This window comes from Pararge aegeria, chromosome 3, assembly GCF_905163445.1.
Source record: "Pararge aegeria chromosome 3, ilParAegt1.1, whole genome shotgun sequence".
Taxonomy (NCBI): Eukaryota; Metazoa; Arthropoda; class Insecta; order Lepidoptera; family Nymphalidae; genus Pararge; species Pararge aegeria.
Window position 1 is genome coordinate 20,702,468 of NC_053182.1, and position 288,358 is coordinate 20,990,825.

At 37.8% G+C, this 288,358-nt stretch overlaps 15 protein-coding genes across 19 annotated transcripts in view; 9 read left to right on the top strand and 6 right to left on the bottom strand.

Annotated features, from left to right (window-relative positions):
• Positions 1–3,648: 3,648 nt before the first annotated feature.
• LOC120637261 lies at positions 3,649–120,616 on the bottom strand. Its single transcript, XM_039909003.1, has 7 exons — positions 120,513–120,616; positions 35,097–35,320; positions 15,619–15,763; positions 8,110–8,232; positions 6,054–6,191; positions 4,623–4,737; positions 3,649–3,711 (listed from the first exon to the last, which is right to left on the bottom strand). The coding sequence occupies exons 1-7, from the start codon at positions 120,589–120,591 to the stop codon at positions 3,705–3,707; spliced, it is 831 nt and encodes a 276-aa protein (XP_039764937.1). The 5' UTR covers positions 120,592–120,616; the 3' UTR covers positions 3,649–3,704.
• On the top strand, positions 71,111–89,477 carry LOC120637258 (maltase 1-like). 2 transcript variants are annotated; one of them, XM_039909000.1, is made up of 11 exons: positions 71,111–71,227; positions 72,193–72,345; positions 75,613–75,792; positions 78,170–78,333; positions 78,922–79,123; positions 79,985–80,168; positions 83,959–84,160; positions 85,423–85,543; positions 86,198–86,433; positions 87,708–87,946; positions 89,389–89,477. In XM_039909000.1, exons 1-11 carry the CDS (start codon positions 71,164–71,166, stop codon positions 89,462–89,464), a joined length of 1,821 nt encoding a protein of 606 aa, XP_039764934.1. In that variant the 5' UTR covers positions 71,111–71,163; the 3' UTR covers positions 89,465–89,477. The 2 variants fall into 2 exon arrangements, with proteins under 2 accessions (XP_039764934.1, XP_039764935.1); XM_039909001.1 differs by lacking the exon at positions 89,389–89,477 and having other exon boundaries at positions 87,788–87,871.
• On the top strand, positions 94,618–104,831 carry LOC120637260 (maltase 2-like). The gene is made up of 8 exons (XM_039909002.1): positions 94,618–94,831; positions 96,839–97,018; positions 98,918–99,081; positions 99,421–99,806; positions 100,561–100,762; positions 101,363–101,719; positions 102,330–102,568; positions 104,750–104,831. The coding sequence occupies exons 1-8, from the start codon at positions 94,618–94,620 to the stop codon at positions 104,829–104,831; spliced, it is 1,824 nt and encodes a 607-aa protein (XP_039764936.1).
• Positions 120,617–138,243: 17,627 nt separating the features above from the next.
• Positions 138,244–140,502, top strand: LOC120637013. The gene has a single exon (XM_039908595.1). It carries the CDS (start codon positions 138,244–138,246, stop codon positions 140,500–140,502), a length of 2,259 nt encoding a protein of 752 aa, XP_039764529.1.
• A 3,094-nt stretch (positions 140,503–143,596) lies between these two features.
• LOC120637169 lies at positions 143,597–164,996 on the top strand. Its single transcript, XM_039908841.1, has 3 exons — positions 143,597–144,844; positions 157,242–157,437; positions 164,471–164,996. The coding sequence occupies exons 1-2, from the start codon at positions 144,056–144,058 to the stop codon at positions 157,425–157,427; spliced, it is 975 nt and encodes a 324-aa protein (XP_039764775.1). The 5' UTR covers positions 143,597–144,055; the 3' UTR covers positions 157,428–157,437; positions 164,471–164,996.
• A 23,475-nt stretch (positions 164,997–188,471) lies between these two features.
• Positions 188,472–195,551, top strand: LOC120637383 (thioredoxin domain-containing protein 3 homolog). Its single transcript, XM_039909207.1, has 10 exons — positions 188,472–188,613; positions 189,296–189,399; positions 189,885–189,956; positions 191,032–191,181; positions 192,201–192,399; positions 192,837–193,007; positions 193,506–193,666; positions 193,838–194,058; positions 194,280–194,505; positions 195,330–195,551. Exons 1-10 carry the CDS (start codon positions 188,472–188,474, stop codon positions 195,549–195,551), a joined length of 1,668 nt encoding a protein of 555 aa, XP_039765141.1.
• A 1,366-nt stretch (positions 195,552–196,917) lies between these two features.
• LOC120637154 (kelch-like protein diablo) lies at positions 196,918–212,323 on the bottom strand. The gene is made up of 15 exons (XM_039908823.1): positions 212,183–212,323; positions 211,968–212,035; positions 211,664–211,734; positions 208,056–208,214; positions 205,636–205,804; positions 204,982–205,161; positions 204,113–204,271; positions 203,779–203,971; positions 203,033–203,256; positions 202,244–202,396; positions 200,911–201,012; positions 199,914–200,062; positions 199,668–199,806; positions 198,843–198,955; positions 196,918–197,014 (listed from the first exon to the last, which is right to left on the bottom strand). Exons 4-15 carry the CDS (start codon positions 208,211–208,213, stop codon positions 196,990–196,992), a joined length of 1,764 nt encoding a protein of 587 aa, XP_039764757.1. The 5' UTR covers position 208,214; positions 211,664–211,734; positions 211,968–212,035; positions 212,183–212,323; the 3' UTR covers positions 196,918–196,989.
• A 387-nt stretch (positions 212,324–212,710) lies between these two features.
• Positions 212,711–227,129, top strand: LOC120637014 (conserved oligomeric Golgi complex subunit 4). The gene is made up of 15 exons (XM_039908596.1): positions 212,711–212,884; positions 213,549–213,746; positions 214,408–214,510; positions 214,834–214,966; positions 215,627–215,747; positions 216,274–216,477; positions 218,985–219,149; positions 221,428–221,552; positions 222,280–222,393; positions 223,035–223,227; positions 223,746–224,001; positions 225,001–225,207; positions 225,704–225,722; positions 225,865–226,248; positions 227,026–227,129. The coding sequence occupies exons 1-15, from the start codon at positions 212,798–212,800 to the stop codon at positions 227,066–227,068; spliced, it is 2,352 nt and encodes a 783-aa protein (XP_039764530.1). The 5' UTR covers positions 212,711–212,797; the 3' UTR covers positions 227,069–227,129.
• Positions 227,130–228,512: 1,383 nt separating this feature from the next.
• On the bottom strand, positions 228,513–231,223 carry LOC120637436 (protein ALP1-like). The gene is made up of 2 exons (XM_039909280.1): positions 230,808–231,223; positions 228,513–230,065 (listed from the first exon to the last, which is right to left on the bottom strand). The coding sequence occupies exons 1-2, from the start codon at positions 231,092–231,094 to the stop codon at positions 229,183–229,185; spliced, it is 1,170 nt and encodes a 389-aa protein (XP_039765214.1). The 5' UTR covers positions 231,095–231,223; the 3' UTR covers positions 228,513–229,182.
• Positions 231,224–231,254: 31 nt separating this feature from the next.
• On the bottom strand, positions 231,255–233,966 carry LOC120637435 (protein ALP1-like). Its single transcript, XM_039909279.1, has 2 exons — positions 233,549–233,966; positions 231,255–232,806 (listed from the first exon to the last, which is right to left on the bottom strand). Exons 1-2 carry the CDS (start codon positions 233,833–233,835, stop codon positions 231,924–231,926), a joined length of 1,170 nt encoding a protein of 389 aa, XP_039765213.1. The 5' UTR covers positions 233,836–233,966; the 3' UTR covers positions 231,255–231,923.
• A 2,006-nt stretch (positions 233,967–235,972) lies between these two features.
• On the bottom strand, positions 235,973–243,143 carry LOC120637437 (CKLF-like MARVEL transmembrane domain-containing protein 4). The gene is made up of 4 exons (XM_039909281.1): positions 242,994–243,143; positions 239,209–239,374; positions 238,360–238,629; positions 235,973–237,482 (listed from the first exon to the last, which is right to left on the bottom strand). Exons 2-4 carry the CDS (start codon positions 239,338–239,340, stop codon positions 237,339–237,341), a joined length of 546 nt encoding a protein of 181 aa, XP_039765215.1. The 5' UTR covers positions 239,341–239,374; positions 242,994–243,143; the 3' UTR covers positions 235,973–237,338.
• A 707-nt stretch (positions 243,144–243,850) lies between these two features.
• On the top strand, positions 243,851–249,498 carry LOC120637401 (CKLF-like MARVEL transmembrane domain-containing protein 4). Of its 4 annotated transcripts, none has more exons than XM_039909226.1 (5): positions 243,851–243,974; positions 244,163–244,285; positions 245,420–245,548; positions 246,626–246,892; positions 248,177–249,498. In XM_039909226.1, exons 3-5 carry the CDS (start codon positions 245,426–245,428, stop codon positions 248,315–248,317), a joined length of 531 nt encoding a protein of 176 aa, XP_039765160.1. In that variant the 5' UTR covers positions 243,851–243,974; positions 244,163–244,285; positions 245,420–245,425; the 3' UTR covers positions 248,318–249,498. The 4 variants fall into 4 exon arrangements, with proteins under 4 accessions (XP_039765160.1, XP_039765162.1, XP_039765161.1 ...); XM_039909227.1 differs by lacking the exon at positions 243,851–243,974 and adding an exon at positions 244,000–244,016; XM_039909228.1 differs by lacking the exon at positions 244,163–244,285.
• Positions 249,499–257,888: 8,390 nt separating this feature from the next.
• On the bottom strand, positions 257,889–263,850 carry LOC120637472. The gene is made up of 4 exons (XM_039909335.1): positions 263,662–263,850; positions 262,975–263,128; positions 259,581–259,841; positions 257,889–258,833 (listed from the first exon to the last, which is right to left on the bottom strand). Exons 2-4 carry the CDS (start codon positions 263,095–263,097, stop codon positions 258,747–258,749), a joined length of 471 nt encoding a protein of 156 aa, XP_039765269.1. The 5' UTR covers positions 263,098–263,128; positions 263,662–263,850; the 3' UTR covers positions 257,889–258,746.
• Positions 263,851–265,057: 1,207 nt separating this feature from the next.
• On the top strand, positions 265,058–270,954 carry LOC120637109 (mitochondrial uncoupling protein Bmcp). Its single transcript, XM_039908759.1, has 6 exons — positions 265,058–265,447; positions 265,790–265,937; positions 266,750–266,954; positions 267,585–267,842; positions 269,713–269,802; positions 270,780–270,954. The coding sequence occupies exons 1-6, from the start codon at positions 265,384–265,386 to the stop codon at positions 270,897–270,899; spliced, it is 885 nt and encodes a 294-aa protein (XP_039764693.1). The 5' UTR covers positions 265,058–265,383; the 3' UTR covers positions 270,900–270,954.
• Positions 270,955–276,711: 5,757 nt separating this feature from the next.
• The window catches only part of LOC120637015 (GRIP and coiled-coil domain-containing protein 2-like), a 31,149-nt gene continuing 19,502 nt past the window's right edge, over positions 276,712–288,358 (top strand). Inside the window, exons 1-7 of the mRNA XM_039908598.1 lie at positions 276,712–276,751; positions 277,922–278,101; positions 278,652–278,783; positions 281,833–281,921; positions 284,784–284,876; positions 286,088–286,148; positions 286,714–286,812. Of these exons, the coding sequence (XP_039764532.1) occupies positions 277,955–278,101; positions 278,652–278,783; positions 281,833–281,921; positions 284,784–284,876; positions 286,088–286,148; positions 286,714–286,812 (621 nt within the window). The 5' untranslated portion in view covers positions 276,712–276,751; positions 277,922–277,954. The remainder of the gene's footprint in view (positions 276,752–277,921; positions 278,102–278,651; positions 278,784–281,832; positions 281,922–284,783; positions 284,877–286,087; positions 286,149–286,713; positions 286,813–288,358) is intronic.

The following is a 288,358-nucleotide window of genomic DNA, read 5'->3' on the forward strand; positions in this document are numbered from 1 at the left end:
TGGGATTTGTCTTCAGGCTCAAATTAGCACTATTATAATTAATGTTTAATATCATAGAATAGAAATGATGGTTCTGTTCTAGCAGTGCCTAAGACAAAAATACACGATTGATGAAAAATAAGGCATTAAAGGATAGTTAAAATATCTCAGTTCATCTTCTTATTGCTTATACTATTATGACGTAAATTTTGACCTAGACATTGTAAGAACACGAATTTATTCGGACACACAGAAGTTAAAAAATTATTAATTCTGTTAAAAAAAGTTACGTACTATTTTTGATGAATGCTGCTTAAGATGCAACCATGGCTAACCTATGCAGTTTGTTAATAACATAAAACATACGCAGCTTTATCAGGTTTATAAGTCTTAAACCTTAAACCATACGCCTAAGGTTACCGGCAAAGCGGAAGCCTTTCACAAGGGTCTATTTAGAACTTATATATTCCGACTAGAAATCGAACACAGGGCAGTTGACATATAAGCTTCAGCTATCATTATTCGCTGTGCCAGAGAGGTCGGCAAAATTACAATTTGTTGACGCCACAACATTATTTTTTTAATGACTTTATCCACATTTTTTTAAATAAGATAACGGGTATTAATATTGCAAACAACTTTGTTTGATTAAAATTAATTACAAACATTTCAAAAACTTCTGTGTGGGATATATGATAACTATGGAGTTTCGATATCTATGAACTGTACATGTGTCTTGAATGTGTTTGAACGATTATGGTTATTAGATACATCAGTCGTAAGGTCGGAGACGTGTTATAATACGAGTATGTTGGAGCGGTAATGGCAGTGAAGTGTTAGTCAAAGAGCCGGTGGCGGTGATACGTCCATGAATACAATCATCACATCGTCGCAAAATACGAGAAGTGTAACCAACTTATTTACTCATGTAAAAACGCTGCCTGTATACATTTATATTCCAACAAATTTTGTCAATTTGTAATTTTGTTTTACATAGCTAGCAATTGTGAATTGAATTAACAGGTACAAAAATAACGCTATCCTTTGCCACAAGAATAGGTAATTATTGTAAAAAGGATTATCCCATTTTTAGGTCTGCAAGTTTAATTTAGCTTTTTTGTAGTACTACACAATTAGCACCGATGATATACTATTATGTTTTTCACGAATGAAATATAAATGAATGCAGGCAATTGCAGGCTGATTTTAGTTTTTAATTTAAACTGCACTAAACAGGCTCACGTTAGTCGCTATGTCGTTCGAATCGTGACCACGCATAGCACGCACTTCCGATCTATTATTGACATAAAGTTTCATCAAAAGTGAGTTTACTGGGTGGTTACGTGGGTTACGTTTCGAACGACACAGCGAATAACCCGGCCCTATTACTCTATCATCAATTTTGAGAAATCCCATTCTTTTTCATTGGCTGACACTGGCATGAGCTATTTAGCCAATGAAAATGAATGCAAAGCATCACAATTTTCCAATACAGTGACAGATTTAACTATCTTTTTGCCCGTTTTCGAGTAAACAAACGTCGCATAAGAGCTGTTGCGAATCTTACTTGAATATCAAGACTAACGTAACTCTTATGCCTCGTTTGTGAGCCTTCTACGTTTCTGAACTGCTCCGCTGGTGTCATCTGCCGGCGCAGCTGAGTTTCCACTACATTGACGCATTTGCTACCTCTCCAATCGTGAGTGTGTATCGACTTATATTTAAAGATAAGTTGATGTGGGTAGACTTATTTTGAATCTGAGCGTGCTTCTGTAGCATGCTATGTTCAACTATTGAATTTAACTTCTTCAGTTCACACCTAACCTCACAAAAGTGTACAAATGTGTATTAACAGTGCTAGTTTTGTTTACATTCATTCTGAGCATTATGTAGTAGAGCAGAACGTGTAGAATGCGCAAATGTAGTTGATCACCAGTGAGCGTATCACTGAAACTTTAGAAGGCAGCTCAGGTCCGCAAACATGTGGTTACCCGCCATAGTATTTTCCGTGAGACGATGAGATGACATAGCACGTGTACCTTCTCCATTTGTTCTCATCTGTCTTACAATGTTAACAATATACCCATTACTTATAGTGTAAAGTATGTTTACAAAAAAATATTGTTTAGTGTTTTTATTACTTCTATTAGAATTAGAGCTTTTTGAGCTCGTCCGGAGAAGTACTTCTGCCAAGCAGCATGGCTGTACTCCGGCCTGAAGGGCATGGTTGCCGGTGTATTACAGGAACATTATAGGACTTGACGCCTACGTCTCAGGTTGATGGATACCGGCACTTTTTTAAACCTTGCATGCCCTGCGAAATAATACCCAGTTTATCGGCAAATTATCCACTGGGACATCTTCTAGGTCCGTAAGCAACTAAAAAAAATAAAACAAACTTGACACTAAGAAGTAACGGGATGCTTGTTAACATTGCAAGTGAGGTGAGCGAGGAGGTGAGCCGCCGGCTCGTGGTGGGAGCGGTAGGGGGCCGGTACGGCGCCCCCGCCCTGCGGGCCCGACCGGGCCGCCTCAGACGAACCACTCGTCCTTGTGCGGGGCGCCGCTCAGTGCTGCGCCCGCGCCCGCAGGCGGCCCGGGCGCGCCGCCCTGTACCTGCGGGCAGCGGACGGCGTTACTAGGTAAAAAACTTGTTATTATAATAAGTAAATATATAAATAAACTAGCGGACCCCAGCGCCATCAGTCGGGCTGATTCGTGAATCTAAACCGTCCAGGGTGCCACCCAAACGTATACCAAAAAAATAATTCAAATCGGTCCAACCGTTTAGGAGGAGTTCAGTGACATACACACATCGCCAGTTAGCCCCAAAGTAAGCATAGCTTGTGTTATGGGTACTAAGATGACTGATGAATATTTCAATGAATAATATACATAAATACTTATAATGTACCCAGCACTGAAAAACATTTATGTTTATCACACAAATATTTTTCCAGTTATGGGAATCGAACCCACGGCCTTGGACAACGCACTTTCGTATTTAAATAAATCGCAAAATGCTGGTCCTTTTAATAAAATATCTGGCACTATAGTATAACATCAAGTTATAATAGTTATAAAAAGTTCAATCATTATCACCCACTTTACAAAATAACTGTAAAAATACGCAACAACGATTATTTCAGACGCCTACTTTGGTAATTTACAAATAATACATCAATACTGAAAGTATAAATGAGAAAGTTTGTCTGTTTGTTCATTTGTTTGTTACCTATGTTCGGCTCAACCGTTAAGCCGATCTTGATGAAATTCGGGACACCTATAATAAATATATAGGAAAAGCGGCTGGTAAAAATTAAACGCGTGTGTAAAAAACTAGCTTTACTGATATCCCTAAAAAACAAAAAAAAATTAATGAAACACAATAATTATAATTATTATAGAACCTATTTTTTTAAAAACGAACATGGAAACGCCTAAACTTAAATGGAAGGCAAGAAGACTGGAATTTGGTTGAAACGATCGAGAAAACTCTAATAAAGAGAGGAAAAGGAGTGTAAAATAAATAGTGTGTAATCCCTAGATCTTTTTAATGTATCATAAGTATATTGACATAGCGGAAAAAAATGAACTATTAAAAATAAAAACATTTATTAAAATTTAAAAAAAAATATAGTATAAAATGAATTGAACTTAATAATTGTGCTTAAAATAATAAAAACACTATTCTTGGGTGGTGCGAGCCAGCAGTTGTAGTCTGATCAGGAACTAAAATAAAACAAAAAGAAAATAATAAAACAAAAAAAAATAAGTGTCAAAATTTAATGGTTTGTCGATTGTCAATTTTCCATCGATCCTTTTGTCTGAGTTATTCCATCTTAACCATTCCAGACTGGACTCTCACAGGCAGAGGTCTATGCGAAGAATAATAATCTGAGCCACTTTTCACCCGAGGTATTGATAAACTTTTTCAGTTAGGTAAAGGTCTTCGCATGGAGTAGATATTCAGATGTATTTCATACTGCAGGAATGTGAATACGGAAATTCTGCCCAAAGTTTTTGGTAACTTCTACTTAATTCTATAAAAACGCACCGTAAAGATTTGGAATGCCATCAGGCTTCTGTTTTCCCCACAACTTAAATTCATGATCATCATCTTCATAACAACCCATTACCGGCCCACTGTAGGGCACGGGTCTCCATGAGAAGTGCGGTTTGTTCGACTCAACACGCTTTTGAGAATATCATAGAGAACTCTCAGGCATGAAGGTTTCATCACGATGTTTCCCTTCATCGTTGAAGCGAGTGATAGTTCAATTGCGTAAAATGCACAGAACTTAGAAAGTTAGTAGTGCGGGCTGGGATTCGAACTCGGCCCCCTGAATGAGAGGCCGAAGTCCTAACCCCTAGGCCATCACCGCTTCACATATAATATAAGAAACTTAAAATCAAGAATGAGTAGGCCATCATTTCTTATCAGGAGTAATAACAATTTCACCTAAGGACACAGAGCGGCACTGTAGGATGTGTTTTTTGTGCCCTGTGATGTGTCGGTCTGTCTATAGGCGATGGTTCACATTATGGACCATATGTATATCCGTTAATAAGTACTTTATAAAGAAAGGTAATGATTATGGCATAAATGGCTTAGGATATGAAAGAATGTGTGGAACACTTACCCGCGCGGGCCCGCAGGGTGCGCCCAGTTTCCCGGCAGCCTTGTGGCGGGCGAGGCAGCGGGGCCAGCTCCCTTGCCGCCGCCGCCTGCGCCGTTGCTGCTCGCCATTTGTTGCACTGCAACACAAAACACGGCATATATTTGCAGAGCCAATTCTGTAGTACGTACATCGTCATCATCAACCCAAAACCCCGTCTACAGGGCAACTCTGGACAAGGTTAAGGCCGCAGAGAAAAAAAATATTAGGGACTCTCAGGAATATAATAGAATATCTTTATTTGCAAAATACACGTTTAATTAAAAGCTGTTACATATTAATATAAAAAAAGTTAACATTGTGTTGCCATGCCTGGCTTGCAAAATCTAAGCATCATGCAAAGAATATTTTAGGAAACAATAGTTGAATATTAAAGTTAAATCAGTCAAAAGTAGTAGGTCAAATGTAATAAATGTCATTTTGTTTTCAAGTTAATTCTGGCTGCCTCACGATCTCTTCCTTGATCGTTAAAGCATGTGACATTTAATTGCTTAAATTAAAAACGAAATAACTTCAGAAGTTCGATACAAATGCCGGGTTTCGAACTCGGTACTCCCCGGAAGGGACGCCGAAGCGGAACGTCGTAGCACATACAACTGAACTAAAAGAAATTAACAAGTCTCAAATTATTGCTGTCTTTCTATGTCAAACATTCTAAATAGGGCAGTGCTTTTAGACTTGTCAATTTGGTTTAGCCTAGAGATTTGTATACAAGAATTGACACCGTTATCTTACTTAAATCTGTTACTACAACAAAGTTAAACAGTCGGACTATGTATTCTTACTCTCTTCTGTGAGAGAGAGAATATTTAGCTATGAAGTTAGAGCCATTCATTGCTTTTTGCGAGCCAAAGCTTTTTTATCATACATGTAATACTGAAAATTATAACAGGATTACACGACTCTACAAAAAAATTTTCGTTCTTTGTCCTAAAGTTTATACTATTATTTTCCAGTTAGTTATGCACAAAAACGAAGAAAATACCTTTTTTCGGTATAAAGTTTGCTTTTGTGATAGTTATAATAATAATACTCATTTTTCAATTTTTTCATAAATTTTAATTGATTTTAATATTTTTAAAAAGACCGCGCGGTGAGAGTGGGCTATTAACGTTTACACTGTGCCGCTAGATGGCACCCGAGTGATAAACAACCATCAGGTGTTATTTACAAGCCCAGAATAACTTAAAATGTCAAAACAAAACAAGAAAGTTTTATATGTGGTCAATTATAACAGTCTTCTAAGCACAAAAGCAAAGTTTTTCATGCCATATATTTATTTTTCCGTCTTATTACGACCTTTAATGCTTTGCAATCAAAGTCAAATCTCATGTTGACCCGTGTTATAAAATAGCTTGCGTTTTATATAAACTAGTAGCAATGGAAGTGTCTTACAATGTAAATGCGTTCGCCTGGTGGGCGCTCGGCCGCGGCAATAGCAGCACAACAACAGCAGCACCACTAACGCCAGCAGAGCCGCTGCGCCCACCACTATCGCTATCCACGTACTGCTGCCACCGCCGCCTCCGCTCTCTGGAAATCAGAACGTCTCGTCAGAACTTGCTCAACATCCCTCGCTCATTAGTGTTACGGACTTCGGGATGGACTTCAATACTACTCATTTGTAACTTATTACAATTGTTCTGTATTCAAACAGAGTTTCGTTCTCGCAACTCTTGATATAACAAAGACCCCTTGACAATTCGATCCTCCTACTTTTATACCGCCAAGGTGCTGTTTACAATGTTGACCATAAAAACACGCCAATCATATTTTAACATATTAGTTTACGGGATGCTTTTAAACAAACTAAGGAGGGAATAATCTATTTGGCAAAACATTCAATATTTAGATTAGAATTATAATGGTGTATAATATTTACTATTTTATTGTTTAATATATAAACCAAATTTATATTGACGTCACAACTTTTAACGAAGAATGATTAAACTAAAATGTGATATTATATGAAATAAATCAGTATGATTTATTTAATAATTCTGGAAGCAATACTCCTTGGAAATCACTGCTATTTATAATTAATAACTTAAAAATCATTCGCATGTCACGTGACGCAAATATGGCGTAGCGGGCTGGTTCCACTGTTCAGTAAGTGACTTCTATATTAATGAATATTTGTTTAATGTTAATTGATGACAAAAAAGTAAATAAGGTATATCCAAACTCAACAAATAATTATCTAATATTAGAATTTACATCAAATAAGCATTGGTAGAAGCAGGCGTTACTTTACGGAAATCTATAATATATTATGAAAATTAAGCTATACTCCGCGAACAGCAGCAGAATCAACAATTGTTAACAATTACCAATTGTTAAGCTAGTTAAAATTAACAATTGTTAACCATCATTCATTGTAAAGTCAACGTCTCCTGCGGATGCTCCGGTTTCGGAGCGAAGTGTGCGTGGAGGGTACATTGCCAAGGATCTGTTTGGTGTGGAGTATACGGATAGAAGAAATTATAAATTACACCATACAGATTCTGCTGCTGTTTGCGGAGTATAGCAGATTAAGCTTAAATTTTCATAATCAAATAAGCATCTTCTTTATGTGGTTTATTATTGGTGGAAGTCGGCACTCGTAACAATAGGTAAATTGTTTGTAAAGATTTTAACGGTTTCGTTATTTTGTACTGGACAGATTCTAGACTCCTCAGTTCGCTGTTAGGCACGTTCGGGATAAGACAGATTCATCGTCATCATAATAACCAATTGCACGGGCACCTCCTCTCAGAATGAGGAGAGTATAGGCCATAGTTACGGTAGCCGAGTGCGGATTGGTAGACTTCACAACCTTCACCGTTCAGAACATTATGTAGTAGCATGTAGTAGAAGTCACAGGCATGCAGGTCTCCTGACGATGTATTCCTTCACTGTTAAGCCAAGTGGTCAATTATAACAGTCTTCTAAGCACAAAAGCAAAGTTTTTCATGCCATATATTTTTTTTCCGTCTTATTACGACCTAAACTACCGAAATTTAATGCTTTGCAATCAAAGTCAAATTTCATGTTGACCCGTGTTATAAAATAGCTTGCGTTTTATATAAACTAGTAGCAATGGAAGTGTCTTACAATGTAAATGCGTTCGCCTGGTTCCTTCACTGTTAAGCCAAGTGATTTTTTGGCAAAGATTTGAATAATTGTATTAGAATGTTTGACGTAAATTCTGTGACGTAACGGCATGAGAGAGCGTCATGCCGTGTGCCGTGTCGGCATAAGAAGCGCGCAAATATAATGCCGAATGAGTAAAAAAAATGTTTGAGTGTACCTACTTCTGCCGTAGGGACGAGAATCGAAATTAAGTATTTAAATTCTTCACACACGAATTCTGGCTTCCCATCTTGAGTGTAAAACCACGTGGCAAAACTACTCGGCATCCTCAGCCTCCAAGGTTAGCGGATTTTCATGTACCAGGGGAACATGAACTCACCGGGGCAGAGCGCGGCGGTGTCTTCGTCAGATCCGTCGGCACAGTGGTCGACGCCATCGCAGGTCAGGTCTGCGCTCACGCAGAACTCACGCTGCTTACACCGGAACTCCTTGCATCCATGTTCTGAAAACAAACAGTAACATATCAAAACTATTAGCTTAACTAATGAACCTCCTGAATACCTTACTTATAAGTTTTGCATGAAGTGTGGAAGAATTTGAGCTTTTAAATAAAATGTATAAGTTGCATTTTACTTTGCCATTACGAAATGAAATGAAATGAAATGAAATTTGAAATGAAATGAAATCAAAAATCAAAAACCACTCCACCTTAGCAATATTTTCGAACAGGCCTAGGTACTTCATTCAATTAGCAGTTGATAGTAATTGTTTTACCTCTAATGTTCTAAACGTTTACGGTAAAAATAGGAAAAGTTATTGAGGAATATAAGGAAAATTTGTGAGCTAGAAACATTCCGCGGATGTGAAGTGAGACGTGCTCGGGGCGTCTTCTCTGTTTGTGGACACAATGCACTGCATGCAATAATGGCTGAATCTGTAAGTTCTTAATTCTGTGATCAATGATAATAGCTATAGAAATAACTTTGCGTAGAAAATCGTTGATAAACGTTAATTTTACATTTGAGTTTTGTCTTTGCGAATATTTAAAAAATAACTCTATGATTAGAAAAGTTGGAACTTTATTTTTACACTTTTTGAATATAACTTTTATCCGAGCCTCTCTTAAAACATCCGGAATGATCGACGGCCGTTGTTGGATCATCAAAACCGTTTGATGGATCGTTAGTGAGCGGCCATTGTTTCGCGAATGGCCAACATGGCGGCGGGAGATTCTCGTTACGTCATCACACGTCGGCAGATTTTGTCTAAATATAAATTTTTACTCCCACCCCTCAATTAATGACTCTAGCAAGCGTTTTAAACGAGTGCCCCCGGAGAGAAAACATGGTTACGCAGTTATGTATGAGTGTATTTTTACCAATGAATTTGAAAAGCAAAGAAAAAGATTGGGGTTTTTTGACAATATGGTAATGTTACTTATTTTACTAAAATTAAATTAAAATAGTTTAAGCCATAGTTCAATTATGACTAAAGACGAAATGAAATTATAATAATGCACCAAACAAATTAGGATATAATATTTATACAATATTTTATTATATTATTATTGTTTAATATTTTTATAATTCATTATTTTATAATATTTTTATATTTATTTTATATATATATATATTTTATTTTATGTTTTTATTTGTGTATATTTGGTTTATGTATTCGTATGTAGTTATTTGAATGTAGGTTTATAATAATTTTACACCACCAATTTGTTCTCGCTCTTGTTGTCCTAATCCTAAGGTTGCCTGGCAGAGATCGCTTTTAAGCGATAAGGCCGCCTTTTGTATTCTACTCCAGTTTTTGTGTTTCTCTCTATTCGTCCTTTATTTTCCTAACTGTTTAGTGGTGTACAAATAAAGAGTTTAATAAATAAATAAAAATAATACAAATAATAAAAATATTGATCGTACCACCAGGAGTAGGGTGGGTCTGCAATGTCGTATTCGCCAAAATAAGTTTTAACTTCTATCGGCACTCCCGGAGTGCAACCCGATATTTTTTTTAATACTCCAATGTTTGTATAGTTTTTTTTATTTAAGACAGATGAAAATGTGCTGGACTGCCTCATTGGCATGTTTTAACTACAGAAACCTCGGTTCGTTATTTCGTTAAAAACTAGTTCTGCTTAAGAAATTAAGGTATTGGATTTTATGTCAAAAAATTCTTAAACGAATTGTCAGCAGAATAGAAAGCACTTGTAGCAGTTGTGTATTGAAACGCATTAAAGCAGGAGAAGCTCTTAATCTCTCCTATACAACGGAAAAACCCGTACGACATTATTAAAAAGTAACATTTTCAGTAGATATTAATTATTCCAAGTCCAACGACCCCCACGCCCACAGTGAGCTGTTTTTAATTAAAAAATGAACAAACACAAAATTCATTTTTATTTAAATCCTTGCAAATTCGTCCGACACAAATCCACAGATTAAAAAAAGATAGATATCACATAAAACAAGAATGTGAAGTCAATCGTTCTGCTAGTTTACTTGACATTCCGGCACTTTTATTTCATAAGGCAGACCTTTTAAATATAGCAGCAGTGTGTGTTATGTTGTGTTATTAGTTTCGTATTCGATTTCTGGAAGTGGAGTTCAGGGAATTTATACTACCTAAATTGCCTCTAACGGTGAGTATATAAGGTAATACAAGACCGTGGACATTTGGAACTCCCGACAAATTTCTTAATGTCCAGCAGTGGACATCCATTTGTTGACATGATATTTGTTTGTTTGAATACTTGTTTGCACAAACACATACAAAGTAAACACATTCACAGATGATGTGATGTGATGATGATGAAATTGCTTTATTTATTACGACTATATTAGACCTTTACCCTAGCTTTACTTTTGAGTTAAGTTATGTAATTATCACCATACAATATGTATGTATGAACGCTTCATAATGCCTGTGATAGGCCTATATAAGCTTAAAATAAATCAACCACATTATTTATAAACGTAGCGTAACTTAAGAATATTACGTTTTAAATTGCGTAACTACTCTACCGCTACACCAAGTTTATTTATAAGGGGGTTAGAAAATGCCTTGAAGTAGTTGGCTTCTGAAACAAGAAAGGTAGCACGTCGTATCTGGGCATACAATTTGCTTCACTTTAATCAACGCGTAAGTTCACGTACTCCGTCTACCTCATCTCTACAGTCCGTGCGATTAACAACACCGGTTCCGAAGGATATTAAATTGAATTTAAGTGCCAGCCCTTTGTATCGGCTCAGTGGTTTTATGATCTAACGTTACATTATAAAGGAATCATATTGAAGGGATAATTGAACGTTTATTTATGTTTTATCGGCGGATTCGTATCGGGGATGGGCTCTTTTATTACTTTTTGGTTATTATTTTTTATTATCCCTATAGGATCGCTCGCGTCTCTGTTTGTCCTTCTTAGCTTATTATCATTGAAATTTTATACATTAACCATAGAGTTAAGGTCATTACAGACGGAACGGGAAATTTACTGGCTAATAAAGTAGAAAATTGTATGAATTTTATAACAGTACGGGCGGACCGATAGGGTGTACAAATACCGTATAGCAGGGCTTCCATACCTGGGCGACGTACTTCGAAACAAACAAGAAAATATGTTTACGGACAGTTTTTGTGCAGCGGTGACACGGCTTGTGTGGAAATAACCAAGCGTATCCATCCTATTGTTGGAGTCGTTTTTTTTTTTTTTAATAAATAAATAAATATACTACGACAATACACAACATCGCCATCTAGTCCCAAAGTAAGCGTAGCTTATGTTATGGATACTAAGACAACTGATGAAAAGTTTTTATGAATAATATACCAAAATACTTATAATATATAGATAAACACCCAGACACTGAAAAACATTCATGTTCATCACACAAATATTTATTATGCTTTGCATTAAGTCCTAGCTCTCCTCATATATATGACGACTCTTTATGTATTCAGTATCGTTAAGTCTGAAGTGCTGCTGTCCGCTGAGGAGTTCTGTCCTCTATCCCCAATCGTATTCATCAAATCTATACGAAATTTGGACAAAGCTAAACTTATAGTATAACCTATCGATTACAAAAAGGATAATTTAAATACGTAAACATTTGACGGAGTTATGGTGTACAATCGTCAGACATTTTCATCCCCTCTCTCAAAGGAACTGAACTGAATTTCTGGATAAAACGTATCCAATGTCCTACCTCGTATTACGAACTTAAATCGTGCAAAGTTTCATTAGAATCATCCAGTAGTTTCAGCGCTATGCGGAGCCATGATACAGACAGACATACAGGCAAAAATTACAGCTTTGGCTTCAATATCGATTATAGAGTTTCCTCCTTTTATAATTTTAGTTATATTTTAGTTAGTTTATAATTTTAGTTAGTTACAATTTTATTAGTCTAGATGAGTGATTTAATTTTGTATATTACTGATTTGCTTTATTTTATGTGTAAAATAATAATGTACATATTTTCTTATATATATATATATATATATATATATTTTCTTTTGTTACTACGTTAAAATATTATATCCTCTCTGATTTTTTGTTATTTTTACTTTTTAAGATACAAGCACAATAAATAGTAATAATAAACCTGTCCAATTTACCAAAGATAAGACTGGCAGAAAATGAACAATATGTTTTTTTTATGTTATTGTGTCTCTACTTTCTTTAATATTTTGATATCCGACGACAGTGGGTAAAAGCTTGTAATTATATCACAATATAGTTGTTCTTAATAATTACCTATCCAATAGTATTTTCATGACAAAGGGTGCTCGGGGTCCTAATATATACAAACACTCGTTTTCATTTATAAGATGAGATAAGGGTGAACTGTGTTATAGGCTGAGAGCTGTTTAACTATTTCTTGAGTACGAGGTTTATTGGGACATATTTCTTCACAAAATATTATTATTTTTTAACAAATGGATATTTTTAAAATTGACGTTTAAAAGGCAAAATATATAAAAAAGTTTATATTGCAATGTCTAGCGTATGGGAGAAGGCACGATCTGAATTAAAAACGTTAAAGCCATCAAAACTGCTATCGCAAAATAACTTAAGTTTGTATTCAGTCATTATGTCAGAGGATGTAATATTATATCATAAATGATTATGGAAAGTAGACATAGATAGATGGGACAGATTCAAGTAATATGTATAATAATATATTAGATAGGCCCGGACCGTAATGTCTACTACATTAATCCGCTATCGAGCTGTAAAAGTAAGTATATAGGGAGTTTAGCTTTTCCTTTACTTATTATAGAGATCTAATAGACGTTCTTATTTGGCTCCTAATAGTCGTAGCACAAGAAAACTAACTTGTTGTTCTAGAGAATAGCGAATGAAAAAATCAACTTTTTTTTGTTTTATCAATTATTATTATCAATTACTTTCAGTACTATTCTACTATCGATAGATTATGTCTTGTATAATTGTGACAGAGGATTTGCATACATTGTTCGCCAGCTCTTAGACTAGCAGGCATTGTTTTCGAGCATTTTGTCGAAATAAATAAACATTGGGATAATTAAGGGGAAAAGAGGGTCGACCGGTTCTCTGCGGAGGAATCTTGAGTCCCTCCCGACCTCCTCCCTGCGCCCTATGTTCGCGATCAAACGTTTATTAGTTCTTTTGGAAAAGACTTCAAAGCGTTAAGTGCCAATTTACAACTCGACTATGTTAAAAGGAGTACACCATTGCAAGGTAACACAATATTTTTATAATTGCAAGGTCCTTTTTTTGGGTCAATCCATTTTCCATTGGTTTATACTTACAAAGGATTTACCTTCTTTGACCCACATCCGACCACCTAATTTTTTACCGACTTCAATAAGGGTCAGTTTGGCTACGTGATTTTTATTTTATCTCGGAAATTACTTCTTATCTTATTCGATATCAATCAAAATATTTAAATAAAAATCTTTGAACGGATTTTAATAAGGATCTCATTCTCCATCTATCTCATGCTGAGTGGTGATGGCAGATCAAAATACAGATGTCATCACCCCTCCTCTACCTGTAGGGTTCGTACGAGACGATTAAGGGAATATAACAGTGTTAGTTTAGCCTAGTTTATATGGACCGCTAGAGGGACGACGCGAGAAGCGGGGTAGAAAACCGGTGTGGGCCAGCGTCGACGGGGTTCTCAGATAGTTCCGAGCGATCGACCCAACACGGCCAACGCCATACTTAATACTTATTTCGTAAAGGCGAAAATAAACGACTTTCGTTGACTGTTTGGTTGCGTATAATTCAAATTATGTGCATGGTAACAAACACAGAGAGAGGGCAGCGACGTCCTCTTTGCAACTATCACTAACCCATTTTTCCAGCGTGGTAATTTTGGGCAAAATCTCCACTTGATAAGTTGTTACAGTGTTATAACAGCCCACTGCCTATAATCTATTCACGAAAACCTTATGGGATAATGTATAATTAGTTTGAATTATAAAACCTTTTATTGTTCCATTTGGACCCTACTCCGTCATCCATAGATTCGCCTGTATCTTATACTAGTAGCCACGGTAGTGTTGGAACTCACTGAAGTCGTTAATCGCGTTGCTGATGAGCTTGCATACATTCACATCGGTGGCTTAGTAGTCAGTCATTCAGTCACGACTTCACACAAAATGAAGTTGTTCAAAATTTTATATATGCTAGAAAAGTTTTTATACTATGCTATGCATCAATCGATGGAAAGTCTAAACATGGACAGATTAATCTATTGATTATACTGGCCATAGTGTAAATCACCAGGGACTTTAATTTGATGGTGAAGAGTTTGCACGCATTTGTGTAAATGCAGTTGTTCCATAAGTTAAACTAGATAAAGTGTTTATTCTATACTTACCTTTAATTGGATTAGAAGTCTCCATACAATGAAGTTATTAAAAATAATATACCAAACAAGATCTTTGTGCTGTACCTTATATCATAGGAGGAGCCTACACTTAGAGAGGTCTTAAGCTTATACTAGCCACATCAGCTGTGAAACTCAATGGGGTCCTTAAAGTCAGCAATGATTAGCTTGTACCCGTTGGCGTCGGTGTTGACGGTGATGACGAAGTTGTTTCATAAGTGTTTGACGGCCGAGTGGCGCAGTGGGCAGCGACCCTGCTTTCTGAATCCAAGGCCGTGGGTTCGATTCCCACAACTGGAAATTGTTTGTGTGATGAACATGAATGTTTTTCAGTGTCTGGGTGTTTATCTGTATATTATAAGTATTTATGTGTATTATATTCATAAAAAAATATTCATCAGCTATCTCAGTACCCATAACACAAGCTACGCTTACTTTGGGACTAGATGGCGATGTTTGTATTGCCTCAGACTCAGAAAGCAGGGTGATTTCTAATAATAATATATAAATAAACGTGATATCTATACTTGTAATAATATTGAACCTGGAAGATTTCTGTACATTTAATATATTTAGAAAATTTTTACCGGGGGATGCTTTGTAATCGTACGATCATACTGATTCCTAACAGATTTTTATTTCATTCTTGTCCGTCTGTCTGTCCAGACATCACGTGACAAACTACTGAGCAGATTAAAATAAGATTTGGTATAGCGGTATCTGATATTCCGGGTCAACATATAGGATACTTTTTATTCCGATAAACAATATGTTTCTAACTCAGTATACCACGTAAAATAGTAGGTATATTAGCTAGCCACGATAATTATGATATTAGCAACAGATCTGTTCTAGCTTCTCGATAGCGCCATACGCGGACGAAGCCGCGAGGGTCCGCTAGTACCAAATAAGATATTTGTGCTATGCCTTGTAGCATAGGATGAGTAAGCCATACACACACAGTATAAATTATAGCTTATGCTAGTTATAGCAGTTGTGGCACTCACTGGGGTCCTTAACGGCGGTGATGACGAGCTTAAACCCGTTGGCGTCGGTGCCCCAGTTGTCGGTCACGTACTTGAGGGTGACAAAGTTGCTGCGCGTGAACAGCGCGCCGACTTGCTGCTTTGTATTGCGACAGGATAGGTCCGCCTGGAACAAACAACATTTAGATGAGAACTATGAAACGAAAATCCGGCATTACTAACTAAGTTAGATTTTATTGTACCCTTACGATTAACTAGGCATAAAAAGATTCTGCACGTACCCTTAACTAAAACTAAGAACAGATTTAATTATTTAGTAATCCGTGTCTCTCGCCTTGTTTATTCTGTTTACAATGACCCCGAAATTGATTTATGTTGTGGTATTATGAATAGTGTGCGGCGCAACTTAGTATAACTTAGTAATAAACTGATGCATGCTAGGTAAACTTAATTTTTAGTTTGCTGCATTTTTGCTGGGTTCTACCAGGTACCCTCGTTTATATAAAACTTATCTGTGGAAACCCTTTTATTAGTTTTAAGTCAACCAATTTGTTGACTATTTTGTATTTACAGCTCTTTGTCATTTTATTTCATTTCTCTGTAGAACATTGTCGATGGTTTTTTCTCAACTTCTTTTGCCTCCATTTGTTGTTTTACTAATATTAAAGAAGCTTAAGTAATTATCTGGAACTTCTTGGAAAAGATTGCGTTGATTTATGGTCCTAGTGCAAGAATATAAACAAAAACTAACGAAAATCAAGATCTACAGGAGCCGTAAGAGTGGTAGGACAACAAGAAGAGAAGTTGGAGGAGATCGCATTGAATAAACCAATTATCTGATTGGTTCTTTGTCCAGACGTCTTTTGAATTTTTATATAGTACGAAATATACGTTAGATGCAACGTTTACAAGTGTTGGGGTTTGGTTGCACAAATCAAACTTATATATTTTTTTTTATCAAGAGCACTATCAACTAGCATATTACATGTTTTTAAATATAGCACAAACACACAAAAACACACAGCAAAAGTGCACAGACGGATATGCACTTTAATTACAAGTGCACATAGAATTGACAAAGCGTCATATAAACAAAAAATTCAACTCAACGATAAGTGTTCGGTGAGTTTTTTTCCTAAATCTTTCTACAATTTATTGTACCGATTCACACGAATTAAAATGGAAGACGAAGAAGTAGTTAAAAATGTATGTGTAAAAAGACATTGACATTTCAAAATAGATTCCGGGTGGATGGTTTATAAATATATGAAATAACGAACGCGCTTTCAGTAGCATTTCCTTCGAAAATGGTGTAGGCGCGTAAACAACAGGTCACAACAGGTCATTGATGTGCAAAAATATTGCGATGACATAACTAAGTACTATACAAGAAAAGTAGCTATTTCAGGGCAAAACAAAATCCCGTCTAAAATCATTATTTTTATTAAAGTCCCACCGATTGACGTAGTAATATACTTTGAAAAGAAAGGATTTATAAAGGTTTCATTAGATACAAGTACCTACTAATTACGATTATTATACATCAGGTGAGATTGCAGTCAAGGTTTAAATTGTATAGGAATAAAATTAAATAAATAATAGTTTAAAAAAAACTAAAAAACACGCTTTTTATAGAAAACCGAACTAAAAAATAGAAAATTATTTTAATAAATTTAAATTAAGAATAGTGTTAAAAATGTCAATAAATATAAATTAATAATAGTGTGAATAAAAAAAAAAATATTGTAAAAAAAGCGTGGGGTGCGAGGTGTCAATAGTTATAAATATTTTATTGACAGATATTAGTAGAGTGATTATTATTTTGATAATATCTTAAAAAGCCCCTTATTTTTTATATTGAAAATTGGAATAATCTTCTCAGATTAGTGTATTGTCATCGGTCCTCGATATGTCTACAAAGTTTGAATCAAATCTGATCGTTCAAAGTGGGTCAAAATCGCGCTCAAAGAAGTCGGTTACAAACATACAAACATACATACAAGTGAAGCTAATAAAAAGCTAATAAAAACACTTGTAAGAAGCCATAGTTAAATATGAGTCTAAGAATAAAATCCTTAATGTCGTGCTGCAAACTAAAACTAACATATCGTCTCTATTAAATCTTTTGTAGCCTCAAAAATAATACTCTCCAAATCCCCAACGCACTGCCCGTCTGCCCAATATATTATCTAGATCGAGAAGCCCAGGTCAGGCGCCGGCAATATTTCCTTCATCGACGGGGCTTAGCGAGCGACGGCGTATTATATCGCTGTCATACTCCGGGCACCCGGGGAGAGCGATCGGGCGACGTGACGGGCTCTAGGATTTAGACGGAACCTCCGTGTCAAGCCTCCCCTTTTATAGGGTTGCCACCTCACTCTTGTACCGAAAGTAACTTATTTTAACAGGCAATAAAAAAGGTGGAAGTTCTCAATTGTAACTGTTCTTAAACTGTTCTTTTATCGACAATCGTGCATAAAATTTGGGTGAGTTTTAACCGACTCCTTAGATCCGGCCAAGGCAAGTCGGTAAAAAATCATATATTCTCAAGGGTAACTGTTTCGAACACTTGGTTACATTAGTAAGTCAGTAGTACTTCTTTGAAAAGAAATGTCATTACGACTCCAAAATGTATTTCGAGTAAAAACAGAGAAACATAAATTTATCATTGATGTTAATTTGAATGGATTTTTTTTTAAGACATCTTTTATATTGCTGTGGTATTCATATATTTATACATTGTGTAAACAAATGTTGATAGTATGTGGGAACTTTGTGAAAACCTGCAAAAAGCTTAATTTGCTGTACTCCGCGAAACGTAGGAGAATCAGTATGATCAATATTCGAATTTTTATAACCTAAAAACAACAAGAAAAATAGTATTAATTGTTATTTGTCCAAAATAAATCAATTATTATTTATTAATAATATAATAAATAAATCAATTAATATGTTAGCTCTCTGGTTAAGAGTATTAAGCAAAAAGCTCCTTTATAATTCTGCATATTATGTCTACTACGGATTACGGTTTTGTTTTTAAATTATTTCTCATAAAGTACAAGAGGCAACCCTACTCGCTCCTCACGCCCTACGTCAAAGGCGTTACTTGCATCGGACTCTAGCACTCTTTTACTTTTTTCTCCACTCTTTTATACCGGAGGAGTTTAATAAAGATTGGTCTCGGGGTTTGTTATTAAAATTCTTCAAGAAATTCTCGATTTAGAGTTAGGTACCAAGGCATTTTATATAGACATTTAAAAAACCAAAAAATGCTCCCTGAGTTCAAGGCCGTGGGTTCGATGAAAATGTGTGTGTGATGAACATGGATGTTTTTCAGTGTCTGGGTGTTTATCTGTATATTATAAGTATTTATGTATATGATATTCATAAAAATATTCATTATAGTACCCATAACACAAGCTACGCTGGATTTGGGGCTAGATGGCGATGTGTGTATATGTCATAGTATATTTATTTATATATAGAAATTCCCACAATTGAATGGATGCTGAAATAGTTTTAAAGATGGTATATTTATGTGGCGAGTGTAGTTTGCAGTGAGTTGTTTGTTTTTTTTTTGGAGAAAGTAGCTTGATTTTAATAGAAGGAGAGCTTTCTTTGACAACGCTCAAACGAGAAAGTACTGCCACAATTCTTATTTCTGCCGCTTAGCAGCATTGGTGCAATGCTATAAATCCGGTCTGAATTACGTGGTTGCCGGTGTAATCATAATCATCATCTTGTTGCCTGTAAGAGATCACTACCAGTTATAAAGCCGCCCTTACAGCCTATATTAGTTCACAAGTATTTTTCCTGTATTCTTGTTTTTAATTATTTGATGTAACCGGTTAACCGGTGTAACCGGTGAAAGTGGGCCGGTTGTGGGCTGACAATGTCAATGTGATTTTGCCAAAATGAAAGTTTTACCTTATCTACATTTCTTTAGTACCTACTGAAAATTACATTAAAGAAAGATAATATTATGAGGCAACTAAAATTGTCGTTATAAAATGAGAATAAAACACCAGCATTTTTTAAAACCAAGGAAAAGAGCCCGAGATTTATTTATCCCGCTAAAAGGAGATGTAGGCGTTAGAAGAGGCACTTAAGAGGACTGGGTTAGGGTTGCCACAAATTTAAATTCTTGGCAAAATTCTTATTTCATCTAAACTTTTTTTTTTTTCATTTTCTGAGTAGGTATGTTTATACGAAAAGCTTATATTCTTTAAATGGTTAGTGATGTTATCTAAATGCTGTAATCTGCTCGCAATAAAGAGAACAAAGAATGAACGCATCATAGCTTGTGATGATTGAAGAATTTTTTTTCACCAAACACCAAATTAAAAATCAATTTATTCAGCAGATCTAGATTATAAGCAGTTTTGAAACGTCTAGTCAGTCTAGTCTAGTCACTCTACCGCTAGTTTAGATGGCAGGTTCTACCGAGAAGAGCCGAAAGGAAACTCAGCAGATTGCTCTTTTTCAATATAATTTTACAATTAAACAGTCTTTAGGAGTCAACAAAAATTCAGAGGCTTACTCTGTACTCTTAGGGCAACCCTAAACAAAGGGGCTTAAATATCTGAGGCGCTGTTGTCTCCGAGGGAACTGCGCTCCACAAATTTAAACACATTTAAGGGTGGATTAGCTCGGACTGCAGCTATTTGAAATTCAGGCGGCGTTCGCTGCAGACGCTCCTACAACTTGTAACTTGTAAGAGACTCCTAGACGCACGCCCGCACTTACTCCACTGAGCATTGACCCTATGAATAAGTGCTCTTAAGTTCGAACTTGTCAACTAACTTCGCATCGACAGCTTTTGTTACTGAAAAAAAACGGTCTAGGTTTTAGTTTACATTTTTCCATCCATACATTTGCCATTTTACATATATTGTCTCGTTTAGCTATCATAATAATATGTATATAAGTAATTGAAAAAAAATGTATTATGTACGCGCGTTAGAAGTTATATATTTATTCGGCGTAACTTAAAAATCTTTTCGAAAATGTTATCAAAATTCAAAATTCATTTATTTTAAGTAGGCCTACTTTATAAGCACTTTTGAAACGTCAAGTATGTATGTTTGCAGTAACTCTACCACCGGTTCGGAAAGCAGATTCTACCGAGAAGAGCCGGTATCTTTCACCTTATTCTGCGTTTGTGGAAAAAACTATTCTAACTATACAAAAAAGTATTTAATACATTGAAAGATTTATCTAGTTATCTCACTATCGAAAAACCAAATTCCATCATTTAAATTTTAGATTTTTGTTAGTACAATTGAATCAATTAAATCACCGGAATAAGCCCGCAGACTTTACAGTGTTACAGAAACACAGAAGTTTACAGTGTCAAACCTTTTATTGAAAAACAAAATTTAACGCGCGCGCTTCTAAAAAAAACTCTCATTATATTTCCCTAACGCGAACTTTAAAAATGATTTTTAGTTTGTTCAAATGTTAATTCTCCTGCTGAAGCTCTTCATCGATTGCTTTGAATTTGAGAGAGAGATACTATTTAAACAGCGCCATCTGTTGAACATAAAAGCAACTTGCGCTTTACTTAATATTCTTTTGCCTATTAATCAGTACTACCAATAGTTCCTGAGATTAGCGCGTCCCACAAAACCAACTCTCAAGCTTTATAACATTAGTATCGATTAGTCTCCAGGTGATCTCATGCAAGTAACTTTCACGCAAATGTGACGTCATATATGCACATAGGAATTTGCACAATGAGAACGCGGCTTTTCGCATTACCCCGGAGTTAAAGTAGTCGGGAGTTGCGCACATTGTCCCGAGTTGCGAAGTTATTGTCGCAGATATTCGAGCGCATAGTTGAGGCAGGATAGGGGTGCAGGTGGAACTTCGCCCTTTGTCTCGCTCTCGGTAATGAATCCGCAACATTGTTTCCACTGAGTTGTAAGGCTGTGTACACAACGATTGCCACGCCGCGCGTTTCTATCATACCCATCTCTTAAAATCCAGTATAAGTTAGCTTTTGACGGCCAGGGTATGTACAAACATACTGCCAGCCCGGCACGCATCTCTAACTTTTCTAAGTTAAGTGCGTTTTCAGTAATTAAAATTATCCCTTGCTTCAACGGTGAAGGATAAGGTGTGTGGAATCTACCAATCCGTTCTGGGCCAGGGTGGTGGACTACGGCCTTAACCCCTAATCATCGTGTGAGGAGACCCGTGTTCTGTAGTGGGCCAGTAACGAAAGTTATGATACTGTCTATGATTGTAGCGGTTTGAGCTTAGGGGTATTGCATTTGTATTTATCCAATACCTCTATTTGGCTTCTACGGGACCTCGTACCGGAACGCCAAATCACTTGGCAGAACATCTTTATGGGTAAATAGCCACAGATTAAGCCTACCACCAACGTAGATGCAAAATACCAAACTGTCCTGCCTGGGTTCGAACCCGGGACCTAAAAGAACCTCACCGAAGTCAGTAAAAGATCATATTACAATAGATATTTTTACATAACTATATACTATAGGGTAGAAGATTCGATGGGATAATCCGAATTCAGAATCCAACACATATGAGTAAATGCCTCACAACTGGTACGTAAAGATGAAGTCTGAATAATTATTACACTGATCCACCCTCACTTTGCCTTCTAGGCTTAAGGGTACGCAAGCGTGGAGTCTGCCCTATCATCACAAGTTGATTGTTTCTGATCTGTGACAAGGATCTGCGTTTCGTGATTTTTGCCTTAGCTCACGGTGTATTCATGCTAAATAGAGATTGGTTGTTCACACTTCAATTTCATGACCACCTTAATTCCTTCCTAAAACCTTGTAAACACCGTAAGCACCACTGGTGCATCGAAAAATATTTACCCTAGCTGACTGTCAGTACGTCTGCGACGAATGCCTGCGTTTCTTGATTTTTGCCTCAACATACAGAAGCTAGTGTTAAATTGAGCTGGATCACATTTCAGTATAATCAAAGCTTGGAACTGTCTCGAGTTGCAAAGTTATTAACACAGACATTCAACTTTGTTAGCTAAGGACAGGATAGGAGTTCATGTTTAACGTAAACCTTTGTCCCGCTCTCTAAGGAATCCGCAACATTGTTTCCGGTGAATTGTAAGATTGCATTCATACAACAATGCAAACCGCTCGGTACACTAACGCATAAATCTTACGTACAAACATACTACCGTAACGGATCACAATCCTGGAATCGAGTCTATTACATCGGGCCAAAACTTGTTAGGTATTAAGTTTTTCTGTAAAAGAATGATAAGTTCCAGCGCTAAGTTAGGAAACTGGCGGTGTCACTCCCCGTGCGTCTTGGAGGACGTTAAGCCATCCATTGTGGTAATGGTCACTCACTTATTTGATAAATCATAGTCGTGGAAGCCCACTAAAACCTTAGAGCAGCGCAGTGGGACTTTTTGTTTTTTTTTATTCCAATACAAGTTACCCCTTGACTGCAATCTCATCTGTTGGTAAGTGATGATGCAGTCTAAGGGTCTAGGCTCTATAATCGTCTAACGTATGAGAGAGGTGGCAAATATGCAGGTGATTTTTTTATTTATACACTTTGTTTGTACACCACAAAAAGAAAGAAAAAAATTTACACAACAAGAGGAAACTTAAAAAGTAGGATACAAAAGGCATCCTATCGCTTAGTAGCGATCTCTTTCGGACAACCTTAGGATTAGGAAAACCGAGAGAAACCGATTGGTGGGGTGTATTGTTATAACGTATGTAATTAGTCACCAATCATAATACTTACGAATTATGATTAGTGACTACAACCTATAAGCGGCCAGCCGCAGGAGAAACGGCGCGGTTAGCCCGTGCAGTGTGAATCAGCCTAACAAGCAACATACGCCGCGGTCTGCTTTATTCTATTTAACTTTCTAGTTATATTTACACCCTCATTGTTTCTTTTACCGCTTGGTTGGCTTAAATTAAGGTCTTTGTTGTTAGTCCATAATGTGGTCGAGAGAAACCCACTTCATGTTTTATGTCCCGAGGGTTTTAATAATGTTCCATTATTGCACTACAGAACACATTTCTTTGTCCAGCCTTGGCATACCTAATAATCAGATTATCATCATCATCACACCGGCCCACTACAGGGTCTCCTCCCACAATGAAAAGGGGTTAAGGCCGTAGTCCACCACGTTGGCCCAGTGCGGATTGGTGGACTCCACACACCTTTGAAAACATTATGGAGAACTCACGGGCATGCAGGTTTCTTTACGATGTTTCATTACCATCATCATCACATCAACCGATAGACGTCCACTGCTGGACATAGGTCTTTTGTAGGGAGTTCCAAGTTCCACGATTCTGAGCCGCTTGGATCCAACGGCTACCTGCGACGCGCTTAATGTCGTCTGTCCACCTCGTTGGGGGTCGACCAACGCTGCGCTTACCAGTACGGGGCTGCCATTCCAGCACCTTGGGACAATTACTATGGGCAGGAATAATTATCTCAATTATTCCTGCCCGTGGTAATTAAACGATAAAAATTTATCATGGTGCATAAAGGGTATAGGGTAATCTCCAGTACGAATTAAAAATACTTAAGGGTCACACGTTAATTATAATGGGGGGATATAATTTTTGTCTCCTGCCCTCTTAATCGCCCGCTGAGTGACTCTGAGCTTTCTTATGAGGCCCATAGTGGGCAACCACGTTTCAGAGCCGTAAGTCCCATCACTGGAGCACGCACTGTCCGCGGTGTAATAAAAAAAACGTTATAACTGAAAGTTAGTACAATGCATTAAAATTTTTCTGTTGGTACCCAAATTAGGATATTAAAACGAGAGAAATTCACGAAGGGAAAGCAAATGTTAACTTTTATGAACACATTACTCCGAGTGCGGAGTACAAAGAGTTAATTAGCATGAGAAGAACAAATAATGAGCTAACGTTAAACCGGCTTCAAGAATGCGCTGTGAAGGATTACGCTTTGTAATAAGCTTTATTTACGATTATTAATGAAGTCATAATCATAGCAGTGATAGCCTAGTGGTAAAGGCTTCGGTTTCACTTTAGGGAGCACAGAGTTTTATCTCCAGAACGCACTAACTTTGAGTTATGTGCATTTTAAATTTAATTTATGCAACCTAAATATCAATTTATTTACACTTGGAGAGAATATCAATTTTATAATTCTATTAAAAGCATATAAAAATTCCGAAACCGACTGGATTCGAACCTGCAACTTTCTGGCAATCGCGGCTTGAGCGCTTTGACCATTAAGCTACTAAGCTACCACCGATGCTGAATACGCCCTATGCTTTTTTTACAACAGTCTTATAGCGACTGTAGGATGAAAAATTATACTTTCGATCCACATTTCAAAGGTCCATATTACAAAAAAAACCCTTTCGATACAAGACAGGACAAATTTTATTATTATGCATTAAAAAAAATATAAAATTAAATATAACTTGGTTAAACGGTGAAGGAAAATACAGCAAAACCACATGGTCTGCATGCCTGAGAGTTCTCCATAATGTTCTCAAGGACGTTTGGAGTTCACCAATCCGCACTTAGAGTACGGCCTTAATACCTTACAGAAACCGTGTACACGACTAATATTGAAACATCAAAAACCATACCACTAAGTAGTGTCTCTTGAACAGGCTAGTCACTACTCGATATTATTTTGCGATGACAGTAATTATTTTAACTCTAATGTTGTAAGATTGTAAGCTAGCAACATTCCGCGGGTGTGAAGTGTGATGTGCGCGAGGCGTTTTCACTGTTTTTGGACTCAATGCACTGCATGCAATAATGGCTGAATGAGGATTCTGTGTGATCTTAATACTGTGGGCCTAAACTCTTCTCATTCTAAAGCAGACCAACCCTATAGTGTGCCGGTAATGGGTGGATGATGATGGTTGTGCATCTGTTTGTTTATAAAGACTAATATGTTGTCTTACATATACTATCCCTACTAATATTATAAATGTCAATGTAAGTTTTTTTGTTACGCTTTCACGCAAAAACTACTAACCCATCCTCATGAAACTTTGTACACATATTCTTGGAAGTGTTAGAAGTAATATCGGATACTTTTTATACCGACATTAAGCTCGGTTCCTTCGGGAGAGGGGATGAAAGTGTTCGACGATTTTACACCATAACTCCGAATAATTATAACCGATTTGAATAATTGTTTTTGTACTATAGAGGTATATGTGTTTAATTTTGCCGAAACTGTGGTTGGAGATAGAGGACAGAACTCCTTAGCGGACAGCAGCAAACCCCTTATTTAAGGCTTAGCGATTCTGAATACTTAAATTATTTTTAGAACTAAGTACAACTTAATTTAATGTCACATCGAAAAACAAACGCAGACGAAGTCGCGGGCAACATTAAAAATATATTATTATAAATATATTTTGAAGCTACAGTAAGTATACCTATACCTTTAAATGTCTCACGGAGGGATTCGCGTGATTTAAGTTTATATATTAATCGTACAGCTCTTTTCTGCAATATAAATATAGTTTCGATATCAGCAGTTTTGCCATACCAAGATCCTGTAGGACATAACATTATGAAAGTACGCATAATAAACATATTAATAACAGTTAAAGTTAGTTTAACCTAGTAGTATCATGATTTGGCAAATGAAAAATTAATGGTTATATCTGCACAACCATACAATTCAAAAATACAAGGGCATTTATAAACTTAGGAAGCCATCAAAACTCGAAATCAAACGGAAAACAAAGAAGCTTAAAGGACAATTCCTAAAATTGTTAAGTATTTCCATAAACATTTCAGGCCGTTTCTCGGAAGTCGACGTGACCAATAAAACGTCGCAGCCTTCTCCAATTTGGAGTAACAATTACAAATTTCCATTTCCAACGGTAGCCGCAAGTAGCGATGCTTGTTCAAACTTACCAAAAGTTTCTTAAAACCAAGTCCAAGAAGTGTTTTAGCTGCCAAATTAGCCAAGGAATTGAAATGCGGATTTAGCTCAGTTCCAACAAATTGGTCATTATAATACTTCCTTGGAATTCTCAACTATTTTTTCTCTCTGATGTTGTAAAGTCGTGATAGCTTAGCCTAGCCCTGTCGAGGACCAAGTTTGATACCCCAAACGCACGTCTCACTTTTAACTTGTAATTTTCAACCGACTTAAAAATTGAGGAGGTTTTCTGTTCGACTGAATGTTTTTTTTTCTATATTTCCTACAATTATTTAAAGCGAATCCACCAATCCGCACTAGGCCAGCGTGGTAGACTACGGTCTAGTTGTATATTTATTAAAGAAAAATGTTGCAGAAAAGAAGAAGAAAAGAAGAAGAAACACTTTATTGCACGTATAACATACAGGAAAAGAAACAGTAAGGAATATACAGTACACAATGTAGACATGCAAAGGCGGCCTTATTGCTGTAAGCAATCTCTTACAGGCAACCTTTGTAGATAGGACTTACAGCAAGAGAACGGGGTAGTGCCAAGAGTGTTGATAGATATACATAAATACCAAAATGTAAAGATACAAATACATATATAATTTAAATAAATATACAAAACCTCAAAAAAATTTTGATTTCCCGCTTTTAATCACCATGTTGGCCCAGTGCGGATTGGTGGAATCCACACGCGGCTTTGAGAACATAATGTAGAACTCTCAGGCATGCAGGTTTCCTCACGATGTTATTCTTCACCATTGAAGCCAGTGATATTTCAATTGCTTAAAGCGCATATAACTTAGAAAAGTCAGGGGGGATTTGAAGTCGGCCCCCCGAGGGTGAAGTCGCAGTCCTACCCACTGGGCTATCACCGCTTCTGAGCTACCACCGCTGCCAGTATCCAATAGAATAATACGCGTTTATTAAACTTAAAGAATAATACGCTTTTATTTCAAAAGACATGAAGCGAAATAAGAGGGAGTAAAGAATAAAAGAATATTTTTCATTGACACATTCAGCTCAGTCCAACAAATCCCTCAAATTAAGGAATGATGATGAAAAATGTTCCATTAAAGCGAAGCCAGCAATTTATTTTTGCGGAGAGAAGCCGCTCCCTTTTTAGCAAAGTATAAAGTATTCATACTTTAAACTTTAAACGCTGACAGCATTGAATAGAAAATTAAAGTGTAGAATTTACCGCACACGGGTGGGTTTGCACACGGGAGAACACAATTGTCGTGTTTACTCCACGGTTGCCTAGAGGTTAGCTTACGGATCACAAGGACCCTGGTGTGATTCCCAGATTGGTCCAGAAGTCCTTCGATAATGAGTTTTTCTGTCGATATATTTTCACATTACCAGTCCGAAGTTAATAACTTGGCAATGTTTAGGACAAGGATAGCATGCTATATTAAATCTGTGATCAGAAGGTTTTGGATTACGTTGATTATATTGCGTGTAGTGATTTTTACCTATGATTAAGGTAAGACCCGCTATAACTTGAATACCTTCGAGGTACCTGAATAATGAATATTATACATTTTCTATGTACCTTAACATTGACAAGTTAAAATAGACGATATAATGCAAGGAAGTAAGGGATACTAAATAAAAAAAAAAGAAACTATAAGTTATCTTGTGGCAAAATTAAATCGGTAGGTACTTGTATACTAATTTTATAAAAAGGAAGGATTTGTTTGTTTGTTATGTTGGTTGGTTGTTTGGTAAATTAAAAAAAAACATTTTAATTTATTCCAATCGGACATCAAAAGTAGAAGTTACCGCGAGTTTGAAAAAGTTAGCTTTTAAAACTACACCTAATTTTTTTACACACAACTTAAAAATATGCTTTAAAACTTAAACAACAGCTAGTAATATTATGAAGCTGAAGAGTCTCTTTGGTTCATCGCGCTAATCTCAGGAACTAGTGGTGCGAATAGGAAAAATCTTTTTTTTTTTAGATGCGCCACAACCAAAAAAAGCAGATCATTAATGAAAAATGTTGCATAAATAAGTAAAAATATTACTTTTGTGAGCTGCCGATATGTGCGATGCTTTGAGGTTAATATGTAAGGCCAAAACTATGCAATAGCGAAATTCCCTTTTTGATCGAAAAAAAGTTTGCGACATCTACGAGTATGTTTAAAGTTTGATTCATTCGTCGACCAAGTCGCGGGGGACCGTCAGTACTTAATATAAGTCGTTTTCGTACGTTCTACTTCGAAGGGGTCTCGCCATGCTCAGCGTTTTTCCCCATGCGAGTAAGCCCTCACTACCTTTGATCACAGGTTGACCGCGTTTCTAAAGCGAATAATATTGTGTTTATTTAGGACTTGCGGTTTCGCCCGCGTTAGCTATGGGACGAAAGGAAATGCCAAAATATAAGCCGCACAGGTACCTCATAGACGTAAACTCCCCTCCCTTAACAGCTTGGCACCATACTTTAATTCTACAGATACTTTTATCTACTTAATGATGTATCAAAATATTATGCTTTATAGTATAGGTACACGGTAATATAATAATAATTTTCGTCTTCTTTTTTATAAGGATTTATATTGTATTCCTCTTCTTTTAATAAAAATCCTAAAATCACCTTTTAATTTTTGTACTAAATACGGCATACAATGCGTTGTTATAAGTTGGTAAGAGTTACGTTTATAGATGCGCGAAATCTGTTTCTACTACTAATATTAGACTAATATTAGTTTCTTGTTTGCTGTATGCTGAAATATTATTTTACTGGATTAAAATATAGACTATGTCACTAGCTACAAGAATATTTTTTTATAAGTAAATGCCTTGTTTTTTAAATATGTTGTCCAAGAAAAAAAAACTCCTGAAATAAATGTTATACCAACTGTAAATTTTGGTGTAAATCTTTAATGTGCTACAACCAGCCACCAGTCGCGAAAAATATACAACTATTGCTGACTTTGAAAGAAAATAAGGGTGTACCGTGATAAACTGAATACATCTGCGTAACCCTTCCCAATTTATCGGGCGTGACATTATGTTGTGTGTTAGCGTTATCATTACGCATAGCGTTAATATTGGGGATGTCTTTAAAAAATTTCAAAACTTGTATTAAGCGAAAGCTTATAGAAAAGTCCTACGAGAGTATAAAGGATTACGTAAACGATAAAAAAGTTTAGGTGCGAAGAATTGCTCTACCAGGTTGCTTCTTAAATATTTTAAAATGACAATGTGAGATGGTGATAACAAAAAGAACAACCGGCTAATTTTATCGTGGGCTTCTTCTTAGACCAGGGCGCGTTTGGAACCCTCGTAGCTTTAGTTTTAAGTTAACGAATGTAGTTATCGCCATCACTACTCACTGCTATGTAGACATTTTGTATATAATCAACGCATCAAAAGTGCCATCTGTTTGCCTATTTGAATAATGAAATATTTGATAATGCATATTTATGCGATAGTAGTATGCAATCTGAATTTCTGTAATTTTTTTGAAGAGTTCATTGAATAGACCCATCATCAGTACCCAGCCCTACACTGGATATACCTCTATCTTGTTTCAAAATTCAAAATTCATTTATTTCAAGTAGGCCTACTTTATAAGCACTTTTGAAACGTCAAACGTATGTCTGTTTGTAGTGACTCTACCACCGGTTCGGAAAGCAGATTCTGCCGAAAAGAGCCGGCAAGAAACTCAGTAGTTGCTCTTTTCCAACATCAACATTTACAGTCATTTGTTGTATTTGTTTGAGTAGTTGTAAGATAGTTTAAAACTATTTATTGCATGCGGTGTTTACCTATAAGTAGCTGAACATTTCGTTTCCATACTGTATAAGCTACTTTAAATTGTTTTTTTTTTTTTAATTTAAAGCTGTTGGCCAACCAAAAAAAAAAAACACAGGCTACGCTTACTTTGGGGCTAGATGGCGATGTGTGTATTGTCGTAGTATATTTGTTTATTTAATAAAATAAAATATAAATCACCATCGAAAAATTTGCAAACCTCATTGATTCCTTTTTCAAGGTTATTATATATATTTTATATATATATATATATATCATATTTTGGTTTACTTTATACCTATTATATAATTTTAAGATGACATTGTTATTTAATTTCACAGTTTTGATACCTTAATTTTCTGACATTTTGTATAAAATGGAAAAATAATTTTATAATTAAGGTGTAGTTATAATTTGCATGCCATAGAATGGCAGATTGTAGCGCGGATTTAAATTTGAAGCAAGTTTAAAGACAAATCTTTATGCTTTTTAATGCTAGCATAGACAAGGTGGGACAAACAAAAGCGAGACGCAAGAGAAAACCACTTAGGACTCCATCGTCGTTTTCGACAAAAGGTGGGATATCCCTTTGTTCGTGTCTCGCTGACCCCAACTTCGGGCATTTGAATTTAAAATTTGCGGAGGTCGTCTTCGCAGGTTCGTGTTAATTATTAAGCAGGCGCGGGGACATCTGACGACCGGCGCGGTATCTTATTACCATACTCCTCGTGAATAGTATATTTTCTTCTACCGCTTGTTGCATATACTTAGCGACACTTTACGGTTTGTTAGTATTGTATAGCTACGGTAAATATACATATTTTGTAATTACATGTTGACTGGCGACCCAGTTTAAGTGCGCAACGGCTTCTATTCACTTTTGTTTTTTGATGTGGCATTTTTAAATAAAATAAAACGAAACGAATAGCATCATTGATGGAAAAAACGTGGGTAAGCAGTAACGGCATACTGAAGGCATTCATAAATAGATACGACTCTCCAATATACAAGCTATATACTAAACTCCATGTAGGGCTGCCTGGAGGCAGAAATTCTAATTTGTAACTATTTTATATATTAAACTAGCTATTGCCCGCGACTTCGTCTGCGTTTGATATTGTTTTTAAAGTATTCAGTATCGCTAAGCCTTCAATGAGTATAGTAGTATATATATAACATGTGACTGTCAATTAATTATAGACAAATAATTTGCAATAAAATAAAATTGCGACTATAATTAAAGATCTAAGCTATCCTATCTCTTAAGTTGGACCAGACTGCTGACGGTATGCCAATTTAATTTAAAATCGGTTAAGTAGTTTAGGAGTCCATCTCGGACAAACATCGTGACAGGAGATTTATATATATTAAGATATTCATATCTCGTGTAATTTTTGGATTTATTTTTTGTTATAAAATAGTGTAGATGGGTCATAGTTACAAAATAAATAATAATTATTATTGTTAAATAATAATTGTTAAATATATGAAAATAGCTGACATTTGTACGGAAGCTATAGTGATGTGTTCGACCGTACTAATAGGAAGATCTTCCTCCGTGATTGTTGATCGTGCTCGGGAACCAAAGTCATCATCATTCATCTTTGGATGTTCTATATACCGTCATTATTTGTGAACACATTGGTAGCGCAATGCACGATATTTGTGGCGCCATCTAGTTAAATAATGTGGAAACCGCCACAAATTTACCAGCATATGTGTAGATGATGTTTATGCGTTACGGGAAAACGGAGTATAACACAAATCCTATAGTAAGTGTAAGCGACTCAAAGCGGCGGGGCGCCATACCCATAACTATTACGTCACTAAACATTTACGTCGATAAATTGGAAATACTTTTCATCATAACAATGAGGTCACCAGTAAAATAAAAAAAAACCCCTGAAGGTTTACAATATCTGGACAATTATTAACCTGAAAACAGCAATTTTTTGAAGATGCCTTTGTTCATTTCAACACATGAACTCAAATATTGGATAGAAGCGTATAACTTAAAGCAAAATAAATCCATGACTGATAAAATCAGACGTCACCCTAGGTTGAGTTCTAAGCCATGCACGAGGCACGAGGTTAATGTGGACGTTCTGCCATTTCGTCGAGCACTGAGGCACCTGGCGAGATTCTTAGCTTTAGATATAAGCTACAGTCCATCCGAAACAACTAATTTGCTAACTTAGCAATTTTGTGGTCAACATATCTTAAGATGGTTTAGTGTCGAAGAAAACTACGTAGATGACGTATTTTGCAACACCTGCAGTGTAGTAGGTATGTGCTTAAAGATGAAATCCCTACTAATATTATAAATGTGAATGTAAGTTTGTTTGTTACGCTTTCACGCAAAAACTACTTTACCGATCCTCATGAAACTTTGTACACATATTTTTGGAAGTGTTAGAAGTAATATATTTAGGATACTTTTTATCCCGACATTAAGATCGGTTCCTTTTGGAGAGGGGATGATAGTGTTTGACGATTTCTACCATAACATTTAAATAATTATTTTTGTACTATAGACGTTATAATATGTGTTTAATTTTGTCCAAACTGTGGTTGAAGATAGAGGACAGAACTCCTCAGCGGACAGCAGTAAACCCCTCATTCAAGGCTTAGCGATACTGAGTACTTTAAATTTTTTTAGAACTGCATCTAAATTTAATGCCACATCAAAAAACAAAATCAAACGCAGACGAAGTCGCGGGCTAGTAAATTATAAATTACTGCATGCAGATTTATCTGATTATCGTATTGACATCAATAGCCTACAACAGTCCACTGCTGGACTAACAGCCCCCCCCAACGCACGGGAGGTTTAGTCCATAATCACCACGCTGGGCAGACGGGTTAGTGATAGCAGTAGATGGTAGTAGTACCATAGAAAACGCTACAGCCCATTCTCTGTTATATTCCCTTAGCTTCGTACGACAGCCGCGAGAAAAGGACGGGGGGGACAACTTTGTTCTAATCAGCCGTCAGTACACGGCAAACCTAATTCTAGATGTTTAATGCATATAAGCTTATTAAATCTATATATATAAAAATGTTATGTTGGTTTGTGTACGCATCAAAAACTCAAAAAGTTCTGCACAAATCGAGCTGAAATTTTAGCATGATATATAATACGCATCAACGATTGTTTTTATCTATTTTTCTCGACCATTCAATCACAATGTGCCACAGCGAAGCGTGGCAGGGTAAAGCTAGTTGTATTTACGAGTATATACCTAAGCTTAGCGTGAAAAGCTTTGACTTACCGTATTGATCTGTCATTTAGAAAGTCTCATTAGCATAGACGAAGCAAAGCGTCTCCGGCATATTTAATAAATTAGCGATGAGATCGGAAGTAAGAGGGTCCGCGGGGGGGTGAGGTATACGAAAAGGAATAATCGGTACCGCCGTAATTGCTGCTCGCGACGTCTTGGAATTTCTCCAAATTGGAAATGATATCGATAAAACTCTCGTTATGTGATATATTAAAGGTAAAATGATATGAAAGGTATTTTAATAGCCACCGATAATCCTATCGATTGAATGGGGGATTTCAATTTAGATTTGCATTGTATGCTTTTTGACTGATTGTTTTTTTTAAGAACGCTTCGACGGTGGATAAAAAAATATTCGAAAAACGTCGTAAGAGATATTATTGGTGTCACGTGTACAGTAATATTTTCTTTTCTGCATGAGTAAAAATTGAAAGAACAGAGAGGTTATCGACACCAAGTTTTGTACTAATATATTTTTAAAAATTATGGCACTGATGCATTGACGAAAATAATGACTTGTTACCTATATTGCAGGCGTTACTTTGCAAAATTCCATGATATATTAAGCTTAATTTGCTAAATTCGGCGAAAAGCAGGAGAATCGGTATGGTGTAATTTATAATTTCTTCAATCGTTATACTTGCACTCTACGCACGTTTATTTCCAAAACCAAGGCATCCTCAGGAGACTTTACAATGAATAGTTGTTAACGTACGTTGCCGAAAATCTATTTGGTGTGGAGTGTAAAGATTGAAGAAATTATAAATTACACCATACAAATCTCCTGCATTTTGCGGAGTAAGGCAAATTGAGCTAAATTTTCATAACTACATTGCATTTTCAAGACGGAAGCTCTGTTTGGGATGACACTATTCGATATTCAGCTTCATGCGAATCTACAGAACGTAAAGCCTTTGTATTCGAGCGGTTATAGCAATTCCGTTATTTATATTTACTTATTTTAACATACGCTCCTGTAAATATAAACGTATCTCCTTGCATTTTCCAAACGAAAACCTAACTAATATTATGAATAGGAAAATGTGTTTGTTTGTTCTTCCTTCACGCCCTAAATAAGCAACCAATCAATTTCATTTTTGGCAAAGAGTAAATCGAAAGGACGGAGCCTTCCTTTTATCCCAAAAAAACAAACGGTTCGTGGGCAATAGCTAGTATAGTAATGAGTACTAAAGTTATGTATATTTCACTGAACCTTGATAAATGTCTAAACCTTTTAAGAATAATGGACGTCATTATTTTTGACGACCGATTGGCGCAGTTTGCAGCGACCCTGCTTTCTGAGCCCCAGGCCGTGGGTTTGATTCGCACTACTGGAAAATGTTTATTTGATGAGCATTAATGTTTTTCTATATATTATTCATAAAAATATTCCTCAGTCTACTTCGTACCCATAACACAAGCTACGCTTAGTTTGGGTTACATTGCGATGTATGTATTGTCGTAGTATATTTGTTTATCATTATTTATTTATTTATTATAGGTTATGTTTACAGGTGCTACAAAGAGATGCTATAAGGGATAATCTACCTTCGGTGGTGCGGTGGCGTGTGCGCCATCGTACACGTAGAGGTGGTCGTTGCAATCGAGCTGCAGTAGGTCGAAGTGCAGCATAAAACGCTGCAGAATGCTGTGCGTCTGGAACGTGACCGTGCAGTCCAGGTTACGCTCATTGCGGGACCATAAGACTCCGCCATCCAATTTCCGGTATTGTCGCTGTAGGAAATGGTCCTTGCATAGCGAGTCCATATAATCTGTTGACAATGAAATTGTTTTATTTAAAAAATAGCTCTGTCAAAACTTCTTACTAAAACTTAGTTAAGTACATATTAGAGTTTTTAAAGACTTAATTAACGGGCCACCGACGGTAGAAAACCATCGCGTAAAAACAATTTGTAGAGCACGCAAGTAACGCTTTTTATAAAATTCAAAGTCAAATTCAAATTCAAATTCTTTTATAAATTTAAAAATGCATAAAAAAAATTTCGGAACAGATAGATTTGGAACCTACGACTCTCTCGCAATCGTTCTCCTTCTGCCGGTGCCGAAATTAGTAAGTATATGCACATAAAAGAGAAAGTGTGTGGGTATGTTCCGTATAGGCTCCGAAACGGCTGGACCGATTTCAATGAAACTTTCAGGGAATTGACTTGGCGAGTAATCCTGTAAAGTTTGGTGACGATCGGAGCACTCCAATTTTTAAACTGTCAAACTGTCAAATACAGCTTTTATTTTCTATGATGATATTCTATTGTTGAGTGTACATGGGTGTAGATAATGATCTTCACCCGCTCGAGAAGAGAATAGAAGAGAATGAATACGGAGAGAAATAAATGATTTAATATATTATGAGACTTAAATTAAAAATTTATTGATGTAAGGTTATTGTTTAAATAAAATAAAGAAAAATCTAGCCCGGCGAAGCGGGCTGGGTACGCTAGTAAATTTATAAAATTGATATTTCCTACAAGTGTAGGTAAAAACACTATTAAAACATATAAAATTACGCAAGTAACACGAACTACAAAGTTCTGCGCTGTGTCCATTAACCTGAGGTCTTAAGCCTCACGTAACTGTAATTACACCGGCAACCGCGCCCTTCAGACCGGATCGCAATGCTTCTTAGATACAGAATTAGGCATTGCATCAGTGCTTCCCCAGACGTCAAAAAGCTCTGCTACCAATTAAAACACTGTTAAGAATTGTCTAGTGGTGAAATATAACAAATGTTCCTGAAATTTCAGTTATTATATTTCCGTTATTTCTATTTTTCAATCCAAGACGCAAAAAGTGGGCTGTTGACAGATTTATCTGCTTTTTTAATATTGGTTTTTAAAGCGAAGAACGTGTTAAAACACATTTATTACAGTGAGGTTATTATACAATTGATGAATTTCTTAATGACACAGTTGCTTGGAAGAATCCGGCTCCGCTTTCATCTCTCACAAGATAGAAAAATGAATGTTAAAATGTAAAATGTAAATTGTTGACGTTGGAAAAGAGCAACTGCTGAGATTCTTGCTGGCTTCTTTTCGGTAGAATCTGCCTTCCGAACCGGTGGTAGAGTACACTACACACAGACAGACCTGAGGTTTCAACAGTGCTTATATTAGGCCTACTTGAAATTAATGAATTTTGAATTTTGAATTTTGATGCCTATAGTGAACATTTTACTTTTGCAAAAAAAGGTTTGACAGTATACACTTTCAATTGTCAAAGTCTGCGGATCATTCCAGCGATTTAATTGATACACTGCGTTATAATAAAACTTTCAATGTATTTTTTACTTTCTATTGTTAGTGTCTTTTTTTCTACAAACGTAGAATAAGGCAAAAGATAATTTTTTTGAAAAGATTTTTATCTTATCACGCCAAAGAAGTATAACTTCTTACATGTGTAGGTACATAAGTACACACACTTTTAATTTATAGTACCTACTGGTTAATCTCAATGGTTCTTAGATCTCTGCGATTATTTTTTTATTTTACTGTTCTTACTAGCACCATCGACAACTGTACGGTATAACTTTCTGTACAAGTGTAGATTGTAATTTTATTTTTTATGTTCAGGAGGTCATTGTAAAGTAATCAATAAGGCTGTGTTCTCAAACACAAAAGTCCGGTAACACACAGTCTCTGAAACACTGTTAAACTGTTTTACAGCAACTTAAATAATGAGATTGAACTATCTACTTAAACTATTAGGGAGACAGCATCGAAACCAGAAGCCGTAACTAGAATTGCTCAATAACTTAAACATCGCATACTTTTCTCGAAATTCGTCTTGTTTGTCATAGTAGTTATGGAATAAAAGTACCAAACTAGATATAACTTCAGGTTTAATTCAGCATCAGATTTTTGTGAAAGGAAGGCATCCTTTTAGCGCAAAGAATCAGCCTGATTGTAAGACGCCATTTTCTTTAAAAACTTCTTAGGTTACATTTATGGATGTCTGTACAATTAATAATAAATAAATAATAAATAATATTACGACAATACACACATCGCCATCTAGCCCCAAAGTAAGCGTAGCTTGTGTTATGGGTACTAAGGTGACTGATGAATATTTGTATGAATAACATACATAAATACTTATAATATACATATAAACACCCAGACACTGAAAAACATTCATGTTCATCACACAAACATTTTCCAGTTGTGTGAATCGAACCCACGGCCTTGGACTCAGATAGCAGGGTCGCTAACCACTGCGCCAATCGGCCGTCTGAATAAGTACAATTATTGCATTGACTTAACAATTGTTCATTGTAAAGTCAGCATCTCTTACGGCAACCTCTTGTTTGTTGTCGGGTGACGGAGCGAAACGTGCGTAGAGAGTACGAGAGTATAGAAAAATAAGCTTAACGATCATTTTTATAAGAACATATTACAATTAATGAGTACAGTATTTTAGAGTTACATCTCCCATATCTTAATCTTTTCTTACATGTTCCCCGCATTGCAACGATATAATTTGATAAGGTTATCGCGTATCTGTTTGTCTATCTACAACATTGGTTATCTGATTTTTCTCATCAGAACCCGGTTAGCTTTGGTGCCGAATATATCTGTGATTGGAATTACTTTCTGCCTGTGCGCAAATAGCTATGTAAGTGCAGTTTTTCAAGCTATGACATTCCCATCTACATTTCTTGGTATCACAATTTTAGATAAGATATTACAAGAAAAAAGCGCTATTAAAAAAAATAGAACATAAATCAAAATTTAAGTCTGTTTGAATTTCTTGCGAAATACTAACTATGTTATATAATTTTGTTATTTATGACTCAGTAAATTAGAAAATCAATATCGTTAATTAGCTCAAGTTATCGTTATACGCTACGTCTTACAATAATTATTACAGGGATTTATTTATATAGGAAATCGATAAAACTCTTATCTATGCATTATTGTGACATTGTATTATTTGCAAATAATGGAGATTATTTAGCATTATTTTAAATACGTATAGAAGATAAGATTTGTTTACATTATCATAGTTTGATATTCTAGGAAACATAGAAAAAAAAATCGAATTGAGTACCTCCTCCTTTTTTGTAAGTCGGTTTACAAACGGTTTCTATGGCATTCGTAAAAAACCGTTATAAACGCAGACGAAGAAAGCTGGCAAGCATACCCACTGTAGAGGTTAGAAGTGTTTACTGAACATTCTTCCATAATTTCAGGGGCACCGGCAGTGTTTTATCTACTGTGACCGTACTAGTGCTTCTTAGCAGCATATCCTCGGCTCCCACCCGCCGGGACCTGGCTTCTATGGTGACAGGAGACACCACGGGACTCGAAGTGCCCACTGAGTTCTTAGCAGCTACGGGCGGCGGTGGAGGTGCTTTGCAAGTGGTCGTCAATATACGGACAGACCCTCAAGGCAATATTGAAGTTATTACTAATTAATATGAGGAAGAATAACATGGATCGGTCATCTTGTGCATTCGATAATGACTAGTGATTCAACTTCATTATAAAAGCTTCGAAAGAAAGAAAAATTAACAACTCTGATACGGTGGTATCGTCACAACGACAACAACCAATCAAATTTTACTTATATGAACTAAAAGGTACCTAAATGTTAAGTAGTATTTCGTTTGCCCAATAAAATTAAATAAATAAATAAATATACTACGTATATATATATAATACAAAATATTAACATCAGTTATCTTGGTACCCATAACACAAGCTACGCTTACTTCGGGGCCAGATGGCGATGTGGGTATTGTTACCCAGACACTAAAAACATTCATGTTAATCACACAAAACATTTTCCAGTTGTTCAAATCAAACCCACAGCCTTGAACTCAGAAATCCATGATAATGAAAACCAATTTTCGCATTTATTAGTAGGATTATTAATTTCCGTGGTTCGGTTGACCGGACAACTACCGGACCGGACTACGGATAAAAAGTGAAAGTATTTTCTTTTTTTATTTATTAAGTAATAGGTAAGTTAGGAACCAAGCAGATCGTCAACCTAATGGTAAGTTGAAAACTATTGCATATAAACCGAGCAACACTTTGCAGGGCATGCAAGATATGTCCTAGAACGTTCCCCCCGTGTCTATCAACCTGAGGCGTAGGTTTTAAGCCTCGTGCGCCTGAAATTACACCGGCATCCCTTTTGACCATTACCCTTTTGACCAGCACAGCATTGAAGGTTTAAGTATTAAGCATGGCGGGGCGGTAGTACTTCCCCCGACGAGCTGTATCGCAAAAAGCTCAACTACGACTATAATTCTACTACTATACAATTTAAGCATTTCTTTTTAATTAAAATAATATTTCTTTATTCGTGTAGGCCTTATCACAGGTAATTATGAAGCGTTCATACATATATGTTTAAATAATTGAAAGGGGATGATGATAACTTCGTTCGCCAACTTAAACCTAAAGCTACGAAGGTTCCTAACGCGCCCTGGTCTAAGAAGAGCCCACAACAAACTTGGCCGGGTAATTTTTTTTTGCTGTCACCATCTCACAGTAAATTAATATTAAGTTATGAAATGAGAGCTTTTCAAACCAAAGCTTTTTTTATTATTTAAGGATGGATGTTGTAAATAAATGTATTGTAAATATTATAAGAATAGAATAGTTATGATAATAAGTAGAGCACGCCATGTTTTGTTATGGGAGTAATAAAAATAAGAGTTAGATGGATGAAAAATATATAGAATGGTGCATGAATGTCGTTGCAAAATATGGTTGGTGATGTTATTTTATATTCATAAATCTTCCATTCAAGATATTCTTGTAAGGAATGATACTGTGTTATTTTATTTAAATAGAGTCAAGAAAACTGTAAAAATAAATATGAAGAAAAAGATTGTGTACCTATTTATTTTTCTCAAGTTTTCTTCAACATCAGCAATAAAATCCTCTTTGATGAAGCTGCGCAAATATTTGTCTTACCGATATATAAGAGGTTATAAGAACTCATTTCGATTTTATCATTTTGCTCTTGTCAAAATTATCTTTATACTTTCAAAACATAGTATATAAACTTGATGTTTCCAGTGGTTTCTCTCGGTAAGTCTAACTATTATGAACCTGCACTTTCTGTTACTGACTATCACTACACCGTCTTTCATTAAGAGAACTTTAATATCAAGTACTCTTGGAATCCTGTTTGACTATCAGTTTGTAAAGAATGCTCGCTAAGATTTTGTAACAAGAAAAGTAAATCTGCAAGAGATTTGTAGAATTGTTCAGCTGCACTCCTAGTGAATTCAATATTAAATACTACCTTAGTGCTTTTATTACAATGTCTTACATTGTATAATTTACGTTATTAATTTCGGTTGTGATTACTGTTCGTTGATATGGGCATATGTAATATGTATATATGCACCACGATTTTCTGTATTTGTTTATTTCGCCATTGGTTGCCTGGAAAAAATCGCTATGAAGCGATAAGGCCGCCAAATTGTATACGTTGTTTTTTTATACTTTTCTTTTTATATGTACTGTTTGTGGTGTGGTGTACAATAAAATTATATTAATTCATTCATTCAATGTTTTTGAATATCACAAAATGAAATTAAAACAAACGTTTTTTCGTGTGTGTAATAACTATAATAAATCACTGACATAAGTTTTTACAAGTGCTAGTTGACAGTAGCGTTCAACGAGTGTACAAACTACAAGTTATAGATACGCTAGTTGAGAGCAGCATCCAACGAGTATACAAACCTAAGTTGACAAAAATTAATGAGCATAAAGACACTCCCCGAACAAGTTTTTTAACCAAACCAGACCAGTTAAGAAATGGTCGAAAATGTCAACATAAATCCTGAATCCAATCTTTGATAAATAAACTAGAAAAGTTCAGACGAGGCAAATAAACAACCAACGCATTTTCCAAGCGACTTGGTTGGAACGATAAGTGCAGGTCCTTTCCCAAGATTAATACATGAACTAATATGCGTGGCGCAATCTATCGCATCACGTTCCGGCGATATCGGCTTATCGTGTCGCAGGGAATGATATGAAGTGGAGGGAGGGGGAGACATTCCTCAGAGTGCCGACTGAGAAGTATTTATTGCGGGCGCACGCTCTCGACAATTCCACGATATTAACTCTCTTTTTATTGAAAAGGGACCTGGAGGGAGGTGAAAACACTATACGTCTTAGATAAGTGGAATACCTACCTTTACTATCAAGGTAGGTATAAATGTCTAGAGTCATGGTATAGCAAGACTGATTAAGAACTATGTCTATTGAAAACGGTGTTTTTGAAGTGAAACTTCTTTATTGACGTATGTGGAGAAATTTTATAGCAAAGTAACGTTTTTCTGTTACGCGCCATCTTGTAACGTGTTTCTGTCACGCGCCATCTTCATTTCTAAGTCATTGTTCCGTTACGCGCCAATTATTCGTTGAAACGCCTTTTAATCTAGTAAACCATCAATTATATGGAATAGTAAAATTTTCAAAAAATTATGTCATAAAGGAGTTTTACTTCTTACACACACATTTTTTGTTTATCATCATATATTGTTACTTAAGATTGTGACTTTAACGGACTTGGTAGCAGTGTGTAACGCTACAAATAGCAATTTTCCCATTTTTCTGCAATTTTTTATGTATGAAACGTCGAGTTTATCATGAATATATTTGTTTTAATTTTATTAAATTGGCCTTAAAAACTCAGTTAAGTCCACATATTATACAGTATTTTTTTTCATTTCTTCCAATAATTTATTGAATAAATAAGAAAAACTTCTTCAAATTTTCGTTAGATGTAACATTTTTTTTTATCGTTAAAATTTTACTGAATTCTTTGAAACGGAAAACCGTTTATTTTCCACGGCCATATTTGGTCAAGAACAACATGGTTTTCTTTCGCTGTGAACAAATACGTAGATTACAGTTACACCTTTATCTTGAATCACTCTATCTATTCCTGAAAACTACATTAAAGTCCGATGCGTAGTTTAAAATATCTAAGCGTACAAACAGCGGGAAGGACTTTAATTTATACTAATGTAAAGAGCTAGTGAATTATGATAGCGAATAATATATTTGGAAACGTTATTGTATAGCTTCAAAAAGAGCTCCTTTACACCGACGAACAAATTAGTTCCGAACTTTTATACGTACGTGGGATTAGGTAGATTGCTTTGACATGCTCGTGGAATTAGATAGCTGCGACATGGGATTAGACGGATTTGGAAAAGAATATTCGATATCAACGTTGTTGTTTCGTATCTGTGCCTTTTTACAAGTTGATATAAGTTTGATAAGTTAACAATCATAACCAATCTAACAATTAGAATATTCTTTCTCATTTATCACTTCGTTTAAATTTTTCATAACAAATTTAAATGTATTCGTTTTCACTAGAAGAGGGTTGAATTCGGTAAGTGTGTATTTCATTAAATATTTATTTGTTATTTGGCCATGCAGTTTCCAAATTTTGTTATTCTATAGTAGGTACCATAATAGTAGTTTATGATAAGAGTATGCAAAGTGAGACTTTACAGTCGAAGCGGTATTAAGCGGTATTTATTTAATAACTTAAATAATCGTATTTGTTTCCAAGAAGTCAAATATCATTCGGTAGTAGAATTCTTGAAATATGCATATTTAATTTAATATTATATGAATCCCTCCGTGAGAAGTTTAAAGAAAAAGGCATACTTAATGTGGCTTCAAAATATTTTTATAATTATATAGTATTTGTAAGACAACATATTAGTCTTTATAAAAAAAAGTTGACATAAACAGTCGACTTACAAGAAATGGTCCTAAATTAGTGTCATCTGCATATCCTCTGCGAAAGGTACAGAAGTAATTTGTGTATACGCTTTTATAATACGATTCCTAAGGCGATTTTGGACCTACCAATGCATAAGTTTAAAGAATATGTTAAAACACATTTATTACAGCGAGGTTACTTTAGAATTCATGAATTTCTTAATGACAAGGTTGCTTGGAAGTATCCGGCTCCGCTTTCATCTAACACAAGATAGAAAAATTAATATTAAAATGTAAATTGTTGATGTTGGAAAAGAGCAACTGGTGAGTTTCTTGCCGGCTTCTTCTCGGTAGAATCTGCCTTCCGAACCGGTGGTAGAGTCACTACAAACAGACTGACTTAACGTTCCAAAAGTATTTTTTTCTTTTTGGTCATGATTTTCTTAGTTTATTCGGAGTGCTAGAAAAACCATCATGAAGAAATTAACATGATTAGGCAGTAAAAAGTGCGTCATCTTCATTATCATCATCACTAGCTGGACGTAGACCTCATCAACTATCAGGGAGAGGAATTTAACTTAGACCCTCCAAGCTGCTTCAATATAGTCTGGTGGACTTAAAATTATATTAAGACTCAATTTTCTATCCGAGTAATGCGGGCTGCAACGCCTTTTTCCTAATTCAGACTGTTACTTCAGACTGTATGAAACCCAACAGAAATCAAACTCCACACCTCGTGATTGGTATTCGTAAATACCAATAACTAGACCAGGCTGTTTGATGACAAACAACACAGTAATGAGTTTCTATGGTGTACTATAAAAATACTTCAAAACTTAAATATTTACCGAACAGGCTTCTAACATTCATTATAGAAACTCGAGTCAATTCGCCAGAGGCCATATACATTTTCACCAGCACTAATGAAACGTATACTCTCGATAATAAACAAAATAATAAGGCGTTGAAGAAAATTGAACTGCATCTGGGAATTGCCCCGGGGCTCCAAGCGAGGAAGCAATATAGACGCAGTGGGTACGGCGTCTATCGAGTGAGTTTCATATTAACTTGGCAAAGACGTCGCCGATACGGTAGATTAGACATCATGATTTTATTACGATAGAAGAATCCATAGAATACCTAAATTATTTTTTTTGTTAAACTTTGCACTACCTTTATAATATAGAGTATATTTTATTGTAAGTTTGTTATATGTACATATTAAATTTGTATATATAGGTTTATGCATGTTTATTTGCAACACAGTACAGTTAAATGCACCACCTACCTTCTTGAGCTGTTTTTAACGCCTTTGGTTGCCTGGAAGAGATCGCTATGTAGCGATAAGGCCGCCAAATTGTATACCTTTTGTTAAATTTTTACTTTTAATTTGTTATGTTAATGTGGTGTACAATTAAAGTGTATTCATTCATTCATTGAGTTGACACCTGGCTTAGTTTCTTGTGGGTATGTTAGACCAGGGCGCGTTTGGAACCCTCGCAGCTTTAGTTAAGAGTACGAAATTAGTTATTGCCATCATCACACTGCAATGTACATATTTTATATAATAAACGCATCAAAAGTGCATCTATGTGCCTATTTCAATAAAAAAATATGTGACTGACTACTTCCGTTAATATATAATATTTATCCTTTCCAGGACAAAGTAACAAAATCTCTTTCGCATATCATTATTTTTGTCATTATTATTAGGTATAAAAATAAAAAACGAATCGCCGGAATATACAACATGTCTCATGACGTTAATATCAGAACAGCGACAGGATAATAGAAAATTTTAATGGAGAAAGGTGAATTAAGAAACATCCTTGAGACAGACACCGCGATTGCGTTGTCCATCACTTTAACGTTGAAAAGATGCAAGATGCAATGATAAGGTATCTTACCTTATTAATTTAATCAACTGTTTTAAATAAACCTTTATTTTCATTTGTTTTTCATCACTAGTGCAGTAAACGAAGGCTAGGCTAGTCACTGACATTTTATTACTAATTTAATACCTTTTTGTCCGGTGGCAGGCTTTGGCTGTGGCTAGTTACCACCCTACCGACAAAGACGTGCCGCTTAGCGATTAAGTGTTCCGGTGCGATGCGGCGTAGACACCGATTAGTTGGTTATGACTACCATACTTCCTAACAGGTTAGCCCGCTACCATCTTAGACTGCATCATACTTATCAAGTGAGATTGCAGTCAAGGGCTAAATTGTAGTAAAATAAAAACACTAATGTTATTTATCTTAAACTTACAGAGAACTGGTTAACATAAAGCAAAAATGCCCCTGTAACGTTCCGTCCCCTAAACCGTACATAGCTATGCTTTGACATTATAATCCCGTATATATGCCGGCATTACATCAAAGGACGACGTTTCTGTAAACCCTTGCGGAAGTCGAATTATTGTAATTACTGTGAAGCGAGTCCGCTTAGCAACCACATTCTAGACACATTGTCCGGTCTAATATAGGGTTGCTGTCATCATTACATCGCCAATAACGTTGTTTTCCATTGCTGGGATAGGACAGAGTCAAATCCAAAATGTTTTTTTATTTGAAAAAATACAATAAAGAGATTTACTCGAGCCAGGCCGTGCCTAGTTACTGTCCTACCAACAAAGATGTGCGGCAAAGTGATGTAGCTTCCCAGTACGATGCAGGTAGAAACCAACTCATCAAACTCTCATCAAACTTTGTATGTACATTTGGTTAAAGATAAAAAGGTATCTTCTTTCAGACTGGTCAAAATCATGCATAATCTGTGGTCGGTATAAGTTGGAGTAGGAGTTCAAAATGACAGTTACCCAGATCAAAAAGGAAGTTTATATAAAATTGCGGGAAAAATAGAGGTACAAAAGAGTATATACAGGAGTGTCAAGAGAAAATTGAAGAAGTTATCTCTACGTAGTTAATCTTTTTAAAAAATTTTGTGTAACATTTTTTTAAATTTTTCCTTAATTTTTTTAAAACTGAAGGACTTAGATGGTAACTTGCCGCGACCGAAATGTATCACCAAATCAGATCTCAGCAATTTTAGAAATTATTCAAGTCGAGATTTGAACCTAAGGTCACATTTGACATGAAGACCGCCACAAAGCGACGGCACGATCTTTGAGTACCGCTGAAAACATCAAATAGAGAGCTGAACATAAAATTCTGTGGAGACGCCTTATAGAAGATATACCTACTTCTTTAATTGTGATTGAACGGAAATGTATCAACAGAAACAGGTTCTCTCCCAATCTTAAACAAACCTGCAACTTTTCAGAAACAACTAATTTCGCTAACGTTCGCTATTCGTCACTGAAACGGGAAATGAGAAGAGAAGGACGCCTTAACAACAGATATTGCCTTCTTGCTTGGCCATTGACAGTTCGGCCATTTATTTTTGTGATTCGTGTGCAGCTAGAAAATTGGCGGGTAGATTGTAAAATTAAAATTGAAATATAGCTCGTATAGGAGAAGATTTTTTTCTATTTTATCCAATTATCCTGCTGTATGCATACCCTGGTAAGTAACACACAAAAGCACGCCACTTGTTACTGGTTTAAAAAAAAGAGAATACACTAAATGATCTTTTGGTCAAATAATGTATGAGTATAATGATTATCTTTTACTTCTCGACTTTATTTAAGACCGTAACACGGCAAAGTCCTGCTCGGGACACCATTCGAATGGACGCAGAAGATAAATAAGCTTACGAAAATGAATAGAGCAAAATGGGCATTGTTGGCCGCGATCTCGCCGTTGGCATTATATTAGGAGTCTTTCATGATGAAAACTAATAATCTTATTACTACAGCTAAATACCGGAACCATGCATAGGATGAATTGTTAAGGAAAAGCCCTATCCTAAAGGTGGATATTGAATACCCTCAATCAATAATAAATATAAAAAAAGCTTTGCTAGAAATTAAAAAATAAACAATAGTCCTACGGCCGCGCTACTACATTGGCTTAAAGCAGTATTATTACAATGATCTAAAAAAATAATTACAACCCTGACTGCTTGTATGCGACGTATAACCACCCCCTAAACAACAACACTATAAGTTAGCCCTTGACTGCACCGGGTGGTAAATTATGATGATAACTACGATCGATCTGTTAGTTGCATGACAGTTATATTAAACCTAAACCCATAAGTCTCTTAACCCCTAGTCTCAGTCTTAGAAAACTATTGGCTCCCCACTTCCCACTAGCCATGTATATCCTTTTATTGGTTGTGATAACAAGGATGTTTTATGTAAACAAACATATACAGATCATAGAGATAATGTTATGTACATTACGTAGATAAGAATATAAAATATTTGATTGATCCATTTCATCTTTAACGATCGACACTTAAAGAAAGGTTGCCTGAATCGTAATCTTTATGGACGGTAAAAAGGGCATCTGGCGGATAAATGAATTGAATAACTGGCGTTAGCGTGTAAATGAATTGATAAACGACCCCCCTCCACTCCGCTCTGCCCATCGCATGGCCGGCTGTAAAATCGAACAAATTGAGATGAATTGGTAATGGTAATACTTTTTTAAATTCTAATCTCTGAAAAAAATGTATTCTTCCTCTTGGAGCAGTAATAGCCAAGGAAACGTGCATGCCGGAGAGTTCTCCATAATTTTCTAGAACGCACATAACTCCGAAGAGTTAAAAGTGAAGCGGGAAGTCGAAGCCTTACGCACGTTATCACCGCTTCTGCATTAAAAATCAGCAAAAACTTTATCGATTAACATAGCGCGCACACACACACAAACACACACACACGCACACATGTACGAAAAAACAGACATCAAGGTTATTCAAAAACCTCTATTTATAATATCTCTTAAAACCAAAAGTACATCGTAAACACTTACAACATAAAAACTTAAAGTCCATTATCCAAACGTTTACAGACACAAGTTCAATAGCGTATCGCAATACAAAACTGCAAAACAGCGTATACATTTAACTCCCCTCTTTTCATTTCCATTAAAGAACTGGTTCACTCAAATTAAAACGTTATAATACATATCAAGTGTCTCTCGCAGAATTCTTTATCTCCCTTTTCGTGGCCCGCTGAAAGCTCTCCGCCCACTTAAGGGTAAATTATACAAAATTATGTTCCGGCCTTCAAGTTTGTCGGATCCTCATATTAATAGTACAGCGCTTAAAGCTTTAGTAATTGAATTAAATGTAAGTATTACAGCTTTTTGTGACAGAGCTCGTCCGGGGAAGTACTGCCGCTATGACTATTTCTGCTGCAAAGCAGTATCGTAGAAATGTTCTGCACGGCTAGCATGGGCAGGAGACAATTATATATATATATCTTCTAATAATTTAAAATGACATTGTGAGATGGTGATAACAAAAAAAAAAAAAACACCCGGCTAAGTTTGTTGTGGGCTTCTTCTTAGACCAGGACGCGTTTGGAAACCTCGTAGCTTTAGTTTTAAGTTTACGAATGTGGTTATCGCCATCGTCTCACTACCGTGTGGTTCTTATGTACGCATCAAAAGTGCCACCTGTGGGCCTACTTGAATAAAGATATTTTTGACTTTTGACTTTTGACTTTTTTACCCCGGGGAAAGGTTACAAATTTAACTTCTCCCACAGCTTTATCAACTCTCAGAGCACTGGCGCACAAGTGGAAATAATATCCAAATAATATATGTGTATTAATAAACGGGGGTAAACTTCTCCTATTCCATGTTCCAGTGATTTAGCAGTTGGGCACGTTACTTATATTCCTTGTCAGGGGATATAATCGGGGGATATAATTTTTATCACCCGCCCGTGCTAGCCCTGAGACTAGCCTCTGATTGATGGACACAGTGAAACACGTTGCAGGACGTGCACGTTTTTTTTTTATTCTACTACAAGTTAACACTAGACTGCATTCTCACCTGGTGGTAAGTGAAGAACCTGTTAGGGTGTATGGTAGTCATATCCTCAATCGGTTTCTTCGCGACATCGCACTGGAACATTAAATCGCTAAGCGTCACGTCTTAGTCGGTTGTGTTGTAACTAGCCACGGCCAAAAACCTCCCACCATACCAGACCTGAGAATATTCTGAAATTATGAATTCCCAAAACGAGCCCGGGACCTCCTAATTAAATTCACAGCGCTCACCGTTGCACCAGAGAGGTTGCATGCCCTGCGAAGTATTGCACTCTTTATTTGCGACGGTTTTCCACCGATCATCCAATATCATTTCACTATTTTTTTATGAAAAGAGAAAACTTGGCATTGATTTTTGTATTACTGTTTTTATCGATTTCCAAGATTGCCTACTTTTCCCACCAATCTGAATTTACCAAGCATGGTGGGTAGGATCTTTTTTTGCTGTTCTTGAGCAGCAGCGTCAACAGACTCGAATTTTGTTTTCAAACCAACCAGGAACCACTGATATATATTACATATTTTCATCAAAATTTGCCTAGCCGTTTAGAAGGAGTTAGGTAACAATTACACGTATAGAAGAATGGTATTTTTGATCGAAATAGTATTTGACGATTAAGACATGTCTATCGTTCTAGAATGCTCCTTAATGTACTAGAAACGTTACGTCACGTGTCCCTCGCAGCATCACTTTTCTCCCAGTTCGTGGCCGCTTAAAGCACTCCACCCACTTAGGGGTAAATTATACAAATGACGTTGCAGCCAAGATTGCATCGTGCGACTAACATTCAGCTTTACAGCGTTCTTAGCCTCTTTATTTATTAACAACACAAGTGCCTTGTACAGTTCAAAGTCATCAAAATTCAAAATTCAAAAATGTTTTATGCATGTAGACCTATCACAGACACTTATGAAGCGATCATTAATATATTATGTTACCGGTAATAATGATAACTATATTCGTTATTTATAACTATATTCGGGTTTTTTTTGTTATCACCATCTTGCAGTGAAATTAATATTTAGGTATGAAGCTAAAGCAATTCATACCCAAGCTTTTTTATCATTAATGTAATCCTCAATATAACATCATCATCACCATCTTTATCAACCCATTAACGGCCCACAACAGAGCGCAGGTCTCCTCTGAGACTTAGATGGGTTAAAAACGTAGCCCACCGTGCTGGCCAAGTGCCATATGGCTGTAATTAAACCGGCAACCACGCCCTTCAGAACGGAACACAGAATTGTGCAAAGTGAACCTGTTTAGTATCCATTCGAAACACGTCAACCTAAATCCAAGCGAGTGAAGCCGAGGGATACTACCTATACCTTAGGCATGCCCTACTTTCAAAGCTCTGACAATACGCTCCGGATGTCGGCTCGGCGTCACATACCCACGTATAAAGAATTTGTAAAATGAGCCTTTGAGGGCATCCATTGAAAATATGTATGTTATTCTGAATTCCGTCGTACCAACTGCGTCTCTCAAGGAAAAGGTATTTTTGCATTGAATGAGGATATTCTACTAAATTTTATATCTGGATAGATAGATAGGTCGTTATTTGCATAATACTCACGTTCACATAGATGTCATTAAAATAGTAGTATTATTGCCGAGTATTTAATCAATATTTATTTATATTATTTTCTCTGATTAGTAATTTAGTCTTCTAAGTTCAATGTCAACATCAATCAATTAGTTTTACTTTTCCTTTTTTTGTAGCACCAGAGATTTTTGCATTTTAATTATAAAATTTTTGATTACTTTAGGTATCTTCAGTTATAATTATAATATATATTCAAAAAAAATTCAAAATTCATTTATTTCTCGTGAAACGTCAAGTATGACTGTTTGTAGTGACTCTACCACTATTATCTGTCATAGTAAGTGTTCATTTTATCTACATCGTATCGACTGCTAATTTCAATATTATGTGGATAGTGATTTGGATAACATATTCAGCCCATTTTTTTTTTGTTCCGATATAAGAGCTATTATTGTAATATGTAATTGTTTTCTGTCCCAAATAAATAAAAATAAAAATAAAATATCAATTGCGAAGTCGCAGAGTATTGCGATCAGCTGGCGTGCAAATATTATGAACCATTCATTGCAATTAACACATAGAATAAATTAAAAACATGCAATTTTAATACAATAGCGTTAATAATAATTTGAGTAAAAAATTATTAAAAAAAGGCAAAAAAAAAACAGATATATTAAATTGAAAATTCGGGTTCAATGTCAACATAAATTACTCATTCACTTCTAATACTTACTTCTACACTAATACTTCCAGCATAAGCGTCGTGAAGGTGATATACGATGTCTCAAACTTGTTGAAATTGATACGTTTAATACGTGAGCGTGAACGATGCAATATTCAAAATAATATTATCCCCAACATAATACTAAACTTACTCCTAACTTATTAGTCTCAGGAAATTACATAATCTAACTCACTCCAGCGGGCTATGATGCGAAACGAGAGTGTCGCATGAATTATACTTAAAGAGTTGGCTCCAGTAATATTTCAACATTTAATAAAATAGCTAATGGCAATTTTGAACCTGCCAATGTATCAGATGACATTTACTAAGTTAGGTTGATAACGTAATTTATGAGTTTCTTAGCGATAAAGTACTTGGTAACTAATCGGTTTCGTTTTCCAGAAAGAATAATGTGCGAATTTTTTAAATCTTTTCAAACCATTTAGGGTTCGCAAAAGGAAAAAAAACCAAAATGCCCTCAAAAAAAAAAGGTTTCATATGTAATTCATCGGATGTCATGTTACAAAGGTCATAATAGTTAAATTTAAATTCTTAGTCCATTTATTTTAGGCATCCTTTTTTGAAACGTCAATCCGGTTTGTTCTTAGAAACTCACTTCCAGAAAGCTGATTTTACTGAGAATAAAACATTTACGTTTAAGGACATTATATAATAATACAATCATTAAACATTATTCTATCATTAACAATGTTATTAAATAATATAAAAAAACACTATTAAAAAAATGGTGGTCAAGGCAGCTTCTTAAGATGTTGGTCGAAGCTTTTCGCGAGTAGACCATTGAGTGATGAAACTATCGGACCGATAACTGTGGACTCAAAACTCGACATGGCGTTAATCTCGTGAGCAAGGTCCAAGTATTTTGATACCTTTTCAGCTTTTATCAGATTATTACTGTGAACGAAATCATCAAACACAAGTTGCCACTAGCTCTTAGACTAAGACATAATCCCTATGACGTTCAAAGATCGCACATATTTCTCGCTCCTGCAGTATTATACGCGGCATCTCGTGCACGGAATTCCTAAGTAGGTTTCGTTCCGGCGCTGCAATGCAGTTACAGTTTCACAGACATTTTATTCAGTGGCTGTAGCCTATTGAAAGAATACTCCATTAACAAGCCATATTAATTTATTTCGTTTGAACTACAAATCATTTCCTCTGATATGCGATAATATTATATTTTGACAGCCGACTGGCGCATTGGGCAGCGACCCTGCTTTCTGATTCGATTCCTGTGGATTCGATTCCTACATTTGAAAACTTTTGTTTGATTAACATGAGTATTTTTCAGTGTCTGGGTGTTTATCTGTATACTATGAGTATTTATGTATATTATTCATAGAAATATTTACAACTCATCTTAGTAACAATAAAGCAAGCTAACTGGCGCTTATTTAGCCCAACGGCTAAGTCTAGCAATTCAAAGGGGCAATAGCGCCAGCATTTTGGGTACCATGCCCATAAGTGAACAGTTAGACGGCTTATATTTATTGTAAATATTAATTTTAGTTTGTAATTATTATTTCCATAGTTTCATTATTAAAATTTAAGATTTTGTTTAATTGAACAATAAATAATGTAGCTAACTTATTAATATTAAGTAATCATTGCATTATTTGCTTTACCAATACGATTTCGGAAATGTCACCACACGTTTAAAATCGAGAATACAACATATTGTAATAATAATATTAAGTTAATTAATTAAAGAATAAATGATGTTCACGCTTCCCATCATAATGGCGTCGTTTCCCTAATTTCCCCTGAGTATTCGCCCATTTACTTTTTTTTTAAATAATGAAAAGTAACGGACTAAGCAGATGCCCCACTTGATAGTAGATGGAAAACCATTGTGTATAAACAGAGCAATATTTCGCAGGGTATGCAAGTGACATGTCCTGCAACGTGCCACCCTGTGTCTATAATTCTCATGTGCCTGTAATAACACCGGCAACCACGCCCTTCACACGGGAAAACAGCATTGAAACAATGCTGCTTGGCGGAAAAAATAAGTTTGGCGGTAGAATTTCCCTGTGACATAGTATCGCAAAATTATGACATAAATTTTTACAAACACCTATTGTTAGTATGTACGTCACAAATTTTAATTAATAGTGTGTTAAGCTAATAAAGTAACCGAGAATCGGGGCTTCTACACTTGAAAGTCTTGTCTGTGATGTCAAATATCGCACATATTTCTCCTCCATATGCGGCATCTTATGCTGTGCTGTGAATTCTTAAGGCGGCTCCATTCTAGCGTGGTGAGCGATGCAATGCAGTTACTTGCACATTCTTCTCTTATGACAGGTTTATACTCCTGGAGTCGGTGGATCAATGACATGCCCTGCTAAGTGCCGCCCTGTGTACATAGACCTCGGGCGTAAAACCTCATTTCAGACTTCAGAAATAAACATAGCAGTAATAGTAAAATAAACATAGTAGCTATATATAGAAAGTAGGCGAAATTCCGATATATTTTTAAGAACATTATGGTTCGAAAAAAAAAAATGATGGTGTTGATTATATTAATAAAGTTCCCACATAATCTTGTTACGAAATTATGGAATAGGGACACTAAGAACGAAAATATAATATAATATATCTATTTATAATTTATATATTTTAAATTTATGTAAGTCAATATTTCATATGACGAGCTAATATATTTGGTGGAAATTTTAGAATTTAATTGCATCTCATTATATGAGTCCTCATACCTAGAAAAAGTTTATTTAAGTATTATAGGCATAATATTGAAAGCTTATAGATAACTTTAAACAAAATTCGTAGAACCGAAATTCGCATCCATATCCAATACACGCTCTTTAAATTAAGCACCATTAAATTTCAATGCGCGTTACAGTAATCGGGGGTAAAAGACTTGGAAAATTTTCCGGCAGAGGAAAAACACGCCCTACATCAGGTAACAATTGTAAAGCGAAATATGTAGGTATTTTCCAGAATTTTCCAGAAAATATGTCCTCCTTATCTTCACTCTTTAATGGCACTCCGCATAATTTGCTCAGCCGTAATGCAATTTCGACGGTAGCCTAAATAAAAGCCTAAGGCTGGGTACACCTGAACGACCCGGTTTCACTCCGGCTGGTTTACTACAAATTCTAATTTAATCTTCATGCAAATTGGCAAATATTAACCAGTCATTCTAAATTGTATCGTTCACAATGATTTTTCAATTATCGCGACGTACTGACAGCTTATTGCAGAGCACAGAACTCCTTTTCAGAGTGAGAGAATTATGGACCTGGATTATTTTATAAATGCTAAAACAAGTAATATTTAATTGAGCACTCGATAATTTCATAAATCAAATTGAAAACTTATTTTCAAACTTCATTTCATGAGCACAAGGCAACAACGAACAATACTTGAGTCGATTCAGAACAGACTAGGCTCATGTAGCTGATGCAATGGGAAACTAAATTCAGAAAGTCTTGTTTATTCAATATTGCATATTTTATTCATGGCACAATTCAAAGGCAAAGTCAAAAATATCCTTATTCAAATGGGCCCATAGGTGGCACTTTTGATATGTACATTACATGAGAAGTACACGGTAGTGAGATAATAGCGATAACCATCTTCGTAAACTTAAAACTGAAGCTACGAGGGTTCAAAACGCGTCCTGGTCTAAAAATAAGCCCACAACAAACTTAGCCGGGTGTTTTTTTTTTGTTATCACCACCTCACATTGTAATTAAAATGTATTAGAAGAGCAACCTGGTTAGAGCAATAATTCATACTTAAGCTTTTTTATCGATTACGTAGTCCTTTATACTATAATTCCTTTATACTTAAAAATTACACTGGTCTGATATTTTTAGATAATTGACGGACGCTGGTCGACTACCTGTGAGTACAAAGGCCATCACTGTAACCAGAGCAACACTTTGCAGGGCATGCAAGGAACATTTTCTACAGAGTGTTATCCTTATGAGCCGATAATTACACCGGCAACCTCGCCTTTCGGAAGTATGGAGGTGAAAAAAGAATTATTACATGATTTATTATTCCTACAATATTCCATTTTCTGGAATCCATTCTAAGGTCAATATTTTTTCAGAGAGGCTGTTATACACATCTAACTGCCCCGAGTTTTATAACTTCGAACCGGTCCGTTGTTAAACCGGTCGCCGGACGTCATGCATTTCAAGCCTTATTATAATTCAAATATGGAACAATAAGGAGCATAATCGCCTGCGCGTGGAACCTTCGCCGTCACTGAAATATGTGGAGAGAGATACGCGGTCAGCGCGACACGCCCTCGGCACGCCGCGGCAATTACGTCCTTAACGACTTATTGCCTTCAGCGATGAAGCTTCATTTGCCTTATGGGGGTTCTAAACTAATATATGAGCGTTTAACTTTTCCCATACTCGTGTTACTGTTTGTATTATAAATATCGTTATCATCCTAAACAATTTTACATTGCTGAGCACGGGCGTCAACTCCCACAGGACCAACGGAATTAGACCATCTGCTGCACTGTGGGATGGTAGGCTTTAGTAATAACCTCTGACGCTAAAAATATTATCAGTGAAACGTTAGAGTAACTTAGTGATAACAATTGGAACCGATCACAAAGTTTGCTCCCTGAAGCACGGAACACGGAATATAAAGAGTGAATAAAGCTTTAAGGTTGCCCGTGTTCAACTTCTGATTAGTAAATTATTTGAGGTTCGGATTAAGTATCCGCTATTCTACACAATAAACTCCGACCCATTGCGTTGCATTGCCCACCCAGCAGTTAATTCATTTTGTTTGCATCGCGGCGTGATGTAAAATAGTAATAATTATCTTTATTTATTTATCTGTTTATACTCTTTATAGTTTATAGTATGCAATACTACAAATTAAAAAAAAAAACAGATGAAGAATAAAAAAAAAACACAGACAGAAGCAGTGTACAAAAGGCCGCCTTATCGCTTAGTAGCGATCTCAAGACTTGGACTATTAAATGCAAAAAGAATAGCCAAATCCGACTACCAACCGTTCCAGAGACTAGCGCGTTCAAACAAACAAACTTTTCAGATATACAAGGACAAGGTTTGCAGACTATATGTAGGACATACGTTCCACAAAACATTTCCGAGTTACATCCGCAAAGCACCTACCAACTTCCATCCCAGTTCCATCGTATGAAATTGTTGGGAACAATCCTGAACGATTTTAAAAATAAAAATTCCTTTAGGGACACGCGGCTTACATCCGATATTTTAAAATTCACAACGCTCTACGCCGCGGAGGAATTCAACACCTCCTGTTCGAATTGTTTCACTCTTAAATAGGATTTCATCTGAAAATGAAAGTAAACTCAAAATTACTTTATTCAAAAACGTTTAGAGTGCATTTTGATGCATCAAAAATACTCAACTTATAAATGCCCCAACCCTATCATAGGCTTCCTCTTTTTGTCGCGGAAATGCGCAAAAGCGTGGTCCAGAAACCAAGCGATTAGTAAGAACGCGGTGGTTTTTTCGGCCCGAGTCCGATTTAGACATCGTGCCTCCCGTGGCGTGGTTATATCCATGAGGATTTCCCCACGAAAAAAAGGCCTCTTCTTTCTCTCTCTGTCTCTATTTGAAGAAAGTTATCTTAAATTTACTAAACATAAAGTTGTAACGAATTACTTATCGTATTTTCGCTGTGAAGAACTTCATAGTGACATCAAAGTTGTGGTGGACTACGGCCTTAACCCTTCTCATTCTGAAAGGAGGACAGTGCCCTAAAGTGACCTGGTAATAGACATATAATGATAATGATATTCTTTGTGAAACTGGTTACATTATTATTTACCTGTCAATGTAGCTACGCTTACATATGTGCGTACAACATAATTGACACCAATTAGTTTTAAAATAGAGCACAACTGATTTTATACACTTTAGATATCTTTTGTCAACAATCGCATTTTTTTAATCTAGTAAACGATATACGTTGTTACGGTTCTGACAACACAATGGTAATAAATTAACACATATCCATCTGCCACAACTTCCTTTTGGAGGAAACACAATACTTGTAATATTAAGATTTTTAGGGTCACCAAGAAGAAACTTCTGAATTTTATGTACCTTTTCTATTATAAATCATAATTCATGACCTAAAGGTATGTATCTAAAGCATAATTTTATTAAGGCCTGAATTTTCGAAAACACTTTAAACACATCACTTGCGTCCAATGCAAAATGCATGACTCGTAGTTTACAGAACAATACATTTGAACATTTTAAAAGATGATTTAAAAATATATTAACAATTCTTTTTTAAAAATTCGAATAATTGTTTTATAAATATAACCTAAAATAAACTATTTAAAACTAAATAAAATCTAAAACGTCTTCGAAACCACCGCAGCGAGGTACAGTTCCTAAGATGCTGGCAGCATTGCGCCTTTGGATGGCCAAACTACACATATCATAACATTTTAAAATGGTTGGTTTCATGAAAAATTCTTTTTTTTTTTTTTTTTAAAGTATATAGACAAGTGCTTGACTGCAATCACACCTGATGGTAAATGATGATGCAGCCTAAGATGAAGCGCGCTTGCCTAGAAGATGCCTATTCACTCTTGATTTGAAGGTACCCAGATTATAGGTATCAGGGAAGACGGAAGATGGGAGGGCATTCCAGGCCTTTGCGGTGCGGATCAGAAAGGAAGAAGCAAAACGCTTCGTACGTGTTGATGGTATTTCAACCACGTAACGATGCAGATTCTTTCGGTGCCTCGCAGTTCGATGGTAGAAAGGAGATGGTTTGACCAAATCGAATAGCTCCTGAGCACACTCTCCGAAATGTATCTTGTAGAAAACAGCCAGACAAGCAACCTTGCGCCGGTGTTCAAGGCTTTGAAGTCCACTGACTACAAGGTCGTTGCCAATGAGTCTCCTAGCACGACGATCCACCGAATCCAAAGCATCGAGCTGGTACTTGGCAGAGCCATCCCATAAATGGCTGCAGTACTCCATGCACGACCGAACCTGAGCTTGGTACAGGGTTAGAAACTGTTCTGGCGTGAAGTAGCGCTTAACTTTGTTGAGGATGCCAAGTTTTTTGCCAGCAGTTTTAGCTTTGGACTCGATGCATTGTCCAAAGCTTAGATTGGACGAAATGCTAGGAGCTCAATACTATTCGTGATTGGCACAGATACATTTCGGAAAGTCGGAGTTAGGGGGAACGGACTCCGTTTGGCGGAAAACAAACACGCTTGGGTTTTGGAAGCATTAAACTGTACCAGATTAGTGTCACCCCAATCGGACACCTCGCTTAAGGCCAGATTAACGCGTTCCACCAAGGCCTCTCTGAGCACAAGAGTTTCGTCTCCACTAGCTCGTGGACTGGACATGTATCTAACCGTCACAGTGCTGTCATCTGCATACCCAAAGATGCCGGGTTTTAACAGATCATTTATATGCAGCAGGAAGAGCGTAGCGGAAAGAACCGATCCCTGAGGGACACCAGCGTTGATGGCCATTAGGTCAGACGAGGACCCATCGACGACAACCCGAAAAAATCGTCCACTCAAGAAATCAGCGATCCAGTTGCAAAAACTAGTGGGTAACCCGTAGGCTGGAAGCTTGTGCAGAAGATCTGTTCCAAAATAAAATGTTTCGCTGGCTACATCTCAAGTGAACACGTTATATAAGCCGCACCTCATTCTATCTGCAGCAGGAATGGAGTTACAGCAGCGTGTGACATTTTTGGCAGGCAAACAACGCCAACGTGTCTGCGGTGTGTTTTAAAAATAGAGACACAACCGTCTCTATATGGGTGGCTTTTATTTTCACTCGTAGTATAAAATTGGCTATTAATATCACATTTGAACGTAACAAATTGGTTGCACATGTATAAAATAAACTTTTTACAGCAATTTGGTTGAGCTCTATGGATAGAAAAGGCGATATTAGGTCATGTAAAATTTGTCTTCTTCACTAAGTAGTTCAATACTACTTAACTGACTAAATATTTTCAGAAAACATGACTTCGTAATCGGTAGTAGTTTAAATAAAAACAAGACACACCAGAAGAACTTAAAAAACCATCACTTGACTCTAAAATACTGTTTACTTTAATGGTTTTTAACTTGGTCTAAACTTAAATACATATAAATAAAAAATAAATAAACTACAACAATACATACATAGCCATTTAGCCCAAAAGTAAGCGTAGCTTTAGTTATGGTTACTAAGATAGCTTATGAATATTTTTATGAAAAATATGCATGAATACTCATAACATACAAATAAACACCCAGACACTCCGAACCCACAGTCCGAACCCCAGAACCGGCAAAACTTAGTTATTAAAAAAAAAAATGTTTAGAATGCCTATAAAATACACTTTTAACCAACTATTTAGAAAATTCCAACAAAAATTTCATCCAGTTTGTTCGCATTTAATAATATTAAAGGTATTAAAAGATCTACTCGAAGTGCAACCCACTTTTTATTTCACAGTCAATCAAATAATTACTTAGTAATTTTCCCCCACTGATGGATGCAGGTTTCCTTTAACAAGATAGAAACGAAGACTTAGAAATAGTAAAGCTACTTGTGGCGGAGTTCTTTCGGGGAAGTACTATCGCCTACTTCTGCCGCTAAGCAGCTTTGTTGTAATGCTGTGTTCCGATCTGAAGAGCTGGTTGCTGGTGTAATTACAGGCGTATGAGGCTTAACACCTACGCCTCCAATTGATGGACACATTGCGGAATGTTACAGCACGTCCTACAGCCTTGCACGCCCTGTGAAGCGTTGCTCTGTTTATAGGCGATATTTTTCCACTTATGGTTGGTTCATCATTGATTACTATATAAAAAGACCCAACAATGTGAAATGAAAGAAAATAAGTTAATCTTATTAAACAGTTAATCTTATTAAGTTAATAGCACCAATTAAACCCCATTTACACCTCATAATAGCGAATCGTGCTTTATTAAAGAAACATGTTTATAGCCTCCACATGAACTAAGTTTTAAGTCTCTTTTTTAAGAATAGCACCCCTCCCAATAGGGGTGTACGTGGCGAGGGGCGCGGGGGGTCGCAGAGGGGGGCGAGGGGTAAGCGAGGGTATCGACCGCTCCATTATACGGCCGGGCCGTTCACCCGCCCGCTACGTCGTAGTAGCGTCGTAGCCGAAATCAACGTAGCCGCGATGCTCGTAGCTGTAGGCTGTAGGGCCTAGCCAATCTTAGAAGAACTTTTTTCTTTGCTACGTAAAAAATAGGTATAACAAATTAATTATTCTTATTTTTACGCGTAACATAACGGTGAAAATGTAAAATACAACAAAAAATATATAGTCTTACTCAGCCGTCCTTACGAAATGCAATGCAATGTAGACATATTAAGTTTCACTGGTAAACCCTTGCTTTAAGAAGCAGGTTACGTTGTATACGCCACTACGCATTGGAACAGTGTGGTTAGTCTACGCTCTCAATCATTTTCTTTCCTATAAGTGAGGTGAGTGAGTGCTCAGCTTTGGGATGATGATGAGAAAATAGCAATCCTACCTTACTTAATATTAGAAACGTAAAAGTGGGTGTGTGGATGTATGAGTGTTTGTTACTCTACGGATGTCAAAATCTACGGATACGGATTTGATTGAAATTTGGAATAGCCATAGATTATACCCTGGACTAACCAAAGGTTTTACATTTTAACCCGGAAAAATACACGTACGAAAAACCGTAAGTCCATTTGTGAAAAACTAAATTTCACGTCGATACAGCTACAACCGCACTGAAGCGTATCGAACTTTGCCATTTAGATTTAAACTAGCGGTGGCCCGCGATATTCCTCGCAAAGAACAAGTATTTACACCGACCTGCAATTATTAAAAGATACGTTTACAAACCTATTCACTGATATCGTAGCCTCTAGTATGTTTATATCCCTGTAACTATTTTTTTCTTTGGTGTACAAAAAAAGTCTATACATTCATTCATTCACTCAGGGTAACACCGCGAGGCGCAACTAGTTTTATGACATACATGTTACACCAAGAAATAAAGTGCTCCTGTGGTATTTTTGAAAATAAAAGCGGACAAAGACGCGGGTCACATGTAATCTATTTATATTTTAAAGTAATACAAACATCAAAATAATAAGACTCTTAAGGTAAAGATAAGTCTTTCTCTTCGACGAATCAAATTAAAAGATAACAACGAAATAATCCTCGTATATTATGCACAAATAAAGGTAAGGTTTTCAAAGGGCCCTCCGACCCCTCGCCTTTCAGGGCATTCATACATAATTCCGAGGCGACTATTAACAGCTGTCCGGCTTTGGGAATATTATATCATTTGTATGGTGGAATCATTATCTGTCCGATCTAACGCAAGGACTCTGGTATTATACGTGATTACATTTTGTAATTTCTATTGTACAAGTGAACTGCCTCATTGGTGCAATTGTTAGCATGGATCATAAGTTTCCAGGTATGATTCCCAGGCCTTATGAATTCGAAATTCTGAATAGCCCGGGATTAGAACTTATCTCCTAAGGTTGTCTGTGGTGAGAGTTGTTTAAGCTAGCTGGCATCATCAATCTCAGACTAAAAATCTCGGTCTTCAGACGGCCGATTGGCGCAGTGGGCAGCGATCCTGCTTTCTGAGTCTAAGGCTGTGGATTCGATTCCCACAACTGGAAAATGTTTTTGTGATGAACATGAATGTTTTTCATTGCCTGGGTATTTATCTGTAAATTATTAGAGACCAGATATTCTATGCAGACAAAGTTGCTGGTATCCGCTTGTTATAGACTAAACGTGCAAATAAACAAATATAGTCAACTGAAAATTTAACGCTTCCGTAGTTTTGTAATAATGGCCCATTACAATAAAAATGGTGGTAAAAAGCGTCCAATTTGAATTCAGTGCTCAGTGAATTCTGTATCTCATCTCGCAGCCCCATTGTTGAAGGGAGAATACTTCACGCGCTGAAACGAAATCAATTGTGGCCATTCACTCCTTTACTAACCGATTGCGTAGAAAGAGGTTGTGAATTCCACTCGTATGAACGTATGTACCTATGAATGAATAAATTAATGAATATACTTTTATTACACACCACAAAAAGTAAATTAATAAAAAAAGAAAAGTATAACAAAACAACGGATAGAATTTGGCGGCCTTATCGCTTCATAGTAATTTCCTCAAGGCAACCAATGGCGACGATAAAAAATTCAGAAAATAGTTAGTTGGTGCATATATACATATACCCATAAAATAAATATTTCATTACTGTGTATGTGGAAATATCGAAGAATGCTATATGCTATAATTGTTTGGCTAAGATATTTAACGCTCGGTCCCTCAACGCTGTGAGAGCGTGGTAAAGGGGCAGCTTCTTATGAGATGCCTCATGGGCATCGCAGAAGGGAAGGGCCGGTGTATTCTTAGGAGAAGCTTCCCAATATGTGCGGAGGGTGGCCATCGAGGGCGTTTTGTTGGTTTAGAATTCCACATAACCCGAGCTATCCCCCAGGAAGCCGTGTATATAAGGAGATATTCCCACGAACACAAACAAAAAAAGGAATATTTTACGCTGAATTCCGTGCCATGCAGAAGAACGGAGTTGTCAAGAATCAACAAGTATAAAATCTCGTATCTAAATCATACATTGCGACAAGACACTCAAGGTACCAAGGCACAACTTTGGAAGGCATAAAAGCGATTGTAAAGTATTTTGTATGAAAACATCAATGATGCAACTTACTCCTGTATTCGGACTCAAACAGTAAATACCTCTTGGTGTCTGTTGCAGATAAATATCGTGGTAACAGGCGATATCTGACGGTTGACAACCAGTCATTTCTATAGAACAAAAATCATTATTTCAACGCAATTTTTTCATGGTTTTGAGTACAAAACTATTTAAAGAATGTTCGATTTGAAATTATATTATGTTTTTTAAAATATAAATAAGACTTTTCTTACGTATATTTTTTGGTATTATATAAAACATATTTACGACTTACAAGTAATAAATATTGTTTAAATTTTAGGAAACCGAAGTTTAAATGGAATACAATCTTTAATTATTAAGAAATAAGTATATCTTAGTACGCATAACACTAGCAACGCTTACTTTGGAGATAGATGGCGTTGTGTGTATTGTCGTAGTATATTTATTTATTTATTAATTTGGCTACCAAGTGCCAATGCCAATATAAGGAGGTTCATAACCCTCCATTGGTATAATGAAACCTACTCCTTAATGTATCGCCTTCGCACCGCTTGGGATATTACGGGGTAATAACCAAGGATGATGTTAGTTGTGATCGCGTAAACGCATCACGTCGTGGCCGGGATCAGGGGGTATATTGCCTAATTTCTTTCTTAATAGCTTATTGCGTTGAGGGTCGACGTAGGGTTGTCAAAAAAGAAATAATTTTGTTCCTTTTCAAATCTCGCCCAATCTCAATTTCGGTAAACCAATTATATGAGAGCCCCCCTTGTAAAATAGCGCTGAGACATGAGTTCGAATCCCTGCCTCTACATTTCTAAGTTATGTGCGTTTTTTTAAGCAATTAAACGGTGAAGGAAAACTTCGTGAGATTTCCCCATAATGTTCTGTGGTGTCCACCAATCCGCACTGGGCCAGTGTGGTGGAGCCTAAGCCTTTTTCATTGTAGGAGGAGACCCTGTAGAGGGCTAGTAACGGGTTGATGATGATCATGATGATGAATGATTCAGAAAGCGAAATGGGAGAATTGAAATGTTATAATAGGGTTACCAGATATGGTGTGATATCAAATGAACTGCCAAACAACCCGAACTAGGTATGAATACGAGTAGAGTAGGTACAGCTATCACTTCTGGTTCGAGAATACTTCATCAATTACTCACCACAGTGGCATTGCTATCGCAAGGTCCTAGCTGTGTAATTCTACATGCACAACATAAGAAAGATGCACAGGCGTTCTTAAAGCCATTGAATTCGAATTCGACGGCTTCATAAAGTTAAAATATAAATAAATAGATAAACTTAATATATGCCTAATAAATAAATATATGCAATATGCTGCTTTCTGAGTCTAAGGCCGTGGGTTCGATTCCCACAAGACAATGATTGTGAGATGAACATAACGTTTTTCAGTGTCTGGGTGTTTATCTGTATATTATAAGTATTTATGTATATCCCTATCCCTATCCCTACTAATATTATAAACAAGAATGTAAGTTTGTTTGTTAAGCTTTCACGCAAAAACTACTTAACCGCTCCTCATAAAACTTTGTACACATATTCTTGGAAGTGTTAGAAGTAATATAGGATACTTTTTATCCCGACATTAGGCTCGGTTCCTTTGGGAGAGGGGATGAAAGTGTTTGACGATTTTACACCATCAAAAAACAAAATCAAACGCAGTCGCGTTTGATTTTGTTTTTTGCGTTATTCATAAAAATATTCATCAGTCATAACACAAGCTACTCTTACTTTACGGCTAGATGGCTATGCTTGTATTGTCATATTAGATATGTATATAAGATATCAATAAATACATTCTGAAGTTTTAATAAATGTTTGTGTATACTTGAGTGCGTTTAGAGACGGTGCTTGTCGCACACTTTTTTTGGGATATTTGTAAGTGTTGTCAACCCTAACCTATAGGGCTGACTCGATACGGGTCGCGGTCAGCGTGCTATCGACAGAGTGATTAATTAACCGCCGTGATTAATGTGCGCCGCGAAAAAAAAAAGCCAATCAATTTTAGGTCCCTCCTACACCCTAGCTGAGAGGCTCAGGGTAATCGTCACACTTTTAAACATTGCCAAGGGAATGGGCATTTTATGGTGCACAGAGGATTCGAAACGGCAAAGTCGAAGTAACGAATGAATGAATGGATGAATGAATGAATGACCGAATGACTATACTTTTTTTGCACCCCACAAAAAGTACATATAAATGGAACATTTTATTCCACTATAAGTGGGACCCCTACGCATATACGTACGTACGTGCTCTACGTACAAGGGCAGGTTGCAGCCGACCAAGTACGGAGACAAGCCCAGGGAAAGAAAAAGTAGTGGAACCCGTTGCTGTATGTGTAAAAAATTAACTACAGAACTATGATATCATAAATTGAGCCATCTAGTATTGAAATATTTTATTTTGTAACTTAAATTACGCTGGAACTTGCATTTATATTAGATTTCGAGTTCTGTTTGCAATCATTAATTTAAAATCAACAATGAAAATGGTACTATTTCGATAATTTATCAATGGCACGCAACGCAAACACATATTTTTTATTTCACTACAAGTTGGCCTTTGACTGCAATAACACCTGGTGGTAAATTTTAATGCAGTCTAAGATGGTAGCGGGCTGACCTGTTAGAGAGGCAGGCATTAAACTCAAACCCTTATTCGGCTTCTACGTGACACCGTACCGGAAAATCACTTAGCATGACTTTGTTTGTAGGGTGGTAACCACCTAGACGTCCGGGAGGTATGCAACGGGTTCCCCAGGCGTTTAACAAAGCCAACAAGAGGGACATGCCGTGGTGGTTTTTAGTTTGGTTATACCCCTTTAGTGGGGGGAGTCCCACATAACCTCCGTCCTGCCCAAGGGTCGGAGGTAGCAATAAAGCTTATCCACCACGCCAAAAAAAGGGGTGGTAACCACCACGGCTGAAGCCTCTGAGAGAAAATTCAGAAGTTAAAAATCCCAGAATACTACTGCCGAGAGTCGAACTCGGATCGCTAAATAAGTGAGCAAGTCTTTGTCGGTAGGGTGGTAACCAGCTACGGCCGAAGCTTCTCAGGGAAAATCAGATATTAAACAATCCCAAAATACCATTCCCGGGGGTGTGCGACCCCGGGACCTCCAACTTAAAACTATAGAGCTCACCGCTGGGCCAGGAGGTCGTCATCGATAGGAACTGTGTACACAAGACGCTGGACACAACTCTTGTTTAATATTATAGCAGACTTTCTTTACTGGATAAATTATAAAATGGACAAGAAGATTTAGATTCTTAGACTAAAAAACTTACAGAGAAAAGAACCTATTGGTCTAAATCTGAAGTATATATGACACATGTAGGGCTGTCATTCGCGTCACGAGAAAGTTCTGTCTTCCCGTTTCTCGTCTTATTTCTATAGATAGACGAGATACTAGCGCTGTTATTGAGAAAAAGAGCCTCAACAGATTGACGGTAGGACGTTTAGACAGACACACAATGAAGTGATCGGAAATGAAGGGCCCTTTAAAATAGGTCAAATACATAAAAAGGGCCCGTTCTATTTCTTTTCATTACGCATATTATAGCGCAGTGGGTAGGAGCTCGACTCCATTTTCGTTAGGCCGAGTTTGAATCCCAGAACGCACCTCTAACTTTTCTAAGTTATTTGCATCGATCACTAATAAAAAGCTTTGCTATGTAGCGATAAGGCCACCAAATTGTACTCTCTTTATATGTATTTATATCTTTGTAACTACTTTTTTTTCTTTGGTGTACAATAAAAGTGTATTCATTCATTCATTCATTCAAAAAGGTTATTTGCGTTTTAAGTCATCAAAATATCACTATCACACGTTGAAGGAAAACATCATGAGGAAACCTGCATGCCCGAGAGTTCTACATAATGTTCTTAAAAGTATGTGGAGTCCACCAATCCGCCAGCGATGCCAGCGTGGTGGACTACGGCCATTGGCTACCCTTCTCATTGTGGGAGGAGACCCGTGCTCTGTAGTGGGCTGGTAATGGATCGGTATGATGATGATGACACATATTATTAGAATTCGGTAATCATATCTTATTTCCGCTTGAAACATATCTGGAGTTCCAATAATTAGATTTTAGATAATAATGACGTACCTCTGCCTAAATTTAAGATTAAAATTATTGAATGGCTTATGCTTCATCAATTTTATTCAGTAGACGAATATCTAAAATCAAAGGCTTAAATTATTGTATTTCTAGGTTTATATTTTGGTTTACTTTACATGATTTAATTTTAAGTTGACATTGTAATTTAATTTCATAATTTTTGATACACTGACATTTTGTATAAATTGGAAAAATAATTTTATAATTAAGGTGTTATTATAATTTGCATGCCATAGAATGGCAGATTGTAGCACGTAACTTGTTATGTTTTAGTATAAGATCAAATTTGTTAACCTGCAATCACGCAAATAAAGATTTGAATTTGAATTTGAATCTCAATTATAAGTAGTAAGATAATGATAATAAAACTAAAATCTGCATAAAACTGATTCTGTTCTGGCATTTTTTTACGACCTCCCTGGCGCAATAGTGTGCGCTGCGGTTTTCAATGGGAGGTCCCGGGTTTGATTTCCGGCAGGGGCAGTTTGGGAATTCACAATTTCTGTATTTTACTCTGGTCTGGTATGATGGGAGGCTTCGGCCGTTATCGCATAGCGGTACGTCTTTGTTGGTTACCACCAACAAAGACGTACCGCTATGCGATTTAGCGTAGATGTCGTGTGGAAACCGATTAGGTATATGGTTGTAATATAACTGTCATACGCCCTGACAGGTTAGCCCGCTACCATCTTAGAATGCATCAGCACTTACCATCCGGTGAGATTGCAGTCAAGGGTAAATTTGTTGTGGAATAGAGAAATAAAAAAAATGTGTCTTTGATAAATTATCGAGATTGTACCATTTCTTTCGGTTGTTAAAGATTATGATTGCAAATTGAAGTCGAAAACTAATTTAAATGCAATTTTCATGTCAATTAAAGTTACAAAATAAGATATTTCAATACTAGATGACTCAATTTGTTCTTTACACTTACAGTTACTGGTTTATTCAATTCACGTAATAACAGTTAAACCAGTTGGATGAATGTACAGACATATGCAAATGACGCATCCTGTAGGTGTACTTCCTCTATGCTCATCAAATCTGACGTAATCTAAAACATTACCGTAAATATCTTACACACTGACGGACAACTTCAATGACAGAAAACTATATTTGGGCAACGTTTTCCTTATATATTAGAACCTTTAGACGGCTTTAGCTGTTAATCTATCTAAAAGTTAAATTATGCTATATTTTCAATTTCTCGGAATAAAAACAATTTGAAAGAATGAATGAATGAATTACATTATTGTACACCACATAAACATATAGAAATATTGAAAATAAAAATTTAACGAAAATTATAATACATCTTAGCGCTACATAGCGATATTTTCCAGGCAACCAATGGCGTAAAACACAGCTCAAGAAGAGAGGTAGGTGCTGCATATAACCATTTATATTGGCATATATACCTATTTATACATAAATACTATATATACACTATAAAAGAATATAATAGAATAAGAAATAAAAAAATCTTATGTCCTTCTCAAGGTGGTATGAAACTAAACTGTATCAAGAGTGGTGCAATGTTAGAGCTGAGCGTAGGTTTCAAACATTATTTCAAGCTGTACCAGGCTCAAGTGCGAACAAGCGTGGAGTGCTGTAGTCACCTGTGGGATGGCTCTGCCAACTACCAGCTTGCAGCTTTAGATTCGGTGGATCTTCGCGCCAGGAGAATTATAGGTGACAAAACGATTACACAGGCGAAACTACATAGTCTCCAGCACCGATGCAATGTTGCCTGTTTACCGGTTTTTACCGGATATAGTTCGGTGACTATGCTGTGGAACTTCACAATCTTATTCCTCCTTCCCCGTTTTACCACAGAACTTCGAGACACCGTGAGCGGTGGCATCCTTATTTGGTTGATATTCCAACACGCACGAAACGTTTTTTTATTCACGTTTCTGATACGTACCGCTAAGATGTGAAACGCCCTCCCGGCAACTGAGTTTCCTGTCACGTATAATTTGGGTACCTTCAAGGCTAGAGTGAATAGGCTTCTTCTAGGAAAGCTTGCTCCTCATCATTGCTTTCTTACGGGCACGATTGTCGTCAAGCGCTGGCCTATCGTCAATAAAAAAAAAGCCTGAAAGGGTTAACGTAAGGGAAAACGAAGAAGGATATTGCGTATATAACATGGCTTTCTATTTTTGTTAATTGCAGGTAACTAAATAGGCTTTTGGTAATAAACATAATCTTTAAAAAAATAAAATATATTATATTCAGCTTTTTCTCCTTAACCATAAAGATACGGAGAATGCCTATTTTAAGGAGTTAAACCCTTGAAAATATCTTTTTTACGAAAAACAGAAATTATAAACCGATGAAATCGCGGGCATCAACAAGTGTAACATGACGGACTCGTGTAAAAAAAATATCTCATTTGTAATCTAGATATAGTAGATACAATCGTGATAAATGATAATAGTGTGGGAGCTAATTTACCATGTAAACCATTACTGGTACAAATCTGGTTAAGTTAAAAAAATTATTTATGCAATCACGTTCAGAGAATTACGTTATTTTAAATTGCATTTGTTAAGCAACGTTGGTCCAAGGCCGATAACTAGAAAGTAAGACTTTGGCGATTCAAATGTGGCCTTTATCTTTACTCCGTGAGCGTTAAGTCGCTAGCAAATATTTTTTGTGTGAACATAATGTGACATATCAGCTAATCCCAACTTTTTAATTGTTTTCTTTGTTTTTAGGATTTCAGGTTCGCCAATTTAAAGTCTAAGCGCGATCACCCTATGCCTATGCTGGCACAGATTGTTTTCTCCTTTTCTGAGATTGAAGTTTCCTCTTTTATTCTATATATTAATAAGCTAAATTATATATTAATTAAGCTTAATTATATAGATGAGAGAGGACATTACAATATATTTTAAATAACAGAATTAATCTTGAATAATAATAGATCAGCATTTGTTACAAACCTGATCTGGTATTACAAATCACTCTCTGTGCTAATTCCCAAGCTGATATTTAAGTTTATTATGGAAAATATACTTAATCCATAACTATTATAAAATTTACGAATCCTACCCTTTCGATTACCGACTCAATGGGATTTGGCTACTGAATTTAATGTGATCTTGTAACCATAGTCCTGATTTCATTTTGGGCTTTCAAAATTATTGTTTTCGGGTTTTATCACTTGCGATAGGTAACTTACTTTTGTACCAAATAATATAGATTATCGGGCATCGGCATTCCTTGAAGGTTTTGTAGGTTTAAGTACAAAAAGACTTTATGATTTATCTTTTTAAAGCATTGACTTCATTATTCAGTATAAATTTTAACTTAGAACCTAAAACGCGGTGATAGCTTATTCAGAGATTTGGCCTTCCTTTTTTTACCGAGTTCGATCCCTGGCACGCACATTTAACTTTCAGAGTAATGTGCGTTTTTTTTAAATATGCAATTAAATAACTGGACTTTAACTCGGAAGGAAAACAACGTGAGGCATTCCTAATAATTCTACATTATGATTCCTAATGTTCTCAAAGGTGTGGGAAGTCTAACAATTCGCACTTGATCGCGGTGGACAGCCTAACCTTTCTCGTTCCGAAAGGAGACCCGCAACCTGTAGTCGGTTGATGACCTCAAACCATCTCTGAGAAAAAAGGACGTCGGTTTGACGGATATATAATGACGAGATACTATAAGGCTCGTCACTTGCTCTCAGACTATAATCCAAGATAAAGCGTCGGCCATTGTGGATTGCGCACGCGTTCGTGTCGACCTTCCGCGGTAAAAGCTGCGGGGGCAATGATTGTGGGGCAGTAACCGCGGGGCACTCGCAGTGGGGCAATCTCCAGCTATGCACTCTATGAAAGCGTTGGGCATTACGCTCATTGTGGTCATTGGAGTTGGTGTAATTGCAGGTAACATTTCCACGAATCACATATTACACGCTTTATATTAACTTCACCTGTATGTCTGTAACCGACTCCTTTGGACTTCATTTTGTCCCCCTTCAAACGGTCTGATTTCGTTCAAACTTTGTAGATATATTGAGGATCGGTGACAATGCACTAATTTGATAAGATAATTCCATTTTTTAATATGAAAAATAGGATTGTTGTTAGTTTGTATAAGGCAGGAATGATGTTAATTTTAATTTCCCAACCATTTTCTGTAGGAGATTTTTCTAATACTTACAAATTTGACTGTATTTATATTGGATTATATGGTATGATGGTATTTATTTGGTTATTATTTTGGATGGGTAACCGATAAATTTTGAAACTAAAAATCACGCTTTTATAAATAAACTAAACTAAAAGGTAGAAATTAGTTTGGATATTTATACCAAGCGTGTTTTTTTAGTTATTTTTAACTAGTAATTTATTTTTTACTTCGTTTTCGTTGTAACGTGGTTCAGAAGATCAGTACTTAGTAGAATTTATTGGTTTATATAATTTATTAACTTTAAATAATCTGTGAATAAATAAATAAAATCGAAAGTATAAACGAAATAATATCCCTGTATAAATGTAAAGATAACTCTCATAATATTTGCTTACGGTGATATTTTTCTATTAAAATTCCACGTCAAATATATTATGAGACATTATTGCTGGAAAATTATATATGCCTAAATTTGTAGCATCGTATCCTGTCCATCGTATCCTACTAATATAATATAGTTCAACAAAATACGCGTGAAACCATAAACGCTATCACGTATAATTTGACAAACCTTTTTTTTTTGATATAGCACCTTACACCGAACCTAAAATTAGTTGTTTACCGTCGATCTGTTAACAACCAATATGCTGGTTCGCTTATTGATCAGCGTTCCGTAAAGGCCATTTACATTATAATTTGCAAATCTAATGTTTTACAGGTGCCATAACATGGGCGGTCATAGCAACGAGGGAGCCCGCACCTCCCCCCCCGGAACTAATCGACCTCGATTGGTGGCAGCACTGCGTCCTTTACCAAATCTACCCTCGGTCCTTCAAGGACAGCGATGGAAATGGCATTGGTGATTTGAAAGGTAACCCTTTTGCCCATCAGCCTATTGATGTTTCTTTTTTTTATTCACCTGGTGGTGTAGTGTGTAGTGGTAGTGATGATGCAGTGTAAGATGGCAGTGGCCTAACCTGTTAGGGAGTAATATATCCTAACCTAATCGGTTTCTACGCGACATCGCACCGTACACTAAATCGCTTAGCGGCACGTCTTTGTCGGACCAGACCAGAGAAAAATTCAGAACGTATAAATTCCTGAAATCCCCTGCCAGGAATCGAACCCTTAAATTCACAGCGCTCATCGTTGCGCCAGGGAGATCATCATATTGCCATGCCCATCTCTCGTAGAGACACCCTTTACACACACACAACTGTTGGCTAAAATAAGGTGGATAAGTTGGCTTGATGTCTATTCCAACTTGGATTTTTTCTTGTGTTGGTAGTACCGGCTATATAAAAGCAAGGTACGACCATCAATGAGATATGTTGCAAAAACTGCAAAAGATATTCTTTTTGAGGGATTTCGATGCGTGCGATGCGTGAAAGGTAAACGTTACGTCAAAATGTCGGGATTAAGTCGGAATTGCCGGAATTGTTTCTGAACCATAAGTTAGCGACCATATGGGCCCCAAAAGAGGGCTCAGAGTCATTCAGCGGGCGATAGATAGAGCTATGCTCGGACCTGCGTGATCAAATCAGAAATGTGGAGATTCGTAGAAGAACCAGACAGAGTTACCGACATAGCTCAACGAGTCGCGAAGCTGAAGTGGCAATGGGCGGGGCACATAATTCAGAGAAAGGATGGACGTTGGGATCCTAAGAATGGCAGCCCCGCACTGGTAAGCGCAGCTTTGGTCGAACCCTAACGAGGTGGACAGTAACAAAGCGGCACAAAACTGTGGAACTTGAAACTCCCTACAAAAGACCTATGTCCAGCAGTGGACGTCTAGCCGTTGATATGACGATGATGATGATGTCGGAATTGTTTCTTTAAAGTTCTAAAAACAGTCCGCGATAATATACGACTATTTTTTAAGGTTGACACAAACGCAGACGAAGTCGCGAGGGTCCGGTAACTATAAATTGGAAGGTACACAATCTCTCGTAAGCCACGGTAATAAAATATGCTGGGAAGATATTTCAGGGAGACATAAGTCAAATTCAAAATCACTCGGCAAACTTGGAAATGGATGTTAAGAGTTTGACAGAATTAAAAAGGGAGATTTCAAACTAATCATGGTAAAATCTGCTCAGCTCAGAGTAGAAAGTGGCAAAGTGGCAGCGCCAATTTTAGACGGAAAAGTTAGAACTTATACCAATCGTTTAATGAAAAAGGTACCTTTGGTAGAGCTATTGTAATTTACTAAAATTATCACTTAATATTTGATAATTGTTTGCCCAGATTTAAGAACATACATAACATGCATTGTGTTCAAAAACAGTGAAAACGCCCTGCACACGTCACTTCACACACGCTAAATTCGTATTCCCATTTTATAGATCAACGCTTAGAACATTAGAGGTACAATTATTGCTAAATGTTATGAGTGAGGTGTGGTATATGATGCTTCAACATTAGTTGTGTACACGGTTTCTGTGTGTTCTTAATTCTATGCTTGTTTGTATAGAAGCAGGAAACCATTACAACATTCCGGTCGACGTAACGTAACCACTTTTGTGTTGTACAGCAAACTGTCTACAAAATAGTTATAATGGCGACCGGAATATAATAACGGAATCGATTTAACATTCGCCATTATCACTCGCCTTTGTCACGATTTGGTAGGTATTTACCTAAAGCCGCAAATGTTAGCTGTCCGCCCGTAGCACCGAACTTGGGATTATAATTATCATCGCAATTGATGTTATTGGCTGAATTGATTATACTCTTTGCCACTACGAATATTAACTAATCTTCTATATATATAAAAGAGAATGTGTGTGGGTATGTTCCGTATAGGCTCCGAAACGGCTGGACCGATTTCAATGAAACTTTCAGGGAATCTCCGGATTGACCTGGCGAGTAATCCTGTACAGTTTGGTGACGATCAGAGCACTCCTATTTTTGAACTGTCAAACGGTCAAATACAGCTTTTATTTACTATGATGATATTCTATTGTTGGGTGTACGTGGGTTTAGATAATGATTTTCTCCCGCTCGAGAAGAGAATAGAAGAAAATGAATACGGAGAAAAATAAATGATTTAATATATTATGAGACTTAAATTAAAAATTTTATGATGTAAGTTTTTTAAATAAAATAAAGCAAAATCTAGCCCGGCGAAGCGGGCTGGGTATGCTAGTAGTAAAGAATAGTGAACGATGAATAAGGGAGACTGGGGTAATAGGGTCTCCAAATAGAGACCACGTTTCAACAAACTGAATGTTGCGTATCCTATTAATTGAGTAAAGATAACCCGAAAAGTAGTATAGCATCTTCTGGATGCAAGATAAGATCAATGAGATATTATGATTAAGTAATTTCTGTATTGACTTTTTTTGAATCACAATTTTGCAGCATCAGAGAAACTGGCAACCGAACTAGATTATCAGATTATAAGGAAATTGTTTAGCCACCTCTTCGAATAACTTCGTATCAAAGCTTAAATCTAAGCTGGCTTTATAACTATTAGTCTTAAATTATCTGATATAATAAGCATTTACTGCTAAGACAGTTCTTGAGATCTCAAGACCAACTTTGCAATCTCACCTAAGGCATGAAAAAATTCTGCCTAGAAGATTCTCTCTTTATATAAATGCACTTATTTATTTATTGTAAGCGATAATAGCGCATTGGGTAGGAGCTCAACTTCACTTTCGGAGGGATTGAGTTCGAATCCCAGCACACCCACCTCTAAATTTTCTCAGTTATGCGCGTTTTAATTAGTTCAAATATCACTTGCTTCAACGGCAGGGAAAATATCGCGAGTAAACCTGCATGTCTGAGAGTTCTACATAATGTTCTCAAAGTTATGTGGAGTCCACCAATCCGCACTGGGTCAGCTTGGTGGACTTAGGCCTTAACCCCTTCTTATTTCGGGAGAGAACCGTGCTCCGTAGTGGACCGGTAATGGGTAGACATTGGAGAAGATTGCTCCACATACCTTTCTTATCATCTACAAGAAATGTAAAGTGTAAGGTGATACCGTTTCCCAGATAAATATTTAGAGAAACTCTAAGCAGTTCATGACAAATATTTCTCTTCAGCTTCAGTTTATACCAGAAGCATATCATACAATGCTCTGGGACTTATGGACGTCCATAAAATTAACTTTTGCCTTTTATCGTTCCAGGTATCACCTCACAATTGGAGCATTTCGTGGAAGCTGGAGTCGACGCCATGTGGATGAGCCCTATATTCGAATCCCCCATGGTGGACTTCGGCTATGATATCAGCAACTTCTATGAAATCCACCACGAATACGGCACTATGGAAGACTTCGACAATTTACTCAGGAGGGCCCATGAGTTAGGTAAATTTAAATAAATCCATTACAGTAAAATTTTGAAATATTATTTGTCTTCCAAATAAAAACTAAATTATTAATTGCACCAGTTACGAGTATGTGAAATAAAACAAGAATTAGGTCAGCATTTCGTATATACTCGCAGCAAGCTAATTTTTAAATTCGACGCAAAACGACGGGGTGTTATAAGTTTGACGTTTCTATGAGTTTGTGTGTGTCTGTCTATGGCATCATATTTCCGGAACAGATGAACCGATTTTGAGTTTGTATTTTTGTTTGAAAGGTAAATCAGTCCGGAGTGTTCTTATTTTTGATATTTGAAATTGAAAATCGCCTCAACAAAATTACGGATTACAATTTTTTCTACAACTCCTTCAATATGGGTATAAAATTAAAATGGAATATTATTGTTTATGACTAATTACAAATACAAGATGGCCGCCACCAAAAAATGGTAAATTATATATTTTTTTTCATCTGCAATATAGGTATCAAGTGGGGGTTTCTTAAATTTTCAATGTATTGATTAAAAAAATGCCTTTTATCATCAGGTACGCGGGTAACCAATGTATGATTTTATAACATCGGAATGCATATTGTTACATGGGTTATTTTAGATCTCGTCTTGTAAATTGTAGTGTGTTTGTTTGTTTGTCCTATCTTTACGCCCTAACCAGATTACAAATATACTTGATTTTTGGTAAGGACGTAAGGAAAACAAACTGTTCTCACAGGATATGAAAAAAACCGTAATAAACAACTAGTCTTATATAGTTTGATAAAGTTAATTATATAAACAGGGCCCATCAAAATCCATTTTGCGTTTACATTAACTAATCAAATTACATTTCCTTGAGGAAGATTTGCACGATTGCTTGTCATTTTATACCACTTTGATCTTGGTACTAATTTTGTCTTTGAGGTGAAGGGAGTAAATCAGCGGTAAATCAATTTGTACTAATGGTTCCCCGCGGCTTTGTCCGAATTCTACTTGTTTAATTTTGAAGTTAGTTTTGCCTATACAATTTGACATCTGCTATTGGACACAATATACTGCAAACCTCCGCGTCTCATTGCCCATACAATAATGAATGAACGTATTGTTCATATCTATCTAATTTTATAATTAAAAAGTTTACGTTCGTTTTATATTTCTCCATACGAAAAACTTTTTTATGTTCAAAATGGGTTATCTAACATTGAGTTTAATACAGTGATGGTTTATATATGGTGTCTTACAAAAATACCAACAACAAAATCTTGAAGAAAAAAAAAACTTGGTATCTTATTACAACTAGGTACGAGTACGTCACTTGATGATTGGTCGTAACAACGATCTTAATTAATTTCTTAAGATCTTTATTTAAAAATCATCTTTTGACCTTCAGTGAAAAAATATTAAAGGAACATTTTTTTCGCTACAGATTAAATATCAAAGTAATAACACCTCCTTGGGATTAATTACATATACATCGATAACTATCTCCGTATGCTTGTGTTTTCATTATCAGGTTTTATTTATTGATAAGCAAGTATTTGCCTTATATTATCTGCGCACATGCTATAAATCAAAAATATTATTCCCGAAACAGATTATATCGACATGGTATCTAGTTCTGTTGACGTTATTTTTGCATGATAACTTATTAAATCAACGATTAGAATCAATAAATGATACAACTGTCCTAATTTATTAAAACTTATGATTATCAGAACATTTCCTCCTGAGCTTTATCTTATCTTGTTTTGATAGAATGCTTATATTAGTTGTATTTAGCTGGTACACAAATGATTTCGTATCTTTACCCCACGGTTTTATGATAACTGGATAGTGGGGTTGTGGGGAAGTCATGTAAAACCTTTCCTCTGGCTATGTAGCGAAATATTAAAAGTCAAAGACACCTGGTATTCAATGCCTGCCTTGGGAGGGTTTTCATTTACACGTTGTACAATTACTTAGTATATAAATAGTGGGATGCATAGGTTGACAATCGAAGTAGGTGTAAAGCAGGCGTATAGAATTAAAAAGAAAAAAAGCTCCACAAAATATAAATAACTGTAAGGTGGGCAGTGCTTGAGTGCATATATTACGCACTAGTTTTTGCCTTCGGCTTCGTTCACGTGGAAATTTTGAAGTGTATATCTTATTTGCAAAAAAAACAAATAAATCTTTACCACGAGATCCATACATTGTTCCAGAATAAGCAGTAGCCTATATTTTGTCATCCAGATCCGTTCAGCCTTTTTGGCATCATTATGTTAAAAAAAATCCAACCAAACTTTCGCATCCTACCTATAGATAGTCTAAAATATTGAAAAGTCCTCATCAAGTAAATAGTAGTAGTATCAAAAATCAAGAAAACAAACATTGTTTTATGTTTAGGTATCAAAGTTCTGCTGGACTTCGTTCCGAACCACGCCAGCAATGCGTCCGAATACTTCATAAAGTCTGAAGCCATGGAGACCGGATACGAAGACTTCTTCGTGTGGGCGGACGCTTTGCCGGACCCCAACAACGCGTCCAATAGACTTCCGCCATCAAACTGGGTAAATCATTATCCTCAACCTATGTCTGGTTACTACCCTACCGACAAAGACTTGATGTAAAACGATAACAGTACGATGTCACGTAGAAACCATTTTGAATATTTAACTAGTCTTGACTGTCCGTCAAACAGGTTTTTTTTCCAAAATTGGTTTAGCTGTAAAGACGAGTACAGGTAGCAAATTATATATTTGTAAATCCCCCGGGAACGTTACGCTGGTGCTATTTCGTTTTAAACATTGCCATATGTCCATCCATGCCATACGTGCAAATAGCTGAGCCGCATATAGCTAACAAACTAATATGCAAACACAGACGCATTTATAATATTAGTATTGAAAAAGTAGGAACAGTTGTCAACACCTATCTTCTTAAAGCGGAGGTCGTACGAGGCAACTAACTGTATAGATAATATAACGGAAAACGGGCAGCAGCGTCCTCTATGCAAATACTATCTACTGCGATCACAATCCCGTCTGCCCAGCGTGATAGGTAAACAATACGTTGAGACAGGTTTTTTGTCGAGCATTGGATCGTTATAAGCTATTTATGACGTTGGTTTAATTACTAATTACACCTAATTTGTTCAGGTCAGCCAATTCGCTAATTCAGCGTGGGAATGGAGTGATGTGCGTCAACAGTATTATCTGCACCAGTTCGCCATCGAACAACCTGACTTCAACTTTAGGAACCCAGCAGTTAAGGACGAGATGATAAAAATCATGAAATTCTGGCTTGACAAGGGCGTAGATGGATTCAGGGTGGACGCCCTTCCCTATATGATGGAAGCAGGTAATTCCAACCATGGTCTAGTCTCCACAAAGGTTTTGAGTTCACAAAAGGGGTAAACACATGTTGGAAACTTTTGACGTCCGCCTTGGCACAGTGCTGAGCGATGTGATCTTATATGCGGAAGTTGGGACTTTATGAGTTCTGAATTTTCTCTGGTCTGGTGGAAGAATTCGGCTGTGTCTAGTGTATAACCCTACTAAAAACATCGTGTCGCAAAGCGATTAATCGTTCTGGTATGAAAACCAATAAGGTTAGCCAGATGTCAAGAGCTAATAACATTATCTACCTTCGTGTGAGAGTTCAGTTAAAATAAGTTCAGCGGTTTCGGGGATAAACCAAAACAAATGTTAGGCAGAGATTCAATTTATTCTTTCGTTAAAAGTATCTTCATGAGCGATATAAGTGGTGATAGCCTAGTGGTGCTGGAATCCCATCACGCACCCTTTTCTAAGTTATGTGCGTTTTATTTTAAAATATCACTTACTTCAACGGTGAAGGAAAACATCATGAGGAAACCTGCATGTCTGAGAGTTCCACATATTTTTTTCCAAAGCATGTTCAGACCGCCAATCCGCACTGATCTAGCAAGGTGGACTAGGGCCTTGTGGGAGGACCTTGTTGTGTGTCGGTATTGGGATGACATGATGATGATGACTTTCAAACAAGACACACGTATGTCATTAGAATCCGACATTTCTATTTTATTTGTTTGTATTTTTTTCGGGACTTTTGTCCTTGGGAAAAGTATAGGTGAGTAAATAAATATATAAATAAATATATATTCTTGTTTGTATAGATGAGTAAATAAACTTGACAGCTAGAAAATGATATTTGTATACATATATATGATACTTTTTCCAGACCCTGCAGACCACGGTGGTCGCTATCCAGACGACCCGTTAAGTGGTCTGGCGGAGTTCAAGCCCCATCAACTGGGGTACACCATTCCGCTCTATACGAAGGATCTCATCGAGCTGTATGATGTTGTGTACGAATGGAGAGAGTTTATCGATCAATACCAGAAAGATAAAGGCGGGGAGACCCGGTAAGCAGATAAATATCCCAATTGCGAGTTCTATAGTTTTCTATCTGAGTATAAGGTCGTGGAATCGATTCGATTTGGATAAAATTTGTCATGCATGTAGCCTTTGTGGTAGGAAAGAACGTAGGCTAAATTTTATTCTGATTCCTAAAGTAGTTCCTAAGGGAAAATTGTTTACGAGCCAAGCCGCGGGCAGACATCTTTGAAATTAGTATTCATGTCACCTATGCTATGAAAAAGGACACATACTTTCTATAGCGATATCGTATAGTTCCCGTGGTGAGAAACTTTAATCCACGAGAAAGAAGTCGCGGGTATCAGCTAGTTAGTCATAAAAATATTCATCAGTCATCTACCCATAACACAAGCTACGCTTACGTAAACGATTAAAACTAAAAATTTTCAAGGACTAGGATATTTTGAATAACAGCTTAAATCCAAGAAGATTTCTCTTGAATGTGAGATTAATCTAATTAAGAAAATTCTGTCTTGGTACTTGTAATAAAGGGTCACGCTAAAACTCTCTTTGTTAACATAGGGCTAAAGAAGAACTTAGGTGATAATTTTCCGTTTTCATTAACTTAAAACTAAAGCTACGAAGTTTTCCGAAACACTATATTCTAAGATGAAGCCCAGCCAGGTGTTCTACATTGAGTCTAGTTTATTTCATAAATCTAAGCTGTAATCGTTGTATTTGCAAGAGAGCAATAATAATATTATTTAGGGTACCAATCTAAACTAAAACCGCTTCAGATTTGTTTTCCGTTTATGCGTCCCTGGTATTATATTTGAACCATTTTGTTATGGAGATAAAACATTCGACGATAAAACTTTTAATAAGGATCTTATAACTCGGGCACGCTTTAGGATCTTATTACTTAAGAAACACTTTTCGAAGTGAGACTAGGTTTCTTGTGTCAAACTTCAGGAGTATAAAAACTAGTTAGAGACCCTGTAAAATACATCGTTGTAGAAACTTCGTAAGTTAAACGATAATGTTATAGTAATTAAACATTTGAGTTTGACTCCTTTAACAATGAAATGTACAGTGTGCCATAAATGATTCACCAAATTATTTATTTATTATTAATGTACCGAAAATTGTGATTACAAACATAAGTATATGAAGTTAACAAATGAAAGCAGCCAGCTACTCCAGGATGTGAGTAAGATTATTTTATAAATCTAATAAATTGATTAATGGTTAATTTTTATAATTTATGATAACTTCAAAAAATATACAATACATCTATCATACTAATACATAACAATCAAATAATAAATATTAATATATAATATAAATTATTTTATCTATCTAAAGCTTTCGATTGTGTTGATCATAAAACCTTGCTTCTTAAGCTAAGCCACTATGGTATCCAAAACGTTGCACTAAATTTGGTTGCCTCTTATCTCAGCAATAGAACCCAAAGAGTTTGCATAAATGATGCAAAGTCTCAGGGTTCAAATACCTCAATGGGTGTCCCACAAGGCTCGATTTTGGGTCCTTTTCTATTTTTAGTGTATATAAATGATCTACCGTACCATGTCAGTGGAACATGCGACATTGTATTGTTTGCAGATGATACATCTCTAATTTTTAAGACTGATAGGAGTAAAGATAACTCTGACGAAGTAAACCGTGTTATGTCGCATGTGTCGCACTGGTTTACAGTTAACAACTTACTTTTAAATGCAAAAAAAACAAAGTGTGTCGAATTTATCTTACCAAATGTAAAGAAAATTGATAAAAATATAATGATAAATGGTGAATCACTAAAAATAGAGACTTCCACAGTTTTTCTGGGCGTGACCTTGGATAATAAGCAACAGTGGGGTGCCCATATAGATTCACTAGCGGGTAAACTAAGCTCGGCTGCCTACGCAGTTAGAAAAATTAGACAGATTACTGACGTTGAAATAGCTAGGCTAGTTTATTTTGCGTACTTTCATAGTGTTATGTCCTATGGAATCTTGTTATGGGGTAAAGCAGCTGATATCGAAACTATATTTATATTGCAGAAAAGAACTGTACGGTCAATATATAAACTTAAATCACGCGAATCCCTCCGTGAGAAGTTTAAAGAAATAAAGTAGCTAAATACTTACTGTAGCTTCACAATATATTTATAACAATATAGTATTTGTAAGACAACATATTAGTCTTTATAAATAAAAAGTGGACATAAACAGTCGACTTACAAGAAATGGTCATAAATTAGTGTCATCTGCATATCGTCTGCGTAAGGTACAGGGATCATTTGTGGGATTGAGTATACGCTTTTATAATATGATTCCTAAGGTGATTTTGGACCTGCCAATGCAGAAGTTTAAAGAATTTGTTAAAACACATTTATTAGAGCGAGGTTACTATAAAATTGATGATTTTTTTAATGACAAGGTTGCTTGGAAGCATCCGGCTCCGCTTTCAGCTCTCACAAGATAGAAAAATGAATGTTAAAATACAAAATGTAAATTGTTGATGTTGGAAAAGAGCAACTGCTGAGTTTCTTGCCGGCTTCTTCTCGGTAGAATCTGCCTTCCGAACCGGTGGTAGAATCACTACAAACAGACAGACTTGACGTTTCAAAAGTGCTTATATTAGGCCTACTTGAAATAAATGAATTTTGAATTTGAATTTTGAATTTATTAATATAATTATATACCTAAATACATTTCTTAAGCAATGCATTAAAACATGTCATTCACAAAATTTCAAAAACGATGAAATTCTTAATACAAGATATTCATTTATTTCAAGTAGCCCTAATTTAAGCACTTTTGAAACTTTAAGTATGTCTGTTTGTAGTGTCACAGATGACATAGGTAAAGATGTAGGTCTCCTTCACTACACTACAGGGCACGGGTCTCCTCCCACATTGAGAAGGGGTTAAAACCGTCCACCACGCTGGCCCAGTGCAGATTGGTGAACCTTGCAAGTATAGAAAAACCTAACTAAACCTTCTGAAATAAGTTCCGTTGGCAGTATAAAGTAGCCTAGATTAGTATTAGACTCTTAGCAAAGTATATACCTACCTATACTCAAAGATGTAAAAGCTGGTCAAAAAATAGCTGGAAGGAATAGGCAGAAACGGACAGACAAAAACATATAACTTGTGTTTGGTTTACGACATTGTTCTAATATTCATAGGTTGATGAGGGCTTATTATGTAATCCATATTTGATAACCTGTTAGTCCGCCATACATAAGGAGTTGTTTGTATTTAATTTGCTTTGCCTTTTACGACGGTTAGTCAGAAAATACTATAGCTATATTTGTTACGGTATAGAACTGATTAAAAAAAAATGGTATGATAAAAAGACAGTGGGAATTCTGTGAATGATTGGTCCTGAAGCTTGGTAATATATAAATTATTGTTATGAAGCTGTGATAGCCCAGATGGTAGGAGAGGAGAGGCCGAGATCGAGGGACAGCGTGATAGACTACGGGTTTAACTTCTCATTGTATGCGGAGACCCGTGCTATGTAGTGGGCCTGTAAATCGGTTGATATGATAATGAAATAATGTACTCTATATATAATATGTGTAATGTAATAAGAAACTCATTTCGTTCTACATATCTTTATACTTATGATTGGTTCACATTTAAAGTCTGATACAACTAAATAGCAATAATAACATAATTATAAATTAGTAAAGATATCCGTGCCCAAATATGTGAGCTAAACAAAAGCCGCGAACAGGCAAATTGCGTCGGCTACTTAACAAGTTTATGCCAATGATGAAAAAAAAATTAACCATGATTTCTATTTTAATCTTAACATATGTTTTCAGTGTGATATTCTCGGAAGGATACGCCAACGTCTCCATGACGATGCTGTATTACGGCAACGAAGACGGAGACATCGGCGCTCACTTCCCGTTCAACTTCGACTTCATCCGGGAACTGTCGGACGAATCCACTGCGCGGGACTTCGCGTACACCGTCTTGAGATGGCTGACCTATATGCCCGCAGGCGCTGTTCCTAACTGGCAGGTATGTTTAAGTAAAGTATTTCTTTTTTTATTTTATTAACCCCGACGCACAAACGCCGGGGTGTTTTAAGACGACGTTTGTGTGTGTGTTCGTATGCATGAGTGTCTGTTGCATCGGTTTCCTAAACAAATTAAGCGATTTGTTTGAGATTTCTAAGTTTGAAAGATGAATCAGTCGGGAGTGTATTTAGCTTTGTTTTCATGAAAAACGATCTAGAATGACAAAATGGCGGATTACATACTTTTACATATTTCAATTTCTTTTTATTGTAAAGATAAAAAATAACAAAAGCATTGCATGCATTCAAAAAGAATCCCCCTTTTTTATTTTATTTGCTATTTTTCTATTTTATAAACCTACTTTATACGAAAGAAGAAAGAAAAGACATTTTAGAAAACATAGACTTTATATCGCAAAATGTTATGGAGTTGTTCTTAAGAAGCCACGACAATGTTGCAGCAATGTTTCCTAAATATAGTATAAATAATATAGCATACACTTTCTACCTATAAACAGGAAAGTAAACTTGATAACTCTGAAAACTTCTTATGTGCTGTCCGACTAATAACTCATCAAATATGAATTACATAATAAGGTCTCATTAAGCTATAAATATTATAACAACGTCGTACGCAAACACACGTTCTACAATTTCTGTCTCATGGTCTCAGTCTGTTTCAACAGGCTATTCTTTGGCAACGAACTGGCATTAACGGGACTTTAATGAAGGTATTTGCCTAATATTCTAGGCTACCTTCCATTGCCAGAAGGCCTAACAGAGCTTAGTCGTATAGATTCTGTTTGGTCTTCCTATTTTTGCGAAAAGTGTTGCAGGCTATTTCTGGGAGCTTCAACACAGATAAACCCAATCTGACACTAGCTAACAATTTTTGATATGACCTGAACATCACAATTCAATCAAACTAAATATTAAACATACTGAGTGCTACCTAGTTTGGCAATTGGATAATATTAGATAGAAGCATGCGTTACTTTGCAGAATTCATTGATGTATTATGGAAATCAAGCTTAATTTGCTATACTCCACAAAAAGTAGGAGAATCTGTATGGTGTAATTTATAATTTCTTCAATCTTTATACTCCACACACAACAGATTTTCGACAATGTACCCTCTACGCACGTTTCGCTCCGAAACCGCAGGAAATTTTGACTTTACTATAAATATTTGTTAAGAATTAATATCTGCTTTATAAGCTTAATTTTCATAATTGGACAATAGCGTAATCGTCATTGTTACCAGACTGGCAACCACGACAATAACCGGGCGCCATCGAGATTCCGCATCAACATGGTGGACGGGCTCAACTCGCTCAACTTGCTGCTGCCGGGTGTGGCCGTGACGTACCAGGGCGAAGAAATAGGTAAGAACTTTTAAAAACTGGATGCTGAACTGGATTCGGCTTTTAGACAACTCGTTTCCGACACGTCAAGTTATCTCTCAGTAAGCCGCTAAAACTGTGCCCGTAGTATGGAAACAACAAGTTCAGGGGGCAATCCTAACGAGAGGCCAGAACAGAACCTATTTAGGAATTTGATATTCCCGAATAAGATCCGTACGAGAAATAGACCTGAGACCTCCCTTCCCTCAGATAAAGAAGACGAGAGAAGAGCACTCTCCTTTAGAGTAGCTGGTTTGTGTTTATAAATTCTACCTTGTCCGAATTTTGAGACGTGCAGGTTGTCACATATTGTTTTACAGTCAATGAATTTTTATTATAGGTCCGGGGTTAAGATAGTATAGGCGCTATTATACCCCGTGCCTCGAAATTTAAGCACGCTAACGTTCGTTTTTTATTTGGTCGTGGTGGAAGATCTTTATGGCTACCTCCATACATTGGGCAGGACGACGTTTACTATAGGGGGGTATACTCGAACTAAAAACCACCATGGAATGTCCCTCTTTGGCATTACTAGACCTGCATTATGGCAGCGTGGTGATTGTATATTTCAAATCACTGTTTCTTATGGGAAACAATAGTCTGTGAATGATACATACTTGTCCTTTTTTTATACGGGTATGAGAGACGGCTACGTGAGCTGGGAAGACACAGTGGACGTCGAGGCCCTGCGACGCGGAGACAACGAGACTTACTTGCTGTACTCCCGGGACCCTTGCAGGACTCCCTACCACTGGAACAACTCCACCAACGCCGGGTTCTCCACCGGAAACAGAACATGGCTGCCTGTCGCTAAGGACTACCCAGAAATTAATCTTGCTAAGCAGAAGGACGATGCCCGCAGCCACTTTAAGGTAAACATGACAAATAAACGCAGCATAACTTCGGAATCGTAATGCAGTGTATTGTCAGATTTTAATATACAGCATCTTTCTAATGTGTGAAAAGACACTAGATAACTATTCCGATCCATTTTAGAGCCAAAGAATCCGAAAACATTTTTTTTGTTCAAAAGACACTTCCAAACCTATTTTCCGTTCTTTAACGCTTTTGTTAGCCGTGTGGCGACGGCAGATCAGAATACAGTTGTCACTACCGCTACTCTACTCATGGGTATTGTACGAGGCGACTAAGGATATAACCGGGCGGGAAAGGCCTTTAGTCCAGCAGTGGACTGTTACAAGCTATTGATGAATGCCTTCGATAATCATCTTAGTAATTAATGTTTCATGAAATATTTGTGAGCTTGAGTGAGTGACCAAGAGGTTACAAGAGGCCCTAAAATCTGACCTTCCTGGACGTGGTTTTACACAATACTAGGCTTCTGTAACTAGTGACTAGTCAGTAAAACATCGGTATTACTTAGAACAGGTACTAAGAATGTTTGTATCTTTAATAGCTCGGCAGATCAAATCTCTGCATAGAAATTGTCTCAACTATGTGGGAAAGGGTCTGTTTTCACCAGTGGACATTTTTTTTTTCTCATAAAAAAATTTGAGCCGTTACGAGACGCCTGTCAGTGCAACATCGAAATTATTTTGTACAAGTAATAGGCACAAAAGTACAGATTAGGACAGGAACTATGACATGATAAAAAAATACAATATAACGAATTTTCTCCAGAAAATGATAACTGTTTATTTAATATACATTTATTTTCTTCATATAAAAAATGTTTTAATTCAAAAATTTCTTTAAAAAGTGATAACTCAAGTATTTTCATCAACGTATAGTGCATGCGTCGCCACGGCCTGTGTCGCTACGCCAAAAATCAGGTTTACCCTCCGCCTATAGATATTTCACATCAAAATAATTGATGAAATTGGGCCAAGATAGTATGTAGGTGTGACACAAGAAAGAAGTCGTGCAACGTGCCAAACTGAGGCGAGAGTGTTAAGCCTCATCTGCCTTTAATTACACCGGCAACCACGCCCTTCTGACCCCAACACATCATTGCAATAATGCCGCTTTGTGGCGAAAGTAAACACGGAGGTACTACTTCCCCGGACGAACTCCGTCACAAAACAAACTCTATTACTTATAAATAATCAGCTCTCGCAAGATAGAATAATGGTTGTAAACTTGACTTTGATTTTCATAATATAAGTATGGATTATAAACTCCACAGGTCTATCAAACACTAATAAAACTGCGAAAAGAAAAGGCTCTCTCACACGGGGAGTTCCTAATAAGGGCGCTTTCAAACAGAACGTTCTACCTCGTGCGGTACCTGAGGACATATGACACCATCGTGCTGCTGTTCAACGTCGCAGACGCGTCCGACACCATTGAACTGAGCAGAGTTCTAAAGCTCGAGCTTCCAGCGACAGTCGTGGTTTCCAGTATCCACTCTACGAGGGTAGCGGGGTAAGTTCTGTCCTTTTTTTATAGTGACTTAAACTTCTTTAGGTGCGTTGAGCACTTTTTAGGTCAACGAAAACCTTACAATAAACTCGTGTTATTTTAATCGAACTTTTTTTTTAATAATAATGTGATAGCCTTCGGTGGTAAGGACTTCGGCTTCACTTTCGGGGGGCCGAGTTCGAATCCCAACACGCACCTCTATCTTTTCAAAGTTACGTGGGTTTTAAGTATCTAATCAAAATATCACTTGCTTCAACGGTGAGGAAAATCGTGTGGGGAATGCCTCAGAGTTCTCCATAATGTTCTCCATAAGTCCACCAATCCGCACTGGGCCAGCGTGGTGGACTACGGCTTTAAGCTTTCTCATTGTTAGAGGAGACTCGTGCCCTGTAGTGGGTCGGTAAGGGGTTGATGTGATGATGATGAATAGTAATGTAACAGAGCTACACTGCACGGCGTTCAAGGATCACGTCCTACAAAGTCCACCAACCTTAGGCGTAGGTATTAAGCCTTAGTTGCCGGTAATTACACCGGCACCCACGCCCTTCTCACCGGAACACAGATTTGCAAAAATGCTGCTGAGCGGCAGAAATAAGCTTCCACATATATACATATATACATATAGTATATACGGTGAATATATGTGTACTTTTTGGTTGAACAAAAAGCGTGAAACTCGCGTCATCGCACGCTTTGCATGAGATATGTAGGTATACTATTTATATATGAACATAGATTTAGTTTTTACTTCTATCGGCAGTCCTCGAACGGCACACGATTTAGGCGAAATATAATGTGAGTATAGTTTAACTAAAAAAAATAAACTCCCAGCCTAGATTTATATTATTTACTAAAGTATATATAGCGCGTCGACGGCTATGACATAATATTGTATATTTAACATTTTACTTAAAGAAAACTTCATTTTAAATAAAATTAGCTAAATAATTAATTATATAAATATTGTGGGTTTTTTAGGGGTATTACACAGTTACATTAAGCCCATACCCTTAATCGATTTCAGTGACAACGTACCTCGCTTAGCGGTCTTTATTGGTAGTGTGGAAGATAGCCACGGCCGAAATATCCCAACAGCGACCCAGTTTACCTGGATTCGAACCTCCTATCCAAAAAACTTACTTACTATATTTAACTTAAATTTAACTATACATATAATGTAACGTATGCCCAAACAGTTTTGGCGCAGATTTTAAAAATTACCGATTTTATTGAGAAGCTCAATATTCAACATTTATTAACGGTATAAAAGCGTTGCTCTATGAGGTATTTTTTTTATATTTTATTAAATTAAAAAAATTATAAAAAAGATATCAAAAACACGGAAAGCTGTGCGCCTCATTTCAAATCGTTAAAAATATTGACCGTGCCTTGTATATATATGGATGGAGTCTGTTTTATTTATATTAACTATTTCTACTTTTCAGAGACACAATAGATGGAGAGAACTTGACTCTAGAAGCAGGTGAAGCGATTGTTCTGAGAGCTAAACCTGTATCATGACGTCATTAACAATCTTACTTTATACTTTATATTTAGATTATTTAAAAAAGCAAGTATGTAAATATACTATAAGCGGCCGTGTCAAATGTAAATAGATTTTTATTCTTTTCGTACGTACTAAAATTATTATAAGGTTTCTGAATAAAAGTTGTGTTTTTTTAACAACTCTATTGGATCATCAATCATCATCAGTAAAGCCAAAGTCAAAATATTTTTATTCAAGTAGGCCCATAGCTGGCACTTTTGATGCGTAAATTGCATGAGAATTACACAGTACTGAGATGATGGCGATAACCATATTCGTAAACTTAAAACTATAGCTACGAGGGTTCCAAACGCGTCCTGATCTAAGAAGAAGCCTACAAAAAACTTAGCCGGGTGTTTTTTTATTGATTTTTTGCTATCACCATCTCACATTGTCCTTTAAAATTATTATACTAGCAACCTGGTTAGAGCAGTAATTCACACCCAAGCTTTTTATCGATTACGTAGTCTTTACACAATACTACAATAGGAATTTTCTATAACCTTACGTTTCCTACAAACTTTGAACTTTTTAAGAGACATCTCCAAGATGTCAATGGGTAGTTTATCGTAGAATTGTATGCCAACTAAACTGGATGAATTAAAATATTCAGAACGTCATGTATTAGTGCGTAATTTTGGTTGAGTTGTTTTTATAAATTCTCTTGCTGACAGGCGCTATATTACGACCCTTGAAATACCTAGGAGATAAGTTTCTAACCCTCATTACAGAAACGTACCCATAAGGGCCCTAAGCTTGCAGGGTTCATGCGGATTTAGAGGTCAAGCCGTTACCTTGGCACTCCAGAAAAAAAACCTTTCAAGAAAATATTTACATTCCCCAAGGAGATTTTATAAGGTAAGGTAAGCCAATTTAGCGAACCAGTACTGGAGTACCGACAAAAACGTAAAAAATAATAGCCTGTCTATATAATTTAGCTGTGTCAATAAATGTGAATATTTGTAATATTTTTTCTCGTTGTGAGAGTTTATTACTCAATCCCGTATACACAGCGACAGGCGTATACAGGCGACCTGGGAGCTGACGGGTTAGTAGTCGCTGCAGTTCTCGTTGTATTTAGTCGCGTCGTACGACACCTGAAGGTGGAGGGGAGCTGACAACGGTATTCTGATTTGCCGCTACCACACGGCACAGAGTAAATAATAATACAAAGTAATAATACCCATTCATAGCGAAGAAGCAGTTTAGAATTTGTGTAAGACTAACCTAACCTGTTGTTACTTTTACACTTTTAATTTTAAAAAAAATCATAGCACGCAAAATGAAGGCAAAATTGGAGCCTTTGCCAAAATTACAAGAAACTATTTTAACTTTAATTTTGAATTTCCTGCTTTGAACAAACAATGCAATAAACGTTTTAAGAATATCACGGTTGCTTTGAAGATCCAGCTACCTGGCGTTATAACGTGAAATGTTCCTATTACATAGTTGGGAATAGCTGGTTCAAAGTAAAACTTCGGGGAAAGCAGAGCTGTAAACATATTTCGTGAAGTTAGCGGATAGGTTCACATCAAACGCTGTATGGCATAGCTTAGCAATCATACAGTTCAGAAATAAACGTGCCTACTACTCATAAGTAGTGTGTCACTACGTAAAGTGGTCAGGTTATATCCCTCTGAGTATGAGATTAATGTAGGCGCTTGGAAGATTAGGAAATTCAATGATAAATGCTGCTAGCTTAGTACAAGGTACTCTGTGGGATTCTTATTTTTTGCCTGTTAGGTGAATGTACCTATTTGCTTATGTGTATAGAAGTATTTCAGTATGTAAACTATAAATACGGATTTTTATTTTGTGCGATTATAATTATTTTTCAAAGATTTCAAACAAGGCGCTAGTTTTGTACGTAACGTATGGATGTATAAACTTTAAAAAACGTTCACTAACAAGTGACCTTAAATTTTGAAAACTTTGATGACCTCCCTAGCGCAACGGTGAGCGCTGTGAATTTAATAGGAGGTCCGGGATTCGATTCCAGGCAGGACCAAGTCAGTAATTAATAATTTCAGAATTTTCTCTGGTCTGGTCGGCGGCTTTTTCCGTGGCTAATTACCACCCTACCGACAAAGACGTACCGCTAGGCGATTTAGTGTGCCGGTGCGACGTAGCGTAGAAACCATTAAGGGGTATAACTGCCATACTACCTAACAGGTTAGCCCGCTAACATCTTAGACTGCATCATCACTTACCAACAACTGAAATTGCAGCCAAGAGCTAACCTGTAGTTAAATAAATAAAAAGAAATATAAAGCAAAAAAAACACTCTCGCTAAATTTGATGTGGTTGATTCGGTTAAATCTAGGTTTAGTCGTAGTATAAAATACAGCCATGGTAGCAAGCACCGTTTCATATTAGCTTACGCGTGGCGACAGAAAAGGCAAAGACGTTACTGAACTGTATGATCGCTATACTGTGTCTGAAATGTGAACATATTTCCGTGAGAAGTTCCCTCAAACGGTACGTGTATAGTTGCGGTGGACCGCGGGCTTCGCTCTTGCAGGATTCCGTTTGATAATATTTCAGAAGATTCCTGCCCCAACATATTATTACACGAGAAAAGATGTGCTATGATTATGGCTGCATACGAATATACTTATACGAGGATGGCATAAATAAAGCCGTCTCTTAGAAAGTTCTATAGCTTATGACAGTCCACAGATGGAATAAGGAGCAACTGAGGTACTGAGGTACTGAGTTGCCCATAATCACCACGCTGGGCAAACGGGTTGGTGTTAGCAGTAAATAGTGGCAGCACAAAGGATGCTACTGCCCGATCGCGGTCATATTCTCTGTAGTCGCCTCATGAGACACCCGCGGCAAGAGGAAGGTTTCTTATCTGTTTCTCATCATCATCATCATGGCGGCCGTCTGGCGCAGTGGGAAGCGACCCTGCTTTCTGAGTCCTAGGCCGTGGGTTCGCTTCTTGCAATCGGAAAATGTTTGCGTAATGAATATGACTGTTTTTCAATGTCTGGGTGTTTATCTGTATATTATAAGTATTTATGTGTATTATATTCATCAAAATATTCAACAGCTATATATCTTAGTACCCATAACACAAGCTACGCTTACTTCGGGACTAGATGGCGATGTGTGTATTGTCGTAGTATATTTATTTATTATCATATAAACCAAAAGACGTCCACTTCTGGACATAGTTTTGCGTCATTTGGATCCAGCGGCTAACTGCGACGCGCTGAATGTCATTTGTCCACCTCGTTGGGGGTCGATCAACGCTGTGCTTACCAGTGCGGGGCTGCTATTCCAGCACGTTTCGGTCCGAAACCGGAGCATCCCCAGGAGATGTTGACTTTACAATGAATAATTGTTAAGAGATATCTATATATTTATGTGGTATATATAATCACCTCTATAATAGAGATTGCGTAGAGGGTTGTGTGTGGGTTTGACTCCCACAACTGAAATATGTTTGTGATCACACAAACATATTTCAGTTGTGGGAGTCAAACCCACTGAAAAACATTTATGTTCATCAGAACATAAATGTTTTTCAGTGGATGTTTATCATAAGTATTTATGGATATTACTCACAAAAATATTCAACTTTATCTTAGTACCCATTACATAAGCTACGCTTACTTTGGGACTAGATGGCGATGTTTGTATTGTCGTAGTATATTTATTTATTATCATATAAACCAAAAGTCCACTTCTGGACATAGTTTTGTGCCATTTGGACCCAGCGGCTAACTGCGACGCGCTTAATGTCATCTGCCCACCTCGTTGGGGGTCGACCAACGCTGTGCTTACCAGTGCGGGGCTGCCATTCCAGCACGTTTCGCTCCAAAACCGGAGCATCCGCAGGAGATGTTGACTTTGCAATGAATAATTGTTAAGAGATATCTATATATATATATATATATGTGGTGTATATCTCTATAATAGAGATTGCGTAGAGGGTTGTGTGTGGGTTTGATTCCCACAACTGAAATATGTTTGTGTGATGAACATAAATGTTTTTCAGTGGATGTTTATCATAAGTATTTATGGATATTACTCACAAAAATATTCAACTTTATCTTAGTATCCATTACATAAGCTACGCTTACTTTGGGACTAGATGGCGATGTGTGTATTGTCGTAGTATATTTATTTCTCTAGAAAAAAAAATAAAAAATTCTATTCGTTATTCGAACTACGAGTATCTGCCCCGCCCATTGCCTCTTTAGCTTCACGGCTCGTTAAGCATGTCTGTCGGTAATTCTAGATGTTCTACGGAACTCCTCATTCCTGATTTGATCACGTAGAGATACTTCGAGGTTCTCAAAGTATTGAATTTGTCGATTTAGTATATAAAAATAAATAAATATATTTCGACAATACAGTACCTTGTGTTATGGGTACTAAGATGACTGATGAATATTTTATTATGAATATTATTCATAAAAACTTATAATATACAGATAAACACTACACCCAGGCACTGATGAATATCATGTTCATCACACAAACATTTACCAGTTTTGGGAATCAAACTCACGGCCTTGGACTCAGAAAGCAGGACCGCTACAAACTACGCCATCGCCCGCCGAGATACCAAATATCACTTGCTTTAGATTTTTTCTAGCCCTGGGAAGACGAAATGGACAATTGGCAGGTCTCCTCAGGGCACGCTTTTCTTAATAAATAAACATTTGTCCACTGCTCTAGACTAAACTCATACAGCTAGAAGGTTTGCCCAAAATTACCATGCTGGGCATACCTGTAAGCGACCGCAGTGACGTGCACTTCATATATGCACAAAAGCACTGCCTATCCTAAAATTGATATTTAACTCGTATAGGAGGATAATTTTTGCCATGTATGCAGTGTACGCCGCCGAGTGACCGCAATAAATGGGTGCATTAAGAAATTTTATCATGATAAAAAGTACACACAGGGACAAAGTTTGTATTATGTAATACACCAAATATCTCCTGTAACCGTATCTATATAATAAAGCTAAGTAATATATATGCTTATCATCAATATGCAATTTTATAGCGTGTATAAAAACAATTGAACCGAAGATAATAAATGACAAATAATTTTATCATATAACAGCAATAAACTTAAAAAAATTCAAACATCTTCGGCGTCAGTCATGATGTACACGATCTGGAGAGTGGTAGGAATCACTATTGGTGTGACAGCTGTGGTAGGAGTGGTGGTAGGGAGTTTGACATGGGGTATATTGGCCAACCGAGGTCCACCACCGCCGGAACTAAAGCCACTGGACTGGTGGGAACACACCGTCATATACCAAATTTACCCTCGGTCCTTCAAGGATAGTGACGGGGATGGCATCGGTGATTTAAAAGGTAAGCTATATATAAAATACCCACGCAGTATGACCAGCAGATTTGGTGCTCAACCATCTTTCGTCATCATCACCATCATATCGACCCATTAACGGCCCAAGAGCAGGGGTCTCCTCCTACAATGACAAGGGTTTAAGGCCGTAGTCCACCACGTTGGCCCAGTGCGGGTAGGTGGACACACCTTTGAGAACATTATGGAGGACTCTGAGGTTTCATCACGATGTTTTCCTTCACCGTTGAAGCAAGTGATATTTTAATTACTTAGAACGCACATAACTTAGAAAAGTTTCGAGGGGTATGTGCTGGGATTCGAACTTGGCCCACTGAAAGTGATGTCGAGCTCCTACCTACTGGGCTTTCAGCGCTATCGATTTTTCGCCATAATAGGATTTAAAAAACGGAATGTGCTTTGAACTCTACCTACTCCTAATTATTGAAATAACTTAATTACATAGAGTTATTAGCTGTTTCGTGGTTTCACCTGCGATAACTAAATGTCATAACGCCACGTTATATTATTACTAGCTGTTGCCCGCGTCTTCATCTGCGCTTGATTTTGTTTTTTGATGTGGCGTTCAATTTAGCTGTAGTTCTAAATAAATTTAAAGTATTCAGTATCGCTAAGCCTTAAATGAGAGGTTTGCTGCTATCCGCTGAGGAGTTCTGTCCTCTATCTCCAACCACAGTTTCGGCAAAATTAAACACATATACCTCTATAGTACAAAAACAATTATTCAAATCGGTTATAATTATTCGAACACTTTCATCCCTTCTCCCGAAGGAACCGAGCTTAATGTCGGTATAAAAAGTATCCGATATTACTTCTTACACTTCCAAGAATATGTGTACAAAGTTTCATGAGGATCGGTTAAGTAGTTTTTGCGTGAAAGCGTAACAAACAAACTTACATTCACATTTATAATATTAGTAGGGATATATGTCAGTGATGACTCAGTCTAACGCGATAGCAGACTAACCTGTTAAGCTGTTAACTTGATATCACTACCAACATACTGCATAATAATTATATTAAACGGTTTCTACGTAGCATCGTACCGGAGTGTTAAATTGTGGGTCGTAATTAGACATGACAACCGCACCAGACCAGACCAGAAAAGAAATAAAATATAAATTATAATTTCCCAAATTTTCCTCGCCGGGGATTGAACCCGTCCGATCGGGTTACTCGAACGAGAACCCATGCGCTTACCACTGAGCCATGGTGATCGTCAGAAGAAAGTGTCCACATATAAACAGGCATATTTCCGACAAACCTAATGGTACCAAATCGCTATTTATAGACATATATAAAGTTTTATATAAGTCACTAATAAAGATAAGCATACTCAATATGTTACAGTAATTTTATAAAGTGGGTATATAATTAAACTTTTATCAAACTGTAACTGTGACATGTGCCACATACTTTATTAAATGGATTAGCATTTTAAAGAATGTGCTAATATTTGTTATTTAATTAATAATAATTATTATTATTATTATTTTGACTTAATTGGCCGGGTTCGATCCCCCGATTCTATAAATATGCAAATTTATAATTTCCCAATTATGTCTAGTCTGGTCTGGTGGGAGGTTTCTGCCGTGGCTAGTTACCACCCTACCGACAAACAAGTCCCGCTAAGCGATTTAACGTTCCGGTGCAATGACGCTTAGAAACCGATTAGAGGTATGGGTTTAATATTACTGCCGTACCCCTAACAGGTTAGCTCGTTACCATCTTAGACTGCATTATCACTTACCACCATGTGAGATTGCAGTCAAGGGTGTAGTGAAATAAAAAGAAATAGTTTTCATGAAGTGATTAAAACTAGATTTGATTCACAGCCAATGTTCAAGACATTTTGCCGGTGGGTATTTTGATATAAATACGGGTGCATTTTCGATACACTTCACGTCTTGTATTAGACTCGAACGATGCAAAAATACATCAAGATGTCATAGTCAGTATCAAATTATACTATCGATATTTACTCACCACATTTGTAGGAATATCAACGCAATTGGATCACCTGGTGGATATCGGTATAGGCGCGATATGGATGTCACCCATCTTCGTCTCACCCATGGTGGACTTCGGTTACGACATCAGCGATTTCTACAACATCCAGGCTGAATATGGGACCATGGCCGATTTTGAAGAGTTAGTGAAAAAGGCGCATGATCTTGGTAATGTATTATTTTGATTAAATTTCGATATCTACTGTAAGCCTACTAATAATTATTATAGCTAGCGTATAAATAATCACATTAAAAGTTACTTATATATGTGATATTGAGTTATATGCAGTCATTGATTTTGATAATTGTTGCACTTATATTTGTTATTTTCTTATTCGAAATTCCTATAAATATACGTGTGAATTATATTAATAATAATTAAAATGTAGAAACACAAACTAGTTTTAAAATAAACAATTGAGGGTACATCTGGGCGGTAGTTTATTATTGAGGATGAGAGGTTGTCATACGATGAGGCGGTCGGACGTAGCATTAAACGATATTTTGTGAGCACGACTGGTAGAATTCCAAAAATATAAGATGTGTTAAATGAGTGTTGTGGAAAATTACTTCAAGTTCCTGTTTTCCTGGTGCTAGGCCTTCACTACGTAGTTACCTGCCTCATAGTTGATTAACCCGTGGTTACTACAAAATAATATGTCTGTGCCAGTAAGCAAGATATCTCTATGCACAATTTTGTCAACATCGGTTTTAAGGCTAAGCCGTACGTAAGTAATGATGTTTACTATTTTAAATTCCCCCCGGCCCTTACTTTTCCGGAATGAAAGTATGTAGTATACTTTCATTCCAGGAAAACATCCGTCTCTTGGATGCAAGCTATATCCGTGCATTCTGTGGCAAATTTCGCTCAGACCGATGCTGATGCTCAGGTGATGGTTGATATAACAATAGGTAACAAACAAACAAACAAACAGAGATATTTTATTTAAAGTTAGCTTATTACAAGCTTAGTATACATGGATCACCTCTGCTAATTTAATCTATGGTTGTTAGTTATAATATGATGTTAAAAAAGTGGCAGAAACAATTTGGAATAGAAAAACATGGGGATCAAATAAGCGGTGTCTATTATAAAACGTAATATTGTACCAAAACAGTTTTTACTTTGGAAATAATATAAATGTAATTTAAAAGATTGTTAATAAAGGCTTTTATTATTGTTTCGTTATAATGTCGAGAACCGTTAGTAAATACCTAGTGGTAACTTTGCATAATTCTATGTCATACCTATTGTACAAGGATGCCCACAAATTACAGGGTAGGGTTGTTTTTTCGGGATTCCAAACTTCGGTCAAACTTATAACCCCTTTTTGTGCGAGGGTTCATAAAATGGAACCCTTGTATATATCACTGTGCTGTCCCTCTGGCTGTGTATCAAGGGACTTCGACGTATCATATAAACTGACAAAGTACACATATATTTATTAATAAAACATAATTATAAAAAAGGAAGATAAGTTACCATTAACTGCTGCAAAAATGTCATATTTTCTTTCTATTTCTTAAATTTATTTTATTAAATTCTTCAAAAATAACTCCTCTAAAATTAGACTGAGATTGTATATTTACGAGTACGTACACACCACAAAAAGTGGTCTCATTGCTAAAGCGCAATCTTGTTTTAAACTAAACAACGCAATAACTACTGGGTATATATATACATACACACACACACACATAAAACTTATAGTTTGATGTGTGTGTGTATGTGTATGGCTGTAGCCTCGTATTTAAAGGTGAATTAGTCTGAAGTGTACTTAGCTATGTTGATGATAAATTCATTCCAAGATGGCCGCCGCAACAAAAAAGCAGATCACATATTGTTTCAGAACTCCATCGAACCGTAGCAAATGAAAAGGCTCGACTATTAGAATAATGTACACTATCTATAAAATAGAATAACCTTCGACTACATATAATATATATGTAGTCGAAGGTTATTCAATTTTATACTTTGAAATATAATTAGTCTAGGGAGATAATTGTAAGACTTTCTAACTTAAGCACACTTGAAATTCTTCGTAATTTGAACTTGAATGATTTCAGGAATTAAAATTCTGCTGGACTACGTTCCTAATCACGCAAGTGATCAGTCTGAGTACTTTAAGCGATCACTGGCGAGGGAGCCTGGCTACGAGAACTTTTTCGTTTGGGCTGACCCCATCATAGACCCGAACAACGCTTCTAATCGGCTTGTCCCTTCCAACTGGGTAAACCTTTACTTCGACCTATAGAAACCTTTACTTACTTAACTTATAATAATTGAAGACGTTAAAGAAAAATGAGTTTGGGTTATACTTCGGTTATTTTGAGAAAATCTGCGTTAACGATAACTTTTACTTGTACCTTGGAAATAACTTAAAAATAATCAACTTTCGCTACTTAATCATATGTTGAGGTAAAACAAATAGATTTGATTATTTTTTCGATAGAAACATTATTTTCGTTTTGTAAGTAAAAACAACAATTTTATCTTAAACTTTCTGTACTCCGAGTAGGTTAGCGGAAAAGTCCACTACAAACGTAGCTGAATATTTTAATGTTTTCAGATAAGCGAGTTCGGTGGCTCAGTTTGGGAATGGAGCGAAATCCGCCAGCAATACTATTTACATCAATTTGCAAAAGAGCAAGTAGATTTCAACTTCAGAGACCCAGCCGTCAGAAATGAAATGTTGAACATAATGAAGTATTGGTTCGAGAAGGGTGCAGACGGATATAGATTAGACGCAGTGGTGCATCTCTTCGAAGCGGATCCTAACGACCACGGGGGAGTATATCCTGACGAGCCTTTAAGTGGGAACATGTTCTTGAATCCAGATCAAGCTGGTTACACTACACAAGAGTATACGAAGCATCTAATTGAACTCTATGACGTATTGTACGATTGGAGGGAATTCGCTGATGGATGGAAAGATGAAAATAATAGCGAAACAAAGTAAAAGCTTTTTTAGGTGCTAATAACACTTTACACAATTATTGTTAAGTGATTTCCAAAGTAAAGGTCAAAGACAAATATTTCTTTATTCAAATAGGCACATAGATGGCACTATATGACATAGAAGTGAATTGATGGCGACAACTAAATTCGTACTAACGTAAAAACTACAAAGACGTACCGCTAAGCGTAAAATTGTTTAAGGGTTTAACTGCCATACCCAACAGGTTACCGTTACCATTTTAAACTACATCATCACTAGCTAGTGAGATTGCAGTCAAGGGTTCACTTGTAGTAGGATAAAAAAATACATGATGAATTATTGTTACAGTTAAATTAAATTTACTAGCTATGGTAGATTCTTTAAAACATAATGAAATTAAAGCCTTTTAGGAGCGTAAAGTTTTTTTTATTTTTTATTTTAATTGATCTAAAACTGAGACTGCTTCGTTGGTCTATCGGTTAGCAGGTTAAATAACGGATCACGAGATCCTGGGTTCAAATGCCGGGTCGGTCGAAGAATTGATAAATATTGAGTTTTTTCTGTTAAGAATTTTCAGTACCAACCTGAAGTTTGGCGTTGACAATAGTCACTAAAAAGCTCACCAACCCGCATTTAGGCAGCGTGATGGTTTTATGCTCTTAAACCATCTTCCAAATGAGAGGCGAGGCCTATGCCCACCAATGGGTCGCTAATAGGCTGCAGATAATCTAAAGCGGGCAGAATTGACATACTTCAAACATTTTGTCGCAGAATTCTTCTCGCGGAAGCCTACGCTAACATTACCATGACTATGCTGTACTACGGCGTCGAGGGAGGCCGGGACGGTGCTCATTTCCCATTCAATTTCGAACTGATCAATAGTCTGTCTGCTAAATCCAGCGCGAGGGATTTTGTCTACGTTATCAAACGTTGGCTCACCTATATGCCTTCTGGGAGGGTGGCGAATTGGGTGGTGAGTAAATATTATTATACCTAGTAAATCTGTGTGGCTTATTAGCAGCGCTCAAGCCCCAATGATATCGTATTGATGCTTGCGAGCATCACCAATATTTTGTTTAAGTATATATTTTTGTTAGAATTACTAACAATAGTTTAAAGTCTTCTTGTGAGATCACTAACTTCATCATTACCCACAGATAAGACAAAGAATAATTAGGTATCTATTATAAGATATTATTCCATAATTTACGACTTTACATCACTAGGTCCAAGTTGTTCCAATTAATACCGTTTTTAAAAATTCATACTAATATTAGAAATGCGGAAGTGTGTCTGTTTGTGCGGCTCAACCGGCTTACAGCCTGGAAAAGCTGCTGGTAAAAGTCATCTAGTCAACCCCAAATGCCAACCTCACCTGCTCGTAGTGCTCCCTGCTGGACAACAGACGAGGCTCTGACAACCGATTAATGGTGGAATATCCATACACCTATGATCCGGCAAACTATGTAGAGGCTACAGTGACCTTGGGGCTATAAATAACTCCTAAAATATCTGGTGCAGAAGGCAGGGGGAAACTAAGGGAATAACTTTTAATTTAACATTGTTTTTTTAGTTCGGTAATCACGACAAGAACAGGATGCCTTCGCGATTCAGAACCAATATGGTTGACGGCTTAAACTCTTTAAGCATGTTACTACCTGGAGTGGCCATAACTTACCAAGGTGAGGAGATCGGTATGAGGGATGGATACGTCAGTTGGGAGGACACTGTTGACGTTGCTGCCTGCAACCAAGGCAACCCAGACAACTATCTGGAATACTCCAGAGATCCGGCCAGGACACCGTTCCATTGGGATAATACAACCAACGCTGGATTCTCGACCAACTCCACAACTTGGTTGCCAATTGCACTAGATTATACGGAAATCAATTTAAAAGCCCAAAAAGAAGCTAAGCGAAGCCATTATAAGGTAGGTTATTAATGCACATTTACCGTCTCATATAAACATTATAAATTTTACGTTACTGTTACTTCTTAACCGTGGAAACTTAGAACAAAAATTTCTAAATATTTCAAGTAGGCGCAGTTTATAAGCACTTTTGGAACATCAAGTCAGTCTGTTTGTAGTGACTCTACCACCGGTTCGGAAGGCAGATTCCACCGAGAAGAGCCGGCCAGAAACTCAGCAGATTGCTCATTTTCAACATCATTTTACAGTTCGCAATGAAAAAAATAATATTTTCTATCTTGTAAGAGATGAGAGCGGAGCCAAGCAGCCTTGTCGTTAAGAAATTCATCAATCGTATAGTTACCACGATTTATTTTTTTAACACATTGCTTAAACTTATGCATTGGCAGATAGCCAAAATTACCTTGGGAATCAGATTATAAAAGCATATACTCAATCCCACAAATGACTTCTGCACCTTTCGCAAACGATATGCAGATGTCACTAACTTATGTTCACTGAACTAATTTTGATGTTCTTAATTAAAAAGTTTCTACTCTAAATTACACGTAAACATGTATGGACTACGTAAAAAAAAATAGTTATATAAATAATAAAATATTATTTCCAGGTATACAAATCCCTGATCAGTCTACGCAAGCAGCCAGCTTTGTCACATGGCAGCTACCACATTCAAGCACTCTCTGAGAACACTTTCATCCTTATAAGGCACCTTATAACACATGACACCTATGCGTTATTGTTCAACGTTGGCTCAGAGGACGACACTGTCGACTTGGATAATGTTACTCTCTTGAGGGAACCATTGACAGTTTACGCTTCCAGTGTGCATTCTAGTAGAGTTGACGGGTAAGTTGATTTTAATTTAAAATATTGAAGACCTCTGCAGGCGCAGCGGTGAGAGCTGTGAACTTCTCTCTGGTCTGGCCTGGTGGGCGGATTCGGCCGTGGCTAGTTGCCAACCTACCGCCAAGGACGTAATGATATCGCGTAGAAGCCGATTAAGGATATGGGTTTATTATACTCCACACAAAATCGAGCAAATTGACTTGGCGATTGTCAACAAAGTCATCATTTTCTGAGGATGCTCCGGTGTCAGAGAGAAACGTGAGTAGAACGTACACAGAGGAAGATTTATTTGGGGGTATGAAGATTGAAGCAATTATAAATTGCACCGTACAGATTTTTTTTTGCAGAGTCTTAAACAAATTATACTTAGTATTCATCTAAATCTATACTATATAATAACAACACTTAAATATTTAAATTAACGGGGTATATTATGCGCATAAAACTGTATATGGAAATAAATTACTAATCAGAAGCTGTTGCAAGAACCCGCGAGTTTAAACAATGAAATACCGATTTTATTTTTTCATTTCCCATCCGAAAATCAGACATTGTTTTAAAATTTGCACCACGTGTCTATCAGAATTGTTTCCCGCATGCAAATGCGTAGCAGCAATTAAATCGTTATACAACGCAGTTCAGCCGATTGCGAAAACACTACCATGCATATTCCATCGGCACAGTGCAATAATATAAAGTTCCACGGTTTATATGTGACTAGCTTTTCCGCGGCTTCGCTCACGTTAAGTTCAATTTTTGATTTACTGAATTTCAACTACAAAGGTTTAAAGTCTGACTGCTAATAGAAAAATATGAACGTAAATATCATATTTCAGATACTTTCATATAAATTTTCATCCTCTATTTGTGAAACTCGTATTTCTTTATTTTGAATCGACAACCTAAAATCAAAGTTTCATGGATGTAACTTGAAAAATAGATTGATGAATAAAGGATTTTTTACAAACTCTCGTCCTCCGTTTAAGCATGTTAGGGTTGGAATTTTCAAAAATTGTTTCGCCTACGCTGTAACAACTATCTGTGAGCAAAATTTCAGCCCGATCCGTCAAGTGGTTATAGCCGTGCGATGATAGATCAGTCAGTCAGTCAGTCTTTATATCTATATCCCTTTGCCTTTTATATATATAGATGTGTGGCTTTATTAGTACATTATGGTAGTAGTGTGTTATATAAGCTGTATTGAGAGAGAGCGAAAAAAAAATTGAAAAGTTAATTCTGTAGTAACTGCTTCTGTCTTAGTTATGGTGGCAACACGCCACACGTGTTTGTGCCACAATTCAGATTTCCGGCGGGAACAAATCTAAGTTTACACTTGAAATCGATATTTTTGTTTATGATCAAGTGCACAGCAAAAAAAAGCTAATGGGAAATGGCGCGCACTTGTTTGATTTAACACGCTAATCTCAGGAAATACTGGTTCGAATCGGAATAATGATGTTTTGTTGTATAGTTCATTTATCAAGGAAGGCCATAGACGAACATAACGGCCGATAGGAGCAGAACTTTAACAAAAATTTTGCAAGAACGGAAAAAAATATTCCTTTTTGTGCCCACAATGGGACGTAGTTTCAATCTACTTTTCAAAGGTCTATATTACAATGAGACACTTTGAAACAAGAGATAATACATTGCTTTTTGATAATTTTATAATTCTTAAATAGTATTTTACCTACACAAGGAGGAAATATCATTTTTTTAAATTTTAAATTCATATAAAAATTGTAGGCTATGACAGGATTTTAAATGATTCCTTCTAGATGGCTCTACAGTCGCTATTAGTCTTATATAAATGCATATACTAATTTTGGCGAGACAGAAAGAGAGCCGTAGCTTTGTTGTCAAAGCGCAAGGGCCGTGATTGCCAGAGGGTCGCAGGTTCCGAAAATTTTTATATCCATTTTAAATTTATAAAATTGATATATCCTCCAAGTTTAGGTAAAAACACTATTAAAAATTATAAAATTGATATTGAATTGCTCAAAACGCACATAACTTAGCAATGCTAGAGGTGAGTGGTGGGATTCGAACTCGGCCCCCCGAAAGCGAAGCCGATTAAAATCTATATGATGGTGTAATAATACGGGCGTTAGACCAGAACTACGCAAAATATATAAGAGCCCAACCCTGAAGTAATTTCTAAACTCGATTGTTTATTTCCAGTGACACAGTTCCCTGGGGAGAGCGGGGGCGCGTGACCCTACAGGCGGGGGAGGCGATCGTCCTGCGAGCTCCACCGACGTAGTTAATAGTTATTTGGGTGTATTTAACTGCATATTATAATTATAATAAAATCAAATTCCGAAACATGACGTATGGCGTACGTAGCGTGACGCCGCGTTTAGTTGCATGGTGTTATACGATATCCAACGCCATCAGCCATGCAACTTAAACTCTTGACGTCGTATTTTATCAAAAAAACATACAGGACATTCAAGAATAATGAATGCCAACCGGACTAATCTATGTACTTTTTGTGCGATGTAATATAAATGATTTTTACAAATGTTATAAGTGTCTTAAAGATTACTACAATGCATAATTGTCTAGATGTTATGCTACTATGTGTTTTAGGCGGATGCTCAAGTATGTGGGAGAAAAATAAATAGAGTGAATTTTTCAGGGACATTACTTAGGTGTAAAAATTAATTAATCAAAATATGAAAGTAAATGGGAAGCACGAATATTTTCAATTTCATAATAACCGATTGATTCAAATGGTTCAAGTAGAGAGGCGAACTCAGGTCTCATCATCATCAATTCCACTGCTGGATATAGGTTTATTGTAGGGAGTTCCACAATCCACGGTCCTCGTTTGCCTACAATCCACGGTCCACGCTTGCCTACAGCCGCTCCCAGCGACTCGCCTGATGCCTGTCCAACTCGTTGGGGGTCGTTCTACGCTGCGTTTACCGGTGCGGGTTGCCATTCCAAAACCTACCCTACATTTTACATATAACTTAAATAGCAAGCGGATTTTTCTACTTTACACCATATTCTTGCTTTACGCCACTGTTTAATACCCCAACGTCAATCGGGACATTCGTATTTTATCAACAATCAAATAAAAGAAAAATAAAGGAAAAGGATAGAACTACTAAATTAAATCTGCCATCTAAATTAGACTGATTTATTGATTACGGACGCAGACTAACTTTAATATAGCATTCCACTGCTGGACTCAAGGCCTCCCAAACGGAAGGGTGTGCCCATAATCACAAGACTGGGCAGATGTTTTTTTTTTGTTTGCGATAGATGGTAAGATGGTAGCGGACTAACTGGTTAAGGAGTATGGACGTTATACCCCTAATAGGTTTGTACGCGACATCGCACCGTAATATTAAATCGCTTAGCGGCACGTCTTTGTCGGTAGGGTGGTAACTAGCTACGGTCAAAGCCTCCCACCAGACCAGACCAGAGATAATTCCTCTTAAACCTCTTAAATTCACAGCGCTCACCGTTGCGCTAGGGAGGTCGTCAAATATATAATATCAAATACAAATTAATCGTCGTACGACAGCCGTGGGAAGAGTCAAAATGGTGTCAACTTTATTCTAATTTCCCATCAGCACACAATCCAACACAGGTACATGTTAAATTAAATTATCCAGTCATTAAATGATAGATCACAACATACGTTTATCCGAACAGATAATGGCCACTTATTGTCCGGCAATTTCCACAACGGAATCACGGCGAGCAATGACGACGACGCTTCCGCCGACAATAGAGATGGCCGGCGTGACAGCCGACGATAGATAGACTACTTGAATAGTGAATCATAAATTAATTGCACAACAAACTTTCGACGGAGTCTGTCGCGGGCTTTTTCAGACCAGGATATGTTTGAGACCTCGCCATAGCAACGTTTATAAAAGGATTAATATTTTTATAACAGTAGAAAATTCAATATTCATTTATTTCAAGAAGGCTTAGTTTATATGCACTATTGCAACAAAAGTCAGTTTTTTTAAAGTGACCCTACCGGTCCAGAAAGCAGCTTCTACCGAGAAAAGCCGACAAGAAACTCAGCAGATTGCTCTTTTTCAACATCATTTTACAGTTTATCTTACAATTAATCTACAGAATGTTTCTATCTTGTGAGGGATAAAAGTGGAGCTGCCTGCTTCCAAGCGACCTTTTCGTTACGAATCGTATATTAAGAACGATTTATTAAATGAGTTTTAACACATTGTTTAAACTTATGCATTGGTACGTACACAATTACCTTAGGAAACGTATTTTAAAAGCCTATACTCAATCCCACAAAAGACTGCTACCTTTCGCAGACGACATGCAGGTGTCACTAACTTATGTCCATTTCGAGAAGTTGTTTAAATCCAATTTTCGTTAATAAAGAGCAATATTTTGTGTTACAAATAATATATTGTTGTAAATATATTGCAGAGCTACATTAAGTATATACACATTGTATTGTGTAACTTTGAAAGTGTGTGAGGGAAGACGAGACGCGGAGGATATCGGATAAGTCAGTCTCAGAGCTCTATAATTTGGGCTATATCAAATAAGACGCGGTAATTTTGAATTATATTCGCTTGCTTGCTAGGGTGGGGCATGCGTGTTGCCTTACCCACCGTGGACAAAGCATCCGTACCCGGAAGCTATTTCGAAACGAAGTTAATGACATGTTTGTTTAGTCATAGGTTTATTAATTTTATGCCTATTCTTTGAGGGTGTAGCTGTCTAAGAAACACCAGTCAGTCTTTTGTAGTAGTCTATAATTACCAACGGTTTAGAATGCAGAATTCAGCTAAGAAGAATCCGAGCCCGTTGCTCTAATCATCCCCATCTAGCCCCAATGTTTATGTTATGCGGGTACTAAGATAACTGATGAATCTTTTATGAACAATATACGTAATTACTTATAATATACCGATTTTTTTGGTTTGTCACAATACTTGAGTACGCGAATGGGACTGAGAAATAGAAAAAAAACGCAAAGAAATAGCTGAAAATTCTAACAAATCTAAATTGTTATTTTTTTTGTTCGAATAGCCACTTAGATGTATGTTCTAGGAGAAGAAAGTTTACCTATCTAATCGTAAAATACAATTTCTATGCTCAACTATTAATAAATGCATGGATCATGTTCTCCTCCTTGTTGCGGTCGTGTTGGTGGTACTGAACAGCTTGTTGGCGGAGCAGCTCCCTTGGTGGAGCAATGCGGTCTACTACAGGATACTAGTGGACTCCTTCAAGGACTCCGATGGAGATGGCCTGGGAGATCTACAAGGTACAACCAATCAGAGATTTTCTTTTAAACAAATGCGTGTGTAGGTTTCGCTTGAAAGGAGGTATTTTAATCAACCGTCACAAAAGAGATTTGATGACGCTTGGTTTTAGTGAGAGGTCCCAGGTTCGATCCACGGATGAGCCTATTTGGGAATTTATAATTTCTGAATTTTCTCTGATCTGTTCTGGTGAGAGGGTTGCGGGCTGGGTAGCACCCTACCGACGAATATGTGCCGGCATCGATTTAGCGTTCCCGTACGATGTCAGGTAGAACCCGATTTAAAGTTATCTTTCTTTCTTTTTTAAGTTATTAAAATATCACTTGCTTCAACGATGAAGGAAAACATAGTGACATCGTGACAAACAACAAAATTATTTTTAAATACAACTTACGTCTATTTCGCATATAACGGATATTATTATTATGGAAGAGCTGGGTCTTCTGATAAAGGTGTAGTAGTACTATATCTAAAATAGGGTACAATCTTGTTAAAACTGTAATTAAAAAATACAAGTTTACTTACTTTTTATTAACTTACATGCCTGAGACTTTTCTATAATGTTCTTAAAGTAGTGTAGAGTCCACCAATCCGCACGGGGCCAGCGTGGTGACCCCGTGCGGATCGGTGGTCCCCGGAGGAGACCCTTGCCCTGTGGTGGGCCTTAAATGAGTTGATATGATGATGATGATGACTACTTTACAGGGTAGCCCGTTACCATATTAGCCTGCATGATCACATCACTTTTGATATACCTTGCATACGTAAGGAACATGCTGTTATTATTATTATTTATGTAATTGTGATTGTGAACATAAGATACATGAAGTGTACAAAGGAAAGCTTATCTCTATAAGAGATCTCTTCCAGCTACCCCAGGAAGTGAGTAAGATGATTTAATTGTGGTATAGGTCAAATAAAGGTACAATATACTTCATAACTACTAAGTATATTTAATATATCTAAATAATAACAAAATTCTACATACTTACTAATACAATAACATTTGAATATACTATATATACAAAAAACATAAAAATAATATAATAAATATTTATATAATATAAATATTTATTATATTATTTTTGTTATTACACTGGCAACCGCATCCTTAAGACAGCAGCATTGCAAGAATGCTGCTCGGAGGCAGTACAAGCATAGCAGTAGATACTACTACTAAAAACTTCTCTCATACTAAAAGCATTACTAAACAGTGGCGTTTATTAGTGACCTAAAATATTGAAACATGGCACATAGGTGAGGTGGAAAATCCGAAAATCGATGTTTTAATTTCCCGTCAATTACAGCAAACAAAATTTCACCCAATTACTGAGCACAGTGTTATGCAGAGCGCCAAAAACCACTTGTAAAAGTGACGCGAATAAAAACAACCCCTTCAATCGGGGGTAAATGTGGGGTAAATTTGAAAAACACGCGGCGCCCCATTTCTGGCTCACAGGTTGATGTTGATTTATTGTCCGGGCGTGTTTGGAGTGCGCGCATTCAATCGCACTACAAATTACAAATATTGATTCCGTTCGCGGAAACAAGCTCACCGACCTAATAAATACTTGTTATTGGTCCTTAGTCTTAGTCCAAGTGAGTTCTATTCTAATCTAGGAAATCTATTTTATCTCGGAAACATTCACACTCGCACAAAGCGACTTGCATCTTCTTTTCTTATATGCATGGCTGGGATTTGAAAATCCTTCCGGGTCCTGTGTTCCCTAAGTCTAACACCTGTTTAATCGGTCACTCTTGTTTTAAAAATACCCAGAACGTAAGTCTTAGGAAACACAGTGCCAAATTGTATGCAAGCGCGCATCTTAAGCCAAATATGCATTGCATTTTCCGTCAGGTGAGATTGTGGTCAAGCACTAGTCTATTACCAATAAAAAAAAACAATTAATAGCCTGCGAACGCATTGAAGCAGCGTGGAGGGTAAAAACAGTTCAGTAATGGGATATGGGGCTAAAAACAATGATAACGGTGAAATTTTGAAGATCTCCTGGTTCAGTGATGATCCTCAGCATTGGTAATTGGGAGTTAATTTTTTTTTAATTTTCTCTGGTCTGGTCTGGTCTGTACCTCGGCCTCGGTAGTTACCATCCTGCACTGCTTAAAGTTATAGCGTTCCAGTATGTTGACGCGTAGGGACGTATAAGGATTTAAATATTACTCTTAATAGTTCAAACCGCTACCATCTAAGACTGCAACATCACTTACCTCTCGGTGAGTTTGCAGTCAAGGGCTAACTTGTAGGGAAATATAGAAAATATATATTCAAAGATAAAATATAAACTCAATATATCCAAATAGACCTTTAGAAAACACCTGCCGATTACGAAGCTACATACAAAATATTAGGTTAAGCATAAAGAGAAAATTACCTGAACTAATAATTTATAACGAAATGTAGATTAAATTGGAAAAAAGGACCATACAGCATATAAATGAAATGCGTAGATAATTATCAAATACAAGTGCAAAAAAATATTAGTAGGTTTATTTTACGGGCTATTTCTGATTATTTGAAGTGATTTTATAATATAATCACTAGTACCAGTAGTTCGCTTAACAATGGATGGATTTAGGTAACGTATATGACGAAAGCTAATTTTATTTAAAGTAAGTGAAAACTAAAGCGATATTAACTTTAAATTACGACCAACTAACCACAGACAATGCTACCTAATATCTTGCAAAATGGTGGTGCCGTGTCATTGGAAACCTTACAATGGCCACAAATTTGTTTTCTTTTTTAATTATGACGAACGAAGTTTCCCTACATGGTTATTAAATTAATATTTACTCGTCTGATTAATAATTCAAGGAATCATGATTCACCTTCAAAATAACCGTGAGTAATACAAAATATGTATATTTAACAGATTGCTTCATTGAAACAGAAGGTAGGGTGGTTTCTAAAAATACGATGACTGTATCACAAGAGTGCAATTCACTCTGCCTTCCGAAACAGTCGCAGCGAGTAGACTCACTACAAACAGACAAGCTTGATGTTTCAAAAGTAAACCTACTTGTAATAAAAGTTTTTTTGTAATATTAGCAAATACAAATAGTAAGATATAGTATAAAACACAAACTATGAAGACCAAAAAATAATTAAAAATCTACTTTAGAATAGTATGCAAATGAAGTTCATAATAAACAACACTTGTTGTGTCATATTCATATCGTGCTCGCTCGCCAATACTTCGCACCCTGTCTGCGATCAATGCTTTCCTAGATGCTAGACCTGATTTCGATGTATTTGCTGATGAATGAATTAAGATCACGCGATTTTCGTAAGTGTAGATCAACAATTCTTTGAATTTGTTTTTGTTTTTCTTTTTAATATTGGTTAATTGCAATTTTTTTTCCATGCTTTTGTATTGTTCTTTTTTATATTTTTTAATTAGTTTAATAAATAAATAATCTAATTAATAGTATAAAATAAATCATTTAAATCATAAATTCTATATCTTTAATTTGCAAACTTCAGAGAAAGGGGCTGGAGAGATTGGTGGTTTCACATTGTTCAAAATAAATCGAAAAGCTTGGGGTTTAAAATGACATTGAAACCAAATTTAAAAAATCTTCACTTGCGCCAACAACGCTACTTTTTATTTTTCTTTGCAATAATACATTTTTTCGTAAAGGTTCGTTTGTATCTCCGACGTAGAATAGAGGGGGTGCTTAATGAAAAATGTTCTAAGGTGGCCGCCGCCACAACGGATGGCGGATAACCTATTCTTCACAAACTCTCACAATATGTGAATCAAAAAAAGGGCTTGACTAGCAGAATGTAGACTATGACAGTTTTTGAATCCAAGATGGCCACCAAAAAATGGCAAATCAATTTACTTTTTCAGGGTTTATGTAATTTATAGTTTAATTAAATCTAAAAACGAAATGGCGATTATGATTGTGACGCAGGTACAATAAAACAGCTAAGCTACGTACGCGCGCTAGGCGCTGACGCCGTCATCCTGTCACCAATAGTTACTAAGAGCACAGACTGCAGAACCCCCGGCCCGGTAGACTTCACAGACATCGATGTGAGATACGGAAATGCTGATAAGTTTAATGCTCTGGTGGAGAAGGCTAAAAAACTTGGTAAGAATCAATAAACATCTTCCTAACCTTCTTGTCAAACGCAAACAATGATTTCACTGATCTGAACTAAATTAATCATTCTTAATATAAGGAATGTGAAAATGGTTCTTGTGTTGTCGCAACACGCAGCAATGACGAAATTAAGTGAATTTTACATAAAATAGTTAAAGAACAAAAGAGTGACATAAGGTATATCGTATCCCAGGTATCAATTAAACAAAAGAATAAATTATAAAAGTGTTGAAATATTTTTTCTCGAAATAGCTTTAGTAGCTTACCTAAACATAATATAAAATGATTATATAGACTAAAGGATATTTTTAACTCAAGGGTTTTCTGCCAACAGAGCTCAAGCTTCTCGTAACCCTGCCACTTCAGACTATCAGCTTGAGTTCTGAGGTATTCAATTTGAGCGCGGAACGGAGACCTGGTTACGAAGATAAACTTGTTTGGAGAAATGGAAAAGAAGATGAACTACCCCCAGTAAGTCCTCAACTGTCAGGCAAATTTATTATTATAGGTTTATACTATAGTATAGTGGGTGTGTCCTATATAATTGGCTTTGAAAAACCAGTATTAACTAACTAGCTTCTGGCCACGACTTGGTCTGTGTGGACTTCAGAATTGCCTGTAAAGCTACGCTCGTTAAAAAAATTTAATCTTACCATGGGAGATCAGTATAGGAAGTACATATACATATCCTTTTCCATAGCATAGGTTACATGCATATCAAATTTCAAAGCTGTCTGCCGAGGCTTAGCTCGTAATCAATTTTCCATTTTCCCTCGGGAACTACTTAAAGAATCGAAATAAAAGGTAGCCTACGTTCTCTTCCGTATCAAAGGCTACATGCATGTTGACATTACATCCAAATCTGGTGTCAAAATTGCGTGATTGAGTAACAAACATCCACGCTTTCACATTTATAATATTAAGTAGGATTTTTGTCTTACTGGTTATAACTGCACTAACGTATCAGAGGTATCTTAATTAAAACCAAAATATGGCACCTTCATAAAATCACGTACCACGTACGTTTCACTTCTTCAGGAGTAGCAGATTTTATCTCTTTCCAAGTGGATACTAATAAGTATCTACTTATTTTGGTGCTTAAAATAAATTTCTTTTCATTCATGACCTACTATTTCAAGGATGAGGAAGGAGTTGACAAATGGATATGGCACGATGGTCGAGCTGCGTACTATGGAACCGCCAACAACGAGGCAATTTTAAACCTTTGCTCTGAAGCTGTAATAGCGATGTTCTCAGATGTTCAATGCACATGGTTGAAGCGTGGAGTTGTGGGGGTGGTTGTAAACCCTGATTATAACATAGATTACGACTGTAGTGTGCAGTTAGTGAAAAAGATGGTCATAGCTGCTATGGGGTGTGCTCGTAACACCAATATGGAACCACCGTAAGTCTTAAATCTCTCTCTCCATCGTTACTAGTATTGTAAATGCAAAAGTGTTTCTTGGCTTATACTTCAATCGTGCAAGAACAGTGCTTTAGTTTTTGTACAAGTATAATCTGTGGACTGGAAAGTGACATAGGTTACTTTTTATCCCGAATATGAAGGGACGGACGGTTCTATCGTGATAGATCGGAAGCGTAATTGCTAAATGCATTTAATTAATAATACAATAATAAAATACAATGTAACTTTATATCCCCTTAGGTTTTGGAACAATAATAAACGTAAACCTACTTAAAATTCGCAAAAAAACGTACCTACCATTTTAAAAGTAATAAAACAGTTTAATGGTATTTTGATTTTTATTTCACGCAATAGCCAACAAAAGAGATAAACGAAACATTTTGCAAAGAGAGTGAGATTTGCAAAGTGCCATAAAGTGAAATTATTAATCAAGTGCAAAGTAGTTAATAATAGAGAACACAAATTGAGAGTTGAAGATCTCGGCTCAAAATCTCACCCTGATGAGGATAATGATGTTGATGAAAGATATAACACCAACATATCAGACAATACAATTACTAACGCCAGCGCCTATAGAATATAGCTGGCAAAACCGCATCAGTCAATGCAACTATGTTTCCTTTCAGGGTAATACTAGTTGAGACCTCGCTCGGAGCGGAAATCGGTGCTAAATACTACGGAGGAGGTAGTTCAGGAGCCAATAGCGTGATAAGTTATGCTCTTGCCGCACCAACAAGGCGATCGTCACCGAATTTAGCGCTAGACTTGCACGCTGCGATGTTGTACCCACCGCAAGATACTGCTCCTACTTGGACAGTAAGTCTCTGTTATGTATTGAAGTGTCCTTTATTATAGATTCTGTTAACATAAGATTATCCGACTGAGTTTGCTGTGGTTTCTACATAGAGCGATGTGCGATTGGAACCCTCGTAGCTTTAATTGTAAGTTTGGTTAATGACATATTCAAAGTCAAAGTCAAAAATATCTTTATTCAAGTAGGCCCACAGGTGGTACTTTTGATAGTGAAATGACGGCGATAACCATTTTGTTAACTTAAAACTAAAGCTACCAGGGTTCCAAACGCGTCCTGGTCTAAGAAGAAGCCCACAACAAACTTAGCCGTATTTTAAAATACACATTTCGGGAGCGGCTGGATTTGAATCAGCATCCTCGACCTCGGCTAGGGTGCTGTGAACGCTATTGACTGTTGCTTATAATTAGAATTTGATTCAGAACTGTCATATCAAATAGGCAAGTAATTACGTGCATCTTTTAGGGCCCGAACACCGGAGTCGATAAGGCAGTGCATTTTTTATCTTTACCCAGTTTAACTATCACTATATACAGATTTCAATGTGTAATATCGATCCGGAAAAACCCCTTTGATGCCTTGGAGTCGTTCTCTAATCATTGTAAACTGCATCTTGTTACCACTAGTTACGTATGAATTTACGATGGCTTGAGATAAATGCCCGGCCATCCCTAGTGTGCTCGGGCCATAATCGTCTATAAGTATTTCTTCAGGTTGTTATAAAGCTGCATTACTTTTTGGGTTGGTCGATTTGATTATTTATTTTAGCAATTTGTGAAAATTTGAATATACATGGTGTGTAATTTTGAAATCGACCAAAGATATTTCACTGACTTTCACCTACTTAAAGCCAAAAATGTTTAATATAATATCAGAGAGAACACTCCTTATGAATGAATGAATGAATACACTTTTATTGTACACCACAGAGAAAATTTACAGAGATACAAATACAACAGCACAATAAGACTCCTTATGTGATATAATTTGGCTAAATTATATCATATCCTACACGATTGCATGAATTGTGAAGTATTAAAATACGCCTGTATCGCAACAGTGAATATCGACAAGCAAAAGGTACAAGCACTTGGTGCCAAGTTTGGCGCTGAACCTGCAAACTTTACGCTGCTCGGCGTATCCACCACAAGATACGACCCCCACTTGGCTCGAGAATCCGCCCTAAATACCGAACATGCTGCTGTCCAAATAAATCTGCCGTAAGCCGTGCAATGTCTTGCTTTCAGATATTAGTTTTGATATACGGCTCTATTTCACCCGTGGTTTTGTTTGGATCGTCGTATGTGCTTCCGAAACGATCCAAATTGCTCGTCTCACTCTCGACATACATATATTATTGAAAAAGCATGTTAACATTTTGTCAAACATATCGGCTCAATCGAAATCATGTAGTTTGCTTGTCTAATGCATCGAACATGTCTAGACAAGTTGCCGTGATATTTCCATGCTTGTTAAAAATGCAAAAGCTGAATTTTTAACTACTGGTTATATCAACTGCTATGGATGATGTTCTGCCGTTTTTCGTTTGTTATAATCCGTCTAAATTTACTTTTTTAGTGCAAAATTCACACATTTAGCACTAGCCTCATTAAGCTTAATATATTTAATCTAAATTAAATAAAACTACTTTACAGATACAACTAACTAACAACTAAATCCAAGAATTTAAATATTATAAAATTCTCATATTTCTTACAGACAAGTATAACAAACGAAAGTCGAATAGCAACACGTTACGGGAACGAGATGGTGGATGGAATACTTCTTCTAGCACTAACACTGCCCGGAGCAGTTTTACTCCACCAGGGAGATGAATTAGGGGCAGCAGATACCATCTTAGAATGGGCAGAAACAACCGAGTGCTGGCCAACATATGCTGTCGCATCAGCAGCCCCATTCCCTTGGGATGATACTCCAACAGCTGGTTTCACGTCTGGTCAACCCTGGTTACCCTTGGCCACGAACTACAGATACGCCAATGCTAAGACGGAGTATGCTAATGAAATGAGCCATGTTGGTGTCATGAGAACAGCGGCTGCTATGAGAAAATCTCCAGCCATGGGACCTCATGTAGAGGTAAATCCTGCGAAATACATTACAAATAATAAAGAAGTTGCTAAAGTGTTTCATTTTGAAACGCGATGATAGGTTTAAACCGCCAATTTTAAATATGTATGGCAGTTTCTAGAATGGATGAAAGCCTAGTGGTAAGGACTCTGGCCTCTATTTTAGTGGGACAGAGTTTAGTTTCTGGCAAATTTTTTGAGGCGTGCCGCTAAATTTTTTGAGGTATTTGCCTTTTTAGCAAATAAATATCGTTTGCTCTAACGGTGAAGGAAAACCGCATCGTAGGGAAACTTATACTTTAAAAAACATTATTTCTTTACACCATATGAAGTCTACCAAAAGTCTATCAAACCGCACTTGGCCAGCGTGGTGGCCTACGACTTTTAGGTCGTCCTCTTCTCACTTCTCTATCTAAGAGGAGACCCGAGCCTATTACGGATCGATAATGAGTTGATAATGGTAATGATGGCAGTTTCCTCATATAGGTATGAGATGACCTCAACTTTATAAATAGTAGATCTTACTTTATAACTATTGCCATTCATAAATATTTAGAAATTTATTCATATATATGAGCTTTATTTTTACCTTTAATTTAACTTAGTGGCATTAACAGAAAAAGACATTCGTAGTCATAAAGCTCTTAAAATAAACACAAAAAAAAGACTTATTATTTAGAAAATTCAGTGCAGTTCACGTAACAGTTACCTATGTCAGTTTCATAAACTGCCCCAAAATTGAAATACGACCTCTTATCGCTTGCAGGTAAATCTTTTATCTATATGATGCATGTATGACAGTATCGACGGTTATTTAAATACTACATCTAATATTCAACAATACATCTGCTATTTCAGAACTATAAGTGATCATTTATCAAAATGTGATCGTAATTTCATTTGATCGTGACTAATTTCTAATTTTTGCACCCTAATTGAGCCAATACATTTTTTTAGATAAATCGTTTTGGTGACGCTCTTGCTATTTTGAGATGGGGTGGTGCGGGATCTCTTCTTGTTGTTATCAACTTAGGTTTAGGACAAACCGAAGTACAACTTTCAAAGATCCCAGGTCTACCGCAAGAGATGACAATAGCTGCTAGTTCTGGAGGATCTAGTCTTTCTCCCGGATCTCATGTAAACTTAGAGAAACTTATCAAGATGGCATCTGGTGAAACGGTTCTTTTAGCAGGACCTCCGAGACATTGTGGAGGCCCAGGACCAGTGGATAAAATTACCAATAAACTATCCGAAGGCTGGCAAAAGCTAAATAAGTATTTTGGCAATTTGTAAAACTATTTTGTTTCAAATACATTTTGAATGGAATAAGTGTTTTATTGTAGTGGATAAATGATACCATTATCTGTTTCCTGGCTGCAGGATATTTATATCTTTTAATTTATAATTGCAAGGATAACTTCAATTGCTGAAACGCACATCCAATATTTATCTCAATACCTATGAGTTAACAAACATTTAACAGTCTAGCCTTATAATTGAAGCGGAAGAGAATTAACGGATTTTCAATGTTTTTTTTTTTTTATAAGTTTGGATTATGGTTATTTAAAGCGATGATAGGCTTCCGTTTTTTGTTTTGGAGGTACTTTAATCCCCGGCACGCAACTCTAACATTTCGGAGTGTGTTAAGTTATTAAATCACCAAATTGTACTCTCTTGCTCTGTATTTATATCGCTGTAACTACTTTTTTTCTTTGGTGTACAATAAAAGTGTATTCATTCATTCATCACTTGCTTCAACGCTGAAGGAAAACAACGCCTGAGAGTTCTCCGTAATGTTCTCGAGGGCGGGCGAAGTCAACCAATCGGTACTTCCTGGACTACGGTCTTAACCCTTCTCATCAGAGGAGATCCGTGCTCTCTAGTGGGCTGGTAATGGTTTAATGATGATGATGATTTAAAACTGAACGATTGTCCAGAAATTCAACCAAGAATTAGGTAGTTAGTTGATTTTTAATTCTGACTTGACAGACAGTGACAAAGAGAATAATATAATAATAATCGGTAGATAATGCACATGTAGGCATGCATTTACTCATTGTTCCGAGATTTATAGGTTTTTTTATCTAAATTCGCTAATGAATAGAATCGCATAAAAGTTAGTGGTTATACGATTATCACACTGTCCTATAATAAATGAAATTGAATATTCTATTTGATCACGTGTGGAAACAATTTGGTTAGAGAGTTAAAACGAGTTAACGATTTATTTTCTTATAAGTTCGCTTGCCCCTCACCCAAATTTTAGCGCAGCCAAATAAATACGTCCACAAAGAATAAACAACGGTTTAAGTTAATATTGTAGGCTTCATAGGAATTATTTATAGCGTTTATAGTGACACAAATATCACAATAGAAACACTCTACAGTGCGCTCCAGACGGCAGACAACGAGCGTAAACGTAGCGTAGTATAAATCGTAGTATAAAATGGATGCCACCACGCCGCGATCGACGTCGCTCGCGGACATTACCCTACATTCGCATTGTGCATTTCATTCCCTTTTGTATTTTCTGTATGACCTATTTTCTCATGAGTCTTGTGAACCCCCCATATCATTTACATAGGTGCCTACTTAAGCGAAATTATGTTCTCTATAAGGCAGGGAAGTTCGTTTTAATTTGTGACGTGTATGTTATTAAGTTCTGCTGTACTTACTTTAACATCTTCATTCTGCAATATTACGAGTACTTCATCAAAAGCTTTTTAAATTTTCTGTCTGAGTCAGAAGAAGGTTTAATGGATTTTTGTATTTCTGCGTTTTAATTAAATACAGATATTTTTTTTATTGTCAAATGTAGTATTAGCTTGTAAAGACGTTTTTCCCTAAGCTAGGAATTGGTCTGTACCTTTTAATGGCTTTTAACCCAGGTGTGAATTTTCTCAATATAGCGATTAAAATATCTATTTGGAAAACTTATCATTTAGCAATTTATACTGTTCGTGTCTTATGTCTGATCTTTACTATTAGATTAATCAAAATCGAAACAAGTGACTAAACTTATTAAGTATTTAATTCAAGATTATCGAATTTCAAGATGTTGTACCGCGAAATTGGATAGTCTTGTATTATATTAGCGAATTAACCTCCCTCTTTACAAATTAAAGTTCATATTATAGTTAAAGCAGATATTAATATTAAGTGTGACCTGAAACTAAAAGATTAACCACAAGTATACAAGATCCAAAATGGAGTCCCCAGAAACGTGAAAGCCGCAAACCCTTCAGCGGTTTCTTGACTAATCACTATCCGGCACAGGGCGTAAACCTTTTAGAACACGGATATAAATTATATAGAATTTTTCTGATAATTAATATCCCACTCATGGAATAAGATTCTCCTCTAATTACATTGAAAAAAAGTTGTTTAATTGACGTAACAATATTTCATTTAACGTTGTTATTTTTACTTTTTAATTTAATTAATTTCTAACGAACTAGACAAGTTTGTCTGAGCAATTCCCCCGCTACCCCAGACACGCTGGATTGCGGTTTTACGAGCGACAGAATATACGCCTTCTGGCGGATAGTTACGGTCTTCAATTGAGTGGATTGTCGATTTCGCGGTTTTTACGATACTGATTTAATGTATCGCAGTTCTCAGATTCTATGTTTAAAAAAAAAACAATAAATATGAGGCGTGTTAAAACCGGGAAAATCATTCAACCGGCTTTACAGCAAATTAAATTTATAAAGCCAATAAATAAGTTCTGAGTGTTTTCCTAAAAATGTATACCCTTTCTAATTAAAGTACTATCCACTTAGGGCTATACGCCCTCTAGCGGATGACAAGGCATAGTTAGATTTAATATTGCGCGAATTTTAAGGATACAGCACTTCTTCGAGGTTTTAAGGATTACTTCTTGTACTTTACATAGGTTATACGCTAAACCGGCTTGTAAGTGCCCTCTTTTGGGTGGTTTTCGCAAAACACACGCTGTAATATCGGCGATTTAAAAGTCGCAAATCCGAGATGGATGGCACCAAATTGTTGAAGTTATTCGCGACTATTTGTACGTTTTGATAAGAAAACAGTACACTCATTCAATTATGCCCTCTATTGGTGGTTTTAACATTCATAAAAGTGTGAAGTTCGCGGTTTTAACATTCCCAACTCCATGATGGATACGATAGGGGTTGTATTGTCGGTATTCCCGATTTAGGGTAAGTTTCTCGTGGTTCAAAGTAGGTGATAGGGTACGTACAGAACTTGCTCTTCTCCGCACGTCCGATGGAGGCGGCGAGGCATGCGGTGAGCGCGGTGAGCAGGGCACGCGCCTTCATGGCCGCGGCACGGGCTCGCGGGGGCCCGGCGCGGCGCGGACTGGCGCCCTGCGCTATCGACCCCACGCCGGTGGGCTGCCTTTGGGCATGCGCTCTACACGTCCTTGCGGGTTGCTAGTTGCAAAAACTGTGTAGATTAAATAAACGAAACTGTACTGCAACCATTCAGTTTCAATTGCTATAATCTGTGGCAGCGCGACGAATCTGTGGTGTATATTTTTTACTATATCCACGTACGTTTTGCTGGAATACCGATAAACGGTACCAAGCCTAACTAGCATTTTTACCAGAGGAATAAGACAAAATATTTATCTTCTTTCACAGTTTTATCCACTCGAACATAGGCGCAGTGGTGGGTGAAAATAATATACGTGTAATATTAAACGTTTGATGGAGTCTATTCAACTCGTTGGGGGCTTTGCCGCTGCATTTACCGGTGCTGGGTATTCTCTCCGAGCTATGTGACCGACACATTGCCACTCTTGTTCTTCTACGTATCTGATTTGATCACATAGATATAATCCTAGCATAGCTCTTCAATCATCCACTTAAAACACATCAAGCTACAAGCAAGCGACTCCCTGTAAACAAGCGGCTCAGGACCAGTGGCGTTCACTGAGTTTCTTGCCAAGGCATACGGCAGGAAAATTGCATGAAAAGGCAAAATTTCTCCTCCTATACGCGGTCGGCAGTGCTTTTGAGCACTTGTGTGAAGTGCACGCCACTGCAGAGGACCGTGGATTTTGGAACTCCCTACAAAAGACATGCCCAGCCACTGCTGTTCTTGTCTTATCTGTTCAACGTCCATTGGTTGAAGTGATGATGATGATGATGATAAATATCAAGATATTATCAACCCTTTACCGGCCCACTATAGGCCACGGGTCTCCTCTCAGAATGAGAAGGGTTTAGTCACCCACGCCGGTCAGAGGCGGATTGGTAGACTTCGAACGCCGTGGAGAACCTTATGGAGAACTCTTAGGCATGCAAGTTTCATTATAAGTATTGATATACGTAAGTGGATACTGATTTGTGCAGAATTTGTGGTTCTCCAAAAGATACTCCACTCTCTCATTACAGTTTAAAAAGAGATTCACATTTGCGTCCGAAAATGGCGGAGGTAAGCCATTCCAGGATTTAGTAACCACGAACTTGATAAATCAGATCATGTTCTAATAAGAAGTTACAACTAAAAACTTTTCTGGCACATTCATCAATACTGTGACCAGTTCTGTCATTCAAATCTCGTAAATAACCTAAATGGACAGTTCACAAAAGTACCATCCAAGTGCCATCCTTTTCCATTTGTTTTATGTTCTTTATGGAAAAGTATAGCAAACAATATAGTAAAAGTATAGTAAGTACAAGTGCTGCCATCTCACAAAATAATGATATCATTGATAAATCAATAATAATTGTCCTTATAATTTACTCTACTTGCTTTATCAGACGGCCGATTAGCGCAATGGGCAGCGACTATACTTTCTGAGACCAAAGCCGTGGGTTCGATTCCCACTACTGGAAAATGTTTCTGTGATGAACATGAAAGTTTTTCAGTGTCTGGGTGTTTATTTGTATTTTATAAGTATTTAATATTTATGTATATTATTCATAAAATTATTAATCAGTCATCTTAGTACCCAAAACACATACTACGCTTACTTTGGGGCTAGATGGCGATGTGTGTATAGTCTTAGTATAGTATATATATCGGTCTGATAACGTACCGCGTAAAAACTTAAGGTAGGAGGGAGTCAACCGGCTCTCCTAAAGCGGGAACGTTTGAGTCAATGTCTTCGTCTGTTTTGAATACGGAACGGGTTTAACAAAGCAGTTTATAACGATTTTTCACAAATCCCGTGGGAACCGTTTGTTTTCCGGGGGTTAAGTAGCCAATGTTACTCTCCGTCCCACCATTTAAATTTTATGCCAAAAATTGATTGATTGCTTAGTTAGGGCGTGAAGGAAGGACAAACAAACACACACTTTCGCATTAATATTAGTAAGAAGGATATCAATTACGAATGTAAACCTTTTGAAATCAACCTATTAAACAGAGGAAAGCAAAGTCTACTTGCTTGCTCACGCGCTTCCTGTGGCGCTTAGATCAGTGTAGTGGTGAACCGACTATACATAAAAAACAAACAAACAAACCTTCGATTTTATAGTATGTCTTAAAAATATATTAAGGGAAGAAAGAAACTTTATTTCGTTGTCAAGGTAATTTTGAACCCACATACGTTAAAACAGTGTTTAAAAAAATACTAGATAGAATCACGGAATACTTAGCTAGAATAATAATGACTGTTAAATTGTTTAATGTCGATGTTGGAAAAGACAAACTGCTGAGTTCCTTGCCATTTTTCTTTCTATAGAATCTGTCTTCCGATCCGGTGGTAGAGTCACTACAAACAGACAGATTAAACGTTTCAAAACGTGCTTATATACTTTATACGTGATATTGTAATGTACTGTAAGTAGGTATCAAGAAATTCATACCTTCATAAAGTATTTTGAACATCTTAACAATTATACGGAAAAACATAAAAGAACTGCCTAAAAATATATGAAAAAATTAGAAAAAAATGGAAAAAAGAGATGACCCTACGTTCTAGATAAGAGAGTTCAGCTCTCTAAAGTCGGTATCAGTCTCGAACCAACGTCACCAGGCCCTGACAACTGACACCGGCTCCTCAAGTTGACGACAATAAGGTACCCTTGCTAACTACGACAAGTGCATCGCCCCCCCACCCCCCTCGCCACTCGAAACCACTCCTCGCTCCAAGAGACACTCGAGTGCTCACGAGTGCCCTCAACACATAAAGGTATCTTTTTGACAGTTCTGGAGTACGACAGGGTGGCGGGATTACTTTGAAGTGGCTCGAGGTGAGATAATGTGCCGTAAGGATTGAATTGTCGAATTCAACGGTTTATTTATTTCTGTAATTCGCTCTGGTAATCTGGGGCGGTATAAATCTATTTTTTTTTTCATACCACTACAAATAGCCCTTACTGCAATCTTATCTGTTTCAATTGTAAGTTACGCTGTTGTATAGAATCTTTTTTTTTCGACCAATCAGATGGCTCACCTTGTGGTAAGTGGAAATCTATCGCCTATAAACAGGGCAACACTTCACACGGCTAGAAGCACGTCCTGCAAAATGCCGTCCAGTGCCCATCGGGGCGTAGGTGTTAAGCCTCAAGTGTTGTAATGACACCGGCAAACTCGCCCTTCAGAATGGAACAAAGCATTGCATTGCACGGTGATAGTACTTCCCCGGACGAGATCTGTCAGAAGGAGTACTACTACTAAATATTCAGAAGAGCCCACAACAAACTTAGCCGGGTAATTTTTTTTTTGTTATCACCATCTCACAGTAAATTTATATTAAGCTATGAAGTTAGAAGTAAGAGCAATTCACACCCAACTTTTTTTATCGTTTAAGTAATCCTTAACATTATAATAGGATTTTTCTGTAAGCTTACGTTTAATTAATAGTTACTTATTAGTTATTCGTTAATTTTATATAAACTTTGAACTCATTGAGAGGCATCTCAAAGATTTCATTCGGTAATTTGTTATAAAATAATATACAATTGCCCTTGAATGAATTAGCAACTTTATGTAGCCTAGTAAACTGCACAACGAGTTTATTTTTGCTTCTAATATTTATATTGTTACATTCCATTTCATATACTCGTAGCAGGCTAACCTCAAAACCTCACGGTTTCTACGTGGCATCGTACGTCACGTCCCAGTAACTATGGCCGACTAACCAGACCAGTCCAGAGAAAATCCTGTAATAATTAATTCACAAATACCCAGCCAGGAATTTAACCCGGTACCTCCGACTTAAAAACCACAAAACTCACCACTGCGCCGTGAAAGTAATCCAACCCAACGCAATATATGTTTGAAATTCTAGCATTCGTCCTAAAGATAACGAGGGTGGAGTCTGAGATTTAGTGGGAGACTTATAAAATGAATAAATGAATAATAAATATACTACGACAATACACACATCGCCATCTAGCCCCAAAGTAAGCGTAGCTTGTGTTATGGGTACTAAAATGACTGCTGCTATTTATAAGAATAATATACATAAAATCTTATGATATACAGATAGACCCAGATACTGAAAAACATTCACGTTCATCACACAAACATTTTCTTGTTTTTGGAATCGAACCCACGGCCTTGGCCTCCGAAAGCAGGGTCGCTGCCCACTACGTTGGTAAAGATTTATTTTGAGCTCTGTTTCCATCAGGTGAAGCGATCAGTTGCAATTTAAGCGACAAACCATACTGTGTTGAGCGTAAATGACTGTAAAAGTAATTACTAACTTGATTTGATTATCATCTCATAATTATCTCAACTGACAGCCGGTTGGCGCTGTGGGCAGCGACCCTTCTCTCTGAGTCCAAGGCCGTGGGTTCGATTCCCACAACATGAGAGAGTTTTTCATTGTCTAGTTGTTTATCTGTTTGTATCAGTATTTACACGTATGTGTATTATATTCATAGCAATATTCATCAGCTGTCTTAGTACCCATAACACTAGGTACACTTACTTTGTTTTAGATGGCAATGCGTGTCGACAATACACATGGTATATGTATATATTTTTTTTCCTTAACTTATTTACTTTCAGTGCTAGATATACGTCTTTTGTTCAAGGTATTGCGCTGCCCGAAGCCACTCTAAGGTTCGTTAAATGCCTTCTGTCCACTACGTGAGGGGTCCACCAACGCTGCGTTTTCCGGTGTGCGGACACTATCTGAGCCGCTGGAGGCAAGAAGCTCAGGACCGTGGATTGTGGAACTCCCTACAAAAGACCTATGTCCAGCGGTGGACGTCAATTGGTTGAAATAATGATTTTGATCATATACTTCATGCAAAGAGTTGACCTGGCTGCAAATACATTTGATATCATTAATTTAAAAGTTTGGATGATATCTTTAATAATATATTTGGAAAACGTACGGCTCTTTGCCAACTTTGCAAATATTACAACTTACTGTCTACAGTCATTAGTACTATCTGCGAATACTTGATGCCTGATAAATAAGCACCATTTATCTGATATAAATGAAACGACATACTTTTTGTAGACATATATTAGCAAGTTGTATAATTGCTATTTAGCTGTGGAGTTCCGGGCGCTTTATCAACATAATTACACTGTGGCGTGAAAAAAAAAATTTACGCATAAAAGTCATCAAAGTTGCCTTATAAAGGTCTATTTGAATAATTAAAATAATGGCTTTATCTGTGACTTAATTGAAAAACAGCAACAAAATAGCCTATTAGATTTTTCCTTTTGAATCAGAATTTAGAAATGGTCTACCAACAAATATTTAATAAATGCAAACAAACTTTAAACTTTTTCAAGGTAAATTAAATATATAAAATTTTGTAACTTACTTTATGCACCATCTATTTTCCACTCTTTTATCGGCTTCGTACGCTCAGGTTGCCTTTAAAAGATCACTTTTAGTGATAAGGCCGCCTTTGCACCCTAGCACTTAGTACTATTACTGTTTTCCTTGTATTTTCCTTTTTTTGTTGTGTTGCAATAAAGTTTTTCTATTCTATTCTATTCTATAATCATATTTTATTTGCGGTGATAGTCCAGTGGGTAGGAGCTCGACTTCACTTTCGGTGGGACGAGTTCGAATCCCAGCCTCTAACTTTTCTGAGTTTCTAAGTTATCTGCGTTTTAGGTAATTAAAATATCACTCGCTTCAACGGTGAAGGAAACCATCGTAAGCAAACTTGAGAGTTCTACATAAATTTCTCAAAAGTGTGTGGAGTCCACCAATCTGCACTGTGCCAGCGTGGTGGACTACGGCCTTAACCCCTTCTCATTGTTGGAAGAGACCAGTGCCCTGTAGGGCCGGTAATGTGTTGATATGATTATGATGACGATGGTGATATTTTACTGAAATACGATTAAATTTTGGCTACATTCAATTCTTAGTATACTTTCTACGACATACTTACTGGCATAAAATTCAATTTGTAGGCAAATCAGTGCGATATGGAATCCACGAAACCTTAAAAGAATTACTGGATAAGGCAAATATAATTATTAATTAATTAATTCTTTTTACAAGGTAATTTCCCAGGATTTTATGAAGGCTGAAGATGATTTAAAACTTGAATTACTCGCAAGAACAAAACGTAACCAACATATAGGATCAATTAAAAACAAAATAACAAGAAAACTGCAGGAGTTGCGTTATTTCAAGTAATCGCTTACTAATCGATTAATTACGTAGATCAATCAAGATAGACCAAAAAAAAAAATTAAGATAAAAAACATTAGGGTCCAGGATCAGCAGAGGTCTCGAATACCACTCAGCCCGGCAAAGGGTAGAGAGGCTGCTATTAGGTACCCCAGACCACCGCTGATGATAGTGTATCGCCGAAATTATGGACGTATTCCACATATCTGCATTGTTTGGGCGTTATCTGCTGGTATCAGATAATGTTATACGCGTTGATAACCGAGTTCGTAATGTGAATGATTGCGTATCTGTGACGTCAGCGCTCTAACAATTAAAAAGGGTCAGACAGTCCAAAGCCGGTAACCATACTATCAAACTCAGCAACATTATCAAATTAATATGAAACTGAAAGCTGAACTACAAGGTTTCTTAGTTTAGCTTCAGAAGCTTGTAGTAAAATAATTATTTAAGATTTCATGGATGCCCCATCCTATAAAATAAGAAAACCTTTTTACTATATTGTTTAGACTTAAATTTTTTTGGAAATAAATATTATTATTGAGCGTCTCCAAAATCTTGCTATTCGGTTCATATTTGGCCTACGCAAGTATGACCACGTATCTGAATTTCTACAAAAGCTCAAGTGGCTTCCTATTCGCCGTCGCCGAGATATGCATGTCCTTTCACTTCTGTACTGTGTGTTATTTAATACTAAAACCCCTTCGTACTTAAAGTAAAAATTTGATTTTGTAGGATCGCCTGCTGATTTAAGATCATGTCGTATGCTGACACTTCACATGCCTTTTCACAAGACGAAGTTCTATAAACTCTCGTTTACAGTGCAAGCTATTGAATTGTGGAATGCGCTCCCACTAAAAATACGTGAGGCAAAATCGCTTGAAACATTTAAAAACGCGGTGAAAGCATAATATTATCTTGCACAATAATGACGACATTTATTATACCTTGATTATGTTTATTTTTATTATCTATATGTTCATAAGTATTTATGTATGATTGAGTATATATTAGTTTATTATTTTATATTTATTTATTATATTTTTCTTATTTGTACAATTTTGTTTATGTATTTGTATTTAGCTATTTGAATGTACGTTTATAATCATTTTATACCACCTGTCCGCTCTCTCTCATCTTGTCCTAATCCAAAGGCTGCCTTGCAGAGATCGCTACTAAGCGATAAGACCGCCTTTTGTATTCTACTTCTGTCTTTGTATTTCTATTGTTTTTTTATTTTCCTAACTTCATTGTGGTGTACAAATAAAGAGTAGAATAAATAAATAAATTATTATTATTCTTATAATATTTCGACTGTCTCTGAAATGCAAGATTCCAAATTAATGGAAAGTAGCTGGCTTTGAAGCGGTGATTTATTTATTTATTTATAAAGGACAACCAACAGTGGATACATTGCAACAGTGAAAACTTGCTTTTCTTTTTTTTGAATGAGTCACATAGTAAATGTTCAACTATTTACAGGTTATCACAGCATGCATTAAAATGTAAAAAGTCATTCTTATAAATTATTTACAATTAATTATTAGTCAGTTAATATAAACCTTTTAAAGTATAAATATCTAAAGCTAAATTACAATAAAAAAATTAACTTAATCAATTATTAGGAGACAAAACAAAACAAAAATGAATTAAATCGTGAAGTGATGGCGTATTGGGTAGGAGCTCGACTTCACTTTCTGGGGCCGAGTTCGAATCCCTGCACGCACCTCTTACTATTCGTAGTTATGTGCGTTTTAAGTAATTAAAATATCTCTTGCTTCAACGGTTAAGGAAACCTGCATGCCTGAGAGTTCCACATAATGGTGTTCCCCAAAGGTGTGTGGAGTCCACCAATCCACACTGGGCCAGCGTGGTGGACTACGGTGGCCTCATCGTGGGAGGAGACCTATTTCTATAATTCCATTGGTTGAATTCATGTAACTACATAATTTATACGGTAGGCTAAGTAGCGTAGGTTTTGCAAGTTAGGCTAGATTTTTTTCGATGATAACAGAGTCTGATGGGAAGTCAATGATGAAGTTTAGATTGGGGATCTAGCCAATATATTTTAATAATGAAGTTTAATTTGCTATACTCCGCGAAAAGCAGGGGAATCTGTAGCAAATGTAAGCTTATAAATCATAAATGTTTATTAAGAAACAGTTACTTCCATGGAAAACGACATATAGGTCAGTTGATTTTTCGAATTTCTTATCAAATCTTCAGTTATTTATTAATCTGCTTGATCTTTACTATGGCTATGATAATTCAAGCTCACAATGTTCCAATTCTAATACGTTTTTCTAAGATTTAAAGTAAACTTTAATAAATAGTAATAGACTAATAGGTAATTGCAAGACTTGCAAGACTCTTGCTGCAAGACCAAGACCAAGACCAAGACTGGGAGCGCAAGACCAAGACCAAGACCAAGACCAGGTGTATTGGCGCAAGACCAAGACCAAGACTGGCTAAGTCTCGTCTTGTTCTTGCATTTGGGCAACACTAGTTCTTATCGTATGTGTCACAAATACCTACTATGTTTTTTTTTCTTATATCTACAGTGCAATGCATAAATATGTTTGAATACTTAATATATTATGTATAATTAATATTATTAACTTATTTTTTATTTTTCAAACCCTAAAATCCAGAAAAATCGTTTATTGATCCCGATAACAGGAAGAATCGATCTGGCAACCCTGAGTGGGCCATCGGCTTGGTCCGTCAATTATTACTATACAAAAAAAAATAACACAACGGCAACAGCAAGCAATCACCAACATTCAACATCCAAGGGAGTCGAAGGCTGTGGCATAGATGGAGTATGACGGCATAAGAGAGCGCTATATACATTTTCGTGACGGAATAAGGATCAATTTTATTGCCAAGGCGTGCCAGAAGATTTTTCACATCAAACATTTGGAATCGAACCTAAAATCTTGTTTTCTTTATTGAAACTTATTAACCACTAAACCAAGTGGTAACGCTTTATTAAAAATTTAAAGCCGCACCAATCTACAACGTATAATAGAATAACGAAATACTGTTAAAGTGTGCATAAGTATATTTGGATTCACCCTGTAAAAAAATTAAATCAAAAGAAGCATATTTATTTTTCCATACAAACGAATTCAAAACATTCGAAGTATTTACTGATGACAACCCTATTTTAGTCAAAAGACCGATACGCTAGGTACTATGCGCGTATACGCTACGCAACGCGTACCTTCTTCTTCTTCTTCTTCTGTTCCCGGGGCCTTTTCCGCACTTGGTTAGTCTGGGACCGTCCGTTGTACGTATGGCCACTGATGCGGCTCCCCGCTGGATCACTCCAGCCAGCCGAGCTCGCCCCAAAAGCTTAGCAGGCCGCCCAGGTCGCCGAGTGCTTCATGGAGTGTTGCTGAGGAGCCAAGGTGTGCTGCGCGTTGTTCTGCTACTCCGTTGCATTGGAGCATTACGTGTATCGGTGTTTCTTCCGTCTCCATGCATGCTCTGCAGAGAGGGCTGTCAGTTATACCTAAAATGGAAAGGTGTTTGTGTGCGACGCGTACCTAATAAGGCGACTGGAGACACATGATTTAAATTTTGCATGTGATGTTAGGGTTGTTTCTGATTTATTTCAGTGAAAACAATGGCAGTGGTTTACTCAGCAAACTATTTGTTTTCGGTTTCACAGATAAGTCTCAGAGACAATAAAAAATAAAGTTGGTGCTCGCGCCTATAAATTCATTAATAATCTGTGATAATGTAGAGAAATACTGACATTTGTTTGACGTTGTCACTTATACGTCATTATAAATTCTCTTTGCCAGATGGTTTTTGTTACAAAATTTCGCATATCATTTCGTTGCTACAACACCTTACGTCTCTGCACCTCTTTTAAAACTCTTCAATACAAGGTTTTAATTGCTGCCCTGCCGTGTAAATTTAACACGCCGCACCACGTAAGCAATAAAATAAAAAACTAATTCCGCACATATAAAATTAAGTACAGTTCTGTGCGTAAAATATAATATACCTGTATTTACAGGCTGGCTCCTTAGATGAAGTAGCTCAGCTTCAAATGATTTGCATTTAGATGAGCTCTGCTATTGACGTACGTGGGGATCTGTTCTCCGGGCGCGGGATTACGTACAAGCGGAAACAATATTAAATACATACTAGGTGTAATTTCATTTTATACAGATCTGTGGCCCTAGAATATTATTTTTAGAGGAATGTAGCTACATAATACCTATGTCTAGCAGTGAATGTTCATCGGTTTATGATAGGTAACGGCGACACAAGTTGTAAAATTTTGTTTATTCTTATTGTAATCATCATCGTCTTAGCCGCAGAACGTCCACTTCCACCTAAGGTTAGAACCAGAAAGATAAGACCTGGCTTATTTTTCTAATCCCTGAATGAATGAATATACTTTAATGCACGTGCACACCACAAAAAGTACATAAAAAAGAAAAGTTTAACAAAACAACGTATACAATTTGGCGGCCTTATCGCTTCACAGCGATTTCTTCCAGGCAACCAATGGCGAAGATACAAAATACAGAAAATTGTTAGATGGTGCATATATACAAATATCCATAAAATAAATATTTCATTACTTAAACAAATATAAATAAAACAATATTAGTAGCTAAAGACAAATAAATAAATAAGTAACTACCATTATAAATATAATAAATAAAAAAAATTACTTTAAAAAATAGAATAAATTAATAAATATGAAACAAAATAAATAAATGAAATAATTATCCTCACACATAAATAATAAAAAATGAAAAAAGAGAAGAAGGGAGCAGTGGTTCATCCCTTAAAGCTGTAATATTTTTAAATATGGTTAATGTCTGGTGTTTTTCTATTTCGTCTGGTGGGAGGTTTCGGGGGTGGCTAGTCTCCGCCCTACTGGTATGCTTTTTATAAATTTTACAAAGCCTATCCTTGAGTTTTGTATAGCTCGGGATTTTTTTTATTTTATATCATCTGCCCGCTTAGTGCATCTCTGTGCATACCCTGCTATTAGCCCTTAACTTGTAGTCGAATAAACAAAGTCAAAGTCAAAAATATCTTTATTCAAGTAGGCCCACAGGTGGCACTTTTGATGCGTACATAAGAACCACACGGTAGTGAGATGATGGCGATAACCACATTCGCAAACTTAAAACCAAAGCTACGAGGGTTCCAAACGCGTCCTGGTCTAAGAAGAAGTTCACAACAAACTTAGCCGGGTGTTTTTTTTTGTTATCACCATCTCACAACGTCATTTTAAATTATTAGAAGAGCAACCTGGTTAGAGCAATAATTTACACCCAAGCTTTTTTATCGTTTACGTAGTCCTTTCTACTATAATAGGACTTTTCTATAATAAACAAAAGCGTAGTCCGATCGGCGAGAGCGGTAACGTAGCGTGTAAACAACAGGCGTTAATATCAGATGTCTTATTAATGTAATAGCGGTCAGTAATGAACGCAACGCCGCGGAATGTACGGCGCTGCGGTGTGCGGTTACGGCGGTAACTGGGTATAGCAATAAATACATACACTACTACTCGTTGTATGCACTCCTAGTAACCGAGAAGCACTGATAGCTTAGTGGTTAACGCCCCGGCCTTCCTTTCGGTGGGGACCGTGCTCGATCCCCAGCTTAAACTTCATCATACCACCTCCCTTGGCGACCGACCTGGCGCAACGGTGAGCACTATGAATTTTAGCAGGGGTTTCGATTCCCGGTCGAGGCAATATGGGAATTTATAATTTCCGAATATTCTCTGGTCTGGTCTGGTGGGAGGCTTTGGCTGAAGCTAGTTACCACCCTTACGACAAAGTCGTGCCGCTAAGCGATTTTGTGTTCCGGTGAACTACCAGTTTATGACTACCATACTCCCAAAAAGTTAGCCCGCTAGCATTTTAGACTAAAGCGTCACTTAAGGGCTAACTTGTAGAGGTATAAAAAATTAAAAAAAAACCAACCCATTACCGGCCCAATACAGAACACAGGTCTCCTCCCACAATGAGAAGGGTTTAAGGCCGTAATCCACCACGCTGGCCCAGTGCGGATTGGTGGACTGCGACGTTCTTACAAAATTTCCATAATTCAAAATTGCGTTATTGTTGTAAAATAATTATTTTCCGATGAATTTGAAATGTCATTGGATTTAATATTATGTTGTTGAATTGTTGTATCAGATGTAAGGTGAGTCGGAAGCCAGTAGCAAAACTAAGTGTTAGCCACAGTGTGATGATAAGTTGATATCTCGCGGTTTTTGCTCACTTCCTATGTTCAGTTTCAATTGTTTTTCCAGCTATCAAAAAGCCTACACTAGTATTGCGTCTCAAACTAAGGCCTCCAAGTATTGGGCTGTGAGGAAAATGGTTGAAATATTCTATGGACTTACGAGTATTTTGTGATCCTCACAAAGAGAAACAACAGGAATGCAGTTTTCACCACACCTCCTCTTCCCGTACGACGCGACTAAGGGAATATACCATGTACTGCGATCACCAACCAGTCTGCCACAGTCTGATCAATGTGTATTGATTAGCAGGCTTTGCTTTGCGGAATTCCATGATATATTATGAAAATTGAGATTAATTTGCTATACTCCGCGAAACGCACGGAAATCTCTGTGGAGTAATTTATAATCTCTTCAATCTGTAGTTTTCCGGCGATTTTCTGCGTACAAATTTCTTAGTATTATTTAATAATTTTCCCATACTAACTATCATCCGCTATTTTACATCGCCCGCTTTGGCTATAACCGCGGTTCTAGCATGAAATTTAATAGCGTATAGCCATCCTGAAGAATTCGCCTATCAAAACACATAAAATCCGAGTTCTAGATATTAGTTCTAGTAATAAAATATTATCTCCATTTGACCTCTTACGTTAAAGTCTTTCGATACTCATTCAAATCGCATACTTAGGGTACAGCAGAAGAGTGTTAATAAAGTAGCAATATAACCGACGAATGAAAAAAAGTAAAACGGGCCAGAATCCAATATATCGCGAACGAACCGTAGACTAAATAAAAAGTATAGACGGTAAACGTGTATCATTTCAATAGGTAGCAGAAGTCTCAGGAAAGCAAAATTCAATGACCGTATCTGAAAAAGATAATCACTGGAAAAAATAACGGTTAATAAAAGCATCATGGGGAAAATCCGTTCCCCTATCAATATCCGTTAAATAATGAAACTTTTGATAACTTTAACTAGACACTAGGCAGATTTTGATTTGGCAAAACCAGTAATTACATAGAATTAACTTAAAACGTATAATAACAATCTTATTATAGACGAAACACTGCCGATTAATTTACAATAGAAGAAATTTTAAAAGCATTGAGCAGAGCAGAAAGACAGTAATTGGTGAAGAAAAGAATAGGTACATAGTTATTAAAAACAGCAAGCAAGAAAAAATAATAGTTAAGGATAAGTATAAAGGTACATAATAGGTATTATTTAAAAGATGCAGTTTAAATTTTCTTTAAGGAGCTAAAAACAAGTCCTCGTCAAAAAAATCATCGTTGTATAGTCTCACAGCACGAAAAACGTAACAGATGCATGTGTATTTTGTATAGAAAAATGGCGGTGAAAACAAATTTATTAAATTAATCTGCATTTTAAAAAATGTGCTTTGTTTCTTATTTAATTAATTAATTGTTTTCGAGAAATTATTAATATTATTTAATTTATATTTGATTAACAGCCAATGTTAATGACATTGTGTGCATTTTTTCTGTTATTATAACAGGGTACTTATATTTATTATATTAATAAGTACCCTTGTTGAAGATTCACGATACCTAAATTGATTAAGTAAATTAACAAATACTTTTGCGAGACCTTGTATCAAATAGTTGATAAGGTAGATATATTGGTTATTTGTATGAAAAATATAAGTTAGTTGCGAGACCTAATCTCCGATAAGTCTATTTAGAGTATATTTTATTAGTAATAAATATAGACGATTTATAGCTGTAAAATTAAACATAAGATTTATTTAAATTAAGCGGTCGATGCTTCCCCGTCACCAACCATACTGAAGCTGACCAATTTGTAAACAACCGCTTCACTCTTTATGTATCACTATCTCTGTCTACTAATATTGCTATCTCTTTTACCTGTATTTGCATCCTTGTCTCATACTCTAATAAAGATACCGATATGCGCGCGCTTCTGTGAGCATAAAACCCCGCCTCACGCGGTCAAATCACGCACTTCACTCGCTGACTCTGAAGCGAACGCATCTCCGGTAAAACGACTACACCTTGTTGTTTTATTTCACTACTGTGGATTGGACTCGTCTACGATCCTCCTTAGTGCATGGTCATTCGAGCCGGATCCAAGAAACCGGCAAAATAAGAAAAGGAGACGAGCTCAAGTCAATGAACATTTCTGCGAAGCAAGACTGAAAGGAATCAACCTATCGCTGCGGAACGGGTTCCGCGGGCTTGGAAGATCGTTCAAGTCAGGCTGCAGACCGAAGTCAACGTACAAGAAGTCTGTCTAGCAACGGAAAAGGCATCAACCCTTCGCTGCGGGTGCATTGAGGCGAAGCTCTGCATAGCTGCCGAAGACCGCGAAGCCTGTGGGGAAGATCGTTTCTCGCGCTACAGACACAAGAAGTCCCACCTACAACGCATTGGCAAAAAGGAATCCACCATCGCTGCGGGTGCATTGAAGCGAAGCTCTGGAGTAGCTGCTGAAGACCGCGAGGCTGTTGGGAAGATCGTTTTGCCGCGCTGCAGAGAAGACCTACAAGAAGTCTTACCTTCAACATACGAAGAGGAATCCACCATCGCTGCGGGTGCATTGAGGCGAAGCTCTGCATAGCTGCCGAAGACCGCGAGGCCTGTTGGGAAGATCGCTTCGCAACGTAGAAGAGAAGACTCAAAGCGGTTTACCGCGCCTCATCTGTTCACCACCTAACGGTGTCAAACGGTGAACAGTGAGTTAACGCCTAACGGCGGGAGCAGTATACCAGACGGTACTGCCAGCTTGCCTTAACGGGCAGTAAGTCTGTAACAGTCTGATCGCGCCGGTACGGTTCGCGTGGGATAGCGCCCTCCTGGAAGGCACGCACGACGGTATCGGGCGTTCCCCCCGGTACCCGAGCGCGCGATTCTCACGCGTTACCCTCTGTCGGGCGATTCCTCACCACCCTACCTTTATTTCCATCCCTGTCAGAGTGTGTTCTTCCTTTGGGACCCTCTGCCAGGACTGATAGGGCGTTAGGGCTGTTAGGGTCAAGAAGACTGAAGACCTGCGCCAAGATGAGTACCATCGAAACGCGAAGCAAGAAGTCACAACCAAAGGAAAAGGAAGTCGGAAGCGACGAATCGGGAGATTCATCTAGAACAGGCGAAACGTCAGGTACAGAGCGAACCACCTGTACAGAACAAACAACTAGCACCAATCAAACTACGACCACAACAGACTCAAGCAGCACAGCGAAAAACACACCACAAGACGTGCAAAGAAAAGCGACGGGATCACGGACATCGCAGAGCAAACGTGCAGAACTAGAAGCCCGTTTAGAACTCCAGCACAGAGAAAAAGAACAGGCGGACGCCGCAGCTGCACTCGCTCGTACTAAATTGGAGCTATTGCAACTAGCAGAGAACTCCGACCAAGAACCGGACGATGAAAACGACCTAGTCAACGATTGGATAGACAAAACTCCGCCGCCACAAGATACCGAATTTAACCGCAGTATGAACATCCTATCAAACCTAGTACCAAAGGCAGTTCAACAAACCAACAGTAGTCACGAACACAGAACGGATACCGCACCAAAGAAACCACCAATATATATTAACGATCTGTACCTATTTGACGGAGATCCCATCAACTGGATACCATTCATCAGCCACTACAAGGACACGGCATAATTTTTTAGTGACATCGAAAACACCGCTCGCATCAGGAAGTCCCTCAAAGGACTTGCAAGACAAACAGTAAAATCTCTTCTATACACCAGCACGAACCCAGAAATAATATTAACAGAATTAGAAAGAAGATTCGGACAACCTTCATATATAATAAAAAGCGAAATCGCAGAACTCGACAAATTGCCCAAAATGACTGAAGACATTAAGGGCATAGGCACATTTGCTAGCGCAGTATTTAACAGCGTAAATACAATAAAACAATTAGACCGAAAGGAATATCTTTACTCTACCGATATATCAGATAGAATCGTGGGAAAAATGAGCACCATAGTAAGATTTCGATGGCAAGAATACAAATGCCACCGGACAAAGGAACCCGTACTCAGTGTGCTGTCTGAGTTTTTAAATATGATATCGGATCAATTTGATGAGCCCGGTTTACGTCTCGAACAGAAGGTTAAAATAGAAAATAACAAATCACGACCAATAAGAAGAGCCAGAGTTAATACGGCAAATCACGAATCAACCTACGAAAGTGACGAAGATTCAAACTACGACAGCGAGTTCGAAGAAGAAATGAGAATCGTCCTTACCGCCTCGGCAATAGAAGAAGAAAGATGTCCCCTATGCGAACAATCACACGATATTATCAAATGCGACAAATTCACAAAGGAACCCACCAAAGAACGTTGGGAAATAGTCAAAAGACTAAAGTTGTGTTTCAAATGTCTCAAAACGAATCACAGACACTTTCAATGCAAAACTCAACCTTGTGGCAAGGATGGTTGCATCAGAAAGCATCATGAGCTACTGCATCAAGAAAGATTAAAACCAGACTCTAATAAGATAGTTTCAGTAAATCACATAGGCACTTCAAAAGCCTACTTAAAAATAGTACCTGTAGAGCTGTGCGGACCAAATGGCACTGAGACCGTCATGGCCTTACTAGATGAGGGGTCAACAGTCACTCTGCTGGTAGACAAAGTCGCCCACCACATAGGAGCCTCCGGACCTGCAAAGAGCCTAGTTATCGAAGGCATAAGCGGTCATCAAATGAAAACGGAAGAATCAAGACATATTAAAATTCGTATCAAAGGTTTATTCTCAAGGACATATGAAGATCTTCAGGCACATACAATCGGACAACTCAACCTTATAGCACAATCCGTAAAGAAAGAAGACATAGAAGATTGCCCCCATCTTAAAGATATAGAAGATCAGCTGATATACGATGGAACGCCACCATCACTGTTAATAGGCCAAGACAACTGGCACTTAATAGTTACAAGAGACTTGAAGACTGGTAGCGCATCAAAGCCCGTGGCATCCCTAACCAGCCTAGGATGGATACTTCACGGCTTGAAGACTGAAACCTCAAAACCCGTCCTCTTCATAAATCACATTCATGAAAAAGAAACTGAAGACATAGATAAACTAATTAAAAACCATTTCAGTCTCGACTCGTTGGGAATAACAGAAAGAAAACCACTAAAAGATCCCTAACAACGAGCCATGGCAATTTTAGAAAAAACAACTCATAGATTGCCCGAAGGAAGATTCGAATGCGGATTACTATGGAAATCCGACGATGAAACTATGCCACAAAATAGAAACAGTGCCTTACGCCGCCTACAAGGCATAGAAAGAAAACTAAATAAAAATGAAGACTTCAAATTAAAATATACTCACCAAATACAAAATCTAATATCCAATGGATATGCCGAACTAGCCACCACAAAACCCACCTCGCCAAGAACCTGGTACCTGCCACATTTCGCAGTAATACATCCACAAAAGGAAAAATTAAGAGTCGTGTTCGACGCCGCCGAACGCACAAATGGCAAAAGTCTAATCGATGCCTTACTATCCGGTCCTGATTTACTACAATCCCTCTTCGGCGTGCTGATAAGGTTCCGCCAAGGCCCGGTAGCCGTCGCAGCCGACATCAAGGAAATGTTTCTCAGAATCGTAATACGAGAAGAAGACAGAGACAGCTTACGATTCCTCTGGAAAGAGAACGAAACAGACGCAGAACCTAAAGAATACAGAATGAAGTCGCTAATATTCGGAGCAACGTCATCACCCTGTTCAGCTATATACGTTAAGAATCGAAATGCTCAAGACTTCCAAGAAAAATATCCCGAGGCTGTGAATGCCATTCAACGTTGTCATTATATGGACGACTATTTACAAAGCTTCCCAACAGTCGAAGAAGCAAAAAGAACAAGTAAAGAAGTGGACCTCATACACAAAAGTGGAGGTTTCGAACTAAGAGGATGGACATCGAATTATCCATCCACTATTAACACAATGGAAATCAACCATCCCGACCACATTAATTTGGGAGACCACGATAAATATGGGAAGACATTGGGCATGATATGGCAAACCAACAACGACGCATTACGATTTACTGTCAGCCTTCGCAACACGCCCGATGACGTCACTAAAGAAACGAGACCACCAACTAAACGCGAAGTCGCAAGCGCTGTCATGTCAGTATTCGACCCGCTAGGTTTAGCCACTCCAGTTTTAATACAAGGAAAAACACTTATACAGCAACTATGGCGCACCGGAATAAATTGGGACGACCACATATCCGACACGCTTAGAGACCATTGGTCAAAATGGCTCAACAACCTAGCATGTCTAAAGAATCTCAACGTTCCACGATGTACAGATTCCTGTAACGAGGGGGAACTACATACCTTCGTAGACGCCAGTGAAACCATCTATGCCGCTGCAACATACTGGAAAACTACTATGAACAACCAGGTCAGCATAAAACTAATAGCAGCAAAAGCCAAGGTGGCCCCACTCAAACCTACCTCTATACCACGATTAGAATTACAAGCCGCAGTGCTTGGCCGCCGTCTAGCAAACAGCATTCACCAAGAAATGGACACCAATATTAAGAAGAAGTATTACTGGTCAGACTCTCGAACGGTATTAGCATGGATCAAATCCGACCCACTCACGTTCAAAACCTTCGTCGCACACAGACTAGCTGAAATAGAAGAACTCTCAAAAACATCAGAATGGAGATACGTACCCACTAAACAAAACGTAGCTGACGACGCAACTAGATCGGCACCCCGAAATTTCGACAGCAACCATCGATGGTTCAACGGTCCAGAATTCCTAAAACTTGACTGCAACGAATGGCCTCAAGATCACAGTGATCGCTCACTACAAGTTACGGGCGAAGAAAAAACACAGACAGTAGCCACGGCGCGTCTCGTTCAACCACCTATACCAGACGTCAGTCGTTTCTCATCATGGACACGTTACCTACGAGCCTCAGCACGCTTCATACAAAGCGTCGAAGTTTTTAAAACATTACTAAATAAACCCGACAAAGTCACCGCCACTAAACGAATCGTCAAGGATAAAGCCTGGAAACCGTATAAAAAACAGATGACTCAACAAACACCCACGAATCAAGAACCAACTATAAAAACCGTGAACAAACTAATACCATTATCAAGAAAATACATCAAGCAAGCTGAAACAATGTTGATACAACGAATTCAAAATGACAGTTTTAAGAATGAAATTCAAAACCTTAAAGATCACAAGAAGTTCGCCAAAGGATCCCGCCTAAGAAGACTCACCGCCGTTATAGAAGATGATATAATGCATCTCGAAACTCGCCTATCCGCTGCCAACAACATAGCGATTTCCTACAAAAAAACCCATAATACTCGATGGAAAACACCCGATTACACGACTAATCGTGAACCATTACCATCAAGAATACAATCACGGTAATCACAACACGATTATGAACGAGATTCGACAGAAATACTATGTGATATCCCTTCGAAACACCGTCAAAAGTATAGCAAGAGAATGCCAATGGTGTAGAATACACAAAGCCGTTCCTATCACAACACCTTTGGGAGACTTACCGGTGGAACGCCTGCAACACAAACAATACCCGTTCACCTGCACTGCTGTAGATTATTTCGGACCAATAACCATAAAAATTGGCAGAAAAACAGATAAACGCTGGGTGGCTTTATATACATGCCTCACAACGCGAGCAGTTCATCTGGAGATTGCTACATCCTTGTCAGCAGATAACATGATACTCACACTGCGAAGAATGATAGCACGTCGAGGGACACCTAAAACGATGTTTAGCGACAATGGAACAAATTTCATCGGAGCAAATAAAGAAATCAAGACAGCGTTTGAAAAAATGATAGATAAATCCAAAGAAAAAGGAATTCAATGGAAATTCATACCTCCAGGAGCTCCACACATGGGAGGAGCATGGGAGAGACTAGTGCGATCAGTTAAAACCGCACTAACCGCAACCCTTAATACACGACATCCTCAAGAAGAAATATTACATACATTACTTCTAGAAGCAGAACACCTCATAAATTCAAGACCTATAACAGAGGTATCCCTAGATCCAGATGACCAAGAAGGTTTAACTCCAAACCACTTTCTGATTGGAAGATCAAGCGGGCACCTTCGCATGGGAGATTTCACGGACGACGAACTCATCGGCCCCCCAACATGGAAAACATTACAACGCCTCACCGATCACTTCTGGAAACGCTGGCTCAATGAATATCTACCCACGATAACACCGCGATACAACAACAATCAAAATGGATTCATTAACCCAACCATCGGCGACATTGTGACAATCGATAATTCTCTTCCCCGAGGCACCTGGCCAAGAGGTGAAATCATCAAAACCTACCCCGGACCAGACGGAAAAACACGTATAGTAGACGTGCGCACTACCGCCGGAATACTAAAGCGACCGGTTTCCCGCCTAGTGAAAATCGCGCAATCTTCTTCCTCAACATGAAGTGCTCCAGATGTCATCTTCGCGGGGAGGGGAGACTGTTGAAGATTCACGATACCTAAATTGATTAAGTAAATTAACAAATACTTTTGCGAGACCTTGTATCAAATAGTTGATAAGGTAGATATATTGGTTATTTGTATGAAAAATATAAGTTAGTTGCGAGACCTAATCTCCGATAAGTCTATTTAGAGTATATTTTATTAGTAATAAATATAGACGATTTATAGCTGTAAAATTAAACATAAGATTTATTTAAATTAAGCGGTCGATGCTTCCCCGTCACCAACCATACTGAAGCTGACCAATTTGTAAACAACCGCTTCACTCTTTATGTATCACTATCTCTGTCTACTAATATTGCTATCTCTTTTACCTGTATTTGCATCCTTGTCTCATACTCTAATAAAGATACCGATATGCGCGCGCTTCTGTGAGCATAAAACCCCGCCTCACGCGGTCAAATCACGCACTTCACTCGCTGACTCTGAAGCGAACGCATCTCCGGTAAAACGACTACACCTTGTTGTTTTATTTCACTACTGTGGATTGGACTCTTCTACGATCCTCCACAACCCTGTTATAATAACAGGGTACTTATATTATACCACTGAGAATATTCACAAAAAATGTTCATACAATAGTTGCCATAAGGTGCAATCGTCTGCCGTATCGCTAAGATTTCCTGGCCGCTATTACAATAAAGTTAATTACTTACTTTTTATAGGCGATGGTTTTCCACTGACCATCAAGTGGGCCATATGCTAGGCCCGTCAATCATAACAATAAAAAAAATATCATTATCTTCATAATTCCTGATGTTACATAAAAAAATGTTTTCTTTATTTGTTTAAATTAAGATTTGCATGTCATATATTATTACTAAGCATGTATACCTACAAAGTTTTATGCAAATAAAAGGATCTGATTTGATTTCATTTGATTTACCGTTAGTCTGTGGCGAGCACATGAAGCGGAAAGTTAGTTAGCTAAAGCAAAAGTGAAACAGTGACCAGCTCCGATGCGTCTAGAACTGTTCATGGAAATAGTGCAACAAAAGAGGAGGTAGTAAGAGCTGCTTCACTACTGTCATACTGACCCCGACCATAGTTCTAAATTAGCCGAGGGTCGATAAACACAGCGTTTTGTATTAGATTGTTTTCTGACTCCCTTTTAAATTTCATGTTTTCTGTTTGAGAAAAAAAAGTATTTTGTCTTAATTCGTCGTTCGCAATAATATACTATTGCGACTGGCAAATTAGGACTAGCGTAGTCTTTAAATGGTGTCAGCAGCGACTCCCTTTAGACGATTCGTCTAACATTCACTTACATTTTGCTAGTGGGTGCTTAGTCAGACTAGTGAGGTGTACAAACAGCCATGCAGTATGGCGCTTAGGTTGAAATTTAGTTGCACTATGGTAATCTAGATAAATATAGCATAGCTTTATTGAACCTTTTTATTTATTTAGATTAGCTAGTCCTTAATGAAAAACATAACTTACTTTTTGTTTTAGAGAACATTTTTATAGTTTGCTGTTTAGTTGCTAGTTTGTTTGTTTGCTGCTGGATATAGATTTTTGTATGGATTTCCATACAGTTATGTGTAGCTTAAGAACTAGGTAGATTGGGGTCCAAAGGAGCTGGAACATCGCCACATTTAAAAACGTGAGCAGCAAGTGATATACATGAAAGGATTCTTGCCAAATAAAAAATGTATTCAACTCTAGATAATAACATGCTTGGGAATTAGATTATAAAATTACAGAGCAAAAAACACAAGACACAATTAACTCTGTTCGAAATACAAGACGTGCTAATATAATATGGGATTTTAAATAAAGCGAGCTGAAAAACAAACACATTAATTAATAACTCAATCACAAAATGGAGTGCATAAAATGGGATAACATTGTTAGACCGAGTAATCACTTGTACGAGTGGTCATTCTGTGCACATAAATAGCTTTTAAATTGAATTATAATGCATCGGCTCCGGCGACGACGCGACGTCTGCCGTCTGCACTCTGGGCTTCGCTGCCGAGGCGTTCGCGCGCGGCGTCTCAGTTACTGATCGTTCAACAAAATCTAGTTAATTTAAACTAGAAAAATCAATGCGGATGTGCCGACTTCCATTTCTCTCAAAATTCGGAACATTTTATACAAAAAACTCAGTGTCTCGCTTACCAAGTATTTATAAAACGTTTAATGATTGAACAAGTCAGTAGCATACTGTATAATTACTCTAGCGTGTTAGTTGGATAATTAAATTCCTCTTTCACTTCAATTGATAATTGTTATGATGTATCCAAATAACTTGTTGGCAGTTGGCACACCTGCTTGTCCGTCAACATTCAAGTTTCTGAATGTGGTGAGGCAAATTAAAATGTATTAAAGCAATTATATGTTATCGTGCTAGCGCGTGCCGCTTTCGTGGAGTGAATTTATTAGTGAGTGAGTTAGTGAGCAGCGAGCAGTGCGCGCGGCGGTCGAGCGCGACATGAGCGTGTGCAGCCACGCGCTGGCTCCCGACACCAAGACCACTGCCGTCCCGCCGGTCACCATCGACGAAACTGATTCCCAAAGCGTCCCGGAAGAAACGCCCGAGGGCATCACGCTCCGCAATTATCGTTTTATCAACGAAAACATCCGCGAGTATATTCCTTCGGTTAAAAACAGTGATATTCACACTTCAGTGGTTAAAGGAAAGTTTGTATCGAGTGTGCTGGCGATTTCACCGTCGTCGTGCGCAAAAATTCTCGAACTGTTGCGGCCCGAGGATCCAGGGAAGGACGCCCTGGAGGCGATAGTTAGGCCGACACAGAGGCGAGGCCTCAGCAGACCTTACGATGAAGACACTAAAAGATTCCTTCAAAGAGCCCTGCTCGCTCCCAATGGCTTTACCTCCACCCCTGAACAAAACTCTAGACTATCGGAAAATTTTGAAGATAGTGGAGAGGAATCAGAGCTTAAAAAAAATTCAGTAGTGAGTAGTTCAAATTCAACTAAAACAGAAAGGTCATTAGCTGATGAGTTAAGAGAAGCGGAAGAAGACGAACTTTCAGGTGCTAATCTCCGCCGAGAGCTGTTGAGGGAGTTCCGGAAAAGAGGTGGAGGGATTCGAGAGGCTATGGAAAGAGAAAGGTTGGGGAAACTGGCTCTCGCTGTGGAAGATGACGAAGACTTTGAGGATTGTGGATTATCGGCGGCGGCGCGAAAGTTGGATGCTTTGCTGGTGGAATCTCGGAGTCTTCACGAGGAGTTGGCGGGCATCCACGAGGACATCCAGGTGCTGGCTCGGCGCGTTTCTCGGCGCGACCTCTGACGTTGGTACCAACTGACGACTGCCACCACATTACCACTGTTATTGCACCATATTTTGAAAATGCTTCTGCAAAACACGCACTTTTGTATTTAATCACTATGAACCTCATGTTTTATGAGAAACTTTATTTCTGTCGTGAATTAAAATTAGCGTTTATAACACATATACGTAGCAAAAAACTTTTTAGATGAATCAATATCTAGTGCGCAAAGGTCTGGGTTCAATCTTAGTTTACTCAAATCAAATATTTAATTTAACTGTCTAATTTGAAACGTAAATAAATCAAAAATTGTTACCTGAAAGTCCCCCACAAACACATATTCAATGCAGCAATTGCTCTTTTGTAACCCCACTTAACAATTTAACGGCATTTATCATTATTCTATCTGATCTGGTCTAGTTTAGTTGCGACTAGTTATTTATCAGCAACGAGGGCGAGTCAAAGTGTCAAAGTGCATTTGGTGCGTGCCATCTAGAGAGTAGAAAGTAATAAAGTACTTTATTGGTATATTCAATATAAAAGAAAAGCCCATTTCTTAAATATAGTTCAACGGGTACATACACGGATAATATTTTTGGATTTGTCGATATTTAGACCCACTGTGGAAGTACGAGATGTCAAGTTGGATGTCACGGGCAGAATCTGACTACCCGCTTTCGAGCTCTCAAGTAATGTTGATTAACTACGAAAATATTAGTTTTAAATCTTAAAAAGACTAAGTCATATCTTACAACGTTTCATCGTTTTAGTATCTCCAATTACAACGTAGCACATTGTAAACTGAAACATCAATATATCTGAACTTATTGCACACTTTTTATTATCTATCAAGAGATAACTCCTTCAATCTTCCGTTGATAATTCTGTCTATACTCTTTTTTACCTCTATTTTTCCCGCCATTTTATATGAACATCCTTTTGGCTCTGGGTTCCTGTCATTTTGAATTCCTACTCCAACTTACACCGACCACAGATTATGCATAATTTTGACCGGTCTGAACGAAGCTACCTTTTTATCTTTAACCAATTGTACATACAAAGGCAGATTTGCTAACAAATATGAGATATATTCTAGGTTATTAGGTGCATTAATAAACAACATAACTTATGCCCGAAGTCAATAATCATCATAATCAAACCATTACCGGTCTCTACAGGACGCGGTCCTCTCAGAGTTAAACGGGTTTAAGCCGTAGTCCACCACGCTGAAATGCATGCTCTCACTGTTAAAGCAAGTAATATTTTAATTTCTTAATTTAAAAAAAATATTTTATTAATCAAACTTATCTTTTATATTAATTACTACGTGGCCCGTGCAACTTCGTCTGCACCAAATCGGTTATTACCGGAAAACACGAATAAAATGACATTTTCTAAAAATGAATCCTAGCTAGATCGATTTATTGCCCCCGAAAACCCCTGTATACTAAATTTCAAGAAAATCGTTGGAGCCGATTCCGAGATTCCAATTCCAATATATATATATATACTTCCAATGATATATATTCTCGTTTAAAGATATGTTAATTATTAGCAATCAAATCGTAGCGGTTATAGCCAGTAGGTAGGACTTCGGCTTCACTCTCGGGGGGCCGAGTTCGAAGCTCAGCACGCTGCGCTAACTTTTCTGAGTTATGTGCGCAGTATCAGTAACTACAACGGTGAGGAAACATTGTGAGGAAACCTGCATGCCTAACAGAAACTTTTCTTTCCATAATGTTCTTAAAATGGCGTGTGAAGTGGTGGACTACGGCCTAAACCCTGCTCATAGTGGAAGGAGACCCGCGCTCGCGTAAAGTAGCCAAAGAATAGCACTATTAAATTTAATCTTCAATCTGAAGTTTTGGGACTAGATTTTTAATTTCAGAGATTATTAAACAATCAAAATAGTCAAATCATTAAAAATATTACATACATATTTTAACCATTGTTATAAACTACAATCGGGGAAAATACGGTACCCGCGAATTACAAAAACCGAAAAACGCATACTTTTTTTTTTAATTCCACTACAAGTTAGCCCGTGACTGCAATCTCACCAGGTGGTAAGTGATGATGCAGTCTAAGATGGTGGCGGGCTTACCTGTTAGGGAGTATAACTTTATCCCTAAAAAGTTTCTACGCGACATCGCACCGGAACACTAGATCGCTTAGCGTCACATCTTTGTCGATATGGTGGTAACTAGCCACATACCAGAGAAAATTCAGAAATCATAAATTCCCAAATTGCCCCTGGGAATCGAACCGAGGACCTCTTACTTAAATTCACAGCTCTCACCGCTGGGCCAGAGTGGTCTTCAAACGAAGACACAGCATTCGAAGTTGCCAGTGCTTAAATTGGATTGTAGTAAGATTTAATCATCTTATCTCAATCGGTAGAGGCTTCAAGACAGTGGCCATAAAAACTAACTCTATATGTAGATGAAATAATAAAGTCAACATAACACAACTTTATCACTACACGTTATTATCGTCAAATCAATATTCAATCGGTCAGCATAATCCGCTAACGAACCGAAAGCATTAACGTTAAATAACCGCGTATTTAATAGCCCAATAACAATCGCTAATTAATCTTTGTTTATCGGCTATGGAGCGTGGGTGCGATGGAGCGATGGTGCGATGGTGCGATGGTGCGATGGTGCGATAGAGCGGTGGAGCAGTGGAGCGGTGGTGTGGCTTAAATATGTGTATTTATTATTTTATCGTTTGGTCACACACGGGCATTCGTTTCCCTGTTTACATTTGTGTAGGGTCACCATGCTTTGACATTGTCTCGGAAAGTCTAGAGACACTTTGCAACTTTAGTTGCTAGAGACGATCTCCCTGGTGCAGTGGTGAGCGCTGCAGGTTTAAATAGGAAGGCCTGGGTTCGATTCCCAGCTAGGGCAATTTCGGAATTTATAATTTCTGAGTTTTCTCTTGACCAACAAAGAAGTGGCGCAAGTGATTAAGCGTTCCGGTACGACGTTGCGTAGGAACCGATTACGGGTATGGGTAGAATATAACTGCTATACCTGTTTACTGACCATCAGGTATGATCTCAGTTAGAGGCTAACCTGTAAAGAAATAAAAAAATGTAAATGTGTTCTAGTACTCCTTTCTAACAAGCCTTGTATAAATCAATATTCTTGATGTCTTAGTAACAAAATAAATAATGTAATAATTGGGCATAATATTAATTAAATCAGTGATCGCATAACATTATCATCTGATGATTATCATCAGCTACGTATTTATCGAAAATTTCAGAGATTTACATACAAATTGTTATTTCGCTGGCGTAAATTGTTTATTTCCTATTAGGACATGAATATTTAAATTTGAAAACTCACTTTAAACTGGTCCAATACGTGTATAATTAAGGTTCTATGGCATTACCTATCAAGAAAACTTCATAATATAGCGACAACCAGAATCGGGAAATATTAGATAATAGCGGTTGCCTGCGATTTTTTTCGCTTTTGTTTCGGTTTTTTTAAAACCACGGGAAGCGTTTTTTTTGCGGACTCAAAAGTATACCAGCCCCTTCCATCTTAGACCATGTGAGATTGCACTCGCAGTGTGTACTGTGTAGTGCAGTTTTTTTTTTTATTGATCCCTTTTCATGCAAGAATTTCGATGCCAGAATTTTTACAAAATACAAAATCAATGTTCAGTTTGGGGTCAAATTTAAATTCTTTATTTGGAAAAAATATGGTAGGTACTAAACATTTATATATACATAGATTAACGATGTTATCATTTTATGTTTCACGCATATTTTGTCGTTCACATCGACGTCCAAATGAGGTATATATATCTAGTCCAATTTATTATCATTATATTTTTTATTAATATTAATTGGGTATATATATTTTCATTGTACTACACCAAATATCGTTGTTTCAATTATTTTAGCCATTCTGTTAATGAGCTAGAGTTTTGTGACATAAGGACCGAAAGCAGATGTCATAAATATTGCCTTTTGGACGTAACCCCACTTTATATCCTACTAGCTTTTAGCCGCGGCTTTCACTCGCGTGGTAATTTGAAAAGCATTAACAGGAGAATAAAACAACCTTGATTACAAAACAGTGCACTATTTAAGGACGCTTGTGTAAACAATGATGTGTCTCTCCATTAACCGCTAAGACAATAAATAAATTTAGACACACACGAAGATGCCACGTATATTCCATGTGATGTCTGAAACATACCCTTGGGAATTCGATTCCAGGACTAAAAATAGCCTATATTGCTCTCCGTCTTTTAAACTAACTCAATGCCAAAAACAAGTCGATTAATTACTTAGGGCTTGAGAAAGCAAAACAAACGAACACACCTTCGCATTTATAATATAACAGATAGAATTTTTCATAGACAAATGGCCCCCCTACATGTACCGAAGCCGTATACAAGACCGGACGTGTTTGGTTACCGACGCTGATTTTTCCTTTGAACAGCGAGTGTCCGGGATCAGCTTTGCATTCCACCAATTTAATTTTTAATCTCTAGTCAAAATTGGACGCAGGTTTCTGTAGCCTCTCATCTCTCCTAAACGTTTGTTGAATTTTTAATCAATATTCATGCCCAGGTTTCACTCGCGACCACATCTAACGTATAAAGTTAACATACAAACCCCAGGTGTGTCTCTACGGAAATGATTTATCGCATCCGTTGTAGAAAAGTCGTCTTTATTTATTTATTTTAATACTTTTACTTATAAAACGACTTGAATTTGCGCTCAGCAATGAAACTTATGTCAATAATGCATTAAGTTAAATTAAAGTCAGTTCATGAATACACGTTTTTGTTGCACCCATTCAGGTACGAATATAAATCATTAGTCATTATATCATCATCATCATCATCATCACATCAACCGATAGACGTCCACTGCTGGACATAGGTCTTTTGTAGGGAGTTCCAAGTTCCACGATTCTGAGCCGCTTGGATCCAACGGCTACCTGCGACGCGCTTAATGTCGTCTGTCCACCTCGTTGGGGGTCGACCAACGCTGCGCTTACCAGTACGGGGCTGCCATTCCAGCACCTTGGGACCCCAACGTCCATCCTTTCTCCGAACTATGTGCCCGGCCCATTGCCACTTAAGCTTCGCGACTCGTTGAGCTATGTCGGTAACTTTGGTTCTTCTACGAATCTCCACATTTCTGATTCGATCGCGTAGAGATACTCCGAGCATAGCTCTCTCCATCGCCCGCTGAGTGACTCTAAGCCTTCTTATGAGGCCCATAGTTAACGACCATGTTTCAGAGCCATAGGTCATCACTGGCAACACGCACTGTTCGAAGACTTTCGTCTTCAGGCACTGAGGGATTTCTGACGAAAAGATGGCACGGAGTTTCCCGAACGCTGCCCATCCGAGTTGGATTCGGCGGTTCACCTCCTTCTCGAAATTGGACCTACCTAACTGGATCGTGTGTCCTAGGTATACGTATTCGTCAACAATTTCGAGTGCAGTGTTCTCAACGATTACTGGTTGAAGCGGAACATGAGCATTAGACATAATCTTCGTCTTGCTCATGTTCATTCGTAGGCCAACCTGTTGAGAAGCTCTGCTGAGGCCATCGAGCATCGTATTTAGGTCTCCCAGAGTCTCTGCCATTATGACTACATCGTCGGCAAACCGAAGTTGAGTGATGTACTCGCCGTTAATGTTGATGCCAAGTCCGTTCCATTCCAGAAGCTTAAAGACGTCCTCCAACGCAGCGGTAAATAGTTTCGGGGAGATAACATCTCCCTGTCGCACGCCTCGCTGCAATTGGATTGGTCTCGTAGTCTGATCCTGTATACGAACTGACATAGTGGCGTTTTTGTACAAACACTGCAACACTTGGATATACCGGTAGTCAATTCGGCATCTCTGCAGTGACCTAAACACAGCCCAAGTTTCCACCGAATCAAAGGCTTTTTCATAGTCCACAAACGCTAAGCAAAGTGGCCGGTTATACTCTTCAGTCTTCTGTATAACCTGCCGCAGCGTATGAATGTGGTCTATGGTACTAAAGCCCTTACGGAAACCGGCTTGTTCGGGAGGCTGGAAGTCATCAAACCTACGAGCGAGACGATTCGTAATGACTCTCGAAAACAGCTTGTAGATATGACTCAGCAGCGAGATGGGTCTGTAATTCTTCAACAAGGTATTATCACCTTTTTTGAAGAACAGAACCACCACACTCCTGTGCCATGCCTCTGGCGTTGTGCCTTGGTGAATAACGGAATCAAACAATCGCTGAAGGACTTTCAGTATCGGTTTTCCACCTGCCTTCAGGAGTTCTGCCGTTATTCCGTCATCACCCGGCGCCTTGCCATTTTTAAGCTGCTTGAGAGCCACACTAATCTCGTATAGGCTGACGTCTGGGATATCTTCGGTATAGTGTCGAGTTAATTTGGCTCTAGGATCCTTAGCCAAATCTTCAACAGGCGTCTGTACTGTGGTGTACAACTGTCCATAAAAGTTCTCAACCTCACCCAAGATCTCAGGTTTGGAAGAGACAAGACTACCATTATTGGTCTTCAGTCGCATCAACTGGCTCTGACCGATAGACAGATCTCTAGCGAACACTTTAGAGCCTCTGTTTTGCTCGATGGCATTTTTAATACGCTCTGTATTGAAGTGCCGCATATCACGAGTCTGTGATTTAGAGATCTGCCTATTAATCCGCCGGTAAGCGGACGCGTCTGCTATAGACTGTAGTCTCATCTCTTGCCTCTCCGTCATAAGCTTGAGTGTATTGGTTGAGAACCTATTGGCCTTGTTTCTACGGTGGGCCTTGTAGAATTTGGACCCGACTGTTTGGACAGTTTCCACCAGCCTGTTGTTCAAATCGTCCACAGTGTCGCAATCTGCTAGGCAACCGAACCGGTTCTGTAGTTCTAGTTGAAAGCTCTCGGGGTTTTGAATATGGGCACGAGTAGGCCGGAGTGTAGACTTCACCAGTCTGACTCTTTCAAGTTGAACGTTTATACTCAATGTGCCTCTTACCATACGGTGATCACTTCCGGTTTTAACCCTGTTGATCACAGAGACATCATTGAATACATGCCGTTTGGTCGACATGATGAAGTCGATCTCGTTTCTCGTGGAACCATCGGGGCTTATCCAGGTGTCTTCGAATTGGCTAGGCTGAACAAATGGCACAGACCGGTGTCGGGCAGCAGCGACGCCGGGGCGATCAGTCTAGCCCTGCGATGACCAACCCGCCTGCCCAGCGTGGTCATTATCGGGCATATCTTTAATGGGAAGGAGAAAAAAACCACAGCCCCTAGTTCCCGGCGGCCCCGCTATTCCTGGCTCTGGCAGCGGTTATGGTAACGGCGGGGCAAGGGGTGTTAAGAATCTCCGGCAGAGATTCCGCTGCCAACCCCGACGACTTGACCTGGCAACATACAACGCTCGCACGTTGAGGACCGATGGAAAGGTGATTGAGCTGGAAGAAGTGGTGAGCAAGTTGCGCTGGGATATTATAGGATTGTCTGAAGTCCGGCGAGAGGGGGAGGACTCGATAATCTTGGAATCCGGCAACTTGTTTTACTACCGGGAGGGTGACCAACAGTCACAGGGTGGTGTCGGGTTTATCGTCCACAAGTCTCTCGTCAACAATGTTGTAAAAGTCGAAAGTGTGTCGAGCAGGGTAGCATACCTTATACTCAGAATTACCAAACGGTATTCGTTGAAGGTCATACAGGTATACGCGCCGACTTCGGCACACCCAGACGAGGATGTAGAGGTTTTGTATGAGGACATTTCAAAAGCCATACATGCCTCGAACACCTACTACAATATTGTGATGGGGGATTTCAACGCGAAGCTTGGCGAGCGAACTGGTTCAGAGTTGAGGGTGGGGCAATTTGGGTATGGGCAACGGAACCACAGGGGTCAAATGTTGGCTGACTTCATGGAGAAGGAGGGCCTTTATATGATGAACTCCTTCTTCAAGAAGCGGCCACACAGGTCATTATATAACACAATGGTATTATGAAATTTTTACGTTTTCCTTAAGGGCATTTCAAGTTCGCTACATGTTCGGACTTTAAACATTGATCAAATGCAAATTAAACAAGAACATTTTAAGCGTCAAATACGTCTGTATGTAATGACTCTAATACCGGTTCGAAAGGCAGATTCTACCGAGAAGATGCCGGCAAGAGACTCAGCAGCTGTTTTCGAACATCGTTTTACAATTTAACAATCATTTTTCTATATTGTGTGCAGTGGTGTGCACTTCATACTTGTACAAAAGCACTGCCTAACCAAATCTTTATATATATATTTCTTGTGTGCGTGTGTAAGGCACTGAACTCCTCCTTAACGGCTGGACGGATTTGAATTAATTTTTTGGGTATGCGTTTGGGTGGCACACTGGATGTTTAGATTCACAAACCAGCCCGACATATGGCGCTTGGGTCCGCTAGTTACTTTATATAACTCGTATTGAAGGGGAATTTCTCCGTTTTATGCCAAGTTCCTGCTTTATGCATACCCTGGTCAAATAACTAGTGCACGCCACTGCTTGTGTGAGATGAAGGCGGACCCGCTTGTTTCCAAGCAACCTTACCGTGTAATACGAACGAAAGACAATTTCCGCGAGATTTGTGAACAACTAAATTTCATATTGATTCGCTATAACTATACGAACTTCTAAAAATTTTACAACAAAAGAACTATGTACCTACCTACACGTTATTATGTTAATATAAAAATATAATGGCAAAACTAATCAGCTTAATTGGGAACGAAAGAATTTAATGTACCTACCAATAATTAAGAAGTAACAGGTAGCTTGATCACTGACACTGTTTTTGAACGGTTCGATAACGTTTGATGTTATATAAAATAACATCTGTATATCATACTGTATTTATTTATGACACTCAGCGAGCGATAGAAAGAGTTATGTTAGGAGTATCTCTACGTGATCAAATGAGAAATGAGGAGATCCTTAGAAGGTCTAAAGTTACCGACATAGCTCAACGAGTCGCGAAGCTGAAGTGGCAATGAGCAGGGCACATAGCTCGGAGAATCGATGGACGTTGGGGTTCCGAGGTGTTGGAGTGGCAACCCCGGTAAACGCAGCGTTGGTCGACCCCCAACCAGGTGGACAGACGCGGGGAGCCGCGGGATACAAGCGGCCCAGAATCGTGGACTTTGTAACGCCCTACAGAAGACCTATATCCAGCAGTGGACGTCAATCGGTTGATCACCATCAAGATGATGATGATGATGATTTCTCTATGAACGAATGAATGAGTTAATGAACTACTTTCTGAAATGAATGAAAGAAGTTCGTCATCGTCATTATCATCCAACCACTGGTGGTTGATTATGTTCTCATCCGCGTTTATTTACGGCTTTTTACAAATCCCGTGGGAACCGTTCACACTCATCTTCATCATATCAACCCATTGCCGGTCCACTACAGGGAAGGGGTTAAAGCCGTAGTCCACCAAGATGGCCCAATGCGGATTGGTGGATTATAAATTCCCAAATTGCCCCTGGCGGGGATCAAACCCGGGACCTCCTACTTATATTCCCAGTGCTCGCCATTGCACAGGGAGGTCGTCAAACTTTATTTCTTATAGTAGCATTAAGCTAAAGTAGGTACTTATAAATGAAGTTATCACTCAATAGTAACAGGAACTCCTCGAGTCGACTACACATATCTTCTTTGTTGCCGATAGATTCCCTTATCATATTATAACGAAAATCGATTATATATTAAACTAGCCGACCTGCGTAGCTTCGTCTGCACCAAATGGATTATTACCAGTTCTAAAAAACCTGTGTTTTTATAGACAAATAATAATAAGAAGCGGTTTTTGTGACTAAACTAGGTATAACAGTTAGCCTCGTGGACTTTTTTTGTGGGTAATGATGATTACTTTAAACTTAGTACATTATTTTTAAGTATCATCAATAATTTTCGAGGCGCAAGCCAGTAAAGGTCCGAGTCCGGAATGTTTTATTACGACATCTTTAACAAACATCGTTATATTTTAGTGAATTTACAGAAAACCATAATAAATTTCACACTTAAACCTTCCGCAAGAGTCACTCTGTCTATTAGTAAAAACCGTATGAAAATCTGTTCAGTAGTTTTAAATTTTTTGCGCCCAAACACACACAGACGCGGCGGGGGACTTTGTGTTATAATATGTAAGGATAAGGATAGAGTTGTATTATATTATATACTTTCTATTGTTTTACTGTAAACGATTTCTTGTTAATTATTAATTTGGAACGGAAAGACGGACATGCTCTAGTGCCCGCAGTGGCTAATAACGGATTGGAATTTATAGAGTAATACATTAAGTGGGGCTTATGTTTATCAATATATGTTATGTATTATATTTTGCTAACGGTTGCCAGCAACATCGTCTCGCACACAATTTGTAATAAGAAGTGATTGAGTAAATTAAGAAATTTTTCCCGCGGTGCCCTAAGAGCATCGAAAGGGCAAGGTACAGGCGAAAACTGGGAGATAAATACCATATTTATGGATAGGTACAACTTGAAAAATGAAAAAGGTACTTTTCTGCAATCTTTTATTTTCTTTTTAACCCTTGTAGTTTCATTTTAAACCGAAAGCCCTTACTCTTTCCTAACATCATGCAATCCAATTAGTTGTTACTATAAAAAGGTTTACATAAGACTTTATTTATACCAACTATTGCTATAACGCTGATTTTTGCCTTACGGCATGCAATATTACAAATATTTACTATGCAACAATTACACAATACAAATACAATACATTAATTCCGATTTTTTTGACAATAAATAAACCAACGTCAAATACACTTATTGAATGAATAAATAATTAAATGTTAAAAGATAATAATGTATTTAGCTGTCCAAATATGCATTTACACAGTTAAAACCATTATATAATAACAAAATCGAATAGTTAGGTTTAGTTTATTATCGTCATTAAAAAAAAAAAAAAGGGTACTTAATTAGGAAGCTGCTGCTGATTTACTTCCACATTTCTAAATGCACAAATTAATAATTTATTTGTGTATCACATGAATAGATTATTAAAGTGAGTAAAGATACAGGTAAAAATCAAAATTAATTTATTTCAAGTAGGCCTAGTTTATAAGCACTTAAGAAACGTCAAGTGTTTGTAGTGACTCTACCACTTAGGTAGAGTTACGTATCACTATTAACGTCACACATTTGTTTCCTAGCTTTGCATTATTGTAGTTGGTTTTTCGGTGGTGGCAGTTGTGTGCGTGGTTCGACGCCTTGGTGCACGCTTTTCTTTTGCGCTTATGTTTTTCAGCATTTTCAGGTGGCTATTTAAAAATTCTAATCACTGCATCGGAAAGAGCAGTGTCGTATCCACAAGATGAATACAAACGGCACAAAACCTTAGCAAGAGAAAATCCCTGCGAAAGGCCTATATAAAGCAGTGGGCGTTCTCGGTTAAAATTATAGAAACCGGCGGGATTTGAACCCGCATCCCTCCGAGTATCCCACCCGCAGAGCTTTGCAATTTAGCACCTGAATCGTGTAGCCAAAGAGTTGCGGATTTATGCTGTAATTTTGTCACGTTGATATTTCCATCAAATATAGGTGAAAACCGTAATTTCTGAATTTTCTCTGGTCTGTTCTGGTGGCAGGCCTCGGACATGGCTAGTTACAACAAAGACGTGCCGCTAAGCGATTCAGCGTTCCGGTACGACGTTGCGTAGAAACCGATTAGAGGTATGAGTTTAATATAACTACCATTCCCGCAAAAAGGTTAGATCTTTACTATCTTACGAAGTTAATATTCAATCTGATCGAAATTCTTCAGATGACAGATTGAATTCTACAGGGAAGAGTAAGAAAATACAGCACTATTACTATACTAAATTTAATCTGTAATCGGAAGGTTTTGGTTTAGATTGATTTAATGTTGGACATTGGACTGCATCATCAGCAACAGTGAGGTACAAGCTAGTTTGTATTGGAATAATAAAACTAAAAGAAGTCTTATTTGCCGTGTCGAGACACGCAAATACATTCATCCACATCCTACGATCCTCCCATGAAATTAAATAGACGTATTCAATTTTACATACATAGCTCGGAGAACCGATGGACGTTTGGGTTCCAAGGTGCTGTAATGGTAACCCTGCAAAGGTAATCGCAGCCTTGGTCGGCCCCCAACGAGGTGGACAGACGACATCAAGCGAGTCGCTGGGAGTCACTTGAATTAAACAGCCCAGGACCGTGGATTTTGGAACTCTATACAAAAGACCCATGTCCAGTAGTAGACTTTAATCGATTGTAGTGATGATGATGATGATTCAAGTATATACTATTGTTGTCACCCGCGTGGCCAACACGTGACATGTCTGGTGTGGACAGGTGCAGAGCGCACGCGCGAGGCGGTGCGCGGCGGCGGCGCGTGCGCTGGCGGCGGAGTCGCGCGCACTGCGCTACCTCGACGACGTGGTGGCGTTGCTGCGCGGCGACGTGGCGGGCGCGCGCTGCACAAGCCGCTGGCCCTTCGCGCTCGGGCGCCGCGAGCCCGGCAAGAACTACGTCGTGTGACGTCACCCAGGTGCGCAACATCCATTACATACAACAAACACATAGCTTAACTTATACCCCTTTTCACTAACTTCGAACCAGTTAATGCCTAAGTAAGTAACGCCTAATCAATGAAGATTCCTAGGCATACATTTACCATTTAACATACAACCAGTGGCGTGCATAGAGGGTATGCACAGGGACGCAGATGATATAAAATGAAAAAATCTCCAGTGCGAGTAATAAATACCCAAGGGTAGGCTTTTAATAACTCTTACAAAGTCTATCCTTAAGTTTTGTATAACCCTTTATGCACGCCACTACATATAACCCAACTTGCCTATGATTCTTGCCACAAATTATGCTATTTGTGTGTTTGTATTATACACTATATTTAGCATTTTTCGTATCGGTTTAAGTTTGTTATAAAAGAAAGAATTTATATTTCTTTCCCTAAACATTACACAACGGAAACGTTTTCGAAAACACCGCAGCGAGGCATAGTTAATTTATTTATTGCATTTATTATTCCAATTAAAATCTGAACCGCGGACGAAATGCAATCAAATATGCAGGCCCACAACAGGACACTGGTCTCCTCCTACAATGAGGAGGGGTTAAGACCGTAGTCCACGACGCTGGGCCAGAGCGGTTGGTGGACGAAATGAAAAATGTGATGTTAATTTTAACACTCCTCCATACAAGGCCTGTCAGTAAAAGAATGTAATAGAAAATCTTTATATATATATTTCTTGTGTGCGTGTGTATGTCACTGAACTCCTCCTAAACGACCGGACCGATTTGAATGAATTTTTCGGTATGCGTTTGGGTGGCACCCTGGATGGTTTAGATTCACAAATCAGCGCGACAGATGGCGCTGGGGTCCGCTAGTAATAATATGTAATAGAAGAGCTGGTTGTCGATATACAATATAATTCAGAGCGCTATAAACATGAAGCTAAACAAACATGGCGGCCGGGCAATAGCTTGGTAAAGTAATTCAATCCCGGCACAGCGGAGCGCGACAAGCCAAACGAGCTAATAGCAGATAAGCTACGAGCACTACGCATTGGCCGGACTATACTTGACAGCTTGTATAGGGTGTAAGTCCCATCGAAAACACATCGCCATATCCTAATGCTGACAGAATAGGCGTGATGGCAGTAACATAAATCGCTAAAATATTGAATTATATAAATATAAATCCCTATCCCTATCCCTATACTAATATTATAAATGTCAATGTAAGTTTGTTTGTTACGCTTTCACGCAAAAACTACTTAACCGATCCTCATGAAACTTTGTACACATATTCTTGGAAGTGTTAGAAGTAATATAGGATACTTTTTATCCCGACATTAAGCTCGGTTCCTTTGGGAGAGGAGATGAAAGTGTTTGCCGATTTTACACCATAACTTCGACAAATGATAACCGATTTAAATAACTATTTTTGTACTATAGAGGTTATAATATGTGTTCAATTTTGCCCAAACTTTGTGTAGATCTGATGAATGTGGTTGGAGATAGTGGAGAGAACTCCTCAGCGGACAGCAGCAAACCCCGCATTTAAGCATAGCGATACTGAATACTTTAATTTTTTTTAGAACTACAACTAAATTGAATGCCACCTCAAAATACAAAATCAAACGCAGACGAAGTCGCGGGCAATAGCTAGTAATAAATAAATAAATGTACTACGACAATACACACATCGCCATCTAGCCCCAACGTAAGCTCAACTTGTGGTATAGGTACTAAGATAACTGATGAATATTTTTATGAATAATATACATAAATACTGATAAAATACAGATAAACACCCAGACACTGAAAAACATTTATGTTCATCACAGAAACGTTTTCCAGTTGTGGGAATCGAACCCACGGCCTTAGAAAGCAGGGTCGTTGCCCACTGCGCCAATCGGCTGTCAAAAATTGATCTAATCGTATATGATCAATCGATAATCTGCTGGAATGGCAGCCCGGCACTGGTAGGCACAGCGTTGGTAGACGCCCATCGAGGCTGACAGCCGACGAAGTGCATCGCAGGTAGCCGCTGGACCCAAGCGGCACAAACCGTGGAATTTGGAACCCACTACAAAAGACCTATGTCCAGCTGTGGACACCTATTGGTTGATATGATGAGGATGATGATGATAAATGAATGAATAGACTTTTATTTTACACCAAAAAAAAGTAGTTACAGAGATACACATAGAGCAAGATAGTCACGAGTGTGGCCATGACACCCGGCGAGCGTTTTCGCAAATTTTTTTTTTAAATGTCTTATTAACCCAATACCGGCCAACTACAGGGCGTGAATCTCCTCCCACAATATGAATTTAAAATTTTAAAATTATTTGACACCCAATAGACAGTCAATACATATATTGTGATTTGGTTTGTTTGAAACCTGAAATGTTTAAACCGTAATTATCAAAGTCAAAATAGCAGTTAGCTTTGCATTTATCAATTGCTTGCGAGCGAGGCAGTTTTGGCACGCTAAATTATTATGGCAAACGATTCCCGTACTTTGCGGCAATTTACTCTGTCCTACACGATTTTTTTTGAAAAATAATATTTTTACTTCACTGCCACCCATCATTTCAACCGAAACCATACGAATGGTGGTCGGTGTTTAATTTCTACAAGAAAAGATATACACATCGCATAAGAAATCTCTTCCCAGTGAAAGACGTTGAGAGGGAAGAAGAATAGGTAAAGCAATAATAGAATGTAGAATTTATGTAAATCAAAATGTTTTCACGCCTTTGGTTACCTCGAACTGCTAGACAGGCGAGAAGCCCGGTAAATTATATGCACTGTTGCATATGTATCTTATTTTTTCTGTACTTTAATTTGGTGTGCAATAAATTGTATTCATTTAATGTAATAAGTAGATATAGTGGACGGTGCTGGAATGGCGAGGGTAAACATTGCGTTGGCAGATCTACCTATGAACTTGTGTGTCAGTTATACTAAGCCCCTAACTCCAATAAGTATTCATATTATCAGGCATTGTACTGGAGCGCTTTAAATTTTTATTTTATTAATGGAGTGTAGAAATGTTACATTTTTTTAGAATTCAACCGTTTTCCTATATAAATACTAGCTCGATTTAAATTTTTTAGACATAATTATGTCAATCATTTTCTAATTCTACCTCTATAAAAAAAACACGCGAAAATGGGTCTACCCATTTCATCTCTCTTATTAACGCAAAATGCTTTGGCATAATTATTTCGTAATGCATGAATGAAATAAACTGATCCAGTATCTATCTGCGAATCTGATGCCTGTTAATAAAATGAAATACCTGTAAATATTCTTTAAGGATATAATCATAAGCGAGAAACTAGCTTACTTCGTGGATTTCATATCCTCTGAATTTGATTACTCAAATAACCAAACCCGTTTCACGTGTTGTATAGTTTAATATCTTGTTTAACTATGTCGCACTGTAAACGTGTCGTATAGTAGTAAAGACTCCTAATTACGGCTCGGTACCAACGGGGGCTGCTCCCCGTAACGCGGCACACGACAATTACTTGATCGGCACGACAACAAGCCCGTACCGCTGAAACACTAACTAGTTAGTGACCTCGGCTTCGCTTGCGTCAAATCAAACTGTGTCTCTGACAAGTGGGACAACATTTCAAGCTATGAAACTTGGGGGTGACGTTCCAGTGAGCTTCGTTACATCTTAAATCAACGTGGCGTTCGGTTAATCTGACTAATTCGTATGTAGTTGTAAGGTAGGAAGTTTGGTTGTCGACACAAAAAACACGGTTACGCGCAGTAGGACGTTTGTCTTTAAGTTTCGTATTTCCTTGTTTAGTATTGCCTATAATAAACGAAATTATATTATCTTTGCTGTCAAACATCCGTTTTTGATTTAAATGGTGCAAGCAGCGTCACCTCTTTAATAGTCTAAACTTAGCTCATACTATCGAAATTCGTAGTCTAAGTTAAAATTACTACTAATGCAACTTATCGCTGTTCTATAATGCAAGCAGTAGTAATTTGTCCACTAACCTAGCGCAGTGATGAGCGATGTCACCTTAAAAATGGGAAGTCCTGGGTTCTATCAACGGAATCAAGCATTCATTTTTTTTAGTGTAGACCACACCTGAAGGTCTCCAAAGAAACTGATTAGAGTTATATGCGTAATATTCCGGATCGGAGCCAGCAACCAGTTTAAAATCATCACTTTTACTTCTTGTGAAATAATATAGCGATATATATGACTTTATCGCCCCAACGCTTTGATATTAATCTTTCTATGGAGTTTCCACTCACTACGTTGGTATCCAGCTACCTTCAATGTCTTGTTTAACAGCACATTTCTAGCTGTGACTCCTCTGATAAAAATCCACTACTCTCACTTTACCATCGTTTACTGTATGCAAATGAACATAACATTATATAACCAAATGCAGCGGGTGTTTCAATACTTTCTAATACTTATATATTCAAAGTCATTAGAATGTTTTAATATCGCATTACGGGCAAATAGTTTTTCTACTGAGTTGTGTTATTGATGAATGTTTTTTGAGAGATTAAATTGCGAGTGTTTCGAGTACTTTGTGCAGCTGTAAGAGCCCTGAAATAAGGTGCATATAGAATAACTTTAAAATGCAATTCTATGACGATTCTATTCGCCAACGTAAATGACCAAGAACTGAGCTTATACAATTAGAAAGCATGTTTTTTTACACACAAAATATAGTCGTTGAGCTTAATTTCCTATCCTATAATAAAAAAAATCGTGATATCAATAATATCAAATAGAGACAAAAATAAAAGCTAAGGGTTAAACAATAAAAGCTTTCAAATAAACCAAGATATGAAATCCAAATTCTTAAACATTCCGCGACGATACTTTGCCTAATGCCAGCAGGGGAAGTACCTATATAATGCAAATTCAGTCTAGTAGTTTATCATAAAAATTATGAAACAAAATAAATATAATATTATCACCTTGTGTATTTATTTGATTATCTCTAAAATATAATTTTTATTAATACATAACTATAACCTAAAATAAACTATTTAAAAACTAAATAAAATCTAAAACGTCCTCGAAACCACCGCAGCGAGGCACAGTTCCTAAGATGCTGGCAGCATTGCCCCTCTGGATGGCCAAACTAATTCGTTGTGTTGCTTTATGTACTCGTCGCCGCAAAACGTATCAAGAACCTAACCAAAAGCCGAATTCATATCAGTTCAAGCGTGTTAGAATATAGTCAGAGTATACATTTTTAAGTAATTGAATATTGCAATATTATTGATTATATTAGCAGAAGCGGTGAAGTCGAATTCCTACCCAGTAGGTAGGAATTCGACTTCACTTTCGGGGGGCCGAGTTCGAATCCCACCCCGCACCTCTAACTTTTCTAAAGTACGTTTTAAGCAATTAAAATATCACTTGCGAACGAAAACAACGTGAGGAAACCTGCATGTCTAAGAGTTCTCCATACTTTTCTCAACGGTGTGTGGAGTCCACCAATCCGCACTGGGCCGGCGTGGTGGATTACGGCCTTAACCGCTCCTTATTGCGGGAGGAGACCCGTGTATTTTAGTGGACTGGTAATGGATTGATATGATAATGATGACGATTGTTTATATATTTTAAAAAACTTCTATCACATGATGTTATTTCTCATTATCATGTTTTATTAAAACATCTATACCTACTTATAATAAAACTGCAACTGGAAGAATTCTGTACATTTAATATATTTTGAAAATTTTGATTGGGGGATGCTTTATAATCGATACTTAGCCCAAAACAGATTTTTATTAAATTTTTGTCTGTCTGTCTGTCTGTCCGGGCAAAACGTGAAAACTACTGAACGGATTTAATTAAAATTTGGTATACTGGTAGCTGGTATTCCGGATCAACATATAGGCTACTTTTTATTCCGATAAACACTAAGTTTCCTCCGGGAAATGAAATTTTTTATCAATTTTACTTCATAGCTCCGTTAAATTTGAACCGATTTTAATAATTCTTTTTTTATTTGAAAGTGTATATATACTTACAAGCATGTATTGTGTAATTTTAATGAAGACCTGATTAATATTGTTGAGATAAAGGACATAAATCTTCACAGATACTAGCAAATCGCAAGGCACATGGCACAACGATTGAATACATGCGTACCATCCTATTTCTGTAAATTGGCTGAAATATAACGATGTTTTCTAACGATGTCATGCCGACTTTTAAGTCACAAAATGCAGCGGGCCGCCGCGAATAACGTAGTTTGGAAATAAAACTGGACCTGGTAGCGTTGCAATTTGTTATTGTATTTAAGATATTGAAACCTCTAATAACCGATTCAGTGCAGTTGCGCGGGTCAGCTAGTATTATAATATATCTTAAAGTCAATAATTGCTAGAGACAAGCTCTAAGCTTTTGTGTATCGAAAGAATTACAGCAGCTCTAAGAGGTTTCTTGTCAAATTCTTCCGTTCCGTCCAGTTTCCGAATTGTTGGTCGAATCACATTAGTACCATGAAGATTTAAAATACTAATGTAGTATAAATGGAAGTAAATTAATAGAAAAAATGGTTTTCTACAATAACGTTTAAAGAGAAATAAAACTGTTTGGTTTTATGGAATAACCATATTTTATAACCTTGCTAGGAAAACCACGCCTTTTATATGAAGTATTATTTTCCTGACAACTTCGAGAGAGTCTAGCTCTGTATCTCTCTTTGCCTTTCTACCCTAAGGGCCTTTTTAACAAACACTATTGGCATGGAGTACTGAAGCCTATCATTCTGTGGCTCTGCCAAATACAGCTTGTTACTTGGTTTCGGATTTAGGAGACACTATAATAACCAACACACAGACAGACAAGATAAACTAAATACACTTTTTACATTGGGTTTAAAAATATGAGATAGAAACTGTCAAACTGGTCCAATTAAGATTTATTTATTGAAGTTCAACTAGCTCCAAGGTCAATGTTATGTTTACAATTTATTTGGACACTCACGAATGTCGAGCCAGATTTTACTATCTTGTGTTTAATTCTTATTTTGTCCTTGTTCCAGTGAGCTGATAAGAAGAGGTCCGTGACCCGGCAGTGCAGCACAGCGTCATGTGTTTATAAACGGAGGTATATGTGCTAACAATTGGCTTGATAAGAAGGCCCAGATTCAGCCAGCGGCTGATGGACTGAGCTATGCTCGAAGTGTTTCTACTTGACCTGCCTGCAACACTGTTAGATTGACAGACAACATTAACGATCAGCTTTAACAGACACATAAATTATGGATAAAATAAATAGAAATGCAGATGTAAAGCGTCGTGGTGCACTAAGAAATGGTTTTGTAAGTTCCACGAGAATGCTACATGGATGAAACTATGGGTGTCAACTAGTCAGAAATACGGAGAGTTTACGACATAACCTCACGAGTTGGAATGTTGATATGCCAGTACATCGCTTGGAGGGTAATAAAGGGTCTTAATATGTAAGTATGGCGGATTTGCACCGGAAAACGCAGGGTCAGTAAGCAAGAAGATGGGAATATGTAAATTCAATGTCCTTTGTCCAGCAGTGAACGTCCATCGGAGATTTGCGTTATTGCTGATCTTAAATCGTAAATAGCTAAATATAGTAAATAACTAATATTGTTATAAAATAACTTGCAGGATTGATTGATATAATTTAATCAAAATCTGGACGTGGATTATATTGCGTCAGTTGATAGAAATTATTTTAAGATTTAAATAATAGAAAGAAACTTAGTTTCTCAAGTAAAATATATACTTTACCTTTGCTGGATTGTAGCTATAATTCCATGTTAAACTTTACCTTTGCTGGATTGTAGCTATAATTCCATGTTAAACATCTCATAAAAGGATTCTAAAAATAAATCTTTATCCAAAATAACACCAAGGCGACCTGGATCATAATTCGGAAGAAGCGAATAAAGCGTAGCATTTTTGGTATATTTCCATACATTTGTTTTACTCGCTAGGCGTTTTGCCGCCCGCACTGCATGGGTTATCGCGCGATATGAATTTCCCGTGGCCAAGACGTAAAGCGGAACGACTGTAAAATAAAAATCTGTAATTAAGATAGATACTACTTTGAATCAAGGCCAGTTAGGTCCATTTTACTGTGACGCTAGAATATATCCATACTCGAAAGCGATTGAAGGATTGCGAACGAACAACTATAACATGATATGTACTGGATACTGTATAATAAGTTTCTGTGAAATTATAAATAGCTATATGGATTTTGAACAAAGATAATTATTAGAAGTATAGAAATTTATTTTTTCGTCGTACCACTGTGAAATAATAGTGAGCTAATTGGTATAAATGGTTTAGCATTTAAGAAGCATCCTTTATCAAGTGTAAGCAACGCGGTGCGATGTTGGTACCAATTCAATCAATTGCGGTGGTTGTAGCAGAAATATATTAGAATCGGTAATTCATTTGATCAGCTGCTTTAATTTTAATTTTTATCATTAGTGTCGTAATTTTTTTTAATTTTTTAAATATTGCTTATGTACCTCGTATAGATTAAAGGGTTCAACGGTAAAACGTTGTGTAATAGCCAACTTGTTCTTTGAAATCATGCTTATGTACTTGTTATTAAGAAAAAAATATTTTATCCTTACCTTGAGACAGATACAAACTATAGACATACATGTCGTATAGTTTTTGTCAATGTAGAAAACCGGCTAACCCACGCCCTAAGCATTCCTAGAACTGGTTCGCATTAAAAAGCAATTTATTTTGACAAGCAACGTTATTCTTACGTTTAATTTAATCCATTAATTTTATGTTATTTAACTAGCTTTACGGTGTTCTAGCCCTTTTGATACTTATTTTTGTGTTCATAGTCGTATGAACCATGAAGGACCATAAACACACTGTTCGTAAAAGTTTAGTCAGTTGTATAATATTATGTTTAGGGAAATATTTCAGAACAAGAAAATACATGCAAATGTCACGATAATGTAGATTGTTTTATGTCAGTATAGATCAATATTCTATGGTCTTCTTTTTCAAATTCCGTACCCGAAGGGGTATAAATTATTGCGATTGTCTGTCTGCGGCCTGAATCTCATGAACTATAAAAGCTAGTTAAAATTGTCACAGACAGGAGTTATAAATGAAAGAGAAATCCCTGCATTGAGAGTATATCTACGTGATCAAATCTGAAATGAGGAGATGCATAAAAGAACCAGAGCTACCGATATAGCTCAACGATTCGCAAGGTCGAAGTGGCAATCGATGGGGCACATAGCTTGGAAAAGCGATGAACGTTGAGACCCAAAAGTACTGGAATGGCGACCTCGCACCAGGAAGCGTTACGTTGGTAGCCTCCCAACGTGGTATACCGATGACATCAAAAGAGCCGAAGGTAGCCGGTGGACCTAAGCGACACAAGACCATGGTATTTTTAACTCCCTACGAAAGACTTTTATCCAGCAGAGTGCGACCATTTACTGACGTGATGATGATGATCATGGTACGGAACCCTTCAAACGCAAGTCCAACTCGCAGTTAGCCGGATTTTGTCCCTGATGATCTGTTAAATTGTAGCTATAAAGTATCAATATCTAGTCTATTCTATCTTCTTCTACTCATAGGGACTTTAAGACTGAGAAGTAAATGGTTAGTGATTTATACGTTTCTTTAATTAAGTTACCATTAACTAGAGTTAAGATTTATATAGGTTATTTAGGAGGTTGAACGCTCGGAATTTAAATTAAGTGCATGGGGAAATAACTCTGCTCTCTGGGAATTAATCAGTTATTCCCCCTTTTTATATTAATACGACAAGGACCTAAAATTTTGCAAGGGTTCATATAATTTAGATTTGAGAGAGATTTAATTTAATTCTGTGTTAGGCCAAGGCCAAAACGCGTCTTTAGTAGCGTTATAGATTGCGTCCAGCATGCGACCAATACACTCAAACGTGCGTTATCTTACGATAACGACTTAGAAGCCAGGATATGACATGAGGTATTTCACAGACAATCATTACGCCGTCTGATCCTCTCAACAAGATTAAATTGTCCATCTGATGCACCAGTATTTTTAGAGAATGACCATCGACACAATGGTATAAACTGAGAGACAAAAATCAATTTTAATTACTTCTTGAAAGCTATTCAACAACTTTATTCCATAAAAATCATAGTATAGTTTATGCTTATTTATTTAATAAAATGGTACATGTCTAATTACAGTTAAATTATTTATCTACACATCTACAGTTAAATTATTACACTTTACTGTACTTGTGTTTGGACGCGCGCAGGACGCAAATTTGAACGCCGATTAGGAAGCAAACTGCACGCAGCGGTCCTCGCTTAACACAATTAGAGGATTTTGTTTGCTTTACTTTACTATTTGTCTATATTTTTATCGCAGCGTAATCAATGCAATCATTTTATTAACGAAAATTATGTGTTTATTGAAAAAATGTTGCGAGTTGTTATATAGTTGTTATATTCTAATCTATCTCATAACAGAGGAGAAATAGTGTCTCAACGGTATAATGTATACTTATATCCATAATAAAATGTAATATTTTTACGAGTATTCTTTTATTTTTTACAAAATATTTAAAACAGTGCTTTTAGGATTTTGACGGCCGACTGGCGCAGTGGGCAGCGACCCTGCTATCTGAGTCCCAGGCCGTGGGTTCGATTCCCTCAACTGGAAAATGTTTGTGTTATGAACATGATTGTTTTTCATTGTCTGGGTGTTTATCTGTATATTATAAGTATTTATGTGTATTATATTCAAAAAAATATTGAACAGCTACCTTTGTACCCACAACACAAGCTACGCTTACTTTGGGGCTAGATGGCGATGTGTGTATTGCCGTAGTATATAAAAAAAGGGATGTATTATCAAACATACTTATATATTTGTACATATAATAAAATTGGAGTGCATTTTTGTTATATTGAAATAACTGAGAAAGGTTACCGGTGCGCGCTGGGATTCGAACTCGGTACCGAAGTCCTACCCAATCACCGTTTCACTAAGGGAGTAGATAGCTTGTATATAACAAAAAAAAGTGGATAGTATAAGAGAGGAGGTGTGAAAATTCTCCATAACAAATGCGTTAATTACAAATGGCGATTCAGCGATTCCGGCCCCTGTCGTCTGTCCCCATCCTAAATCCGGGCGCATACAGCCTGACAATCGAATCAGTCAGCTGTTGGTCGCCTGTATTATGGCACTGCGATAGCCAATCATCGCTATTCTATAAAGACTTCCGTTTCCGGTTGTGGCTAACGGGACCCTGTTAATAATAGGGTCCCGCTAGCGACAGACAGTCAGGTACACAGACAGACAGACAGACAGGCAGACAGACAGATACACAGACAGGCAGACAGTGAGACAGGCAGACAGACAGACAGACACGGACAGGCAGACAGACAGTCTGCATGTCAGCGGCCTGTATCCCATGTCCCGTAACCAGTCAATAATATTTTTATAAAATGTGCAAGGCATGTTAATAAGCTTAGGAGCTTAAAATAACTTAAATATTATTTTTGTCAAGTTATTTAAAGATCATCATAAATATGTAAAATGAAGATTAAATTAATGGATAAACTAATATATTGCACTTGTGATGTATTTAAACAATAATTAATATCTTATAGCCCTCCTTCTCTCCTATTTTCTTTTAATAGATAGATAAATTATAGTCAATAGTGTCCGATCAAAACAACACGATTGTCACATGGATCAAAGGTACGTAATACAGGAGCGTCCGTCGGCCATTGATTGCGACAATAGTTCATTACGTCGAGTATGCATCTAAACAGAGTAATTTGCTTCCGGGACCTGACCCGAGATTTATGTGGCGGCCCTGCGAACTCCGCCCTTCGCCCCTCGACCTCGCGCAGGGCCATTATCTTAGCACATAAGCGACTATTGTACAATTCGCATCTTAGCGAGTTCTACAACTCAAAATTATTATAGAATAGTTTAGTTTTCATATATGTTTTTTTTAAATTACAATATTAAGCTTTCATTCCGTCATTCCGAATCTCTTCGCCTGTTTAAACATCGCTTATAATTTTTTTTCTTATCTACGTAATTGAGTATTATGTAAGTTTATAATAGCATTATAGTATATTTAAATTTATATCGGTATTTTTGTAGTTAATATGTAAATGTAGTAGGTATGTATGTTCATAAAAATTTTATTTTATTTTTTGTAACATCCTTCATGCACAACTCACTTTCCACTTTTTTATCGGCTTCGTACGCTCAGGTTGCCTTTTAGTGAAGAAAAGATCACTTTTAGTGATAAGGCCGCCTTTGCACCCTAGCACCAAGTAATATTACTGTGTTCCTTGTGTTTTACCTATTGTGTTGTGTTGCAATAAAGTTATTCTATTCTATTCTTGATTATCTACTAGCCCGCGTTCTTTGAACGTGTGTTTTACAAATCCCTCGGGAACCGTTTGTTTTCCTGATATAAAAAGCAGCCTATGTTACTTCCCTTTCTTACAACTAACTCTATGTCAAAATCAAGCTGATTGGTTTAAAGCGATATTTTAATTACTTAAAACGCACATAACTTACAAAAGTTAAAGTTGCGTGCTGGGATTCGAACTTGGCCCCCCGAAAGTGAAGTCGAGCTCCTACCCTGTGGGCTATCCCCGCTTACATTGGAACCTTATACTCGCTGCCCTTCAGGCATGATGTCGTAAAGCGAAAATCTATCAAGAATAAATAAAAGGAAAGTAATAAGGCCACGTTATTTAGTATGAGTACATCTAAGCGCAATGTTTGCGTTGTCCGTGCCGCACCGCACTGCCGCTCCTTCGACAAGGTAGTAGCCCGCAGTCGTGGCCACCGACGTTCATCGCCCCGGCGTTAGGCCCGGCCGGTGACTGCGAGTGACGGATGGTGACGAGGGACATGTAAAAGGACTCCATTTTTGGAAAATTTACCTCTTTTATTTGCTTTTCCTCTCACAAGCAAAGTCTTTAAATAAGCAAAGATTTCGTTTATTCCACTACACTTTCTACTATTTTACTATATGCATCCAATCAATGCTACGAACCCAAACTTATCGTATTTGTATATATTATCGAGATACAAATATGCTCTGTTTAATTTAACAGAAAATAAGAGTAAAAATTTTTAAGGTCAACTGCTGTTGCTGTCTTAAAACAGGAGTACCGTATGGTATCATTATCAACTCATTGCCGTCTCAAGACAAAGGCCGCGGAACTACTCTCTCAGAATTATAGTCCACAAACTACGGTGGCATTAGTAGACTTAACATGCCTTTGGGAACACTATGGTGAACTCTGAGGCATGCTGATATCCTCACGATGTTTATCTTCAAAACGCACGTAACTCCGTGTTTAAAGGTGCACTCTGTGGATTCATTGTACCCAACAATCTCTGAACGCTCTTCAGGATAATGTTGGGACTGTCACGATACCCGGACGTTTGAGCATCTGGTTTGTTTACGGAGAACCCAATTGGAAGAAGGTAAAGGAAAAATATTGCGTGTCTCAAACTTAGGATCGAGAACAGGTCCAAAATTGTTAAGGAGGTTTTAGCTGACAGACAGGAAAGCGTATTCAAAGCTTAACCTATAACTTCAATCTCACCTGGTGTTAGTGATGATGTAGTCCAAGGGAAGTGAGTTGCCGTTATTAATATAACTGCAATACCAGTCAAATCTTTGTCAGTACTATTGGTTCAGATTGGCCCAAAACAGGGCTTGGATCTCCACTCGGATAGACCTTAGGTTTATGAGAACTTACCAGTTCGAGGAAACCAACTCGGCTCCCCGAAAGTAATGCCTAAAAGTCCTAGTCACTAGGCTGTTTTTTATTGCAAATAGTTTAAAAGAAAAATTTAAACTGTTTCACTAGTTTAAAACCTCAAAGCTGAAAAAAAACCTTTGTAATACCCACTTTTTATTTCAAAATTTAAAATTCATTTGTTTCACGTAGACGTCAAGTCGGTCTGTTTGTGTGTGTCTATTCATGTATGAAATGCACGCCACTACGTAACCTTCTTACTTCAACTAGTTAAACTTCTCGCAAACAGAGTAACGATCAATTGTCACCGCAAATATATAGGTCGCCTTAACGAGAATTATTCGCCCTGCTACAACTACCTTGGTGTAGCTGTAATCTAGTGCCACTATCACTCGACCTGTGACACATCGCCGGCTAGTGACATGCGGCATTCATTATTGTATAGCAGGTGTCACGTGAAATTAACACTGACCTTAAAACTACGCGGACAGTGTACAGTACTAAGCTAGCTAATTTGAAATTGCAGTATTTATAATAATGGAACACTTCAACATCATTTTCCAGAGTTTTTAGAGTAATAACTGTGATAAAAAGTATTTATCACAGGCACTTGTGGCGCATTCATACAAATATTAGGTTGACATACTTGTGAAGTGATGGTAATAACAACAACCGTTAACTAAAACCTAAAGCTAGAAGTTCCAAACGCTAGTAATACGCTCCAGCACTTTCCCACTTGTACGTTATTATAACGGTGTTTGTGGCGTTTATTCCTACCTAAATAAATTTTACCCATCTCGCCTATTAGAAAAGACGTTTAATGACAAGGTTGCTTGGAAGCATCCGGCATTTTTTTTTGAATTTTGTATGCCCAGCATTAAGACACTAATAAGGAATGACAACACAATTTTTATAAAATAAGTGAGAGTAAACAAATCGTTGTTAAAAAACTACGTATCCCTTGAGCGGATGATACAATATCTATCGTTGTAATTTCACCTTCCAGAACCCTCCGTAAGCCAAGCGTCTTTTATCTTGACCTAATTTGATCGATCAATGGGTAGCTACCTGCCGTTTAAAATTTAAATTAGATGTAAGCGAAATACTCGTCGTACGCAAGTCATTTGCATAATAACTTCGTACTGTAGGCTCGATATTAAAGGCCTTTGTTTCAAGAGAAAAGAAAATAGTCAGTAGCACAATTATATTGTTTCTTTTGAATAGCAAGTTTCTACTAATCGCTTTATTTTCTGTCTGTTTGTATGTTCGGTAATGCAGTTGTATTAAAGTTAAAACCAATATAGGAAAGCTTATAACGGATACATGAATAGTAAAAAATTGTTTTTCTAAGTCATTTAGTAGGTACCCGTTTTTCCCCGCTCTTTCTCGACTTAGATCAGCAAATCATTAAGCTTATACAAATTACTAGTTAAGATTAAGATTCATCATATCAACCTATTACCAACTACAGGGCACGGGTCTCCTCCTACAAGGAGAAGGGGTCAAAGCCTTAGTCCACCACGCTGACCCAGCGCGGATTGGTGGACTCCACCTGTGGCGTGCATAGAGGGTATGTACAGGGTATGCAAATTATATAAAATGAAGAAAATATCCAGTAGGAGTTAGAGGAAACTTAAGGATAGGCATTGTAAGAACTATAAAAAGCGTTCCCTTAAGTATTTATGACTCGTACTGGAGATTTTCTTCATTTAATATCATCTGCATACCCTGTGCATACCCTCTATGCACGTCAATGGACTCCAAACACCTTTGAGAACATTATGGAGAACACTCAGGCATGCAGGTTTCCCCACGATTTTACCTTCACCGTTGAAGCAAGTGATATTTGAATTGCTTAAAACGCATATAACTTGAAAAGTTGGTGGTGACTGCTGTGATTCGTGCCCGCCCTCCTGAAAGTGAGGTCGAAGTCCTACTCACTGGGCTATCACCGCTTCAATTATCGCTTGAGTTATTTTTACACGCTTTATATTAGCTTCACTTTAATGTTTGTATGTTTGTAACCGACTTCTTTGGACGCTATTTTGACCCACTTTAAGATATTGCTTTTTAAGATATTACCAAAATGATAGTCACTCTACTCATATCTGTCAATAAAATATTTATAACTATTGACACAATGCACCCCACGCTTTTTTTACAAGAAATTTTTTTTTTTTTTATTCACACTATTATTCATTTATATTTATTGAAATTTTTAACAATATTCTTAATTTAAATTTATTAAAATTTATTTTCTATTTTTTAGTTCGGTTTTCTATAAAAATAATGTTTTTTTCAACTATTATTCGTTCGAGTCCATGTAGGACTGCGGTGCATCGATAATGCAGTCGTATTTATATCAAAATACCCACATCAATGTCATGAACATAAATATCTGGCAAATATGAATTTATAGTTATCAAAAGTTTAATTATTTTACCACTTTATAAATTAACTGTAACATTTAACTTTGAGGATAGATGGCGATGTGTGTATTGTCGAGGTAAATTTAGTATTTAATTTATTAATTTTATTCTTGACGAAAAAAATGGTTACTGTCAACACGGTTCCCAAGTCCACGGTACCCTGGATCCAGAAGGCGCGTTTCGGCAGTTGTTTGGGGCGGTCTCGCGTGCCGCCTAATTGCGCGCCGCACGCCGCAGGGCGGGCGGGCCCGCGGGGCGGCACAGTCCGCCGCGACCGCCGGCCCGGGCCGTACCTGCTTTCCTAATGCAAATGCTTAGTACACAGCAAGACGTACAACTTAACTTTAATAGGCTTTATTGACAACAACAAATATTGCCACATATAAAAAGTTATGAAAAAGAGAAAAAAAAACAAAAACGTTAAATAGTACGTTGCTTCGTTGTGGTCATGGGTCAGCTCTTCAGTTCTGTGTTGCAGCACCATGACATTTACTCAAAACTAACCATTTACTAACCACCCTGTGTGGCAAAGAAGCTACAGCGGTAATTAGTTTAGACGTACTAAGCAACCTCCACCCGAACGTTTAACTGGATGGGTGGCAGACTTCGTAGGTCGTAATTTATCGTAATTTATATTTCCTTGGAGCCTTAGAGAACACGTCCCACATCCACGCATGTTCGATAGCAGATCAAGAGGACCAGAGTTTGATCCGGGATTGGGCCAAGCAATAGTATTGGGTTTTCAAGAGATTCTTATTACCAGCCCGTAGTTTGGAATTTTGTGATGATTCTCCCCCGTGCCTCGAAGAGCACGTTGAGATGTCGGTCCTGCGCCAAATCTCTTTCCGGTCTTGTCGGAGCTGCCGTCCCATCGGAGTATGAGAGTGAAGTAATAGAGTAAACCTGTGTTTGCGCACGCAATTGTGCAATATAAAATCTCCCGCATAGTTGGAAAATCTCGCTGGAGATTGACCACCATGGCCGAAGTCGGTATAATCAAATAAAACACCATATGCCGTGAGACATGCCCTTAAATTCAATGTCAATTAATAAAAATAAATAAAATATTATTTATTAGGCCAGAATAAAAAAAAACAGTTATTAAAATTCAAATTAAACTCATGCGTCATGGACTAAATAAAAACTTTTTTTTCTGACTCCCGGAAACCTCCCTTTTACTTATTTGTTACTTATACTATAAATTGTTTATAAATTTGTTTTTATAATACAAATTAGTTTATTTCAAGTAGGCAGGTTTACTTCACAGGTTCTTGCGAAACTGTAACTCCCCAAAAGTAAGCGTAGCTTGTGTATAAGTGAATTATATACAAAAAAAAATATTTTTATATTGAGATAAACACCCAGACACTGAAAAACTTTCATATTCATCACACTAACATTTTCCAGTTGTGGGAATCGAACCCATAGACGCAGTTTGCAGCGGCCATGCTTTCTGAGTGAAAACATGGTCGCTGCAAACTGCGTTAATCGGCCGTAGAATTATTTACGTATAAAAATACGTGGTATCATAACAAGTTTTGACGTTTAAAAATTTCACAAAATGTTCGTTAAAAAACCTAAATTTCGCGCACGTAGGCTCGCACGATGCAGACGCCTGTCCCGTACACACAAAAAATGCCAAAAAGACAAGCGACAGCCGACAGCATGTTCAACGTTTTAGTTACCAGTGTTTGTGACATAAAATGCCTGAGTTACATCTTTGACGACCTCCCTAACAGCGGTGAGCGCTATGAGTATATGTGTGAAATCTCGGCTAGGGGTAACCTTTTTTTTTATTATTCCACTACAAGTTAGCCCATGACTTCAATTTCACCTTTTGGTAATTGATGATCTATGTTGGTAGCGGGCTAACCTGTTAGTGAGTATGGTAGTCATACCCCTAATTGGTCTACGCGACATCGCACCGGAACACTAAATCTTTTAGCGGCACGTCTTTGTCGGTAGGGTGGTAACTAGCCACGGCTTAGTATCGGTCTAAGTTGCCGCTAAGCGCTTTAGCGTTTCGGGTAAACCGATTAGAGTTTAATATAACTGCCATTCCTCTTAACGGTGAGATTTCAGTCAAGGGTTAACTTGTAGTGGAATTTAAAAAAAGTTACGTTAGTTAAAAGTTAAACTCAAATATATAATAATACCTGAAATATTTTTGAAGCGTCTATGTAACAAAAAATGCTAAAACCATAGGGGTTCTATGACTTAATGACATAATCACTTAGATTTCCGCTTCACGAAGGCACAAAAAAAAGATATTTTGAGATTATGTCAATAAGAAAGTGGTTTTTTTTTGTGATCGGTTTCTCGTTAGTGACCACAGCGTCAAAGATACGCAAGCAAAACCTGTGCCCGCAAACCAGGTCTGTGGGTGGAAAGAATTTAATTTGTGGTCAAACTGTAAATAAACTGAGTTATATCTTCAAGACACGTGCACACGATAGTTGAGTAAACGAGCATTGTCATTGTAAGATTCCGTACCTATAGTATATTATGAAAATTAAGCTTAATTTGCTATACTCCGCGAACAGCAGTAGCTGTAGTAGTAATCTGTATGGTGTAATTTATAATTACTTCAATCCGTATACTCTATTCTACTGCTGTTCGCGGAGTATAGCAAATTAAACTTAATTTTCATAATATATTAGGGATTTCCGCAAAGTAGCGCCTGCTTCTATCCAATATCGTACCTATAGAACGTAGCGAAACATATAATTCAATATTCAAAATTCATTTATTTCAAGTAGGCCTAATATAAGCACTTTTGAAACGTCAAGTCTGTCTGTGTGTAGTGACTCTACCACCGGTTCGGAAGGCAGATTCTACCGAGAAGCCGGCAAGAAACTCAGCAGTTGCTCTTTTCCAACATTAACAATTTACATTTTACATTTCAAAATTCATTTTACTATCTTGTGAGAGATGAAAGCGGAGCCGGATGCTTCCAAGCAACCTTGTCATTAAGAAATTCATCAATTGTATAATAACCTCGCTGTAATAAATGTGTTTTAACACATTCTTTAAACTTATGCATTGGTAGGTCCAAAATTACCTTAGGAATCATATTATAAAAGCGTATACTCAGTCCCACAAATGACTTCTGCACCTTTCGTAGACGATATGCAGATGTCACTAATTTATGACCATTTCTTGTAAGTCGACTGTTTATGTCCACTTTTTGTTTATAAAGACTAATATGTTGTCTTACAAATACTATATTGTTATAAATATATTGTGAGGCTACCGTAAGGATACTTATTTCTTTAAATTTTTCACGGAGGGATTCACGTGATTTAAGTTTATATATTGACCGTACAGCTCTTTAACCTGATTGACCTGTCTATAGTAAGGATTTGACAAATCAAACCTACAACCTTTCGTCAGTAAAGTTATTTCACAGCACAATGTCCCAGCGGTCCCCAATTTATGTCAGCGTAATTTGGCAAATATTTCTTTACCTTCAAGGTTTTGAACTGCGGAAACGAAGATAATAAATCGGAATTTCTTTTTAACTATGTCTGAACACGAAGCGTTCCTTTTTCTTTACTTTGGACAAAAAAAGACAATAATCGTAGGTATCTACAAAAAGAATTTAATTAATACGTTAGAAGGTAGTTAAATAAATATCGGAAGAGGATTGCTTACTTTTTCAATTAGAGAAACAGAAAAAGCGATGATCACATCTGTTGTTTTGCCGAGGCTACGTTCAGACTAAGTTCACGTTACGTACGTTTGATATCTTGTCAAAATACTCCTCTCATCTCCAAGGACAGTCCAAGTACTACTATTCTTACACTGTGGTAGGTACAACAAGGTCGCAACTGTCTGTCGATGTCAGCGTGTACCAGGAGATCAGAAGCGTTGAACAGTACTGTATTCCTTCTTTATATGTTGCTACTCGATACCTATCCAGATACAATTTAAGTGAACGTTGCTTTAGAAGAGACAAAATTGCAGTTCTAGGATAACCATGGCGATTTTGCCGATCGCGACACCATGGTGTCAGCTTAAAAATGACAAACCAGACATAAGGATCAAACGTTTCTAAATAATCCTCTATGAGTTAACACTGTTTTTGCTATAGAGGCAGTGTGCTGAAGAGGCGTATCTGGTGGCGCAGTGGTAGTCAAGTGAGTAAGACGCCTTATAGCTCTATACTTATACGCGCCACTAGTGCGTGGTCTCGTATTCTGCGTCGCCGCCAATTTGGTTGCGCAACCTAGCGGACACCAGTAGGACTAACATGAGCTAAGGGTAACTATAGTGTCTATAATTTTCTCGTCCAATTAAGATGAGACGAGAAAATGGGTAAACATTATTATCTCGTAGCATCTTATTGACTAGCATGGGCTGGAGAAACCATTTCCAATGGGAAAATGTAGAAGTAACCCTTTACGGAGTTACGGAGTTTTATCAACTCTTCGATATTGAGCGCAAAGCCGGAAATAATATCCATCTGATAAAATTATAAATAACAGACGGGGGTAAACTTGTCATATATATATATATATATATATATATATATATATGAGAAGTTTACCCCTAGATAGAAGTTTTATATATATATATATATGTATGTATTTAAAAAACCTTACATATGCGCGTTTTATATATATATAACGCGCATAAATAGAGCAACACTTCACGGGGCATAGCACGTCCTGAGACAAGCCGCCGTGTCCATCAATTTGAGACATACACCTCATATGCCTGTAAAAACACCGGCTCCTTTTATCTCCTGGCTGTGCTAATCAAGTACGTAAGCTACTGCATGGAACTGTAACCATTATGGTAGCGCGACTGGTTGCGCCGCCACTGATACCCAAGTAGCCGTTTGTCCTACTCTTAAAGGTGAATTTAAGTGAACGAAAGTGAACATTAATTCGAATTACGTGAACTTAAAGTGAACTAAGTGTCGGAACTTGATCCAGTGTAATCAAAGGATCTGAAGATGAGGCTCTCACGTCAGTATCTCACGTGTTTGCGAAGGGGCCAGCGCAGAGTGTTTGTTTGTGTTTACTGAGTCAACTCATGACGTCTAGCGAGTGCGAAAGGGAATGAAAGATGAAATAACCTATGAAAGTTGAATGTAACTGGATTCAGACATTTTTACATACCCTGCGAAGTCATACGGATACGGACAGTCAAACTCTTCAGCTATATATAGGTAGGTATAAGATAACATTATGTATTTTTAGCGATGCATACATAGTGTTATCTTATACCTACCTACTATTATATAAAGCTGAAGAGTTTGTCTGTTTGTTTGTTTACTTGAACGCGATGTCCGATTTGGAACATTATAGTGTAGTGGGATAGTCCGTTTATCGAGGGAGGCTATAGGCTATATATCATCACACTAAGACCAATAGCAGCATAGCACTTATGAAGAATGTTTTAAAATCGGGTTTATTTTTCCTTTTGAGAGCTTCCGCTGCGTGCGATGCCTAAACGTTGTTTTGATGAAATCATGTATCACAAAGTTTTTCCCCTTTAAAAGTTCTAAAAAAAGTCCGTGACAGCATATGTCTGTCTTTTAAGGTATACTTATACGCGGACGATGTTGCGAGGTACTTCTAGTATAAAAATAAAATTAGATTCTGTTCGGCATGCAGCATTCTTAAATCATTTCCCAAGTACCTAATTATGAATGAATATACTTTTATTGTACACCAAAGAAAAAAGTAGTTACAGAGATATAAATACATAGCAAGAGAGTACACATTGGTGGCCTTATCGCTACATAGCGATTAAATATTTGAAAACTAGAAAATATTGACAAAAAAAAACGACTTTGGTAATAAGTAGGTATAATACCAACTAAAAAGCGAGAAATTAATATTTTCTACAACATTTTTAAGATCGATGCCAAGTATGTAAGATGTAAAAATTACCTACTTCCCATACTACTATATAAAAGCAAACGGTATACTAAATATAAAGTATATACATACGTATATGCTTTATAAGTATAAGCTAAGTGGCAGTTTAACACAAATTTCAGGTTTGATTCCCGGCAGGGGAGCGAGTAATAATAAGTTCAAGTAATAATAATTCGTGTACCTAATGGGGGGCTTCGTCTCCGGAAGGTTCCGACCGATCAAGTATGGAGACAAGCCCAGAGAAAGAAAGAAAGAAGGGGGGCTTCGATCGTGGCTAGTTAACACCCGAACGAGATACCTGTTTCGATAGCGTCAGATCTATAGACTGCAACATCTTTTACCAACAGGTGAGGTTGAAGTCAAGTGCTAACTTGACTACTGTTATTTACAAATATTACCAACTTATATAATTAGATTTACAATGGCACTGAAACAAACTAACAAAATTCATTTATTAAAGAATAATGCAAATAAAGCAATTTATACAGCCAATATTGTCATTTTTATTTGAATTTTTAGTCATAAATCACTGTCACAGATTCCAATATAAAAAACCGTCCCGAGGGTGGATCTTGCAAAACAAGATTAAATCATGTAATCCTTTATTCTTTAAATTGTTTTCTTTGACTCCGGGCCGCTCAGTAATTAATCAAAGCTTTTTGAGGTCAAAGCCTGTATCTAGTATAATTATTAAATCTCTATATACCGAACACACTTGCGACATGTCGCTCGATACGAAGTTGCAACCACAAATATTTTTAGTACGTATCGGTACATTAAAAAATGTGTAAAAACACATCTATTACAGCGAGGTTACCATCTATTTGATGAATTCCTTAATGACAAGGTAGATTGGAAGCACCCAGCCTCGCTCTCATCTCCCGCAAGATAAAAAATGATTGTAAATGTCGATCTTGGAAAAGAGCAACTGCTGAGTTTCTTGCTGGCTCTTCTCGGTAGAATCTGCTTTCGGAACCGGTGGTAGAGTCACTACACACATACATACTTGACCTTTCAAAAGTGATTAGGCCTACTTGAAATAAATGATTTTTGAATTTGAAATGAGTATAATAAACTTTTGCAAAATATATACGTGTAGTAACCACCCTTTGCTCAATTCTTTTTCTGTTGCTTACTAGGTATCATGAAAGTTTTATAGGGCATACATTGGTGCCTAAAAGGATTGTAATTCTGAAGAAGGGACGTGAACAATTTGAAATAAGTTTATGTAATGTTTTAACTTTCTGCCTAATCCAATGCAACGGATATTGCTGTTATACAGGATTAAATAAAAAATACCCAAAAACTTCTTTGTAGTACAGTAGTTCCTATCAATTAAACTAACAACCCATCCGACTTCGCCGGAATTTCAATATTCTTTCTATTCTCTACTGTGTGTTGTTACCTTCCACTCCGCCTTACTATAGTCGTAAAAATGTAAAAGGCCCGTTTTGACATTTGTCATCGCGACGTAACTAGTTATGGAACCATAAGACTCTGTACTCGATACTCACGATAAATCAATTCAAGTTTGTATCAGTACTTGATTGATATTATTATGTATTGTAAAGTGTTCGTTCGTTCAAAGTATTCCTTTAACTTCACAACCAATACGCGTGACTGGCTGTTGATTATACGTCCACTTTTCAACATGTTGAAACAGAATTAGTACTATATAACAACAAACACAAAAATCGATTCAAATCACTATGTTTAACTTAATGTCCAAAATAGAAGAGCCATAGCTAACGTAATAGTAAACAATATATATTATATAACTTAAACGAGCGCACAGTCAACTTTACAAGATGAGGAACGAAAAACTGCGCAGTGCGCGCGGGGACGCTTCAGTCATGTGCCGCTTGGTCAGATACATCATCTCAGACTCATTATTTAGAACCCATTTTGAGAACCAAGCTCATTCTTTGCAGTAAAGATAACTACATAATATTTAATTTCGATATTCAGTAAAAAAATGGTTACAGCTCTAGTATAAAAAAAAAAAGACTGAGAACGTAACTGTTTTCGGAACGTTTCGCAACAATTATAAATTGCAGGCTACTATGACGTAAGCGCAAAAAGAATACTCGCGATATATTCTTTCATATTATTTAACGTCCCAAAAAAAATTATGTATTTTTTAAAACACTGTATGTAATTGATTTATATTTTTTTGTTTCTTTCAGTTTCGTTCCAAGTTACATTCTATGGTCTTGCACAAATGTCAAAACGGGCCTATTACATTTTTCCGACTATAGAAGGAGAAATTAGAGTTTGTAGATCGTCCAGGTGAAGTTCTCCGCTATACGAGAAAACTGATCCCAAAGGTGCCTTCTCCTGTACCTTATGAAATATACTTATGCATCCTTACACATTATTTCGTAATTCGTTTACACAGTGAATAATTCTCATGAGAATGATGCATATAAAATAGGCAGGGATAGCATATGTCTAACTTTTAAATATAAGCCACAAAGGTTGTTTTTTTTATTTTAAAAAAATATTTTATATCTATCCGTGCGTCGTTAGTTGTCTATAAAACATATGACCCTTTTTCTCGATCCGCCAAAGTAATGTCTTATAAGGTGACTGAGCCCTAACAAAGTTTGTTCGAAATAAAAACATCTGCGTAATACCGAAATGTAAAAACAAAAGAGAGAAGGAAAATTGCTCGCGAATATTTGAGGGGTGGAAAGCTTTTCAAAAATAATACCGCAGGTTTGTACCCCGGACACAATGATCCCTTCCGAGCGTCCCCGGCGCCCGGGCCCCGGCTTCATTACCTGCTAATGCGTGCTTTAATTATGCAGGCGTAACTACTGTGCTGGGAACATTAACGTGGTTTTTGGATATAGATAATGATGGTAAGAAGTTTGTCGTTATCACGAGTTCCAGGATTTCAATCGAGACAATAATTAAGGTATTTTTGTTGGGAAATTTTCCGAACCAGCCTATATAACCAGTTACGAAATAGTTCAATGGTGGTATATTCAAAGCCTGATTGAACATATTGTCCTGAAGCCTGCCAGCAGTTTGTAGCGTGGTATATTAGTTATTTAAGTCCCTCACTCCATGTCTCCAGGAACATGCAAGATGATCACTGTTTGTACTGCAGGTACAGGATTTCTACTTCATAGGAAAAAAATATTACTTGCTTCGACGGTGAAGGAAAACATCCTGAGGAAACCTACATGTCTGAGAGTTCTACATAATGTTCTTAAAGGTATGTGGAGTCCACCACTGGGCCATCGTGGCGGACTACGGCCTGAACCCCATCTCATTGTGGGAGACCCTGTAGTGGGCCGGTAATGGGTCGATATGATGATTTGTAAGTGTCTTTCCTCGGAACTCCGTCATTATTAACTAATTTGGTTTTTTTTTTAAAGCGGTTTCCGGCTTCCTAAGCGTTTCCATTACCATCAACTTGTGTATTCTCTTTTGAAAATCAGCATTTATTCAAGTGAAGCTGATGATGTAGACCACAGATAGCGACGTGAAACACACAATAATAAAAATTTCATGGCTTTATTATAATCCGCTTTTACCCCATCTCGTGTAAACGAATGCATAGGCATTATCATTGTAGGTAAGCAAACAAGGAGGCGGGATCGAATAATTTCCTAGATGTATGATTATGTTGACATTTGCCGAGCTGCGGCGGGAGGTATCGGGAAACGATAAGTCAAACAAGATTCATCTCAGGATCTCAAATTCCATCTCTGACATCTGCAAATGATCGGCAAACATCTCCGACATTTCGTATGTTTGCTATCCTTGTTTATCCTTTCCTATGTTTTTCATTTCGTCCCATGTACCATGACTGGCCTATTTTGTAGATATGCTTAGGATACTTACTTTTATAAGATTTTACAACTAAATAAACGGGATTCGATGTGCCATATTCTATTTTATCATTTGATTTTGGAAAGAAGGCTTCTAAAAAACAAATTCAAAAGATAATCCTATGCTATATAATCCTAAATGTGAATGTTTGATACTCAATCACGCAAAAACGGCTGAACGGATTTGGCAGCAATTTTGCATGGATGTAGCCTTTGGCATGGAAAAGAACATAGTGTAACTAAACAAACTGGGCCCCTATCAAAGATCTCTCCGTAAGGTTTCGTAATTTCTTAAATAATACTGATACATGATCATCCAGAGACTTAGACCCCAACCTTGTTGTCCAATAATAACTCAAGACTTTTAGAGCGTCAGAAGCAACGAGTTCACAAGACAAGATTTCCTTAAATAGCATAAAAATAGGATCTAGATAAGCACTAGATCCCAGTATAACATCATGTCTCCTTCACCTCATCACTCAATAAATCATAGCATATTCAACTTCATCTCCCTACTCAGGCATTCATATCACTGCTAAACGGCATAGTGGATTTACTATGTATCAGTCCTTCCTCTTACTACAGGAACTAGTCTTTATGGTACTATTATCTCTTATTGAAATAGAGCGTTCGCACGCCACTGGTGATATTATGGCGATAGCTGTGGCGATTACTAGCCAGCCTAGAGAATATGTCATGAGGTACTGAGTTTGATTCGCGTTGCGCTCGTATTCACAATTGTTAGGTATTAACAGAATATTAAGAAATTCTTGGTACAAACTCACAACCAAGAAAAATGTGTTGGGCCTAATATTGCCATATGTTTCCTAAAACTCTAAACACTGACTGACAGACCAGGGATTCAGAAGTTTAAAATTTCTGTAACGTAAGTAAGTGTAAGTGTGTAAGTGTAAGTGTGTATTTCTGTAACGTACGTAAGTAAATGTAAGTAAGCCCTGGGGGTGTCGTACGAGGCGACTAAAGTAGGTTAGACGTTCTCTGTGCTTCCTCTACCCTCTCCTGCGATCACCGACCCGTCTGCCCAGCATGGTGATTATGGGCAAACCTTCCCATTGGAAGAGGCCTTTAGTTCAGCAGTGGTCTGTTATAGGCTGTTGGTGAAGTATCCCAAAGTATTTAGAGGTGTACATTAAAAAAAAATATTCGGACATAACCAAAATATGGAGATAAAGCGGGAAAATTAAATTTAACTAATTTAACTACTTGAATTAATCAAGTTATTATCATGAGGTAAGAACTCTGCATGTATTGATGAGTATTTCGCAAAATATTTAAAAGCTGCCCAAGTTATAACATCGCGGGTAATTTACGAGGCACAAAAGGGGAAGCAACGCTACACGGCATGCGAATCCGGCATTACAAAACGGAAAGAATAAGACTGAGGGCCGATTCTAAATGACTAAATCACGCGAGATTTTGATCGATGAGTCCATTCTGCTCTATTTTTTGTAATAAATGACGGACCAAGCAGGTGGCCCACCTGATGGAGGACATGCAAGGAACATATCCTGGAACACAGAATTGCAACAATGGTTCTTAGTGTCATACAGAAATAAGCAGGTGGTAGAACTTTCCCGGACGAGCTGTCACAAAAAATAGGTCTGCACTGTCTAACTGTCTACTGCTCTTATATAGAATAAGTTAAAATAGACTTAATTTTATACCACCGAGTAAAATAATATAAAAAATATGGTTTTTAACCATAACATTTTTTTAAGTTTTGCAGATCATTTTTAACCCCGACGCAAAAACGACGTGTAGTTATAATTTTGAGTTTGTGTTTGTCTGATTGTCTGTGGCATCGTAGCGCCCGAACGGGCAACCGAGTTTGATTTTGTTTTTTTTTTGAAAGTGAATTCGGGGATATTATTATAGGCTTTATGGCTTAATTCATAAAGATGTTATTTTTTTTAAATGCATAGCGATACCACGCATCAAGCAGTCAGAACGTGGTTGTCTGTTGAGAAAGCCCTTTGCGCAAAAGGGAGTGTTATATATAGTGAAATTCACTACAAAATTGTTCATATCACCCGTTTGGATGATGGTTGGTTAAAAATAAGTCATGGGTGTTTTAATGTTGGCAATGAGCTAACTGTTTCAGTCTTAAATAAAGGATTTAAAGCATGGGAATAGATAAAATAAAAAGCAATGCAAAAAAGAATTGTCCTTCTTCTTCTTCTTTTGATTTATGGCTTTTCGTAGTCGCAAAACAGCACAAAATACTTTGCCAGTGTCAAGTAGCTTGGAAAAGGCACGTACTAGAGTGGTAAGTAAAGAAAAAAAAATGTGTATTTCATAACTTCGTCCTGCAAAAGTAGTTGTTAGTATGACATTACATAGTAGGTAATATGTCTATTTAGATGTCAGTTGTCCATCGTATCTATATTTTGGGCGCCATTTTTCTTTTAGCCCAGTGGCGACATCTTCAAAACGCAACAAAAAATAATATCAAGTTCACACATTGAAGTTCTGAATTTGCTTTCACTACGCGACGCGATTAGTTCAATATTACGCCGGTCCCTCCTTATGCGCCAACAAGTCGGCGATTATTCGTTACGAATAGAGATGTCGCTACTGTGTTTTATGTTTTATAATTTGAATTTACGAAATCTAAACTCGGAACGCTTGCTTATATTATAAAGACTTTCCTTTCAATAAACTCTGTACTACAAAACATTTTGAAACTTGGAATAATTTTAACAGTTATGAATAATGAAATGTAAAAGAAAATTGTTTGGGCAAGTAACAAAATAAAACAAAGAATTTTATATATTGGCTAGAAGCAGCGTTACTATGCTGAATTACAAATACAAAGAAATGCTGAAATACAAAGAAAATTAAGATTAATTTGCTATACTCCGTGCAAAAAAACGCACATAACTTTGAAAAGTAAGAGGTGCCGGGATTCGTTACACGTAAATCGCAGAAAATAATAAATACGTATTGTACAGACTAATTCCGTGGTAGCACCGCGTGGTGCAACTAGTTCTACTACTTAATCCTAATAATATTCCGATATTTGGTGGCAAAATATATAATGTTCCTATGTAAACCATTACGCGTATGGTTTAATATAACTGCCTTAGCCCTACAAGTTAGCCCGCTACCATCTTAAACAAAAAAAATTTAAAATTCATTTATTTCAAGTAGGCCTACTTTGTAAGCACTTTTGAAACGTCAAGTATGTCTGTTTGTTGTGACTCTACCACCGGTTCGGGCAGCAGATTCTACCGAGAAGAGCCGGCAAGAAACTCAGTAGTTGCTCCATCATCAACATTTACAATCATTTTTCTATCTTGCGGGATATGAGAGCGAAGCTGGCTGCTTCCAATCTACCTTGTAGATGTGTTTTACACATTTTTTATATATTATTGGTATGTATCGTATGTATTAGTCGGTCGAGAATTACTTAGGAATCATGTTGTAAAAGCGTATACTCAACCCCACGAATGAGTTCTGCACCTTTCGCAGACAGACAACAGATATCACTTAGAATGCATTTTTCCTGTAAAAAACGATTGTTCCACGCTTGGAAGTTTTATGTGTTTGTTTGATACGAAGTAACCTATGTTACGTTTGATCATTTCAACTAACTTTATGCTAAAAACCACGTTGATTGGCTGCCTACTTAGGGCGTGGAGGAAGAACAAACAAACAAACACACTTTCACATTTTCAATAATAATTAGTATTAGAATAATTATTAATACTTGCGCATTAATATTTTCGCTGTAATTATTTAAATATGCATTTAAATCCTAAACTTACTCGTTTGAACAACGCGGCAACTTTTATCGTACAGTTGATATGAGCTGCATTGCCTCGAAGACAAAAGAACCCCATAAAACTGAACCTTTCACCTTGGCAGATATACTTTTCGATTGTTAGTGACTAGTCATGCGAGGTGTATAGAGCTATGAAACTGAAAGAATCGGGAAACAGTCGTATAGAAAAACTTTTTCTTCTAATTACGTGCACGCAATTAAGAAAGTACGGAACAGATCACCCGACTTCAAAACACGTGTACTTACAAGAAATGTTTTTTTGCACATATTGCATGAATACTTATATCAATTAAAAAATTGCCAGTTTTAAAAACACACAACATTGACCTCAGATTATTTTGTAGGTCCAGTAAAACAAATGCTGTAAAAACCAATAATTAAGAATTACGAGCAAAAGCCTAGGCTCCGTATCGAAAAATACAGCGTCGCGTCGCGTCGTTATATTTTTACTAAGCAAATTTTTAACGTGTTGACATCCTTACAAAAGAGTTTTGTCCAGTTGTGGTGTTATTGGTTGAAATTATAAGATGGCGAATACACCTACTGTGATGATAGAATTGAATATATGGTATCTGAACGAGGGATTGAACAGTAAGAAGTACGAGTGATTGAAAAAGGTTGTTTTTTTGTAAGGTAGGAGTAATAGCGAAGGATGAAATGAACAATGTTGTTGGGATGTATTTTTTGATGATGAACATCTTACGAGTGCCGTCCTCCTTGTATTCTTCCACATCCTGTATCCTTCTGCTCTCTATTTATTACCGTTTGATTGAAAAATATACTGTGATAAGTAAATGTTTAAATAACATACACACAAGTACCTAATTTTTTCTCTTATAACGGGCTTGGTTTAACGGTGAAGGAAAACATTACGAGGAAATCTGCATGCCTGAGAGCGTTACGGAATCCCCACTTGGCGGTGTGGTGGCCATGGGTTGATTATGGTGATGAAGATGATATATTCATTTATTTTCCCAAAACTTACAAAATTTATGTAATTACGGGCAAAGCTGACTAATTTTGAAATGTAGCACGCAAAGTAAATTTAACCTTAAAATGTAACTATAACGTATAAGTATATGATATAGTCCTTATCTATGAGAAGGACAACCTAAAGAGTTGAAGCTGTCTTTGTGATAATTTGGGAGCAGCCTTGTTAATTAGGTTCAATGATACAGCACATAAGGCCATTTTTGGCATTTGGATGGTTATCCAAACATTCCATAGTCCAAAAACCCGCCAACAAAATGCCGCCTCTACCCGTTCCTACCACGTATCCCATCCCGCACGTATGTGGCGGCACTCCGCGGCATGTCCATAACGAGTGCGGTCGCGAACGCGCACGCCGCTGCCGCGGCCGGCGCAGGCAAGAAGGCGGCGCAGGTGCAGTTGCAGGCGGAGCTGGCCACCGACGACGAGTGGGGCAAGTTCCTGCACAGAGATGGACTGCTCGGTGAGCTCCTCATAATTAGTAGTGTCCGCTCCAGATAGGGGAGAAGGTTAACCTAGGGACAAGGAAGGAGATAAAGAACTTGTAAGGAGTCAAGAAGGCGGCCCTTGCCAAGAGCAAGTACCGAGCGTCCTCCCGCGATTCGGCCCATATAACCGCGAGTTCGGTGGGGCCATGGGACGTGATGGGTTGTTCGGCTATCATCAATGGCCTATAAAAGTCCTCTGCTGGAGTAAAGGCCTCTCCAAACAGGGTTATTGACGGATCAAGAAGATGGTCCACCTAATAACCAATCGCCTATCAGAGCAACACAGCAATGGTAGTTGACGGTAGTAATAAGCATTGCGGAAGTTCTTCCTCGGACGAGCTCTTTTTGCATGACACCCGCGGTAAGAAGAGTGGTGTATTCTGATCTACCGTCACCACACGGCACGATACGACGATCCTATACGATAACAGAGGTAAATACGGCATGTGCGATTATTTCTAGTTACATGGATTCAGAGCAAACTTAACACGCTAAAAGGTTCGACAATCAATTCCATGTTAGGTTTGACAATATATTGAATATTTTCAATTTTAAATGCTGCCTTATTGTCATTGCCACCATGATCTGATCGTCGTAACTTTGTTTAGTTCGATTTTTTAACGAAAGGGAAAGGTTATATAATCTTGAAATTTTCAGTTGTGGATGTGTATACTGAATGGTGTGGGCCGTGCATCGGGATGGTGGGCAACCTCAAGAAGATCAAGGTGGAGATTGGCGGAGACAACCTCCATTTAGCTGTGGTTAGTATACTCAAAGTAAAGCATCATGATGACCAAATCTCTAGAGCTTTAGGTGGACCATGGTTTGGTCACAACAAATTTCTTCAGCGAAGGCGTTAAAAAGCAGCTTCCTTCTAACAAAAAAGCAAAACCCTTATGTCCCGCTCTACTCTACTTACTCCACCGACCCTTAGGACGTCCTCGGCATTTACGCCTCTCTGATTTGCTCTCTATTCCTGCATCCCTGCATTACAAAGTTATACAACTACCTAAAATATTATATCGACGCATCTCATTATAATAGAGAAACATGGAATTTGTTTCCGTTGAACATTAACAATTTTCTTTTCAAAAGTGAATGCTCGAAATAGTTTTGAGCAGGTTTGTATTGAGCCAAATGGCTATAACATCTTCAAAGCAAAATATCAAGCCCTGTTTATAAGCACTTTCACATTCTGTTTGTAATGAGTCTTTGATAAGTTAGGATACTCTTTGTTTATCTACAGGCAAAAGCGGATACCATTGAATGCCTAAAGAGGTTCAGAAACCGGAGTGAACCAACGTGGATGTTCCTCGCGGTAAGTAGTTCTTACCAGATTATTTGATGATGTCCTCTCAGAGAGCAAAGTAAAGCTTGGATCTTAAATTATTTAATGATTTCAAAAGAATTAACCACCCATTAAAAACAATGTCAAAATTTTACCTAGTCTAAACTTATAAATATGAAGCTATATATTTGAGTGTCTACGCGCTAATCTTAAAGACTATCAGGTCGATCGGAAAGTACCCAAACTAGATAGTTCGTACATTGAGGCACAGATATATGGTTTTTTTTTACATAGAACGAGAAAGTCGAAATTTCCTTCAAGTGTGCCGACGTAGCACCATAAACACGTAAACGTATTGTAGATAGAGAACCTTGAAATAAGTATAACATTAGCGTTTTAAACTATACTTAAGTAGATAGCTGGCAAACTTTACAATAATAAACATGCCATTTAAGAAAACAAAAAGCAATATAATGTTCTTACTCTAACAATACCCTGAAACTTTAAAAATAATTGCACTACACAAAATGTAAAGGAAAACAGACCTTAACATAAGACACTTTAAGTTTAATATAAAATGTTACGGCAATAATGTAGACATTAAAGCTTATGATAAGCAATATGTAGAACATGTGTTAGCTATTGTCTTGTGGCGGGGTGGCACGGATGTGGACGAAATCGATCAAACATCGACAAGCTCAAAACCACGAACTAAATATCGATTTTTTTCGAATGAGGTCTTAAAATAATGCTGATGTTGCCTAAGATGTAGTATGTATTAGCATTGGAAATCAACGTCTCGTGGAAAGATTACTGCGATAAAATAATCGTTATTGGTAAAGTACATAGACACAGACGTAGTACATAGACATTTTTAAAAGATTTTTACGTCTCTTGCAGGAATTTTCACCGTCTAATTCTACTTGTATCAACCGTCTGATCTAAAAGCAGGTTTAACCGTAATGTCACCCGATGTGGAGTCATCATCCCATCACTGGGGCCCGCAACGTTACTCGATCATAAGTATTTTAGCTACGCATCTCAATTAGAAATATAGAGGCGGGTCATGCTTTTGAGATGGAGTGTGAAAAAATTTAATTTTCAGGGTGGACAATTGGTGAACGTGGTGTTTGGCGCAGATGCACCTAGATTGGCGCGCACCATCGTTGAGGAGTTAAAGAACGAGGAGCTCGTGAAGAAGGGAGAGAAAGAACGACCTCAGCGAGCACCTCACGAGTTGACTCCACCGGAATTGGTAGATTAAATTAAAAACTCTTAAAAGGCCAACGGGTGGGTTTGCAAGTTCGAATCCAATCACGTATCTCTAACTTTTCTTACTTATGTGTGTGTTTAATTACTAAAATATCACTTGCTTCGACGCCGATAGATAACATCGTGAGGAAACCTGCATGCTTGCGAGTTCTTCAATGTTTTTTAAAGCATGTAGAGTCGACCAATATGCAACGGTCCAGCGTGGTGGGCTACGGCCTTAACCCTGTCTCAGTGTGGGAGGAGACCCTTGGTATGAGTTGATATGATTTAATACTGAAGGTCAATACAGTGCCCACTATCTTCAATCTTACGTGGTCCCCTGGTCCGAAACATTTTTCTCACATTTTATTTTCAATCATCTTGTCAATCTTATAAATTTTAAAATTAATTTCGGCACCGTCAGGCTTTGAACCTACGACTCTCCGGCCTAAGCGCTTTACCACTAAACTAAAGCTCTCATACCCCGATGCCGAAATAAGTATCGGTATGCCTTTTTCATCAGTATTATAGCAATTGTATCTTATTTTTGTAGAATTTCTGTCTCTACGATTTTCTTTGCTTCTATTCTTTATCTCTTTATCTTAACAATAACAACATTTTAAATATATATAATAAAGGTATAGTTAGTTGTACCTATTTATCTTAATGGTATGTGGTATGTGCATATAAAAGTTTCACTGTTAATTATAAAGCAGACGGTCATTATATATATATATATATATATTTCAAGGTCAAACCCGTTCCACAAGAGCCTGGGTTACATTAAAGATTTTGAACTATGATTTTCGTGGTTAATCAACATTTCTTAAGTATAGTTCAACGGGTACATACCGATAGATTTAGATTTGTCGACAAATCGACAAATCCAAAATATCATCGTGCTATTTATCCGTTGAACTATACTTAAGAAATGGGTTACATTATGAATCTAATTGAATCTGTCGAAGTAAGGGTAGAGGTAGAGATAGTGAGCAGTGTTTTCACATTAATTATAATTTCCAGGAGGTAGCACTGGCCCGAGAGAAGCTACTCCAAGAGCGTCGCGAGAAGGAAACAGCTGCGGCCGAAGCAGCGCGACTGGGAAGGAGAGAAAAGCGCGCCGTTCGCCTTGAGGCTCACTTCGCGGATATCTGCCCCGGACTCATGATGCCGCATGCGCAGAAGAATCTTAGGAAAGTCTCTGATACTCTCGAGCCTTATGGTAAGGCTTGGCTTTAGCAAAAAGCTACTTAAAATAAAGCGGTGCGTCTAGCTAGGTTGCATGTCCGACACGTCTTTTGACCCATTATCCATTCCACACCCGTCGTAAAGTTATTTGCTTGAATCGTCGCGAAGCTTACTGCAGGCTGGACAGAAAGACCCAGATTCCGCGTTGAGAGAGTAGGTAAGTTTTTGGGAACTACACAGAGAAACAACGCGCGACGTTAACTAAAATTCAAAAAGCACATAGATATCACATCATCATCATTACCACACCACCATATCTAGTCCTCAGCTATTCACATTAATCAAAGCATGTGAAGTACAATCCATACATAGTCTACTCTCGGACATTCCGCCTTTAGCGGCCCGATAATTTCCAACATTGTATTTTCAACTTGCTGAAGGTTTAGCATATGACATGGCACATTGTTTTAGGTGTATTGGTAGCTGATAAATGCCCACTAGTATTGGGCAAAGACGGAGCAAGAATTCTCGCCATGGAAGACCCAGAGTTCGCGCAGCCCGAAGCTGCGGCCGCCCTCGCAGAAAGACCTTCTCTAGCTTTGCTGCTCAAAAAAATGCCAGACAAAGAAGGAAACATAATTGGTACCTACCTATGCTAAAGACATTACTTTTACATATACCACCTTGTTTAAGTCTTTGTTACTGAACTTGCTGATGCCTGCGTTTGTCGTTCGCCATTATAATAGTTTTTATAAATTCCGTAGTAACAGTATGTTTTCCTGGAATAAAAAGTAGCCTATGTTACTCTGTGCTTTTAACTCAAAATGTTGCTTAGTTAGGGAGTGACGGAAATACAAACAAACAAACACACTTTTAATTCTAATTGTAGTTAGGATAATGATTTAAATAGGGAGGGACCTATTGACAGACAGGTCGGTGCACAGCTTAAGTGCTATTGACAATACAATTACGTGGAATTAGCATTATTTTTAATCCAAGATGGCTATCTTATCAGTAGATATTGAACATAAGTTTATCTTAAAGAAATGAGAAGGTAAGAAGTGAGTTGTATTGTCCCACCGCGCTGCTCCTACACGCGTGTACGGGTTATCTAGAAGGATGGCCCCTTACTGTTTGCAGAATTGGCGCGCCGAGCACTTTTCGGTGACGGTTTAGATGCAGAAGATGAACAACGCAATAAAGTCGCAGCTGAAGAACTTAGAGCTAACGGCATGCCAGGGCTATTTGTGCCCGCTGATCGTCATCAGAGAGCTTCGATTCTAGACCTACTATTCCCTAAGGTATATCGGTATACAGTATATAGTAGTAGCATATTAAATCAATGGGTAAAACAAATTGTTGAAGCAAAGCAATGTTAATTTGTGGTGTATACTTATCCTACGTATGTTTATTTATCCTACTTCTTTGCTTCAACGACCAGATTTAGTTTAAACATTTTCATCTACCGACAGATGGTCGGAGCTTTAGTCCAGCCGCCCACCCCTCCAGAACCACCGCACATCGCCATGGTGTTCGGTGCGTGGCAACGAAGGGCCATCCTCCAAATCGTGGCAGCCCCAAACTTGGCTTCCAGGATACTACGCTATGGATTCTTTGCTGATGCCAATATAAAGGAGCCCAAACTTTTGTGCAAAAATATCGACAAATATGAGGAAAGACCTGAAAAAGATCAGTAAGTTTCCACTTTATTAAGAGTATAAATACTTGTTTAGTTTAACAATAGTTTAATTTGGTAGTACAGTGGCTACGTTTTGCAGTTGCCTTATTTTATCTTCTTTCCTTTCCAGATCTGAATAAAATGTCCTAAAACTTGGCAATATTTTCAACAAGCCTTACAAACATCCGAAGCCAACTTTCGTAGGTATTAATGACAATTTGTATTGCGTTCCACAGTTCAGAAACCATAATCCTCATGGTAGCCGTAGGAGTGGCAGAACCTTTACTGGTGGAGCCCAAGGATATTCCCCCTGACGGCCCACCAGACGAGCTGATAACCCTGGGTCCGCTACACGTGAGTGAGGACACCGTAGTGGGAGCTGAGGAATGCGAGAGATTCTTCCCGCCAGGATATAGTGAACCGGAGCATAAGCCAAGACCAAAGTCTAAGAAGAAGAAGAAGGTAGTGGTTTTTCTTAAAATAAAAAAACATGCGGGGCATCTTTGGGGACTACCGATAGAAATGGAAACTAAATCTAAGAAATGGAAAAAATAAAAAACAACATACACAGTGTATATATAGCTTCCGGTTTCGATGACGCGAGTTCCATGATTTTTTTGTTCACAAAAAAGTGATCAATGCGCCTAAAGAAGTTTTCGCGTCAAAAATTGTTTCCCAGCACTTCAAGTGGAAATACGTTCAATAGATATTTTAAAATAACAACTAAAACTTAGATGATAAAATTGAGAAGAACTCGGTTTCTAATAATAACCACGTATCCACATAATACAAGCGCTAGACATTTAGCCAGCCAGCATAAATGCACGAGTAACTCGTACCACGCAACATCACACAGATCATCTAGAAAAAACTCTACTCTCTGATTCAGGTGTTCAATGGTAACTTTATAATAGCAATAGTAAAACGGTACCTATAATAATATATTATATACCTAAATAGTTATAGACACGCGCGTTCCATCCTATGCCATATCTATGTTCAGTCTAGATAAGGTGTGATTGCAGTCAAGCTCAATTGTCTTACCAATAATAAATAAAACAAGTGATATTAAAATTGCTTAAATTAAAAACGCACATAACTCCGAAAGATTAGTGGTGCGTGCCGGGGCTCGAACTCGGTCTCCACGAAAGGAAAGCCTCACCCAATAGGCTATCGCCTAGCTTCTAAACAGAATCGCACCAATACTACTCAAATACTAGTTTGTATACTCAAACACTTCAAGAAAACTTTGACATTTACTTATTATATTTTATTCGCATTTTCAGAAGCGTCAGGAGACCAAAGATGAGGCAGAGCAAGGTGGAAGCGTGGACACGGCTGACACGCTCGACGACGCCGACAACGGCGGGGAGGGCTCCCCCGATGGCGAAGGAGAGGGGGACGTGGAGGGAGACCCCGATGGCGACGAGAACGGGGATGCGGATGAAGAAGAGGAAGAAGATACGCACGTGGATAAAGCGACCTCTCCGCCGCCCACCGCGACTTAGATTTAATGCTTTGCTTAACTTGCTTCATGGTAATGTTATGAGCTATATGTCCAGGAATTGGATTTTTTTATGGTAGAAATTGGACTACGCTGATGTCCCACTTGATAGAAAGAAAACCATCAACTAACAGAGCGAAACTTCGCAGGGCATGCAAGGAATACGTCATCCAAAGTGGTGCCCAGTCCATCAATCTAAGGCGCTGCTTGGATGCATTGAGTATTCTTCTCCCCGGGGAAAAGATTCTATTCTCGCGCACTCTTCTTCTTCTTCTTCTTTCGCCTGGGTTTTATCCCAATTCATTTGGGGTCAGCCCTCCTAGTATTTCTGCGCCACACCGTGCGGTTGTGAGTTGTCTCTTCTGTTGTGTTGCTCGCGATTATGTCGTTTTTAATGGTTCTTAGCCAGGTCACCAGGTTGGTGGTCGTCCACGGCCTATTTTTCCGTCCTCTATATTCATGACTTTTTTGTCATATGGTCATCATCTCGCCTAATCACATGACCGTACCAGCGTAAGCGGCTTTCGGTATGTTTTTCGTGTATTTTAGCGACTTTAAAGGTACCACGGATATATTCGTTTCTAATTTTGTCCATTTTTCAAACTCCCCCAGACCAGCGTAGCATCTTCATCTCTGTGGTTTGGAGTTTCTGTTTCTTCTGTTTTGATTCTAATCTCAAGCACAAATATAAATAATATCCAAGTAATAATAAACGGAAGTAAACTTCTTGCGGCCCGTTGCCGTGCTTTCGCAGGTGGACACGTAAATTTTTTTGGTGAATTTGTGTCAATAGGTGTTTACCTTGTTAAGGGATGTATTCGGGGGATATAATTTTTGTCTCCTACCTCTGACAGCCTTGCAGGTTTTAGCCTCTTGTGCCTGTAATTCAACTAGCAACCATGCCCTTTGAAGTGGAATGCAACGATACCGCTTGACGGCAGAAATAAGCATGGTGGTACTACTACCCAGGCGAGCTCGGCCACAAAAAACTCTAGTACTACTAATTTGGATTTATGACACTGATGTTGGAATCTTGTGCCTTTGCTTACACGTAAACACTTTCAACTCTGCGTAACTTATCGGAACAGCTATATGGATCCTATCTTTATAATAAACACTATTCTACACTACCCGTGACCTTGTAGAGACCAGTATATTGTATTTACATTGGTCTCTACAAGGTCACTTGGAGAGTGTCGAAAGGCCGATTAATAAAAATATGCTTTAAATTTATTGTTATTATTTATTACCTTGAAAGCGTTGTCACGTTAAATTAAATTAAACAAAAAAATATTAAATAAAAAGGCATATTATATTCTAAAATTTGTATTTTCATTTATTTATAAATAGTCAATTAATTAATTTTATTATTTATAATATAATTACTTTAACAATAAAATAATATGAGTAACGACTTAACCTGATAGGAAATGGCGATCGCTTCATACCACAGAGTCTTTCCGGTTCCTGAAACATATATTTAATTATTATAACTTGTTCAATTTGTCACCAAACCTTACTGAAGCAACGTTGTGGACCTATGCTCTATATCGACTCCAGCAGTAGGAATTTAATGAAGCCGATAGTGATGGTCAATGAATAGGATTGGCCACACTCCACGCCACGCAACGTGTGTCGCATTAAGTAAAATCGCAGTAATATCTATGGCCATTTGCACTCGGAAACACAAAAAAAAATTTCGTCTTGGACGATTGGATGATTTCATCTTAAGGTAAGTGACGATGCAGTTTAAAATGGACTGCATACTCTAAGTTTTTAGTTATTAAATATCACTTGTTTTTCCAGTAAAGGAAAAAAATTGTGAGGAAACCTGCATGCCTAGAAGTTCTCTATAATTTAATTAAAGGCGTGCGAAGTCTACCAATCCGCAATTGGTGGACTACTTTATCTAGACCCTGGTAATTTCTGAAGTGTGCCATTTATAGGTTGATAATGATGTTCATGATGAATCGGTTCTCAAAAAATAATGAAATAACACTAAAGTCGTCACTACAGCTGGTGTACCTAAGCTGAAGCCTTTAAACAATCTGAACTTGCAAGTTTATTATACAAACCATGCAATGTTGCAATCTAAAACTGTCAAACCATAAATAAAAGCCATACCCTTTAAATTCCTCCAACTAAAACTGTTAATCAGGGCGGTCAAAAAGTTTGCGTAATGCCAAGGAAGGAAAATTAAGTTAAACCTAAAATTACTTTTCCGTCTCAACATACGTTCCTGTATCAGATTTAACGCGTCAGTTTACAAGACCCACCAAAACGTGGGTCTTTTAAACTGACGCGTTGTCATTGTCGCAACACACCTCGAGTCAATTTTCTTTCTTATTTCTTTCTTTCTTTGTTGTTGTCGACGAACAAAATTCTCAGAATCCCAAAATTCGTGGCCGTCGTATTTCCGACCGGTGGTGACGCTTTTTTGACCGAGTTGTACCTTTCTTATCCCTCTGATTGACTCCTGATTTAACTGGGGCTCATGAACGAAAGTTTCATCCGGTTCTTCAACTCATCTTGAGTTTCGATAGTTCCGCGAACACTCGACGCGCTGTTTCCTTTGAAGCGATGTGAGTATGCCTAGCATGTCCAAGGTGATCGCAAAATGGGTGTCCTGTTCTGGGGTAAGACATACCAGGATAATTATGGAGAACGTTGAATCTGTATTAGATAATACTCTAACCATTTCTCCTATTTAATGTATCTTCGAGAAATAGTTTTTGTACATTTACATTTATTTATTTTTTGCCTGAGAAAGTGATTGTCTGTCTTGCCATGCCATTTGTATAAAACGGGTGTCCCAGGGCAAGAGACCCTGACGGCAGGTGACATTTCTTCCGCAATGATCTGCGGCGTTTTTCTCAGCTTGGTGTGGCACTTTATGACCGCGTGAAACTTAATTATGGGTATAATGTTGACAATTTATCCTCGTAGAGTTGGCGATAACTCGAGCATAAGCGACAAGATTAACGAACCATGGTATTTATCAAGATGAGACGTTTATTATATCTAGGTTTATAAATGAAATCTGTTTCCGTGTAACCCTTTTATTCCGCGAACTTTTTGAACGCCCCTCGTAGTAGCGCTATATTGCTAGTCGAGCTGTACGGCTTGTCGACCTATATGGCTAGTTGAGCTATACGGCTTGTCGACCTATATGGTTTGTTGAGCTGTATCGGTAGTGGAGCTATATGTTTCGAGCCATGTATGCGGCTAGTTGAGCATTATGGCTACTTGTGCTGTACAGCGAGTCGCGTTAGTGTCGGCAGGCGGGCGGGCTCACCAGATGTAGTGGTTGTCGTGGTGCGGCGCGCGCATGACGCCCACGCCGCCGCCCAGGCGCCGGTAGTTCATGGCGCCGCACAGCCGCCACTGGTTGGACTCCGGGTCGAACACCTGCGCAGGCGCACGCTAGTGACTCGGCGTGCTTATTCACTCACTTATATTACAAGTGCGAGAGTTTGCGAGTCCCGCAGACTACTGAACGGATTTTGATAAAACTTTACGATAACATATACAGGTTATACGTCAGAATAACACATAGACGAAACAATATATGTTGATACTGTGTAAATTGGTCAAGATAAAACAGTTAGGAGACTGGTGTCGTGTGCTTTTTGGAGGCCCCGTTAAGCCTTATGGAAACAGGCGTTACGTTGCTGCATTCCATGATACTGAAAATTGAGCTCAATTTTCTAAACTCCTAGAAAAGTAACGTCGCACGTTTCACTTAGCAAGGCGACATCCGGTGTTGGAGCAAAACGTGCATAGAGAGTGCATTGACGAAAATCTGTCTGGTGTGGAGTATAAAGATTGAATAAATTAGAAATCACATCGTACAAATTGTCCTGCTTTTCGCGGAGTATTGCATATTGAGCTTAACGTTCATTGCCTTCGGTATTAATTATTACCACCTACATGTGATAAACTCCGATGTACAGATAATGTAGTAAAGGTCATATGATAGCTGCGAAAAATTCAAAATTCATTTATTCAACTTTCAAGTAGACCTAGTTTATAAGCACTTTTGAAACGTCAAGTCAGTCTGTTTGTAGTGGACTCTACGTGTCAAAGAGCAAGAGGCTTGAAGTATTGAGCTGTACGTTACCTCAATAGACTTAAGGTAGGCGGTGCCGTCGAAGCCGCCGACGGCGTACAGCTGTCCGTTGACCACGGCGAGCCCCACGCCGCTCCGCCGTGACGTCATGGCCACCACTGGCGACCAGGAATCTGTGGCGGGCTCGTACCTGCAACACAAGATAGCAGAATTCGTGGTGGACCTAAATTCTTCTCATTGTGGGAGGAGACCCGTGCCCTGTAGTGGACCGGTAAAGGGTTGATAAGAAAAGCGTACCTCTCCGCCGAGGACAGTTCGGTGCAGTCGTCGCGGCCGCCGACCGCGTAGATCTGTCCGTCGAACACCGCGCAGCCGAGGTGCTTGCGGCGCGTGGACATCGGCGCCACCGGCGTCCACTTGTTGGCGCGCGGCTCGTAGCGCTCCACCTGACACAGGGCTTTAGTGTCTAATCTATCTGCATCATCACCATCAGTAGACTAGAACCGTGCAGTGCTAGATTCATGACCTCAACGGGAGGGTTGCTGCCAGTCTCCTCGTACGACACCCGAAGTAAGAGAAGGGGTGGTGAAACTGTATTCAGTGTCAAAATGACAGTTACTCAACATTTAAGATTAGGTAAGGTTACATTATTTAAGTATTTTAGGGGTAAACCACATATGTTTTTTAATTTTGCCAGAAAACTAAAATTAAAATTTAGTCATGTTTTTACATAAGACTAAGTGGTTTAGCCTTTCACTAGGCGTATACCTTCCAATAAGATAGTATGTTTGCATTTGGGCCGCGGATAAATTGGCGATATTTTAGCTCAGTGGAATCTGGCTCGAAGGAACACTTTTTAAGTTCTTAGGCAGCGATCAGATTATTGTTCTGAGCCGAAAATCCGAGGGTATTGTGATGTTTTGTTTAATTTATTTCTTGAGCGACGTTATAACAGATAAATTACGATTGATATTGCTTTGTTATCTATTATCTTTAATACCGCTTAGTAAGCGCGTAAATATAAAAAAGTGCTATGTCGTCACATTAAACGCACAATGAATATATTGGTAGCAGAAACAAGCATGGCTATAGAGCCTCTGGATATAACCCACGCCATTGAAGAATAGATTTATAAAAGTCGCCCGATGTGGCGCCATCTCCTTCGCACAATATCACAAGAAATCATAAATTTTACAAAACGAGTTAAATCCAGGAATAGCTTAAATACCACGTCCAATTTTATTTAAAAAGGTTTATTATTTGACTTAAATTTGCTATGTTAAAATGTACTTACAGTGTTAAGTGGTGATTGTCCGTCCGAACCGCCCACTGCGTAAAGGTGCCCGCCAAGAACCGCCACCGCCACGCCTAGCCGCCGGGTAGTCATCGCTGCCACCTATCGAGCCACACATTAGTGACACTTTCAACAGGAAAAATGATTATACAATGTATAAATAAAAACCAAAATAATACTTCACAGGCTTTAGAGGTACATTATGTACAGTCTCTGAGTCTTATCTGTGAAACCCGAAAACCTAATAGTCTTTTAGTAAACTACTTCTATAGTTTTACTGAGTTTCAGGATGCGAAAAATAATAATTTTAGTAGTTTGTGTAATAAAAAATAAATAAAAATAAATACTGAAGGAAATCAGATACAGCCCTAACATAATTTCCAAATTAAAAGGGTAGGTACTATGCGCGTGTTGGTCTTTTTTCTTCAATAGAGTTGACATAAGTAAACACTTAAAAGGTTTTGATTTGGATTGTGTCGAAAAATTAATATGCTTCTTTTGATTTAATATTTTAACTGGGTGATTCCTTATGAATATACTTAATGCATTGTAAAATTATTTCGTAATTCTTTAACAAGTTGTATCGTTTATATTGATGCCCGGTTTCACTAAACCTAGAAATAGCCTTAATCGGATGCCTAGTAATGGCTAAAGACGTTAGGTAACATCTGAGGTCAACGATTCGATCGATTGAAAAAGGGCATCAGATATGCTTAGTTTAGTTCATTTAAGCATTTGTGTACCAATATCTTAGACATTCAGTAATCCCATGACCTGACTGAGACTACTTTGCCATTGGCGATATGTTAGAAGGATTATCCCTTATAAGAAATCAAAGATCAGAAGTGGGATAGGAGATTATTTTTCCTTATGAAATATTGATTTGTAAGACATATATCTGCTTACAGACATTTGTCATGCTGTTTTATTTATGTGTGGTAAATATGAATAGATCAGAAAAGTATGTTCGAGTTTGCCGCTCTTACTGCATTGATTTTAGAGCTTTTCCGGGGAAGTACTATCACTGTGGTTATTTCTGCCGCTAAGCAGCATTGTTGCTGCTGTAATTATAGGCACATGGGGATCAACACCAAGGCATCAGGTTGATCGGTATAGACATTGCATACTCTGCAAAGTGTTTCTCTTGTTTCAGGCGATAGTTTTCCATCTATCAATTATTACTATTTAAAAATAATTACCTTCTTGAACTTTGACTAGCTGATACCCTGATTAAGACTATAACAGATGGCGGTACACATATAACTACCAGGACATTTCACCTGGAGGCTGGGAATTTTTCCACACCACCTTTCTTTCTCTCCACGAAACTGACCTTACTCCAGCGGTTCTCCTTGGGGTCATACCGCTCTACGTGGTTGAGGCACTGGACGCCGTCTTGGCCCCCTACGGCGTACAGCGCACCATCCAGCACCGCCACCCCGACCGACGTCCGACACGACGACGTAGGGGCCACAGCGCCGCACCACTGCAAACAAAACCATTCTATTTTAATTTAAAGTCGCCATTATAATAATCAGCCGATATTAAGTCTTAACGAGTATATAATTATAATAAAAGTTTTTTATTAGCACAAACTACAATGGTTGCATAAACACGTAAGATATTTAATTTTGACTTGGTTGCAAGACCCTATCTCGGACCATGATTCGAATAATTCGGGTGTGATTTATTTTCATAAAGAAATTAAACGCACTTCACTAGATGACTCGAAAGCAAACGCATCTTCACGATTAGATCCGCTACAATCCTCCACAATTTGTAAATAAACTAATTTGAGTGAAAACTCTGAGAAATCATATCATGGTTATATTATTATATAAACACATAAAAACGATGATCCTGCGTAATTATATACTGAGTTGCAGTCATCATCGCTTTCCAACAAATAAAAATAAAGCTCCAGAGTCCAAGCAAAAGGAAGTATTATGTTACGAACAGAAAACAATACTAAACAAAACTAAATATGCTGTCGCTCTGATAACAAAGCTCTGACTTTACCCAAGTTTAACTATCAGTATCGGTAATTTAGTGTGAGTTTTATGATCATCAACATAAGTGTGTTCACTCGACGAGTGTCACACTCAGTGGGCGGGAGCGGTACCTGGTTGGTCTGCGGGTCGTAGCGCTCGATGCTGTTGAGGTAGCTCTGGCCGTCGTGGCCGCCCACGGCGTACAGCAGGTCGTGCAGCACGGCCACGCCCACGCCGCAGCGCCGCTTGGACATGGGCGCCACCATCTTCCACTCCGCCGCCGTGGGCTCGAAGCGCTCCACCGACGCGATGGCGTCGCCCGAGCACCAGCCGCCCACGGCGAACAGCACCTCGCCTGCATCCCACTTCTGATGCTTCACTTGTGACCACGGACACTCTCCTACAGCTTTGGGCTTTTATAGCTTCAAATAAATATCAGCATTTTCTAGTAAAGGATTGGCGAGAACCTGAATTTAGTATGTAAAGTCATAAAGACTTTTGCAAGACCCGAGACACGAGAGCTCAAACTTTTTGATTGTGGTAATATAAAGAAATTATGGCTAGTTAGTAATTACATACATCTTATATATTATATATATATGTCTTATATATGAAATATAACAAGATTCTAGAATATTTATTGTTATTTTTTTAAATATAGAAACTAAGCGCACTTCAGTCGCTGACTGAAGCGAACGCATCTCCGCTAAAACGCCTACACCTTGTTGTTTGACTAGAACCAAACCACAATTAGTTATATCAGCCAGTAAATAAACGATTTAGAGCCAACATTCTAAAAATAACAGGACATTTTTGCAGCAAATATTATAAATATGAATAAAATTGATTCCCACAGTTTTTATATCACAACCCATACCTCGCCTCGTAGGCTTCCTAGGTCGAGTTCTCGGGCCTTGCATGAGCGGCCTCTCCTGTGGCAAGAGCAGGTAATTCTTGGCTTCGTCGAGTAGATCCCGACATGCGTCATCAGACCTGATCAGAAGTTCCGAGGACACAGTCCCGACTAGAAACTTTGGACTGAGGAGTGGTAACCGCACATGTTGAAGGACCTTAGAAAGTACAAGGAAAGTTTCACTATTAATTGGTATTACAGATTTAAAGCCAAATTTAAGCTCATGAAAGATGAAATCAGAAGACAAGATTGGACAATTCAATTCTAGATGATTAAAACATTTCAGTGAGAAACTTACTTGTGCTAAATGTTGCCGCCTTTCAGCCACATTGTATTTGACCCACGACATGACGGCCTGGAACGTCTGTTCCTCCGACCGCACGTTTAGCTCGTCTGAAGACACTATGTCGATCAGCTGTGCTGCTGGCAGTAGTAGGAATTCTTCACTCTCCATCACCTGAATCGACAGTTTTATTATGAGCGATTGTTTTAAAGTGTTTTCTGATATAGGAGATGGATGCAGTTTGATCTATTGAACAACTTAAGGATTCAAACAACATCCATTGTCGTGCTTTAAACCAAGACTGGACCAGGAATAATTTCTTAGCTTCAGTTAAGAAATGGATGACTTTTTCAATAAACTCTAGACGTCCTTGACACTAATTTTTTTAACTGACTTCCTTCAAAAAGGAGGTGATTTTAAATTCGGTTTTTTATGGGGTAATTCTGTTATTTATGAGCGGATTTGCAAAATTATATTGCTTTTTGAAATAAAGGTGGTCCCATTTAAATTTTATTTCGATTAAATAAAGAGTTCTGGAGACAGAAAACTGAACTCAGAAATAGCAGCAAATCAATCGCGATAGCTGCAACCGCATAAATATGCATTGTTTACGCAATCACTTATTATTGATAACATTACGTCTGTACCCTCGAATATTTACGCAGATGTATTCAGTTTATCGGGATGTACCCACGTTTTCCATTAAAGTTAATCGTAGTTGTAGTAAATTCTAAAATATATTAACTTTTAAGTTGGTATAACATTTATTTCAGAGGAGGGTTATTTTTCACGTATGTTCTAAGACAGTAATTTTAAGTAAAGGACTCTTCAGTTGGAGCAGTCCAGCTGCGCTCGAGGAACTAAGCTACAAACACAAGTGCAACCTCCGGGAAGTTCTGCTGCGTGAACTTGTCAGCGATGCGCAGCAGCTCCCGGCACGAGTGCGTGTCGGCGAAGGCGCGGATGCCGAGGCAGTTGGAGCAGTCCAGCTGCCGCTTGAGGAACTCGCAGCACACGTCCTGGATCTCCTGCAGCTGCAACAGGCACGCCGCCGGGAGCAACGCCTGCGGGAATAAGAGCATTCTGTTCCGGAATCTGTTTGTTCTAATACTGCCAGGTTATGAAGAACTAACTGTTCCCGCTGAATAGTTTGTTTTCCTGGGATTAAAGTAGCCTATGTTACTCCGTCTTTTCAAGTTACTTTATGCCAAAAATCACGTTTATCGGTGGCTTAGTTAGGGCGTAAAAGAAGGACGGTCAGACAAACGAACCAACAAACTAACACACTCTCGCGTTTATAATATTAGTAATGATAATGTTTTCTTTCTTTTGTGTAAAGAGTTTTCAAATAATATTCAGGCACATTGAACTAAGGACGATTAAAATTGTAGTAATTTTAATCTCTTTATGCGTTTAAATGATGAGAATGGTTTAATGACAACATGCGACGAAATACATGAAGGACAGTCTCTTTAATCGAAATGGGCTCCAAAAAGACTGGGACTTTTCAAAATGCCACGGAGCAACTCTCCTATTACCTGTACGTTACTCTCCTCGACGACAATATGCGCCGTGTAGCAAAACTCAACCAGCTGCTCCATCGCATGTTCGTCCACGTCGCGGATGGTCACCTCGGTGGCGCGGGACTCCGCTAGTTCTCCCGTGAACATCGCCCGGAAGTACGGGCTGCAGGCTGACAGGATCACCCTACACCCATAACGATGTTAATGCAATCTGCGACCATGATAATCATATCATAGATTTAGCCACCTTTAAAGTTTCTTCATGTTCAACGCACTATGTATACCTTCATTAGAATGTAGCGGTTTCCACATTACCAAACAAGATGTCGCTACAAAGATCCTGCATCGCGCTAACGAAGTGTTCACAAAAATTGACAATATATACAAATTTGAAAGATGAATGGTCGGACCGCGGTCCCCGAGCACGATCACCCGCCGAGAGGAAGATTTTCCTATTGTTACGGTCAAGCGAAGAAGAAGTTAAGCTAAATTTGCTATACCTACTCAGCGAAAAGCAGGAGAATCTGTATGGTGTAATTTATAATAAAATTCAAAAAAAACCGTCTAGTACAAAGATAAGCGAGTTCAGGCCTATCGCGGTATTGTCGGTATTTGGAAAGTTGTTTGAGTCAATATTAGAATGTCGGATTAGAAAACAGTTTGAATACCAACTTACAGAAGCACAATATGGATTCCGAGCGGATCGCTCTTCGTGTACTAACCACTAGCGTTTTGGACTTATGTGACTGAAGCAGTAGACAGTGGCTTGCAGGTAGTTGCAGCCTACGTTGACTTTCAAAAAGCGTTTGATAAAGTAGATAATGACGTTCTCCTTAGTAAGTTTGCTTCTGTCGGATTAACGCCACCACTACTTAAATTTTTCGCAAGTTACTTAAGCAATCCGAGACAATCCGTTCAGTATGAGGGACATTGTTCGAGACCTTACTACACTCATTCTGGTGTCGGAGTTTTTAATGTAAGTATTCTAATCTGCCGTCACCAAACGGCATATTATTATTAGTAGAATTTATATCTAAATATGCCAGTATAATAATACGTGGATAAAGTGATTTCGGGGTTTGAGGCCTTTTAAAGATGGCAAATGAAATCTCAGAGACCTCAGATCTAAATCTGAAGGTTTATAAAATAGGATTATGAAATCACAAGGATTGGTTGGCACCAAGACAGAGTGAATGGAAAAGAGTGCATGTCTTAAGTTGATCAGGATTTCCTCAAACTCTCAACAAATACAAACCTTGAAACAAAAAATAAATTAAGATTAGTAAAATAGTATGAATAATTTTATACCAGTAGTGTTCACAATTATCTGATAATTCCATTATAATTGTTAGAAATGACCTTCACTTACAAACAATAAAATTTAATGTAGTGTGAACTGAATAAATCAGAATACATTTTGTTTTGGAATGTTATGCATTTTGTTAACGTCAAATTATTCAGACATAATGCCATGCAGCGTAGTTCAAAAGGTTACGTACGAAGACAGTAAGTATGTAACTGTTGTCCAAACAAATGCTGGCTTGACGACCAGAGAGCTGTTACGAGAGGTAGTATAAGTATCCTATCAGATCCCGCACCTCCCTTTTTAAGTAGGTACTTTACGCCTTAAAAGTTATAAACTTGGGTTTATTTATTTATTTTTTCACAGACAATTGGAAGTTTAAGCATTTTTTAAGGCCTTGCTTATCGGTGGCTTTTAGAGTGCAAAAGTTAGTGTGTAAGAAAGGTTTCATAATAGCCACGTTAAGAAATAAAGTCGCATACTTCGCTGTTTTCGATATATATGGGTTGTTTGCAGGCTTTGCCCTGACAGTTTGTCACCAGCCACATAATCCGCGATACCTTAAGCAACACTTTTTATTTTGACCCCCTTCAAACTTTGTCGATATATCGAGGACCGACGACATTACACTAATTTGATAAGATTATTCCATTATTCAATCAGCAAAATAAGATTTTTGTTCATTTATATAATTTTCATCTATAGTCGATACGGCAGGAATGATGTTAATTTTAATTTCTAACCATCATTAGCCGATTTCTCTAATATTCACAAATTGATGGTGAATATTATAATAATTGATGGTTACCGATTAATTTTATTTCATAAAAATAATAACTTAGGAACAACTAAAACAGCACGCTAACTATTATTTTCACTTGAAGTTTCAAGGGTGCTTATATAAGAGATATGCTTAAAATGAATTTAGATTTTTTTTTTAATTCGCTTCTGATATGATGATGTTGAGTAATGATTCTTTGGAATGACGCTTTGCGGGACTTGTTTCTCTGTAGACTGGACCAGAGAAAATACAGAAAATATAAAATCCCAAACTTTCAACACCACAGGATCTCCCACATAAAAGGCGCCACAGCGCCAGGAAGGTCGACATGTCGGTCGCCTCGTAACTTACCTGTGCGCAAAGAGCTTCCTATTGGCCACATTGAGGACCACGTCGCAGAGCTCGCGATGCCTGCGCAGCGCCGACAGCTCGCCCAGGATGGCGCGCGGGTGCTTCTCCGACGTGTGCGACAGCCGCGCGCCGCCGCCCGGGGAGCCGCCCTCCCCCATCCTGCGCGATGGATTATACTTAGTTCGTTGGCACACGAACAGCGTACACATTTCACAATTCTAAAGTTACCACATAAGATCTATTTTCTCTTACGTGTACTGTACTTACTGTTGTATACAATCTTTTTGTTACTTTTAGTGTATAGTTTATTTTCAAATTGTTAAAAAAATTATTAAATCACACTTAGATAAAGAAAATTTCATTCTATTGTGTATTCTTTTATTTATTATAAGTAAAGTAATGAAAAGATTGCTTTCGTTATAAGACAACTTGGAAAAAATGGAGTGTATAATGAGCTGAGTTGAAGCAGTGATAGCGCAGTGAGACTTCACTTTCAGGGGCCGAGTTCGAATCCCAGCACGAACCTCTAACTTTTCTAAGTTACGTGCGTTTTGAGTACTTAAAAATACCACTTCAAAGCGACGGTGAAATAAAACATCGTGAGAAAACCTGTATGCCTGAGAGTTCTACATAATCTTCTCAAAAGTGTGTGGAGTCCACCAATCCGCACTGGGCCAGCGTGGTGGTCTACGGCCTTAACACCTTCTCATTGTGGGAGGAGACCCGTGCTCTGTAGTGGGCTAGTAATGTGTAGATATGATGATACAAACAAAAAAAAGGAAAATAATACACATAAAATTAAGCAAGGCGAATTATTGTCAATAATCATACCCAGAAGCATCTTTCCGAGAAAGGTTAGATATATACTTAAAACTTTTACCTTCAAGAGACTCTTATCGACAGTTGATTGATGAGCCTTTCTTAAAAAGAGTATACGACTCGTCAGCACAACACGTCCTACAAGTGTCGCCCCATGTGCATCAACATAACACCGGCAACAATGCCCTTCAGACCGAAACACAACAATGCAGCTTGGCGGCACAAATAGCAATATTACTTACTACAAAAAACTTACGTACCTACTCTTACAAGTAGCAGTTCGGTAAACGACAACAAATAAGTTAGGAGACTTGTTTCCAACAGTAAGACATCAATAGACTGATATTTGTGATGATAAATAAGATACAGACGTACGAAAGTTATTCACAACAAGGAAATTCAAAGTACACGTGATGCAATATCGTTCTAAATTAATGTGCACAACCTATCATTGCCACTAATCATTTATTTCCATTGTGCTAAGTACGAACGGTATGCAATCAAAGTTGGTTTGTGGGTTTGTGTTACTTCATTTGATAGCAACTTCTTTATTTGTAACACATTTCACAAACTTTATTACGAGCTGACCCACATAGTTGTGAGTACAATAGGTATGTATATTATATATGTGAATATATATAATAGAAAACTTTTGTTTCCAAATGTGCCATTTCCTTTTTCAAATTTTATCAAACAACTTTTTATTTTTTATTTTGGTTTTTAAAAATCCTGTGCAAACCGTTTGTTTTCCTGGGATAAAAAGTAGCCTACGTTACTCTCTGTCTATTCAACTATCTCTATGCCAAAAATCACAGCGATTGGGTGCTTAGCAAGGACGTGAAGGAAGGACAAACAAACCAACACATATTTTCGTATTTATAATATTAGTTAGGACTACTCAGTACATATTTGAAGCTACTGCTTAATTTTAACTAGTCGTTTTCTTGCTAAATTTATCACTATTTAAAGCAGTCTTTCAAAAGACATTCTCTAAATACTTTATTCGTTTTATGCATATACAATGATATAATAAGTATAAAAAGTAGCAAATACATCAACAGCATCATAATTTCAGATGATTGACATCCACTCCTGGACTTAGATATTTTGTAGAGAGTTCCAAAAGATACTGCCCTAGGCTGGTTGTTTTCAGCCACTCCAAGCAACTAACAACAAATACATACTTTTAACATAGGTCAGTTTTCAATGAGGATTTAGAGTATTATTATAAGTTATGATTTAATTTAAAAAATTCAGTTCCTAGAATAAAATTTCCTTTGTAATAAAGAAACAATTCGAGTTACCAACAATGCTTTATACATTAGGTCACACCATTCTTTTGGAATTAAGCAGTGCAGTACTATACTTTCAATAAACAAACAACATAATGTTATAATAACAGGAAACCTGTTTAAAAATATTACTGAGGGATAACATATAAAGACTTGCATAACACAACTGCGTTCAACATTCTTACGCCAAGTTACATAAACATGTAACACTTACAACACACATTTCATTTTTTACTGAAATATACAAATGGTTAAATGCATGAGTATGACAAGAGGAAAACCTTCTTCAGAAGTACAATCGGAATAAGTTCATTCACTTGAAATATCCCATTATATAGATGTTATATTATTTAAAGTGTAGGTCTGTCTGACCACTTTGGACCCCGGGAAGACAGTCGCTTACTAAATGCTAAAGCAAAGCAACCTGTGTTGCCTTACCTCACAGGAGGTCAGGAATCATTAATCCTCCCGGGACAAGCTACAAGTATTGTCCAAGGGAGGCACCTGTGCGTTCCTAGGAGCATGTACTGAGGCTGGCTAGCCAGGAGGTTTTAGTGGATAGAAATCCCACATAACCCAATTTCTCCCTCAGGGTATCTTTTAAGATTTCCCTCCATCAACAAAAAAAAAGGTATGTCTGACCAAATATAGGCTTGAAATAGTACACTTATTAAATTATAATGCCAACCTGAAACCACATTTGAAAGGTGCGGTCAGTTGAAGTGTAGGAAAACACTGCTTAACTAGTCCAATATTAACAAGCCACAATTATTAACAAGGTCCTATGGGTTTTACCTAAAACACTATATGACTAGAAATGAATGACTGAAAATGTTTTGTATTACTTGGCTGTAGAACTAGTCATATGTCTTTATCATATTAGATTCTTATATATATGCTCTGTCTTAAAATGTTATATTAGCTGTAAAGATTACATCGCGTAAATACATTTTGGCACACTGACACTGTGACACTGTTATACTAGGAACTTGTTAAAAACAAGATCATACAACTTAGCTGAGGTATTCTTGGCTCAGGAATCCTCCTAGGATAATAATAAGGTTTAGCCCAGTAGTCTTGGCATGTTTTTCAACTCATGTTTTGTTAAACACTTAACTGATTTTTTTCCATCATACACAAATTATTCTATATTTTTACCACAACAATTTAGACCTTGGCACACACTCTACACTTAAATTGGTAAGTGATGAGTCTAAGATGGTAACAGGCTAATGTATTAGGTGTATGGCAGTTTTTTTCAATAGGCCATTGTTTCAGAACACTAAATCTCTTAGCAGCAAGTCTTTGTCAGTTGGGTGGTAACCAGCCACAGTCAAGTCTCCCACCAGACCGGACCAGAGAAAATTCAGAAATTGTAAATGCCCAAATTGCCTCTGCCAGGGATCGAACTAAGAACCTCCCGCTTAAAACCACAGGAGCTTTCATGTATTCATGTACTCTGGGAGCATTTGGTATGTGAAAGTAAATAAAGTTTACCTCTTGTGTCCGCGCGCGTTTCCCAGCTGCAGGCGCAGCGGGGGCGAAGCCCAGCCCCACACGGAGTCAATCTGCGACCATCATCCACCATCAAGAACAAAATATTAGGAAACCACTTGACTAAATGTCACTTAAAGTTTTATTCATGGATATGTCGAAACACAAGTAGCATACCTGCCTATGCAATAGCGAGGAATACTAAGGGGAGACTTTGCATTTCATACATATTTACACAATACAATAAACACATTTTGTTACCACTCGATAATTTATGCGGATGTCAATGCTCCGTAGCCTGACTTACCTTTGACGATTTCTCAGCACCACACACCCGAAATTTTTCTCAACGGAGCGCAAATGTAGGTATGCGCCCTGAGGGTCAAATTAAGCCTAATTTAGCCAAACATCAATTTTCTAATCACAAAAATTTGTATGTTTACTGTTACACTGGGACATCTTGCAATTCCACCAGTTTTTATTTGGGTACATTCAGAACGTCTTCAATCTTTCACTTATTACCTTGGACTCTTATGATTTTTATTAGAATCGTATTCGCCGCGATCCACAAACTATAAAGTATTAAAAATCCAATAAAATTGTAATTCAAATCATGTATTTATATTTAATTTGAAACAATTCTGGTAAAATATTTGTACACAAGTTTTGTCAATCGTTTTCCAAATTCGGAACGCACTTTCTATTTGTCAAATGTCAGTTTGCCAGAGGTGTCATGTGCATGTCAAATATGTAGGTGTTTATGTGTGTAAAGTAAACAATCTTTAATTCAATTGTAACCGTTAGTATGTAATTTTAGACTTCTTTATTAATAAAAGGTCAAAAAAAGTTCACAATTTCAAGAAAGGAATTTCCTTAATAATGTAAAAATAATTTAAACCATTTATAAACTGACTAATGGTTGGCTATTGGCAGTTGGAGCAAAATAAATGCCAATTGCCATACAGCTGTACCTAGGCTGTACCAGCTGTCATATGTAGCTGTCATCGTCAGCTGTCTGTGACTGTCATCTGTCAGACGCAATTGCCAAATATTCTACAGCCATAAACAAGAATTGAATTGAAAATATTCTACACCTGATCAGCAGTTGCGGGGATTTTTAATTATTTTATTGTAAACATGTCGTTAACACTTCTTTTAGAAAAGTACGATGTATCTACAGAAGAAGGTCTTCAAAAGGCCCTCAGTGAAATCGAAAAAGAAGAGGTAAGTTTTACAATTTCTAATGACTGACCAACGACGCGTAAGCACTTTATGTTTACCAACATTAAATTCAATCGAAACCCGACATTGATGGTCTTACCAATGAAGGATTCTTATGGCCCTGGACCTGTTCTAATATGTATCGAAAGATACCATGAAGCTTTAGTATACATAATATTATGTTCTTTGCCATGAAGTGTTAATCCATACAAGGCACTGATCTGTGTTAGGTTTAAGTTAACGTTTTCCACTTCTTGATAAAATGTTTTTTTAACAAGAGAGGCAAATCTTTATTTTGAATAAATGTATATATGTATTACTATTTCGCGACCTGGCACCTTGCCCCTATGTATAAATGAAATGCCTATAAAAATGTATCTAGACAACCTGTATAGTTCTGTAAACAGTATTAGATTTCTGAATAATTTATATTTATGAAAAAACAAGCAAAGCTACTAAGCTAGATACATGAGGTAGATATCTACAATTAAACTGCATAAAAAGGGAAAAAGGGCATAAAAATTTGAAAATAGAACTATTATTTCCATAAAATGAAGTTTGCGTAAACCTTGATAAGTGCAAATGACTGTTGTTTGAAAATTTTTTAGCATTAAGCAGTAAATACAGATGTGTTTGGCTTATATTTTAATTATCTTTGTTGTTCCAGTGTGAAGTAAATGAAGCCCTTTGCAATGCACTATCCCGAGCATGCACTTTGGAGGGTAGACTACGAGCCGCTAGTCAGGCCTACTCAAAACTGGGTGAGGTTAGGAATGACACACAAGTTGCTGCTGATATGGTTGACAAGACAGCATTATTGGCAAGGGATGTCAGTGCTAAAGTGCGACAGTTGGACCTTGCTAGAGTGAGTTTTGACGCAAGATTGAGACAGTATTAACAGTAGAATCCCTATGTTGTTGATATTCACTGGAACCACACATTTTTAGCCAGATTACTGATACACCCTTAAGATGTGTGCGACTCTGTAGACATTTTCTTTCCTGCTATGTATGCATAACCCAGTCACCTAGCTACCACCTTAGACTGCATCATCTCGAACCACCATTGATTGCAGTCTGACTAACAGTGTAAACTCCATATAATGTCACTCAATTTAATGACAAGCATCAAAATCTCTCGGCTTTGGTTGGCTTAGGTTATAATCCATGCATTGATACACTCTATATAACAACAACGATTTAATAATAACAAGTACTTTTTAAGTTGCCAAAATTAGTAAAAACTGTGCCGCTGTGTAACTGAGTGCTGTTATTATTCTAGCCTATTATAAACTCAACTGAGCAGTTGAGCATTATACATAGCAAACTTTCTAAGAAATCAGTTTATAAATTGGGATTGCTTGCACATGTGCTGTAACTAGCAGTCATGACATATATGTTATCAAATTCTTAGTTGTAATAAGAAAAACTCATTTGGCTATATAATTTTTTACTTCTCCAGCTAAAAAAGTACAAAATAAAAAATGAGATTATAGATAAAAAAATTATAATAAGCAAACATTTCAGTCCCGTGTGGCGGAGTGCCAGCGTAGAGTGCATGATCTGATAGACCTCAGGGTGTGCAGTGCTGGTGTGGACACTGCTCTTAAAGCTCATGACTATGAAACTGGTAAGTAAACAGACGTTTTAGTGTGGAGATGTGGAGGTGTGGAGGTTTTACATGCTCAAAAAATTTAGTAAAATAAAGAATACTAAGTATAAAAAATTTCATTTCATATATTATGTGAATATTATTGATTATTTTTCGTATTTTATGTGTGCTAAATTAATTATTTAAGCAATTAAATATTGCAATTTAATTTGCAAAAAAAGCTTTGATGATTTTGTGCTCAATTCGGCCATGTAGCACTTAAGGTCGAATTTAAGTTTGCAACGTTCTGAAATAGAATCGCCTCATATCGCACTCTCAAATAAGACTTGTTGAATACCCAGCGGCAGGACACGTGGCACGCTTCCTCAGTATGGAGCCCGGCTCGGTAGAAGCGGCGCGGGCTCGAGGGGCCCCCGACCCACGGCGAGACATGGACGCCGCAGCCAATACCCTACGAGACCACTTAGTTCGCAAGTTAGTACACTATCATTGTTGATTGAATTGTTGTAATTATGTTTTTGTTTCTGTTTTTATTTTAATAATTTCTTATTTTTTTTGGTTCTCGTTTTAATCCGCTATGTATTTAATTAGTGTAATTGGTGTTAACCGTACTAATTGAATTAAAAATAAATAATGAAATAAATAATATGATTTATTTATTCAATCTCCATCTAAGAATGTTCATGGGCAGCCTGTGGAAAACTGCTCGGAAAACTGATGTAGTTGGGGTCCCAGGGTGCTGGAATGGCGACCCCGCGCCTGTTAACGCAGCGTTGGTTGACCCCCAAAGAGGTGGACAGACGACATCAAGCGAGTCGCTGGTAGCCGCTGGAAAAAGCGGCCCAGGACCGTGGATTTTGGAAGCCCCGTTGGTTTAAGTGATAATCGACGATGAAAAATGTTCTACTGGCACTAATCCCCTCTTGTTGGACAAAAAGATCTACACTGGCTGCTCGAAGTGGGTTGTCCTATACCAATTGTAATGCTTAACGTGCTGTAACTTAATCTTGCCTTGTAATATTGACGACCCTGTCGAGCGTTGGTACATAGACCTGTGTTAAATAGCCAAGGATACATTACTGGTTGGTTCTATAGGCAAAAGTTTGGTTCAATGATCAAATGTTTTTCTTTTAGGTTCGAAGAAGCCTCCAAAAAGGAAGACGAGGCATCTATTGAGAGACTGTTCAAACTGTTTCCACAGTTCGGTCGAGCTGAGGAGGGTGTGGATTTACTCGCCAAATATCTTGCTTCTCAGGTAGGTAATCAAATCAAATTCAAATTTTCCTATTTACAACGTGTAAATGAAAACCGAAATATTACTTCACATGCTTTAGAGGTATATTATTAACTTTCTCTGAGACTTGTATTTTGATTAACTAATTGATTATATTTATAAGTATTTATTTGTTATATAATATGGTATTTTCATTTCGAAAGATTAATTGTATTTGCGGTATTCAACGATATACTATGAAAATTGAGCTTAACTTAATTTTGCTATACTCCGCGAAAAGCAGGTGAATCGATACGGTGTAATTTACAATTTATTCAACCTTTATACTCCACGCCGGAGATTTTTATTTAAGGGTGTAACGGTAAAACTCTTAAGAGTTTATGTTTTACACCTTTTAAATTGAACATGTGAAATTTTTGTGCATTTTTCGATTAAATAAATGAACCAAAGCGATCTTAAGCAATGTACTCTCTACGTCCGTTTCGCCCCAACACCGGAGCATCCTGCAGTTCAGTTGAACGATGTGTGAATGTAAATTGCTTGCCAGCTGGAAGTGTCGATCCGCCGCGCGGCCACGGTGTCGGAGCTGCGGCTGGACGCGGCCGTGTTCGCCGACTCGCTCACGCGCGTGCTGGAGAGTGGCGCGTCCGCCGTGGAGCGAGCGAGACGGCTGCTGGCCGCCGCCGCCGCCCCGCCCTCCGTGCAGACGCACGCCTTGTTGCCGAGAGCCATTGCGATCATGCAGCCCACGGTGAGTTCACGTCGAGTTTCAGTCAATCCGTACTTTAGCTTTTTATCTTATAAATCAATGAACGCCGGCTGCACGTACGAAAAGCATGACTCATTGTCACGTTCCGCCCGAGCCAGGCGTGCAAGCGAGAGCACGGGACAAGCGATAAATTCAAATTCAAAATTCATTTATTTCAAGTAGGCCTAATATAAGCACTTTTGAAACGTCAAGTCTGCCTGTAGTGATTCTACCACCGGTAGATAGATAGGATAGAGAGGCACGATCGGCCTAAGCGTTCGGCTTGTGACGCATCTATCTCTCTTCTACTTGGAAGCACATTATCAGACAACAAATTAATTTTCTATAGTAATAATGGACACACCAAGCAGATGGCCTACCTGCTGGTAAGTGGAAAACCATCGCTTATAAACAGAGCAACAACAAGGAGGCTTTGGCCGTGGCTAGTTACCACCTTACCGGCATAGACATGTCTATACTATGTATATCATGGCACGGGTTTAATATATGTATATACCATACTTACTAGCCGGTGCGTAACAAGTGTTTAGCTAGTAAGGAAACTGTGCTAGGTTGTAGTGGTATACTCAGTACTCACTAAACTAACTGACAAAATTCCAACGTTGTTACTAAAATCTCTATTATTTGTGCCATTTCGTACCACTTCTTTAGTGGCAACTAAATTATAGTATTGTGTTAAAAAAAACAATACACCAGTAACTTATCCGTGTGTACAATATTCTAGCTTTACACGTATTTCGACGAGAATACGTAAAATGTATCATCAAACGCAATCAATCGAGAAGTCGTTTGCGCACATCAAGCTCTGTATCGTTGAATTAAAATGGCCGTAATGTTTCTTCATTTTCGCAAATCCTGTACTTCTGATTTTCGTTTTACGAGCTTTCTGTCGAAAGTCTGAAAAAAAAAAATGAGGCAATTTGAGCTTTAAAATTTATGTTACTCCGACGTTTAAGTATATCCATATCCGAAAACGATCGGTTGCGAATGAGCAAATCTTGTACTAAGACTACAGATGAGATTGCAGTCGAACTTGTAGTGGATTAAATAAATAAAAGTTTGTACCTAGTCTAGTAACTTTTTGTATACATTACATAAATTATTTTTATGTGATTATAATAGATATAATACTTGTATATGTCTCTTATTTTATTATATTTATTTAGTTGTGTTTATTAGTATGTATTTTTATTTTGTATATATACACACCGGCATATTTAGCGGAACACAAAAAAAAGGTCCATATTAAAAAAAAATGGTTTTATTTTCAAATCTACTTACTACACTTTTTTTGTTATTTTAAGTTTGCTTTACTTAAAATGAGATCACATTAAGAACAGATTTTGCGAGTAAAGGCTATTTGTGAAAAATGGTACATTATGGAACTTTTCATGTAACCGAGAAAAGTGAAAATTAATATTTAAATAACAATTAATTGAATTAGAAAAATGGTGATTAATATCACGTATTTCCCTCTCGTGCTCTTATTAAAGTTTCTACCCGCCTAGGCATACTGAGAATGTTATCGATGGTCTCCTGGGATAGTCTCCGCCATTCTCCAAAACTTGTCTGAATGTATCGTTCTCCTTTGCGTCTGTATATTCTTTGCCTGCCGTCAATTTGATTTAAGAGAATTCTGCACTCATCACTAAACAATACCTTACTCCATTGGTCCGCGTTCCAAAGTCGATGTTCCTGAGCAAAAGTTAACCTGTTTCTACGATGATTAACCTCGAGCCTTGGAGCCTTGGCTGGCACAAATGAACCCAAACCAGCTTCTTCGAACCTTCTTCGTACCGTACGCTCACTTACGGTTACACCCCGCACTGCTTCTAACTCGAACGGGGTTACCTACGTACACGAAGCCGAGTGAAAAAATCATCCCTACTCGAAGTGCTTTTTTTTCTGCCTTGTACTTGTACCGTTGGATACTGCGATGGATCGTTGAAACTGGTCGACGAAGATCTCTGGACATGTAGGTTTGTCTATTTCTTCGCATTTCGAGTGCCCTGGCAATCTCCGTTGAGGCTGTCAGGCATAATTCAGTCCACACTCCAGAAACATACGCGATTAAAAAAACTAACAAAAACAGTATTTCAAAGAAATTTTAAATCAAACTCAGAAGAAAGAAATACTCGAAGTTCGATCCAGATAAGGTGTATTTGAATAAAATTAAAACAATTGCATAAAATGTGATGTTCAGTTGTTTTCTTCATTTGAAAATATTTCTTTTTAAATTAAATGATGTATAAACCAGCGAGCAACCTTATATGATACTGATATCAACCTTTTTTTTTGTTCCGCTAAATATGCCGGTGCGTGTAACACCACCTCTTTTCCGTACTAGGGTTTTCTACGCCATCGGTTGCCTGGAAGAGATGGCAATGTAGCTATGAGGCCGCCAAATTGTAAACGCTATTTCTGTTACAATTAGTTTGTTGTGCAATAGAAGTAAATGAATTCGTAAAACAATGCTCCCTGCCGCGCAGATATGCGCGGGCGTGCGGCGGGTGAGCCAGCAGATGGTGGCGGCGCGCAAGCTGGCGGCGGCCGACCGCGCGGACCCGCTGGGCGCCGAGCACGCGCTCAACGAGCTGGCGCTGGCGCACTCGCGCCTGCAGCTGTACCTGGCCTTCCTGCGGCGCCGCGCCGAGGTGAGTGGTGCGTGTGTGTGACCGCGCGGACCCGCTGGGCGCCGAGCACGCGCTCAACGAGCTGGCGCTGGCGCACTCGCGCCTGCAGCTGTACCTGGCCTTCCTGCGGCGCCGCGCCGAGGTGAGTGGTGCGTGTGTGTGACCGCGCGGACCCGCTGGGCGCCGAGCACGCGCTCAACGAGCTGGCGCTGGCGCACTCGCGCCTGCAGCTGTACCTGGCCTTCCTGCGGCGCCGCGCCGAGGTGAGTGGTGCGTGTGTGTGACCGCGCGGACCCGCTGGGCGCCGAGCACGCGCTCAACGAGCTGGCGCTGGCGCACTCGCGCCTGCAGCTGTACCTGGCCTTCCTGCGGCGCCGCGCCGAGGTGAGTGGTGCGTGTGTGTGACCGCGCGGACCCGCTGGGCGCCGAGCACGCGCTCAACGAGCTGGCGCTGGCGCACTCGCGCCTGCAGCTGTACCTGGCCTTCCTGCGGCGCCGCGCCGAGGTGAGTGGTGCGTGTGTGTGACCGCGCGGACCCGCTGGGCGCCGAGCACGCGCTCAACGAGCTGGCGCTGGCGCACTCGCGCCTGCAGCTGTACCTGGCCTTCCTGCGGCGCCGCGCCGAGGTGAGTGGTGCGTGTGTGTGACCGCGCGGACCCGCTGGGCGCCGAGCACGCGCTCAACGAGCTGGCGCTGGCGCACTCGCGCCTGCAGCTGTACCTGGCCTTCCTGCGGCGCCGCGCCGAGGTGAGTGGTGCGTGTGTGTGACCGCGCGGACCCGCTGGGCGCCGAGCACGCGCTCAACGAGCTGGCGCTGGCGCACTCGCGCCTGCAGCTGTACCTGGCCTTCCTGCGGCGCCGCGCCGAGGTGAGTGGTGCGTGTGTGTGACCGCGCGGACCCGCTGGGCGCCGAGCACGCGCTCAACGAGCTGGCGCTGGCGCACTCGCGCCTGCAGCTGTACCTGGCCTTCCTGCGGCGCCGCGCCGAGGTGAGTGGTGCGTGTGTGTGACCGCGCGGACCCGCTGGGCGCCGAGCACGCGCTCAACGAGCTGGCGCTGGCGCACTCGCGCCTGCAGCTGTACCTGGCCTTCCTGCGGCGCCGCGCCGAGGTGAGTGGTGCGTGTGTGTGACCGCGCGGACCCGCTGGGCGCCGAGCACGCGCTCAACGAGCTGGCGCTGGCGCACTCGCGCCTGCAGCTGTACCTGGCCTTCCTGCGGCGCCGCGCCGAGGTGAGTGGTGCGTGTGTGTGACCGCGCGGACCCGCTGGGCGCCGAGCACGCGCTCAACGAGCTGGCGCTGGCGCACTCGCGCCTGCAGCTGTACCTGGCCTTCCTGCGGCGCCGCGCCGAGGTGAGTGGTGCGTGTGTGTGACCGCGCGGACCCGCTGGGCGCCGAGCACGCGCTCAACGAGCTGGCGCTGGCGCACTCGCGCCTGCAGCTGTACCTGGCCTTCCTGCGGCGCCGCGCCGAGGTGAGTGGTGCGTGTGTGTGACCGCGCGGACGCAGGACTATATCATTTCCTCACTGATAGTTTATATAGAGAAGGAGTTATGGTCGAAATATGGTTTTTTAATTAAAAAATATTACACACGCTGCCATTCATTGATATACGAGTGATACGTTACTGTCGTAACCATGTATTTGACACATACACGCATATGTACAGTTTTTTAATCATGTTAAGTTTAACGAAACTTAAGGCGCAGAGGGCGATTTATCGGGATGCGTGGGCGCGACCTCGCGTTGCCAACGTTCCGAACACTGGAAAATTCCGACCTCGGAATGTCCCGAATATCTATTTCGAACCGGTGAAGGACGGAAAACATTGTGAGGAAACCTGCATGCCTGAGATGTTCTCAAAAATAAGTTAATTCTACCAAACCGCAATGGGCCAGCGTGGTGAATTACGGCCTGACCCTTATCATTCCGAGAGGAGACTCGTGGCTCTAGTGGGCCGGTAATGGCCGGTAATGATAATGATCATCATGGTCGGACAGGACACGGATCTCCACTCAGAATGAAAAAAACTTATTAGAAACAAAATAAATCGGATACACGTCTTGAGAACTTTATGGAGAACCCTCACGCATTAAACTTTCCCACGTGGTTTTCCGTCACCATAGAGCAAGTTAGAAGTACTTTTCCGGAGACCAAACATGTTCACCCCAAATGGGCGGCCGAGGTCACTAACCTATCACTGTTTTGAGACCTGTGCCCAGTGGGACATTAATAAGCTAGGGTGTTGCTGTTAGCGACACCCTAGATATTAGAGTAAGTTGCCAACTGCACATGTGCAGGTGGACACAACCCTGGACGCGGCAGCGAAGGCTGCGTTCTCGGAGGCCGTGGAGAAGATCATAGCGGGCTGCGACACCACGCGCACGGCGCAGGACGTGCTCAGCCATTACCTCACCCTGGAGCGGTAACACGCAGCCAACCACTCGCACACACACTCAACTCTAGATCAACCCAAAATTAAAGCTCAATTGTGCCTTATGTTTGTTTTCTACAAATATCGTAGAAACCGTTTTTTTCCCTTGAATAAAAAGTAACCTATGTTACTCTCCGTCCTTTCAACTAACTCTGTGCCAAAAATCAGGTCGATTGGTTGCTTAGTTAGGACGTGAACAAAGAACAAGCAAACACACTGTTCATCCTACTAGCCTACTAATATTATAAATGTTTGGATGGATAGATGTTTGTTACTCTTTCACGCATAAACTACTGAAGCAATTTAACAGAATTTTGGAATGGAGATAGATTATACCCTGGATTAACATATAGGCTGCTTCTTATACCCGGAAAATGTACGGTTCCAGCAGGATTCATGGCGAAGCAGAAAACCACGTACGAAGCCGCGGGCCACGGCTGGTTGATAATATTAGTAAGGATTGACATAAAGCACACATTTCCAAAATTCAATCAACAATTATGTCTTCAAATTCGAAGGAGACATTTTGTGCCACATTACTTGGGATATGGACTAGATAATGAAGAGTACGATGTACATAAAGCACGCATTTCAATGCTTTTATTTAGTCAGTTGATTCTCTATGTACGTTTAGTTAAAAACGCGACTAATTATGGATATACATATAGCTTTTGAGAAGGATACCCATAATTATACAACTCATTTGGCTTGGCCTCAGGTATTTCCTGGAAGAGAGCGTGAACAAAGCTCTGAAGATGTCTAGCAACCAAACCGCTGCAACGACATCCAGCCTTGTGGACGACGTGTTCTTCATTGCCAGGAAGGTTATTAGGTATGTTTCAAGGTCAATAATTGGAAAAAGAAAGTGTATACTTTATTGCACCTACGGTTGATGTCCTAGGAATCTTTACATATTTAGGAATCGCCCGGTTCGTTCTTAGCGAAAACGGGCATAAATTACACCATGATGGTAGGCAATTGTTTAAATAAAAAAATCGGTATTTCGGACGCGGTCCATAGCATGTTTGTAATACATCTCAACCTATGTTAGTGCTTAGCAACTTAACCACAAGCCTAAAAATAATTTTAAACCTATTAGCTTATATAACGTGTAACGGAATGAAAGAGTGAATGAGTGTGAAGGGTGCCTAAATTTGATAAGAAATCAGCCTGTAAAAATATGAAACCAAAACAAGTATATTTGTTTTCCATACAAACTAATTCAAAATTTATTTACTTACTGAAGGTAAAAGACCGACACGTGCATAGTACCTACGCTACGCTAATAAAGTAACAGGAGTGACTTGATTTTAATTTTGCACGTCATGTTGGGGCTGTATCTGATTTCTTTGCCTAAAAAATATGGCAACTATGGTTTACTCAAAAACTATTAGCTGTTTCACAGATAAGTCTTAGACAGTGTTATTTCGGTATTCGTCCACACGCTGTGTATTACCGAGGCGAGGTGCGCAGGCGCAGCATCTCGACGGGCAGCGTGGACGGCGCGTGCGCGGTGCTCAACGAGGCGGGCGCGGCGCTGGAGCGCTGCGGGGCCGCGCTGCGCCGCCGCCTGGCCGCGCCGCCGCTCGAGCCGCTGGCCTTCCCCGCGCCGCCCGCGCGCCTGGCCGTGGCACGCGACCTGGACGCGCAGCGAGCGCTCTACCTGGTACGTGCTTTTTCCTTACTTGCACATCGGAGTTAATGGATCTTACCTGCATTATATTAAAGCTCAAATTAGCCGTTTGTAATACTAAAATTAGAGGTACATGATTTGCGACTTTAAAGTGAGTGATGTTAGGTTAGGTGCATTTTACTTCGACGACACCGAGTTTGATATGCGAAAATGACTCTTCGATTGCGAGCCTGCAAATCTTGTACTAAGGATACAGGTCTGGTGGGAGTGTTCGTTATTACCTTACCGGCGATTAGGCGTTTCGGTATTGACGTCACGCAGAAATCGTTTGGGAATATAGGTTTAATATAACTGCCATGCCCATTACAGATTAACCCGCTACCATCTTAGGCTAATTCACCTTTCAAACAAAAGACAACAAAATCATAAATTCGTCCGTTCGGAAAATGGGATGCCAAACAAACACGCAGACACCTAAAACTTATAACACTCCATAGCTTTATTGTTGTTGTTGCTGGCGGCGGGGGTAAAACAGTCCGATCGTTGACCAGGCGCACATGAACGAGGCGGAGGCGGGCGCGGAGTGGTCGGAGCGGCTGGCGGCCGAGGCGTGCCGCGAGGCGGAGGCGCTGGTGCGCGGCGCGGACACGGCGCGCGCCAAGCTGCGCTCGTGCGCCGCCGGCCTGGGCGCCGCCGCCGCGGCCTTCCGCGCCGCGCACGACCTGGCGCTGGCCGCCCTGCGCGCCGCCCTGCTGCCCACCGCCGCCGCCTGGGCCGACGCGCTGGTGGACCCTGACACCGACGCCGGTGAGTGCCCACCATGAAATGTCATTCTCATTCATACGAATAACTAAAAATACATAGCTGGTTCTACTTGTAATTGAAATAGACCCACTTTCGCATTTGTATTTAGCAATTTTGTGGATAATAAAAATAAAAATCGTTTATTTCGTTTCTTACATTGTAAATGGTACATGTTGTGGAGACCTCCTGGTAAGCATCAAAATACCTGTGTCTTCCATAGCAAAGACAAGTTAAATAAAAATTCTGTGCAATTTATTTACACACAGCAGAAGTGTAACTTCAGAAAAGTAGCCTACGAGAGATTGAGATGGAATGTAGAGTATCACAATTATTAGGATCAATGTAAGGTTTATTGTTTTGTTTCCATGATAACTACAACAGTTAAAAAAATGTATAATGTTTTCTATCTCACTCTGTCCCATACATTTATGTGTTTGTTTCTTTATCTAGATATTATTCGGTTTCCTCGGTAACTTAAATACTATCTCATTCCCTCCCATACATGTGTCGTCTATAAATCTGTCTCATTCTTGATCGTGAAGCATTGCGTTACATCGAGTTTAAAATCACAACGGTTCTAATTTCCCTTCAATAATTATTATAACACAAAGCGAAACAATATTATCCGTAGTGCAGTCCATACGCAGTTTTTTTAAACTTTAGTTTTTGGCATAGTATTAAAATTAATTTATCAAGGAGGTGAAAATATTGACACAAATAAAAATTCATCAACAATCAACACACTTATACTAAAACTTTCTAATACGCAGGTCCAAACACATGTGTTCTATCTCATTCTCTCGCCGGCTGAATCCTACACATTTTTGTATTTGTGCCTGTCGTTTTTTCCGTTGCATCCGGTTTGAAATCACAAAGATTCTAAAGAAGATTCACTTAAAAAAAAACGATTCCGTAGTGTGTCTTGGTGTGTATATGGCTGGAGTAGTTACTGGTCCTTCGAGCCGGATCTTTCTCTGATCGCATGTGCCCGTCCGCGCGCAGAGGAGCTGGGCTCGGAGGCGGGCGCGCTGCCCGCGGCGCTGGAGCAGCTGGCGGAGCAGGCGCGGCTGCAGCTGCCGCGCGCGGCCGACGCGCTGCTGGCCGGCGTGCTGGCCGACCTGCTGGCGCGCGCCGAGAGGGCCATGCTGAACAACCACTACGACCGGGTGACCGCCACTTGCATACGCTCCGAGCTTTCGTGTCGCCCTAGTACTTAGCTCGGGTATCGCGATACACGAGGGCTGAAGTCTTCTTTCGGGGGGAATGTTTCAATCCCCGGAACCCGTTAGGCACCTTTTAACTCTTTGGAGCGAAGGGATAGAAAAGAAACCTGGATGCCTGATAAAAAATATTTTTTCAAAATAATGAAGATGAATATAATAATGTTTATAATACTCCCTTCGATGGTCAGTTGAAATAAAGACGAAATTGCGTTTCTGTGAAAATACAAGACACAACATTTAAAGCCCTTCCCTTCCTTCTTTAAAATCAAATAATTTCTTCTTAAAATTAACTCTTAAATATATTTTTTAAAGGGCGTTCATAAAATATGTGAGATGTTTATGGTGGGGAGGGGTTCTCAAAACTCATCTAATCTTACGTTGGAGAGAGGGGGTCATGGCAAATATCACACAATTTTTTTTGTAAAATTTTTGTTACACTTATAATTAAATTCTCAGCAATATTGATAACTACTCTTAACTAGTTGTAAATAAAAGCACGAAGCAAATTTTACTTTTCTTTATATATTAACAATGAACGCGTTTACGTAAGAAACAGAATATTTAAAAAACACCTAACGTAATTTATGGACGCCTCCAAAATCTCACTCATCTGAAGGTCATATAGTTGTTGGTGTAATAACAGGCACATCGCGGCACACAGGTCGGCACCTACGCCTGAGGTTCGTGGGCACGGCGGAACATTGCTGGAACTGTTCCTTGCATGCTTTCCAAAGTGTTGGGTCTGTTTGTGGCAACGGTTGTCCACTGACGGTGCGTCGATCGTTGCTATGAGAATCCCCTGTAAGACAGTTGTCTGTGCGCAGCGCGGCGGCGCGCGCGTGGAGCGGCGCTGCCGGCGCGTGGCGGCGTGGGCGGGCGCGGGCGCGCCGGGCGCGCGCGAGCGGGCGGGCGCGCTGAGCGCCGCGGCCGGCCTGCTGGCGCTGGAGCGCGCCGCGCACGCGCCCGACGCGCTGCCGCCCTCCGCGCCGCTGCCGGCCGCGCGCGTGCGCGACGTGCTGGCGCGCAGGTAACCGGCCCGGCGGCTCCCATCCCACTGGCAATAGTGCTAAATTGGCACTCGAGCTCCCTCAGCTGTTCTACCCGCATCGCTTAACGGCACGTCGGTAGTGGTCCCTAGCCTGTGACCCCAGAGAAAATTCAGAAATTATAAATTCGCAAATGACAATAGGCGAATCACATAGCTTTCAGAACCGCCGGTCGTGCGGATCCCCCGGGCCTCCATCACGCGCCTATTAGCACCTAAAAATTCTAAATTCAAAATTAATTTATTTCAAATGGGCCCAGTTTAAAAGTCTGTTTGTAGTGACTCTCTCACCGGTTCGGAAGGCTGATTCCACCGAGAAGAGCCGGCAAGTAACTCGGCAGATTGCTGTTTTCAACATCATTTTACAGTTTACAATCTTTTAAATTATCTATCTTGTGAGAGATGAGAGCGGACCCTGCTTCGAAGCAGCCTTGTTGTTATAGCGCGCCGAAACCCTCGACCTATCCATAAAATGCGCAAATGGCATTCGAGGTAACCATAAAGCTTACACGGTCGTTTAGGTGAATTGATAAATTCTAACCGCACAGGAATTGCGACCTAATGGGACGCGTGGCGGTAAGCTGTGATATTGAAAGCAGTACTTAAAAATTATGAAATCTATTACAATGGCACGATTTGTAAAAATCAAAGGATTACAACTTCTGTATTCGTATCGTGACACATCAATTTGACTAATAGTGGTGATTTTAAATGTTGTTTCAAACAAACAATAATCTAACTACTGGTTTTCTATTACAGGACGGACTTCAAACTAGAAGACATCAAACGCCTAAAACTCTAAAGGAGCATTTAATCAGGAAAATGTATAATAATTTATATCGTTACCTTATCTTTAATAAATATATTGTAAACGTACCCTTTTATTCATTTAATTTCACCACTAATATAAATAGAATAAATAGTATTTTATTAATCGACGGGCGATTGGCGCAGTTTGCAGCGAACATGCTTTCTGAGTCAAAGACCGTGGGTTCGATTCCCACTACAGGAAAATGTCTGTGTGTTAAGCATAATTGTTTTTCAGTGTCTGGGTATTTATATGTATATTTTAAGTATTTATGTATGTTATTCATAAAAATATTCATCAGTTATCTCCGACCTATAACACAAGCTACGCTGACTTTGGGGCTAGGTGGCGATGTGTGCGTTGTTGTAGTACATGAATATGAATTTGAAATTAATAAACTAAATTATCCAAGACACCAGCAATGAAATAGCGAGTACTTGAATTTTACTTAAATGGATTAAAGTGGTCTTATTATTAAAAATTAATGAATATACATATTAAGATCAATGTGTTACTTCTACACAAGCAAAGCTACACATCAAGCAATGATATACAGACTGTTGCTTTGTTTAAATTTGAATACAACAAACAAGATTGTGACGTCACTAACCATAAAAGACCATTTATGAGCGTATCTTTTGTAAATTATTATTAAGGTAAATTTAATAAATAAAACACCATTTTTCACAAAATATTATTTATTTTTCCGATTATTTAATATACTTATAAAATATTATAATAATTGCAGCGTAATAAAATGCAAGTGAAAAGCGAGTGTCAAATATTTATAAACATTAACATCATAGAAATATATTTACTTTATTACTTCTAGCAGGTAGTCTATTGATATAATTAGGATAATTTCAAAAGTGTCAAAATTGTGCAACATTTAACAGTAAAGTGATAAGGCACTTGAGCATTTATTAGACAGTAGTGGTATAGTAAGGATAGTAATACTTTAAGACCTGTCAATTTAGGTTACAGATGTATTGGAGACTACACAAATCTCTGAACTAAACTTAATTCACGGGACTAAATCCTTATCCTAAAGTATAGCCTCTTCCAAAAAAAAACATAATAAAATACTTTAGTTTAGCTTTGATGTAAAAAACATTACAATCAACTACTTGTCAATTGACTCATTAATTTTTGACTTTGACTTCAAATATAGACTTTTGTTAATATTTGCTAATAAAGATTGCGGTCAGAACAGAATATTTAGCAACATGACATCATATGCCAGATATCTTTGTATGACAAACCTTTTTTCTGAGATATTAACCATTGCATATCAAAATTTGACCAATACTTTTCTTAAATATTATCAAGTAATTTTATTGTTAAGTATAAAATAATATTATAAATAGGTATAAGTATATTATTTAATGCTATTGTAACAAAGTAAATAACAATTATAAACCTAATTTAGTAAACATTAAGCGCTCGTTCAGACACGGCGGGAACCGCGCGATTATAGAATCGCATGGAAATCGCGCGGGTCTTATTTATATGAGTTAGTTAGTAATCGTTCAGACATAACCGCGCGGTTAATCAAGCCGCGCGGTTACCGCAACCCAACCGCCAGAAAATAGAATCGCGCTGCTCCCGCGCGTTTCTATTACTATGGAGTCTTTACTTCGCGTTCAGTTGCGTTGCGGATACCGCGCGGTGAGCACGTCACTGTTCGCGAGTTCGCCATGGATCGTTTCGACACTGAACTATTTATTGATGAGGTGGAGAAGAGACCTGCAATATGGGACATTCAGTGTGATGATTACTCAAATAAAATTATCAAGAACCGAGCTTGGCAAGAGTTGGTGGAGATATTTGGAAATTGCGAAGACACGGTGGAAAAAAAGAATATTTTAAGTAAGTAGGTTTATTCACCAAAAAATAATTGACAGAATTATGTTATAATTATTGTTATGAAGCGTATATTATACTCTCCGTATACTTTAGGTACTTAAATAAATATAAACAAACTTCGGCTGCTTTATGCAGACATTTCGAGCATTTTTCAAATGAAGGTCACAACGGTATTACCATATTTCGTTTGTTTACATTTAGTTATGTACCTAAACATTACAAGTACGGTATGTTAGTTGCAGCTATATCTTTGTGTCTTGCCATGGAACACGCCCATCATTCACAAAGTAATGAGCGAATTTATCTCTGATATTCAAAGATGACGGTGTCCCTCTTCCCGCATGCAAGGTATTGAGATTAGTCATGGGTGCATTATATAAAGTATCTTTAAATTTTAGACCATCTCTAGTCCGCACATAGTTATGTAGAACACAAGAAGCTTTTATTATATCTTCGGCAAAATCTATGTTTACATTTATAGGCCTATGAAAGATGCGCCATTTGTTCGCCAAAATACCAAAAGTGCACTCAATATTACGTCGGGCTCTCGATAACCTATAGTTAAAAATCCTTTTTTCATATGGTAAACATTTGCCTGAATATGGGCGCATTAAATTTTCTGCTAAGCCGAAGGCTTCATCTCCAACTATAACATAAGGCATTGGTGTTAGGTCTACATTAGATATTGGTTTAGGTGTTGGTATGTTTAATGATTTTTCTGTCAGGCGTTTATAAAAAACCGAATTTTTAAATATAGCAGAATCACTGCTTTTGCCATAAGCCCCAATATCAACATAAGTAAAGCAATAGTTGGCGTCGCAAAGTGCTAAGAGCACTATGGAAAAGTAATGTTTATAGTTATGATACAAAGAACCCGAATCAACAGGCTTTATAACTCGGATATGCTTGCCGTCTATAGCACCAATGCAATTTGGAAAATTTGCATATCTCTCAAAGTCTCGTGCTATTGTCTTCCAGATATCTTCAGTCGCTTCGGGCATGACTATGTTTACCAACTTATTCCACAATGATTTACATACTTCGCGGACAATTCCAGTAATCGTCGATTTTCCTAGGCGGTAATTGTAGCTTAGTTCTCCAAATGAACAACCCGTACCAAGATATCTGAAACAAGAATATTATTAATAATGTTATTATTTTTAGGTACACAACTCCAAAAAAAATGGAAAAATATACGAGATTGCTACAATAAAGAATACAAAAAAGAAAAAACAACTCCTTCTGGTTCAGGTGCTCGTAAAGGAGCCCGATATATGTATTTTTCAAGATTATCTTTCCTGCAGAATAGTGTAAGTAATAAAGACACTACAACTAATATTGAAGAACAGAATGAAAGGCAAAGTGAGGAGACAAGTGAACTAAACGCCAATGCAACCGAAGCCACTGAAATACGTCCCCCTAAACGTAAGAAAACACAAGTGCCAGAAGAAAAAATAGCGGTTTTAATAGAAAAAAGTATCGAGTCACGAAAACATTTTCAGAATGAACTTCAAGAAAATAGTATTACCAAGCAAGATGACGACAAACTCTTTTGTTTGTCGTTATATAAAGAACTCAGAAAAGTACCAGAAAATAGGCGTTTAGCAACCAAAATTGAATTACTTCAAGTGATACAAAAAGGACAAAGCTTACCACCCCCTCTTCGCTACAATACTCAGCAGATCACACCTACGTATTGGCAAGGACAACAGTATACAAGCCCGCAAGGATATTTTACTACATCTGGATCATCTCCTCCTGTTCCGGCACCGTCACCGTCACCATCGCAATTTAGTTCTGGCTCTCAGTCCTCTACAGTTATAGAAAATATTTATGCTGATTTTGAAGAACAATAAATAAATCTTACCTTAAAGTTATTACGAGTTTCTCTTCCGGTGACACGCTTGGCCTCAAATGCGTTTCAGAGCATGAAATATCTTGCCTGATCAGTTCAATTAGTTCATCAAAAGATTTTATTGACATTCTCAAATAGTCAAAAAATTTGTTATCATACATTCTTAATTTGGGATATAATGTTACGAACTGACCATGTACTAGTCGGTCACGTAATATTGGATGCACCCAATACCGCCTTTTTCTTTTCTTTTTTTTAAGGAGCAACCACAGTAAACACACTTCTTCGTCGACCTCCATTTTGAAACTGACGCTTTACCCGCACGAAATCGCATACTAACCGCGCGTGTCTGAATAGCATCACAATTTTGCGGTTTGAAACCGCGCGATTCGTAAACGCACGATTCCCGCATGTCTGAACGCACGCTAACAGCTGTTCTATTTTACAAAGCGAGCCTTAGCGCTCGTTCAGACACGGCGGGAACCGCGCGATTATAGAATCGCATGGAAATCGCGCGGGTCTTATTTATATGAGTTAGTTAGTAATCGTTCAGACATAACCGCGCGGTTAATCAAGCCGCGCGGTTACCGCAACCCAACCGCCAGAAAATAGAATCGCGCTGCTCCCGCGCGTTTCTATTACTATGGAGTCTTTACTTCGCGTTCAGTTGCGTTGCGGATACCGCGCGGTGAGCACGTCACTGTTCGCGAGTTCGCCATGGATCGTTTCGACACTGAACTATTTATTGATGAGGTGGAGAAGAGACCTGCAATATGGGACATTCAGTGTGATGATTACTCAAATAAAATTATCAAGAACCGAGCTTGGCAAGAGTTGGTGGAGATATTTGGAAATTGCGAAGACACGGTGGAAAAAAAGAATATTTTAAGTAAGTAGGTTTATTCACCAAAAAATAATTGACAGAATTATGTTATAATTATTGTTATGAAGCGTATATTATACTCTCCGTATACTTTAGGTACTTAAATAAATATAAACAAACTTCGGCTGCTTTATGCAGACATTTCGAGCATTTTTCAAATGAAGGTCACAACGGTATTACCATATTTCGTTTGTTTACATTTAGTTATGTACCTAAACATTACAAGTACGGTATGTTAGTTGCAGCTATATCTTTGTGTCTTGCCATGGAACACGCCCATCATTCACAAAGTAATGAGCGAATTTATCTCTGATATTCAAAGATGACGGTGTCCCTCTTCCCGCATGCAAGGTATTGAGATTAGTCATGGGTGCATTATATAAAGTATCTTTAAATTTTAGACCATCTCTAGTCCGCACATAGTTATGTAGAACACAAGAAGCTTTTATTATATCTTCGGCAAAATCTATGTTTACATTTATAGGCCTATGAAAGATGCGCCATTTGTTCGCCAAAATACCAAAAGTGCACTCAATATTACGTCGGGCTCTCGATAACCTATAGTTAAAAATCCTTTTTTCATATGGTAAACATTTGCCTGAATATGGGCGCATTAAATTTTCTGCTAAGCCGAAGGCTTCATCTCCAACTATAACATAAGGCATTGGTGTTAGGTCTACATTAGATATTGGTTTAGGTGTTGGTATGTTTAATGATTTTTCTGTCAGGCGTTTATAAAAAACCGAATTTTTAAATATAGCAGAATCACTGCTTTTGCCATAAGCCCCAATATCAACATAAGTAAAGCAATAGTTGGCGTCGCAAAGTGCTAAGAGCACTATGGAAAAGTAATGTTTATAGTTATGATACAAAGAACCCGAATCAACAGGCTTTATAACTCGGATATGCTTGCCGTCTATAGCACCAATGCAATTTGGAAAATTTGCATATCTCTCAAAGTCTCGTGCTATTGTCTTCCAGATATCTTCAGTCGCTTCGGGCATGACTATGTTTACCAACTTATTCCACAATGATTTACATACTTCGCGGACAATTCCAGTAATCGTCGATTTTCCTAGGCGGTAATTGTAGCTTAGTTCTCCAAATGAACAACCCGTACCAAGATATCTGAAACAAGAATATTATTAATAATGTTATTATTTTTAGGTACACAACTCCAAAAAAAATGGAAAAATATACGAGATTGCTACAATAAAGAATACAAAAAAGAAAAAACAACTCCTTCTGGTTCAGGTGCTCGTAAAGGAGCCCGATATATGTATTTTTCAAGATTATCTTTCCTGCAGAATAGTGTAAGTAATAAAGACACTACAACTAATATTGAAGAACAGAATGAAAGGCAAAGTGAGGAGACAAGTGAACTAAACGCCAATGCAACCGAAGCCACTGAAATACGTCCCCCTAAACGTAAGAAAACACAAGTGCCAGAAGAAAAAATAGCGGTTTTAATAGAAAAAAGTATCGAGTCACGAAAACATTTTCAGAATGAACTTCAAGAAAATAGTATTACCAAGCAAGATGACGACAAACTCTTTTGTTTGTCGTTATATAAAGAACTCAGAAAAGTACCAGAAAATAGGCGTTTAGCAACCAAAATTGAATTACTTCAAGTGATACAAAAAGGACAAAGCTTACCACCCCCTCTTCGCTACAATACTCAGCAGATCACACCTACGTATTGGCAAGGACAACAGTATACAAGCCCGCAAGGATATTTTACTACATCTGGATCATCTCCTCCTGTTCCGGCACCGTCACCGTCACCATCGCAATTTAGTTCTGGCTCTCAGTCCTCTACAGTTATAGAAAATATTTATGCTGATTTTGAAGAACAATAAATAAATCTTACCTTAAAGTTATTACGAGTTTCTCTTCCGGTGACACGCTTGGCCTCAAATGCGTTTCAGAGCATGAAATATCTTGCCTGATCAGTTCAATTAGTTCATCAAAAGATTTTATTGACATTCTCAAATAGTCAAAAAATTTGTTATCATACATTCTTAATTTGGGATATAATGTTACGAACTGACCATGTACTAGTCGGTCACGTAATATTGGATGCACCCAATACCGCCTTTTTCTTTTCTTTTTTTTAAGGAGCAACCACAGTAAACACACTTCTTCGTCGACCTCCATTTTGAAACTGACGCTTTACCCGCACGAAATCGCATACTAACCGCGCGTGTCTGAATAGCATCACAATTTTGCGGTTTGAAACCGCGCGATTCGTAAACGCACGATTCCCGCATGTCTGAACGCACGCTTAATCATTATTATAATAATAAACACAAAAAAGTACAAAACACACGATTAGAGGTAGTCTTTAAATACAGATTTAGTTTTCTTTTTGTTAATTTAAATATTTCACACATACATCAGTGTTATCCATAGTATGAAATTTATTTCTACGGTTAAAAGAGGCTTAATTGTTTCAGTGTCTAAAAATTAATATATTTATTTAAGGAATTAATTTGACATTTTGAACGTGAATGTAAAAATGTATTTACGGATTAAAGATCATTGCCAAGAGCTCAAAATGACCTAACAAATAATTAATATTTGGCGATTGAAAAATATGCTTTTAGGCCAGTGGGCGTAAGAACATTTCTGCGCAAAATAAGCTCAACTTAACACATTCATTTCCAAAAATCAGTTGAAATGTCTAAATACATGTAGGTATGTTTCTTCTTGGAAGCTACCTCATATTTTGTAGCTGAAGACTGTAAACCAGGAAAAATATGGCTGAATCTTCCTTATATGCACAAATTTAACAAATCGAACGAATTTTAACTAGAACAATTCTTTCGCTTTGTTCATAATAACCACAAATAAATCACGTTGCGTTTTCTAATATGATTATGCTATGAAGCTTAACAAAATTAAGCTCCGACATTATTAAGGTATTACATAGTGAGGTATTCACTTAAGCATTTGCTATTTTGCTATTTTTTTACTTTTTTTTTTTTACTAAAAGTTTGCCCTGGACTGCAATCTCACCTGATGGTAAGTGATGATGCAGCGAAGATGGTAGCGGGCTTACCTGTTAGGGAGAATGACTCACTACACACACACACTAAACGTTTTCAACGCGACGTCGAACCGGAACACTAAAATCGCTTAGCGACACGCCTTTGTCGGTAGGATGGTAACTAGCCATGGCCAAAGCCACCCGACCAGAGAAACCTTGCTAGGCAAGGCAAACTAGACGAGATAAACTGCTCAAAGCAAATTACGTCGATTTTGTGGAACAGAAATAGACAGATATACTAAGGTCCTTGTCACGAAATTAACTTCAGATTATTGTTTTTCTTTTCTTCTGATCGCAATTGTTTTCGAGTATCAAAAATATTCTTACATCTTTAAACATGATTCAAGTGAAAGTAAAAACAATGATTACTATATTATTTAGTACAAGTAACTGTTCATAAACACTTAGAAAATAACCTAAGGTATATATTTATCTTACTTAACTAATTAAAATCTCGTTAGTTTGATTAAATTCAATAAAAAAAATAAACAAGGGAAAATAATTCGGCAACGAGTGTGTCATGTTATAAAGAATACTTTGTTAAAGCAAAAAATATGGCCACGTTGAGTTACTTAGCTTTCATGATAAATGTACACGGACTTCATAAATAGCCTATAATAGTCACTGCTAGACTGAAGGGCTCTGTAGGTTGGGGATCGCAGTAGATGGTAGTAGTAGCATAGAGGACGCTGCTGCGAGCTCTCCGTTATATTCCTTTAGTCGCTTCGAAGTCTAACCAAAATCCGTTTTGCGTCGATTATCATAATAACTTGAAAAGCAAAGCGACCCAACTTGGTAAAAATACTATCAATAAGTTTTATAAACATTTAGTATGAACAGAAAACATACAGATTGTGTGTTGGTACGCGATGCGTTGCAGCGACAGAGCGGCGTTCTACGCAGACAAACCCTGGTGTAGCAGGCCAGCGTCGCACAATGCTCACGACGTTATCGTGTACGGCGTGTATTCGAGTACGTCGTAGTTACGAAACCATAGAGACCATAGACTAACTACGTTGTTTTGGTTATGTATTTTGTATTTAGTTCAAAGAACGCACCAAAGCTCTGCGCCTCAAAACCTGTTTGGGCGTCAGTGCGTCGAAAAAGTTACGGTGCGTCACTGCAACGCACCGTGCGGACCGCCGGTTGGTGTTTTCGTTCGAATAGTTAAAGCTCTTTTGAAGGCACATACTTGTTTGTGAGGTAAGAACAGCCGCTTATTGTTATTTTTTTGTCGCTGTTGGCTGTCGCCCTCTGTGTTACCGACTGTTAAATGTAACTGAGCGACAAAACGCCCCGATTCCTTACATGAATTTCAAACAACTTGCCATGATTTGTGGGCGCACGTACCCCAGAGTCATCGGTTGCTGGAACTATTTGTCGCCGTTTTGCGATGTATCTACAGCGAGCACACTTCCGTATCTGTTCATAGCACTCCACTTGGCGACCAAAAAAAACGCAATGAGCGGTGGCCCTTATACATACAGACGACTTTTTATTCGTCTTTCAACGGCCCAGATAATTGTGAAATGTTGATGGGTTACAAATATTTCAATAAGTAATGAATAATTACTTGGGTGCAATGAGAAACATCCTATAGATACTGCAAAAGGCGCGGTGCAGCGGCAGTTCTACGCGGTATTACAGTTTCGGTGGTTGGTTCACTCTTGTTCAACATTCATAAAAGTAGTTGCCGATTGTAAGATGATAAAAATGTCGCCGTTTATTGTTTCTTTTTATAAAATAGTTATCATTATAGCTATTTCGGTATACATAAATGTATAATAGGTGCTGATTTGTGATTGGTACAAATCCTTAACTAAACTAAAACTTACTTACATATAATCGCAACATGCGTGCTAGGTTTTACGTACCTATTTGTCATGGAATAATTGAATCAAATCAAATAATTAAACAGGGAACAGTTGCAATATTTTAGTTTAGTTGAGGCTTTGTATACAACTTAAGATTAAACATTATCTATATAAAAATATTTAAAAAGTACACTTACCGAAGTTACTTTGTATAAAAATGAAAATAAAATCGATCGATCGTCGCCTTAAAGTACCACGCAAGTCAAATAAGCATAGTTTTAAGGAGATGCAAAAACACTCTGTTATATTTTAATACAAAAATTGCATGATAAACCTTTATAAAATAATGATAGAAATACAGTTTATTTACGCCCTGAAAACTGCGTTAATTTACTTACGCGGATGATAGAAATACAGTTTATTTACGCCCTGAAAACTGCGTTAATTTACTTACGCGGATGATAGAAATACAGTTTATTTACGCCCTGAAAACTGCGTTAATTTACTTACGCGGTATAGCAACGAAATTCAACATTAGTTGTGTCATGATTTTTATGTAAAAATTTTAACAATAATTATATATCAACAAAAACAATAATGAAACAGTGTAAGTAGTTAAGTTAATAACAAATCGAAACCAGTCGAAAATTTCCGTGCGTTGCAGTCGTGCTTGAGTGCTGTAGTACTGCCTTAGTATAAGATTTGCTCGCTCGCCATAAACTCTATACTATAAAACGGGCGGTTAATTGTCGCAGCGAATGAAGCAGTCCGCGTAGCCGTCGGCGGCGGAGTCCCGGCTAGTAGCCCTCGCGCGGCGGGCTCACGGACGCGGTCTGCTTGGACACCACGCGGGAGCCCTGCGCCAGGCCGCCCGCGCGCACCGCCGTGTACTTGAGGAACGCGTCCAGCGCGTACGCCACCGTCGCCACCGAGCCGAAGAACTGTTATCGGGTATTCAGTCATAAGTGCCGTGTGGTGACGGCAGATCGGAACACAGCTGTCACCACCCGAAAGATTCCCGAGGATATCTTATAATTCATATTTATATTATTATTTTTAATAATCTATAGTTAAATACTTATTTAGGTTTTCAATTTCTTTTTTTTAAATTGTGACCGGAGATAACAACGATAATGCTGTATGCACATATAATTGATTATTGTAATGGTACTAGACAGAATTTGTAATTCTAACACATATTTTTTTTTTATGAATGTGGTTACAATTAATTGCTGGTGTGTCTTATGAATAAATAAATATCGTACGAGGCGTCTAAGGGGATATACTATGTGGTTATTATGGGCAAACCCCCAGTTGGGAGAGGCCTTTAGTTTAGCAGTGGACTGTTATAGGCTAACTGAACTGTACTTTAAGATTTGCATGTCGTCTGACTGCGACTAAACATGTGTAATTTTTTGTTGGATATTACGTTTATGATATGACCTTACGTTTTTCTTTTAGGCAATCATGTTGATACATAAATGTCCGGGGATTTACAACCGGCTCGCTTATTTGTGCGACCAAGCAGCATGGTTTAGCAGGCATATGGCGCTTGACACCTACGCCTCAGGTTTATGGACACGGGGCGGCACGTTACGACGTACGTATTGCTTTCATGTCCTACGAAGTGTTGCTTTGTCGATAGGAGATGGTTTTACACTAACCACTAACTGCACCTTCTGCTGAGTCCGTCAATTATAAGACACCATAACAAAGCGATGAAATATTTAAATCGTTAATGCTGAAGTGGGTTCGTTACCTGATCCTCCTTTCACGCAGCAACTACCGCATTAGTGACATTAACATGCTATATCTCACCGTGGCAGCCGTGTGCGCGTTGTCGTAGTACGCGGTGCCAACCAAGATGGCGGCGATCAGATACAGCAGCGTCCAGAGCGCCGTGAACACAAACTCGATCTTCAGCCACGGGATCTTGTAGAACTTCTCCACCAGGTGGAATAGGTACAGCCCCAGCAGGATGCCCGTGAACCAGAAGGCGATCATGGCGATCCAGTTGAAGTACGTGCCCTGGCTCAGCACGCCGAACTTCGACACCAGGATGCACACGAAGCCCAGCAAGCTACACGCCTGGCCACCCACACAAAATGGCGGTATAAGCATTTCGTCCGTAAGTACAGAAAACATACTAAATAAAATAAAGGCATCTTTTATGTATAATATACATAAATACTTATAATATAATATAAGAAGCAGGATGGGTGCCCACTGCGCCAGTCGGCCGTCAAAATTCAAACTCAAATTCTTTATTTATAATTTTTAATTTTTATTTATAATTTTATGAATTTTCTCGAGTCTTTGACCGTCGTCTAAGACGGTGCCGCCAAGCAATTTCGCGTAGAAACCGATTTTTGTGCAGATTATTATTTATTTATTAGCTAAATGGAAACCAACAGTAATGCTGTATTTTTATAACACATAAACCAATGAAGTTTCCACAACTTAGTAATACAAAAACGATAACATTAACCACAATTGCGTAGGAATTAAGTACCAAGCGAAAATTATGCAATTTAACTGAGATACCCTCCAACAGGTTAACCCGTTACAATCTTAGACTGCATCACCGCTTAGGTATCACCTGGTGAGATTGCAGACTAGTACTGGAATAGAAAAAATAGAAGAAAGGGCCATCAGCCGTCAACTCACCACTTGTATAACCTTCAGTATACCCGGGACAGTCTTAATATAAGAGGGGTCGAAGCGTATGTTGGTCTGCACAGTGGTGCTGGACGTCACCGTGGTGGTGGTGTGTTGCCCCGGGAACCCTGCCTCTTCCATTTCTGTAGCTTGTGTTAGCTTAATGTTAGCTTAACTGAAAAATATCGCATTAACTTATTTTTAACGGGCGTGAGAGGGTCACCAGCATCAGTCTAAATTCAAATTCAAAATTAATTTATTTTAATTGGGCTTAACATAAGCACTTTTGAAACGTCTAGTTTGTCTGTTTGTAGTGACTCTACCACCTATAACAGTTAGCTGGACTATAGTTAGTACTTAATCACCACGCTGGACAGGCGGGTTTGGTGATCGCAGTAGATTGTAGCACGGAGGACCCTACTGCACGCTCCGCGATATATTCCCTAAGTAGCCTCGTACGACACTAGCGGGAAGAGGAAGGGTGGTGACAACTGTAATTCTTATCTGCTGCCACCACATGGCACCATATGCGTAACTTAATGAAGGGAAACTATTGATGTAGAAAGAAACTTGTTTCGAATAAATACAATTTTAATGACTGGTTTCTAGTTTTTGATGAAGAAATTTCATGAATACTGCTCTACGGATGGCTGACGCCCGTCGCCACTCATCACATAAATTATCAATAATTACCAAGTTAATTATACAAGTTATTACAAAGATGCGGTATTAAGGGCGTGAGACTATATTCCGTGAAATAAAACAAGGAAGTTGTCAAAGTTTTCTCTGAGATCGTTTTATTAAGTAATTGACAGCGTTGTCTCTGTACTAATATTATAAAGAGAAAAATTTGTTTGTAATCGAATCACATTAAACTCTGAAACCACTGAACCGATTACCGATTCTGGAGAGGATTTATGTGTATACAAAAGTAACTGTTTTGTTATGACCCACGTCGGATGTGAACGTGGGGAAGTTAACAATACCAATTTTAAATGGTAGCTAAAGCTGCGAACGGATAACGCGTTGTAGTGTAATCGTGATCGTGATCATACTAATGGGCGTTACTGTCAAAAGCCAATTGGTTCCAGCTGCGAGCTTATCGCGAGACGTGCTCATAAGGTTTGCTGATAGCCACCATAAGGTTTGTAAGAGCGTCATCAGGGGGTGGAACGAGCGCGTACCTCGACAGGAGTTGAGGCCCCACGGTTGAGGTTGGAACCCCTTGGGTTGACTCGAAGTCCGAATCTTACAGACATCCTCACGCGTTCTATAATTCGTATTTCGAGTTTGTTTAATGTTGGCCGGTTTGGCTATTTTAGATTGGGGTTCAGGCCGTACGCCCCCGTGACCTAGGATAAGACCCAGTTCCGGTTAACTCCACGGAAGCGGTGGATAGAAGAAGGCGTTACTTTGCGGAAATCCATGATATATTATGAAAATTAAGCTTAATTTGCTATAGTCCGGGAAAAGCACGAGAATCTGTATGATGTTATTTATACTTTCTCCAATCCTTATACTCCACACTAAACCGAACATTATAAAGTCAACATGAAGATGCTCCGGTTTCGGAGCGAAACGTGCGTAGAGGGTACATTGCGCAAGATCTGTTTGGTGTGGAGTATAAGGATTGAAGATATTATAAATTACACCATACAGATTCTCCTGCTTTTCGCGGACTAAGTATAGCAAATTAAGCTCAATATTTATAATATGCGACGGAAGACGCTGTGCAGAGATTGTATTGTATGCATATGCATACAGATTCTCGTGCTTTTGCAAATTAAGCTTAATTTTCATAATATGTTATGGATTTCCGCAAAGAAACGTCAATTTCTATCCAATATATAGCGTAGTACTTTTTACCCGACTACTTCCGGTCCCCTCAAGGGCAGCGACTAGGGGACGGGCTTTGCAATCGGAAGTGTAATAAGACGTAGCGTCCTATTACACTTCCAACCACTTACGGTCACGGGACTGCCTTGATAACCCCAGTAGTTAGCACTAACTATAATGGGGCATTAGGCACGACAAGTTTCAATCACAGCACTCAACATTTTTTTATCTCACTGAGTAGGTATTACATTATCGATTTGTATTAGTAAATCTATTCTTTTTAATGCAACGAGCAATGACGAGATATCAGCTGATAAGAGTTAAAAGCTAGTTTTCCATTCAAGTTCTGGCGGATTGCCGGAATGCCTCTAAAATTTTACGTCAAGTTCTGTCCCCTGTATTATATTTTACTGTGCTCTTCTGACAAAGCCGTAAGGTCCTTTTGGGTGATACACATTACGTAACCAATCACGAAAATACCACGCGAAAATGTCAGGGGTTACATAATGAGTCATCTCACATCTGGCAACCTTAACCTTTACGCTTTTTAGTCCAAGTTTATTGACCCAATAGCCCTAATCCTTTTCGGTTTCTACGCATCATAATTTTACCACAAGTGCACACAGCTGAAGCTTTCAAGCAGCAGAGCCCTGTATTCGTATGCCAAGCAGTGGTAGCCTATTGGGTACACTAGGCTATCAACGTGGGTTTGGACAGATGATTAGTCTTGGCCTTTTGGGGGTTGGTTAAGCAGTTGGAGAAATCACATTATATAGTTCCACTCCACTTCCATACAATAAAGTTGTGCTGTTGTATTTGTATCTTTGTAAATTTTCTCTGTGGTGTACAATAAAAGTGTATTCATTCAATAAAGATTCATCATAAGGATCCACACAGTTATGTAGTTGATATGGTGTTTTTTGATTTACTGTGAGATGGTGATAACAAAAATAGATTTACCCGGCTTAGTTTGTTGTGGGCTGTTCTTAGACCAGGGCGCGTTTGGGTAGCTTTAGGTTTAAATTGGCCAATGAAGTTATGTAAACATATTATATGTATGAACACTTCATAAGTGCCTGTGACAGGCCTACATGAATAAAGAAGATTTGAATTTGAATTTGATATCCCACAGATTTGTACTTTTCTAAGCATATGGGGAAACTCAAAAGATGCCAACAAAACTTTTTTTTTTTTTTTAGTCTCGGAATTGCCTTCCAGCTTCTGTGATCTTCTGCACTTAATATTACTCTGCAACAACACTGGCCATCAGGCATGGATTTAAATATATAATTATTCACAAAACGGAACAACTTTGATGAATTTGAATTTATACATTTACTTTATACTTTTTGAAAAATAATTTCTCGTTCAATAAGGAATTATCAAAAATATTAACCTCCAGATTTTAGTTAAGTAGTTTATTTGTATAACATTAATATTCCCTAATAGGTCTATGAGGCCCTACAACACATGTAGTCATTTAAATAATGTAAAATACTACTAACCACAAAACACAGTGTGAAATACTATATGCAGACCTTATCTGTTGACTTTATCACTAAGCCAGAAATTGGTAAAACTGCCAAATACATATAGAAATTGTTAATAAAAAAATAAAACCACAAATTAAAATAGAAACGAGTACATTATCTTTAGTCTATCGTCTAATGCGTTTTTTTCCTTGTAAATGCGGTGATAAAAATGTATTGCATGAGGGAAAAACTAGCTAACTAAAAAAACTACGTTCGCTGGTAAATTTTAAAAACTAAGTCAAGGAGGCAGTTATACGAAATCTTATTCATTTTCCTATTAATGAAATAACGTGAGAAACATAATATACAACTATAATGTAACAAGACGACTCGTCACCACCTAAAATAGAGTTTATTGAGTAATACAAAATAGATTCAACAAGAATAACGCTTGACCAAATGTTTTTTTTTAAATTCTAAGCTCACCTCGCTTTTCTATAAATTCTGCTAGTGTTTCACACTTTTACTTTAAACTAAGTAATTAAAATTTCAAATAAATACTTATAAACATAAACACAACAGGACAATTTTGTAATTCGTATAAATTTCCAATTTGAATGACATTTCCTTCCTTGAATAAGAATCCACCCACCACAGAGGCACATACCAAGATAAAGGCCTCCCACGAATTCGATTGAACGATTAGAACGTAGTAATTTTTATTTTAGATTAGTTTTATGAAACAATATATTTTACATTCATTTTATTACATGAAAATAACAGCCATGCCAGCCAACACCGTTCAATATTCGTATATTATTTGATTTTAAGGTATATTTCCTTATTCAAATGTTTTCAATTGTTGATAGCATTTTCATAAATAATCTTGTAAGTGTCCGTGTTATCTTGAGTAGTGTGCGGGATAATCTTTGGTGGTTTATAAATCTCTGGAAATTTGTCAATAAATAGAAAAAAGTGGGAAACCATTGAATTGAAAAGGCGCCTTAAAAGTACCATAATTTTTTTATTACAAACATCCACTCGCAACAATTTCACACATCCAATCGTTTTCATTAGTGCCTCCGTCCTCCGCAACCTCTGCAAACACCGAAGACACTCGTGCCATCTAAACACCCCATGAACTCCTGCACTCCCTCCTATTCCGGTCCCTTATGCCAAATAGACATCTATGAACCAAAACTTTATGAGATTCAAAAAAACGCGCCCTACTTTTCCCAGAACGCGCCTTGCGCGTTCCTAGTGTGCGACAGTGACATTTAACAGATTATAGAATTGACATTGACTTTTAATACATTTTATACCTATATTCTCTAAAGTGTCAATCAAGTGGAAGGTAATTTTATGAAGATTTTTCGAATTTCTTGAAAATATCTACTATTCGTTAAATATTTTAATAGGTACTCTAAACTATGAAGTGATGTCAGCGTTATTAGAAACTGACCCACGGTAATTGTTTCATTATTTTATAGCAGCAACTTTGAACTTCACGTAGGTATTTACCATGTAAACAATAGGTTACTTATCCATTGCGTCTGTTGTTAAAACACCGTGAAGTGAACAAATCATGGAATGCTATTTTAAATATATGAGTCAGAGATGCATTTAACACATTTCGGTATCGGTTTGTGATTTAGTGTCAAGGAGAGGCGATGACTACATCCTACATCCTTATCTCCCTTACTGAAGAGCAGTGTTATCTAACTGCGGAGTTTCAAATTTAAATCATTACAATAAAGAGCCATCTTTACATTAAATCGGTAAGTATTATAATAGTTAATGTTTCAACATAGTTCTCATGCTCAAATAAATATAAAATGAGTTGACCTAAACCTAATATCAATACAGATACATTGTTTGCTAAATATGTGAAAAAAGTGTGTGTAAGTTAAAAACAAAACTTCTAAAAAGTGGTGATAGCACCTACATCCATACCTGCCCTACTCTAAAGTATGAGCGTAATAAGCAGTCTATGGAAGCACAAAGCTTAAGATAAGGAGGCCATATTTGCTATCACCATGAAGGTGTTTTGGCAGCAATTAGTATAAGAGGGGTACATTAGCCTGAGGCAATCACAGTGAAAGTGATGTCAGTGTAAAAAAGCATCTCATCTGCTCTCAAGAATATAAAGGTTATTATCCTTTTCTATCTTGGAGAAGGTCTGTGCAAAATAGTGGAAGTTTGATTAGGTAGATTTTGCCTACATGGGGCCACAAGTTGGCTACAACAATTTTTATCAGTAGTCGATCAAACACATTATGGTATACTAAGGAAAGCAGGCTGCAGCATCCTCCTAGCTACTCTTACCATCTACTGTAATCACCAACCATTTCCAATCACATTGGTCCATTTCTTACTTCCTTCTTCCACTATAATATTTGTTGCTCATGGTCTCCTCTACTATTTTTCTACATTGTGATCTCACTTTCACTTCCTTCTTCCACAATTTCAGCTTTCGAATTTTAAATTAAGGTAAATCCTCTGCCACACAATCCATCCACCTTTTTCTGGGTCTATCCCTCTGCCTTCTTTGCTGTGGCGACCATGTTGTTGTTACCTTGACCCCTCTGTTGTTTTGCTTTCTCTCTAGGTGTCCTAAGCACCTTTGGTCTATCAGTGGACTAAAATATGCTATTGGTGATGTTTCTAATCAGCTTTGCATGCTCTTATTGCTCTTATATAATCCAATTTAAAAAAACTTACAGTAACCAAGCAAATTATAAATACTCCTTAAATATTGACCAGTTAAATACAGGCTTGACAAATGTGATTATAGTCTTTGTTATAATTTTTTCATTAATTCATTTTCAACCACTGAGATACAATTATAATAGTAGATTTGGGCCCAGATGATGCACTACACCAAAACTTTTTCTTTTTATATTAATTTACAGGCAAATATGGTGTCACAAGCTCAAGCCCCACAAAGCATGGGCTCAACCAATGTAGTGTTTAGGACAGAAACTCGCTTTGATCCCTCCTACTTGAAAACAACTCCTGGAATTATGAAAGCTACTGTGATTGTAAGTTGTAATTTTATAACATTATTTTCATCAAACTTGCTTTCTCTCTAGGTCATAATATGGCCCTTATGATGTCTACGTAAGGTTTATCATCCAAGCTATTATGTACTTTAAATACAATTATGCATACTAGTAACATGAATACATAATATACTATTATGATGGTTCTGAACGTATACTGCTGGAACTATCCACAGTCTATTAAACTACTCCAAGTTTAATAGACTGTGGATAGTTAAATAAGAGAATCTTGATTTTTGAATTTACTAGTATTTTCCTTGCCACTATATAAAAAGGAGAACAAAGTAATACATTACATAGTAACTTTCTAAATTTTACAGGGCACAGACTTAAAAAAGGTAGAAAATATTTATTTCTTGCTTTTTAGTTGTATAAAAAATTACAATTCTTGTTTGTATAAAATTTTTTTTGACAGCTTTCAGTGGGTAGATTCGCAATCATATCTAAGTTATAATAGCCGAATGTCAACTGCTCATAACCTTTTACAAAATATTGCTTTTTAGAAGCCGGCCGTTCTTGAGGAATTCTCCCGGCATTTCATCATCAGTTCCTTTATTGCGACAAGCATAAATTGCTTTTCTACTATATACCATAATAGGAACCAGTGTAATACTTATTATTGTGTAGTTCCGATTGCCATCAGTGGCCTTCATCATCAGTTTCACTTGACCAAATAGTGCTTTTTGATAGCAAATGCTCAAATCACTATCGGTGTATATATTTGAAGAGTTAAACTTATACAGATCCTGAACTGGTTAAAATGGGACTACATGAGAAATATACTATCTTCAAATTGCTTTATAAAAGACAGAGTTCGGAGCTAACATACAAAAAAATACAACCGAATTGAAAACCTCCTCATTTTTTGTACGTATGTTAAAACGAGCAACCTGCTGAGTCTCTTGTTGGCTTCTTTTCGGTGGAATCTGACTTCCGAACCGGTAGTAGAGTCACTACAAACAGACTGACTTTGACGTTTCAAAAGTGCTTACAAAACCAACCTACTTGAAATAAATTTTGAATTCGAGTTTTTGAATTGGTTACCCCGCGTCGCAGGTCCTTAACCTCCTGGGCTTTATCTGCATACAATCATCAGCGTTCTGGTCGAACGGGCGCGGCGTGTACTTCAACATCGTGGCGCACCTCGGCCTGTGGTTCAGCGCGGCGCTGTTGCTTGTGTACGTGTTCCACCTGGTGGAGAAGTACCACCGCTTCAGGTGGCTGCAGGTGGAGCTGGTCGCGTGCGGCGTACTGGCGTTCTTGTACTTGATCGCGTCCACCATCGTGGTGGCCTTCGGCTCCGCTGCCTACTCTGCGGCTGGGGTGAGTCGCCTCCATGCATTTGTTCTATTGGCTGACAGGCTTCGGCCTCGGCTACCACCCTACCGACAAAAACGTGCCGCTCAAATCGCGTAGAAACCGACCCAGGATATTTTTTTTCATGTAGCTCTATCACAGGCATTTATGGAAGCGTTCACACATGCATATGTTTACATAATTTTAAAGGGATAGTCCATAGCTTCGATCGCCAAATTAAACCAAACGCGCCCTGGTCTAAGAGCCCACAATAAACTAAGCCGGGTAATTTTTTTGCTATCACCATCTCACAGAAAATTAATATAAATCTATGAAGTAAGAGCAATTCATACCCAAGCTTTATTAATTAACCCTTAACATTACAATAGGATTTTTCTGTAAGCTTACATTCTATGTAAACCGAACTTATTTTATAATACACTAACTGTACGTGTAAATGAAAACCGAAATATTACTGCATAGGCTTTAGACGACATTATTTACGGTCTCTGAGACTATCTCTGAAACCGAAATGCTATAGTTTTTGAGTAAACCACTGTCATAGATTTTGAAAGAAAACATATACAGCCCTTACATTTCATGCAATATTAAAATCAAGTGACTCCTGCCACTTTAATAGGTACGCGTCGCGTATCGTAGGTACTATGCACGTGTCGGTCTTTTATCATCAATAGGGTTGTCATAAATAAACAATTGTTATATATAAATATGCTTCTTTTGATTTAATATTTTTACAGGGTGATTCTTTATGAAATATACTTATGCGCCATTCAACGTGCGTATTTCAGTTTTCGGTTACACATTGTATACACTAACAGTATCTTACTACTTATCACCACTTATCACCAGCTTAGTAGAAGAGATTTTTGTTAAGCGACATTGCTTTGTTCCGGTTTAAAGGTCGGGATTTCCGGTGGAATTACAGGCAGACAGACAGACAGACAGGCAGGTTATACTACTGTGAGATTGCAGTCAAGGGTCAAGTTGTAGCGTATTAAAAAAGACGCGGTCAAGTGCGCCTCGGACTTGCTCATAAACGGTTCCGTACAGTTGTAATATAAACGTCAAAATAATCATGTATGTTATGTTAAACATTTATTTTATTTTGTATTTTTAGTATTTATTATTATAGCGGCAATAGATATATGTACTTTATCCAAAATATCAACTGTCTAACTATCGCAGTTCATGAGATACGGACATACAGTCGGCGGAGTCTTAGTAATAGGGTTACCATTTAGGTACGGAACCCTAAAAATTTGATACTAAACGAGTCTTCCACGTTTCCAGTTCTTCGGTTACCTGGCGATGGTGCTGTACGGCTTGGATGCGTTCATCAAGGCGCACCAGATACAGGCGGCCGAGATCGCGCAAGGCACCTGCGTGCCCGCCAAGCCCGTGCACGTCACCACACCGCCCGCCGCGCCGTGACGTGGCGGGCGCGGGCCACACAACCATCGCTATCCCATCCGTAGCCACTGCTGGACTGAAGGACTGTTGATCGCAGTCGTACGTACTACTTCCGCGGTAAGACTCTGTCCTGCCGTCACCACACAGCGTCGCTACATACCACTTCCCTGTTCCCACACAACAGTCTAACTACAGCATGGATATTGCATTAATGGCAAGAATCCTCCTCCTACAAGATAATCCTATAAATTTTAGGGTAAGCAGTGCTTTTGTGCATCTACGAAGTGCACGCCACTGGCCTAGAGACATCGTATTCGACCTCGTTTTTTACATATTTTGAAATCAGTGTTAATAGTTTCCACAGTTTAAGTAAACAGTATACTTTATTACCAGGGGTATTTTAAGACTACGATTTTTGAAGTCGATTTAGTTTAAGTTAAAATTATTATTTAAGTCATGTAAAAATGTATATAACTTTTATTTATTTTGTGTCCTATGTGTTATCTTTTTTTATCATATTTGTATTTTTGTATTTGTTGCTTCTAAACACGATGCGATGGTGGATCATTAAATATAGTAAACATATAACATATATTGTTTTATAACATATGTTGTATGCGTTGGCAACCCAAAATTCACAATAATAGTGGGAAAAAAAGTGTATGGCTTACTGCTTTTGTATAAACAGTATTATTTTAAAATAATAGTTCATTTGACATTCCAAAAATAAGGATTATAATTGAAGAGTACACGGAAAGAATGATCGAAGTTTTTTTTATAAATTAGACGATAAATGATTTGTTCACTTAGAAGACTCATAATAATAATTTCTGCCTTAAAATTACTGCTAGTACTTTGGTTTCATTATTTACTAAAAAATTGAAATATTTTATATTTTTCAAGTTCAAGGCCCAAACCATATAAATAATCAAAGTCTTAGTGGAAATATTCTAGTTGCTTGGGACTTTATTTGTGGTCTTGTGGTGTGTTTTCCTCTATTATCAGGTTGAACTACTCCAGACTTCAACTGTTGCTTTTAAATTGTTATTCCATAAAGGGATAAAATGCCGTATAACAAATCTGAATTTCTAAATTAGTATCAGTAGTTTGTTGTAACACTTTGACTCTGAAACTGTATGCTGCATCTCGTAAATTATTTATTTATTTATTTATTAGTAATCCAACAGCGTTACAAACAATTTTGGTTAAGGGTTTATCTTATTAGTAAAATAAGGCCAAATCTAGATTATATAATATATAAAGCCATAGGTACAAGTACAAAATATACAAAATAATCACTTACGATATTCACAACAGCATGAATGAGTGTGAGTGTGCGTAAGTGTGTGCGTGTGTTCGTAAGTGTGCAAAAATGAATGATTTCACGATGCAGTTTAGTTATTTCATTCTTCAATTGTGTTTTCGATAAATGAAATATATCAAGTTTTGAATAAAATTTATTATAGTTTCTTGCCAGACGCAATATTATAGAATTCTGAGCATAATTTGTATTTGACTTGGGGACAACCAGTAGGCGCCGGTGACGTGTTCGAATCGAGGAGGCATTCAATGAGTAGGCTGACAGTAAGCTGGGACAATTTAGTTTGCCTCATACTCCGGTAGTCGAGAGGTCGTCTTTTCATTATAGGTGTATAGTAACTGTAATTTCCCGCCAAAACTGGTTTTGCTCATTTAATTGAGTTAAAGTTGTTTAGAATTTGATTTTGGTTTACATTCGATAGTGTCGTAACGTTTACATTTCTTGCGTGTAACAATAATTGCTTAGATAAAGTGTTGTATCGCTAATACGGCTCTCAAATTTTTATCTACCACAACATCCTCGATAACGCTTTCACAGTCAGACATGTAGAAAATTCTTTAAAACGAATTAATTTACCGGCGAAAACAACAACAAATTCAAAGAAAAACGAATGTTTCTCCTAGTTATGTCACAGAGCAGGAGAACGTATGACTATTCGATCGAAAACTTGTAAGAACGATCAAAGTCCTCGGACTCTGATCGTTTTACCGTTTAAAAACAAAACGTGATTTATCGTGATTTTGTAAGTTTATATTTTTTTCATGTCTAGGCTAAGGCAAGCTTTAGGGTGACTTTGATCGTTCTTTCCATTACTGTATAACATAACGTCAACAATATTAAAATAAAACTGGTTTAAGCAAAGGTAGTAAGGTGGCTGAGCAACAGAACTACTGGGTTATATTATATATTCGGCATATTTCTGTACAATTTTTTATCATAATTTTGAGATAAAAGTGTATTTTGATTATAAATATTATGTAATTTTGCTAAGATGTATTTTTTCTAGTCTATAATATTTATAAACTTTGTCAAAGACTCTATAAACAGTGAGATTACGGCTAGAAGGTCAGACGACACACGTATTGCGCCAATAAATTCTTCATTTCAATTAGTCTGAAAAGTGCTTCCACGTTCGTTGTTCGTGGTAAGTGACTGTGGTAACTGCATTCCATATCTTCTGGCTAGCAATTCTGGTCTAGATAGGCCGAAAAAATAGCCTAGTATTATTTTTGTTACCAACTCAGTGCCACATAAACCGAATTAAAGTAACAATTCCCGTGTTCGAGCCATTTGGGAAATTATAACTTCCGAATTTTCTCTGATCTGGTCTGGTGGGAGGTTTCGGTCGTGGCCAGTTACCACCCTACCGACAATGACGTGCCGCTACGCGATTTAGCGTTCCGATACGATGTCGCGTAGAAACCGATTAGGAGTACAGGTTTAATATTACTGCCATACCCCTGACAGGTTAGCCAGTTACCATCTTAGACTGTACCATCACATGTATCAATATATGTATGTTTATTTAGTTAAATCATAATATTTTACCTATATACATATATATGTATGTGGTACCACATACCAATTTCCTATAGTATTTTCTCGTTAGCCTTTGGTTGCCTGGAAGAGATCGTTATATAGCGATAAGGCCGCCAAATTGAACTTTCTTATTGTACTATTGTATATGTAGCTCTGTGAATTTTCTCTGTGGTGTACAATAAGTGTATTCTTCATTCATCACGTTCCCGCAGGTGAGATATCACTCAAGCCCTTGTCAGCAATCTCACCACTTTAAGTTGAATTTTAAAAACAGTACCACGATTTTTGGTCGCTTCGATCCGGCCTGGCGTAAATAGATCTTTAGGACTCCAGTAGGGCTAGTACAGGCAGGAGACAAAAATTATATCCTCCGATTATATACCCTGACAGGGGATATAAATTATATCGGTGGTAGAATCACTACAAATAGACAGACTTGACGTTTCAAAAGTGCTTATATTAGGCCTACTTGAAATAAATGAATTTTGAATTTTAAATTTATCTCCTGTCAGGGGATATAAGGGCCACCTGCTAAAGCAACATGGAGTAAGAGAAGTTTATCCCCGTTTATTATTACATATATATTAATTGGATATTATTTCGTCAAGGGTTGATAAAGCTGTGGAAGACGATACATATTTATCCTTTCCCCGGGGACATAATTGTCTTATGACCATGCTAGCCGTGTAGTGCACGTACTAACATCTCACTGACTTTTAACTATTTACAATATCCTAATGCGCTTTAAAAATGTATTTAATAGTTAACGAACACAATTTTATATTGTTACGCCGCCTCTATATGCAATTATGTATATCAAACAACTTGTAAAAAGCAAAGATTAGTTGTAAGCTCAATTATTATATTCGCGGTTCACCCACCTGACACGTACCTCTGCGTGTACTTACTATTTAAATTATAAGTATAAATATATTGCAATATGCTGTAGCCCGCATTCTTTACGGTTTTTACAAATCCTGTGGGAACCGCTTGTTTTCCTGGGATATAAAGCATACTTTTTTGCATTTATATAAATATTATAAATGCGAACCGTAAGAATCAAATCAACTTGATTTTTGGCATAAGAGTTAGCTAAAAGGACGGAGAGCAACATAGGCTTATCCGACGGCCCATTTGACAGCCCGTTGGCGCAGTGGGCAGCGGCCCTGCTTTCTGAGTCAAAGGCCGTAGGTTCGATTCGAACTGGAAAATGTTTGTGTGATGAACATGAATGTTTTTCAGTGTTCGGGTATTTATATGTATACTATAAGTACAACAATTATCTTAGTATCCATAACACAAGCTACGCATACATTGGGGCTAGATGGCGATGTGTGTATTGTCGTAGTATACTCGTTATTTGTTTGTTATCCCACAAAAACAAACGGTTCCCACGGGATTTGTTAATAATTGTAATAAACACGGACGAAGAAGCTAGCAACAGCTAGTGTTATTATTAAAAGGAAATCATTGGTACTCAATATTACAAAAACCAACACGACAAACATTTCAATGTTAACTTTTTATGTTAAGAAATAACTTTAATCGAAGATATTATTATCTAATATAATAATACGTTTTACATCGAAAATTAAATTTTATTTTAGTGCACATAAAGCTAGTGAAATTAAAATCAATTTTTTCGTAGCTTTGCTAAGTATATTTAAGTGGTGATAAAATATAATCACCATAATATGTATTATAACCACATTAAGATAGCTTTAAGTGTAAAATATATCCGTCCGGAACTCCACCCGCTCAGGCTCGTGTCAACTTGATATAATCAAATATAAGTTAATGTGTAAAATGTGTATTTATATAATAATTTAGATATTGTACAAAAGTAAATTTGTAGTTCCATCTCACGAAGGCTGGTTACTCTCTGTGGTAACCTATAATGTCTGTGACCAATTTCCCGTCATCTTTCTTGGTGTCGCCAGGAATACGCGTGCATTCTTTATCAAAACTATGCATAAATCTCCTTATTGTATCATATTAGTATGAATTTCGGGCAAATCTTAAATTAATACAAAAAAAGACAAGTTATACTTAATATACCTAATAGAGAAACATCGAATGTCTCCGTTACGTTATGTTTTGACGAAATATGATAGAAACCATGAATATTCACGTTTTAACTTTAAAGTTTTAAATTCCAATTATACGCTCCTTAGCAACTGTCCTAGGTTTTTCATACATACTCCATTCGTCTAATTATCCCGTGGCATATATGCTATAAAAACACCAAGCGTATGCATCCACATAAAATCACAAACAAACATTCGTCGTGAGATAGAAGATACGGTTGAATCCCACTGTTGCCCAGCAGTGGGATGGCTTTTCACAAGAGATGAGTACAATTGGTTGTTTAAAGACTTATAAAGGCGCAATTCTTTGTTATGTTATCGCTTTTACTCACTGTCTGTATATCACGCCAAATTATTAAGCAGGAATTTATTGTGACGTAATTGTGAAATAAAACTTTTAAGTAATAGTGTATCGTTTTATTTGGACAAGTTAACAAAAATATTTTACATAACAATCTTTTAATTATTTGGAGCTATTAATTCATACCATAGAAAATAATTAGTTTTTGTATGAAATTCTTGCTTAACGTGATTTATATGTTTTGGAGGCTTACTACCATCGATTAAAGCAATATAATTTGAATATTTTTAAAGCTCTTGTTAGCGTTTGCTTTAAACATCAATGTTTATTATATAAACTGTCGCTTTAACACGTTGACTGCTGCCTAACATTAACAAATACGAGTGCGGCAGGATTACACGCTAGGCGTGTTTTCAGCACTGGTGAAGCGTTTTCGAAACAGGCGCTACGAGCATGCGGCCCCACACGCCTGGCGTGTTTAAACTTATCGCGACAGCTATGCGGCCTTTACGCAACAGGTGTGTTATTACATCACTCGTATTTTCTCATTTATTTATTGAACAACATAAAAACCCAACACTTGTCGCATTTGAATAGCAATTTGTATTTTTTTGTTGGATAAAATAGAATAAAACTTTAATGTAGTCAACACAGATTTTCTTTTTTTCAAAAATAATCATTTTCTAAAGAGCTTTAAATATAGTGGCTTTACATCTGGTAGGTACACTATTTTACTATATTCAAAATCGCGGCAACGTCAACCTGTGTGTAACTTGTGAATGTCATTTACGAATCATGATAAATAAAAAAGTAAAAAAACAGTATTAAATACCTACTTACATACGAATGCGGATTGCCGACAGAGAAGCAAATTTTAAAATAATATGCATTTTAAATATAATAATCCTTCCAGTAAATATACAGAACCATTGTTAAATTTACTTTTAAATTCGAAACAATAGTAACTAATTCCTGAGTAGTTTATTGGTACCGCTAGCCGCACCGATAACGTTTATTTAAGACGATAAGAAAAAATAAGGATGCGGATGCATTGTTTTGTAATTCTGTCGGTATAATGGAATGCAAACCGATATTTATAAAATAAATTATTGACGATACCGATACCAATGAAAATAGTGCAGGCGAACTCAGGCGTACAGATATTAAAAAATGTACAAACAGACTTCAAACTTATGTTGCGGATACCTTTATTGCAGAAAAACATTGTAGAGTATGCTAAAATATAGGACGACGATCCTATATCGATATCAATATCTATTTCGCGTCCCTATAAAATATTTTAAAACAATGCAATTATCTAGGTGGGTATTATTTAGTGATCGATGGTATTATACTATTGTTGCAAATATTTGGTCGAAAACATGTTTTTTATATGAACTTGTTAGTTATACGTGTGATGGTCGATTCTCTCGATGGCATGGGAATTATTAAGAAAAACACTCATGTATAATGATTAGATAACTCACAAAACAACGAATTTTAAGTAGGTATACTGTCTAATATATAATAAAACGTAATTGCGTTAACGTTTAACTAATATTTAATAAAACGTACTTGCGGTAACGTATAACACACTTGTTGCGTAAAGGCCGCTCTAACAGTATATTTAAACAACACAGCGTTTGTGTTTGCCGCACTCACAGAACGCCGGAAAAACACGCCCAGCGTGTTCGGCCGCATCCTTGTAGGTACATTTATTTTAACACGCCTAGCGTGTTCGAGCCGCACACGCGTTACGTAGTTTTCAAACACAAACGTTGTGTTTTCAGCAGCCAACGTGTTAATACAATATTGGTTTAAGCGACTTTAGGCTCATTCAAAAATATCTTATAAAAATATTATATTTAATATATTAAAAATTGATGCATAGCTGTATTAACACGTTATAACTTATGTATTAAGTATATTATAGTCAAATAAGTCTTTACATGTTTATAGGCACTTTAAGTTGATTAGTCTTTTATTAACATTTTACTATACATTTCTTAATATAAAAAATGTCATTAATTAAGTGTCAAAACAAGAACTTACACTTAAAATCTAACAAATACTTTCCTTATGACAACACAATTCCATCATATTTTTAATTATAAGTGAGAAAAAGAAATCGTAAATTTATGTGAAACAATTTATAAACTCTGTATCGTTGGACAAAATTGACCCCGCCCCTGGTAAGCTTGGATCTTTTAAAATACGCAACAGATTTTATTGCAGTTTTTAGCAAAAGATAGAGCGATTCAAGAGGAACCTTACGAGATAGATTTAATTAAAGTACTACGTAACTGTATTATTGATTACTTCACGTCCCGCATTAGTACCTATCTTCATTAAACCCCAGCGAAGCCGGGACGGTTCGCTAATATATACAACGTGTAATGGAATTAAGAAATACTGTTGAAGGGCGCATAAGGAATCACCCTGTAAAAATATCATATCAAAAGAAGCATTTATTTTTCCATACAAACTAATTCAAAACATTCTGTTTACTTATGACACGTGAATAGTGCCTACGCTACGCGACACGTACTTGTTTGTTTTCTGCCAGTAAAAACAATGGAAACGGTTTACTCAAAAACGATTAGCGTTTCGGTTTCACAGATAAGTCTTAGAGACGGTAAATAATGTACCCGTAAAGCGTCTGAAATATTATTTTGGTTTTGATTTACACGTTGTGTATAAGAGAATGAAAAGAGAGAGGGTAAAATGTTACTCCCAAAGTTTTTTGTATAAAGGTATCCAAAAATAATCATTTAACTTTACAATAATTGTGGTCCCTTAACATTACTTTGTATAATATAAAAAGTCTACTTCACATAACCCCGGTAGCGACCTAATGTATTTTAGCTGGTCGATAAATAACTTTTCCGAGGTTCGGAAGATTTCTAGTATGCAAAGGCATTTCTAATATGAAAAGGCACGCTTTCTGAAAAATATTATTCACTGGTCAATATCGAACATAATTGCATTATTTAGTCCTACACATAAAAGAACATAATCACAACTTTCTCCATAAACTAGTTATAACATTTTAAAACTATTTGGTTCAACGATGGTACAAAAATTCACTGGTACAAAAACTTAAAATATTTTGGTCAGTGCTTGTACGTTAGTGACTCGGTGACATTGAATGACGCCGCGTCAGTGACGCTGCGCCTAAAAGTCTAATGTAAAGGCATTTTCCATGCTTCGATAGCGGCACACAAATGGAAATCTGGGTTAACAGCTTGCGTTTCACGACTAAAGTGCCAATATCTAATTCATTTGTGAAAACTATATAATGTAAAGTTGCGTCAGTTTGCTTTCCAAGCTAGGTACCACGGTCAACGGAAAATGGCAACTACCAAATAGAGAAGAGAGATCGGTGACATTTCATGATTCCTACTATAAGTTAATATCTGTTAATAACAGTGTGTCGAAGTGTCGAACAATTTAGAGTTTACTCTTTGGGTATCGTACTAATCTGTACTCTTTGTACTATTAGCATTAGGCTAATCTATACCAATATTATAAAGCTGAAGAGTTTGTCAGGTCGCGCTAATCTCAGGAACTACTTTTTCGAATTGGTTTTTTTTTTGTATTGGGTAGTTTATTTATCGAGAATGGCTATATCAGTCTACGACCAATAGGAGAAGACAGTTTTAATCTGACACCGGCGCATCTTTAGATGTTGACTTTACAATGCACAATTGATCTTTTACTCGTAGTCCGGTTCAGTTATCCGGTCAACCGGTATGTCCATGGTACGGTTAACTAGACAATGGAACATTTCGTTTTATCCATGGTACAGTTGACCGGACCACGGAAAGATCTAGTGCATACGCTCGACAACTTAAACATCTGGAAGCGACACGATTCAGTTAACGCGACACAACAGTCTAATTACGAACTAGTTTTTAGGTAAAGATTTAAAAAATTATATTTAAAAAGATTATTGATTTTTTGCTTTTTTAAAAATAATGACTTTTTGCATAAATTGGAGGTATTTAATTGAATACTAGCGTACCCAGCCCGCTTCGCCGGGCTAGATTTTGCTTTATTTTATTTAAACAATAAACTTACATCATTAAATTTTTAATTTAAGTCTCATAATATATTAAATCATTTATTTCACTCCGTATTCATTCTTTTCTATTCTCTTCTCGAGCGGGTGAAGATCATTATCTACACCCGTGTACACCCAACAATAGAATATCATCATAGTAAATAAAAGCTGTATTTGACAGTTCAAAAATAGGAGTGCTGCGATCGTCACCAAACTTTACAGGATTACTCGCCAGGTCAATCCGGAGATTCCCTGAAAGTTTAATTGAAATCGTTCCAGCCGTTTCGGAGCCTATACGGAACATACCCATACATTTTCTCTTTTATATATATAAGATAGAAGTATACACTTGATCTCAAAGTTCGGATGATTTAACAATTACGCAATAAAAAATCATTTTCCGATGACCGTTTAGGTTACATTGATAAAACATAGTAAGACAACCATACTAACTAAATTAAAAAAATATATAAAATAACTAAATATTTTGTGCATTTAATGCACAACCATAATACTTAAAAATTACTATAAATAGTAAGTAAAAAAATTAAAAAATCCACGCGAACTTTTATCTCGCGATTTTTGAAAGTGACTACAGAGTTCACGCTTAGAGCATTCAATATTTATTATTCCGAGAGTTCTCTGTATAGACAGACTTCTAAAATGGACAAAAAAATATTCGTGCGAATTTTTAATACCCTCCACACCACGTTAAATTTACATCAAACCACAGATATTTTTGGTCCGCAATTTCAAAACGCAAGTGCGAGTAGCAACTCCATTATTTCCCAAGTGTTACAGACTTGCGAAAATATAACGAGCGGATTTTTTTTTTGTAATGCCGGCTAGCTCTTTGAGCAGTATTATTTCAATATTGTTGACGTTCTGTTTCAGAATTATATTTGCCGTAGTATCAATATAAAAATTACCTATAAAACTGAAAAATAAATTGGATTACAGTTCACTTCCTTACCACTAAAAGTTTGGAGGCTGGAATATAAAGATTACTTGGTTGTACCAAGCACTGGACGGTACATAGATAAACTCCGTAATCCGATTGTAAAAATTAGGACTTGTGGTTGAAACAGAATAGTTGGCAATCCTAATTTAAGCATAAGTCTGTAGTGACAATAGTGACGTCACTGTGGAGGCAGACCTCTCTTCCACGCCTTGTATTTCAGGAAGCAGTCCACCCCGTAAGCAATTATTGAACACAAACCGAAGAACTGAAATGGGAAAATTAAAATAACATAAGCTACAGCTACTAGAATTGTCTGTATTTTTATTACATTTTTCATGATTATTTGGTAACATTTAAAGTCACCCATGAGTTGAAGAGCAGTCAGTCTCGGTTATTGTTACTTGTGATAATAGTTATTAAAGCCCACCAACCTGCATTGAAATAGCGTGATGGATCTATGGTCAAAAACTGTCTCCCCAACGAGAGAAGAGAAGAGAGAAGCCCAGCAGCAGGGCTAGCACAGGCAGGAGATAAAAATTGTATCCCCCAATTATAACCCCTGAGAGGGGATATAAGTAACGTGTCCACCTTTTAAAATACGGGAACATGGAATAGGAGAAGTTTACTCCCGTTTATTATTAAGCATATATTATTTGGATATTATTTCCACTTGTGCGCCAATGCCCTGAGAGTTGATAAAGCTGTGGGAGAAGATAATTTTTTATTCTTTCCCCTGAGAGATAATTGTCACCTGTCCATGCTAGCCGTGCTGTAGGACATTAATAAAATAAAATAAAATAGTACTAGTTCGCTGCTAGTAACAAAAGTGGGTTGGGTTAGGGCAAGTTTCATCTCAGTATTAATTCTTATTCAAACTAATAGTTTATCATATTTTACATAAATTACATAGCAGTAAAACATTTTTTTTTAATGTTTTATATGGCTTATCATAACTTACCCCCCCCCCCCCCCCCCCCCCCCGTAGCTAGTTCTATAATATAATGACACATACCCCAACAGCGTATCCCGTATTCTCGCCGATCGTGGTCGCGAATATTGACGTGCCAACAAAAGCCAGGCTCATCACGCCGCAGTACACAAACTCGCACTTGAGCCAGGGTAGGCGGTCGTACTTCTCCACGAAGTGGAATGTGTACATCAGCAGTAGGAACCCCGTGAGGATGTTTCCGCACCAGTACAGGATGTTATAGAATATGGCTGATAGGAACGCCCATGATATCTTTATGCATATAAAACCGGCTATATTGCAGACCTGCAACCAAAATTTTTTTTTTAATACGACAATACACATATCGCCGTCTAGCCCCAAAGTAAGCGTAGCTTGTGTTATGGGTACTAAGATGACACTGGAAAACACTTATGTTCATCCCACAAACATTTTCCAGTTGTGGGAATCGAACCCACGGCCTTGGACTCAGAAAGCAGGGTCGCTGCCCACTGCGCCAGTCGTCCGTCAAAATAATTACAATGTCATATATCGTAAGTTGTTAATCACGCTTTCATCTTTTCATAATGTCAAATTATTTAACTCTTTATTTGTACACCACAATGAAGTTAGGAAAATAAAAAAACAATAGAAATACAAAGACAGGAGTAGAATACAAAAGGCGGCCTTATCGCTTAGTAGCGATCTCTGCCAGGCAACCTTTGGATTCGGACAAGATGAGAGCGGACAGGTGGTGTAAAATTAGGGGTACAGTTAAAAGAAAGGACATCATATAGTAAGGTGCCTTTTATCTATAAGAAAGTAGGTAGTGCTTCTGCAGGGCTAGCACGGGCAAGAGACAAAAATTATATCCCCCGATTATATCACCTAACAGGGAATATAATCAACGTGTCCACCTGCTAAAGTACGGGAACATGGAATAGGAGGAGTTTACCACCGTTCATTATTACACATATATTAGTTCGATTCCCGGCAAGGGGGTCTGGTCTGGTGGGAGGCTGTTTCCGTGGCTAGTAACAACCGTACCGACAAAGACGTGACTTGCGGTTTGGTGTTCCGGTACGATGTCGCGTAGAAAACGATTAGGGGTATAACTACCATACTCCCAAACGGAATAGCCCGCTACCATCATAAACATCATCACTTACCACCAGGTAAAGTGGTAGGGGCAAAGCAGTGTAAAAAAGCTACTCATCAATTTAAAAGAGATGGAGGGTTGTAACTTTATTATCATTATTATTTTATCCTATCCTTTATTCTTAACAATGCTTAAAAAAAATAAAAAAGACCTAAAAATTTATAAAAAAACATTATTAATAGTATTATTACACGCACCTTGTGAGTGATATTGACTATGGATTAAGTAAAAGTTATGTTTTATTGGATAGAAGCAGGCGTTACTTTGCGGAAATCCATAATACATTATGAAAATTAAGCTTAATACTCCGCGAACAGCAGCAGAATCTGTATGGTGTAATTTATAATTACTTCAATCCCTATACTCCACACCAAACAGATCCTCGGCTAATTGCTAACAATTATTCATTGTAAAGTCATCTCCTGAGGATGCTCCGGTTTCGGAGCGAAACGTGCGTAGAGGGTACATTGCCGAGGATCTGTTTATTTTAATTTTTTAATTTAAGCTTAATTTTTATAATAAGTTGTTTTAATTTGCGCATTGGATTCTGATATTACATAGGAGAGCACGAGAAATTATTCTTACTATTTTTGCTTTTAATTTAATTTATTTATTTTTAACAGGACAAACTTCAATGTTTTGTATATGGGCTATAAACTGTAATTTAAAATTATTAATGTAAAGACAGTGTTTTGTTGGTATATGTAATGAAATAAATAAATAAAATAAAATTAAACTTAAACCGTCCGGCTTTTAAAAATAATGATTTGGATTTGCAGCCAACAATCTAACCATAAACGCAGTGACAACCTATTGGTTAGCTTTGTGGTGGTGGTTCAGCTTCAGCCTATCTTACAGGAGGACTGAGTTCAATCCCCTGCACCTTTAAGAGTTATGCAAGTTTTAAATTTAATAATAATAAACCTGGCGTTATCACTGATAGCAAATATGTATGCATGCAATGTATATTTTAGTGTATTAATCTCTATGTAACTTAGTAAGCATATTAATGCTGTTTTGGCTCATTGCTTTTGTTTTATATATTTATATTAAGCTCATAAGCTCCTACTCAGGGGCTAAAAGCAGCTGCTTCAACGTCGTCGTCGTCTAAGACTACTATCTGTCTTTGAGTGAAGTAATTTGGACAAATATCTTAATTAAAGTGTATTATTTGTAAAATATAATAAATAAATAAATAAATATACTACGAAAATACACACATCGCCTTCTAGCCCCAAAGTAAGCGTAGCTTGTGTTATGGGTACTAAGATGACTGATGAATAGTTTTATGAATAATATACATAAATACTTAGAATATACGTATAAACACCCAGACACTGAAAAACATTCATGCTCATCACACAAACATTTTCCAGTAGTGGGAATCGAACCCACGGCCTTGGGCTCAGAAAGCAGGGTCGCTGCAAACTGCGCCAATCGGCCGTCAATTTTTAATTATATATGTATTTATATTATATTTCAATTATATATTATATATGTATTTATATTGATATTATATTTTATATGTATATCTATTTATATTTGAATATATATTAGCTTTTCCTTCTGCCAGAGGTTGCCTGTAAGAGATTGCTTGCAGCAAGAAGGCCTTCTTTGCATGCCTACAATTTTTGTTCTGTTGCTTATTCTATATTTTATGTATATTTCAATGTTTGTGTGCAATAAAGTATTTCTTCTTCTTATCTTGTACACGGGCATGAGAGTCTATTTCGATAATAAAAGTAAAGCTTTATCTATTCCATCTACAAAAAGTTTGTTACAAACTACTTGTGTTAGTTTTTGGTTAGTGTGATTTTCAATAAATTTTCAAGTTAGTGTTAGTATGTTAGTCCTTATGTTAGATGGATTCCATAGGATGGGTGAAAGCCTCCTCCATATCCTTCCACACTTTTCTGTCTTGGGCAGCTTTCATCCACTCTGTCAGTTTGTAATTTAAGCACATTAAAATATCACTTGCTTTAATGATGAACAAAAACATTGTGAGGAAACTTGTATGCCTGCATCCATAACATTCTCAAAGTTTTGTGTAGTCTACCAATCCTCACCCGGCCAGTGTTTGTCACTACTGGCTTAACCCTTCTCATTATGATAGGACCCGTGCCCTGTAGTGGGCTATGGGGGTAGTTATATGAGGTAATGGGTTAATTCATATACCAAATATAACAATAATAAACAGCATCTAAGACTAAATGGGCTCTCCAAGACATGACCAATACTGATTTTCTAGTTATGGGGACTGGATTAACTAATAAAGAATAGAAACACATAGAGTTTGCTTACCAATGCTATTATCTTTACTATCCCAGGAAGTGACTTGAGGTATGCCTTATCAAACCGTAACACTTTCTGTGGTGGTGCGGAGGCGGAGCTGGGCGCTGTGCCATGTGCCATTTGGTCGAACATCGTGAATTAAACAATATGTTTGTTGATGCACCTGGAGTAGTGATTAGATATAATACAGTAAAGATTTGATAATCTAAATCAAAACCTACCTACTCATATTTGGAATGTAGGTATTGATTATACTATTATACTCTTTGAACAATTTGTACAATAAATGTACAAATTTAGATCAAAAATACAATGGAAAATGAAAAATTCAAAGGAATAGGAAAATTTACAGTATCTTCACATTTATTGTTTATATTATAATAGCAAGACAAAAAGTGGACATAAATAATTTACTTTTTACAAATGGACACAAATTAGTGCCATCTCACATCATGGTTAACTACAATTTATAGCCTAAGAAATACATTTCAGCCAGGTGGCTGGGTCAATTGTGAAATAGAAAAGAACAATTAAAGTTTCTTTCCTTCTACTGCTTCTTGGTAGAATCTGGCATTTGAACTGATGGTAGTCACCACAAACAAACAGACTTGTTTTTCCAGAAATGCATAATAAGCTTATTGTTATAAACAATTAATAACGTTTCTTTGACAATAAAGAGTCATGTAAAAAGTTTACCTAAAACCTGTGTCAAGAATACGAGTAAAGATAAGATTCCAGTATCTAGAGAAGACTGATTTAAGAGTAAATTAATTTTTCAAGAATCAATACAGCGTCGTAACTTGTAACGAAGTTGACGTAATTATAACATTATAAAACTTTTATTAATATCTCTTTAATAAACATCTAATTATAAAAACAAAATTCTAAACATTTACTGGTCCTCAATCCAAACTATTTACTTACTATTATGTACTCTGCTGAAAACTCAAACTTCTACTTCAAACTTTTTTTGTTTTTATTCTTTGCCATAGGGAAAAGGCAAAGGTATATTGCCGTACAGTGTAGAGCTCAAACTTCAAAGTTTCAGTCACATCTCACAGATTATTTATATGTGAGACTCTGTGTCATATTTTCATTTCAATTATGTCTTCTTCTTCTTTTGCTTTTTTTGGCTTTTAGGTGTGCCAAATCGGCACACGTTGTATTTTGCCAATGTCAAGAATACTTGGAAGATCCTCAAAGGTTTCACTGATGCAAATGAATTCAATATTTATTTACTGGTCTGTGGAAGTTAAGTCCAATAAGCCTGTACTTTGCCTAGGACCTAACCTAAGCTTCTTATGCCTAGACTATGGAGGGTAGAGGTAAGCAGGATCATCTGTGTATATGAAAAAGTGTCGTCAAAATGTATTAAATTAGGATGGCGCTACATTTGCATCAAGGTAACTCTTAAAAGAAGCGCCAAACCAAATATTGTTAGAGTAGGCTTGAAAAATAAACAAGGAAGTAAGGTTATATTTACTACAATATTTTGTACAACGTAAGTTGTTGTAATTCTCAATAATTAACTACTTTAGTCGATAATTTTTATTTAGCGCATACAACTGGACACTTTTTCAACTTTTCTCCCATATAAGATGACTCTCCTAGAGGTAACTACCCTCCATAGCCTAGACCTATGCCCATAAACCAATAGTATGGACAAGGTATGTACCTTTACCTTTACTATTGGTTTTTCTGTATTCTCAGCATTCTGTCTATGTCAAGTCACAACCCACAGGTTAAAAAAAAATACGAACCTAATTAAGAACCTCCACCTTTTTTAAGTCGGTAAAAATTTGACTTGATACTTCAGACTTGATTGTACCGTGTAGTAGTGATTGTAGTAGTGGTTGTCCAAGGAAGAATCGAGGGCACCAGATCACGCGGAAGATCGCCCATGAGATGGGCTGACCAAATAAAGGCTGCAGTGGCTGTCACCTTACATGAGTGTGCAAGAAAGGCAGCTGCCAGAGAGGAGTGGCGACGAATAGTTAAGCGTGCCACAACCCTTAAATGACGACCACGACCGCTCTGACAAGAGCGAACCGACTGAGAAGAAGAAGAAGTAGTGATATTGAAAATTAAATTTCGAAAAGTTTCAAAAAGTGTCGATATATCGATATGTTTTCACAAACCTAGACTGCTGGTCTGAAGTCAGAAGTCAGGCTCAGACCGTCAGATTCCGAATTCCGATTTGTACTTACTTGTTTTCATATTTTTTTAATAAATAATGATTAATACGAGATTATTGTCATTAAATGAATTTAATCAATAATTTATTTATTTTTGAAACTGGTGATTGTGGTCCTTCATAATAGCTTAGTATAAATATGAAATAAAAAGTCCGGTGCAATCAAGAAACTTCGTCTCATTATTTAACTTAAATTCTGTCAAAACTCCAAACATTTCCATGTGATGGGAGATAGGGACTGGAGACCGTTTATTTACGGCGGCCTCGCGTCGATCGTCGCCGAATTTGGTATGTCTGAATAATAATAACATTCTAACCTCGAAAATAAGATTTAAACTTATTTATAATAACTTTTAGTACAGCTACCAATACCTTGACATAGTTACGTTTTCCATTTAGTGTCTTAAAGTATTCTACAATTTTATTAAAGCAAGGGATTGCTTTGAATAGGGACTCTAAGCTTTGAATAGGGAATTTTTAGTGTGCAATTCATATAAATTTCCTGTTATTGGCATTTTACTGTCTTTTTGCTAACAGTGATTTCATAACACCGTCTGAGATCCTCAACCGAACCTGTCAGTTGTCGTTGTGTTGTCAATTTATAATATCAAAAAATTTTGGTGAACTCAGGCACATTCCCAATCGATACCACAAAGACGCGTCTTCAGATCCAGGGTCAGAAGATAGACCCACGTCATGTGCAGTTGCGGTACACTGGAATGGTGGACTGCTTTGTGAAGACCTCACAGCAGGAAGGCATCAAAGCTCTGTATTGTGGGTAAGGTACTTCAGTCTGTCAAAATATTATACATATCAACCAGTGGCGTGCATAGAGGGTATGCACGTGGTATGCAGATGATATAAAACGAAGAAAATCTCCAGTGCGAGTTATAAAAAACCTAAGGATAGGCATTGTAAGAGGTTTAAAAAGCCTATCCTTAAGTATTTACAACTCGTACTGGAGATTTTCTTCAATTTTCGTCATCTGCATACCCTGTGCACACCCTCTATGCACGCCACTGATATCAACCCATTACTGGCCCAGTACAGGCACAAGTCTTCTCTAACAATGTGAAGGGTTTAGACTGTGGTCCACCCCATTGGCCCACTGCAGATTGTTGGATTCATAAATAAAAAATATCCTAACATAAGATTTTTTTAGATATGCACTTATACAAATGTAGTGAGCAATATTTATGTAGATATCTCTTCAGAGTAAAACAACAAGTGTTCTTTTTCATCAGTCTTATGCAAATGATTGGAATATTTTTACAACACACACAAACATTATGTGCAACATACAATTTAGACATGTAAATTTTCTGCTCTTCTACACAGTATACCTGAATCCACCTTCTTTTTGTTTGACTACCTCCTAAGGGGTGTAGTGTTCTGTTAAATAGCTTATAACATACCTTAAGAATATAGCTATGCAAAATAATTGCTAAAATGTTATTGTCCATACAATTGGTTAGGAGTTTTTGTAACAGAACTATGAGACATAATGTCCGTGAACTAAACCCCTTTGGGTTAGTTGTTCAGTGCTAGCCAGGTCTGTAAATCAGTTGGAGTATCTGAAAAACTCTACAGGATCTGGCCCGCAGTGCTCCGGCAGGCAACGTACGGGACAATAAAGTTTGGCACATACTACTCACTGAAGAAGGCGTTAGCAGCTAGAAGGGCCGATGGGGGTTCCAAGGAGCACCTGCCGACGAACACGTTTTGTGCGGCCTTCGCTGGCGGGCTGTCCAGCGCCATCGCTAACCCCACTGACGTGCTCAAAGTGCGCATGCAGGTGAGGCGCTTTCTGAATATCACAGCATTATAATTTTATAAATTACTGTAATGATAATTTGAAAGGAAAACTAATGTGCCCGAACTTAGAAGTTGAGGATTTCTTGTAGAAAATCGTTGCTTTGCAGTGCATACTGAAAACAAGAGAGCGAAGCATTTCGTTCATGTCGATAGGATATTAATGATATAGGATGAGTGTTTCGATTGCGGTCGGATGCGTGTCGGGCAGGGTTGCCAGATCGATTCTTCTTGTTATCGGGATCAATAACCGATTTTTCGGGATTTTAGTGCTTTGGTCGTATTAATTATACGTAATATATTAAGTAAACAAACATATTTTTGCATTGCACTGTAGATATAAGAAAAAAAAAACATAGTAGGTATTTGTGACACATAATATAAGAACCGAACGAGCATGTTTATTGTTTTTGTTCTTGCCATAAGTATTTATAATTTTTTTTGCAAGTTCCGTTCGACGAAAATGTAAACTTAAAATTATCGAACTTGTTTTACGGGAGATTATTCGCTTCGTCGGGAGTCGGGAGGGGGAAAAATTCGGGAGAATCCCGCCAATTCCCGCCCGACTGGCAACCCTAGTGTCGGGGGGAACTAACGCAGTGGCCGCGGGCAGATGGGCGACGAGAAGCGCAACCTGGTGCGCTGCTTCGCCGACATGTACCGCCTGGAGGGGCTGCGCGGGCTGTGGCGCGGCGTGGGCGCCACGTCGCAGCGCGCCGCGCTCATCGCGGCCGTGGAGCTGCCCGCGTACGACGCGTGCAAGCGCCGGCTCACGGCGCCGCTGGGCGACGCGCCGCTCAACCACCTGCTGTCCAGCCTGCTGGCCAGCCTGGGCAGCGCCGTCGCCAGCACGCCGCTCGACGTCATACGGGTGAGCCCGCGCGTGGGGGTACACGTAGTGTACGATCGAACAAGTGTGCTTTACTGCATTTTACGCTCGGCAATAAGTGCGCGAGTCACTAGCGGGCGCGATAAGGAAACCAAGAGTGTAATGAACAATGCACGTGCTAAAAAAATATAGAGAATGGAAGGCCCAGGTATTCAGATATTCACTGCAATACCCACAATGTTCAGGATGGCACTTAGATCTTTCATTAATTAACAGTATTATTGAAGCTAAATACCTAGTTTCTTATCAGTAATCATTTATTTTCATAACTATTATTCTTCCTTCCTATTTAAGTATTCATTTTATAAAAGAAATCTTTAAAGCCCACCAACCTGCTTCAGAGCACTGTTGTGGGTCTGTACTCTATAAACCTGACTTCCCAAGGAGTGAAATAAAACAACTGGACTGACTCTAATACTGTATATTAAGCTTCTCTATAATTCATATTACTTGTTACCTTCAAATGACTCTACAACCAGTTCGGAATGCTGTCTTCGGCAGAGAAGACCACTGGCAAGAAACTCTACCGTTGCTCTTTTATTCAATCAATTAATACAACTTATAAACACAATTACAACATTGTCATATGCAATAACGCTAGGCCCTTTGATACAAGACATATTTTAAGACAGTTAAAACATAACTACTATTATCACTTATAACATCAGGACTTTTGGAACAAGTTGTTTGTATAGAGCAACCTCTGCTACATAAACTATCTGTATAAAATAATGCTAGGGCTCCATATATGATACCTGAATAACCCAAAGGATATAAGAGATATACTTATCTGATGCTACATCAGGTACAACCATAGTACCAACAACTTTTAACAACTTATCTCAACTCCATCACCAGTATATACGACTCTTGTTTTGCCACAACAATATTTCGTTAAGTATGTCGTTTCCATTATAAATCATCTATTCCCAATTTGTAACGTTCTATCCACAATACTTTACTTAATCTTCTATTCTCAATTCATTAATTTAAATCCGTCCTCACTTTTCTTTGCCGCCAATCTAACTTGTCAAACTCGCGTCTCCCGCCATAGATCCTATACTTTTATTCGACAGTCTACTAAAGTCCATTATTCTATTTTCAATACATTATCAATGAGTATACAAACTATGATTTGTTGATATATTTAATATAATCATCGGGTTTAACATAGATAAAGTGCTGTAATTCCCTATTTCCTAACACACGCGCGTTTCATACGTTGTTTTTGATCACACTTGCGAGAAAAAAAAGGGTAAAATTTTATAGTTCAAATGGTGCTGATCGATAGCATATGCTACTTTAAAAAATACTCAAATCTCTATAATATTTGAAGTGTTCCCTTTATTTCACTTACAAAAAATAAATAAAAAAAACAAACCTATTTATAAATGAAAGATTTCTGAGGTAACAAACATGAAAAAAAAATACCCCGAATTGTAAATTGGTTAAAAAAATCTGTTTTACTAAATAAAATCAATATGTATGTTATATGTATGAAGATGGAACAAACTTAATCGGGACATTATAAATAAAACTCAAGTGCAGCAATGTTAAATAAAACACGCGTGTTTAGTATCTTAGACTATGAGCCTTGCAACAATATAATAAGGTCCACCTTACGAGCCAGTCGTTGGTTTCCAAACCACTTCAGCTTACTTATCTTTTGGGATGTGAGAGTCACTTTGGTTTGGCACGGTTCCTCATTGCTTATTGAATGCGTCCCACAAGAATAGCGGGAGATATGAAGCTCTGGGTATCTACGTTATACACTAAAGGGTGTATTGTTGCACTATATAACAACTTTACACGTTATAACCAACATTTATAAAATGTAATGCATTGTTTTCAGACACGACTTATGAACCAAAGAAAAATGAAAGATCACATAGCCAAGGCGAGCGAGAAGGTGTACGTTGGAACCGTTGACTGCTTGGTGCAGGTGAGGAAGAGTTCAGTTGCTGACTGTACTTTGCTATCACCTTAGAACCTTCCGTAAATGACTAATGCCCGTTCACATTAAACCTAGGAATCGCCTTAATTAGATATTCGTTTTTCTAAAAAAATATAAATCGATATCCATAATACGAAAATGAAGAATATGCAAATACAAACACAAAATACCATAGCTTGTGGCAAGAACCATAGACAAGTTCGTCGACAACGACAATCGATTTGTGAAAGGTATGCCTAGGAATCTCCTTTGATTAGTCGTTACTTACTTAGGCATTAAGTCTTGTGCAACGTTAGTGAAAACGGGCATTAATGTCGCATAATATCTGGCGCATATTAACTCATCCAAATAAACTATTACTAGGATTAATAAATTTCCAGTACCGAGGAGTAGCACTAGCATTGCACAAGCACAATTTGAATTTAGATCGCCACATGTATACAATTGTTTCATAAAGGTTAATGGCCAAGTCAAAGGCCAAGTATATGGCCAAGTCAATGGCCAAGTCATTGGCCAAGGCCAGTAAATGTGAAGCACAAAGCACGCACGCACGCTCAATACCCTGTGAAGCCCTGTCTCCTGTGCTAGTTTAAACTATGTTACAGAAGGCGGTGTCTTCCCTATACCTACGTTTGACAAATTAACAGGCAAAATTATTTAAAGGTAAATAAAGAAATGAAAAAAAAATGATACTAATTTTTACGGCGGGTGCGTTGGTACATTTGATAAGTGTTTCGGTGTGCGCGTGTTTGTGTGCGTGTGTGTGTGTTTTTTTTTGTGTGTAGGAAACATTTTCATTCACGTGTTGATTGCGAATAGCACATACAATTAATTCAATAACATTTAATTTTAAAGAGAATAGTCTGAATTTCCACAACTTAAATGCCGACCACGTGCGCTCTGCCAAAAGCGAACCGAGTGAGGAGTAGAGAATCCGCGGGGGGTAACCTGGTTGTTTCCCGCAGACGGTGCGCAGCGAGGGCGTGCTGGCGCTGTACAAGGGCTTCGTGCCCACGTGGCTGCGCATGGGCCCCTGGAACATCATCTTCTTCATCACCTACGAGCAGCTCAAGCGCGTGTACTAGCGCGCGCGGGCGGAGTCGCGGCACAGAGCTGTGCGCAGCGGACACTGTAAATGAGGTACGTGAACAATTACGTCGTATGCGCTTCCGGATCGCACGTCGCGCTGGTTTCGCCCCGCGATACTACTTTAATGTAATCAGACACACGCTGTGACTTTTGTTGCCTTAAAATGGCGACCGATTTAGTCTGTCCAGTGTTTAATATTCAGAGAGATCTCAGAGAGAGAAAAACTAGTACCATAAGTCCGTCCAGTGTTTATTATTCTTTTATAGTAAAATAAATAAGAATAAAAAATATTCCATACATTTCCGCAGCTTCACCCGCGTTAATTCGAAGAAAATACCGACTAAAATTTTAAATCATTTTATCAGGTAATTAAGCTTTTTTTTAGGTAAATCACGTTATGGTCAGAGAGAGAAAAACTGTAGTACCATCCCCCCTCTCATGACCGCCCGCCGTCATAAATCCACGCGTGGTGGTGCTTAGTGGCGGACTTATTTTAAATTTATGACATCTCCTGTCTTAGGTCTTATTGAAATCAAATGGTGTCAGGAGCTATTTACTAGAAAATTAAATACTTATAATGAATAATGTATTTGTTTGTATAAAGATTAATACAGTGTTTATAAAAACACCTTTGCAAATAATGCCCTTGTTATTTTAAACCAATACGATTACTATAAAGTTTATAGACAACTTCAAAAGATAGACGTGTACTGTCGCAGACTTTTTTTAGAACCGTTTACAAATAATATATATATTATTTTGCCTATGTTATTATTATTATGTACAAATAACCTATACATATTACTGTAATTTTGTATTAGAATTATACAGTAGTTTTTTTGTAAAGAATAACAAGAATCCATACATCCACGCATCCACGCAACCATCCTTACGAGCAGGAAATTAATTATAAATTAATTAATTCGGTTTAGAAGACACACCCTATAGCGAGTGCGAGCGATGAGATGCGCCGACATTGCGAACATTCTTTTAAGATCAGCTGGATTCAAACTGTATTTAAATATTCAGTTTTATATCTAGCCTGCTACAAACTATTAGTATTTTTATAAATAACTTGTTTCAGAAAAAAGTGATGGGGTCGACTGGAAGCATAGCTGAATGTTAGAATTATAAGCTTTAGTTTAAAAACCTATTGTTTTAGTTTAGTCGCTATATTTATTTGTATACTAAAGTTAGTTTTAAGTAGAATTTTTTTCAATTTTACAGCCGGATCTGATGTAGGGTTTGTACTTCAATAAAAATATAAGGTCGTTACGATCTTGTGTCTTTAGCATTAACATATACTGCCTGGAAGATTAACGCTACACCGTAGTGTTGTTTGTTTACAAGAAACATTTTCGCTAAGGGAACTGCTGTACAGTGATGATCACTAACGTTTTGGGTTGTGCGCACTTTAGTTTTTAAGTGTTAAATTGTAGCTGTGACGTGCGAAGCTCACGCGGTAAGGGCACTAAGTGCATTTACAACGTTTCCTATTTACTATACTATTTTATAGACTACGACTATTTTCTCTTATTGATTTCGGTTATATACATTTTTGAAGTGAGTAAAAGCATTTATTTTGGTTTACAACTCTTCGACTTGCGCAACATTTAATATTCGGTGTCAAACAATCAGCGGGCCAGTTGACGGTTTGTGCAAAGCTAACTTCCGCGACGATACAAAGTTTGAATCGGACTATGTTACTGTTTTTTTTCTAATAGTTTTACATATTTTATCCTGTACCGTGATATTGTTCTTAATTAACAATAATTCACAACAGCGATGTTTTCTTTGTAATATAATTCGATAGTAAAAAGGGTCTCGTGTCTTCCAAAGTCAAATATAAATTGGTTGTCTGTAGAGTCGGTTTACGGGCGATAATTTTACGTGATGTGCGTTCGAGTAGAAGAGAGATAAATGCGTCGCAAGCCGAACGCCGGAGGCCGGTACTGCCTCTCTATCGCCTGTTCCGCGCTCTCGCCTGCTCACTGCTCAGGTGGAACGTGACAATGAGTCATGCTTTATCATGCGTACAGCCGGCGTTCATCGATTTTTAAGACTATCACGGCAAAAGAGAAATCAAAGCTACAACCTCCTATGATATTTTATAAAAGTTTTTTAGTACTTTCCTTCCCAAGAGTTTTAATTATGTCCCTAGTAACTGTAAAATAAAATTTATATGAGCATTTATTTTCAACTTTTTTTATACGGTATATTATAATACTATAACGATATATAATAGTTATACATTAGAGTATTGCTTTACCAAATATAACTCAATTTTTGAGTCCTCAGACTTCCAAATATATAATGTAACCCACGATACGTTGTTATTGTTACACATATATTTTAAGAATCAGTCGGTTAGGTTAAACTGGGAAACACGTTGGTAACGCGGCCAACATCACGTGTCGCCACGCGTATTGAGTCGAATCAATTCTATGAGTTTAATAGTTTAAGCAAGATTACCAATACCATATAAATAAAGCCGCAACCCCTCCGCGACCTTACTGGCGCTCAGTGGTGAGCGCTGTGGTATACGTGGGAGGTCCCTGGATCGATACATTTAGTATTTTAACACAATATTTTATTTGACTGACTGAGACTGTGCTGGCGTGAGGATCATCATGTGCCTGTTCCGCAAGTCACAGTAACTATCGTTTTCTAAAAACGATATTATTGCTATGTAATCTAATGGCATTATTGTTTAACAAGGCTAACATGTAAGTGTGAAGGCACACGCATCTTGTTGGTCTGTGCCAGCGTCTCCGCCAAACTATTTATCCATAAATTACATCAGTATCGAAATCATTTATTCTACATTTGTTGAAGAAACGACACTAACAGTAGAAAAAAGGTATTCAATACATTGAAAGTTTTATTATAACGCAATATCTAATTAAATAAAGTTTATTTAAATATCACAAATAAATACATAATATCGTGAATACAGTTGTCAGGTCTCTCGCAAATATACGTACCTTACATTTGAAATTGTTGACCATAGCTAACTTCAGGGTGTCGTTTTTAACTTTTAAGTGACGGTGTGCGCGCGCATCTTTAAATTTATTGTCATAACTTTCCCTAACGCGCCAAAAGAAGTATAACTTCAATATTCTTTACCATATTTCTAACTAAATGATTGTCCTCTTTGAATGATCCTGTAAAGTTGTCCAGACATAAAACAAGTTTAAGTTACTTCTAAAGAAAATTTAAAGTACGTTATTCTCAGGTATTTATTACAATTCTGGTATAAATTTAAAAAAAAAAAAAGGTAGTAGTAGTATAAAAGTACTTTGCTGAGTATTTTGGTTATTATATTTTTTTTTATTACAATTCATAGTAGCAGACTTATTATGGTTAATTCTGTTTAGTCTAAGTTGCCATACTAAAGAATATTTGTATTACTACGGAAGACGGAAAACTGATGTAGACTAAAAAATTATTTTGATGTGTTTCCGAATATCCGCCGATTATTTGCTTGGATTGCAACAAACATGCATCAAACATCAATTGTGATGTCTCATCTTTATGCAGCCGATAGTGGAGTAGAAACTTATGTTTTTTAATTATTATATTTTAAGGATAAAGTGTAAGCCTGGGATTAGATTTATTTGAATTTGGTTGTCACAAAAACTAATAAAATAAGATGATTTAGAAAATCTGATTCTAGTTAAGACATTTTTAAACTAAGAGCCCGCCTTACGTATTCATGCGTCTTTCTTAAATCCAAAGTGAATAACTATTTAAACTTACTTATTAAGTATATTCTCGTGTCTTCAATTTTTATTTCGTTGTGTAAAGGTAACTTAATAAAATTTGTAAAGGATTTGTATGTCCTCAACTGGAAAAAATTACGTTTGTTTTTTATATGTATATAACAAAATAATCAATTCTGAAGTTGCTGTGATTCTTACGTTGTTTAAGTATTGATATTTGATATGCTTTTATTATTATGGACATCTATTCTTTAATACAAGATAGTGAATAGAGCTTTTATTGTATTAGTTCGTTTTATATACAAGATCTTCAAAATATGTTATGCTTTATCATTTTGAATTTTTGTTTTTTTTTATGATTTTGGTATGAAAATAATATAATACTTATCTATGTAATAGAATAACGCGCAGTCAATTTTCCGTTCAGCTATATAGGATACATGTTTATAACAGTTTTTTTTGTAAGTTATATCGACAATATTCCTCAGTGCAGAAATACGTAATCTAAACTCCCAGTAAATAGCAAACCTCAATGAAATGAGTTTTACTTTAGCTTTGCATCTCAAATACAACAACAAGTGACTGATCATGCTTTCTCGCTCTTTAGCTCATAATTGTACAACTAATATAAAAGTGTTAAAGAAGCGAAAGCTCAGTGGTTAGGAGCTCGACTCCATTTTCGGTGGGCTGAATTCAAATCACTTTTTATCATTACTTGCTTCAACAGTGAAGGAAAACATCGTGAGGAAACCTGCATGGCTGAGAGTTCTCCATAAAGTTCTCAAAGGTGTGTGGAGTCCACCAATCCGCACTGGGCCAACGTGGTGGACTACAGCCTTAACCCCTTCTCATTGTGGGAGGAGTCCCGACCCCTGTAGTGGGTCGGTAAATGATGAATGATGAAAATACATGCAACACATACATTAACACACTTTTTGAGCGGTGATAGCTCAGTGGTTCGGACTTCTGCCTTCTTTTCCCCGAAACGTAGCTCTTAACTTTTCGCAATAATGTGCGTTTTTAATTTAATCAATTGAAATAATAATGCTTTAATGGTGAGAAAACCAGCATGCCTGAGAGTTCCCATAATGTTCGCAAAAGGCGTGTGAAGTCTACCAATCAGTAGTAGGCCAGCGTGGTGGACTACGGACTTACCCTTTTCATTCCCGAGACCCGTGTCCTGCACTGGGCCGGTAATGGGTTATTTTTCTTGGGTTACATTAGAAATAACACCAACAGCGAATGGATTCCAAGCATCGTCGTTACTAAGAAATTCTGCAATTTTTTATTAACAATTGTTTTAACTTGCGCTTTAGGAGATCTTAGTTATTACCTTTTGTATATAACGATATAAGCGTTAATCAACCCCCATTCCGAAAGATCTGTGCTGCACCAATGCAAAACATCATTCTGTTAAATATTGAACTGCGCTACAAGCAATCTAAAACTCGTTGCAAGAGACACCTTTTTTAATATTACTTATGTCGTGTTTTAAACACGCTTGTAAAAATATGATTACTTATCTATAAGTAGGTACAAAGAATTAGCCAAATTTATAATCAAATAAATATTTTTTTTGGTGGCATGTTTTGTTTTATTTCAACTTACCCTACGTTTTTTGCGATTCCTTATCTCAGATCCCAAATGGGATTTTTAAAAACCCACGAATGTCTATTCTTTATAACCATTACATTAACATGTATTCATAATAGTAAAAATATAGTAAAACAATACACACATCGCAATCAAGCTACAAAATAAGCGTAGCTTCTATTATGGGCACTAAGATGACTGATGAATATTTTTATGAATAATATACTTAAATACCTAATTATAATATGCATATAAACACCCAGATACTGAAAATCATTCGTTTTCATCACACAAACATTTTCCAGCTGAGCCAAAAGTCATTGTTATGTAAAAACTACATAAAAAATCGGTCTACACAAAACTATGCATGTGTGTGCGCTGGGTAAGCCTTATGTACCAATTAACAAGGAACTGTTTTCTTGGAAACTGTTTTCTCAAAATAGGTCATAAATCAGAAAACCGAAACGCTGTAATTTGGCAGAAAACTACTGACGTTAATGACAAACAGTCAGCACAACACATTAAATTTTAAGGTATTTTCAAATTTAGATTAAATATTCCCATTCTATCATACAGATTTATAATACTATATCCATTGTAGTCCAGTGTCGGTTGTGCACGATTAAATAAATTTTACGCGTCGACTTTTAACTACAGCAATTCAATTCAAAATTTCTTCATTCATGTAGGCCTATCGCAGGCAGCTATGAAGCGTTCATACACATATGTTTAGATAATTGTAAGGGGATGGTGATAACTTCGTTCGCCAACTTAAACCTAAAGCTACGAGGGTTCCACGCCCTGGTCTAAGAAGAGCCCACAACATACTTAGGTGGGTATTTTTTTTGTTATCACCATCTTGCATTAAATTAATATTGAGCTATGAAGTTAGGGCAATTCACACCCAAGCTTTTCGTTTCAGTAATCCTTAACATTATTCGTTCGATACTCGATGTCTGAGAAAAAGCCCGTAACATTGTTTTAATATGTTACTATTGGTACAGATTAATTCGTATCGTACTATTGTATTTGTAAATCTGGCTCGTAAGACAAGTCCTATTGAAGGAACACGTAGCTTCAGGACTTACCGTAGGTACAAAGTAAAACATCTTGGCTGTATCGAGTGTGAAATATTCTTTATTCCCTATATACCTTTCATGTATTGATCACAGGCACTTATGAAGCGTTCATACATAGGTATAAGTTTACATAATTGTGAAAAGGTGATAACTTTGTTCGACAACTTAATCCTATATTTCATGCGACCTACAAACATACATTACAGTGACGCGGCGAGCGACCGCTCGTCTCGACGCGGTAACCCCGACTAAAATATTTCGATAATACGAGTAGCTTTTTTTTTATTCCACTACAAGTTAACCCTTGATTGCAATCTCATCTGTTAGTAAGTGATGATGCAGTCTAAGATGGTAGAGGGCTAACCTCTTAGAGAGTATTGTAGTCACACCCCTTATCGGTTTCTACACGACATCGAAACGGAATACAAAATCGCTTAACGGCACGTTTTTGTTGGTTAGCCACGGCCAAAGACCAGAGAAAATTCAGAAATTATAAATTCCCAGTGTCTGTCGGGACTGGGACCTCCTACTTCAATTCACAGAGCTCACCGTTGTCGTCAGATCTGTGTATCTACGTTTTTTCGTAGTTTCCATATTGCTTTAATATATTAACTGTGGTTATAGTCTTTGGCGCAATCACAGAAGTAGGTACCTACAATGGAGGGTAGCAATGTCGTGGACTGCGGCGTCGGCAGCTGCGTGTGCGGCCACCGGCCGACGCTGGGCGTGCTCAAGGACGTGCAGAAGGCGTACGAGGACCGGATGGACATGATCACCAGGTCTGGCGGCGCCAATAAGTTACAGGTACGTGTGACTATATTTTTAGCACTTTGAACACACATTCCACCTCCCTGGCCATTTTTTATTCAAGATTTGACCACCTCGAATTTAAGTAGGAGTTTCCGGGTTCAATTCCCGACACAGGTAATTTGGAAAATTATAATTTCTGAATTTTCTCTGGTCTGGTCTGGTGGGAGTCTTTGGCCGTGGCTAGTTACCACCCTACCGACAAAGACGTGCCGCCAAATCGCTAAGATTTGGTGTTACTGTGCGATGTCGCGTAGAAACCGATTAGGGGTGTGATTACCATACTACCAAGCAGGTGAGCCCGCTATCGTCTTAGACTGCCACCAGGTGAGATTGCAGTCAAGGGCTAACTTGTAGTGGAACAAAGAAAAACCATTATCAACCCGATAGCGGTGCCCCGCGGCTTTGTTCACGTATGGGTCAACCTTTAAAGAGGATAAATTCCTCGATACTTTATTCTAGCGTAACTTTACAACTAAACAAGCGCGATTTACCTGTTATTGTTAGGTATGTCTTCAGCAGACTCACCAGGAGGTATTTGTAACAGATGCAGGTGGAAGTTCTGCAGTCTTGGGTCAGCGACCTGGTAAGCCAGAACACGCTCCTCTCGCGCACTGTCGAAGATTTGGAGACAGAGGTCACGTCTCGTCTACTGCTGGAGCGACGCAAACATTCCGAGGTATGTTCTATGTGTCTTCACCTTAAATCTGTACCTACGTATGTTTATTTTTTAGTTTTAAAAGACCATTTCCGGTAAATATATATATAGCCTGTTCGCATTTAACTTCGTCGTTTTGAGGTTTTCGCGAAAAAACGTAGCGTAACGTTTTATCACCTTTACTAAAAGACTATAATTGTTTGTCTTATGTAAAACTAGCTGACCCGCGCAACTTCGTCTGCACCGAATCGGTTATTAGAGGTTTTAATATCTTAAAAATCCTAGAAACGAATTGCAGCGCTAAAAATTTGAGTAATTTACAAAGGAATTTGCAGGTATATGATAAAAATTCATATCTATAAAACTATTTATTTGGATTAGGATTAATATCATGATAGGAATTTTAACATCTTACGAATACCTATACCCGTGTTTTGAACGAAAAATTATAGAAAAAGCAGTTATTGTGACTTAACCATAACAGTAAGACATATGGCCTCGCGGATTCTTTTGCAGATATTCATGATTAGTCTAAACATGTACCTAGTACATTATTTTAATATATCATCAATCATTTTCGCGGCGTACGCCAATAAAACTCTAAGTCGGTATGAAATCGTTATATATCAGCCAATCTACAGAAAACCATTGTAAAATATGCACTAAAACCATCCATCCATACATCCATCCTCACAAACTTTCGCATTTATAATATTCGATCGTTGTACCATATGCCTTGCGACTTGCTGGTATCTGTGAAGAGTTATGTCCTTGATCTCCGACAATATTTATCAGTTCTTCATTAAACTCAACAATACATGCTTGATAGTACACACTTTCATATCAAGTAAAATTGATTAAAAATGTTTCTCCAGTTTCTCAGAGGAAACTTATTGTTTATCAGGACAAAAAGTAACTAAAGTAGGTATATAAATCTGGGATCTATATAAATGCCATTACTTCGGCGGTACGCAGCATTGACCTATGTTTATGACAGGTCAACCATTTTACAATCAAGAGTGAAAGAATGTGCCTGAATTAAACCTTACTACAAAGTTTGAAATGGGACAAAGTCGCTTGTGCCTCTAAACTTTTAATAATTTTCATAAGAAGTAAGAAGATTCCTCATCAGCTAGAATCTGTACGGGATTTGAAAACTCGAATATAAGAGGACACTCTGAGAATCTGTCAAAGACCATGAAAGCCGACTAAAACTTGTTGTATGGATGCAGATGGAGTGTGAGCTTCGCGCGGAAGCGGCGATACTCCGAAAACGATTGAATAGAAAGGACTCCGATCTTCGTGGACTCCTGGAAGTTTTGCGACGGTTGCGAGAGTTTGATTATTGCACCATTGACGGTATTCACTTCAATGAGGTCACGGAGTCTGATATATTTGGTTCCATGTTGTGGTAAGTATTATTGAAGAACAAGTTCTTTTTAAATTTGGAATTTACTCTCTCTGTTTAAAATGTTACCCCATGATTTCTGTTCTTTCTTTTAATTCCAAAAAATCTAACTATCTATACTTCTTTGTATTTATAGCTAAGCTTTCGTTTAGCAAGTTCGTCTTAAATAATTGCTAGGTAAAGAAAACACACTTTTTCGATAAATAATATCGGAAACTTGAAGCACGCAAAGCCACGTGAAGTTAGATTCAAAGACTAAATGAGGTGTGGTCTTGTTACGAGAACGCAACAGACTATGTCAAGCACTTTTGACCTAACACCGTAACTGAGGCCTCTTCCGACACTATTCGTCTACGAGCATTCAATATAACTAACACTTGGTAATAACCGTTGGAGAATTACTAAAGTTGGCAATCGTTAGCTGAGCAAGACAACCGATGAGCCGTCTTAATTTCTATAGTCTCTTCTAAAAGAAAGGAGGGCTATTTTTAGTAATGGGTTATTTTTAATTAGACTCGTATTTTTCCCTCAAGTCATTCGAACTATACTCTGTCGTTATTCCAGCTTTCCTCATACCTTAACTTGTATGCCAGTCTACAATGTTATTATCATCACACCAACCCATTACCGGCCCAATACAATCTGCTGTGGCAATGTTACAATCTGTAGAGATTGGCCCAGTCCGGATTGATGAACTCCACACACCTTTGAGAACATTATGTAAATCTCTCAGCTATGCAGGTTTACTCATGATGTTTTTGCAATTGATATTTTGGGTACTTAATATATTTATAAAACACAGAACTTAAAAGTTAGAGATGCGTGCTGGGATTCGAAATCGCCCCCCTCCCCCACCCGAAAGTGAATGCGAGTGCCTACCCGTGCTATCACCGCTTATACAATGTTAATGTGCAGGTAATTGTTCCAGGCCCCAGCGGAAACTCGAGCAAGGTGACTCCGGGTGCAACAGTTTGAAACCAGAACGTGGCAGGAGTAGTAAAAACTACAATTTTTTATAGTGTTATACCTGAACTTTAGCTGTGTCTCTACCTTTTGATATAATTGCCTTTTGGCCGTATTTGCTTTTTGTTTTACCGTATTGTATTTTTTTTCCAATAAATTGGAGAATTTTGGCTTCAATGCACTTGTTTCATTTCCCTTCTCGAATTTAAGTACAAGTAATACGCGTCCTAACCCGGTATTGCTTATTTTAAAGGAGCTTTAGCGCCGGAAAATAATAATCAATCTAATCCAAAATCTTCCTAGATAAGGATAGCAGTAATAAACTCGATCTGTCTGAAGATATTGGCATCGATTGATTATATTAACTTCAGGCGTAATTTAGCAATATCACCGTTACGAACTTTTATGAACGACTGCCTAAATACTTCCGACTTCGTAAGAAATTACAATGGAATTTAAGTAGTGTCTAGGAAATTAATAATTTCTGAGTTTACCACCCTACCGACAAAGACGTGCCGCTAAGCGATTTAGTGTTTTGGTGCGACGATGTCGCGTAGAAATCGATTATAACTGCCATATCTAACAGGTTAGCCTGTTATCATCTTAGGCTACATCATATCTTACCACGTGAGATTGTAGCCAAGAGATACCGGGTAGTGTAATAAAAGTAAATCATTAAGAATTATTGTTCCATTCTAGAAAGAGAAGAATAAAAAGATAGGCGGGAAGGTCAACGAGATGAAGATGCTGACTGAATCGCTCAAGTTAGAAAATGCCAGTAAAGACAGGTAAATATTACATGCTATAACTTATACTTATTGATTTTGAGGAAGAGTGTTACTTGGTCTAGCCTAGAACGCATAGTGGAGAGTTATTTTCATTTTCAATGTTGCGGCAATTTTCAAGATTTACGGCGCTCTTCTCCCTCTCTCGCGCTACAAGTTTTTAAATCTAGAATAGTTCATATTCTCAATAGTCAGTTCATAGATACCGTTCGCAGAGTAATCTATATACGAGTATATATAAAAATGAAATGCTGTTCGTTAGTCTCACTAAAAATCGACAACGGCTGGAACGATTTGGCTAATTTAGGTCTTGATTTGTGGAAGTTTAGGGCAGGTTTAAACAGTGAGAAAATGAAAACATAACTCCTCCTAAACAGCTGGAACGATTTTGATGAAATAATGTGTGTATATTGCCATGGGTTTCTGGTTTGCTTGAAACCACTATTAAACTCTGTAGGACACGCTTCACCAGGCAGGACGATGTCTGGTTTTACATAATAATTTGATTTTTCAGAATTACTTAGGTATTTTATATAACTTTGTTAACCTCTGGTATGCCTGAACGTGGATCAGCGCAAAGCAGTTATCTGCCGGAACGTGGATCCACGCTCTCCGACCAGCAGACAATTTTTTATAATTTTCTCTCATAAAAACGATGCAGAAGTGTCAAAATCGCTTGCGTCCTTGAATGAATGAATGTACCAAATTCTCTTATACCTGTCTTTAGTTCAGAAACTTGTTCATTCGTGTCACTGAATACTCGACTTCGTTGAGAACTAAGTGTTTGATTTTTTGTAATTACTGGACACAGTGAGTATATTTTTGTGTTATTTCAATAATTTCTTTCATTTAGAATAGTTTTCAATAAAATCTTATGAGAAATTTATGCAATTACTAAAATAATTAGAAGTAAACGATTTGTCGGTTAGTTTTTTTTTTCAAATTTATTCATAACTATTGTATTTCTTTCATTCTGAGTGCGTGTTATATATAGTTTTGAAGACTTTTTTGTCAAGATCTTCAATTTGCAAAGTGTTTTCGTCCATAATTCATAGTTTATTCAGAATCTTTGTTTTTCGATAGTCTTACCGCATATTGAGCGCGGATCCGCGTTCCGGCTAAGACGTACAGGGTGTTCAAATTTATACCACGCACTTTACTTGTTTATTTACTTTATTGAGTTGTCCAGAAAATATTTTGAGATATCTTGCATTGAACCTAACAATATTTTATTAATTTAATTTCAAGGTTATAAAATAATGGTGGTGTACCTAGATGTTGATAAGTATCTCAACAAAGGAGATTATTGCCTATGTCTTCGTGAAGCTATATGGCCTTGGAAAGAGACTCATTTTATAAAATTAAGTGCTTGTTTCATATGTAAAAAACGCACGAATTCTAAAATGCCTCGACATTTATGTCTTCGGACTGACAAAAAAAGTACTTTTAAAATGATATTACACGCTAAACATTTTTGGTGTCGAAACTGTATGTTTGCCATATATGAACATTACACAAATGACGAATGTAACATTTGTGCTGATTTCTAAATAACAAAAATTTAATTAAGTATTACAATGAGAAGGTTACTGTTATTTGTTTAAAACTAATAAAAAAATTCACATATAATTAGTTTTATTCTTTGACAAAGCAAGACTATACAAAATGTTGTAGAGGTAATTTATTTACATTTCGACTTCATGTCTTACATTATAATTTTGCGCGCGGACCAATGATATTTTTCAAGTCCGTATTTTTCTAAGAAAAATTACCACTGACTTTAAACGGTGAAGGAAAACATCGTGAGGAAACCAGCAAGTCGAAGAACCTAGCAAGTTTGAGGACTTGTGATATCCACCAACACGCACTGGGTCAGCGCGGTGGATTATGATCCTGATTGGGTAGGCCATGCTCCTGCAGTGGAGTCGTTTAGAACGAAGGCTGATGATGATAGACATGCATTCATGAATATGAAAATAACTTTATCGATTCGAGTCGATTTGAATTTATGTAGCATTTTTTGTTTTTGTAATAAAACCATTCCACTATACCTACTTAGTTCACATTGTTTTATTTCTAAACTAAAATAGTTACAGTAGGTGATACAATAATAAAGTACAAAATAAAATTTAAAAATTAAAAAAAATGGAACATCCTTTGTACAAATATACATGGCTTTGCCGGAACGCGGATCCGCGCGTTCGTATCACTCTGTTTTTCGCGGCAGATAGCGTAATTGTCAAATGGCTGCGTCCGGCATACCAAAGGTTAATGGGAGGTACGACGGCCGATAGGCGCATTGGGCATCGCCTGCTTCCTGAGTCCATGGCCGTGGGTTCGATTCCAACAACTGGAAAATGTACGATGAACATGAATTGTTTTCAGTGTCTGGGTGTTTATATGTATATTATAAGTTTTTATGTATATTATTCATAAAAATATTCATGAGCCATCTTAGTACCCATAACACAAGTTACTCTTACTTGGGGGCTACATGGCGTTGTGTGTACTGTTGTAGTACCTACCTATATATATATAGTATCGGCCATGGCTAGTTACCGCCCTACCGACAAAGGCGTTCCGCTTAGCTATTTAGCGTTCCGATACTATGTCGTGTAGAATCCGATTTTGGCTATGTGTTGAATATTACTATCATATCTCTAGCAGGTAAGCCCGTTACTATTATAGACTGCATCGTCACTTACGACCAATGAGATTGCAGTTAAAGTAGTGGAAGAAAAAAACGCTGCATTCCCGTTTACTGGGATCCGGGACAGCAACATGTGATAACTGGTACTAAGACTAAGCACGAATCCGGGACTTTCCATCAATCACGAATTCCTCAAGTTTTCATTTCTATTTTAGGGAGATAAGAAGATTAAATAAAGACGTACAACAATATGAGCAGACAATAATGACACTTAGAAAGGACTTATCGAGCAGCACATACCATACACCGTACGTATGCTTTCTCTCTTTTAATCCACCGATTTAAAATGCCCCACCAGAAAAAAAAAAAATGGATACATCCGTTTCTAGTATTACTTAAAACATGTAGCGCTAGCATGCGTGCCACGAGGTAATTGTCTGTACCCATTAAATGTATTATTCTATGGAGATAATCGAGATCATTGTAAATTATAGGTTTATAATCATTTTCCACCACCTGTTTGTTCTCGCTCATGTCCAAATCCTAAAGTGGCATGGCAGAGATAGGTACTAAGCGGTATGGCCGCCTTTTGTATTCTACTCCAATCTTTGTCTCTCTCTCCCTCATCATCATCACATCAACCCATTACAGGCCCACTAAAGGGCACGGGTCTCTTCCCACGATGAGAAAGCAGGATAAGGCAGTCGTCCACCACGCTGGCCCAGTGCGGATTGGTGGACACACACACACACACACACTCCACAAAGCTTTAAGAACATTATGGAGAACTCTCGGGCATTTAGGTTTCGTCACGATGTTTTCTTTCACCGTTAAAGCAAGTGATATTTTAATTGCCAAAAACTTACTAAGAAAAGGTATGTGTGCTGGGATTCGAATTCGCCCTCCCCGATAGTGAAGACGAAGTCCTACCCATTTGGCTATCACCGCGTGTATCTCTCTCTCCATTATTCCTTTATTTCCTTAGTGTGTAGTGGTGTACAAATAAAGTAATATAAATAAATAAAATAAAACAAATGATTTTTCGTGGCACGCATGCTAGCCTTGCAGGTGTAAGTATATTTTTTTGAAAGTAAGAAAGAAAAATCGTCTTTAATATCACACATTTGTGTAAAATGTTACATTTGTGTCATAAATTTGTTTAAAATAAAAATGTACATAATGCTGGTTCAGTATAGCTGCATACTAAAAAGCGCAACACTGGTTTTCAGCCAGCCCCCTTATCTTCGTCGTGGCTAAATCCTCGCGCCTAAATCTTGCAATCAAGTCAATCCTCTACGAATTTCCATTCCTTTTTTCCAGTCTTTTTAATTACTAGCTGTTAGTTGCGATTTTTTGCAAATCCCATATTCCATTCCCCGAATTCCGGTTTCCTGGGATAAAAATTGCCTCCGTGCCATAAATAAAGATGAGTGGACATCCAAAAACCAACACACTTTCGCATTTTTAATAGTAGTAAGTATTTGTATTGTTATGAGTTATTATCCAAATCCAATTTCAGGGATGTCTCAAAAAAGGATGCTGAGGTCATGGCCGATATCTGCTGTTCGGGCACGAAAGAGGTATTCACAGTTCCACTATGAAATTCGCCACCTTAAAATATTATTGAGTATTGACGACTGTATTGGTCCACACACATAAAAGCAAGTAGGTTTCAACTGTAACCCTGATAGGTATTATCTTTCGCTTAGTAACTTCCCTCAAGTAAAGGCTATATATATGGAATAATAAGTGTTTGCCTGATATTCAGTCTACTATATATAGAGAGGTCACTTATGGCCTCGATAAGAAATCTCGAGTCTCAGCGGGCGATGCAAAGAACTACTCTGTATATCTCCCCTTCATTTTTTATTTGAACTCGTACTCACTTCGAGTGCCTCATCGTGAGGTATAGAGAGTTCTTTGCATCTCCCATCTTAAGTCATTTTCTAGATATCTTATGGTAAGGGACCTCTCAATAGACTGAACTGAATATCAGGCCCTCGAAGTGAGAACGAGTGAAAAGAAATGAAGAAATCCCTGATATGCGAACTTTGGTTTATAATATTTCTTTTCATCCATTTAAAATTCTTCAACGAAAACGGAAATGTAATGTAGCAAAGAAAAGTTTAATTTTGGTGTGGGCAGTGTCGCGACTCGGAGCCGGTCAAAGAATACGGCGCTCTAGTGCGCAATGGCTCAGAGGTCTACCGGGAGCCGCAGTATCAGATGAACATGAGCATCAAGGTAGGTTTGTCGTTACGAGTACAAGATATCGCAATCACAAAATTCAAAAAAAAATCTAAATTCATTTATTTATTTAGTAGGCCTACTTTATAAGCACTTTAAAAAGTCAAGTATGTCTGTTTGTAGCGACTCTACCACCGGTTCGGAAAGCAGATTCTACCAAGGAGAGCTCAGTTTTCAGATATTCACTAGTTGCTTTTTTTCCAACATCAACATTTACAATCATTTTTCTATCTTGCGGGAGACGAGAGCGAGGCTGGCTGCTTCCAATCTACCTTGTCAATAAGAAATTCATTAAATGTTTAGTAACCTCGTCGTATTAGATGTGGAATTCAGCATTAAAAGCGTATACTCAGCCCCACAGAGGAGCTCTGCACCTTTCGCAAACGATATGTTCACATTCACACAATCGCAATTGTAAAGGTGTGGTGGTAACTTAGATAGTTGAAAAGGGATCTGTTAAAAGTTTAGCAGTAGCAGAGCTTATAGTGACAGCGCTCGTTCAGAAGTATGCTGTTGTGTATTAAAACCACGAGATCCAGATACTGAACTGATTTATTGGTCACTTATACCAACATACCCACATGGTGCAGTCATTACAAAACTACCTACATATTTCATACACATCATATGCAACGCTTATTTGTACTGCAGAACATCATAGTCGCAATGCAGTGTTACGCTCGGAAGGGCGATGAACAGTACATAAGGCATAACACCAGGCCACAGGTGGCACGTTGCGGGACGTTTTCCTTGCATGCCCTGCGAAGTGTTGTTCTCTTCATAGGCGCTGGTTTCCCATTTACCATAAGGTGGCCATCTCCTTGGTCCGTTAATTATTACAATTTAAAAAAAAAGGTAAAAATCTGTATAAAGTTCTGCTGAGGGAAAAGAAACTGTTCCCATAATCGAAACGTGAAACCTTGATGCCGAAGTCGATCTAATTATAGCAATACTCAACTTAATATTGGAATTCCCATAACACCATCAATCACGTCTTAACTTTGTAATACAGTGTAAACTCTTTATAACGAAACTCGAGGGACTGAGCATTTTTTGTCGTTATAGAGAGTTATCGTTATATGGAGTGAACAAAAAAAACCAAATTAATAAGAATTTTTAATACAAGAATTTTTAATTGTATGTATGTCTTAGATAATAAATGCTTATACATATAAATTATTGTTTACACATATAGTCTGATAATTTCGTCTGACGTTTTTTGCTATGTCAGTACTTGTTTTGTATTATTTTATGTATCCTATTCATATTTTTTCGTCAACACTAATCGCTTTCCGTTTACTGGCCATGTTAACAGTTTCAAAGTAGGTTTACGACTGATAATACGATAGGTACCCAGTATGCTTGGTCGAAGACCATCACTTCCGAGAAAACAATGCGTCATACTGCACGTGTACAAGGCAATTAAGGATAACAAAAGCTAGACCGACCTCGGATGTTTCGGAGCTTCAAAGTCTTTTGTTACCTGATAACATAACATAAACAATAATACCGATAATAAATATTTACTGTCTACAAATATGAA

What these genes read in the sequence shown, in the direction of transcription:
- LOC120637258 (XM_039909000.1), top strand. Translation starts at nt 71,164, where the DNA reads ATGCACTCTATGAAAGCGTTGGGCATTACGCTCATTGTGGTCATTGGA. An exon ending in GACTTCCGCCATCAAACTGG is followed by an intron (nt 78,334 to 78,921) that starts GTAAATCATTAT and finishes TAATTTGTTCAG; the next exon opens with GTCAGCCAATTCGCTAATTC. An exon ending in TCCCTATATGATGGAAGCAG is followed by an intron (nt 79,124 to 79,984) that starts GTAATTCCAACC and finishes TACTTTTTCCAG; the next exon opens with ACCCTGCAGACCACGGTGGT.
- LOC120637260 (XM_039909002.1), top strand. Translation starts at nt 94,618, where the DNA reads ATGTACACGATCTGGAGAGTGGTAGGAATCACTATTGGTGTGACAGCT. An exon ending in GGCTTGTCCCTTCCAACTGG is followed by an intron (nt 99,082 to 99,420) that starts GTAAACCTTTAC and finishes TAATGTTTTCAG; the next exon opens with ATAAGCGAGTTCGGTGGCTC. An exon ending in CTAAGCGAAGCCATTATAAG is followed by an intron (nt 101,720 to 102,329) that starts GTAGGTTATTAA and finishes TATTATTTCCAG; the next exon opens with GTATACAAATCCCTGATCAG.
- LOC120637261 (XM_039909003.1), bottom strand. Translation starts at nt 120,591, where the DNA reads ATGAAGGCGCGTGCCCTGCTCACCGCGCTCACCGCATGCCTCGCCGCC. An exon ending in ACGCCACCGCACCACCGAAG is followed by an intron (nt 15,764 to 35,096) that starts GTAGATTATCCC and finishes TGTTTGTTCCAG; the next exon opens with GCGGACCTATCCTGTCGCAA. An exon ending in CAGGCGAACGCATTTACATT is followed by an intron (nt 4,738 to 6,053) that starts GTAAGACACTTC and finishes TTTGTGTTGCAG; the next exon opens with TGCAACAAATGGCGAGCAGC.
- LOC120637013 (XM_039908595.1), top strand. Translation starts at nt 138,244, where the DNA reads ATGGCAATTTTAGAAAAAACAACTCATAGATTGCCCGAAGGAAGATTC.
- LOC120637169 (XM_039908841.1), top strand. Translation starts at nt 144,056, where the DNA reads ATGAGCGTGTGCAGCCACGCGCTGGCTCCCGACACCAAGACCACTGCC. An exon ending in GCATCCACGAGGACATCCAG is followed by an intron (nt 144,845 to 157,241) that starts GTGCTGGCTCGG and finishes TGGTGTGGACAG; the next exon opens with GTGCAGAGCGCACGCGCGAG.
- LOC120637383 (XM_039909207.1), top strand. Translation starts at nt 188,472, where the DNA reads ATGTCCATAACGAGTGCGGTCGCGAACGCGCACGCCGCTGCCGCGGCC. An exon ending in ACAACCTCCATTTAGCTGTG is followed by an intron (nt 189,400 to 189,884) that starts GTTAGTATACTC and finishes GTTTATCTACAG; the next exon opens with GCAAAAGCGGATACCATTGA. An exon ending in GAAAGACCTGAAAAAGATCA is followed by an intron (nt 194,059 to 194,279) that starts GTAAGTTTCCAC and finishes TGCGTTCCACAG; the next exon opens with TTCAGAAACCATAATCCTCA.
- LOC120637154 (XM_039908823.1), bottom strand. Translation starts at nt 208,213, where the DNA reads ATGGGGGAGGGCGGCTCCCCGGGCGGCGGCGCGCGGCTGTCGCACACG. An exon ending in TCGAGGAGAGTAACGTACAG is followed by an intron (nt 205,162 to 205,635) that starts GTAATAGGAGAG and finishes TTATTCCCGCAG; the next exon opens with GCGTTGCTCCCGGCGGCGTG. An exon ending in CCTACCTTAAGTCTATTGAG is followed by an intron (nt 198,956 to 199,667) that starts GTAACGTACAGC and finishes GCGCCTGCGCAG; the next exon opens with GTGTTCGACCCGGAGTCCAA.
- LOC120637014 (XM_039908596.1), top strand. Translation starts at nt 212,798, where the DNA reads ATGTCGTTAACACTTCTTTTAGAAAAGTACGATGTATCTACAGAAGAA. An exon ending in CGAGACCACTTAGTTCGCAA is followed by an intron (nt 214,967 to 215,626) that starts GTTAGTACACTA and finishes TTTTTCTTTTAG; the next exon opens with GTTCGAAGAAGCCTCCAAAA. An exon ending in TCCTGCGGCGCCGCGCCGAG is followed by an intron (nt 219,150 to 221,427) that starts GTGAGTGGTGCG and finishes GCACATGTGCAG; the next exon opens with GTGGACACAACCCTGGACGC.
- LOC120637436 (XM_039909280.1), bottom strand. Translation starts at nt 231,094, where the DNA reads ATGGAGGTCGACGAAGAAGTGTGTTTACTGTGGTTGCTCCTTAAAAAA. An exon ending in AAACTCGTAATAACTTTAAG is followed by an intron (nt 230,066 to 230,807) that starts GTAAGATTTATT and finishes TTCTTGTTTCAG; the next exon opens with ATATCTTGGTACGGGTTGTT.
- LOC120637435 (XM_039909279.1), bottom strand. Translation starts at nt 233,835, where the DNA reads ATGGAGGTCGACGAAGAAGTGTGTTTACTGTGGTTGCTCCTTAAAAAA. An exon ending in AAACTCGTAATAACTTTAAG is followed by an intron (nt 232,807 to 233,548) that starts GTAAGATTTATT and finishes TTCTTGTTTCAG; the next exon opens with ATATCTTGGTACGGGTTGTT.
- LOC120637437 (XM_039909281.1), bottom strand. Translation starts at nt 239,340, where the DNA reads ATGGAAGAGGCAGGGTTCCCGGGGCAACACACCACCACCACGGTGACG. An exon ending in TACTGAAGGTTATACAAGTG is followed by an intron (nt 238,630 to 239,208) that starts GTGAGTTGACGG and finishes GTGGGTGGCCAG; the next exon opens with GCGTGTAGCTTGCTGGGCTT. An exon ending in ACGCGCACACGGCTGCCACG is followed by an intron (nt 237,483 to 238,359) that starts GTGAGATATAGC and finishes ACCCGATAACAG; the next exon opens with TTCTTCGGCTCGGTGGCGAC.
- LOC120637401 (XM_039909226.1), top strand. Translation starts at nt 245,426, where the DNA reads ATGGTGTCACAAGCTCAAGCCCCACAAAGCATGGGCTCAACCAATGTA. An exon ending in TTATGAAAGCTACTGTGATT is followed by an intron (nt 245,549 to 246,625) that starts GTAAGTTGTAAT and finishes CCCGCGTCGCAG; the next exon opens with GTCCTTAACCTCCTGGGCTT. An exon ending in CTGCCTACTCTGCGGCTGGG is followed by an intron (nt 246,893 to 248,176) that starts GTGAGTCGCCTC and finishes CCACGTTTCCAG; the next exon opens with TTCTTCGGTTACCTGGCGAT.
- LOC120637472 (XM_039909335.1), bottom strand. Translation starts at nt 263,097, where the DNA reads ATGTTCGACCAAATGGCACATGGCACAGCGCCCAGCTCCGCCTCCGCA. An exon ending in TAGTAAAGATAATAGCATTG is followed by an intron (nt 259,842 to 262,974) that starts GTAAGCAAACTC and finishes TTTTGGTTGCAG; the next exon opens with GTCTGCAATATAGCCGGTTT. An exon ending in ATACGGGATACGCTGTTGGG is followed by an intron (nt 258,834 to 259,580) that starts GTATGTGTCATT and finishes TTCCCATTTCAG; the next exon opens with TTCTTCGGTTTGTGTTCAAT.
- LOC120637109 (XM_039908759.1), top strand. Translation starts at nt 265,384, where the DNA reads ATGGGAGATAGGGACTGGAGACCGTTTATTTACGGCGGCCTCGCGTCG. An exon ending in GTCGATCGTCGCCGAATTTG is followed by an intron (nt 265,448 to 265,789) that starts GTATGTCTGAAT and finishes TGGTGAACTCAG; the next exon opens with GCACATTCCCAATCGATACC. An exon ending in CCGTTGACTGCTTGGTGCAG is followed by an intron (nt 269,803 to 270,779) that starts GTGAGGAAGAGT and finishes TGTTTCCCGCAG; the next exon opens with ACGGTGCGCAGCGAGGGCGT.